The sequence below is a fragment of the Callithrix jacchus genome, chromosome 1 (assembly GCF_049354715.1).
Source record: "Callithrix jacchus isolate 240 chromosome 1, calJac240_pri, whole genome shotgun sequence".
In the NCBI taxonomy this organism is placed as follows: domain Eukaryota; kingdom Metazoa; phylum Chordata; class Mammalia; order Primates; family Cebidae; genus Callithrix; species Callithrix jacchus.
Genome location: NC_133502.1, coordinates 70,758,421 through 71,043,292, shown reverse-complemented (window position 1 = coordinate 71,043,292; position 284,872 = coordinate 70,758,421). Strand labels below are relative to the sequence as shown.

At 50.8% G+C, this 284,872-nt stretch overlaps 4 protein-coding genes, 2 long non-coding RNA genes, 1 other non-coding gene and 2 pseudogenes across 67 annotated transcripts; 5 read left to right on the top strand and 4 right to left on the bottom strand.

The window, feature by feature from the left end:
* Positions 1-12,116: 12,116 nt before the first annotated feature.
* Positions 12,117-12,224, bottom strand: LOC118148292 (U6 spliceosomal RNA). Its single transcript, XR_004735049.1, has one exon. It is a non-coding gene; the product is annotated as a U6 spliceosomal RNA (small nuclear RNA).
* Positions 12,225-32,734: 20,510 nt separating this feature from the next.
* Positions 32,735-58,163, top strand: LOC103792021 (putative uncharacterized protein FAM120A2P). 10 transcript variants are annotated; one of them, XR_013532135.1, is made up of 6 exons: positions 32,735-33,267; positions 45,905-46,002; positions 46,220-46,506; positions 48,749-50,062; positions 51,162-51,231; positions 52,249-52,673. XR_013532135.1 is itself a non-coding variant. In XM_078365006.1 (5 exons), exons 2-4 carry the CDS (start codon positions 45,925-45,927, stop codon positions 51,205-51,207), a joined length of 411 nt encoding a protein of 136 aa, XP_078221132.1. In that variant the 5' UTR covers positions 32,735-33,267; positions 45,902-45,924; the 3' UTR covers positions 51,208-51,231; positions 54,741-58,163. The 10 variants fall into 10 exon arrangements, 8 of the variants coding, with proteins under 8 accessions (XP_078221132.1, XP_078221156.1, XP_078221131.1 ...); XR_013532122.1 differs by having other exon boundaries at positions 45,902-46,002; XM_078365006.1 differs by lacking the exons at positions 48,749-50,062; positions 52,249-52,673 and adding an exon at positions 54,741-58,163 and having other exon boundaries at positions 45,902-46,002.
* Positions 58,164-60,133: 1,970 nt separating this feature from the next.
* WNK2 (WNK lysine deficient protein kinase 2) lies at positions 60,134-195,392 on the bottom strand. 50 transcript variants are annotated; one of them, XR_013532080.1, is made up of 31 exons: positions 195,160-195,392; positions 193,913-194,595; positions 151,870-152,042; positions 151,006-151,226; positions 144,002-144,159; positions 140,734-140,822; positions 139,135-139,354; positions 130,971-131,274; positions 126,226-126,425; positions 122,576-122,731; positions 121,715-121,906; positions 119,331-119,960; positions 116,792-117,085; positions 116,170-116,219; positions 115,156-115,324; positions 114,955-115,071; positions 111,043-111,213; positions 110,895-110,940; positions 110,217-110,336; positions 87,864-88,696; positions 87,438-87,507; positions 85,120-85,208; positions 84,337-85,025; positions 80,365-80,579; positions 79,177-79,368; positions 78,292-78,390; positions 71,735-71,779; positions 69,991-70,247; positions 69,618-69,854; positions 63,024-63,135; positions 60,134-60,336 (listed from the first exon to the last, which is right to left on the bottom strand). XR_013532080.1 is itself a non-coding variant. In XM_035298763.3 (31 exons), the coding sequence occupies exons 2-31, from the start codon at positions 194,591-194,593 to the stop codon at positions 60,274-60,276; spliced, it is 6,759 nt and encodes a 2,252-aa protein (XP_035154654.3). In that variant the 5' UTR covers positions 194,594-194,595; positions 195,160-195,392; the 3' UTR covers positions 60,134-60,273. The 50 variants fall into 50 exon arrangements, 47 of the variants coding, with proteins under 47 accessions (XP_035154654.3, XP_035154665.3, XP_035154673.3 ...); XM_035298763.3 differs by lacking the exon at positions 69,618-69,854 and adding an exon at positions 62,679-62,782; XM_035298774.3 differs by lacking the exon at positions 69,618-69,854 and adding an exon at positions 62,679-62,782 and having other exon boundaries at positions 85,120-85,205.
* Positions 195,393-201,622: 6,230 nt separating this feature from the next.
* On the top strand, positions 201,623-205,615 carry LOC128931313 (uncharacterized). Its single transcript, XR_013532139.1, has 2 exons — positions 201,623-202,046; positions 204,204-205,615. It is a non-coding gene; the product is annotated as an uncharacterized LOC128931313 (long non-coding RNA).
* Positions 205,616-225,120: 19,505 nt separating this feature from the next.
* Positions 225,121-227,810, top strand: LOC100397447 (pecanex-like protein 3 pseudogene; annotated as a pseudogene).
* Positions 227,628-230,915, top strand: LOC100397070 (transducin-like enhancer protein 2 pseudogene; annotated as a pseudogene).
* A 1,894-nt stretch (positions 230,916-232,809) lies between these two features.
* Positions 232,810-240,431, bottom strand: LOC144581390 (uncharacterized). Of its 2 annotated transcripts, none has more exons than XR_013532065.1 (3): positions 239,743-240,431; positions 235,100-235,271; positions 232,810-234,051 (listed from the first exon to the last, which is right to left on the bottom strand). It is a non-coding gene; the product is annotated as an uncharacterized LOC144581390 (long non-coding RNA). The 2 variants fall into 2 exon arrangements; XR_013532066.1 differs by having other exon boundaries at positions 240,231-240,431.
* Positions 239,492-252,279, top strand: NINJ1 (ninjurin 1). The gene is made up of 4 exons (XM_002742731.7): positions 239,492-239,669; positions 247,318-247,546; positions 248,787-248,950; positions 251,556-252,279. Exons 1-3 carry the CDS (start codon positions 239,595-239,597, stop codon positions 248,939-248,941), a joined length of 459 nt encoding a protein of 152 aa, XP_002742777.2. The 5' UTR covers positions 239,492-239,594; the 3' UTR covers positions 248,942-248,950; positions 251,556-252,279.
* Positions 252,280-260,045: 7,766 nt separating this feature from the next.
* On the bottom strand, positions 260,046-276,028 carry CARD19 (caspase recruitment domain family member 19). Of its 2 annotated transcripts, XM_035298732.3 has the most exons (6): positions 275,884-276,028; positions 265,462-265,604; positions 262,748-262,901; positions 261,394-261,453; positions 261,048-261,119; positions 260,046-260,335 (listed from the first exon to the last, which is right to left on the bottom strand). In XM_035298732.3, exons 1-6 carry the CDS (start codon positions 275,888-275,890, stop codon positions 260,220-260,222), a joined length of 552 nt encoding a protein of 183 aa, XP_035154623.1. In that variant the 5' UTR covers positions 275,891-276,028; the 3' UTR covers positions 260,046-260,219. The 2 variants fall into 2 exon arrangements, with proteins under 2 accessions (XP_035154623.1, XP_035154629.1); XM_035298738.3 differs by lacking the exon at positions 261,394-261,453.
* Between the last annotated feature and the right edge of the window lie 8,844 nt (positions 276,029-284,872).

The following is a 284,872-nucleotide window of genomic DNA, read 5'->3' as shown; positions in this document are numbered from 1 at the left end:
AGTAGCTGGGGTTACAGGCATCCACTACCACACCCAGCTAATTTTTGTATTTCTAGTAGAGACAGGGTTTCACCATGTTGGCCAGGCTGGTCTCGAACTCCTGACCTCAAGTGATCCACCCACCTCGGCCTCCCAAAGTGGTGGGATTACAGGCACAAGCCGCCCCAACCAGCCACATTGTTATTATTTTTGCTTTAAATAGTTGATTATCTTTTAAAAGGAATTTTTAAAGAAGGAGGGAAGTCTTTCATAGATCTGCTACCACATCGGCCCCTTCCATTGCCCTTTATGACTCGGTGTGCATCCAGATTTCCTTCTGGTATCAATTTCCTTCATTTCGAAATGTAGAAAACCACACTTTTTATAGCGCAGATCTGCTGCTAATTTAGTCTTTCCATTTTTGCATGCCTTAAAAAGTCTTTATTATGTCTTCGTTTTTGAAAGATCTTTTCTTTAGGCACAAAGTTTTAGGATGGCAGGTGCTTCTTTTCCTTCAGTGCTTTAAGGTGTTGCTTCATTATATTAAGACTTGTGCTTTTCTGACAAAAACAGAAAGACCTGATGTTCTCCTTACCTTCATTCCTCTGTATGTAATATGTCTTTCTTTATATCGGCTGCCATTGTCACTGACATCAGTTTTTCAAGCACTTTGACTGTTATGTGTCCTGGCTTAGTTTTCCTCATGTTTCTTGTCCTTGTGATTTGTTGAGCTTTCTGGGTCTGAGAGTTTAGATTTTCACCAAATTTGAAAGGTTTTTATTTATTATTTTTCAGTTATTGTGCCTTATGTTTCTTTTCTTTCTTTTTTTTTTAGAGACAGGGTTTCACCATGTTGGCCAGGCTGGTCTCGAACTCCTGACCTCAGGTGATCCACCTGCCTCAGCCTCCCAAAGTGCTGGGATTACAAGCGTGAGCCACCATGCCCGGCCTGTGCTTTATGTTTCTTTAGAGACTCAAATTACATGTATATTAGGTCATTTGAAGTTGTTCCACCACTCACTGCTGTTCTGTTCAGTTTTATTCTAGCATTTTGTGTCTGTGCTTTTGTTTTTGTTTTTTTGAGACAGAGTTTTGCACTTGTTGCCCAGGCTGGAGAGCAGTGGCACCATCTTGGCTCACTGCAACCTCTGTCTCCTGAGTTCAAGCGATTCTCCTGCCTCAGCCTCCTGAGTAGCTGGGATTACAGGCATCTGCCACCATACCTTGATAATTTTTGTATTTTTAGTAGAGATGAGGTTTCACCATGTTGGCCAGGTTGGTCTTGAACTGCTGACCTCAGGTGATCTGGCCACCTCGGCCTCCCAAAGTGCTGAGATTACAGGTGTGAGCCACCGTGCCTGGCTTGTGTTTCATTTTTGATAGTGTCTATTGCCTAACTTCAGCTTCACTGTGCATTGCCTCTGCAGCATCTAATTGGTTATCATTCCATTCAATTTTATTTTATTTTTTGAGACAGAGTCTCGCTCTGTCACCAGGCACGAGGCTGGAGGGCAGTGGTGTGATCTTGGCTCACCGCAACCTCCGCCTCCCGGGTTCAAGCAATTCTCCTGCCTCAGCCTCCTGAGTAGCTGGGACTACAGGTGCACGCCACCATGACCAGCTAATTTTTGTATTTTTTTAGTAGAGACAGGGTTTCACCATGTTGACCAACATTGTCTTGATCTCTTGACCTCGTGATCCGCCCACCTCGGCCTCCCAAAGTGCTGGGATTACAGGCGTGAGCCACAGCACCCAGCCTCAATTTTATTTTTATCTTACTCTTTGAATTTGAGTCTTTTTGTGTCTTTTTTTTTAAGCATCTATTATGCCTTCATTTAACATGCTCAATCTCTCCTCTATCTATATATATAATATCTATAATATTTAATATTATGTATAAATTCATAACTTTTCATTGTTCTTACCTACTTTCCACTTTATTTTTTTGAGACAAGGTATCTCTCTATTTTCCTGCCTGGAGTGCAGTGGTGCATCACAGCTCACTGCAGCCTTGACCTCTCAGGCTCAAGCGATCTTCCTACCTCATCCTCCTGAGTAGCTGGAGCTACAGGTGCAAGCCACTATGCCTGGTTAATTTTTGATTTTCTGTAGAGATGGGGTCTTACTATGTTGCCCAAGCTGGTGTCCAACTCCTAAACACAAGTGATCCTCCTGTTTCTGCCTCCCAAAGTGCTGTGATTACAGGTGTGAGCCACCATGCCTGACCTGTCCTTGCCTAGAAATCTGAGTCTCTTTTTGTTGATTTACTTTCCCCTTATTAAAGGTCATATTTTTCTTGATTATTTTCATGCCTTTCCATTCCAATTGCATGCTTGACATTGTACATTGTCGTTTGTTTGTTTGAGATGGAGTCTTGCTCTTGTCTCCCAGGCTGGAGTGTGGTGGCATGATCTCGGCTCACTGCAACCTCTGCCTCCCAGATTCAAGTGATTCTTCTGCCCCAGCTTCCCGAGTAGCTGGGATTACAGACACCCACCACCACGCCTGACTAATTTTTGTATTTTTGGTAGAGATGAGGTTTCCCCATGTTGGCCAAGGTGGTCTCCAACTCCTGACCTCAGGTGATCCACCTGCCTCAGCCTTCCAAAGTGCTGAGATTACAGGCATGAGCCGCTGCACCCAGCCCTGACATTGTAAATTTTATTCATAGGGATGCTCAATATTTTTGTATTCCAATAAATATTTTGAACTTTGTTCTGGGATGCAGTTAATTTACTTCGAGCAGATTACTTGTTTTGAGGCCTGCTTTTAAGTTTTGTTAACAGCAACAGAATAGCCTTTTTTTTTTTTTTTTTTTTGAGTCGGAGTTTTTGCTCTTGTTACCCAGGTTGGAGTGCAATGGCATGATTTCAGCTCACCGCAACCTCCACCTCCTGGGTTCAGGCAATTCTCCTGCCTCAGCCTCCTGAGTAGCTGGGATTACAGGCACGCGCCACCATGCCCAGCTAATTTTTTGTATTTTCACCACGTTGACCAGGATGGTCTTAATCTCTTGACCTCATGATCCACCCTCCTCGGCCTCCCAAAGTGCTGGCATTACAGGCTTGAGCCACCGCACCCGGCCAGTGATTCTCAGCAGGAGGTGATTTATCCCTTCGGGGGACTTTTTGCAATGCATGGAGACCATTTTAGTTGTCACAAGTTGTGGAGGTGCTGTTACTTACTGGCAGCTAGTGGGTAGAGGCCAGGGCTGTTGTAAAACATCTACAATATGTAGGATAGCCTTCACAGCAAAAAATTTTCCAGCACCGAATGCCCACAGAGGCAAAGTTGAGAAACCCTGATGCAAGAGCTAATTTCCCTTCACTACTGAGACAACACACTTCTGGGCATTTTATCCAATGCCTCATGAGTTATAAAGTTTTCCACTCTGGCTGGTGGGACCAGAAACTATTCCCAGCCCTGTGTGATCGCTAAGGATTGTGTCCTGTGCTTCTTTTGGGTGGTTCTTTTCTTAATCTCAAGTAGTTTCTTCCATGCAGGCACTGATCAGAACCCAGCTAAAGACTTGACAAGAACCCCTGCAAATCACTGGAATTCTCTCTCTCCGTGCAGCCCTTGTTCTCCATCATTTTATCCCGAGAACACTAGCTGTGTTGCTTTCCCTAAATTTGCAGCTTGTCTCCTTAGCTCATCATCAAGCTCTATGTGAGCTATCCTTGTCTGTGGCCTGCCAAATGTCTCCAGGCAGGAAGCTGGGGAAAGCATCAGGCTCACCTCTTGTTTTTCAGGGACTATGGTCCTGTGTTGCCCCATGTCCAGTGTCTTGAGAACTGTTGCTTCATATATTTAGCTTGCTTTTTCAGTCGTGTCCTGCAGGTAAATTAGGCTCCCGTTACCCTACCTTGTCTGGAAGCAAAACTTGTATAATACTTTGTAACACTGGGCCAAGACCTTGCATGTCTTCATCATTCTAAGAATATTAACTGCCTCTTTCTTTACATAATTTCATGCAAAAGAAACACTTTATTATCAAAGTATGGGCGCATTATTCATAGGAAAATAAAAAATGGAATGTTAAGTTTAAAAAAGGATATAAAAACCAAGTGTATATTAGGAATACAATTGTGTTGTTGAAACTATGGAAATAGAAAAAGGGATTATGCTCAACTGGAAGAATCATTGGCTATTTTAAAATTATTTTTTAGATGTGCTGGGTGGCTCATATCTATCATCACAGCACTTTGGGAGGCCAAGGCAGGCGGATCGCGAGGTCATGAGTTAAAGAACAGTCTGACCAACATGGTGACTACTAAAAATACAAAAATTAGCTGGGCATCGTGGCATGCACCTGTAATCCCAGCTACTCCAGAGGCTGAGGCAAGGGAATTGCTTGAACCTGGGAGGCAGAGGTTGCAGTGAGCCGAGATCACGCCACTGCACTCCAGCCTGGCGACAGAGTGACACTCGGTTTCAAAAAAAATTATTTTTCAAAATGTTTGTATTGTATTATACTGTTTTTAGACGTTTTTGCTGCATACATTTTAAAAGAGAAGATGATATATTCTCTAAGTGCAATAAGGCTTTCTGAGAGGTGGAGAAGTGCTTCCAGACACCAGAACTGCAAGTAAGAGCCAAGAAACTAGACAGGTTATTTGCATCTCCCTTTTAAAATGATAGATATGCATTAAATATTTAATACTAATAATAGCATAGAGTGACACACTGTATTTATGAAATTCTAAAAGGCATCAGGTTCAAGACAGAAAAGATATTAGTGCAGGGCAATATCCTGGCATCCTCTGGGACATGAGCAAAAAGTGTAGCACCAATATTCCTACAGAAAGTTCATCTTCAATCCTATATTGCATTAAGTTGGACTGGCAATGAAGGTGAGCTTATGTGACACTATCTATCATGTCAATTTGGTCAGCTGATCTCTATCTGACAGACCTAAAGTTTCATTTTTTCTTAAGTGGCTTTGCCACATGTACTCTATGGCAGATTAATTTTATAGTAACATTTCAGAGAAACTGTATTCATCATGAAATTCAGTAAAACATATGCAGGTTTCAAACCCTGTGACATGAGTTTGTGTCATCAGGGTAGATGGATGAATGGGAAGCACCAAGAATACTTCTCTTCACTTCAACAACAATTGTGCTGGATAGATCTATATGGTGTAATTATTTTGTTGTTTTAATTTGTTTGTTTTTGAGACGGAGTTTCACTCTTGTTGCCCAAGCTGGAGTGCAGAGGCACAATTGCAGTTCACTGCAACCTCTGCCTCCCGGGTTCAAGTAACTCTCCTGCCTCAGCCTCCCAAGTAGCTAGGATTACAGGCATGAGCCACCACCCCTGGCTAATTTTGTATTTTTAGTAGAGACGGGGTTTCACCATGTTGGTCAGGCTGGTCTCAAACTCCTGACTCCAGGTGCTTTGCCTGCCTCAGCCTCCCAAAGTGCTGGAATTACAGGCGTGAGCCACTTCACCCGGCCTGATGTAATTATTTTGAAACTCTGGAATCTATCTGAGGGGTTGCAGCTTCTAGGGGAAGATTTGGCTGACATTTAAGAATTAGGACATTCCAAAGCAACCACGTATATGGGGAAGTGTAGGAAGGTGCCACACATGCTCAGGGAAAGACATGGGCTTAAAAAAAACCCTGAGAAAACCTGAAGTTTATAACTAAGGCTGATTCCCAGCAAAGAGACATCCTATAACAATTTTTGTTAAAAAAAAGCAAACCTCTATAGAAAGAAGAGTCGGATTTCTAGAGTTATCATATTATAGATTCAAATATGTAGTTTTCAATAAAAATCACAAAACATACAAAGAAACAGAAAATCCAAAGGTACCGTAAAATTTTTAAATGTTTAAAGATATATTTTGTATACATAGGAGCTGAACGATGTGTATACATGGACACAGAGAGTGGAAGAGTAGACCTTAGAGATTCCAAAAGGTGGGAAAGTGGGATGGGAAAGGGGTAAAAGAATTATCTACTGGGTACAATGTGCACTATTCAGGGGATGGTTACACTAAAAAGCCCAGACTTCACCACTATGCAATCGGTATATCCATGAAACAAAAATACACTTGCACCCCCTAAAATCTATTTTAAAAATTTAAAAATCCAGAAAAATTATGTAATTGTGACATCAATAAGTGAAAGAGGTGGGGCAGAGCTGGATAGAAGCAGACATTTTGTATGCTATTGAAGTGAAGCTGGTAAAAATTCAAATTAGAGTGTTATAACTTTAGGCTGTTAAAAGCAATTCCCATGGCAACTCCACAAAGAAAATAGATATAGGACATACACAAAAGCAATATAAAGAGAATTAAAATGTTTCACTATAAAAAAGTCAACTAAACCAAAAGAAAGCAGTAAAGCAAGAAATAAAGAACAAGAAAGCTACAAACCTATAGAGAAAAAATAGCAAAATAGCAGCAGTAATTTCTTCCGTTTAGTAATTACTTCAAATATAAATGGATTAAACTCTCCAATCTAAAGACAGAGATTTACAGAATGAATTTTTAAAACATGATTGTCTATATGCTATCTAAAAGAAGACATTAGATTCAAAAACACAAATAGGTTGAAAGTGAAAAGATAGAATATATTTTGTGCAAATAGTAACCAAAAGAGGAACTATACTAACATCAAATAATATGGACTTTAGTTCAAAAACTGTCACAAAAGAAAAAAAGAACATTATATATTAACAAAGGAGTCACCTTACCAAAAATATATAACAATTATAAACATTTGTACGTCTAATAACAGACCTGAAAAATATACTAAGCAAAAATTTTTAGAATAGAAGGATGACACAGACCATTCTGCAATAATAGTTGGAGACTTCAATAATCCACTTTTATAAATGAATAAAACAGCCAGACAGAAGATGTCACTAAATAGAGGCCTTGAATACCAACAAGATCTAACGGAAATGTGCAGAATACTCCAAAAAACAAGAGACTACATTTTTCTCAAGTACACATGGGGCATTCACAAAGACAAACTATATGTTAGGCCACAAAACAAGTCTCAATAGATACGAAAGATATACAGCATACAAATTATCTTCTCTGACCACAACAGGATGAAGTTAGAAATTAATAACAAAAGAAAACTCGTAAATTTACAAATAGGCAGAAATTAAACACACTTTTAAAAGACCAGTGGGTCAAAAAAGAAATCACAAGGGAAATTAGAAAAAAGAGATGAATTAAAATGATAACACAACATACAGAAACTTACAAGATGCAGTAAAAGCAGAGATGAAAGGGAAATTTATAGCTGTAAGCATATATTTAATAAGGAGAAATCTTAAATCGACAACCTAAGTTTATAATTTAAGGAACTAGTAAAGCACAAACTAAACTCAAAGCTAGGAGAAGGAGGAAATGATAAGGATTAGAGCAAAGATAAATAAGGAATAGAAAAAAAATAGAGAAAATCAATGAAATCAAAAGTGGGTTCTTTGAAAAGATCAACAAAATTGACAAACCTTAGACTAGCCTGACAAGAAAAAATCCCAAATTACTGAGTCAGAAATGAAAGTGAGGACATTGCTACAGATTCTACAAATAAACATGACTTTAAGTGAGTACTACGATCAATTGTACACCAAGAAGTTAGATGATCCAGATGAAAGGGCCTAATTCTTAGAAACACAAACCTCCCACGACTGAACCATGAAGAAGTAGAAAATCTGAATAGATATATAACTAATAATAATAACAAAAACTCCAAACAAAGAAAATCCCTGCACCTGATGGCTTCACAGGTAAATTCTACCAAATATTTAAGAAGAACCACCATGAACATAATTAGAAGTAAAACAGTCCTCAGCAAATGCAAAGGATGGAAATCACAACAAACAGTCTCTCAGACCATAGCACAATCAAATTAAAACTCAGGACTGAGAAACTCACTCAAAACCACATGACTACCTGCAAACTAAACAACCTGCTCCTGAATGACTACTGGATAAATAATGAAATGAAGGCAGAATTAAAGCTGTTTTTTGAAACCAGTGAGAATGAAGACACAATGTACCAGAATCTCTGGGACAAATTTAAAGCAGCGTCTATAGGGAAATTTACAGCACTAAATGCCCACATGAGAAGCGAGGAAAGATATGAAATCAACACCGTAACATGATTAAAAGAACTAGAGGAGCAGGATCAAACAAACTCAAAAGCCAGCAGAAGGCAAGAAATACCTAAGATCAAAACAGAACTGATGGAGATAGAGACACAAAAACCCCTAAAAAAAATCAGTAAATCCAGGAGATGGTTTTTTGAAAAGACCAACAAATCGATAGACCACTAGCCAGACTAATAAAAAAGAAAAGACAGAAGATTCAAATAGATGCAATAAAAAATGATAAAGGGGACATCATCACCAATCCCACAGAAATACAAACTACCATCAGAAATTACTACAAACACCTCTATGTAAATAAACTAGTGAATCTAGAAGAAATGGATGAATTCCTGGACATGCACACCCTCCCAAGACTAAACCAGGAAGAAGATGAAATCCTGAATAGATCAATGACAAGGTCTGAGGTTGAGGCAGCAATTAATAGCCTATCAACTAAAAGAATTCCAGGACCAGATGGATTCACAGCTGAATTCTACCATAGGTAAGAGGAGCTGGTACCATTCCTTCTGAAACTATTTCTTTTTTTTTTTAAGGGCTGTTTAATTTTGTTGAAGGCCTTCTCTGCATCCATTGAGATGATCATGTGGTTTTTGTCTTTGGTTCTGTTTATGTTATGGATTACGTTTATAGATTTGTGTATGTTGAACCAGCCTTGCATTCCCAGGACAAAGTCTACTTGATCATGATGGATAAGCTTTTTGATGTGCTGTTGCATTCAGTTTGCCAGTATTTTATTGAAGATTTTTGCATCTATGTTCATCATGGATATTGTCCTGAAGTTTTCTCTTTTGGTTGTGTCTCGGCCAGGTTTTGGTATCAGGATGATGTTGGTCTCATAAAATGAGTTAGGAAGGATTCCCTCTTTTTGTATTGTTTGGAATAGTTTCAGAAGGAATGGTACCAGCTCCTCATTGTATGTCTGGTATATTTTGGCTGTGAACCCATCTATTTCAAACAATACAAAAAGAGAGAATCCTCCTTCACTCATTTACCAACATCATCCTGATACCAAAACCTGACAAAGATGCAACTAAAAAAGAAAATTTCAGGCCAATATCCCTGATGCACATTGATGCAAAAATCTTCAATAAAATACTGGCAAACCGAATCCAACAGCACATCAAAAAGCTTAGCCATGATCAAGTTGGCTTCATCTCAGGGATGTAAGTCTGGTTCAACATCCACAAATCTATAAACATAATCTGTCACATAAACAGAACCAAAGACAAAAACCACATGATTATCTCAATAGATGCAGAGAAAGCCTTTGACAAAATTCAGCAGCTCTTTATGCTAAAAACTCTCAATAAACTAGGTATTGATGGATCATATCTCAAAATAATAAAAGTTATTTATGACAAACCCACAGCCAATATCATACTGAATGGGCAAAAACTTTCCCTTTGAAAATTTGCTCAAGACAAGGATGCCCTCTCTCACCAATCCTATCAAACATAGTATTGGAAGTTCTGGCTAGGGCAATCAGGCAAGAGAAAGAAATAAAGGGTATTCGATAGGACAAGATGATGTCAAACTGTCCTTGTTGGCAGATGACGTGATTCTATATTTAGAAGACCCCATTGTCTCAGCCCAAAATCTCCTTAAGCTGATAAGCAACTTTAGCAAAGTCTCAGGATACAAAATCAATGTGCAAAAATTGCAAGCATTCCTATACACCAATAATAGACAAACAGAGCCAAATCATGAGTGAACTCCCATTCACAATTACTGCAAAGAGAATAAGATACCTAGGAATACAATTAACAAGGGATGTGAAGGACCTCTTTAAAGTAGAACTACAAACCACTGCTAAGGAAATAAGAGACACAAACAGATGGAAAAACATTCCATGCTCATGGTTAGGAAGAATCAATATTGTGAAAATGGTCATACTGCCCAAAGTAATGTATAGAATCAATGCTATCCCCGTCAGGCTACCAAAGACTTTCTTCAAAGAATTGGAAAAAAACCACCTTAAACTTCATATGGAACCAAAAAAGAGCACACATAGCCAAGAAAATCCTAAGCAAAAAAAAAAAAAAAAAAAAGAACTTGGAGGCATCACGCTAACCAACTTCAAACTATATTACAAGTCTACTGTAATCAAAACAGGATGGTACTGGTACCAAAACAGAGATATAGACCAATGGAACAGAACAGAGGCCTGAGAAAGAACACCACACAACTACAGCCATCTTATCTTTGACAAACTGGACAAAAACAAGCAATGGGGAAAGGATTCCCTGTTTAATAGATGGTGTTGGGAAAACTGGTTAGCCATATGCAGAAAGCTGAAACTGGATCCCTTCCTTATACCTTACACAAAAATTAACTCTAGATGGATTAAAGATTTAAACATTAGGCCTGGCACTATAAAAACTCTAAAAGAAAACCTAGGCAATACCATTCAGGACATAGGCCTGGGCAAGGACTTCATGACTAAAACACCAAAAGAAATGGCAACAAAAGCCAAAATAGACAAATGGGATCTAATTAAACTTAAGAGCTTCTGCACAGCAAAAGAAACTATCAATAGAGTGAACCAGCAACCAACAGAATGGGAAAACATTTTTGCAATCTACCAATCTGACAAAGGGCTAATATCCAGAATCTATGGAGAACTTAAATTTACAAGAAAAAAACAAACAACCCCATCAAAAAGTGGGCAAAGGATACGAACAGACACTTTTCAAAAGAAGACATTTATGCAGCCAAAAAATATACGAAAAAAAGCTCATCATCATTGGTCATTAGAGACATGCAAATCAAAACCACATTGAGATACCACCTCATGCCAGTTAGAATGGTGATCATTAAAAAAATCAGGAGACAACAGATGCTGGAGAGGATGTGGAGAAAAAGGAATGCTTTTACACTGTTGGGAGTGTAAATTAGTGCAACCATTGTGGAAGACAGTGTGGCAATTCCTCAAGTATCTAGAAATAGAAATGCCATTTAACCCAGCAATCCCATTACTGGGTATATACCCAAAGGATTATAAATCATTCTATTATAAAGTCATATGCACATGTATGTTTATTGTGGCACTATTCACAATAGCAAAGACTTGAAACCAACCCAAAACCAGCCTATCAATGATAGACTGGTTAAAGACAATGTGGCACATATACACCGTGGAATACTATGCAATCATAAAAAACGATGAGTTTGTGTCCTTTGCAAGGACATGGATGAAGCTGGAAACCATCATTCTCAGCAAACTGACACAAGAACAGAAAATCAAACACCGCATGTTCTCACTCATAAGTGGGTGTTGAACAATGAGAACACACAGACACAGGGAGGGGAACATCACACACCAGGGCCTGATGGGTGGGAGGCTAGGGGAGGAATAGCAGAGAGTGAGGGAACTCGGGAGGGATAGCAGTAGGAGAAATGCCTAATGTAGATGACAGGACAATGGATGCAGCAAACCACCACCATGGCACGTGTATACCTATGTAACAAACCTGCATGATCTGCACATGAACCCCAGAACTTAAAGTACATATTAAAAAATTATTCTCAAACACTTCCAAAAAGTTGAATCAATTATTCAAAATTATTCTGTGAGGCCAGTATTATCCTGACACCAAAACTAGGCAAAGACACTACAAGAAAAAAAAAACTACAGAAAAATATGCCTTAAGAATATTAATACAAAAATACTAGCAAATTCAATTCAGTAACATTAAAACTAGCATATTATACTCTTTGACCAAGTGAGGTTTATTCTTGTAATGCAAGGGTAGTTTAACATACAATAATTGATCAGTACACCACATTAATAGAATGAAGGGGGAAGCAATCAATCATAATTATCTCCAATGATGCAGGAAAAGCATTTGGCAAAATTCAATATCCTTTTATGATTTTAAAAAATTCAGCAAGGTACCTCAATGTTATAAAGATTACATATGAAAAACCCATAAATAATATTATAGTTATTTGTAGAGACATAAAGTAGAACAGTGGTTCCTTGAGGCTTAGGGAGGAAATAAAGGGGAGTTATTGTTTAATGGGTAGAGAAGTTCATGCTTGCACAGGGGCCATGATGATCTTCTCTGTATCATGTCAATTTTAGCATATGTACTGCCAAAATGAGCACAGGTAGAGAATTTCAGTTTGAGATAATGAAAGAGTTTTGGAGACAGACAGTAGTGATGGCTGCACAATACAAGTGCACTTAATGCCACCCTAAATGGTTAAAATGGTAAACTGTATATTATATATATTTTATCACAATTTTTAAATGTCTGTGACACAAAATTTTTAAAAAATGTATTTGTTGTAATCCCAGCACTTTGGGAGGCCGAGGCAGGTGGATCACGAGGTCAAGAGATCGAGACCATTCTGGTCAACATGGTGAAACCCCGTCTCTACTAAAAATACAAAAAATTAGCTGGGCACGGTGGCACGTGCCTATAATCCCAGCTACTCAGGAGGCTGAGGCAGGAGAATTGCCTGAACCCAGGAGGTGGAGGTTGTGGTGAGCCGAGATCACGCCATTGCACTCCAGCCTGGGTAACAAGAGCGAAACTCCGTCTCAAAAAAAAAAAGTATTCGTGTTTTTTCTGTTCCACATTTCTTTGGATGTGGTGTTCTAATCAGCCAGGGGCACCTGTAAAAACTAGTTTTAAAACAGGATAAAATCATGATTCTCATACAGATATAAAATGAACATATGCAACATATTTTATTTATTTTATCATTATGAGGAAACTGATAAGGCATTACAACTTCACTTCAAAGGATAAACAAATCATGCACTTCAAGGTATAAGTAACAGCAACACAAACTTTTCTCCCATGGGGAAGAGGGACATTGACTGAACCTCCCCATCAGAATTCTGTGTTCAGCAACAAACAGTATTTAAATAAACATGATAAGGTAAACATGGACTACCATTTAAAACTCCAATTATAATAGAATTACATTGAAAACATGAGGGGAGGAGGAAGTAAATATGAGCATGCAGAAAGAGAAATTAAACCTCAAATACTCAACAGGTGTCAATAGATAATGTATACAATAAATAAGTCAATCTAGCAAGATAACAAATTATTTGTAAACATATAGGTAAATACTAGAAGCAACAAATGAAAGTATTGAAAATTGCTTCTGTGGATCTTCATACATGAGAAAACACAATTACCAGACTTATTAAACAAAGACTTTAAAAAATTTGTCTTAAATATGCCAAAAGAGCTAAATGACAACATGGGAACAGAACTTTAAAAAATCAGAAAAATGATCTATGAAAAATAAGAATATCAATAAAGTGAAAAATTGTAAAAATCAACCAAAAAAAGTCTGGAGATGACATGTACATAACTAAGAGATCATGCCACTGCACTCCAGCCTGGATGAGATTCCGCATCAAAATAAATAAATAAATAATAAAAATAAATGTAAATGAATTAAACTCTGCAATCAAAAGTTACAGATTGGAAGAATGGATAAAAATATGTAATCCAAATAGATTCAGTCTATAAGAGAAGTACTTCAGATCTAAGGACACACCTACATTGAAAGTGAAAGGATGACAAAAGATATCTGGTGCAAATAGTAACCAAAAAAAATAAAAATAAAAGAGCAGAGATGGTTATATTAATATCAGACAAAATAGACTTTAAATCAAAAATGGTTACATTATATATTGATTAAAGTGTCAATTTACCAAGTTATAACAATTATAAACATATGTGCACCAAACACCAGAATTCCTAAATCTATGAAGCAAACATTGACAGAATAGAGGTAGGAATAGACGTTTCACATTGATATTAAGAGACTTCAATATATCCCACTTTCAATAATAAATAGAGCAACCCAATACAAGATAAATAAGAAAACAGAAGACTTGAACAACACTATAATTTTATGTGGTAAGTAGTCACGGTACTCAGATATTTGGTCAAACACTCTCCTAGATATTTCTATGAAAGTGTATTTTGGATAGGATTAACATTTACGTTAGTAGACTTTGAGTAAAGCAGGTTGCCCTTCATAATGTCGGTGGGTCTCGTCCAATCATTGGAAGTCCTTAAGAAAAATACTGACCTCCAATGTAGAAGAGGCAATTCTGCCGGAAAACTCCATTCAGACTTGAATAGCAACTATTCTCTAGGTCTCCAGCCTTCCAGACTTCCTTGTAGATTTGGGAATTGCTAACCTCCACATTTGGGCCAGCCAGTTCCTTTAACACATGCACACATGCATGCACGCATGCACACACACACACACACACACACACACACAAAGAGTCTCTGTCTCTTTCTCCATCTATCTATCTCACTCACATCTTCTGTGATCTAGTCCTATTTGCCTTCACATTCCTTTGGTGCTTTCTTTCCTTTCCTTTTCTTTTTTTTCCTCTATCACCAGGCTGGAGTGCAGTGGTGCAATCTCAGCTCGCTGCAACTTCTGCCTCCCGGGTTCAAGCGATTCTCCTGCCTCAGCCTCCCAAGTAGCTGGGACTATAGGCACACACCACCACAACCAGCTACTTTTTGTATTTTCAGTAGAGATGGGGTTTCACCATGTTGGCCAGGATGGACTTGATCTCTTGACCTCGTGATCCACCCACCTTGGCCTCCCAAGGTACTGGGATTACAGGCATGAGCCACTGTGCCTGGCCTAAATCGATTTTTCATTGTTGTTATGCATTTACTTCATCTGATGAGAAGTTATAGTCGTTTGCGTAAACTGAGTTTTTGTAAATTTTTCCCTTACTCAGAGAACCTACCTTTTTCTGCTTGGATTCTCTTGTCTTGCTGTGCAAATGTGTAACTACCTTAGGGGAAAAGCCCAGGTGAACCTGTTGCTTACATTTTTGTGCTTCTTTCCCTTTTCTCAGGGATTGTAGCCCCTCAAACTCTGTCTGCACAAGATTGAGATCTCTGGTCCTTCAGAGGTGTGTGTGTGTGTGTGTGTTTCATCCAGCTTTATTGCTGTCTGATGCAAGCTACTCAATGACAGTGAAACACATTTTACCCTAGGCTGGAGTGTACTGATTCAATCTTGGCTCACCACACCCTCCACTTCCTGAGTTCAAGCGATTCTCCTGCCTTAGCCTCCTGAGTAGCTGGGATTACAGGTGCCCACCACCACGACAGGCTAATTTTTGTATTTTTAGTAGAGACAGCGTTTTACCATGTTGGCCAGGAGTGGTCTCGAACTCCTGACCTCAGATGTTCCACCTGCCTTGGCCTCCCAATGTTCTGGGATTACATACAGGCAAGAGCCACTGTGCCCGGCCAGATAAGTATATTTTAAAGCTTAGAAGTGGGCAACACAATCATTTACCTGTTACTTGCTTAACAGCCAACAACCCTGAAAAGACAATCAGTCTGGAGAAACCTCAAGAAAGACATTGAGTGGCCTGGGAAAAGAAGGAATGAGAAATGCACTGAAGTCTGCAGTATCTTCTAAGACTAAAAAGATTGGAGAGGCACGAGTCCTGAGTAGTGAGAGCAAGGACTCAGAGTTTGAAGGAATGAAATACTGGGGAACAAAATGGCCTTAGACCCTTGCCCTCTGGCCTGTTGCAGCAGTGGCAGCCTTGCTGGTTTCTGAATTATCTTCAGAGTCATTCCTCTCTTTCTTGAAGGATGTTCACAGTTGGATAGCTCTATTGGCTCATTCTGTAGAATCCCGGAAGTCTGACGGCCTTCCTCCATTTTGTACTGTCTGCTCCTTTCAGTACAGGCTGGCAGCACTTCTGCTAGGATGGTTAATTGGATCCGTAAGCCACACTGTAATCTGCTTGTAGCAAATCTTTTTCAGCTGCTTTCTCGGTGTTGTCTCCAGAATACATATTCTCAGTTTTTGGAATATGGATAGAGTATTTTCCAAATCTTCAGATTCTGGTTCCTTTGTGCTTAAAAGTTCCTTCTTCAGTTTACCTTCACACTGCAATTTACTGTAAGTAGCAAGGAGAAACCAGGCAGTACCTTTGACACTATGCTTTGAAATTTCCTTAGCTAAATATCCAAGAGCATCACTTAGGTGCTCTACTTTTTATAAAAACATGGAAGCACAATTAAGTCCACTTTTCTGCCACTTTATAATAAGGATCGCCTTTCCTCAAGTTTCCAATAACATGCTCCTCCTCATTTCCATCCAAGACCTCATAAGAAGCATCATTAACATTCATATTTCTAGCAATATTCTGTTCATGGGAATATATGTATCCGCTAAGGTGGTAAAAACTGTTTCAACACTCTCCTTTTTCATTTTTTCTTTTCTTTTCTTTTTTTTTTGAAACAGAGTCTTACTCTGTTACCCAGGCTGGAGTGCAGTGGCATCATCTCAACTCACTGCAACCTCCACCTCTTGGGTTCAAGTGATTCTTCTGCCTCAGCCTCCCAAGTAGCTAGGACTACAGATGCATGCCACCACAGCTGGCTAATTTTTGTAATTTTAGTACAGACGAGGTTTCACCATATTGGCCAGGCTGGTCTCAAACTCCTGACCTCGCGATCCACCTGCCTCAGCCTCCCAGAGTGCTGTGATTACAGGAGTGAGCCACCGGGACTGGCTCAACTCTCCTTTTTTCCTTATGATCTCTTACCAGAATGCCCCTATTTCTACCAATAATCTTATCCAGGCAATCTAGGCTTTCCTATCAAGCGCCTCAAAACTATTCCCTCCTCTGCCCATTGCCCCATTCAAAAGTGGCTTCTATATTTTCAGGTATTTGTTACAGCAGCACTGCACTTCTCAATACCAAAATTAGTATTGGTTTGCTAGGTTTGACATGACAGTCTGAGTGACTTAAATGGCAGAAATTAATGTTCTCACAATTCTGGAGGCTGCAAGTCTGAAACAAAGGTGTTGAAATGCTTGGTTTCTTCTGAGATGTCTTCATATGGTGTTTCCTCTGTGTGACTCTGTGTCTAAATTTCCTGTTTGCATAGGGACACCTGTTGTATTGTATCAGGGCCTATCCTAACGATCCCATTTTGACTTAATTACTTCTGCTTCAAAGTTCCTATCTCCAAATACAGCCTCACTCAGAGATACTGGGTGGCCGGGCTCCCACATATACATTTTGGGGGACACAAATCAGCCCATAACGGCTGGGGTCACCAGCATCTGCACCTGCTAGGCACATGTCAAAGAGGCAGAATTGCAGGCCATGTCCCCAACCTGTGGAATCAGAATCTGAAATTAATGAGAGTCCCAAGCAATTTGCACCTTATACTGTGAGAAGTGCTCTTGTAAGTCTTTCTGGTTTACATACACGTTTCAGTTTGAGAGGTGTTGGCCTGGAAGTCTTCCTGGGTTCAAAGTAGAAGTGAGAAAAGCAACAACTAGCACAAATTGTTTGTTGTCATAGGCCTGAGGTCAAAAGGGGGTGCTTAGAGATCAAGAACCATGCTGAGTATGCTAGGGTCACAAGTGGATACACAAGCAGGAGAGACCCCTCTGAGAAGATGACATTTCAGCTGAACACTGAAGCAAGTGATGAAATGGTCATGGGAGTGCCTGGGGATGAGCAGCAATGCAAAGACCCTGGGTTTGGCACGTGCTTAGTGCATGTGGGAAGCAGAAAGGAGGCTGGGAAGGTTGAGGCTGAGTAAGGCAGGGAGCCGGTGTTAGCAGGTAGTGGGTGCGGATTGTGTGGACCCTATCGCTCACGGTAAGGACCTCAAATACTTCTTTGAGTGAAATTTGAAGCCATTAGAGGGTTTCAGTTGAGCAGTCACATGGTCTGACTTTTATGGCTGATGTGCTGAGAATAGACCAATGAAGGCAAAGCAAGAAGGTGCTGTCGGAGGCAACTACAGAAATCCTGGTGAGAGACGAATCCAGGTGGCCTGGGCCAGGGTGGGAGCAATGGTGAGGAAAAGTGCCCAGAGTCTGGTCACGTTCTGAAAGCAGAACTAATGGGATTTATAATGACGGATGTGAGATGAGGAGTGAGGGAAAGAATGGAATCCCCCAGGTCTGTTCTGTGCATGTCTGTGGATCAGCCTTCTTGGAAGGGACTTCATATCTCGCCTTTGGGGATTATGATGGGCGTAGACAGATGTCTACTTTAAACATGGTGGATGGAACATACATGTTCTTCTCTGTTCCTCCCAAAACCCTTAAAATGTTGATAAAAGAACAAAATCTGAAAACCCACAGGACAAGGGCTGAAAGGTGGGGTACAGTGAACAAGTTAGAAATGACAGATCTGCCTTGATTGAATGTAGAGGAAGGGATTCAAAGGCTTAGATATCACAAGCACAGGCAACCAAAGCAAACATGGACAAATGGGATCACACCAAGCTAAAAAGCTTCTGCACAGCGAAGGAAACAGTCAACAAAGTGAAGAGACAACCCACAGAATGGGAGAAAATATTTGCAAACTACCCATCTGACAAGCCGTTAATCACCAGAATAGATAAGAGCTCAAGCAACTCTATAGGAAAAAATCTAATAATCAGAATAAAAAATGAACAATGCATCTGAATGGACATTTCTTAAAACAAGACATACCAATGGAAATCAGGTGTGTGAAAAGGTACTCACCATAACTGATCCTCAGAGAAGTGCACATCAAAACTACAATGAGATATCATCTCACCCAAGTTAAAACGACCTATCCAAAAGGCAACAGCAAATTCTGGTGATGATGTGAAGAACAGGGAATGTTCGTATGCTGTTAATGGGCATGTAAATTAGTACAATTGGAGGTTCCTCAAAAAACTAAAAATAGAGGTATCATATGATTCAGCAGTTATGCTACTAGGGCTATACCCAAAATAAAGGAAGTCAGCATATTAAAGAGATATCCATATTCCATGTTTATTGCAGCGCTGTTTACAATAGGCAAGATTTGGAAGCAACCTGTGTCCATCAACAGATGAATGGATAAAGAAAATGTGGTACATATACACAATGGAGTACAATTCAGCCACAAAAAAATGAGATCCTGTCATTTGCAACAACATGGCTGGAACTCTGGGGGGTTACTATGTTAAGTGAAATAAGCCAGGCACAGAAAATAAATTTCCCATGTTCTCACTTACTCATGAGAGCTAAAAATTAAAATGACTGAACTCATGGAGATAAAGTAGAATGATGATTACAGAGGTTGGGAGTGTAGTGTTGGGAAGGGGAAGAAGGGATAGTTAATGGGTATGAAACTACAGATAGGCAGAATGAAAAAGATCTAGTATTTGATAGCACAACAGGGTGACTACAGCCAATGATAACTTGAATATTTTAAAATAACTAAGAGGTCAGGCACAGTGGCTCATGCCTATAATCCCAGCACTTTGGAAGGGCAAGGCAGATGGATCACCCGAGGTCAGGACCAGCCTGGCTAACATGGTGAAAACCCATCTTGTCTCTACTAAAAATACAAAAAAATTAGCTGAGCATGGTGGCAGAAGCCTGTAGTCCCAGCTACTCAGGAGGCTGAGGCAGTAGAGTCACTTGAACCTGGGAGGCAGAGGTTGCAGTGAGCCAAGATTGTGCCATTGCACTACAGCCTGAACAACAACAGCTCCATCTCAATAAAATAAAATAAAATAAAAATAACTAAAAGAGTATAACTGGAACATTTGTAATACAAAAAATAAATGCTTGAGGTGGTGGACACCCCATTTACCCTGAGGTGACTATTATACATTGCATGCCTGTATCAAAATATATCATGTACCCCACAAATATATACACCTACCATGTACCCACAAAGGTTAAAAATTTAAAAATGTATAAAAAGGCTTAGGAAGACTGGAATGTTAGAATAGATATGTCAGCTAAGACCAACTCTCCCACTGTTGAAAGAGTCCAGAAGAGACACCTTTCATGACTAAGAAATAAATGTGTGGTCAAGTGTGGAGGCTCATGCCTGTAATCCCAGTGCTTTGGGAGGCCGAGGTGGGAGAACTGCTTGAGGTCAGGACTTTGAGACCAGCCTGAGCAGCATAGTGAGAACCCATCTCTAAAAAAAATAACAGTAACCAGGTATGGTGGCATGTGCCTGCAGTCTAGCTACTTGGGAGGCTGAGATGGAGGACGGCTTGAGCCCAGGAATTCCAAATGACAGTGAACTATGATTGCACCACTGCACTCCAGCCTGGGCAACAGAGCAAGACCCTGTCTCTAAAAAACAATAAAATAAAAACACATGAGGAGATCCCCAGCATTCTTGAAGAGCTCTGTGATAGCTCTTCTATGTAGGCCAGAACTTATGTAAGAGATGTGGTAACTGAATTTGGAAAACTATGTGCGATGGGATTCATTGGATTCCAGGGTGACAAAGGCCGAGTGGATGCACTCAACCTCCAAAGGCAAGATGGGCATAGTTACCATAATGAACAGCAGAGGCAAAGCAGCAGTAAAAACTGTGAGTCGCAAACCTGCAGCCTTTGTTAGCTGATCATGGTGGTCCTAGAAGTGAAACAGATAAAAAACCTATTGAATTCTTCCTTCATCTGCATTAGCATAAAAGTTCTAGGTTAAATGATTGATTAATAAATGCAAACAAAGATGTATGCTGGAAATTCTTAACACATTTCTAATATTACTTTGCCAGTAATTTTAAAGCTAGCTTATTTATTAAAGATTTTAATTAAGTTACATAAACTTGAAAAGGTGGTTGACTAGTCTTTTCCTTTTTACTATCTGATTTCAGTACTTCTATTTCATTTTAAGCCAGTGAATTAGTGCTCTTTTATATATTTGTAGTAGTGAAATCTTATATACACAATACATAAATAGATATTAGGCACGCTGATGGAAGTACATTTTATAGATTCATAGAAACTCTCTTTTTTTTTTTTCCTACCTTAGACTTTCAGATTAAACAAACAACATCAACAACAACAACAAAACAACAACAGATCACTGAGCACTCTAAAGGTAAGGAGAAATCAAGACCACGTGGTCGTTCATCTGAACTTTAGCCAAGACAAAACTCCCATTCATTTACTTAGCTACAGATGGCTCTTAGGCTGAAGACTGCTCTCTACAATTCTAGAAGCAGGGAAACAATACAAACAAACAGAGCTTCCCTGTGGAAGCAAGTTCAAACTTCATACAGGAGTTACCTGCCTTCCATCGTTACGGAAGCAGGAAAAACTTGACATCCGTGCACTGGAAGCAAGTAAAACTCCAGAAAAAGAGACATTGTGCAGCAAAATAAACCTTAGATCCCAACTAAATTTTAGAAAAGCAGGGATTCTCTGGAGATGCTTCTCTCAGGCCTCAGCAAATTTTCCTATTGGTTTGCATCATAAAGTTAGCTCATGCTGGTACCAAGCATTGATAGATTTGTCAAAGGTCAGGGTCATCTCTATTCAGAATCCCTCTGTGGTTACCAAATGTGAACCTCAAAAATTTGAGACAGGTCTCAGTTAATATAGAAAATTTATTTTGCCAAGGTTGAGGACAAACACTTGTGACACAGCCTCAGGAATTCCTGACAATGTGTACCCAAGGTAGTGGGAGCACAGCTTGGTTTTATATATTTTAGGGAGACATGAGACATCAGTCAATACATGTAAGAAGTCCATTGGTTCTGTCCAGAAAGGCAAGGACTACTTGAAGAAGGGAGGGGCTTCCAGGTCACAGGCAGATAACAAATAATTGTATTCTTCTGAGTTTTTCATAAGCTTTTCCAAAGGAGGCAATCAGAATATGTGTCTATCTCAGTGAGCAAAGGAATGACTTTGAATAGAATGGGAGGCAGATTTGCACTAAGCAGTTCCCAGCTTGAATTTCTCCTTTAGCTTAGTGATTTTAGGGGCCCAAGATATTTTCCTTTCATGCTAGGATGCTAGATATTAATAAAACTTAAATCTCAAAATCTTTAAATGGTCTGAAAAATAAAGATCTACACAATATAGATTACACTTTTTGAAAAATTCAGAACATTATCAAGAATTGAGTAAAGGGTCCTTTGATCATAACACTGATTCAACTATCTGGTCAAATCACTCTTAGTCTTCCAGATAGTCTTTAAGGAAAGGAATATACATGGAATGTTCAATCTTCTTAAGTCAAATCTACACAAAGAGACTAAATCACATAAGAATGTTTTAAAAATAGACATAAGGTTTCCCTCTGTTGCCCAGGCTGGAGTGCAGCAGTGGGATCACAGCTTCCTGTAGCTTTGACTTACCTGGCTCAAGCCATCCTCCCGCCTCAGCCTCCTGAGTAGCTGATACAGGCTCACACCACCATCCTGAGCTCGCTTTATTTGTTGTAGACACAGAGCCTTGCTATGTTGCTCAGACTGGTCTGAAGTGTCCGGATGACAGAAAAACAGTAGGGTCCCTCCTGGGAAACTTGCCCACCTTCTTTATGTGGGAGCGTGGCCTGATCACCACATGTGCTAAATTTGGCACTCCTGAACTTGTCTCTCTCTCTCTGTAACTAACCTTGGAAGTCTTGCTTTTGGTTTCAGTTTGGGCAATGGGAGGTGTCTGACTGTGTGAGTGATTGGAGGGGCCCAATGGGACTCATCAATCATGAAATGTGGGAGCGGAAGGTCTGTTAGAGGGGACCATAAGCTCCAAGCAAATTATGGGGCTGGCTAGTATTAGGGGTGATCCACATACAGCTAGAAGGAGGTGCCCTTGCAATCTTGATATTGTGGGGGGAGTAACGAACTCTCCAATGCCAAGCGGTGCCTGAAACACTCCTGAGAGGGAGACTGTCCTACCGGCCTGAGGCAAAAGTGAAAGAGAGTGTGTCACACCATGCAGGGAGGGAGAAATTGAGGGTGGAGTAAGACTCTCTTTACTGCCTGTGAGTACTGTTTTCTGTGCAAAAAACGTGGGTCACACTCATAGCAAGCCTACTTCTCTGGGGATCACGCTGAAAAATTTCAAGAAGGGATTTAGTGGGGATTATAGAGTGACTATGACAGCAAGAAGGCTGAGGACCTTATGTGAGGTAGAGTGGCCAGCCTTTGGGGTGGATTGGCCCTCAAAGAAAGCCCAGACAGGTCTCTTGTCTCCAAAGTATGGCATGAGGTTACATGCAAGCCAGGACACCCTGATCAATTTCCATATACAGACTCATGACTGCAGCTAGTTCTAAACCTCCCACAGTGACTAAGAGGACAGGCAGCAACAGTACTGATGGCAAAGGGGCAGGCAGCTAGGGAGAAATCCCGCTCCACTCACTGAGGGAGGCAGACTCCGAAGGTCCTGGCAGATCCAACGGCAGAAGAGCCTTTGCCGATGATACGTCCCCCTTATCAGGAGGAAGGGGTCCTTGCCCCTGGGTGTGAAACCTCAGCACACCCACTAGAATTGCACACCCCTAACCCACCAGTGTAGACAAGAAAAAATGTGGAGGGACTGCTCCCATAGCCACCTACCTTCCAGGAAGAACTGCCCCTCTAGCAGCCCATCTGCAACCGAAGGCAGGGGTGCAAATGCCTTTAAGAGAGCAAGGTATCCAGGAGTGGATGAGGATGGCCACATGGTGGAAAGGTGTGTTTTCACATACCTGCCGTTCACCTCAGCTGATCTTATCAATTGGAAAAATAGCACATCATACCGAGAACCCATGAGCTCTCATTGACCTATTGCAAACTATTGTCCAGGCTCATAAGCCTACTTGGGCTGACTGCCACCAGCTGCGTATGTATCTTTTTAACACTGATGAAAGGCAGAGAGTACTCCAAGCCACTTCCAAATGGTTGGAGGAGTATGTTCCAGCAGATTACCAGAACCACCAAGAGTGTGTCAGGGTTCAGTTACTGGGGACTGACCCCCAGTGGGATCCAGACACATCGGAGGGCATGTAAAGGCTAATCTGGTACAGGAGGCCTTACTGGAAGGATTGAAAAAGGGAGTCCAGAAAGCTACAAACATCAATAAAGTCTCTGAGGTTACTCAAGGGAAAGAGGAAAGCCTGGCACAGTTCTGCGAAAGGCTATGCGAAGCCTATCGCATGTGTATTCCTTTTCCATCCTGAGAGCCCCGAAAACCAACACATGGGCATTACTCAGTCAGTGTGCAGAAGATATTCGGAGCAAACTACAGAAGCAGGCAGCATTTGTGGGCATGAATATTTCACAGTTATTGGAAATAGCTAATCAGGTGTTTGTGAACAGAGACACGGTTAGCTGTAGAGAAAGTTGTAGAGAAAACCAGCATCAAGCTCAACGAAGTGCCAACTTGATAGCTGCTGCTATTTGAGGAGTGCCCCCAAAAGAGTGGGAAAGGGGGGCTCCTGGAAGGCTACTGAGTCTAATTGCCCACACCTGTGGTGTAACCAGTGTGTGTACTGTAAGGAAGTGGGACACTGAAAGGACAAGTGCCCCCAGTTGACAGGAAAACAGGGAGATAACAGGCCTGAGGCTTCAGATGAAAGTGAAGGAGCTCTGTTCAATCTAATGGAAGGGCCAGTAGACTGGAGGGGACCAGGCTCAATTGACCCCAAAGATCCCATGGTCAGGATGATGGGGAGGGGCAAGGACATTGATTTATTAGTTGACACCGGGGCAGAGCACAGTGGTGATGCAACCTGTGGCCCCTTTGTCTAGCAAGACAATAGACATAATTGGGGCAACTGGAATTTTGGAAAAGCAGGTTTTTTCCCTACCATGGACCTGTTTGGCGGGAGGCCATGAGATTATACATCAGTTCTTGTACATGCCAGACTGCCCCCTACCCCTCTTGGGGAGAGATGTGCTAAGCAAACTAATAGCTACTAACCCTTTCACTGATAAAGGCTCCCTGCAGCTAAAACTGCCTTGGGCAGGGATTATCATGGTTCTCACAGTCCCTCCGGAAGATGAGTGGAGACTCTTCCTAACTGAACCAGGACGAGAATTAACCCCTGCTCTAGCCAAGCAATGGCCACAAGTCTGGGCAGAGGGCAACCCCCCAGGGCTGGCAGTAAACCAAGCCCCAGTGGTTATTGAAGTAAAGTCAGGGGCATTACCCATCAGACAGAGATAGTACCTGGTCCCAAGGGAGGCTCTTGAGGGCATCCAAGTCCATCTCAGATGCCTGAACACTATGGAATATAGTTCCTTCCCAGTCTCCATGGAACAACCCCTCCTGCCTGTTCCTAAACCAGGGACCAAAGACTACAGGTCAGTGCCGGGCTTGCATTTGGTTAATCAGGCCACAGTGACTTTGCACCCAACTGTACCCAACGTGTACATGTTTTTGGGATTATTGCCAGTGGAGAATAGTTGGTTCACCTGTTTAGACTTAAAGGATGCTTTCTTTAGTATTAGACTGGCCTCAGAGAGTCAGAAACTATTTGCTTTTCAATGGGAAAATCCAGAAATAGGTGTAATCACCCTGTACACCTGGACCCAGCTACCCCAGGGGTTCAAGAACTCTCCTTTGGGGAGGCACTAGCCCATGGCCCCCAGAAGTTTTCTGCTGAGAACTTAGGCCGTGTGTTGCTCTAATATGCTGATGACCTTTTATTGAGACACCCCACGGCAGTTGGGTGCACAAAAGGAACAGATGCCTTACTTCTGCACCTGGAGGACTGTGGGTATAAAGTGCCTAAAAGGAAAGCACAGATGTGTAGACAGCACATGTGATATCTGGGGTTCACCATCTGGCAGGAAGAGCGCAGCCTAGGAGCAGAGAGGAAGCAAGTCATTTGCAACCTGCCAGAACCCAAGATTAGAAGGCAATGAGGGAGTTCCTGGGAGCCATGGGTTTCTATAGATTGCGAATTCCAACCTTTGCAGTATTGGCCAAACCCCTATATGAAGTTACTAAGCGGGGAAACAAGGAACTGTTTCAATGGGGATCTCAGCAGTGGCAGGCCTTTCAGGAACTGGAAGCAAAACTGAATTAGGGCTACCTGATTTAACAAAGCCCTTCATGTTGTAGGTGTCTGAAAGAGAAAAAATGGCAGCTGGAGTTCTAACACAAACAGTGGGACCTTGGCCCAGGCCTGTAGCTTATCTCTCCAAGCAGCTGGACAGAGTTTCCAAGGGATACTGTCAATGGGATGGCAGTATCCAAGGGATGGCTGCCACGTTTAAGGGCCCTGGAAGCAACTGCTCTGCTAGCACAAGAGGCTGATAAGCTAACTCTGGGGCAAAACTTAAATATCAAAGCACCCCACTCAGCAGTGACTCTAATGAACACCAAAGGACATCATTGGTTGACAAATGCTAGGCTGACCAAATACCAGGGCCTGCTGTGTGAAAATCCCCTAATCACCATTGAGGTCTGCAACACCTTAAATCCTGCCACTTTGCTCCCAGTGTCAGAATAAACTCAGTTTATTCCAGCAGGCCCAATCTTTGCGATCAACCATGGATAGAAATAGACTGGGAGTTGTATGTGGTTTGAAGCAGTTTTGTTAATCCACAAGGGGAACGGTGGGCAGGCTATGCAGTAGTAACTCTGGACACTGTAGTCGAGGCCATGCCACTGCCTCAGGGTACTTCAGCTCAGATGGCTGAACTTACTGCTCTTACCTGAGCCCTAGAAATGAGTGAAGATGGCTGGGCGCAGTGGCTCACGCCTGTAACCCCAGCACTTTGGGAGGCCAAGGCGGGTGGATCACGAGGTCGAGAGATTGAGACCATCCTGGTCAACATGGTGAAACCCCGTTTCTACTAAAAATACAAAAAATTAGCTGGGCACGGTGGCGCATGCCTGTAATCCCAGCTACTGAGGAGGCTGAGGCAGGAGAATTGCCTGAACCCAGGAGGCGGAGGTTGCAGTGAGCCGAGATCATGCCATTGCACTCCAGACTGGGTAACAAGAGTGAAACTCCGTCTCAAAAAAAGAAAAGAAATGAGTGAAGATAAGGCTATAAACATTTACACTGATTCCTGGTATGCCCTTCTAACTCTTCAAGTACATGGGGAGCTGTACAATGAAAAAGGAAGGTTAAATTCAGGTGGAAAAGAAATAAAGTACCAACATGAAATCTTGCAGTTGTTAGAAGCAATTTGGAAGCCCTGAAGGGTGACAGGCATGTACTGGTGAGGGCATCAGTGGGCCCATACCTCTGTAGCCCTGGGAAATTCCCAACCTGATTCAGCAGCTCATAAGGCAGCATCTACTCCCTACCAAGCAGCAGTTACAGCCCCTCTAATTCCCCAGATACCTGATTTGGTGCCCACTTATTCTAAGGAGGAAAAGGACTTTCTCCAAGCAGAAGAGGGCAAATAATTAAAGAGGAATGGATTCGGCTACCAAATGGAAGAGTAGTGGTGCCACAGCTATTAGGGGTCACAGTTGTACAGGCGATACATGAAACCACTCATTTAGGCCAAAAGTCACTTGAGAAGTTGTGAGGCCGGTATTTTTACATCTCACATTTATTGGCCCTGACCAAAACCGTGGTGCAGGGATACATTATATGTCACAGCACAATGCAAGGTGAGATCCAACTACTTCCCCTGGCATTCAAGCTAATGGAGCAGCTCAGTTTGAAGATCTCCGGGTAGATTTCACTGAAATGTCCAGGTGTGGAGGACATAAGTGTTTGTTGGTCCTGGTGTGCACATACTCTGGGTGGGCAGAGGGCTTCCTGATTAGGACTGAAAAGGCCCATGAAGTGACCTGTGTGCTGATTCGAGATCTCATCCCCAGGTGTGGACTGCCATTGCGCATCAGCTCAGACAACAGACTAGCATTTGTGGCTTATGTGGTCCAGAAAACGGCAACAGCGTTGGGTATCACTTGGAAGCTGCATGCCACCTACTGACCACAGAGTTCCAGAAAGGTGGAGCAGATGAACTGGACCATTAAGAATAGGCCGGATGTGGTGGCTCATGCCTGTAATCCCAGCACTTTGGGAGGCTGAGGTGGGCAGATCACAAGGTCAGGAGATTGAGACTATCCTGGCTGACATGGTGAAACCCTGTCTCTACTAAAAATACAAAAAAATTAGCGGGGTGTGGTGGCACGCACCTGTAGTCTCAGCTACTTGGGAGGCTGAGGCAGGAGAATCCCCTGAACCCAGAAGGCAGAGGTTGCAGTGAGCCGAGATCATGCCACTGCACTCCAGCATGGGTGACAGAGAGAGACTCTGTCTCAAAAAAAAAAAAAAATAGCTTAGGGAAAATGTGTCAGGAAACAGGATCAAAGCACCACCTTAAGGAGGTGCAGGCACTTCCCTTAGTGTTATTCAAAATTAGATGTACTCCCTCTAAGAAAACAGGATATTTCCCCTATGAAGTTTTACATAATAAGTCCCCTCCCATACTGCGGGCACTCCCAGGAACTCCTGGGTAGTGGGGAGAGATTGAGCTAGGACGATAATTACAAGCTCTAGGAAAAATCACTCAGGATATTTCAACCTGGGTAAATGAAAGATGCCCTTGTTCTTCACAGTTCATACTTTCTTACTAGGTGATTTTGTGTGGTTAAAGGACTAGAATGTTGTCCCTCTGAAGCCATGGTGGAAAGGACCCCAGACCATGATCCTGACCACCCCACAACCATAAAGGTAGAGGAAATCCCAGCCTGGATCCACCACAGCCACGTAAAGCCTGCAGCAGCTGAAACTTGGGAAGCTAGACCAGACCCAGTGACTGCAGAATCGCCTTAAGAAGGACAACAAGCCTTGCTCCAGCCACATTCCAGAGGCTGGCTGGTCCATGCATGGCTGAAGCATGAGGAAACTCATTGTGGGACTTATTCTTAAAATTTGGACTTATACAGGTGGGACATTCACTGATTTTGGAGAATGCTGTCAGCGTGTGCACCAGGTTACTGAGGTAGGATGAAAAATTAGTGCCATTCTTTTGTTCTACAGTTATTATGAATGTGCAGGGACACAGAAGGGAACCTGTTTATATAATGGTACTCAGTATAAGGTGTGTAACCCAGGGAATGGACAACCCAACATCCGCTATGATCCATCAGAACTCCCTATGCATACAACTTTGGAAATTCAACTCATAACAGGGCAATGGAACAGCCCTACTAAATTAAAAGCTAAAACAGAGGAAAAGGGAAGCCCAAAATAGGTCATCCTAAGGTTTGATGCCTGTACAGCCAACAATGCCTATCATTCCAGTGAGGAGGGCGGTGGTTCCCTCGGATGGGAACAAAGTTATGCAAAAGAGCATCAGTACATCTGCCAGAAAACCTACTGGTGCGGTGAGTGCACTTACTGGTCATGCGTCATCTGGGCCACTTGGAAAGATGATAAAAATGATCCTGTTCACCTTGTAAAAGGGAGGGACACCATTCCATGTTGTAATGTCCCCTGGGTCTCAGGACATTGTAACCCAGTAGAATTAATAATCGCAAACTCCCAAGACCCCAAATGGGAAAAGGGGGAGAGTACAGTGTCAGGAAATGATGGAAAAAGACTTGATCCTAGAGTCAGTATCCAGATTGAGGGAAAAATCCAGAAACACTCATCCCAGTCAGTGTGCCAGACCTTCTATGATATATTAAATGAGCCAGTGCCAGGGCTTCCAAAAAAGACAAAGAACGTGTCCCTCCAACTTGCTGAAACTGTAGACCATTCCCTCAATGTCACTTGAACTATCATGGGTGATCGGTGGCCATTGGGAAGCTTGTGAGTTAGTATCCTCTGACCCTGTCCTTGACCTAACTTCAGTTCAAATAATTCAAACAAACAGTTTCTGGGTTTTAAAGGTTTCAATTATTGGACAATACTGTTTGGCCAGAGAAGGAAAAGATTTCACTGTTCCAGCAGGAAAGCTTAGCTGCTTAGGGCAACAATTGTATAATGGAAGAGTGGACACTGTAACCTGGTGGAGTTCAAATCGCACACAAAAAAGCCCAAAATTACAGGATGCTTGGAACAGTCCCAAAATTACAGGATGCTTGGAACCATCCTGGATATTGGAGAAACTGGACAGCCCCAGCTGGGTTGTACTGGATATGTGGACATAGAACATACGTACAACTGCGGACAGGTAGCTGTGTCATAGGCACCATGAAAGCTTCTTTTTTCCTATTACCTGTTAAGACGGGTGAGCTGTTAGGATATCCGGTCTACTCTTCCCCAGGAGAAAAGAAGTCTAAAGATAGGCGAATGGAAAGATGATGAGTGGCCACCGGAGAGAATTATTATTATGGGCCGGCCACATGGGTGGTGGATAGCTCATGGGGACACCGGACTCCTATTTACATGCTCAATCGGATCATCCGGTTGCAGGCTGTCTTGGAAATACTCACTAATAAAACAGGTAAAGCTCTGTCCATTTTGGCCCAACGAGAAACTCAAATGAAAATGAGAATGAGAACTCTCACTAACATTATAGGTGAGGTTCTCAAAGCGGGGCTGGTAAGGAAGGAGACCCCTTCCTCTTAAGCTTCTAAGGCCACTTCCTCCTAGCCTTCTACACTGCATTTCAAAAGGAAAAGTTAAAAATTAGATGAAGTCAGTGGAAGGACCAGTTGGTGCCACTGGCCAGGTCTAAAGGCTAAGGATCAAACCCCCTACTCCGACTCACAATCTATCTATAGAGCACGGACATGGTGTGGAGGAATTTTCCCTGAAGGCACTGATCTTGCTCAACTGCTCAGACCTCTACCTAGTCACGTCCCCACACTCTCAGCCCTCTCATATGTGCACCTCTTAGACTGTAAGCCTTTAAAAGGGCCAGGATTTTCTTTGTTGGGGAGCTCAGTTATTGAGGCTGGAGCCAGCTGCCGCTCCCGGCTGAACAAAACTGCTACTTCCTTCCCAGTTTGGCGTTCGAGAGGTTTGTTCACAGCTGCTCCTGCTTCATCACTACTTATTTAGAAATGCTGTTTTTAAAGGTAGGCTAGGCTGGGTGCGGTGGCTCACCTCTGTAATTTCAGCCCTTTGGGAGGCCGATGTGGGTGGATTACCTGAGGTCAGGAATGCAAGACCAACCTGACCAACATGGTGAAATCCCATCTCAACTAAAAATACAAAAATTAACCAGGTGGTGGTGGGTGTCTGGAATCCCAGCTGCTTGGGAGGCTGAGGCAGGAGAATCGCTTGAACCTGGGAGGCAGAGGTTGCAGTGAGCCAAGATCATGCCATTGCACTCCAGCCTGGGCAACAAGAGTGAAACTCTGTCTTAAAAAAAAAAAAAAAAGTAGGCCAACAATAGGAATTTTGCAATTGCACAACAGAGAAAGTAAATGAATTAATCTTCAGTGTCCATGGCATGTTACATACAGTGATTAACCCCATCTATCCTGAACCCTTTACTCCATCCATGCAGTGGCTCAAATAGAGTTTCCGTGTTAATCCCACAATAAACCTCAATAATTCTCACATCTCAGCGGTTGCAAACATTTATTAATAGAAAAAGAATGCTTTTCCTTAAACAGCTACATAACACTAAGACTATGCACATTTCTAAATAATCCTGTTACAAGAGAGCCTGCTAACTTCCTTTTCCTTTATTTTCTTTTTTGAGATGGAGTCTTGCTTTTTCCCCAGGCTGGAGTGCAGTGGAGGGATCTCGGCTCACTGCAACCATGGCCTCCTGGGTTCAAGTGATTCCCCTGCCTTAGCCTCCCGAGTAGCTGGGACTACAGGCACGAGCCACCGTGCCCAACTAATTTTTGTGTATTTTTATTAGAGATGATGTTTCACTATGTTGGCCAGGATGGTGTCGATCTCCTGACCTCGTGATCCACCCGCCTCAGCCTCCCAAAGTGCTGGGATTATGGGTGTGAGTCACAGCGCCCAGCCCCTTTTCATACATTAACTCGTGGAGTCTATTTTAAAAGCTCTTTAACAGTGACTTTATCGAAACACCTTCCTAGTTATTCATATCATGTCTCTTTTTTTTAATTTTCTAATTGTTTTTAGAAAAACTTGAACACTGATGAATTTGGGCTGTTATCAAATCCTTAAGAAGCATTTTTGACAAATAAGATGGGCAAACGTCCTACATCTGCTAACTATGACATGAGAGGCCATGCGCTTTTGAAAAAATGATTAATATTTCCAACAGTTGCTGAGCCTTTTTCTTATTTCTTTCTTCTTCATTTCGGTTTTTGTTGTTGTTGTTTTGTTTGTTTTTGAGATGGAGTCTTGCTCTGTCGCCCAGGCTGGAGTGCAATGGCATGATCTCGGCTCACTGCAACCTCCACCTCCCAGTTCAAGCAATTCTCCTGCCTTAGCCTCCCAAGTAGCTGGGACTACAGGCATGTGCCACTATGCTCAACCAATTTTTGTATTTTTAGTAGAGACGAGGTTTCACGATGTTGGCCATAGAAGCTGGTCTCGCACTCCTGACCTCAGGTGATCCGCCTGCCTCGGCCTCCCAAAGTGCTGGGATTACAGGCGTGAGCCACTGCACCCGGCCTCACCTTTCATTTTAAAAGTTATTTCAGTGTCATTTTCAAACTCTATGTTTGATAATGCAATTTTTTTAAGGCTGTTAAGCTTAAAGCATATTTTTAAGAATCCGACTTAGCACACAAAGTCTGCCAGTCTGTACTGCTGATGGACCCCCAGTAGATTTGGGGTGCTGACGGTAAGCGGCAGTTTCAATGAAGCACTTCTCTGTGAGGAATGACATCCGAAAGGGATGCTGCTAGGCAGGCAGGAGACCTGGATGAGAGCAGACGAGGAAGCTGCCGAGGAGGGAAGGAGACGGTGGGACCCCGAGAGCGAAGGGCGAGCAGAGGGACGCGGGACCCAGCGCAGCTCCAGCGGAACCCACGCAAAGCGCGTGGGCAAGGCCGTGTTTTCAAATGAGGCGGCTGCTGGGAGACGCGAGCTTGGCCGGGGGCGCCCCGCGCTCTGGTGAAGAAGCGCTGCCTGCAGACTGAAGCCGAGAGGAGGAGGCAGCGGACCTTTAGGGGTCCCTGCAAAGTCGCGTTACCTCCTCTAGCCCCTCGCGGCCCCCGGCCCGGCGGCGGCGGGGAAGGGGCAGGATTCCCAGCTCAGAGGTCCGCGTCGGCGGTCGCCTTCCCTCCGTGGCTCGGGGGTGGCCTGAGGCGGGACGGAGGCGGACACGGGGTGCCTCGCTTCTGCTGCCTGGAGCCCGCGACGGGCCCAGCCCGACCCTGCCTTGGCAGTTGCCCCCGCGCCTCGGGTCTCCAGCGCCGCCTGACCCTCACACCAAGGCCTTCTCTACAGCCCATCACCGCCGCGGCCACGGCCTCCTCCCGAGCATCTTCCAGCCCCCAAGCCCTGAGAATCAGTTCTGGGATGTAACAGAGCAAGCAGGCATTATTCCACGACCAGTCAGCCTCGGTCGCTGCAGCCACCACACTACGTGGGTAAGTAAACTCTTCTGGGATCAGCGTGGACCGTGCGGTAATCCAAAGAGGTGTAAATACTCATTCACCATAAAATCCTATAGATTTATTACCTTGAAACGTGATTTTCTGCAGTCATACAGCCAGAGACAGCTGAGTGCTCTAGCAAAAGGGCGAAAGGATGGAGGCAGGTCCTCTAGGGCAGAAAGAGTGAAAACGTGAGAGACCACATGGCCCTCACACTGCCCCAGGCTGGGCTTGGCTGACAGCTGTACGGCTGGACCCACCTGGTAGCCCTCTTGTCCTGTTGTGGTCAGGGCAGGAGCGGGGCCCCTGGGGCGTCCTGCAAAGGAGTGGGCTCAGCAGCGGGGAGAGACAGCCTCAGGGGGGTTGGGGACTGACCAAGCCTGGGGGCTATGACCTGTAAGTGGGGCCCATTATAGAAGCTGATGATGACTTTCTTAATTTCTCCTGCGATAGTCTGATACTCTGTAGTGCAGAGGTGCCATATTTAGCCATTTCCCTGCTGTCAGCATCAAGAATATGTTTAGTTTTTTGCTACTATAATGACTTTTCAACCCAAATGCCCAGCAATGACAGACTGGATAAAGAAAATGGGGTACATATACAGCAGCTATAAAAAGGAAGGAGATCAAGTCCGGTGGCCTGCAATCCCCGCACTTTGGGAGGGCAAGGTGGGAGGATCACTTGAGGCCAGGAGTTTGGCCAACATGGTGAAACCCCATCTCTACTAAAAACATTATACAAAAATTAGCCTGGCACGGTGACACACACCCATAATCCCAGCTACTGGGGTGGCTGAGTCATGAGAATCGTTTGAACCTCGGAGGTGGAGGTTGCAGTCAGCCAAGATGGCACCAGTACACTCCAGCAACAGAACAAGATCCTGTCTCCAAAAAAAAAATAAAGGAATGAGATCATGGCCTTTGCAGGGACATGGGTGGAGCTGGAAGCCATTATCCTCACCAAACTAACACAGGAACAGAAAACCAAACACCTCATGCTCTCACTTATAAGTGCAAGCTGAACTATGAGAACACGTGGACACAGGGAGGGAAACAAGACACACTGGGGCCTGTCAGGGGTTGAAGTGAGGGGAGGGAGAGCATCAGGAAAAATAGCTAAGGGTTGCTGGGCTTAATACCTAGGTGATGGGTTGATAGGTTCAGCAAACCACCATGGAACACGTTTACCTATGCAACAAACCTGTATGTCCCGCACATGTAACCCAGAACTTAAAATAAAAATTAAAATTAAAAAAGAATTTTATTTTCACCAGGTATTCAATGTTGTACTTTTGGTGTATTTTACTAATAACTTCAAATTTTTGACATTCCTTAAAAATGTGTTGCATGAAATCCTTACTTTGTCCTATGGCTTTGCTTCTTACACTCGCCCTTTCCTAGGTTTTCACTAAAATTGTTTTGTGGTTGTTATGAAAACCTGTTAATGTATCAAAAAATAGAAGGAACAGTAGAGTGAGTGGTGGTGTACCTGCTTCAGGACTTCAGTTTACACAAATGGCAACCTGTGCTTGAGATCATTTGTTTATAAAAAAAGATATGCATCAGACTTTTCTAAAAGTCACATACAGCCCCCTTGAACATGTTTTTTGTTTGTTTGAGATGGAGTCTCGCTCTGTTGCCAGGCTGGAGTGCAGTGGTGTAATCTTGGCTCACTGCAACCACCGTCTTCCGGATTCAAGAGATTCTCTTGCCTCAGCTTCCCGAGTAGCTGGGACTACAGGTGTGTGCCGCCACGCCCGGCTAATTTTTTGTAGTTTTAGTAGAGACGGGGTTTCATCGTGTTGGCCAGGATGGTCTCGATTTCCTGACCTCTTGATCCGCCTGCCTCAGCCTCCCGAAGTGCTAGGATTATAGGGGTGAGCAACGGCGCCTGGCCCTAAACATGTTTTTGTATTTTTTCACCTCATACCAATGGGATGATTAATAGCATTGCTTTGCTTTTGAGTTGAACACTGTATTGTACATGCCATTCTGTGCTTGCTCTTTCGGAGATGTGTCCTTGTTCATCTTTATCAGTTTTGTTGTTATTGTTTGAGACAGAGTCTCACTCTGTCACCCAGGCTGGAGTGCAGTGGCAGATGTCTCACTGCAGCCTCCGTTTCCTGGGTTCAAGCGAGTCTCCTGCCTCAGCTTCCTGAGTAGCTGGAATTACAGGCATGCACCACCATACCCAGCTAATTTTTGCATATTTAGTAGAGACAGGATTTCAGCATGTTGATCAGGCCAGTCTCTAACTGCTGACCTCAAGTGATCCGCCCGTCTCAGCCTCCCAGTGTGCTGGGATTATAGGCATGAGGCACCTAGCCCAGCCAGTTTTTATCTTTAAAGCGAACGCAGATGACGTTGATGTTAAGCCCCGGAGGCCGACAGAATAGAGGGCACTAGGGGGAAGTCAGGGCATTACTTGCGTTGAGTAAGGCCACTCATCTTGCCCTTCCAGTCCAGAATTCCCAAGCAGAAAATTGGATTCTCCTGCTGGTGCTGGGGGCTTTGCTTTCAGTGTCTGCTCTGCGACCTTTCGCTCCGTTTTCAGTGAGTTCGTGGTAGTTAGTATGGTATAGGGAGTGACACAGACTGCCTGATAGTGTGGCTGTTTTGGAAGGTCATTTTTATTTTGAACTTAAAAATCAGATGTTTTGGAAGAACCAATACCCTCCTTTGAGCTATTGTCTGATTTAAAAGACTGCAGCGTGTGTCTTCCCAAAGTGGATGCATTTAGGTTTATTGATGTTGGGTTTGTTAATGGCATTTCAATATTTGGTAACAAGTGAGGAATGTCAGTTCAGTTTAGCAGTGACCTCAAAATAGAGACCTGGTAGAGTTTTCTTTTACATTGTGCTTTTCCAAAATCTACAAATGGACAGAAACTAATGTATCTTACTTCATCATAGACTTACAAAACACATTTCGGTGGCTAAATGGGATTTGGGGTTTTGGTTTTTTGTGTTGTTTTTGTGAGACAGGGTGTTGCTGCGTTGCCTGGGCTGGTCTGAACTGCTGCCTCAGCCTCCCAGTGTCGGGATTGTAAGCGTGAGCCGCCGTAACCAGCGTTAGTGAGATGTAATGTTCCTTTTCTGCCTTCTTGAACTTTGCTCAGTCAGTTCAGGTATTCTGTTCAAACTGATTAATTGAACCCGGGAACTGAATACATTTAGGTAAAACTTGCTACTTGAGACTCAGGACGGGGTGGATTTGAATGATGCTGTATCTAATGATGTCCGCCCTCTTGCTATCCACATTCAGGGATGGAAACGATTTGGAGAGCAAGGAACGCTTATAGAAGTTCAGCGCAGCTCTCTGCTGTAGAATGTTCCTGTATGAGCAATCAAGCAGTCAGTAAAGCAGCCCTTTCCATTGTGGAACTACTCTCGTTCTTAGAAAGTTCTTGTTTCTATTGACTTGAAATTTGCTTCCCTGGTTTAATTTTTCTTGCTGTTCTGAATTCTTTCACTTGTCACACAGAGTATGCCTGTTCACTTAGTTCATAATCTTACTTCTCATGGGCCTTGCACTTAGCCTTCTTCAAGCTGATCATCCCTCAGGGTTTGTCTCCTTCTGTCACCAGGCCTCGCCTTCTGAGCACCAGCCTCTGGCTTGTCCATGGGGTCTGGCCAGCACCACAGGCTCTGGGCTGGCATTGGCTGCCCCCGGGCTCTTAGCTCCTGGGAGTTGCTCTTCCATCCTTTGCCTCCCTGGGCACCCACTTTGCACCTGGTCTCAGTCCAGACTTGGCTAGCCGCCCTGACCGGCTCTGCTGGGCCTCCTCCCCCGGCAGGATGGCCAGACGTCATGCCCTCCCACTGTGCTCCAGGCCCCACCCTGCCTCTGTGGACACTGGATCTGTAGTGTAATGTGAACAGGTTACATGAGAGTTTCCTTTGTATACCTTCTTATCTTCTGTAGACTATTGATATTTAGTACATACGTGCATTTGCACATGCTTAAAATGATTGGAAGATTTTGCCTTGTCTATGTTTGCAAGCTATGAAAACTAAAGGTGGTAGGGATTATATTGACTTATTTAATCTTGAACTCAACATTTCCAAAGCTATAGTTTTTGAGGAATACTTGAAAATTATACAATGCCTACCCCTACTTTTTTTTTTGAAGACTTACTTTGTATACTTTTTTGTTTAGTTCAACATAACATTTCAGAATAATATGCCAAATAATAGAGGAGCATTTGTTAGGTTGGGCTAGGAATGGGGACTGGGGTAAGGCTGACTGTAATTCTAAGAAGAAGTTCCGGTTTAACACCATTCCTTTAAGAATTGTACCCTGGCCAGGCGCGGTGGCTCACGCCGGTAATCCCAGCACTTTCGGAGGCTGAGGTGGGTGGATCACGAGGTCAAGAGATCAAGACCATCCTGGTCAACATGGTGAAACCCCATCTCTACTAAAAATACAAAAAATTATCTGGGCATGGTGGTGTGCACCTGTAGTCCCAGCTACTCAGGAGGCTGAGGCAGGAGAATTGCTTGAACCCAGGAGGCAGAGGTTGTGGTGAGCCGAGATCGCGCCATTGCACTCCAGCCTGAGTAACAAGAGCGAAACTCCGTCTCAAAAAAAGAGAAAAGAAAAACAAAAACAATCATCTTCAATTGAATATAGCTGCTACTTGAGTCTAGACTTTCATTTTTATTATTCCAAAGTTAGGTATGTCAGGTCACTCACAAGACATTACACACTAGATGTTTTACACTGACTTAAACTATACTGTTAGAGCTTGAATAGATTTTAAAATATTCCTCGGGTCAAACCTGCCTATCACAATCACCTGTGAGCAATTTTTAAAAATAATAGGGACTTTGGTCACACACGTGGAGGTGCAGATCTAGCTGACGTAGTGTTATTTTCTGATTAGGAATGCCTCCTGGTGTTGTCTGTGCCATGCCTGTGTGTGTGTCATGCACGCAAATGTGAGGATGTGTTTGTGTGCACTCCTGTGTGTATCTGCGCCTGTGCATGAGGTGAGTGTTTGCCTGTGTACACACATCCCTTAGAGGCGTGGATCTGTGGACTTACTGTTCAGTCAGGGACCTGTGGTGTGCACATGTCCATGTGTGTGTTTCATGCAAGTGTGACGTGCCTGTGACTACATACATGACAGGCTCATTATGCCCAGCTTCTCATACTGCACTTGTCTTCGTTTGGTACCAGGGTGGAAGCTGTGCCAAGGTTTTTTCTTGGTGTGAGCCAGGATCAAAGGGCTGTGGTGTTTAGAGCCTGTGAGCTGAGGGTCCTTGGAAGGCAGGACACACGGGATTTAGTCTGCAAGTTTCCCGGTCCTTCTCTAGGGGCAGTCAACAACAATCAATGATCTGTGCTTCACTCCCAGCCTCTGTGGGCCATGCGTGGCTCTCAGAAGGCTGGACCCAGGACAACATTTGCACTGCTGGCCTTACCACACCCAGTATCCGCTTAGGGAGCCTCTTGTGAATGCAGCCATGGGTGTTTGCTTTCAGAGAACGAGAGCAAAGGTTTGGGGAATTTTTCTGTCCTTACCTATTTTGGCAGATAGGCAGTGTGAGAGGTGGTTGGTGGCTTGTGTCCTCCTTGCCTTGTGTATTCATCCATTTTCATATGGCTATAAAGAAGTGCCCAAGTCTGGGTAATCTATAAAGGAAAGAGATTTAATTGACTCACAGTTCATCATGTCTGGGGAGGCCTCAGGAAACTTACAATCATGGCAGAAGGCAAAGGGGAAGCAAGGCACCCTCTTCACAAGACTGCAGCAAGGAAAGGTGCCCAGCAAAGGGGGAAGAGCTCCTATAAAATCATCAGATCTTGTGAGAACTCACTCCCTATCATGAGAACAGCATGGGGCAAACTTCCCCCTATGATCCAATTACCTCCACCTGGTCTCTGCCTTGACACCTGTGGATCATGGGGATTATTGTCAAGATGAAATTTGGGTGGGGACAAAAGCCTAATCATATCATTCCATCCCTGCCCCTCCCAAATCTCATGTCCCTTTCATATTTCAAAACCAATCATGCCTTCACAACAGTACCACAAAGTCTTAATTCATTCCAGCATTAACTCAAAAGTCCAAGTCCAAATTCTCATCTGAGACAAGACAGTCCACCTCTGCCTATGTCCCTGCAAAATCAAAAGCAAGTTAGTTACTTCCTAGAATCAACTAACTTGATTGATTAGTTAGTTGGGTAAATATACCCTTTCCAAATGGGAGAAATTGGCCAAAACAAAGGGGCTATAGGCCCCATGCAACTCCACAATCCAGTGGGGACTTCAAATCTTAAAGCTCCAAAATGATGTCATTTGACATCATTCAGGTCTCACATTCAGGTCACACTGATGGAAAAGGTGGGCTCCCATGGCCTTGGTATGCTTCACCTCTGTGGCTTTGCAGGGTACAACCTCTCTCCTGACTGCTTTCACAGGCTGTTGTTGAGTGTCTGTGGCTTTTCCAGGGCATGGTGGAAACAGTCAGTGGATCTACCATTTGGGGATTTGTAGGACTGTGGCCCTCTTCTCACAGCTCCACTATACAGTGCCCCAGTGGGGACTCTATGTGGGGGCTCTGACCCCACATTTCCCTTCTGCACTGCCCTAGCAGAGGTTCTCCATGAGGGCTCTACCCCGGCAGCAAACTATGGCCTAGACCTCCAGGCATTTCCATACATCCTCTGAAGTCTGGGTGGAGGTTCCCAAACCTCAGTTTTTGACTTCGGTGCACCCACAGGCCCAACACCATGTGGAAGCCACCAAGGCTTGGGGTTTTCACCCTCTGAAGCAATGGCCTGAGGCTTGAGCTATATACTTTGGCCTCTTTTAACCACAGCTGGGATGCAGCACACCAAGTCCTAAGACTGCACAAAGCAGTAAGGCCCTGGACCCAGCCTATAAAACCATTTTTTCCTCCTAGGCCTCAGGGCTTGTGATGGGAGAGGCTGCCTTGAAGACCTCTGACATGCCCTGGAGACATTTTCCCCATTGTCTTGGCGATTAACATTTTGCTCCTCATTATTTATGCAAATTTCTGCAGCCACCTTGAATTTCTCCTCAGTAAATGGATTTTTCTTGTCTGTCCCATCATCAGGCTGTAAATTTTCTAAACCTTTATGCCTGCATTCCTCTTAAACATAAGTCCCAATTCCAAATTATCTCTTTGTGAATGCATAAAACTTAACACTTTTAAGAGCATCCAAGTTACATCTTGAATGCTTTGCTGCTTAGAAATTTCTTCCACCTGATACTCTAAATCACGTCTCTCAAGTTTGAAGTTCCACAGATCTCTAGAGCAGGGGCAAAATGTCACCAGTCTTTTTGCAAAAGCATAGCAAGAATCACCTTCACTCCAGTTCCCAACCAGTTTCTCATCTCCATCTGAGACCACCTCATCCTGGACTTCATTATCCATATCACCATCAGCATTTTGTTCAAAGCCTTTCAACAAGTCTCCAGGAAGTTCCAAAGTTTCCCACATTTTCCTGTCTTCTTCTGAGACCTCCAAACAGTTCGAGCCCCTGCCTGTTACCAAGTTCTAAAGTTGCTTCCACATTTTTGGGTATCTTTATAGCCATACCCTACTCTCTTCAGTACCAATTTACTGCATTAGTCCATTTTCATACTGCTATAAAAAACTTTCCTGAGCCTGTGTAATTTATAAAGGAGGGAACGATCCAAGATGGCCGATCGCTAACATCCTGCGATTGCAGCTCTCAGGGAAGGCGTGGAGAACTAGAGGACGCCACACTTTCAGACAAACTCAGGTCGCTCACGGAGCAAAAGATCCCCCAGTGGAGGAAACACACGGGTCGCCAGCGCGACTCTCGTGGCCGGCACAGTGGTTCCGCCAGCACCTCGGCACGGCAGCTCTCGGAGCAGAGTAAACAGGTTCGGAGGACCCGCAAGGGTCCCCAGCAGGACACCAGAGCCCGGTGCAGCGGCTGTGACAGCACCTCGGTGCGGCAGTGCTCGGCTCAGAGTAAACGGGACCGGTTCCCCTTCTGACCGAGGTTTGGAGCCCCGGGAAGGCAGAGTCGCCTACTACGGACACAAGAAGGAAGCCAGACAGGAGAATCCTGGGCAGAAAAGCACTATCAGTCTTAACGCTGCCGTTCAGGCCCTGGGAACTAACAACCTGGACGTCCACTCAAGAGACCTAATCTGAAAGTTGGTAATTTCATAGACGGCAGGAGGATAAATTTACAATGACGGGAAGAAACCAGCGTAAAAAAGCTGAGAATACTCAAAGTCAGAACGCCTCTCCCTCTAAAGATGATCACAGTCCCACATCAACAATGGAACAAGGCTTGATGGAGAACGAGCGCATCCCGATGACAGAATCACTCTTCAAGGAATGGATAATAAGAAACTTCGGTGAGTTAAAAGAACATGTTGTAGCCCAATGTAAAGAAACTAGGGACTTTGAAAAAAGGTTTGATGAAACCCTATTGAGAATAGACAACTTAGAGAGGCGTATCAGTGAATTAATGGAACTGAAGAATACAATACAGGAACTCCGAGAAGTATGCACAGGTTTAAACACTCGAATTGTTCAAGCAGAAGAAGGGATATCAGAGGTCAAAGTCCAACTTAATGAAATAAAACGTGAAGAAAAGATTAGAGAAAAAAGGATAAAAAGGAATGAGCAAAGTCTCCAAGAAATGTGGGACTATGTGAAAAGACCAAATTTACGTTTGATAGGTGTACCTGAATGCGACAGAGAGAATGAATCCAAGCTGGAAAATACCCTTCAGGATATTATTCAGGAAAATTTTCCTAAACTAGCAAAGCAGGTCAACTTTCAACCTCAGGTAATTCAGAGAACACCACAAAGATATTCCTCAAGAAGAGCAACCCCAAGGCACATAATTGTTAGATTCACCAGGGTTGAAATGAAGGAGAAAATACTAAGGGCAGCCAGAGAGAAAGGTCAGGTTACCCACAAAGGCAAGCCTATCAGACTTACAGCAGATCTCTCAGCAGAAACTCTACAAGCCAGAAGAGAGTGGGGGCCAATATTCAACATCCTCAAAGAACAGAACCTTCAGCCCAGAATTTCATATCCAGCCAAACTAAGCTTCACAACTGAAGGAAAAATAAAATCTTTTATGAACAAGCAAGACCTCAGAGATTTTATTACCACTAGGCCTGCTTTACAAGAGCTTCTGAAAGAAGCATTACACACAGAAAGAAACAACCAGTATTAGCCTTTCTAAAAATACACCAAAAAGTAAAGAGCACCAACATAAAGAAGAATTTACATCAATGAATGGATAAAACAGCCAGTCAACATCAAATGGCAGTAACCCTAAATTTAAATTGACTAAATCCCACAATCAAAAGACACAGCCAAAACCCAATGGCATGTTACATCCAGACCTGTTTCACATGCAAGGATATACAAAGAATCAAAACAAAGGGATGGAAAAAGATTTACCAACCAAATGGAGAGCAAAAATAAATAATAAATAAATAAAAAGCAGGAGTTGCAATTCTTGTATCGGATAAAATAGATTTTAAAGCAGCAAAGATATAGTGGTAAAAGGATCAATACAACAACAAGAGCTAATGATCCTAACACCCAGATATGAGACTTAGATTCAATGAGACAGAAAATTAATAAGGATATCAAGGACTCGAACTCAGATCTGGAACAAGTAAACTTAATAAATATTTATAGAGCTCTCCACTTCAAATACACAAAATATACATTCTTGTCAATACCACATCACACCTACCCATAAGTTTAAATGAAACATTGATTGGCCATTATTAATACCCAATTTTTTTCAAAATAAAGCAATATTTCCATTTACTCTCCCTCTTTCTCTTCCTCTTTCTTCCTCTCCTTTACTTGTTTTGTTTTTTTCTTTCCTTCTCTCAAAAAAAAAAAAAAAGAAAAAAGAAATCAACTTGTAAACCTCTAGATCCAGGTCGGCAATGTCTCTCTCATTGCTTGATTTTCTTCCTTCCCTTCCCTCCCTCCCTCCCTCCCTCCCCGCTTCCTCCCTTCATCGCTTCCTTCCTCCCTCCCTACTGTCCTCCTTCCCTCCCTTCCTGCCTTCCTCCCCACCCCCAAAAAAATTTACAAAAGAAGAGGTTTAATTGACTCACAGTTCAGCATGGCTAGGGAGGCCTCAGGAAACTTACAGTCCTGGTGAAAGCAAAGGGGAAGCAAGGCACTTTCTTCACAAGGTGGCATGAAGGCGAAATGCCAAGCAAAGAGGGAAGAGCCCCTTAAAAACCACCAGATCTTGTGAGAACTTACTGGCTATCACAAGGACAGCATGGGGAAACCATCTCCATGATCCCATTACCTCCACCTGGTCTCTCCCTGACACATGGGGATTATGGGGACTATGAAGATTATAATTCGAGATGAGATTTGGGTGGGGACATGAAGCGTAACCATATCACCTAGTGTTCAGATGAAAAGGATGGAGAAGAGGGAAATTGGAGTCAGGAAGCTCCAGGCTTGATTTTCTTCCACATTTAAAACAAACCCCAGGGAGAAGTGGTGCAGCTGTCCAAGCTCCTGGTGGATCTGTTGTGTCTCACACAAGTTTTCTGTTTTCTCTGTGTCTTCATAAGTGTACCTCTTACCAACACTGCCCCAAGGCTCCTTCCATCCTCAGGCCCAGGCCTCAGCCTGACACATCATAGGTGCTCAGCACCTAAGGATTCCAAGAGAGAGTGTAGCTCCCCCATGTCCTCTTGTTTCCTGCTGGTGGTGTTTCAAAGTGCTGTTGACATTTGGGCCACACTCAGTCCTTGTTACTGTGGGTCTTGTGCTGTGTTTGAAATAGCCCTTTATGGGCATCATCTATGCACTTGTTCAGGTCTATTGGCTGACATGGCCCCTGAGCTCTCTTCCTGTCCTTAGACCCCATGAGGCCAGATGCAGTGTTGAGTGTGGAGGCTTCCAGGCCCTGCCTCCCATCCCAGCTTCAGGCTGGCCCAGCTCCTCATCCTGCTGTCCTGCTTCAGTTTCTCCATGTGGCTTTCCGACCCCTAACAGATTTCTTCACTTTTGCAGGTTAGTGTGGGAATGATGACTAACTAGCACATGCCAGCACACATCGGGACAGGTTTATGAAATTACTATATTTTTTTCATTTGAACAGGCAACTCTGTCTCCCAGGCATCCCAGTCACCAGTTGAAATGGCACCTGGATTTATGTGATTTCTTGTGGGTAGACCTGCCGCACTGGCTGAAACAGCCGCTAGAGACTCGTGGCAATTTTTCACCAGGGAATCTCCTGGCCTAGCTCCCTGTTTCAGTCCCCTTTTTATCAGTTGAATGGGTGACTCTGTCTCCCAGGCATTCCAGTAGCCTGTTGAAAAGACACCGGATCTGTGTGATTTCCTGTGCGGTGACCCACTGCACCAGCTGAAAGAGCCTTGTGGAGATTCATGGCGCTTTTTTGCCCGGGAATCTCCTGGCCTGGCTCCCTATTTCGGTCCCCTTTTTATCAGTTGAATGGGCGACTCTGTCTCCCAGGAGCTCCAATCGCCAGCTAAAATGGCAACTGGACCTGTGTATTTTGTGCAGAGACCTGCCTCGTGGGCCAAAACAGCCGCAGTGGCCATGGGACTCCTCCACCTGGGAATCTCCTGGTCTGTGAGCAACAAAAATCCATCTGGAAATGCGGTGTCCACTCACCCTCTGTGCTTTTGCTGGGAGCTGCAATCCTGAGCTGCTCCTAATCAGCCATCTTGGATCAGTTCTCTAGGCAATTATTTTTTAAGAGAGCACAGAATCCCAAATCACTCATCTTGTAAGATGCGTTGAAGTGTATAACCATTGCTGAACAATAATCCCCATAATCCCCATGTGTCAGGGAGAGACCAGGTGGAGGTAATGGGATCATGGAGATGGTTTCCCCATGCTGTCCTTGTGATAGCCAGTAAGTTCTCACAAGATCTGGTGGTTTTTAAGGGGCTCTTCCCTCTTTGCTTGGCATTTCTCCTTCATGCCACCTTGTGAAGAAAGTGCCTTGCTTCCCCTTTGCTTTCACCAGGACTGTAAGTTTCCTGAGGCCTCCCTAGCCATGCTGAACTGTGAGTCAATTAAACCTCTTCCTTTATAAATTTATAAAAGGAAAGCAATTACCTTTTATTTAAAAGGTATGTAAAAACTCACTAGTTAGCTAAGAACCTAATGGTGCTATCAATGTACTTTAAATAGAAAAATCTTCTTGCTTGACAAAAGTAAAGGCAGCTGTTTCGTCCAGACTTTGTTCCTTTCATGCCTGCCAGGACTTCTGGTTTCATGGAGACCACAGGCCAGGAGCAGCTGTGAGCAGGGAGACTGAGTTACAGAGGTGCCCACCAAGTTGCAGACAGAGACCCTCGGGAGGTGCACAAGAGCAGAACCACTACCACAAGTTCACTGAGAAATCTGGAAAGTTACCATCCCAGCCCCAATCCATCAAATTGAACATCAGAAAATTTAAGTTTTCTTCACTATAAAATAGCAATTTGTAATGATTTTTGAGAATTGGGGCCCATGGTGGTGTTGATGTCTGAGCCAGGTGAGGCTGAGACCCCTGGCGCCATGCACTGTCCCCCAGGATCCCCTGGGAAAAGCATTCTGTTCACAGCTGTGTGATTCTTTTCTCTCTGTGTTGGTGAAGCAGCCAGACCCGGTCCGTTTGGAATGCCTGGGATGGTGCCGCCACACGTTCCTCCTCAGATGCTCAACATTCCGCAGACCTCTCTGCAAGCAAAGCCCGTGGTAAGGTGTTCCCTGGGTCGGGTGGGGTGGCGGGCCTCAGACACGGTGTGTGCATTAAATTTTGACAAATGCTAAAGTAAGTTCCTAACCTTTTGAATTGATATGTGAAATAGATGCCAGTGTTTCTTGACATAAAAGTGAGTCAGGAAACGTCAGCCTGGGCCTGAGTCTGGTCCTGTCTGCCACATGTGCATGTGACCTGTGCCCTTCCCTTCAGGTCCCACAGGTGCCCAGCCCAGGGGGTGCCCCGGGTCAGGGTCCATACCCGTACAGCCTCTCTGAGCCAGCAGCTCTCACTTTGGACACGAGCGGGAAGAATCTGACGGAGCAGAACAGCTACAGCAACATTCCTCACGAAGGGAAACACACGCCCCTGTATGAGCGGTCCTCGCCCATCAACCCGGCCCAGAGCGGCAGCCCCAACCACATGGATTCCGCCTACTTCCCTGGCTCTTCTACATCGTCATCTTCCGACAACGACGAGGGCAGTGGAGGGACGACAAAGTGAGTGGTGGCAGTTGCTGGGTCCTACCTGGCGGGTGGTGACCTGGGGAAGCTGCCTTCTGGCCTGCTGGCCTGGCAGGTGTTTTGCTCAGAGATGTAGTTTGCTGCAGGTAGGTGATGGTCAAGCTGTTCTCAGACAGGGGCTCCTTGGACAGAGAAGAAAGAGGAAGAGTAGGTATGTTCTTTGACGTTCCCACGATTTAAAATCTGCAGCATCCCAGCCCCTTGGCCTGGAGCTGCAGGAAACTTTTCTGGGGAGGAGTTTGACAAGAACTGGTTTATGTGATGACCAAAACATGGGGGCATTTGTCCTATGTGGTGTCACTCACACACACCATATCAACCCGCTGCCACCCCTCAAAAGCATCGATCGCCTGGCTCCTGGATCAAGGAAACTCTCAATTTCTTCTCCTTCTCCTAAACTCCTAAACACAGAAAACTTTTGAAATAACACTGTTTGCCCAAGCAAAACCCTGGAAAGCTGCCTAGACCCAGGCTGGAATTGTTTCTTTAGAGGAGTATTCTAAACACTGTGTCCCTGAGTAAATGTCCCTGAGTAGTCACAAATACAAATCCCAACACTCTGGGAGGCAGAGACGGGTAGATCACTTGAGGTCAAGAGTTTGAGATCAGCTTGGCCAACATGGTGAAACCCTGTTTCTAATGAAAAGATAAAAACTAGCCAGACATGGTGGCACGCGCCTGTAGTCCCAGCTACTCTGTAGGCTGAGGCAGGAGAATCACAGGAGGCAGAGTCTGCAGTGAGCCAAGATCATGCCACTGCACTCAGGCCTGAGTGACACAGCGAACCTCCATCTCCAAAATAAAAAACAAAAATCTGATCAAGAAAATTTTAAATTTGTACTCCTCCCCTCCCTTTAAACTGTCTTATATTTAAAAAAAAAAAAAAAAAAGAAAGAAAGAGAAATGTCTTTCTTTAAGTCAGTGTCTCCTTTTCCTTAGTGTGAACTCTTCTTACAGGGTGGATAACCAGGGCTGGTTGATGTTACATCTGCTTCTGATGTAGGAAGTCTAAGAGATGTAGTTGTCAGTTTCCGTGCAAGTTCTTACCTGGTGTTTCACCTGAAGCAGGTGATCTTTCCTCTCTGTCCCTTGTCCGTCTGTAAAATGAGAATGGATATCTGTCGACCCAGGCCAGAGGTTACTGAAGGGCTCACTGCCACCCAAGGATGCACACGCTGTTTATGGCGGAGACATATAACATTAATAAATGTTTATTCACTGTACACGCAGAGAAGTATAAAATTAATAAATGTTTATTTGCTGTATATGCAGTGCTAAGACTCTAAAATGAAGTAAAGAGTTGCAATTGAATATTCAAAGTTTTACATTGATTTCTAGCAAGATAATATATTGAGTACCCATTGAATAAGACTCTGGGTTGGGGTCCCCAAATTTGCATTTTAAATAAGCATCTCAGTCAGTCTTTAGCATACTGCAGTTTGAGAACTGGTAGATGGTCTTAGCAGCCCTCACACGCTGGAATTCTAAGGCATGTGCATTTTGTTGTAAAATGTGACTCGTGTTAGCAAGATCGAAGTGTCTGTACAATAGTTATCGTCTTAGTAAGAAATGTTCTGTCTGAACTCTGAAACACAGTTAAGAAATAAGACAAAAAGCAAAAGAAGTCAGTTTTATGGGTCCAGCAGGAGTTCAGTGCTACTGATGGAGATGTGGAAACCAGGTTGAGTTGCTGACTTGGGGATGTGGGTGGTGACCAGGACACGTCTCAGGTAAGGTGCTTGTTCCTCCGGCAGGGAGGGATTGAAAAGAATGCGAATTGCCCATCTAATTTGGCAAGCTGTCTGTATTAGTCTCTTCTCATGCTGCTAATAAAGACATACCCGAGACTGGGTAACGCATAAGGAAAGGGGTTTGATTGACTGAGTGTGTTCCACGTGGCTGTAAGGCCTCACAACCACGGTAGAAGGCAAAGGAGGAGCAAAGTCATGTCCTGCATGACAGCATGTGCAGGAACCGCCAGATCTTGTGAGACTTACTATCACAAGAACAGCACAGGAAAGGCATTCAGTTACCTCCCACCAGATCCCTACTATGACACGCGGGAATTATGGGAGCTACAATTCAAGCTGAGATTTGCATGGGGACATAGCCAAACCATATCATTGTCTTTGTTAGGATGAGCTGAACTTGGAGGAAGTAGGAATGCCTGAGCATGTCCTGTCTTTTCTGTGTATGAATCTCCTACCTGTCTCTACAGGTTCTGGTCAGGTTTTTGGAGCTCTAGGCATCTGGCCTCCCTCTGACCTCTTGCAGTATCATCTTTATCCCCGATACAGCATCTTTACTGTTTTCTGGAGGTGCATCTTGTTTCTGCCACTGGAATGTAACCTGCTCAGAATCTTGTGTTTTGCCATCCTTGTGGTATGAAGTGTCCTGAAGAATGCAGGGTACAGCCTATAATCAAAAGATTGGATTCAAGCTGTGTGACTTAGCAGAAACTTCATTTCCTGGAATCTGCTTCCACTTTTATTATAACAAAGAAGAGACACACGTGGTAGAGTTGAGATGAACAAAGGCAGAGGAGATAAGCGTGCTTGTTCCTGAAAGCTTTGGGGTCAGAAACCAGCATTTGACTTGGGGTCAAATGCTTGATCACAGGAATCCTTTGCTTCTGCAGGCGCAGGAGTGTGACTTGGATTTATGTGTCTACACATGCCAAGTAGGAACAGTGTTCATGATTCCCTGCAAGGGTTCTAGAGGGTTGAATACATTGTATGTAGTAGAGCAGAAACCCAAGAATAGAAACCTCTGCAAGAACCAGTGTGGATGCAAGGAAACCTACACTGTAATTGATAGATTGCTGGAGGCTCAATGTAGACAAATCTGAGAGTTGAAGACTCCAGAGGGCCGGGTCATGGGGTTGCACATGCTTTTGTGCATTTTACCTGCTAGATCTCTACCGAGTTCTCATAGTAAATATTGGAGAAAAATCCCTTGTACCTCCAGCATGGGGACGGAAAAGATAGTTATTTAAAAATGAGACAGAATGCTTTTTTTTCTTTTTTTGAGACAGAGTCTTGCTCCATCACCCAAGCTGGAGTGCAGTGACGTGATCTTGCCTCACTGCAGCCTCCACCTCATGGGTTCAAACAGTTCTCCTGCCTCAGCCTCCTGAGTAGCTGGGATTACAGGCATGCACCACCATGCCCAGCCAGAACACTCTGTTCTTAACAAGGCCTCCTCTCAGGAGAAACTACCTAACCAGAGCCTAACCTACTGGGTTTCACCAGAGCCTAATTAATCTGGAGAAAAGGAAACACCCAACTCCAGCTCCCTGTAGCCATCCTGTCCCAGCTAAGCGGGGCCGGAGAATGAGAATCGCATGTGAAGATCACAGCCCAGAGACTCATTATAAGACTGAGAACTAATAACTGGACTATAGAACCTGTGCCCACCCCTCACCCCCAGAAAAGAGATAAAGCAAAATCATATAAAGTGCTCAACTGAAACAAGAGAAAGAAGAACAAGAATGGAAGACATGAAGAAAGAATGGAACACGGTAACAAATATAGTAAGTAGCTCTTAATCCACATATATCAATAATTAAACATCAGTGGTGTAGATACACAAATGAAAAGAAAGAGGCGGCCGGGCGTGGTGGCTCATGCCTGTAATCCCAGCGCTTTGGGAGGTAGAGGCGGATAGATCATGAGGTCAGGATATCGAGACCATCCTGGCCAACATGATTAAACCCCGTTTCTACTAAAATGCAAAAAATTAGCTGTGTGTGGTGGCACACACCTGTAGTCCCAGCTACTCAGGAGGCTGAGGCAGGAGAATTGCTTGAATCTGGGAGACAGAGGTTGCAGTGAGCCGAGAGTGCTGCTGCACTCCAGCCTGGCAAAAGAGGCTACTTGTGCCTACAAGAAATCCAGCGTACATATGAAGACACATTCCTTTTTTCTGTTAACAAATGGTAACAACTACTGTGATGTGTGAATTACTGAGGTTTTTGTGGGATGAACATAGGAACTCTATTTGAGCCGCTGCATGAATGGAGATGTGGTGAATGGTTCCAGGTAGATGGTGTAAGTCACAGAACGTTCTAGTAGCTGGGGAAACACACCACGGCCACTGAATGTTATGCATTTACTTTCTCTGTGGTGCAATTGCGAAGTTCCTGTTGTTGGCCGACTTTTAAATAGACTATTTCTAAATAAATAGTGAGACAAGTAATTCTAATTTTTGTAGTCTTTTCCATGTGTCAAGGCTTTTTAAAAATATAGTTGAAGCCATGGTAATTTTTCAAGGAAATGTTTTTGTAGCTCTCCCAAATGGACAGTGTGTTATAATAGAAATGTTTAAATTATGTATTTGGAACAGATTTTTTTATTCAACAGATTTTCTTTCAGGAATAAGCTTTTTTCTGTGCTTCTTTCCCTCAGCGCCTTCTTTGTCCTTATTTCTTAATGGTTGGTATGTTTTCCCCGCGTCATTTGTTTCTGCTGTCATAAAGCCTCGTAACCATTTCTGCCGTGCTTCTTTTAGTTGCTGTGCGATTAGAAAGCAGTCGTATTTTTATTTGAACATTTTCATACCTTAGGTTGAGATTTTCTCGGTTTCTAATACATTATCCTTTGCATTTATTGTTGTGACTATTCTCTTTGAAGTGACAGCAGAACTTGCAACACCTGTTGTCTTACACCGCGTGTCTGAATTCCCGGAAGACTGCAGGAGTAGGTGAGAGGCCTTTTCAACTTGTCCGGTCGTGTTGGTAAATACCGTCTTACGTTAGTAAATCACGTAATTGCTAAATTCCTTAAGATTACATCATCTGAAGGAATGGTGTAGCATCTAACTAGCTGTGCCTCCAAGAACAGCTGATACACAGGTTGGCGGCATCAGAAAAAGTGGCTTTTGCGGAAAGTTTTATTTTCCTACAACGTACTTTTTTATGGTCTTTGGAATTATTAATAAACTGTGATGCTGATTGTCTCTGTGGATTCTTGGAAGAGTAGAGTTTGCCACAGTATCACTTAGTAATGGTGAGCATTCATTAAAAAGAGCCTGAGTCAATAGCAAAAAGAATGCCAATGTGCCCTTGTAAATGGGTTAGTAAGCATTTCTTTTATTGCATATGATACTGGGAGTGAATGGCATTTTTTCCACACCCATGGGTGTTAGTTATACATATAACCTATGTTTCATGAACGTTTATATGTTAAATGTAACTATTTTAAAGTAGTTTGTGACATTACCTGGCATAGAAAGTAGTTACATAGTATAATTGTAACTCTAAAATTTGAAAGTGCAACACAAGATATTTTTTATTTTCTATGAAATATGCCTTTCACAACTCACTGACCTTCAAGAAAAGTAGTTGGCGAACAACTAACTCATGCTATCAGAATAATAAAAGTTTTTTTATTCCAAAATAGCAAAACTTATTCAAGTAATAGCATAAAATTTGAAGTCATGATTAGTGATAAGACAATGTCTGAGAATATGGTATTTCTGGATTTTCAGTTATTCTTTACATTCTATTTGATTCTTTTTTTTTCCTTGGTGAACTAATTTCAGAATTGGAATAAACTGAATGCTGCTATTTATATTAGCTGCTATAAAGTTTTATTGTAGAATGTATCTTATACATTATATTAGCAAAATGGATTATGAAGAGGACTGAAATTTTACTATCCTGTGCTGAAATTAGACAGTGAAGGTAAAATAGAGAAAATTTGGGGATTTTTTTTTCAGACAGAGTCTCACTGACCCAGGCTGGAGTGCACTGGTACAATCTCAGTTCACTGCAACCTCTGCCTCCAGGTTCAAGCAATTCTCCTGCCTCAGCCTCCCAAGTAGCTGGGAATTACAGGCACCCACCACCGCACTCAGCTACGAGTGTGTGTGTATGTGTGTGTGTGTGCGTGTGTTTAGTAGAGACAGGGTTTCGCCATGTTGGCTAGGCTGGTTTTGAACTCCTGACCTGAAGTGGTCTGCCTGCCTTGGCCTCCCAAAGTGCTGGGTTTACAGGCACAAGCCATGGTGCCTGGCCCCAGGAATATTTAATTGTTGTAGTTTGTATTTGACCGTAACACAGTTTGTAAAATGATAGCGCTTGTCATCAGAGTGTAGCAAGTGATCTAACAAGGACGGGTGAATAAAAAGGTACCTGAGCTTCACCATCTGTGTTGTTTCCTTGTTTGTTGGGTGATGCTTACTCAAAGAATAAGTTTTAGGTTTTTGAACTAATTTAAGTATGACAAAAATCGGTGATTAGCCATTTTAGAACCTGTTGGAAGCAGATGCTCAATGCTGCAAAGAAAAATCAGCACTGAGACAAAGGATCTTTCAGCAACACCATTTTTACTTCCTGAACTGCAGGAAGGTTACCTTTGCTAGCCATCTTGCCACGAGAGAAAAACGAACAAAGGAGAGCAGACATATTTATTCCTTAGCATTTGGGGTCATCCTTACTGCTGTGTCTGATCTCTGCTGGCTGGAGCCAAATCTCACAATTTAAACTAAAACTCGATTGGCAAATAACTTAAAACTTTTTTAAACAGGTAAAAGCAATGGAGAGCTGGGACTTGCCTGTGAGCACATCCAGCACAGATATTTTGGTTAAAGCACAGGGACCTACAATGTACTACATGCCTGTAAGCATGGCATGTTTAACAGCTACATATGATAGGGCTTAACGGAGAGTTATTAGCAAACTTATTTTTTAACAAGAACGGAAACTTTAAACAGGAACTTTTTGACTTCCCACAGAACCTTCGGCAAGTAAGATGTTTCTAGGCCAGGTGTGGCTCACATCTGTCCCAACATTTTGGGAGGCCAAGGTAGGCAGATTGCTTGAGGCAAGGAGTTTGAGACCAGCTTGGGCATCATAGCGAGGACCTGTGTCTACAAAAAGTAAAGTAAGCCCAGAGTGATGCTGTGAGCTTGTAGTCAGCTATTCAGGAGGCTGAAGTGGGAGGATAGCTTGAGCCAGGGAGGTTGAAGCTTCAGGAAGCTGTCATCCTACTAAGTATACTCCAGCCTGGGAAACCCCATCTCTATTTAAAAAAACAAGCAGACAAAACAAAACAAAAAAACTCTAATGTGATTTAATGTCTTTGTGTTGATTTGACTTAAGAAGATTGAACGTTCCATCATATTCCTTTCCTTAAAGACTATCTACAAGACTAACGAGTGATTTGACCAGATAGTTGAATCAGTGTTATGATAAACAGAACGCTTTACTAAGTTCTTGATAATGTTCTGAAGTTTTCCAAAAGTGTAATCTAAATAGATCTTTATTTTTCAGACTATTTAAATATTTTTGAGATTTAGTTTTGAGTAACATCTAGCATCCTAGGAAAATATAAACACTGTATGACAGCTCATATACTTTTTTATTTTTAGTTTCCATTCAAATTTTGGGATGCTTTATTTCTCCCCTTCAATTTTAATTTTAATAGCAGCCATAAACCTTTTGCCTCAGAGTTATGGTAAATCATGACACAAAAGAGGTCTCAAGAACATTTTTTTCATTTTACTATAACTAGCTTGTGACCATATCTACAATATCTTGTCACTGCTTGGCATAACATATATCCTTTACAATAATACTCTTTGTAATAACTTGTTTAACTGCAAGGAACTCATACCTACTGAACTGTAGTATTTTAAGTTGTTAGTTCATAAATTAGACATACCCTTGACATGATTTGTAAAATCTGAAACACACGTTATTAATTTAAAGCTTTTGATGTGCCACATAGTTTAATATTAACTTACTGAATGTAAAATGGACTCAAAGTTTCCTTTTGGAGTATGTTGAAATGTTATCAAGATTATAGTCATTGGTTATGGTTGTATGGTTATACACAGTTATATTTATACATAGTTATATGGTTATAAATATTTGTTTCTTGAAAATCAAACATCTTAAAGTTTAGAAACATAGCACTTCTTGGAAAATAGTTCTGCATCCTTGTGAACAAAAGACGATCCGGTGAAATCCAATCTGATACTTAGAGGACAGAGACAAACTTTGGAAGCTTGTCTGTTGACTATTAAGAGACTTGTCTTCCTCTTAGCGGTGGGACAATGGGAGTGATATAGGGAGGATAAGAACTGTCTCTAGAATTGCTGTGAATATTGTCTATGTGGACTGCCCTTCACTTCAGAATAGGTTGTGAATGGAAAGTACATTGACGTACTAGAAAGGCTTTAACCAAAGGCCTTTTGTGCTTGCCAAGCCTGAGGCCCGCACGTGGCTGAGTGTGGTGAATGTATACCAGCCCCAGCCTGCCCCTGGCTCCCAGCTCCGGGTCATGAAGAGCCACTGGGTGTTTCCCTGGGTCGTGCCTGTGTCTGCCATGTGAGTAGGAGCTCCTGCTTCTCCCTGTTAACATCCTCCAGTTAGGATTGTCAAGTACAATGTCACAGAAGGATGGCTTAGCTGAGCTCAATCTCTTCCTGAACGGTGCCATGTGGAAATATATGTAAACTCAGGAGCAGGGTAAACAGTGTGAGTTCAATCTTCATCTTAATGCACCCCTGGAAAGTCAAACCCTTCACTATTATGCTAATTTATCCACCATGGAACTATCACATTTTTGGTCATGATGATTCTTCATCTTTGATGGCAATAGACACCACCTATGTTTTGAGAAGGTCCTGGCAGAAGCAATGATATGTGGAGTAAACAGAATGTCAAGCCTGCCTGGGCAGAGTTCAGGTCTCTCCAATTTGCTAAGGAACAGAAAGAGACTGAAGTTGCCAGTCTCTTTCCAAAAGCCCATTCTAGTGCCAAGCTCATGGGATGCCAGGCACATGTGGATTCCAGACAAGCAGCCCGTATGTTGCACTCAGAGTGCGTGGTTGTGAAGTCAGACACTGAGTCTCCAGACATGCTGTGAGGACAGGAAGTTGCTCTCCCAGGAAAGGAGCTACTAGGAAGACAGTGGGGGAGGAAGCGGTGCAGCAGGGGACGTCCACCTTCAGCCTCCCTCCGCCACCCTCTGCCCGCACCCTCGAGGGTCTTATTCAGATGCTCCTGGGTGGGGCCCAGATGTCTGTATTTTTTGCAGGTTCCTCTCAGAATTCAGATGGAGAGCAAAGCTCAGGAACCTTCCAAGGGGCATCACGTGAGACTTGGGAATGGGGTGCACATTCCCCGGGTCCAGCCCACAGGCCCCTGGCCTCTCACAGCTCCTGACCCTGTGGTCCACGATGTGACCAGCCTGTCCTTCCACCCCCGGGCTCCGTCCTTCTGCATTTGCTGTCTGTGGCTGACCTGCGGGGTACAGCTCACACGGGCTCCTGTCCTGTCAGCTTCCTTGGGGTCCAGTCCCCGGGGAATCCCAGAAGGAGACCAAAGGCAGGGGCAGGCTGGGGCCAGGCACTGAGCTTCCCGGCTCCTTCCTGTGAAGCTGCCTCAGCTGGCTCTGTCTCGGGCAGCAGGGGTGACTCACAGCTCTGTTCCTCAGGGCTCCTCCAGCCCAACCCTCCTGTGGTGGCCCCAGGTTTGGAGCTGGTCGTGGCTGGATGGGGGACAGCTCCAGATTCCTGCCTGCATGTGTTTCCTACTGCTGCACTAAGGTGCACCTCCAACCTGGCAGCCTCGGGCAGGCAGGAAGATTTGTTAACCTCCTGTGCTGGAAGACAAAACTGAAAATCAGTCTTGTTGGGCAAAAGTCAAGGTCTGGGCAGGGTGGACTCCTGCTGGGGGCTCCTCCTGCAGTCTCTGACTTCCCAGGCTGCCCAAGGCCCTGGGCTGCTCCCCTCTCCACTCCCGGCCTCCACTCAGCATCTGCTCTCCCAGCCCTGCTGCTGCTGCCGTCACACCTCCTTCTCTGACCCCTCCCTCCTGCGTGGAGGGACCCTCCAATGATGGTGCACCCACCTGGCTCATCGCAGCCTCTCCCCACCTGAAGAGCCTGTGCCAAGTCCCATCGGCGAGGGTGCTGGTGCCATAAGAAGGTGACATGCACAGGACCATGCTTTCAGATGTGGGCCCCTTGAGGGGACATTACTCTGTCTACCAACACTGCCTCACGCATTGCACTTCCAGACACCTATACTTTTGGAAACAGTCCCTTGTGTATAAACCTTCTTCAAAGTTACCCAATTCCAGCATTGTCTGTTTCCCTGACAAGGTGTGCTGTCCTTGGCTCTTATTTCAAAGCAGTTCAAGAAGGGAAATTCATGTAGCATGACTGCCCATGCAGCCACAGGCTCCCCCAGCTAAGCCTGAGCTTCCTCAGGGGCTGTGTCCTCACCCTGGCTCCTTGCCCTGCCCGAGATCCGGCTGTTCTGGCATACCCTGCCCGCCCCTCCCTCCATCCACACACCCTCTTCCCTCTCCCCAGCCTCCACTCACTCACTCACTCAACAGAATCAGGCGGAGCGCCTCTCTCACAGGAACAGGAGGATAGGAAGTGAAACAGACAGGACTTCTGCACCCAGGTGGCTGATAGCCATGGAGAGAGTGGAGGGGGACAGAAGGGGACACACATGAGATCCCCTGTGGCCTCTGCGATGCATCGTTTCACTTTGGGAAGTGACACAGGAGGTCCACAGGGAAAGGCCACATTCAGATGGGAGCACAGGCAGCAGGCTGACCCGGTCTTGAGTTGGGGAGGCTGCCTGAGGACGTGAAGCTGGAGCAGGGACTGGGCACCGAGTGGTCATTTGTGAGGCCCTAGGAGGACAGAGTTGGGCCCCGAGGGGCTCAAGGACCACACTTAGTGGTGGGGCTGAGAATGAGGGGAGCAGGGGCTAGGAAAAACCTGGAGAGGGCAGAGCCTGGCAAGGAGGCCAGACTGGAGCATCCATTCGACTCTGAAGAGATCACGCAGGCTGCAGCAGGGAGACTGAAGGGAAGGGAGTTCTGGGACATTTCAGCTAAAACATCTACTCGGCTCTTGGCAGCCCACGTTTGGGAAATGAGAGAACAAGGATGCCTCTGAGTCCTAGATGAGAACGAGCCGGGTAACTGGTCATGCCAGCCTTGGAAACTGACATCTGGGAAGACCCCATGAAGCTTGGGAATGACATCGTCTTACAACGTGCAGCATTTCTAGATGACTTCGAGAGTCTCAGTGGAGACGGGGAGAGGCAGGTGGATTTACAGGTCTGGAAGCTCACAGAACTTTGAGCTGGTGATCAAATTTGGAAGGCTTGGGCTCAAAAGGATCAACTGTTAGGAACCGCTGTTGCTCCAAAGCCCTCCTGCCCCGGCCCACACAGCCTCACCAGGAGGCAGAACCAGCTGGCTGCAGCTCCTACCCCTGCAGCCCAGGACCCTGGTCCCTGCTGTCCACCTTAGTGAGAAATGAACGATTCTTTACAGTTGCATGGGACAGCGTTGCCTCCCCATCCAGCCTGACCTAGGGCAGCCTCCGATGCCCAGCATCCTCTCAGGGTGAGGGACTCTTCTCCACACCTTTATAGGACTGCAGGAACCACCACCAGCACAGTGATGCCCGTGGCATGCTCGTCTTCTGCACCTCTCTCAAGGGCAAGTCTAATGAAGTCAAGTTCACAGACCACAACAACCATGAAGTGTACAGAGTGGCCACCACTGCTGAACTCCCTTACCCACCTGGAAGGCAGGCCTCCTGGCTGAGGCTTAATTGCATTCTCTAATGAATAAAGACAGGATTCTGGGTGGTTTATTTTTTGTTTTTGTTTTCAGAGACAGGGTCTCACTGTGTCACCCAAGTTGGCATGTAGTGATGTGATCACGGCTCATCGCAGCCTTGACCTCCTGGCCTCAAGTGATCCTCCTGCCTCAGCCTCCCAAAAAGCTGGGATTAGAGGTATGGGTCACCCAGTCCCTTAGTAATAAGCACTTTTCAGAGAATTGAAGCTGTTCAGCCTGGAGATGAGGTGCAGATATCACCCTGGACACCAGAAGTCTAGTTGGATGCTGGGGTCAGCTAAGAATAAAATGATACTGAAGAGCAAAGGCTGTGGCTTTGCTGCCTTGACCCTGCAGGAGGAGCTTGGGCTGGCCACAGGTGATGCTGCCCTTGCTGTCCTAGGAGGGGCCTGGCAGGGTCCTTTCTATCCCAGAAATGCTGTGAGCAGAGCTAATAAGCACCCACAGGAAGCTTCATCTACCCAGAGGAAAGCCTGCCTCCATCAGCACAGTGCATTGCACGCCAGCTGCATGCAGTGACTTCTGGAAGTTGCAGGGCTAACAGAAAATGTTATGTCCCAGCTTTCAGGATGTCAAGCATAACAAATAACATGCACCCATAAGGACTCCCCAAGGGCTGAGGTCTCTGGGGCTCTGGTGAGCGGTCCCCGCAGACTGTGTGATAGAACCCAGAGGAGGGGAGAACCCAGGACAGGGAGGGTCAAGGATGAATCCCGACCCAGCTGAAACTTCGGGAGGCTGAGGAAGGCAGATCACAAGGTCAGGAGTTCATGGTGAAACCCCGTCTCTAATAAAAAGACAAAAATTACCTGGGTGTGATGGCATGCATCTGTAATCCCAGCTATTCGGGAGCTGAGGCAGGAGAATCACTTGAACCCAGGAAGAAGATGGTGCAGTGAGCTGAGATTCTGCCACTGCATTCCAGCCTGGCGACTATGGTAGCATTACCATGGTCCACAGAAAACCAGTTGCATGAGCAACCAACAGAAGAGAACACAAAGTAAGACCGAGGGAAGCCGTGTTCCTAGGGCTGTGCCGTCCCTGTTCCCGGCTGAGGTTTGGAGGAGGCCCACCCTGCTGATCACACGGAGAGGACTCAGGGCTCCGAGACCACCTGCGCATACCGGGATGGCATCCCTGACACTCCCGGTGGGAGGCAGTCTCCATGCCCTGAAGACTCATGTCTGAGACGGGCAGGCAGCACCACTCTATCAGCCAGTGGGCTGGTTTTACAACTCAGGGAGGGCATTGTGTCATGGATGTAAATGGCATAGCACAGCAATATCTCTGGTGTCTAGTGGTGATGAAATCCAGGTGCTGTTAATGGAGGAAATGCTAAATTGCAGTTAGACATTAATGAAAATAAAGATGCAATGTTTTTTTCATTGTGATGCATGGGACCCCAAATTCTCCCTAGACCTCTGGAGCCAGCATAAGGCCCTGTGCCTACTGGCCAGGCTAGGGTGTGGGGACCTCACCACGGCACGTTTCCTTGGTGAGGCCATGCCAACATTCCTCATTTCTCACACTTTGCGGGGGAATGCAGCCTCACAAGTGGGGGGATGCAGCCCTCCAAGGAGTTGGTGGTCTTGGACCTGCCACCCCACAGCCAGAGGTCTCTGGCCCCAGGCCATTGGTGCCTTCCCTGCTGGTATAGGTGAATTCTGGAAGGAGGGTACCAGGGGGGTGGGCATAGGGGTGATGGGCGACTTCAAGCCTCCAAAGACCAGAGGGAAGGCCTGCCTGATGGAGCTCTGTAAGCAAAGGCCAGGAGGCACCCAGGACCCGAAGTCCATGCCAGCTGGCATCGGGGGGAATTCGGAGATCAGCCTCCCCAGGACTGCCACCTCCAGGGCCCTGCAGAGTACAGGGCTGCCCTGAGTGTGCCAGCATCCTGGGAATGTCCCCCCACCCCCATCACATCCTAGTCCCCTGGCTGGCCAAGCATCACGAGACAGGAAAGAGTTTGAAAAACCAAAGTCCTTTCTGCCCCAAAATATTTTTTATTTTTGCATCACATTTGTGTTTCCAATTGTGAATAAAAAATACTTAGAAAGTGGTTACAAAACAGCGTGAACTGGACAGGAGGAGCAGCTGGCCCTGAGGGTCCGTCACTTCTCCACTTAGACGGCGTGAAGTGGGCCTGGCATCTGGGCGGGGTCAGTCAGGCTTCTCACTCTCAGGATCTGGAAAACAAAACCGCACAGCTCACTGTGGGCGCACTGTGGCGCTGGCCACTTGCTGAGACCAGGTCCTGATGCCCTCTCAGGAGCTGCCGACAGCAAGGCCGGGCCAGCTGTCCCGCCAGCTGTGACCCACCCCCTGTGTAGATGGTCTTGTCCTCAGCACAGCCCTGGCAGCCCCTGTCACTTGGGCCACCCTCCTCTGTGTGACCAGTCAGGACACTAAATGGCTGCCAGAAACCCAGACAGGGGCTCAGCGCCTGCACTGTCTACAGCGTCCCCCCAGCACCCAAAACAGGAGGCTCTGGGATGAGCGCCCCTCCTCCCTCCATGCAGAATCTCGAAGCCTGGCGCTGCAGCTCTGTGGGGAGGTGGCCCCAGAGCCAAGGCAGTCCTCCCACAGTGGACTGGGCAGGAGATACTTGCTCACAGTGAGGCATGTGCAGGAGGGACCGCAGTCAGCTTGAGGCTGTCTGCAGGGGAGGGCGGGCGGCTGGCTGCCACCATGCTCTGAGCCCCACAGGGTGAGTTCCCACCCTGGATGGCCACCTTGCCTAAGGCCCCTGTGCCTACCAGGAAAGCCACTGCCCCTTGCGTAATCCACGGGCAACCCAGCCCCAAGTCTTCCTCAGCAAGTTCAAGCCGGTAGGAGGAGCCCTACCTCCTGTGAGCTCGGCCCACCTGGAGCAAAGAGGGTGGCACCAGGGGCAAACCAGGCCTCCTGGAGACAGGGGCTGCAGGTGTGTCTAGCTATCCAGGAGGCTGGCTCCCTCCATCGTGAGCACAGCCCGCAGCGCCACTAAGTGTAACCAGGTGCAGAGTGGTGGGAAGCCTAGCCAGCTAACCTGACCAGCAGAGTTGACTGCTCAGGGCCCAGGCCACAGACAGCAGGGGCAGTGTTGGGGGCCAGGCAGCCCTGCCAGATCCCCTGCTCTCGGACCCCGGCCAGGGCCAGCCCAGCCCAGCACCTGGCAGCACCCACAGCCCCTCAGCACCCTCCTCCAGAGGTGTGGATGCAGCTGAGTCCAGAACTGGCCCCCAACTCCTGTGCTCCCTAGGAGGCTGGCTGGTTTGGATTTCACATGGACAGAGGGTAAGAAAAATGTTGTTTCACACTGTTTTCGAGCAAAAGTATTTATTTTTCTCCTTCAGATATACAGTCTCTTGGGGATTCCATGCCACTGACCACCGTGTATGAGGAAGGGGTTCACAGGCAAGGGGGACAGGTGAGGGCAGCCCCCATTTCACTCAAGGAACAGGGCAAGGGGGCCGGTACAGAGAACAGAAATCTCTTACGACAGCATGGTGCCCTGGCAGAAGATTCTGCATAATCACCTAGAAAATCCAATTCTAACTGAATTGATGGAGTCATAGATTTGAACCAAAATAATTTACCCAGTTCTAATAAGTACAGAAACTATACAATTCACAGCTGGGCAGTCCCAAGCAGTCTGCTTTCCAGTGGGCGGTCGAGGAGGCTGGGGCCTTCCCCTCCCACCAAGGGCTGTGTTGTGCCCTCTGGGGACGAGTCCCACTGAAATCTCCAGGAGAAGAATGACCCTGCCCTCCTCAGGGCAGCCTTAGGAGTGGACGGGAGAGCGGTCTGTGTGTCGGGGTGAACAGAGCCACAGGCCTCCATGAAAACAAGGAGAAAGGCGGGAATTGGGCAGGAGAGGGGGCAGCCCTTCCAGCTGAAGGAGCCACCCTTGTCTCCACAGGGTGGGCGGGCAGCAGGAGTCTGTATGCCCAGCACACACCTTATCCTCACTCACAGCAGCCCACTGGTGCCAAGGGCACATCTGCTCACCTAACATTTTCTGGAGGATTTCCATGGCTCAGCATAGAGGCTGACATTCCCCACTGAGGGAGCAAATATGCAGTGTGCCCTGCCCGGTGTCCCGCCGTCCCTCAGCCCCTGGCTAAGGCCAGGAAACCTGCACTCTCCTGAGGACAAAGCAGGGCTCACCTGGCACTGGAAGCTCTTCTATACTTAAGGAAGCTAATTCAGTGTTTTTAAAAGGCATTTACAACAGAAAACCAAAGTTAGAACTTCAGCTTCAGATTTGTAAACCATTCACATCTCTGCAACTTAAAACAGTAAAGAAAGACTATCAATGCACAAGCCAATTACAAACGAAATCTTTTGCAATAAAGTTTTTTTAACATATCTTTTCATCGGGGAACGGAAAAGCTGGCATTCAAGGCACTGTACTTCTGCGGGGTGGCGACAAGGTTCTAACCATCAACTCAAGTATAGGGAGTGAGTGTGGAGGCGGCGCGTGGACCACAGGAACCTAGGAGCGAACGGGGTCTGAAGCCGCAAAGGAAGCAGTCTTGCTGCCCACCTGCCGTCCCCCTTGCGGCTGGGTGCTGTGCCCACAGCAGGAGGTGGGGGGAACTTGGAGGCCAAACCACACCTGGTTTCTCCGGGCGGTTCCGAGGGCGCCATCTGGCAAGGGACAGGGCACAATGCTACGTGATCCACAACCGGGGGCCAGGCATGCTGACCACAGGTGGCCAGTAGAAGACTGGCAGCATGGGCACCTGGGGGGGGTTCCAGCTGCCCCGTGCCCCCAGCTGGTCCACCTGGCCTGCCCAGGGCCCCCAGGACACTGGAGCTGGGGGCAGGCCTCCGTAGTGACCCAGAGGCAGCGCACAGGGTGGGGCTGGGAAGCTGGAGAGGGCAGTACCTGGTGTGGGCACGGGCAGGGCCGGGGTGGCTCCGGGAATGACCGTGGTAGACAGAGGGCCAGGCGCTGGGGGCAGACGTGGCATCCCCACTCCTGCTCGAGGTGCGGTCACCTACAAAACACAGAGACGAGAAGAGGAAGGTACACATGGCTGCAATCAGCTGGCCTCCCCCAGAGGCCCCCAGGGTGCCACAGTTTCTTCATCCTCAGGAGACAGCAGTCCTGGAACCTGCTGTGACAGGCACCCTCTCAGGGCTGACACCAGAATGATGTTTCGGGGTCAGGAAGCATCACCCTCCCTTGTTTGCTTCCCCAAGCTTTGGCGTGATAGCCTCTAGACCACACACCTGTGTGTTCACCAGTCAAAACGGGCCTTGGAAGAGGACTGGTGGGGCCTGGTCCCTAAGGGCACATGAGCGCCCTCACATGCCTGGCAGGAGCAGAGCAAGTATGCAGGGAGGCAATGGCAATGCAGCCCTTCCACTCTCCCAGCCCAGGGAGAAGCCACAAGCAGAGTGTGGCCCCGGGAAGGCAAGGCTGCCAGCCACAGGGAGTCACTCCTCTCCACTCCAGGGAGGGCCCCACTGGGCGCTCTCCACAGGTGCAGGGGGAGCATTCGGCAACTTCCATGCCCCTTCCTGGAAATCAGGGGCTGGAGGAGCCTCCTCAACTGGAAGGGCCGCTATGGAACTGGCAGCTGAGCCCCGGCCCATGGCAAAATGCCCAACACCTCCCCAAGTTGCCTCCACGCTTCCAGTCGACACTGTGGTGATCTCCAGGAGGGCAGAAAAAGGGGTCAACCGCACAGACTGGACAGAGAGAAGGAGAACTGGCCTCATGCAGATGACAAGACTGTGTGTGCTGAAAACCCACAAGAATGGACAAACCAATTTCCAGAACTCGGCAAATTTAGCACAGTTGCTGGATGAGGTAATCAACCACGTTTTTATATTCTAGCAACAGGAAGCTGGAAAATGAAATTTAAAGAATAACATTTATAATAGCATTCCAAAACGTCAGCTACCTAGGGATAAATTTAATGAAAACATCTTTACACTGCAGAGAAACGAAAACAATGTTAGCAAATGGAGAGACACCACATTCACAGAACATTCACGGTGTTCAAACGTCAAATCTCACCAGCTAATCAACAGACTGAATACAGTCCCAATCGCAATCCCAGTGGGCTAGCTTGCAGAAAGCAACAGGCTGTTCCTAAAATATATGCAAATATTAATGACCTGAAAAAAATCAAGAAATTCCTGAAGAGGATCAACACTGAAAGTCTTACCTGACCAAAGATTAAACTTACTAGAAAACTTCAGTCATTAAGAGAGTGTGGCTTTGCCACAACGATAAGGAAATTGCTAAAGGGCACAGAATAGCAAATGCAGAAATGGACCTACACACTTGATGAATGCCCGAGCAACTCAATGCAATTCAATACGGAGAGGAAGGGCTGGAACAATCGGACATACAGAGAGGGAACAAACAGATTAACCTCTACATTCAAATATACACAAGAGTGCATCTGAGATGGCTTGCGGGACTGAAAGCAATAGCTAAAGCTCCAAAGCTTTTAGAAAAAACAAAATTATAAATTTTGCCATTTCATGTTCAGCATTAGGAAAGTGGAAACACAAGCCACAGATGGGTAGCTACATCCATTATATATATTAACATATCTCTCTATATACAAAGGGTCTTCAAAACGTTCATGGAAAATACATGTCATGAACAAACTATGCACAACCTTCAAAAAAAAAATCTCTGTACCCAAATAAACTTGTACTAACTTCTTATAACATGTCTAAAGAGGATGTAGTTGGAGGCACTAGGAGGAGAAGACATTGGTGGGAAAAGAGCCCCTATCACAATAATATGTGTTCTGCCAAGCAAGAACCAACATCAAATGTATGGTGAAGCTTGGGTGGAAGAATGGTGAGACTGCTGATGCTTTCTGAAGTTTACCAGGTCCATGCCCCAAAGAAAACAGTTCACAAATGGCTGACTTGTTTTAAGAAAGGACGAGACCATGTTGAAGATGGAACACAGCGGCAGGCCGTCCGCATCACTTTGTGAGGAAAATGCTCATCTGGTCTGAGCCCTAAGGGGACCGGTGGTTGACAGCGGAAACAGTGGCCAACAACATGGACATCTTAGTAGGTTCAGCTTACACAATTCAGACTGAAAAATTAAAGTCAAACAGACTTCCCAGTCAATGGGTGCCAAAACCGTTGCACCCAGATCCACCGCAGAGAAGAGCAGAGCTGTCAGTGGAAACTTTACACAAGTGGGATGGAGATCCTGACACTCTCTTTGAAGAACTGCAATGACATGAAACACGGCTTTCCCAGTATGATCCTGAAGAGAAAGTGCAGTCAAGGCAATGGTGCCGAGAGCTGGAAGTGGTCCTGTCAGAACAAAAGTGGGCTGGTCAAGAGCAAAGATTGTGGCAACAGCTTTTGGGGTACTTAAGGCATTTTGCTTGCTGACTTTCTGGAGGGGTAATATAACATCTGCTTCATATGAGAGTATTTAGGGAATGTTAGCCAAAGCTTCAGCAGAAACCCCCTGGGAAATCTTCCCCAGAGAGTCCATCTCTATCACAGCAATGCTCCTGCTCATACCTCTCATCAGTTAAGGGCGATTTCACAAGAGTTTCGATGGGGAATCACCAGGTATCTACCCTACAATCCTGATTTGGCTACTTCTGACTTCTTTTTGCTTCCTAATTTTAAAACATCTGTAAAGGGCACCCATTTTTTGTCAATTAATAATGTAAAAAAAGACTGCACGGCCATGGTTAAACTCCCAGGACCATTAGGTCTCTAGCGAGGGACTAAATGGCTGGCATCATTGCTTATGAAAGTGTCTTGAACTTTACGGAGCTTGTGTTAAGAAAAAAGTTTACATATATATATATATAATTTTTTTTTCCAGACAGGGTCTTGCTCCGTCACCCAGGCTGGAGTGCAGTGGCAATATCTTGGCTCAACGCAGACTTGACCTACTGGGCTAAAGCAATCTTCCCACCTCAGCCTCTTTGGTAGCTAGAACTATAGATATGTACCACCATGTCCAGCTAATTTTTTTTTTTTTTTTTTGAGATAGAGTTTGGCTCATCACCCAGGCTGAGTGCAATGGCACAGTCTTGGCTCACTGCAACCTCCACCTCCTGGGTTCAAGCGATTCTCCTGCCTCAGCCTCCCATGTAGCTGGGACTATGAGAGCCCACCACCATGCTAGGCTAATTTTTTTTTTTTTTTTTTGTATTTTTAGTAAAGACAGGGTTTCCCCATGTTGGCCAGGCTGGTCTCGAACTCCTGACCACAGGGATCACCTGCCTTGGCCTCCCAAAGTGCTGGGATCACACATATGAGCCGCTGCACCCAGCAACCCAGTTAATTTTTGTATTTTTTGTAGAGATAAGGTTTTGCCATATTGCTCAGGCTGGTCTTAAACTCCTGGACTCAAGCAATCCACCCGCCTCAGCCTCCCTAAGTGTTAGGATTACAGGTGTGAGCTACCATGGCCAGTCATATATTTCTTATTTATCTTTTAATTCCATTTTTCCATGACCTTTCTGAAGCCCCCTTGTATAGGACAGATATAATACTGACAGATTTATGATAAACTACCACAAATCAATAATAGAAAGATAAATCAACTTTTAAATGGTCACTCTCCTTGACCAGGCACTTTATAAAAGATGGCTGATAAGAATATGAAAAGGTGCTCCTAGGCAAATTAGCCAATAATGAGAAACCTACTACTAGGCCTCAAATTCTTTTTGCAAATGAACTTTTAACTACAATGTCCTAAACACAAATACTTACAAAGTCGCAAGAAAAGACAAGGCAATATAAAGAAAAACTAGGCCTAGAGCAAACCAAAACCAAAAAATATTATGTGAAGGAGATACAAGACAGAGAATTTTGGGTTAGAGTTAGAAACTATTTTTTTTTTAAAGATATAGCAGACTTGGTGAAAAAACTAAGAATTCAACTGAAAAATACAATAACCCAAATTAAAAACTGAATGGTTAGGTTTAACAGCAGTTTAGACACACACAAAAATTTAGTGACCTAAAATCTAAAGAAAATAAAACAGGAAGGTATGATTCATTCAAAGGAAAATACTTAACTGACAAAAACATCCCCAAGGAAGCCACGATACTGGACTTAGTAAACAAAGGTTTTAAATCAACTGTCTTAAATGTGTTCAAAGAACTAAAGGAAGCCAAGGACAAAGAAATACAGGAAGTCAGGAAAATAACACGTGCACACAATGAGGATATCAACAGACAGAAATTAGGAAGGATACCAAGTGGAAATAGAAGAGCTGAAAACAATAACTGACATTTACAAATTCATCTGAGGGGTTCACCGGCAGACCTGAGCAGGCTGAATAAAGAATCAGCAAGCTTGAGACACTTACGATGGAAATGATCCTGTGAGGACCAGAGGAAAAGGTGGCAGAGTGGACAAACCCAGAGGGGTCTGTGGTCTGCCATGAAGTGGGTGAGTAACAACAGCACAGAGATGAACGCTAATATTTAGCTGCAGTGACTCTCCACAAGGGGGCCAAGCCCATTCAAGGGAGAAAGCAGTTTTCAACAACTTCTGCGGGAGTGCAGTGGTGCGATCATAGTTCACGGCAGCCTCGAACTCCCGGGCCCCAGCAATGCTCCCACCTTAGCTTCCCAGGTAGCTGGGACTACAGGCATGCACAATCATGCCTGGCTAATTTTTAAAAAGTTCTGATACATACTGCAACATGGATGCAACTTGAAAACATTATAGCAAGTGAAATAAGCCAGTTACCAAAGGGCAAACACCATATGATTCCATTGTATGAGGTACTTAGAGTAGTCGAAGTCATAGAGACAGAAAGGACAGAGGCTATGAGAACCTGGGAAACCTGAGGTACCAGAAATGGGGCTGGGGAAGTAGTGTTCAATGGAGACAGAGTTGCCTTGGGGAAGATGAAAAGGTTCGGTGGATGGATGGTGGGGATGGTTGCACAATGCTCTGAATGTACTTCATGCCATTGAACTGTATGTTTGAAAATGGGTAAAATGGTAAATTCTGTGATATATATATATACATATATATATATATATATCTATGACAAAAAAATAGATTTTTAAAAAAACTCTTAATACTTAAAAAGAATCCAGAACATTTGAACAACAGTTAGCTCTGCTAATCCTAAACACCGATGTACCTGGGGCCCAGGCAGCAGAGATGAGCCTGCCCAGGCTCCGGGTGCAGCCTCACAGAACTGTGGGGCCATGTTCACAATTCCTGACTTCGTCCTAAAATAATGGGATTCCACTGAGAATAAATTGGAGGACTCAGATTGACAGAGGTGTACCTGTCAAGAAGAGGACTCTGCAGTCATTCAAAACAGAAGTAACAGTGGCAGAGCTTGGGAATGTGGATGTGGAGAGAGGGAAACAGATTCAGCTCCAGCATCCGTACAACAGCAACAAAGACTGACACCCGGGTCAAGAGCCAGTCCTGGCAATCTCCACAGCCCGAAAGCACTAAGTCTGCTCTCCTACCTCAGTGCAGCCACACACAACATGTTGACAGAAGGTCACCCGAAAACTAATAACCACGCTTACTGCAAATAGCAACAGAAATGATAAAATATTTTGAAACAAAGGTTAATGAAAATGCTGCAGTGCTTCTGGGATGCAGCTAAAACCATCAGTGGGTGCTTTATGTCCTTGAATGCCTACATTATAACACAAAGGCTAGAAATCAATGAACATATTGTAACAAACTTTCTAGAACAACAAAATTCACCCAAAGATAGGAGGCAAAAAAAGAAATTAATGAAACATACAATAAAGACTATCAAGCACCAAATGTGTTCTTTGAATAGGCTAATAAAATGTTTACCCCTAAGAAGACTGCATAAAGAAAGGGAAAGAGAAGGAGAGGCAGAGGAGGCAGAAATCACCAACATCAGGAATGAAATCAGGACATCACTGTAAATCCTGCAAATGGAAAAATAAAAGCTATTACGGATAATTTTATGGCAATTAATTTAAAATTTTGGATATATTTAGATATACCAATTGCCAGAAAAGCAGAATTTAACAAAACGAAACGGAAAATCCAAGTGGTGTTAGAAGTATAGAAGAAACTGAATCCATAGTAGCAACTATACCCTCAAGGAATGAACAGGTGTGTGATAAATACAGCAAAAATGTCAAACAGAATGCACGTAGTGGGTATATGGATGTTTACGGCAGAATTTTCAACTCTTCTGTGTGTTTGAAATTTTTCAAGGTAAAAGATCATAGAGGAAAGTGTCCCACGCTAAAAAATAGAAAAACAAAACTCCAGTCCAGATGGCTTCACGAATGACCTTTACTAAATATTTGAGACAGAAATAACCCCAATCTTCCACAAAGCTCTCCAGAAAGCTGAAAAACAGCAGATGCTCCTCCAATGTGCACTGACATCAGAACAAGTGAGGTGTCAAAACCGAGGGGAGCAGGTCCTCATTTCCACCCCACGTTGGCTCAGGTATGTGTGAGCTACAGCCCAACGCTGGTGTCATTCAGGGGTGACACACCTGGTCTCCAGCCTGGGCACAAACAGAACTCCTCAGGCAGAGGTGTGTCTGTCTGCTGAGATCAGGGCTACCAACTCTGAGTGTGCAGCCCAGGCTGCCCAGGCTGGGGCTGCTGCTGTATCTGAGCTGTGGAGTCACAGCCCTGGCCTGGCCTGGCCTTTCCACCTGCCAGCTGTGGAGCTGTGGGCACGTCGTTCACCTCCCAATCTGTAAAGTGGAGAAGCCTAGTTCTTGGGGCTGTGGGGAGAATGAACTCGGATCATGAAAGTGAAGAGCTTAACTGGACACCCCTCAGCCACACAGGGAACTAGCAAATGCTGGAGGCACAGCAACCCCACCCCAGGAGCACCCACCCCGCCCGCCCCACACTCACAGCCCGCGCCTCGCCAGGGGCAGCCCGGCCTGCCTGGGCCTCCATGTCCTGCAGCTTCTGGGTCTGCTTCAGCTGATTGAGCGTGGGCTTCAGCTGTGTGGCCCCCACCGTCTTGCTCGTCCACTCGTCCACCAGCTTGTGCAGGTCGTCCGTGAAGGTGCCCTTCTTGTTGTTGCTGTTGTTCACCTGCGCCTGGACGCGCAGGGCGGGCTGGGGGCCCGGCTCAGGGCCTGGGGCCAGGCTGCTGGTGGAGGACCCTGGGGAGTCACACACAGGCCAGGATTGGTGACACCACACACGCGCCCAGGCCCCCAGTGGGCTGGCCGCACTCGTTCTTACGTGACAGCTGAGACAATGGTCTCACTTGGGCCAGGCAGCACCTTGCTTTAAGAGGCGGTCGGATTAAGGGGCCTGGCTGCCCAGGGCCAGACACGGTGGGACTTTTCCATGGGCTGTGCCAGGTGGCCATCACCCACCTCAGAAGCCAGGCCAGGGACCAGGACCCTGCGGCAGCTGCAGCCTCTGCTCAGCATCCACTCTGTGCCCACCACTGCCCGTCCCCAGACTCACGTGTGAGAGAGCTCGGGAAACTCCTGGCACAGCCAGACACACTGGGCTTCAGCGTCACGGTGCCTAGAGCAAGGTTCCTCAGGCTCTCCCTGGCCTGTGCATCCTCAGCCGTAATGTGAGAACGCAGGGGCACTGGGAGTACCGTGTGCAGAGGGCTCAACACACGTGGCTGGCTGGCCTGCAGGCGGCCCCCTGGCTTGAGGGAACATGCCTGCCAGGGCTGCCTGACTGCATTCCCATGAATTTTAATGGTCTGATTGTTTGGAATTCCAGATGCAGAAATTGTCCTGACCAGAACATTCGAGGAAGGTGTTCATAAAGGGTCCCCATGCCTGGGGCTGCCTGACTCGGCCCCACCAGCTCCTGCCGTGGGCTGTGGCCAATGCTGTGCTGCAGGAGGGAGCTGGGAGCCGCCCTGCTGACCATTAGCACACCAGAGCACTCGGCTGGTTCATTCAAAGGGGTTAAGGGACCAAAATAAGATTTTAAAAGTTTTAAATCATACCCTTTCCACCCAATACATGTAATTTCTGGTTGGCAATTTTGAATAGCCAATTTAAAAATTTTCTGCATAGAAAAGCAACCTAATGACCATCTCTTCAAACAAGCTGTCCCAAAATGTAGTGGACTTTAGTGGCTAGCAATGAAAAAGCACAGACACAGACAATTAAAAATTAGTGATGAGGTTTGACACACATGGAGCTACTCCTACATGAAAAGTTCAGCCAGAAAAGAAAAAAAAAAATTTTTAAGAGAGGGAGAGAGATGAGAGAGAGAGAGGTGAGTGGCCCAGGTAGATTAATACCCACTCAGTCCTGGCATCTCTCCTCGTGGGGAGGCACTCATCTTTAGGACTTCAAGGAAATACTCATTCCTATGGTTTTGGAAAAGGAGCCAATTAATAATTGGTAATTTGCGGGTGTTCCGGGGAAGGATAAGCCCGTTAGATGTGAACTGGCGAGACCGCACAAACTCTAGGCACCACAGAGACACACAGGGGAGCTGAGGGCAGCGATCCCACCAGGCAGAAGCGAAGCGATGCCCAGCCGAGGGGCATGGAGCAGGCACAGGGCAGGCCCACGCCCGCCCGGCCATGGGAACCCTGATGTGCGCTAGCCACGAGAAAGCCCATGCGATGAGAGAGGACAAAGGGGGAAAAAACCCGGATAATTACTACTGCTGTGTTCTTTGCCTAGGCAGAGACGCTTCAGGGCAGACCCTGCAAGGGAAAAAGAAACGACACAAGACCACAGGGTTAGGCAGAACAGCACACACCGGGACATGCTACCACACTAAGCAAAAGTCGTCAGTGTGCAGGGAGGGGCAGACACAGGCAGCAGTTCAGAGAGAGGGCCGACCCGGCCGGGGGAAATGGGGCAGCCCCCGGAGTGAGGGCGCAGGCTCCCATGTGCTTCGCCGAGGGGCGGAGGTGCCAGGGCCAAGCCCTCAAGCTTCAGGGAGAAGTATTTGTCTCTAGAAGCATATTCTAAGAAAAGTAAAAGAGAAAGAAAAAAGCAAAGCACACTGCTTTCAGATATCAGGCTTCTGGATGCCCCACTGGTGGAGGCAGGACACCCTGCTGAGAGTCGGCCACAGGAGCTCAGGAATGGAGCCTGGCACGGCCGGGCCTGGCCACCCAAGCCCAGCAGAGGTTTTCCAAGTGCAAAAAGATACATTGTTTTGCAGGTTGGAGGCCAAGTCTGGATCTCAGATGCTGTCTCTGATGAGGTCAGCGCAGGTGTTGAGTAGGGGACCTGAGAGTTTCTATCTAGGGGCTGACTCCAATGTCGGGGGACACTGTGCCACATCAACAGTCAGTATCCACAAGGGATAGGACAAGGCCTCAGCCTGGAACATTTCTGGTCTCCTTGTAATTGGGACTGCCACTAAACCGACTGGTCCCAACTGCCCAGAGGCAGTTTACACTGAATGTAATATCCTGTCAGGTCAGTGCCCAGCCTGGTGCGGACGGGGTCCCCAAGGCAGGCTGGGCTGGGAGGTGCGGCCATCCCTGCTTATCCTATAGGCAGGCAGAGCTGGGACAGGCAAGCACAGGCTCAGACTTCCCCAAGGTCACTCGGCAAAGCCACACTGGCTCTGTCTACACTCCAGCCCACGGCCTCTTGCCCAGGAGCACACTCCCTCCCCAGCAGGACTAGACTCCTCAGCGCTATTCCCAGCAGACCTAAAAAGGAGCGACTCTCATCTTCCCAGGATTCAGGAAATCTGGCAACGTCCACCTTCCTCCTCCACAGGGGCTCATGCCTCCTGCCTCCTGCCTTGGGGTACGGCAGACAACTTGTCACCCAGCTCCTTGGCCCAAGCTTGGCCTGAGCTGTGTGTCCTGGACTTGGAAACCTAGTTCAACTGAGTACTTTCAGTTCATTCTGTCTGTTCCTGAGCTAGTGTGGGGAAAGGTGAGGTGGCATTCTGCTGCAGACCTTACTGTTCAAATAAAAAGGAGGGGGCCCAGGGGAGGGATCCACACAGCTGGGCTCTGGGTGAGCACCTCTGAAAGGCTGTTCCCTGGCTGCTGTGTTCTGAGATGAAACCCTGCCAGGAACACAGAGCTGATATCCTGTGGATGGCTCATTGAAGTTTGCAGGGGAGGTTTGGCTGGTTTTCTGTAGTGCAGAGGGGCCCCTGAAATCTGTGATGCAGCCTAGGCTGGGATCCAACCTGTGGGGGCACTGGGTGGGCACCAGTTTCCCTGGCAAGCTTTGTGGGGGCTGTAGCCATGGTCCTGTGTAGACAGCCCTAGGCCAGGTGCTTCAAAAAGCTGCTCTGTACCTGTCTGGCAGTTCTTGGTGTGGCTGGAACTCTACAATCAGGGCTAATTCCTGGCTGTTGCCAAGCTGGGAAGAACACCAAACAGGCTGGCTGCCGGCTGGGAACCACCAGAGGGAGCCCAGACCTGCGATCAAAGCTGAGACTGACTCACTGCCCTGGGAACCCAGGGTCGGGAGTGTCTGGAGGACACGGCACCCACTCAGAGCCAGGGAGCAACCCTGGCCCACAGAGGCCTCCACACTCTTCCTCAACTTGGGCCCCAAAGACCAGTGGGCAGATGGCTCTAGACCTCTGGCAAAACAATGGGTGCCAGCCTTTCAAGGCCACACTGTCCGACGCCACTTACTGCAGACGACTAAGCTGGGGCAGAGTCTTCCCCACGCTCTGGACAGCCCTGCCCGTCCTTGGGTGGCTCCTCAGTCTACCTCTCCACAGAGCCTCAGTCTGGTCTGGGCCCTGCCCTTCACTTGCCCACCATGCAGACGGCACTCGAGGACAGCCCCCACCTGGCCCCCCTGCCGCTCGCTCTGTGCCAGGACAAACACCCCCACCTCCTGTCCATAACGCAGCAACAGGAGAGCAAAGGCAATTTTCAGGAGGCGGCCAAGTGACACCAGACCCACCTCAGTCTCCCTGGGGGTCTCCCATCCCCAGCCAGGCCCGGGAAGAGGTGGCACTGAGGCCCTGGACTACTCAGCAGTGCTGGGGCAGGGCTCGGCAGCCTCATCCCAGTGGTTGGGAGATCTGCTGCTTTCTTCCCAGAATGTAAAAGTGACAGCACACAGGACAACAGGAGGGCTGGCTCTTTGACTTGGCATCTCCTGCTTTTGTGCGGTCAACATCAGCTGAACCCTCAAGGCACAAGCAGAGGCTCCCGCCCACCTCCAGCCCTGACTCACTCTGGCACAAAAACAGCTCTTGTATCAATGGCCCTGTCCTCTGGGTGGCCCGAGCACCCACCCCCTCCAGATCCTCAGCCTCTGGCCAAGATACCTCAACATGAAGGATTCAAACTGAGGGTGTGTGCCTGGGCAGAGGGCCTAAAAAGTGGGTCAGCCCCTGAGCAATCCCTCACACTCGCTTTCAGCTCACAGGGCCCAATACTGCCCAGGTACCCACAGACAGCCGTGGTGGCCCACCTCCCCTCATAGGCGGCCTGGCAACTTTGCCTCAGCACCCTTCAATCTTCAGCGTCCACCCCACAGTCAGCACTGGCTCCCTTTTCTGGCACAGGAGAAAAATGGGCATCCAGGGCAAAACCCCTTTTAGGGTGCCTACCTATTGAACAACCATGTTCTTGAGCCAAAAACTGTCCACGAAGCAAGCACTGGGAAGCAGGATCTGCCTGACTCTGCCCAGGGAGACCTGGGGCTGTTTTCATGTTGCCCTGAGCTGCATGACCCCACCCTGCACCAGGCCTGTTACACACAGGCAGGCCCCAGGGCAGCCCATGGTAGCGCGCAGCACTGACAATCTTGGCTGCAGAGGTCAGGGCCTGGCGAACGCAGTGCCGGGTAGGAGTCTTCTTCTCTGGGTGCCCTCTGCCCTGAGGCCTCCTGAATACCTGCTGCAAAGGGCCTCCTCACTGAGCATGCACTCTATCCCCACCGAGGGATGAAAGCATTCCACAGTGAGAGGAGGCCTAGGACAGTCCCTGAGCCAAACATGCTACAGCCAACAGCCAACATAGAGAAAACCCAAAGCCAGACCCCATGGCTCCAGTGTGCAGAAAGGCCCAGTAGGGTGCTAGCACCTGCCCAGTCAGGTGGAAGGATCCAGAAGGACCCCAGCTTCTGAGCAGCAGAACCAACAGAACCAACCAGAGGTGTCATCTCAGCATCTGCACCTGACCCTCCTCCTGGCTCCAAGGCCACCATCCCTTAGAATGCAGTGGGCTGGGTGCAGTGGCTCATGTCTATAATCACAGCACTTTGGGAGGCCGACTTTGGTGGACCGCTTGAGCCCTGGAGTTCTAGATCAGCCTAGGCAACATGGTGATACCCTGTCTCTACTAAAAATACAAAAAAGTAGCTGGCTGTGGTGGTGCATGCCTGTGGTCTCAGCTACTTGGGAGGCTGAGGTGGGAGGATTGCTGGGGCCAAGGAAAGTGGAGGTTGCAGTGAGCTGAGATCTTACCACTGCACTCCAGTCTGGGTAACAGAGCTAGACCTTGTCTCAAAAAAAAAAAAAAAAAAAAAAAAAAAAAAAAAAGAGCGAGAGCTCTAAGGCACTGGGTCATATGAGTTGACCACAACGGGGAAGCGTCTGCGGGCTGGGTGAGAGGTCTGCGCCAAAGGGCCCAGTTCATGGGGATTCCAAGTGGGGGCCTTGTATTCCCTAGGGCTCTGTCCACCTGCTGTTTCCTGCCTCCACTGATTTATTCCCTGTCCTGCAGCTGGAGTCAGCTCAGGCCTCTGGAGGTGCCTGCTGCACTACGCTGCCATGCTCAGCCACCTGGGCAATCCCAGCCCACCCTCTGGTCTGGCCTCAACCTACCATGCCTGGAGCCATTTCATCTTCTGTGACCTTCACAGAGGCCAAGATCCTTCTATACTTCAAAATGTAACCCATTTTGTTTTCCTGGAACTGCCTATTTCAGGAAGTGGGAGTGCCCCATACCAGGGGCAGTGAGCTGAAAACTCTCCCTAGGCTCTAGGGAGTGAAGGCTGGGCTGTGCCGGCTGCCCCTCCCTAGCTGCACCTTGGCATCCACCCTGCTCCTCCTCTACTTGAAGCGTGACCCCTGACCCCGTGGCATCTTCCATGCACCCACCTCAGCGTCTTCCTAGCCCATGTGCTCACACTACCCCTGCCTGCATCCCTCCCTCCTGGCCTCCACGCCCAGCGCAATCCCATGGCCTTCACCCAAGGCCTCAGCCTCTCAGCACTCACAGGGCTGTGCTCACCCCCAGAGTCTTTCCTCTGGAGGTGCTCAGTCTCCTCACAGACCCCACAGCTCCCCCTTCCCTTTTGAGCTATGCTGTGAGTTTACACAGGACTAGCAGAGGTGCATGCAGGTGGATGGCTCAACAAGAAGTCCAGCCTCCACAGCCCAGGGGCACAGAGACAGGAGAGGGCAGTCCCAGTCACATCCCAGTAGACTGGCAGAGACTTCAGCGGCCCGGAGCTGATGCAGACCGGGCTTGAGAGGCACCCAGGGCAGAGGCCCACCTGAGTTCTCCCTGGCCAGCAACTCCAGAGTTGGGGGGATTGTAGGGGACTTTATGGCCCAAAAGACTAGGACCAAGATTTGCCTGAGGGAGGCTAAGCCATGAAAACAAGCAATACCACAAAACACAGCACAGAGGCAGAAGTGGGACCTGACAAGCACCACACCCGAAACCAATGCCCTGCACCAAGTCTCCCAGGTGCCCTCGCCCCAGTGCCAGCCCCAGCAGGAGCTGCACACACAGGACCCAGAAGAGGAGCACCAAGTGAGGCATGAGACCAGAAGAGGCCAAGACCTGGCTGCAGAGAAGTGACCACAGCCGATTGCCACAAGAAAAACCAGAGACGCAGGGGTGTGTGTGTGTGTGTGTGCACCCACCCCCACCCCCACTCAACTCAGCAACTCACCAGACACCAGGCCGCCCTGAACCCCAGACCAAAAGCCCAGACAACACAATGGCCGAAACAGGGCAGCCTATTAAACAGACGAACGGGAAGCCCCGGGAAGGCCCTGGCATTTCTACATGGCCCTTGTGTCCTCGCCCTGCCTGCCCAGAGAACAATGACCCACGTGGACCTCTGATGGAGTGGGTGGATGGCAGTGGACGCCTCCCACAAGCATGGCCTCTGGCTCCCAACAAACACAATGTATCTTTATTGTACAAGCAAAAAGTCACGTGCCCCAAACCAGCATAACCAATCCAATTGTTAAAAAGCTTAATTTTCCTATTAAAAAGACAAAAGCCTAAAAGCGTTAAAGCTTTTGTTGATTCACTGGCCGACTGTCCTGAGAGTTAAAAACAAACTGCGTGCTTTGGGATGGCCCCAGGCAGGAGATGGAGTTCCTGGGCCCTAAATGTATTCCCGAGATCTGAGCCATACTGGGACTGTTTAGGCTTAGTAGTGATTGGAGGAACTGCATCACTGACTTCGTCCCTGTGGTCACAGGAAAATACAGCAACTAAAGTGCTCCCGCTGGCTGGAGAAGGAGCCGGCCAGGCAGGATGCATGCTCCAAAGAAGAGCCACCCGGGAGGCCGTCACTCTACTATTTTGGGTTGGAGACAGCAGTGAGTGAAGAGCAATGACAGAGGGGTCCAGACCTGCCCTTCCAGTGGGGAGGGGCTGGGGAGGCCCGAGCTGGAGCACATTCTCTCAGCATTTCCACATGCAGGGCGAGGGGTGGTGGGTATGCGAGGTACTGGGTGCTGGGATTTGGCCCTGGTACAGAAGCCACGCCCTCCAGTGACCGTTAGAACCATATAGGCTCTCTATATGTGCGTGTCTTCACAGTCCAGACACGCGTGGCACACACCATGTGTGTCTGGAAGAGGTTGGGGTTGTCTTTTTGTTGTAGCTGGAACTGGGGACAGCGGACATGTATATTCGCCACAATTGCAACAGAAAAAAAGACCACATCCAACATAAAAAAAAAAATTAAATAAATGAGGTGACGAAAAAAATGCAAAGGGACCCTATCCTTTTGGACGGAGGTGCCCGGGGTGGAAGGCAGGTCAGCCACTGCACATGCTTTCCGTGCCCAGGCACCAGCCATGAGCATGCACACGCGATGTCTGGGGCCGGGGGATAGGCGCGGGCAGCCACCGCTCCAGGGGACCGGCTCATGGGGTTCCACTTTGGTATTAAATAGGTGACTTCGATGGGGTGGGGGAGGCATCCTATGGAATGTATGAAAGGTAATGAAGACAGGGAGGGGGTGGAGGGAGAAAACCAAGGGCCAGGAGGTGATAAAATACAAAAGAACAAATACAGACAGATGGACACAGATACGGGTCCACTGAGGAATCGAGCACGAGGTTTGCTACTAGACTTATAGGTCACTCTCTCAGACGTTGGGTGGTAAACCGTCCAGCCTGCAAATGAATATAAAGGGAAGAAAACAAAGAGACACTCATCAAGTACAGGTTGCTGCGATTCCTCCTCCACACCAACAGCCACACCAGCCTCGTCATTTAACATCCACGGCTCCATCTAGCCCAGCCCGGAGCACCAAAGCCACTGACCATGTAATGGGAAGGAGGCAGCGGGAGGAGCAGAAGAGAAGCGGCCCGGAGAAGGGCGGGCAGGGTGGGGTGGGCGGGGCGGGGCGGCTTCATGGTCACCATGATTTCTCTGGACAGAGATGGTGAGGACAGGAGAGCACCTTATTGAGCAGCTGCTGCTGTCCACGCAGCGTTGACGAGAGAATTTCCTCAAGGCCAAACTCCCAGCTCGAAAGCTGTGCCCTCGTCCCCCCAGCCGTCCCTCTGGACTTTGGAAGGACCCGGTGTTTAGCACCATCTGGCTCTGCTGTGGGGGTGGGGGTGGGGCAGCCAGTGACTGGGAACTGGCGCTGGAGCACACAGCCGGATGCCAGGTCCCCTGCCCTCCCCAGTCCTAGCCACTTCCCCGAGGTCCGCTCTAGCAAAGCATCACCTCCCCCTGAGCTGCTTACAGCAAGACTTGGTGGTGGTTGGGGCTATTCCATTATTTTCATCCAAAGACTATGTCTTTTTTTTTTTCTCTTTTATAAAAGAAGCCTCTCAACAGCCTTTGCCGCAGCTCGCAACCCCTCTACACCATACAGGCGTGCTCCTGGGGACACCACTGAGGCCCTACGTGGCTAGCACATGCTCGGAGACAGGCAAGCTGGAAATCACCTTGGCCACGCACTCCGCCTCCATCATTGGCTAAGCCGGAGCAGATGTCCGAAGACAGGGAGGCCCGGACGGAGCAGGGCTGCTGGGTCTGCACTGCCTTCCCGCTCAGGCCCGTGCTGTCTGCAGCGAGCCCCGCACTGGCTTGGGCAGGGTCCTTAGCGGGAGGGCCTCTGCTGGAGTCAGCCAAGTGACCTGGGCGGGGGGAGAAGAGGCGACAGGCACAATGAGGCGCCGCCAGGTTGGGGCCGTGTGGGTCGAATCTGTTCTGCCCGCTCGTTGCTGGGTGACCTTGGGAAAGCTCGCGTCTCCTGCAGACCACAGGCACATGGCCACATCTCCCACATAGGAGTGTTGGGGAAGATCAAAGAAAGTGCCCAGTCTACCAGCGCCCACTGCCGTGGCTGGACTTGCATCGTGCAAATATAGTGACAGAAGACACACCCAGGCTGTCAGCGGCCTGTGCACTTCCCATCTCAGTTTCCCTTAGCTCTGGGAACTGGCTCTGAACTCGTCTAACAGGTATAATTCGCAGATGTGTGCCCCAAAGGTTGTGGGCTTATGGTGAGCTTACAGCAGCTTGCCTGGCACGCTTGGGGACTTGGGCTCACAGGGGCTCCAGCCCAGAATGCCAAGGCTCTCAGCCAGCAAGCAGGCTGCAGTGCTGCTCAGAAGGCCTCAGGAAGCCCTGACATGCAGGGATGTGGGCTACTGGCTGCCTGGAATGAGGCCAGTGCCACTCAATGACTAGATGTCACCTTTAACAAGACTGGGAGACCATCACCATCCTCCCATTCTCCCCCAGCCCCTAAAAGCAGCTGCACGGCTGGCACACACTGGAGAAATGGGTCAAAGAAAGCAGCCATCCATCCACGCAGTGCCCTGCAGAGGAGCAGGTGAGGGAGGACAGCCTGAGCTTCCCTGGCACAGCCGTAGCCTAGAGACTCAGGCCCAGTTCTGAGCAGCCCCTGCCTACTCACGGGCCTTCCCTCTCTGCATAAGGACAGAGGACCAGGGCTGCCTTCATGCTGCAATGACTCCTCTGCTCCAGGGAAAGGAGGTTCAGTAAGGACACAACCCCAACTGGTCTTCCAGGTCCGAGGGTGTCACACCTGCATGGAGCCTGCCTCCCCGGCTCACTCAGGGGTCCCCAGGCCCGCTCCCGTCCCAGCCCTGCACCCTGAGGCCGACCTGTGCTGGAGGCCACGACCTTGAGCTGCCGCACCAGGGGGTTCAGCAGCTTGCCCGCCTTCAGCTTGCTCTTGCTGGCTTTTCTCCGGCGGCCAGTGGGAGGCGCCGTGTGGAAGAAGCCCACGTTGGGGGGCAGTGGCTTGCCCAGCCGGCGGTACAGAGCCTCGATCTCTTGCTTCTGCTGGCTCTGCAGCTCTGAGATCTCCTTCAGGTGCCTGCAGGAGGGAACAGGATGGAGTGCTGGTGGGCTTCCTCGGTGATTCCAACACCACCAGGCCCTCCAGGAGGGAGGCAGTGTGGGAGGACAGGGAGTGCAGTGTGGGTGCCCTGCTGGTGCCTTGGCCTGGGCCACTTGAAGGGCCACACAGAGGCTGTAAAATGGCACAGTGTTCCTATCTAAACTGGAAGGTGCCAAGGTGGGGGCCTCTGGCATCGACGTACCCAACAGCACAGGCCAGGCTACAGAGCCTCAAATATCCAGACTCAAAACGCTTCCATTGATGCTTGCAATGAAAGGCCCAAACATGAACACAGGTGAGGTGAAATCAGCAGGTGCCAGGTAGCAAAGACACTGCTGTTTATCAGGCAAATGTGTGTTATTTCCTCCACACACAGAAACGGAGTGAAAGGCAGCTCAGACCAAAACAGCACTGCATGAGGAAGTCAGCAAGATGCTCACTACTGCCCAAGGGCCATGCCATACCAACATGGGGCCACTGCAGTGGGTCCTAAGTCATCCTGCAGGTGAAATGCAGGATCACTGGCCGTGGGCAAGGGCAGAGTCTAGGACTGCCAAGAGTAGAAGGCAGAGGGGAAGATGCAGAGGGGAGAAAGGTGAGAGGAGGATGCAGAGGTGTGGATAGGGAGGAAAGGATACAGAGAGGAGGAAGCCAAGAGGAGGGGGCAAAGGGGAGGATGTGGAGGGGAGGAAGGTGAGAGGAGGATGCAGAGGGGTGGATAGGGAGGGGAGGATGCAGAGGAGGAGGCCAAGGGGAGGAGGTGGAGGGGAGAATGTGGAGGGGAGGAAGCTGAGGGGAGGAAGGTGAGGTGAGGATGAAGAGGGGAGGATGGAGAGGGGAAGAAGGTGAGGGGAGGATGGAGAGAGGAGGATGAGGAGGGGAGGAAGGTGAGGGGAGGATGGAGAGGGGAGGAAGGTAAGGGGAGGATGGAGAGGGGAAGATGGAGAAGGGAGGATGAGGAGGGGAGGAAGGTGAGGGGAGGATGGAGAGGGAAGGATGGAGAGGGGAGAGGAAGGTGAGGGGAGGATGAGGAGGGGAGGAAGGTGAGGGGAGGATGAGGAGGGGAGGAAGGTGAGGGGAGGATGAGGAGGGGAGGAGCGGTGGCTCTCTGCTGGGCCTCCCCGCTGCATCACAGTCCTCTGAGCTTCTGCAAGGCTGAAGTCCAGCCCAGGTGCCCTAGCTGGAGGCCTGTAACCCCTCGACTTCACCCCAAGTACACCTTTCCTCCTTTGATGGTAAGCAAAACAAGGTGAGAAATGAGGAAGCAAATTCTGATTTTACTCCTGAATCTTCAACACCTCCCAAATAGCCTTTTTTTTTTTTTTTAATGACTTCCTCTAGCTACTAAAAAATAAATAGAACTCTGTTTGGAAGCCATGGCAGGCAGATCATGTGGTCAGCAGTTTGAAACCAGCCCGACCAACATGGTGAAACTCCATCTCTACTAAAAATAAAAAAGTTAGCAAGGCGTGGTGGTGGGTGCCTGTAATCCCAGCTACCCAGGAGGCTGAGGTGGGAGAAGCACTTGAACCTGGGAGGTGGAGGTTGCAGTGAGCCAAGAATGAGCCACTACCCTCTAGCCTGGGTGACAAAGGGAGAATCTTTCTCTAAATAAAGAAATAACTCTGAGTGGCTTTCTCCCTACAAACACCAGGGAAACACAGCACTGGATGATTTTCCGGAAGGGAGTACTACTTCAAGAGAGCACTGACTGCCCCAGGGTTGGGGAGCAGCTGTGGGCAGGGGAGCATCTTATCCAGGACCTCAGGCTGGAGCTCTGCTCCGAGGCCAAACCTACATGGCCCATCTCCTGCAGTCCCTGACTGCAATGTGGCTCCCACACTGGGAGTGCCCTGGCCCACTCCGAGCTGCCCCCTGGCTGCTTGCCACAGAGCCAGGAGGCCTGGCATGTCTGAAAGTGCAGGCTGGGCCCAGCACAGGCCTCCTGGAGCCCTAGGAAACTCCAGTGCTCATAGCAGAAACACCGAAGTGAGGCACAGGTACCTTGGTATTCAGGGCGTTCAAATGAAAGCAAGCTTGGGGACACGCTGGCTACTGCCAATTAGACGTCAAGTCACCTCAATTCCCAGTTGAGGCTGAAAATCTTCCCCACCCTCTCTTAAATGGTCCCCCCTTCCCCCTGGACTCCACGGCCCTCCCAGGGTCCACCTTCCCTTTGTTAGGCTCCCTGAACTCTTTCATTTGAGGTGCTTCTGGTCCTCTCCCTGCCCTTTCCCTAGGCCCCACCTGCCCCTGGCTCCCGAACACTTCTGCCAATTTCAAGTCTCCGCCCTCTGCCCCCGGCTCCTGGCCCATCACCCAGGACACAGGCTGTCAGACACTACAGCAGCTCCTCTCCCCAGTGTTCTTACATCCACATCTGCCTGCCCCCTGAAAGTCTCTCTTTGTAGCAGCCGCAGCTGGGCTGTGGTCTGGCCACATCTCACTCCCCTTTGCGCCTGCTGACCAGTGGCTCCCCGAGTGACATTCCTGCCAAGCAAACATGCCCAGGATCTGCTGCCCTCTATCCCAAAAGGTTCTAGGTCATGCCCACCTTGGCCTTATCTACTCTCTGGCCTCCACCAAGGATCTGTTGGGCCATGTGATTCCACCCACCCCTGCCTTCCTGCCTCTCCCAGCAGCTCCCGTTCCCTCTCCTCAGTTCTGCACAAACACAGAGATACTCACTATATCCTCCCTCAATGCATGGCAATGACCACCCCACCGGGCTGGGCAGACACTCTCTTACCCTCTGTGTACATGGTGCGCAGAGAGGATGGACAGGAGAGAAAGGAGACGTGCGAGGCTCTTCCCGCACAAGCCTGTGATTTCCAACAGGACCCGACTTACAACGTGCCTTCAGGCACTGCTGAATTTGGTGTCAGCCCTCCCATCCTGAAGGACATCTCAGTAATCCCCCAGCCACAGCAGGACAGAGTAAGTATTTGCTGGATGAGGGAAAACGGCAAGGAGAAAGAGGAAGATGGGATGGGGAAGGCAGAGACAAAGAAAGAGACAGAAGAGAGTGGCAGAGACAGAGAGACTGGGGTGGGGAGTGAGACAGGGAGAGAAGTGAAAGGAGAGAGGAGGAGAGAGGAAGAAAGAGGGAAGAGAGAGAGGAAGAAAGATGAAAGGCAGACAGAGCGAGGAACACGTGGCTCAGGAATGCCCTGAGACCTACCCCCAAGGGCAGCAGGAGGAGGCATGGCCCCAGAGAAGCCAGAAGCCAGGAAGATAGCAGGGTGGTTTTTGGCCCAGCCTGGAGGACTGAGTGGGAGACTCGCTACTCAAAGCCACAGGGAGGTTGGGCCTGGTGGCTCACATCTGAAATCCCAGCACTTTGGGAGGCTGAGGCAGGTGGATCATTTGAGGTAGGAATTTGAGACCAGGCTGGCCAACATGGCAAAACCCCGTCTCGATTAAAAATACAAAAATTAGCCCGGCTAACTAGGTGGCAAGTGCGTGTAGTCTCAGCTACTCGGGAGGCTGATGCAGAGATTGCAGTGAGCAAAGATCACACGACTGCACTCCAGCCTGGGCGACAAAGCTAGACTCTCCTCTCTCACTCTCTTAAAAAAAAAAAAAGCCTTCATCACTGCCCTGTCACCCTGCTTAGCAGCTCTAAGTGGGCCCTGCTTGGCCAGGACTTCAGCCCTGGCACCAGGCTTCCCTCACAACAAGGAAGAGGTGCCGAAGCCTGGGTGGGGGGGTGCTTCCTGCCCGCAGGACCTACTTCTCCCGAAGATTCTGCAGCTCCTTCTTTATGTCAGCGTCCTCCAGCTCTGAGTCGTTGTCACTGCTGATGTAGGATGACTGCGAGTGGAAGGAGGTCACGCTGATGGTGGGGACCTTCACACCCGCCCTGCTGGGCATCTCAGGGCCGATCGAGCCAGCCCGAGAAGGCCTCTGCAGGAAGGCAGTGGCCTTCTTCACGAAGTCGCCAGCCATGCTGCCACTCCCAGGCAGGGATGCCTGTTTCTGCACCGGGGGCCTTGCCTGAGGGCACTCATCCCCAGAGTCGCTGGACACGGGCTCGCCCATGCCGACCTCGATGGAGGAGGCTGTCTGTGCCCGGCGCACTGCCAGCTTCACGTCAGGGCTGGAGGGGGCCTCGTCGAGGTAGACGTCGGGTGGGGCAGAGTACCTCAGGCTGTGGGGGGAGGCCAGGGTCCACTCGTCCTGAGTGCTGACCACCGAGAAACGGCCCACAGTCTTGGCTGGTGAGCTGCCATCCTGCTGCTCTGGATGTTTCTGAGGGGACCCTGAAGCTCGAGCGCCGAGTATCTGGGGGTGGCTGGCCTGGCCACCCGGTGTGCAAATGCTCATGGCACTCTGTGGGGGCTCTGCTGAACTTTCTCCAGTGACTCCACCGTCCCTGTCTGTGGGCTCCACGCTTGCAGGTCTCACAAAAGCAGGTACATCCTTGGGAAACAAACAGAGATGAAGAGGTTTCACGTGAACATTAGCACAGAGTAAACCCCGCCAACCAGCCAGGGGGTCGTCAAGTCGCCCTTACCTGGATGGCACTGGGCACCACACGGGAGTCTGAGACCAACTGCCCTCCATTTCTGTCGTAGCCCAGCATGCTCCTGGGAGAAGATTCTGCTGTGGGAACATTGGAAAGGTTACTGGGGCTGAAAAAGAAGAGGCAGAGATGGCTCACCGCTGACCCAAAGCAGCCCAATGTGATCCCACGGGAGCACCACCAGCAAGGCAGGACAATGGGAGTAGGCACTGGGAGGAGCCAGCTGTGCGTGCTCAGAGCAGTTTTGGAAACTGAAAACACATCATGATGTCTCGGCCCCATGGCATTCCATGACAGATGCCCAACAAACCCGGGCATGGAAAGAGGCATCAGCCCCGGGAACCCTTGTGCAGCCAGGCCCTCTGTGCACCTGAAGGCCGGGTACCCGCTGGGAAGCCAGGCCCTCTGTGCACCTGAATATTTGCTGTCTCACCCCACTGTCTGATATGAGAGGGTCTCACTGCGCAGATCAATGGGGCCAGATTCCCACCGTGTCTCAAAAACTTTCGCCCACTGCACCTGCAGCTGTTTCAGTGCTCTGTCTACGTAGCTCTTTCTCAACAGTGTTCCCAGGGTTGCCATGAAGAGCCAACCAGAGGTCAAGCAAGTTGATGTGGGGGCCTTGCCTGAGCCGAGACCCTCACATGGCAAAAGAAACTCATGGGCAGGCTGGGGCATAAGCCTGACCTATATGCCATGGGGATGGTAGCAGCGGTGGACGGAGCCTCTGGGGAAGCTGGGGCTGCCTGAACACGTACACATCTCCTTTGCACACCCCGGAAACTCACAAGGGAACAATACCAAATCAGATTCCCAAGGAGACGCAGTCCAGTCCCAGTCACGTGTCCCCAATCTGTGGCAACATTTGACTCCCTCCTCACATCCCATGCCTATCTCCAGGGATAGGAGGTTCACTGTCAAATGCACTCTCTCTATTTCTAAATGGCTCCGACTGCCAGGAAAGGTCATTTTTGCCAAACTAGAGTTTGTCCCCTTGGAGCTTTCCCCATGAGTTCTGCACTCTGGAAAGAGTAAGCTGTATCATTTGCAAGTTACTGAAGCTCAGTTTGCTCATCTGCCAAAGGCATCCATGGGACACATCTCACGGCACGAGGTCAGAATCCATGGGGCGCCACAGGCACCCCACCATGGCCGGGGCTGGCACTCCAACAAGACGTCTCGCTTCCTCCCTTTTACAAAGACACTCTACTGGTCCATCCCTCATCTTCCTCGGGTTAAACATCACCATTTCTTTGCATGCACAGCTTTCGACCCCAGTGCCAGATGCTCCTACCCCTCTTAAAATCTGGTGTCTAGAAATAAACGTGGCCTGGGACTTCGAGTTCCCGCCTGTGGCTGATGTGCGCTGAGGTTTCTGTTCAGAGGCTCAGGGGAATTCTGATTCATATTGTGCCCATCCCGTAAGAAACCCTGAGCTGAGAAGGAACCTCAGACCTCACAAGATCAATTTAGCTCCCTTAGAAGGGAGAGTGAGACATGCAGATAATGAAATGAGAAGCAAAGCAAAGGTGTTTCCACAGTGACGTGGCGGCGGCCAGGAGCCACAAGGGAAAGAAAGCCCAAGCCAGGTCTTCAGGGATTGCCCTGGCCTCTGGCACTCCCAGTAGTCAGAGCGTCCCCACGCCACACTGCCCTGCTTTAGCTGAAGTAAGCCTGAGTTTCTGTGGGCATCTTATAACCTTGCTGAAGAAGAGCAGGCACTAGGATGGGCCCAGCAGAACGTGCACAAACCCTCAGCCACTGGAGAGTCTGGGAGCTGTGACATAGTCTCTGCAACACCCCAGACCCACCACTGGGCCTTATCCATTTCCAGAGAGGACTTCCTCTCCCTGGAGTGTGAGCATGTCGTTCCTTCCAGAACTCAGTAGGCTTAATTAAGTCAGGGGTGTCCAATCTTTTGGTTTCCCTGGGCCACATGGGAAGACGAAGAATTGTCTTGGGCCACACATGAAATACACTAACTATAACTGATGAGCTTCAAAAGAAATCAAAAAAAGAAAAATCTCCTAAGAAGCTTACCAATTTGTGTTGGGCCCATTCAAAGCCATCCTGGGCCACATGCTGCTCATGGGCCACACATTGGACATGCTTGAATTAAGTCATGATGGGCTCCTGTTGTGTCTGGGCTCTACCCTAGATGCTAAAGGACCCTTACAGATAAAAGAATCTTTAAGAAATGCTTTTATCACTTAAAAGATAAAAGATGAGGGTGCAGATGCAGAAAGTTCTGGGGCAAGAAAGCCGGGAAGCCCTTGCGAATGGAGGGTTGAGCAGCGAGCTGTTGTTACCTGTCATTGATGAGGACCTGCCCTGCTCCATCATGGCCACTCGAGTAGGGGCCAGTTCTGACTTTTCCACCTGGAGAAAGAAACACAAAAAGAGAACAGCCATGAGACTCGCGCATCAACATCTCAGCAGTTTTATCTGCAAATCCACTCCCCTTGTCTCAAGCTGCCCCTGGGCTGCCCCAGCCCCTCTGTGTGCATGGATGGGGCTGTGTCAACTGATGTTGCACAAGCACAACCTCAAACAGGGGCCACTTGTTGCAAAATGTGCATGGGTGAGTCAGACACATGTGGGTGGGTCACCAAGAGAGGGACGGGCCCTGAGTGCGGGCGGCTCTGCATAGCTGGGATGCCTGCCACCCCCGAGTCCAGGCCCGGGCCCTGGCCCCTGACCCAGGGCAGTGTTTCTGGGACAAGGCAGCTACTCACCAAGGGCTGGGCTGGCTGGGCAGGCCCTGTGACCACCTCATTAGGCGCTGAGGGCAGGGCCAGGTCCCCCCCGCAGACCTCCGAGCGGGGCTGGTCCCCTCTCAGGGGCTCCAGGGTGAAGTCTCTGTCGCCCACCTCCACAGGGGTCCCAGCTGAGGCTGAGGAGGTGGGCACATGCTCCTGGTAGAGCAGAGTCCGCAGCTTCTCATCCAGGCTCTTGATGGTGCTGTCCACAAAGCCCACCCTGGGGGGCGGCCCTTCCCCATCTGATTCCAGGGCCGAGGGTGGCTGTGGGGGGATGGTGGGCCCCAGGGGTGGGCTTGGGAGCTGGGTGGTAGCCAGACTGATGGCCCCCACTGTGGCAGGAAGTAGAGGAGCGGGCTGACCCAAGGAGGGCTGTGGGGCCCCACTGTGGGGGCTGGGCTCAGGTACAGGAGCTGGCGGGGGCTCCCCTGGGGCACTGGCCTCCCTGGTTGAGGTGGCCTCTGGAGCTGGAGCACAAGGTCCTAGGCTCACCACGAGGGGCTGCACAGCAAGTGGGGCCTCGTGAGTCTCCGCTAGTGGCTGGGAGGTCCCGAGCTCACTGGTGGGCCCCTGAGGGGTCCCTGCACCCCCTGCCTGGATGGCAGTTCCTGACGCTGGCTCTGGCATGGTGCTGGTGGCTGGAGCTGCTCCATCTTGGGGTAGAGCAGTCATAGGAGGAGAGGAGGGGGCCAAAGGGGCTGGCCCCCCCCCAGGAGGGTTGCTGGGGCCCGCCTGGCTCAGAAGCTGCTGACCGGCTAGAAAGCCAGGTTGTTCCTTCGAGGACAGCTGGTCTTTATAGGGTGCTGGATCTAGAAGAAATGGGGAAAATGCCTTTGCACCAGGCTACACTGGTCCTATCTACCTGTCTCTTCCCTGATAGAAAGATGCCTTACACGGCCTGGCCATGTCCCCAGTGTGCTGGTTTTCTCTTTCCTGACACACCACAGTCCTGCCTGCCTGCAGCTCAGCTCAGCCCAGCCCTGGCTGCTGCTTCCTGTAATGCCTCCCACAAGTCTCCGAGCCACCAGCTTCACACCTCTAGGTTCCCCGCGTCCCCTGCAGCTGAAACAGCACCATCCTTCCTTCTGTGTCTTCTGTAGCAGGTACCATCAGCTGTGGCTGTTACCTGTCTGTCCATACCCTCACCCTTACAGACAGCTCCAGAAAGATACGGCTTTTGCCTATCTTGCACTGGACAAAAGTTTTCCAATGAAATTTAAAAATTAAAGAGTTTAAGTAGTGAGCTGTACACATTTCCATGCCCGGGAATGAGCAGGAGCCTGGAACCTTCAGACCCCCCCGCCATCTTTGGTAGGGTCAGAAGCGCAACCAGGGCTGGACAGTGACCCTGCGGGAGGAATCCAGAATCCCAGTGGCGTAACCAAGTCTCACAGTGCCTTGTGCAGGAGCTCATAGAGCCTCTACTGGGCTCACAGGGACCGTGGGCATCTGAGAAGTGACAGGACAGTGCTTCTCAAACTTACTTGGCCTTGGAGCCCAGTTTTCTTTACTTGAAAATGCAACCCAGCCCCCACACCACCAGCAGCCTTTTTTTTCTTTTTGGAGATAGGGTCTGGCTCTGTCACACAGGCTGGAGTGCAGTGGTACAGTCTCAGCTCACTGCGACCTCAGCCTCCCACCACAGCCTCCCTAGTAGCTGGGACCACAGCTGGATAATTTTTGTATTTGTTGTATGAGATTGGGTTTCACCCTGTTGCCCAAGCTGGTCTCGAACTCCAAGGCTCAACAATCCGCTGCCCTTGGCTTCCCAAAGTGTTGGGATTACAGGTGTGAGCCACCACGCCTGGCCCCCTTTGTCTTTTTAGAAAACACAAAGAAAATGCACACAAAAAACTGTTTAAAAAGTAAAAGGTGAGAATGGGGATACTACTAGGACCCTCAAGTCCTCCCCTGTGACCCCAGACTCCCTTGGCCCCCACCCTCTGTCCGGCCTGACAAAGGTAAACTAATTTGACAAGCATTTCCTCCATTGTTCTTCTTTACGGCCTTACCGTTTGCCTCTCTGAACACCGTGGTTCCGTTTTGCATGTTCTCTCAATGGAATGGTACTCTATTCTGTGGTGCCTGGCCTCTCTCACCCGTTTGTGACATGGGTCCTTGTTGTTGTGTTTACACAACTGCACCATGATGCACACATCCATTCTGCTGGTGCTTGCTGGGCTGTGGCTGAGTGGGACCACAGCTGACACTGAGCCACAGTGTGTGTAGGCCCCGTCCCTCCAGGCACATGCCAGCGGGGAGCTGCTGGTCGCTGATCCCCTTTATCCTTATGTAGGGGTGCTAAGCTCTTTCCCCAAGCAGGAGCCGATGCCCCCACCATGAGCAGCCTCTGAGAATCCCAGGGCAGTGTGATGGTGTCTTACTGTGGTTTGTTATTGTTTTTAATGGTGGAAAAAACATTTAAGACGAGATCCGCTATCTTAACACATTTTTAAAAGCAAGGTTCTCTATTGTTTACTACAGGCACCATGATGGGGGGCAAAGCTCTAGAGCTTACTCAGCTTATACAACTGAAACTATATGCCCATTCAACGCTAAGTCTGTTCCCTCTCCCTCCAGCCGCTGGCAACCTCCATTCTGCCCTTTGCTTCTATGACTTTGACTGTTTTAGATACAGTTATCAGAGGAATGAATCGTCATCTTTCTGTGCCTGGCTTATTTCTTACCGTATAATGTTCTGCAGGTTCATCCATGTCATCGCAAATGTAGTTTCCTTGTTTCTGTGGTTAAATAGTACCCCACTGTGCATATATATCACTTATGCATTCATCTGTCAACAGACACTTAGGTTGTTTCCGTTATCTTGGCTTTTGGGAGTAATGCCACAATGAACGCAGGAGAGCAGATGCTTCTTCCAAACTTTCTTTTCAATTCTTTTGAATATATACTCAGCAGTGGTACTGCCAGATCATATGGTCGTTCTATTTTAATGTTTTGAGGAACCTCCACACTGTTTTCCATAATGGCTGTACTAATTTACACTCGTACCAGGCTGCACAAGGGTCCCCTCTCCGCAGACCCTGGCCAATACTTGCTGTCTTTTTTTTTGAGAACAGCCATCTCAACAGGTGTGGTTTTGATTTGCATTTCCCTAATAAAACCTAATTCAATCGAGTACCTTCTCCTGTGTTCACTGGCCATCTGGGTATCTTCTTTTAGGACACACCTGTTCAAGTCTCTTGCCTGCTTTTCTACAGAGTTGTCATTCTTTTCTTTAATTTGTGGTTCTTCATGGATGCTAGGTAGAGAATTGTTTGGGTGTTATCTGTACTGCAGACATCTCTCGCTATATGACTTGCCTATGTGCTCAATTAGTGGTGTCTTTTGATGAACAATAGTTCTTGATTTTAATACAGTCAAATGTAACCAATCTTTAGCCAGTCTTTACTTTACATATTTTGTTGAAGTTTAACATGTCTCTTCCACCTGAGGGCCATAATGCTGCCTCTTATTACTTCTAGGTACTTTATCATTTTCCCTTTCACATTTATATCCCCAAGCCACTTGTTACTGAGTTTTGTGTATGGTATGAGGTTACAATCAAGGATCATTTCCCTGTGTGGACAGCCTACTGTCCCAACTCCTTTTGTTGAGAAGACGATCCTGTCTCCACTGTTCGGCAATCAGACCTTTCTTGTTAACCACGTGTCCAAAGATGTGGGCCTGCTTCTGAGCTGTCTTGACCCCATTGCTCAACTTCTCTATCCTTGTTCTAGGACCAGGTTGTCTCTGTGACTCCAGGTTTACATGAACCACAACATCCGGGAGGATGATATCCTTCCCCTAGAGCCTGCCTTGGTTTTTACTGGTCTTTGCATTTCTATAAAGATTATATAATCAGCTTGTTGATAATCACTTAAAAATTGTTAGAAACTATGGATCTATTTGGGAAGAAGTGCTTATAATATTGAATCTTCCAGTCCATGAATATGTTATATATCTTCCTACTCACTTTTTTAAAAATTTCTCTCAATGTTTTATAGTTTTTGATATACAGATCTTACATATTTTTTGTTAGATTCACACACTGATGTTTGGAATTTTTGTGTTAATATAAATTGATTTTTTCAATATTCCTTATTTTCTGATTGTTGCTGCTATACAGAAAGATAACTGCAGTCTCTATCTACTTACTTCATTAACTTACTAGTTCTAATTTACCTGTAAATTTAAACATCTATGTATATAATCATGTTATCAGCAAACAGTGATGTTATATTTCTTCCTTTCCAATCCTTATCACTTTTCAAAACAGTAGCTGTTTCAATACTATTAGATATTGAGGCAAAACCACAAAATTATAGTGCTACCAAAAGGCCACAATAATTTCTACTTCAAAATAGAAAAAGGTTTAGCAAATGTATTCCTTGGAAATAACTGCAATTTAGCCCAATAATTTTATAGGTAGAGCTTTTGAGTCAAAGAAGAGTTATCTTGCTTTGTCTAATTTTTTAACAAGAAATAGTAACTTTAAAAGAAATGCTACTTTTTATGTAACATTATAAGAAATTATATTGATTAGAATAATTATTCAGCTTTGAGCCAAGTGGAATGCATTAAGTATTTATTTCCATTTACAGAATGGCTAATATTGGTGTAGATAATAGAAAAACACCAACCTCAAGTTGGTATCAACTCAAATAAGCAAATATTTTCTTTGGAAGACCTTGGTTAGAAATAAATAGCATTTTCTTCAAATGAAAAATAAAGTGATTGTGACACCACCATGACACTTCCTTATATATATTTACAAAAAGTGGTCAGGGCATTGGCTCTTAAATTGGGCTGCAGGTTGGGTCCTACCCCCAGAGATCCAGATTTAGCTTCAAGAGGCCAGGCCCAGGTTTCTTCAATCCTACTGCTTTCCCTTCTTTTTCTTTCTCCCTTTTTACCTCTCCCCCTTCCCTGCCCACCTCCCCTCACCTCCCCTCATGGACAATATCTAGGACATAGGATACTGAATAGAAGTGGTGATAATGGGCATCCTTATCTTGTTCCCCATCTCAAAGAGAAAGATTTTTACAACCTTACATCTCAGTTTGTTGTTTTCACTTTTTGCATTTAATTACTGATCTATTTGGGTTAAAACATTTCACCATTAAGAGTATTTGTTGTTGGCAGGGCACTCACGCCTGTAATCCTAGCACTTATGTGAGGCCGAGGTGGGTGGGTCACCCGAGGTCAAGAGTCCAAGACCAGCCTGGCCAATATGGTGAAACCCCATCTTTAAAAAAAAAAAAAAAAAAAAAGAGTATTTGTTGTTGTTGTTTTGGTAAAAATATAATTTCTATTTTTGGCGAATACATTATTTAGTCAAATTGAGTTAAACCAACCTTGCATTTTGAAATCATTGAAACATAGTAACTTGTCGTACATATTCGTTTCATGTATCACTAGATTTAATTTGCTAAACTTAGTAACTTGTCATACATATTCTTTTCATGTATCACTAGATTTAATTTGCTAATATTTTGTTTAGTATTATTGCAAGTGTTGATGGGAGAAGGAGAGACTGACCTGTTCTCTTCCTATTTTATAACATTCTCAGTCAGATTTTGGTGTCAAGAGTTATGCTAGTTTGATAAAACAAGTTTCCTTGTTCTCTGGATAAGTTGGGTTTGATCAGAATTATTTCTTACTTAAGCATCTGTGGTAAAGCCATCAAGCAGAAAGTTTTCCTTATAGGAAGGTTTTCTTCGCCTTATACATGCCTCTGTGTGGTGACACTTACTCAGAGGGAGGCCAAGGGGTCCAAACGTACGTGCCTGGTTTCTTTCTCACTGCCTTTTCTTCAACTGTGATTTCTCTTTCCCTAACATTTGAGTGAATCCACCTTTCCCACGATTGTGGACATTTCTCTGTTTTTAACTATGCAGCATCCATTTGCTCCCTTGTTGGGTAGTGGCACTCCAAATTTCCTCTTGGGAACAATTGTCCCCTACTTTAACTCCAGGGCTGTGCCTGCAATTTGGGCGTGATTTGGGCACGATGTGCATTCCAACAAGAGAGAGAGATATATGTGTTCTGCATAATGGGAGTCAGGGCCAAGTGTATGAAACCTTTTGAAAAGGGTCTCTATTTTCTGCATGCACTTGAACCTGAAAGACTATACACACTGATCTGGTCCAGCAATCTTGCCACCATGAAGGGTACGCATGAGGCAGCTTCTAATGACTGATTCGACTTTTTAATGTTTATAGCGCTTTTCAGATTTTCTATTTCTTCTTCAGTAAGTTGGGTTAAGTTGTAGTTCTCTAAGACATTATCCAAAGAAATTTTCAAATTCCTTTTTGTCTTAACATTTGTACGATTGTAGCAGTGTTTCTCCCCTTTTCATCCCTAACACTGATTACTTATATCTTCTCTCTCTCTCTCCTCTAGTCAGTCTCATCACAGGGGGCTTACTGATGCTACGAGCCATTGTAAAGAACCATTGCTAAGCTCTATTGATAGTCTATTGTATATCTGTTTACTATTTCATTAATTTATGTTCTCATCTATTTTACTTTCTCCTTTGAGTTCCATTTTCTCTTTTGCTGACTTTTTGCAAATACTTTTAAATACCCTGAATTTAAGTATATACTTTGTAAAGTATAAACTTTGTAAATACTTTGGTTACTATCAGACATTTCTCCTAATATATTCATTTAAAGGCTTCAAAGTTTCTGTTCAATATGGTGTTAGCTGTATCTCACAAATTTTGATATGTTTTCATTAGCATAATGTTCCTATCATTCAGAATGTTTTATTAGTTTGCATTGTAATTCCTTCTTTACCTCATGAGATATTTATACGTGCATTGTTGAACTGTCAAATGTGGGTATTTTCTAGCTGTCTTCTTGCTACTGAGTTCTGGTTTACTTCCAACTTTAAACAAAAGCATGCATCAAGTGATTCTGATTCTTTGAAACTTGTTGATATTTGTGTTTTGGGTCTGCGTAAGATTAAATTTAATATTCTTTGTGCGTGACAAAACAGTGCATTCTTCAGCTGCTGAGTACGTTATCCTTATTTTACTTTAGTTTCTTTAGAGCTACCTATTAAGCTTGCTGATTCTCTCCCTGGTAGTGTACAAACCACGCTCTGATGTCTTAATTTTATCTAATGTATTTTTCAGTTGTACAACTTTCATTTAGCTCTTATCTAATGTCCTATATATAGAAGATGCTAATTCTGTGGTTGAAATTTTCTCTATCCCTACTGATTGTCTCCCTATTCCAAAAGTTGAAATCTCCCATGATGATTGTAAATTGCTCCATTTGTTTTAGTTGTGTTTTTACTTTATGTATTTTGAGGCTTTATTACTAAATGTATGCAAACATTAAATTATTGTATCTTCCTGGCCAGCTGAGTCTTTCACCATTACGTTTCTGCCTCAAAATCAGTATTGATACAAAAATACAGACATTAGCTTTCTCTAGGTTAGTATTTGTGTCTCTTTTTTCATTTATTTTATCTTTGATCTTTTTACAATCTTACGTCTCAGTTTGTTTTTTTTTCACTTGTGACAATCTTAGAGACTTAGTCCATTTGCATACGGATCTACTTGTGTTAAAACTAGTATTTTACTAAAGATTACTATGTGTTCTTCATGTCCAGTGTTGGTGTTTCTTTCCTTCCTTGTCATATTTTAAAAAATTCCTTCCCCACCTGCCCTTCCACAAGTATGGAGTTCATCTGCTATTCTACAAGTCTCACAGGGGTTACTCTACAGAGTACCATTTGCATTCTTGATTTGTCTCTCTGCCCAGGCAACACGGAATCCTGGAGCCCTTTAAGTGCATTTCCTACCCCCTGATAAATATGCCCCATTTTCATGCATTTTAACATGCCAAACATTTTAAACCTCAAGACATTATTTCTTCATCCAGTCAAAATTCACTCAGATCTACCCATATATTTATAATTCCATCAGTATTTGTTCCTACCTACATTCTGTCCTTTCATCTGGGGTCATTGTTCTTCTGCCTAAAAATATTCCCTTTAGGATTTCTTTAATTGAGATGTGAAGGTGATAACTACTTTTCTCTTAATTTCATCTTCATTGAAGTCAGATCCTTTCACCAGGATCTGACGCTGGGTTTATTTTCTTCAGCACTGCGAGGACAGCACTATTCCTTGTCCACTGGCATATTTTGTCTGTACTGAGACAAGAGCTTCCAAACTTTTAAAGGACTTGTTTTTTCTTCAGCATCCTTTAAATTTTCCCACGTGCCTTTGGTTTTCAGCATTTCACGACATATGTAAGTAAAGATTTCTTTTTCAACTTTCAGAGTTTGGAAGTTTCTTGAATTAGTGGCTCTATGCCTTCCAGTTCTCTGCATTCTCTTCAAACTTGTTTTTGCCACATGCTGTTGCTTTCTGGGACTACAATTACATGATGTGTTTCACTATCTGACCATAATCTCTGTATTTCTTAGCACCTCTCTTCTATTTTCTACTGTTTTCTTTATCCTTATTTCACTTTAGTTTCTTTTGAGCTACCTATTAAGTTTGCTTATTCTCTCTCTGGCAGTGTACAAACCATCCTCTGACATCTTAATTTTAACTAATGTATTTTTCAGTTCTACAGCTTTCATTTAGCTCTTTTTCTGGCATAGTTTCTAATGTTTTGACAAAAATTTCAACCTAGTCATACATTTCTTTTAACATAGTAGGCAAACATAGTTCTCAGTCTGATAACTCCACCACTGGGACCCTCTGCTGGCATGCTCTGTTACTGCTGTTTGGATCTAAATAGCTTTCTTTAGGTATAATTGTTGCAGTTAGTCGCACATATCTAGGTTTTGACATAGGTATATAAGTAAAATCAACACAATCAATGATGACTATGTCATCAATACTCCTGGATGTTTCCTGGTGAACCTTGTGTCTGTTCTTCCCTCTCCTTTCCTGCCATGTCTTTCCCTCCATCTACCGAGTTGCTTTCAGCCACCACAGATTAAGTGTGCATTTTCTAGAATTTTATATATATGCAGTCACATAGCAAGCATTCTTCCTTGTGTCTTTTCATTCAGCATAATCATTCTGAGACTCACCCATGCTGCAGTGAGTATCAATGATTCCTTTTCATTGCAGAGTAGCATTATAGTGTAGGGATAAACCACAAAGCGTTTCACAAAGGCACGTGAATAAATTCAAAGAATGTTAGAGAAAAAACAGGTTCTTTAAAGGTTTGGAAGCTTCTGCCACAGTACAGACAACATACGCCAGTAGACAAGGAATAGTGCTGTCCTCACAGTGCTGAAAATAAGTGCCAGCCTCAAATCCTGGGGAGAGGATCTGACTTCAGTGAAGAAAAAAGTACCACATAAGCATTCATCAGCTGCACATTTCAACTGAAGAAACGTGAAGGACAGACACCTGAAACATTTCCAGGTCTCTGCTATTAAAATAACACTGCTATGAACATTCCTTTGCAAGTCTTTGCCTAGGCATCTGTTTTAACTGATTTTGGTTAAATACACAGAAGTGAAATGGCTAGGTAACAAGGTATCTGCACATGTACTTTTTAAAGAAATTACCAAACTGTTTTCCAAAGTGGTGGTACCATTTCATACAGTGCATAAGAGTTCCAGTTCCTCCATGGCCTCATCAATACATGATCTGTTAAAGTTTAGTTATTTTAAAGGTGTACATGGTGTCTCACTGTGGTATTAATTTGCATTTCTCAACTGAATAACCATCTTTTCACACACTCCTTTGGCATCCACATATCTTTGGTGAAGCATCTGTACCAATATTCTCATTAGATAGTTTATTTTGTTACTACTGTCTAATTCCTGATATTATCTGGATACAAGACCTGTATCACGTATGCACTTGGAAAATATTGTCTCCCAGTGTCTGGCCTATATGTTCATTCCTTTTGTGTCTGTCAAAGAGTAGACAGTTTAAATTTTGATGAATTCAGTTTACCAATTCTTGGTAAACTGATCATGCTTTGACATTGCATCTCAGAAATCTCTGCCAACCCAAGGTTATACAAATTTTCTCCTAGGGTTTCTACTATAAGTTTCACAGTTTCCAGTGTTACATTTAGGTCTACATTCTATTTTGAGTGGATTTTTGTATATAGTATGCAGTATCAATAAAAACTCTTTTGTGTGTGTGTGTGTGTAAGGATGATCAACTGTTCCAAGAAAAAGACTGTTCTCTCTTCCCTGAAAGTCATTTAAATGTTTATCAAAAACCAAGCATCAGCCAGGCACAGTGGCTCATGCCTGTAATGTCAGCACTTTGGGAGGCCAAAGCAGGTGGATCATTTGAGGTCAGGAGTTCAAGACCATCCTGCCCAACATGGTGAGACCCTGTCTCTACTAAAAATACAAAAATTAGCCAGGTGTGGTGGCATATGCCTGTAATCCCAGCTACTTGGGAGGTTGAGGTAAGAAGAATTGCTTGAACCTGGGAGGCGGAAGTTGCAGTGAGTTGAGATCACGCCACTGCACTCAGCCTGGGTGACAGAGGAAGACTTTGTCTCAAAAAAAATAAATAAATAAAACAAAACAAAACAAAAAACCCAAGCATCTCTAGGTTGTGTGGGTTGATTTCCAGACTATTTTATTTTTTTGACCTATTTGTCTGTCTTTACACCAATACCACACTGACTTGATTACCATAGTTGTATAATAATCATTGAAATCTGGTGCTGTTAGTTCTCTGATTTAATTCTGTTTCCAAATTTCCATGTCTTTTGTGTTTTCATGTGAAATTCAGAGCTGGCTTCTCAGTTTCTAAAAAGACTGCTGGTCTTCTGACTACAGCTCATGGCTCTGTAGGTCAATTTAGGGAGAATTGGCACTGTAACAATACTGCGTCTTCTGACCCATGAACAGAGCACTTGTTTGGATCTTCTTTAATTTCCATGAGCATTGTTCTGCAGTTTTCATTCTACAGATGCTGCACATGTTCTGTCAGGTTTAACCGTAAGTAACCCACATAAAAATCATTTTTTAGGGTTTCAATCTTTGATTGTTGTTAGCACACAGAAACACAATAGCTTTTCGTATGTTGATATGTTGATCATGTATCTTACCACTCAGCTCACTTTTTAATTCTAGTCGTGTTGGAGATTCCATTTGTTTTTCTACACAAATATGTTTTCTGTAAATAAAGATGTTTTAGTTCTTTTCAATCTGGATGAGTTTTATGCCCTTTTCTTATGAACTGCCCAGAAGCTCCAGTAAAATGATGAACAGAGGTGGAAAAACAGACATCCTCGCCTAGTTCCCAATCTCTGAGGGATGCTTTTTGGTTGTTCACCATTAAGTATGAATTTGCCTGTAGGATTTTGCATATTCCCCTCAACCGACTGAGGAAGTTCCTCTCGATTACATGTCTTCTGAGGATGTTTACAATTATTGGGTTTTGTCAAGCAGTTTTTCTGCATTTACTGAGACAACCATATAAATTGTTTTTTCTTTGTTTTCCAGTTGATCAATATGGTGAGTTACACTTCTATAGCTTTTTGAACTACAGTTACTGTCTTAATGTGCTTGTCTACCAATCCTAATGCCTGTATCAGTTATGGCTTTGTTTAGAATGCAAGGTTTTTCTTATGTTATCCTGTCTCATAATTTAGATCGGATGCCAGATAATGTGAAATTTACCATATTGGGTGCTGGATGAATTTGTATTATTATAACATTCTCGAAGTGTGTTGTGGGGTGCAGTTAAGTTACTTTGAAACAATTTGATCTCAGATCCTGCTCTTAAGATCTGACAGGTGAGATAAGAGGAACACTTAGTCTAGGGCTAATTATTCTCCAGGACTGAGGCAAGCCCCTTTTTTGTATTGTACCCAAGGCCCCTTGAATTATAAGGCTTTCCAGCTGGCTGGCAGGAACAGACATTCCCAAGCCTGTGTGAGTTCCTGGTACCACTCCCTCCCTCCCTCCCTCTCATCCTTCGTGGTGGGTCATTCCTTGGCCTGGGTGAGTTTCCTCACACACAGAGTGTGCTAAATCATCCGGGGGAATCACCCGTTATCTTCACACTTTTCTGTCCACAGCTCTTTCCTCTCCAGAACTCCACCTTGGAAATTCTTGACATTTGGGTGTCCCCACACTCTCAGCTTGGTCTTCTCACCCCACGGTCTCCCAAGCTCTGCCTGGGCTCTTCCTTCCCTGCTCTGAAATGAGTCTTTTTCAAGGCAGTGGGCTGAGATAACTGTAGTGACTTTTTTTTTTTTTTTTTCAGTCTTGCAGGGTCCTTCACTGACTGATGTTCAAAGCCTTGAAAAAAACATTGTTTTATAAATTTTGAATGCCTTTGAAGTTGCTTCCTGAAGGAAAACAAATGCAGAGCCTATTATTCCATCTTGGCCTAAAGCAGAAGTATGAAGGTCCTTCTTATTATTGGTGGTTTCTGCTGCTTTTATTTTATGCTATCTCATTTCTGTCTCATTATCTGCCTGGCCATCTTTTTCAACATATGTAAATAAGAGAACTTTAAAACTTACCATACAGTAAAATGAACTTTTCCTTTAGGGGTAGAGTTCTATGAGTTTTGGCACACATGTATCCATTTAGTTACCACCACAATCAGGATAAAAAACAATTTCATCACCCAAAACATGTTGCATGTTCCTGATATAGAACACTCTCCTAACCTCTGGCAAGCACTGATCCTGTTCTTTATCATTATGGTTTAGCTCTTTAAGAATGCCACTATAAATGGAACTACACGGTATGAAGCCTGCTGAGATTGGCTTCTTTCACTCAGTTTAAGGCCTCTGAGGTTCACCCATGTTGATCCATTTACCGATGATATATTTCTTTTTCAAAGTACCATAGTTTTCATCTATTCACTCACTGCAGGAAAATAGGGTTGTTTCCAGTTAAGGCAATTAGGTAATTACGAGTAAAACTATAATTGTTCATTCATAGGTGTTTAAGTGAATATAAGTTTTCATTTCTCTAGGGTAAAAACTGAGTAAAACTGCTATGACATAAAGTATGTCTTTTATAATAAACTGCTGGCTAGGCGCAGTGGCTCATGCCACTTTGGCAATCCCGGCACTTTAGGAGGCCAAGGCAGGCAAATCGCAAGGTCAGGAGATCAACACTATCCTGGCCAATGTGGTGAAACCCCGTCTCTACTAAAATACAAAAAAGAAATTAGCCAGGCGTGGTGGTACATGCCTATAGTCCTAGCTACTTGGGAAGCTGAGGCAGGGGAATCGCTGGAACCTGGGAGGAGGTTGCAGTGAGCCAGGATGGTGCCACTGCACTCTAGCCTGTCAAAAGAGAGAGTCCATCTCAAAATAATAATAATAAAAAACACATCCCCACCAGGAATGCATGTGTTCCAGCTGTTCCAGAGCCACACCCAGATTTGGTGCAGTCTAGTCATTTTAACAGGTATGCAGTGATGCCTCCATGTGGCTGGTTTAATTTGCATTTCCCCAATAGTCAATGATATTGAACACCTCCTCATGTACTTAATTGCCATCCTTATACGTTTTTTTTTTTTTTTTTTTGAGACGGAGTTTCGCTCGTTACCCAGGCTGGAGTGCAATGGCGCAATCTCGGCTCACCGCAACCTCTGCCTCACCGCAACCTCCGCCTCCTGGGTTCAAGCAATTCTCCCGCCTCAGCCTCCCGAGTAGCTGGGATTACAGGCACGCGCCACCATGCCCAGCTAATTTTTTGTATTTTTAGTAGAGACGGGGTTTCACCATGTTGACCAGGATGGTCTCGATCTCTTGACCTCGTGATCCACCCGCCTCGGCCTCCCAAAGTGCTGGGATTATAGGCTTGAGCCACCGCGCCTGGCCCCTTATACGCTTTTTAGTGAAGTGTCTGGTCAAGTGAGCTGCTCATTTCTTATGCTCATTTTACTGTTGAGTTTTCAGAATTCTTTATATATTCCTAGCACAGACACTACATTGGATATGTGATATGCCATTATTTGCTACCAGTCTGTAGCTTGCCTTTTCATTCTCTTAACAGTAGTTTATACAGAGCAAAAGATTTTAATTTTGACACTGCCTGATTTATCATTTTTTCTTTTTGAGATAAGAGTTTTACTCCTGTTGCCTAGGCTGGAGTGCAATGGCGCAATCTCGGCTCAACACAACCTCGGCTCACCACAACCTCCACCACCTGGGTTCAAGTGATTCTCCTGCCTCAGCCTCCCAAGTAGCTGGGACTATAGGTGCACACCACCACACCCAGCTAATTTTTGTATTTGAGTAGAGACGAGGTTTCACCATGTTGGCCAGGATGGTCTCAATCTCTTGACCTTGTGATCCACCCACCTCAGCCCCGCAAAGTGCTGGGATTACAGTTGTAAGCCACTGCACCCGGCTTGATTCTCCATTTTCAAAACAATTTTAGCCATTTCTATTTCCTTTGTACTTCCATATAAATTTTAGAATGTCGATATCTACAAAAAGTGATCTGCTTTAATTTCTGTTACTGCAATACATCTATAGATCCACTTGGGGAGAGCTGACGTTTTTACTATGTTGAGTCTTCCAATCCATGAACACAGTATGTTTATTTAGTTAGGTAACCTTTGATTCATCAGTACTTTCTAGTTTTCATCATACCAATTCTGTATGTTTTGTTAAATTTGTATTTATATATATCCTTTTGGAGGGAACTACTATAAATGGTATTGCTTTCAAATTTTGGGTTTTCAATTGTTCACTGCCAGTATATAAAAATATTGGGGTATTTTTGTATGATGACCACGTATCCTATGGTCTTGCTAAACTCATTTATTGGTTCTAGGAGTTATTGCTGTAGAATCCATTGTCATCATCTACATATGAAATCATGTTATCTGCAAAATAAGATAGTTTATTTCTTCTTTTTTAATCCATATGCCTTTCATTTGTTTCTTGCTTGTCTTTAAGTCTGGCTAAGACAGTTCAATGTTGAATACGATGGGGAGAAAACATATTCTTGCTTTGTTTATATTAGGGAGAACACATTTGTCTAAATATGCTATAAACAGTGGGATTTTATGTTGTGTGTGTGTGTGTGTGTGTGTGTGTGTAAGTTAATCAGATTGAGGAAGCACCCTTATTTTCTTACCTTAAAAAAAAGAAAAAAAAGAGAGACAAGGATTTTGCTGTGTTGCCCAGGCTGAAAAGTAGTGGCCATTCACAGGTACAACCTTAGCACACTGTAGCCTTGGACCTCCTAGCCTCAAGTGATCCTCTTTCCTCAGCCTCCCAAGTAGCTAGAACTATAGGTGTGGGCAATTGTGCCTGGCTGGTTTGTTAAGGATTTTTGTCATGAACAGATGTTGTATTTGGTCAAATTATTCTGCTGTATCAACTGTTATGATCATGTATTTCCTCCTTCTTTAGACTATTACCATGGTAGAATGATTCTTCAATATTGCTCCCCCAGCATATACCCACTCTCTAATGGCATGCTGTCCTTCTAATATTTTGCTGAATTTGAACTTGCTAAAATTTTGAGAACACTTTCCGTCTATGTTCATGAAACTTACTGGTCTATCATTCTCTTTTTTGGTACTGTCTTTGGCTGGCCCTAAAAAAACAGGGCAGTGTTGGCCTTGTAAAATGACTTGGAAAGTGTTCTTTGCTCTTCTATTTTCTGAAAGAGATTTTGTGGAAGAGGTATTGGTGTTGTATTTCTTTTAAATGTCTAGCAGAGTCCACCAGTGAAACTATCTTGGCCTGGAGAATTCTTTTTGAGGAGATTTTTAACTACAAATTCATTATTAAAAGAATGAATTTAAAAATAGGTTTAGGACTATGCAGATCATTCTACTGACTTTTAGCTGTTTGTGGCTTTTGAGGAATTAGTCTCTTTCACCTAAATTATTCAATTTCTGTCTGTAGGCTTGTTCAGACTATTGCAGTATTATCCTTTACCTACAGTAATATAACTCTTTAATTCCTGTTATTGATACTTTACGTGTTTTCTTTAGTATTGGTATTTTGTTTTTTCCTTACAGTCTTGCTAGAGGTTTATCATTTTGTCAACTTTAAAAAAAATAAGTTCATTATTTCATTGGTTTTGTTCTATTATTTTTGTTTTAGATATCATAGCTTTCTGCTCTTGTCTTTATTTTCTTCATTATGCTTGCTTCAGACTTATTTTGCTATAGGTTTTCCTTGTTTCTCAAGGTAGAAGGTTGTTTTTCATCTAAGGATTTTAGTGCTATAAATTTCCCTCTAAGTACTGCCTTAACTACATCCCACAAATTTATTATATTTTTGTTCTTGTTCATTTCAAATTGTTTTCTAATTTTCCTTCCAATTTTTTCTCTTACCTGTAAATTATTTAGAAGTGTTATTTAACTTTCAATTATTCTGTATCGGAGAACATACTTGACATAAATTCAATACTTTTAAATTTGTTAAGTTTTGTTTTTTTGTTTTATAACTCAGGATATATGAATTGTTCTATACGTACCTGAAAAAACGTATTCTGTTTTTTCAGGTACGTATAGAAAAAAGTCTGTTTGAGGGGAGTGTTCTACCAATGTCAGTTAGGTCAAGTTCGTTAATAGTGTTTTCAGATCTTCTATATTCTTGATAATTTTCTGTCTACTAGTTCTATTTACTATTGAGACTGCTGGAGTCTCCAACTATAGTTGTGGATTTGTCTGTTTCTGTTTTCAGATCCATTAGTTTTGAAGCTCTGCTTTTACGTATATACACATTTAGGGCTGTTACATCCTTTGATGAATTTACCCTTTATAAATATGCAGTGTCAGCCAGGCGCAGTGGCTCATGCCTGTAATCCCAGCACTTTGGGAGGCCGAGGCAGGTGGATCACGAGGTCAAAAGATCAAGATCATCCTAGCCAACATGGTGAAACCCCATCTCTATTAAAATTACAAAATTAGCTGGGTATGGTGGCACGTGCCTGTAGTCCCAGCTACTTTGAAGGCTGAGGCTAGAGAATCACCTGAACCTGGATGAGGGAGGTTGCAGTGAGCCAAGATCATGCCACTATACTACAGCCTGGCAACAGAGTGAGACTCTGTCTCAAAAAAATAAACATAAAATAAATAAATAAATACGTAATGTCTCTTTTTAACCTTGGTAATTTCTTTGCTCTGAAGTCTGTTTTGTCAGAAATTAAAACAGGCAATCCAGCATTCTTTTTTTTAATTGCATTTTAGGTTTTGGGGTACATGTGCAGAACATGCAAGATAGTTGCATAGGTACAAACGTGGCAATGTGATTTGCTGTCTTCCTCCCCTTCACCCACATCTGGCATTTCTTGCCATGCTATCCCTCCCCAGCTCCCCACCCCCACTGTCCCTCCCCTATTCCCCCCAATAGACCCCAGTGTGTAGTGCTCCCCTCCCTGTGTCCATGTGTTCCCATTCTTCATCACCCGCCTATGAGTGAGAACATGCAGTATTTCATTTTCTGTTCTTGTGTCTGTTTGCTGAGAATGATGTTCGCCAGATTCATCCATGTCCCTACAACGGACATGAACTCATCGTTTTTGATTGCTGCATAATATTCCATGGTGTACATGTGCCACATTTTTCCAGTCCAGTCTATCATCGATGGGCATTTGGGTTGGTTCCAGGTCTTTGCTATTGTAAACAGTGCTGCAATGAACATTCGTGTGCATGTGTCCTTATAGTAGAACGATTTATAGTCCTTTGGATATATACCCAGTAATGGGATTGCTGGGTCCAGCATTCTTTTGATTTGTGTTTACATGGTCTGTATTTACCATTCTTTTTCTTTTGATCTTTCAGTATCGGTATTCCTGTATTCGAAGCTACTAATAGCATATACTTAGCTCAAGTTGTTAGGTTTTTAAATTTAACCCATTCTCATAATCACTTTTTTTTAATAGATGTGTTAAGACTGTTACCTTGAGGTTATCAGTATGTTTAGATTAAGATCTACCATTTCATTGTTTGTTTTCTGTCTATTTTTTTCTCTCAGTTTTTTAATTAAAAAATATTTTACTTCTCTTCTTGTTTCCTCTTCTGATTTATTTGAATTATTATTATTATTTTTTTGAGACGGAGTTTCACTCATGTTAACCAGGCTGGAGTGCAATGGCACGATCTTGGCTCACCGCAACCTCCACCTCCTGGGTTCAGGTAATTCTCCTGCCTCAGCCTCCCGAGTAGCTGGGATTACAGGCACATGCCACTACGCCCCGCTAATTTTTTGTATTTTTAGTAGAGAAGGGGTTTCACCATGTTGACCAAGATGGTCTCGATCTCTTGACCTTGTGATCCACCTGCCTCGGCCTCCCAAAGTGCTGGGATTACAGGCTTGAGCCACCGCGACCAGCCCGAATTTTTTAGTTTATCTAATCTATTATGATTTTGCCTATACATATCTTTTTGTACAATTCTTTCAGTGGTTGTTGCTCTAGGAATTACAAAATACATACTTAACTTTTCACAGTCTACTTAAAACTAGTAGTTTACCTTCCATTTGTCACACTGGTGTCACACTGCGTGTGGTGGCTCATGCCTGTAATCTCAGCACTTTGGGAAGCCAAGGTGGGAGAATCACCTGAAATCAGGAGTTCGAGACTAGCCTGGCCAACATGGTGAAACCCTGTCTCTCCTAAAAATACAAAAATTAGCTGGGCATGACAGCGGGTGGCTGTAATCCCAGCTACTGGGGAGGCTGAGACAGGAGAATTGCCTGAACCTGGGAGGTGAAGTTTGCAGTGAAACAAGATTGCACCACTGCACTCCATCCTGGGCAACAAAGAACGTAACTCCATTTCAGAAACAAAAAAGTATAGTAGTTTACCACTTGAATTGGAATGTAGTAATGTATAGGTAAGCTGCCATATCATAGTTGTTTTATATATTACATCTACATTTATTGAAAGCCCTATCAAACATTGTTATAATTTTTTTTTTTACTTCAATTGTCAGAAACATTTTAAAGAACTCGAGGAGAAAACGTCTATTATATTCACCATTTCTGTTGCTCTGCCTTCAGCCTGGATGTTCCAAGTTGTCTTCTAGTTTCATTTCCTTTCTGTCTGAAGATCTTGAGCAATTCTAATTTTACAGTAGGTATGCAGTCCATGAGTTCCCTTAGTTTTCTATTTGAAAATGGCCTTACTTCAGCTTCATTCTTGAAGGGTATTTTCCCTGGAAACAGAATTCTGGGTTGCCAGTTCTTTTGTTGAACACTTTAAAAATGCCCTGATGCTTCTTTCTGGACATCACACTTTCTGGTGAGAAATCTGTAGTCATTCAAATTTCTGTGCCAGTCTAGGTAATGCATAATTTTTGGCTGGCTGTCTTTACTTTTCAGCAGATTGATTAGCATTTAACCTATTTGGTGCTTGCTTAGCTTCTAGAATCTGTAGACTTATATCTTTCACCAAACTTGGGAAATTTTTAGCATTATTTCTTCAAATTTGTTTTCAGCACTGCACTCTTTCTCTTTTCCTTTTGAGATCCCAACGATACACAAGATAGCCCTTTAGTTATTATTCCACAGTTCCTTGAAGCTCTGTTTATTTTTTGTATATCTTTTCCCCGTTTTCCAGTTGGACAATTTCAGGTATTTTAACTTTCAATGTTAAAAATTCTATTTGTCCCTTTTTTGCAGATACTTTCTACTTTATCATTGGTTTCAAGAATGTTTGTCATTGCTTTTTGAGTTGTATTTGTAACAGCTGCTTTAAGGTTTTTGTCAGATCATCCAAAAATCTACATCACCTTGTCACTGGCACCATGGCTATCTTTTCCCATGCAAGTTAACATTTTCATGGCTTTTCATTTGCCAAATTATTTTGAATTCTATTCTGAACATTTTCAATGACCTTAGGAAATCCTGAGACTCGTTTAAGTCCTATGACGAATGCTGATATTTTTGCTTCAGTAGGCAATCAACCTGGTTAGGTTCAGACTGCAAGTTGCAACCTGCCTTCTATGGGCTGTGGTTACATGTCAGTTCCATTTTCAATGCCTTTACCGTACTAATCTCATCTGAAACAGGTGTACTAAAACCTGGGTGAGGTCTAACCATTAGCTCAGTTGCCAAAGATTTGTATATGCTATTAGGATCAGATGTATGACTGCACAGATTGGGGGTGAGCCCAGGAGTCCATAAACAACTTTATAAGGTTACTTTGCCAAACTCCTTTTCTAAGCTCTTTGTGATACTTTCTGGTTCCCTAGAACTCACCTTTCCAAACCTCTGGACAGAAACCACCCAATTCTGTGGCTGTGCCATGAAAGACCAGGTGGCAAGAGGACAGAGGGGAAAAAAAAATATAACAGGTTTTGGTTCTGTGCTTCTAGCGCCCTGGCTCCCTCAAGATAAAGAATTGTTCTCTGCTCTATTTTGGCTCTTGCATGCTACCTGCTGCTCCTGTTACCTGCAGAACTGTGTGGGTGCTGGTGCAAGAGCAAGGGGGTGAGCAATGGCGAGGGGTTCTCTCTCTTCTCTGAGCTTTACGAGTTGCCTCTCCTGGTTTTGGAGCTGGAACTACAGGATTTCTCATGGAGGCTTCCCTGCCTGCACCAAAGCGTTTGCTTCTGGTCGTTGGGGTCTACTTCATTCAGACCAAGAAATACCAGAGAAAAACACTCAACTCACCACCAGTTCAGTGGCATTTTGAATTCTGGAGTGCTTCCTCAATCTTCCCACTGCTAAAGTTTTCCCAAATGCTCAGACAGCTGTGTCACACATGTATCCAGGATTCACAGTGCATTTCAGTGTAAAGAAAATGAGTGCATATGCTTCTTCTGCCTTACCCAGAACCCAACTCTTTGTTCATTTTTATTATGTGCCAGATACCGTATTCACAAAACTGTTCGTACAAGTCATGTGAGGTCCCAGAATAATATTCCCTCCTGCAGAAAGGACTTTCATGCCTAAGCCCACGCACTCCGAGACTGCCCTAATGAGGGGCTGAGATGCTCTGAGGTGGGCTCCACTCTCTGCAGGCCTGTCTCCTTCCAGCTGGGCCTTCCTCCTCCAGTACAGCACTTCGGCAGGGACACCCTCAGGGTCCTCGCCTCTATAAGCTCTTTTTCTCTAGCCTAGTGAGGCTGCTGACGCCACATAGCCTCTCAGCCACCCCTGCAGGAATGGGAGATGCTCCCTGGGGAAAAGGAGCCAAAACTAGGCTCACACCCCTATGTCTCCATCCTCCCCTGAACCCCAGCCTAGCAATTCTCCACTATCATCAGATTTCAAATGCCTTCACATAAATGACTTTTATCAGTTTTGGGTCATTATCAGTGGATGGTTAATCCAAATTAACAGTTGTCAGCAATTCTCCTTTTTTTTTAATGGAAAAAGAAACTAACTCTAAAAGGTTTCCTGAGGTCATTCAGTGCATAAAGAGGGTTTAACTCCGTTCTATTAACCACACTGTCCCCTAAACTTACACCACAGTGTCCCCTGCACCCTACATCACAGGAAAACTTAGCTCTTAAAAGGGTTTTTCTTATAATTGGGTGTGTGTGTACTAAAATCCAGAAGTAATACATGAACATATTCTTACTTAAAAATTGAATCTTGTAGGCAAGCCTGCTTCTCTCTGATTTCTCAGCCCAGGCTGGGCCCAAGCCCTTTCCTGAAATCACCTTGTTTCAGCTGGTGCCTTCATTTGGATTTTAGTATTAGGCTGACCTGTCCCCCATTGAAACGAATCTCCAAAAGATAATGGAAGTCATTGGAAGCACATGATATAAAATTTAAAAAGATTTACACATATTTTTCGTGAATGTGCCATGAGGTTATGTCAAGTTATATAATCAGTGACTTTTCCCTGCCAACTGACGGGGGATTAAACCTTAAATTTGTTCAAGTGACAATTTATAGCCTCCCAAAAGACCATCAAGATTTAACTGACAGCCCAAAGCACAGACTTGTTGGCATCTGTATGGGCAGGAACAGGTGCAGATCAATGCACAGTGATCAACGCCTGTGTGAACACTTTAAAATCAGAGTCTCAGTGCCAAGAGGGACTTTCCCACCCCACCCAACAAAGCAAGTAGAACCAATAGGGGCGTGTCTGCTGCAAGTGTGCGGTGCAGAGGAAAGGGATGGGAGCAAGGAGTCACCAGGTTAACACTGCGGAGGAAGGGTAGCGGAGCTCTTCAGCACACACCTGTGCGGCCACACGAGCCACCTGCTTGGTGGGGTAACAGGGCAGACTCAAGCCTGAAAGCTGCTTTGACTGAGCTGATTCAGTGGAAAACAGGGATAAGAACATAGCCCTTCAGGATGTCCTGCACTGTGGGTGACTCTGTATGGCCCTGGGCACCAGGCACATATCAGCGGGGTCATGCACAGAAGGAGGCCTGCAAGTGAACGAAGGTGGGGCTTGGGTGGGCGCCGGCTGCTCATACCTTGGCTGGCTTCTGGCGGCAGAGAGCTTAGAGGAAGCGGGGGCGAAGATTCAGGGGCCTCGGGGGTGGGGTGCTCAGCCACTGGACAGATGATGAACCACCTCTTTCCAGTGTGCAGGACTGAAGGGCAGAACAGAAACAGCACATTGAGTGAGTGAGTGTCTCTTCAGGCTGATGTGACCCCCACCACCTGCACCAGACTTGGCACCAAAGGTCTGGGGAACTCCTTTAGACTATGGGATTTTCTCCAGGAAGGGTATGGGCAGAGAACACTATTCCCAGTCATAATCCCTATCACTTCCCTCTGTGAAGCAGGTGGTTCCTCAGGGCCCTTGGTAAAGAGGCCTTAGTGACAGGTTTCTGCCTGTTCTTCCCTCATACCAGAGGACAAGGGGTGCACAGTCAACCTGGGGTGCCTCACTGGTACCCAGAAGCTCCCAAGAGGGTCCCTGGCATAGGCTTGGCTCCTGGGATACCCAAGGCACCATCCATGAAGGCCGTGATGCTAGTTGCAGGTGACAGCTCCAGGGACAGGACACCTGTCCCCATACAGGAGCCCCCTGGTCACCACCTGCTTCCACAATCCCCCCATGCAATGGCCAAACCCCTGACAATATGCTGAGCAGGGGCTTTTATCAAACACCCACTGAAAAGCAGGGAAGGAAGTTACAGACTCACCGTTCTGCTGATACACGGGAGCATTGGCTTGGGATTGTCGGCTCTCCTGAATGAGGTGGAGGGTCAGAAACGAGTCCACTGAGCTACCGCGCCCGCCGCCCAGCTGCCGAACTCTCGCAACCTCCCAACCAGGATTTCATAACCTCACCTCCCCAGCGCCCAGGCCGCAGGTGCTGAGGTGTGGCAGGCTGGTCCCTGGGTCGGAGCCACGGTCGGCGTCCGTGTCCTCACTAAGCATGTCCTCCGCCTTGTCCATGACATCTTTCATCTGCTCAATGAACGTCTCCCGCTCAGCCTGCAGGATGAAATCGTGCTCCACCTGCAAAGAGATGCACTACCAATGAGGACCAGCTGCAAGGCCAAGACTGCCCTGGGTCTTCATCTGGATTGATGGATGTCTACCCTATACCAGGCCCCAGGGGAAGACATGAGGAAGGGGTGTGGTCCCAGACAGGGAACAGACAGCTCAGCAAGTGACATGGATGGCCCCTGGGAAAGACATGGGGAAGGGGTGCAGTCCCCAAGACAGGGCTGAACAGCTCAGCAAGTGACATGGATGGCCCCAGGATGGGAGGAGAACAGCTTCATCTTAAGAAGCAACTCCCCGTTCCAAGCTGGCAACTCCCCGCTCCAAGCCAGGGACCTGAGCCATCATTGTCCTGCCCCAGCTGGAGCTAGTTACAGACCCTGAGGCTGGTGCAGCCATCTGCAGAGCAGGTGAGTACACAGGATGGAGGGGGCCAAGGACAGGGACTGGGAAGAGGGGAGGGGGTCCACCTGGGCACAGGTGCTCAGACAGTCATGACAGATAAGGAGGGTGGGGTTGAAGGCAAAGGCTCTGGCCAGCAGGAGGTTGTGGGGCAATAGAAAGCATCAGTGGGATGGGAAGGCTATAGCAGGAGGGCCCCATGTCACCTCTCGGTCTTTGCACCTCCAGCTCTCCCAGCCTCAGCCTTTGACCTTCAACTATGGCCCCAGCACACACGCAAGCATGGCCTGATGTCCAACAAGCAGCTCCTGTCATGGCTGAGGGGAGGTCCCATGCCACAGCCTGGAAATCATGAAGCCTCCAGACCAGGGGCTCAGGACACATCCACAGTCCCCAACTTTCACTGTGGGTACATGGCCCCAAGCTCACACATGGCTCTGGCTACATCCTTGGCCACTCAGGCAGAGACTGCTGTGCATCTCATAAAACCATACCAATGAAAGAGGTCAGCCTGTGCCGTCACCCAGTGGGGTCCAGACCCTGTCCCTTTCCTGCCATGGCACTTCCTCCCACCTACACACCTCTACAGTCACCAAGATGCTCTAGGCCTGGCCTGGGGCATCCATGGCCCCAGACCTCTTCTGGGATGGGCCCATCTGCCCTACTTAACCAGCTGGCTGCAAAGCAGGGCACCCCAGACCCCATCCCCAGGAGTACCACCTGCATATACCCCTAGACAAAGTGCTGGCTTGTGCTGTGTTCTGTGATTGAGTTAATTTAATGTATCGTGTGACTGCGATGTTGTCTTATGAGGATAGTACATTGTGGCCAAAGGTGAAGCATCCTGCCAGCTGTGACAGGAGTGTTCCATGTGAGAATTTAAGCAATGTCCCAATTCTGTGAAACTTTCACTAAACAAAATTGAACTAGAACCCCTTTGCAACTAGAAAATGTGTTCCTATTATGTTTCTTTTTAAGTATGTTGAGAATAAAATTAATTTGAAAACAAAACAAAAATCTAAAAATACAGGGTCCAGGTATAACCTGACTTTAGAATTCATGCCAATTAAATGGAACCTCTGCAGTTCCACCTTTACTAAGGGGCTGGCAAGGTCATTACGGTTAGAATGATGAACCTGAGGCCTGAACACCTCTAACCACTGATGGGACACTCAGGGACACCTGGTGCCTCACACTCCCAGGAAGAAAGTCCACAGGGCAGGCAAGAGCCTGTCTGAACAGCACCTGTCCCACTGGCCACATACTCACCCTTCAACTCCGGCTCCTGGAGCCAGTCTGTTCCTGGGACAGGAACAGGTTGTGATGGGGAGGACTGCTGGGCTGTTTTTATGGACCAAATTTGTGTGTCTGTAGCATGCTTACTTCAGACAGGTATGCTAGGTGACTTGGTTTACTAAGATGATAGAAAAAGCAATAAAATAAGCAATACTATCTGAGTGCTTAGTATAAAAACCAAGTCTGAGAAGATGCTACTTTTACAAAGCACACAGCTAAAGAATAGCCACATTACTTACTGTGCAGGACTTATATGTGTGCGGTTCACAAAGACTAACATACAGAGACACACAAGAAGACTGAAACCAGGGGACCTGTGGACACGACACAGGCCGATGTGGTTGATGCTGTGTGTGTGGCTTCCCACTCCGGCAGGCAGGTGCTGGAGGGGTCAGCTGCACAGACAGCATCAGCCTGTGGCTGAGTGATAACTTCATAGGCATTCACTTTATTATTATTCTTTATCATGCTTGAAACATGTGTGTATAAAGTAACACAAGACACAGGTTGAAGACACAGTAAGATAAGAGATGTTCTCCAGTTTCAGCAAGCCAGTGAGGAACTGGCATTCCTGCTGTGCCTAGGAACCAGCTGCTGGCTGCTGACAAAGCCTCTTCCCTAATTGAAGTGCAGCTAGCACCTCTGACCCTCCGACTAGGCCCTGTCCTGTCTTCAGCCTAAGCCAGTTGCAGAGAATTCCCAGCCTTCATATCTGACCATATTCCTTATCTCCCACCTTTGAGGTTGAACAAAGCCTCTCACCTGCCCCCAGCAAGGATCCTGTTATGAGGGTTTCTCCAGAATCCCCAACCTTGACGTCTCCCCTTAGCTATTTTCTAGCCACCCATCCCCACACTGCTCCTTGGCTACGATTCCCCTGTGGTCTCTGCTGCATTCAGTTAAACTCATTCTCTCTCCCCTATTGCCACAGTCCTGAATAAAGTCTTCCCAACCACTGCGACAGGTGTCAGAAGAATATCTCTAATGCTGCAGGGAACTATGCCCTGAGCCTGGGCTCTGGGAGGGCTTTGTCCAAGGTGTCTCTGCAAAGCAGACACTAAGGCAGGAACTTGCTCCCTAGGAGCAGAAAGCCAGGGGCTTCCCCTGCAAAGCCCACATGAGGATTTCATGAAGCCAGGGCAGGGGTGGCCAGGGTGATGCAGCCCAAGTGGGTAGCCGCAAGGGAGACACATGGGGCAATCTCTGTTTTTAACTTGAATGGAATATTCTATTCCCTACTCATAGTGGCCCACTCCAGGCACTTGGTGGCCATCTGGAGTGAGAGCTACAACACCGTCCAGTATGCTGCCAGCCCCTTTAGGACCTGGCTTCCTAAATCTCACTAATGCAGGAATAATGGTCTGGAGAGAATGTTCTCCTGGAAGGCAGTCACAGATGGACCAGGAAATTTGAAGAACACACATGTATCCCTTCCATGTGTTTCTTCGTGTGTTCCTTCAGCTGGAGAGCTTCTGAGGGCCCAAAAAAGATCCCCACTCCCAGCCTGGGTCAGGTGCCAGGGACCACAGATGTGGGGCTGCGAAGGCCTACAAGGTGCTTATGGACTCAGGTTGGTCTGCACAGGCAGGGAGGGGTGGCTCCAAAGGGAGGTGCAGGCAGAGTTGGGTGGGGGCATGGGACATGGGTCAGGGCTTGGAGCCCACATCCTAGCTGGGGAGGCTGGAGGAGGCTCTAAGCAAGGACCACAGGACATTAGACTCCAGGATGCCCTCCCTATGCCTTACTCAAGGAACCTACCCACAAGGCTTCCTTTAATTTGGAGGAAAGGCTCAGGTGCTCCAGAAGCCCTCGGGGAGCAGCATCTTAGAAAGGTTAGGGACACATCCTTCAAGCTGTTCTTCCAAACCCAAGGGGTTTCCGCCCGTGGTGGGGAAGAGCCCACGGAGTAAATGGTCAGTACTGCCCCTGAAAAGCCCCTGGGCCAACTGACACCTCCACACAAGGTCAGGTTCAACATGTGGCCTGTGGCGCTCTGCTCAGGCCCATACGCCGCCAAGAAACAACGGGAGCCAAGCCACCCACACTCAACCTCACCATGTAAGTCGCGATCTCGTCAGGCGCATCCCCATCCAAGTCGAACTTGAAGGTCACCATCTTGTGGTTGTGCGTCTCCAGCTGGCACTCCACCATCTTGTCCCCAGTGTTGCACACCTGGAAAGGGCACCGTTAGCTGTGCGCACGCACCACGTGCCACGGCACCGGCCACGCCCCCCCCCGCGTGCCCCTCCCACTTACGTTCAGGATGGTAAGTCGGGGCCGGCTGGCTCTCTCCTGCCGGGAGCGCGCGCGTGTGGACCTGCGGTGGTGTTTCCGGGCTGCCCTGCCCTCCAGCCTGCCTCCTCCAAAGGCGCCTTCACAGCTGTCACTCAGCTCTTTTCCAGAAGTGACATCAGAACCTCCGTAGCTGGGCAAAAACCAAGAACATTAATGGCACCAAAGGACAACCAGCAGGTCAGCTATGGTGGGGAAAGTCGGCTTCTACGGGAACAGTCTGGAGTCTCCAGGGCCCAAATTTGTGACTTATGGAAGCAGCCCCTGTCCTGTGCGAATACCCCAAGCCTACTTCTGGGCCCACACCCTGCTCCCTGCTGCTCTCAAGTGGCACAGGCAGAGGGAAGCACAGGCTTTCTAGCTACTGGCTGCATGACCCTGGTCCTCTCAGTCTCCTGACCTATGAATTGGCCCCTGTGCCTCAATTTCCCCATCTGTGCCATGGCAACAGAAACACATCAGCCACTGTTGTAAAGCCAATCCGTTTTGCAGCAAAATGCCAAACACAGGCAGTGCCCCGTACCACAGGAGAGTGGAACAAATGGTCACTGTTCAAATAAGGACACAGTTCATTTCCTGAAATACATGTGCCTATAGCCCAGGAGGGCAGAAGACCCAGGATCTGGTCTGGATTCAACCCTGTATATAGAGGGCCACCCTCCTAGCCCCCTCCGAGCCTCTGGGCACTGCAGACTCCACCCATAGCCTCTCCCTTCGGGAACATTCTCAGTACTCCAAACCAGAGCAGGGACCCAGAGCCCAGCCAGGGGCCTCAGACTACCAAACTCCAACAACAGCTGGCAAGACCAAGAGAGGAGGTCCCTGAGGCTCTATCAGGAAAGGTTTGAAAAAGTCCTGAAGGCATCAGGGCAAACTGCAGTGGGTTCCATGGGAAGCAGCAGCAAGAGCCAGGCTGAGTGGCTGTTTGGGCCTGTGCCCCCCTATCTGTACCGCGAGGTTGAGGCTGGGCCACAGTACCTCTCACAGCTCTGCGGGAGGCCAGGCGGCTTGTCCTGCGAGGCCTGCTCCTGAAATAAAAACGCAGAGAAAAGAGAACGGGTCATGCTGGCTCCCACCTCCCTGTGGGCACAGCCGCGCACAGTCAGCTCTCCCTCCCCACCTCCTTGGCCCAGCCTGCTCCCCTGCCTTCTCCTGCTCTCTTCTGCAGCCAGGTGGGTACGACCCAGGGGGCACCACAATGGGGGCAGGCTTGGAGGTTTTTAATCTTCTTGAAACAGTTGGAGCCAAGCGGATTCATAAAAGCTGGGAGCCACTTCCTTTCCAAAAATGTAACCCACTTTGAACATCCCTCAAAGAGGACACACTGGTTCTATGAAAGCTTTTCACAGTCTCTTGCATCCTGTCCCAGGGAAAGCATCCTCTAAACTATGTCTATAAAAATCACACCCTCTGTCTTGATGTAATAGAAGGGGATGCTTACAGAAAGTGTGAAATCTAGGGAGAGGTGAGAACAGGTCTTGGGTGGCTGTCCCAGAAGCCAAGCAACCATGACCTGTAGGGCTAAGACCCCAGCTCACTGCAGAACCCTGGTGGCTGCAACTACCCAGTCATGGGACAGGTTGCGGGGAGGAGTACACACCTCTTGGGCCGGTTCCACTGTCAGCTGGACAGCTGGGCATGGGCTGGTGATCCCGGGCCCATCAGGCAGTGGCAGGTTTGCTGGTGGCAGAAGTGTGGCAGTCTGGGTGGGCACACTCTGCACAGAGGCGGACACCGTGGCCAGGGAGCTGGGGAACTGAGGCAGGAGCTCAGGGGCAGCAGGCAGCAGCACTTCCGGCAGAGGCGGGGAGAGGACTGCAGCCGGTGGCACAGGAACAGTGGGGACCTGAGCAGTGACATCTACAGCATAGGGAGCTGGGTGGCCAAGCAGAATCTGGGGGCACAGGGGACAAGGTGCAAGTCAGGCTCGATGCTGCCTTCACTGAGGGCCCATGCCCAGGTGTTTCCGTGAACACCCAGGTAGAGAGATTGGAATACTCCTCTCCAGTCCACACCCTCCCCAAGGGGAGCCCTGTCTCAGAGCACATTTAGTAGATGGAGTGAGCAGAAACAAAAGGAATGGGCATTCTCATAACCCTTTCTGTGTAAGAGTCTATTTGTGTAGAAAGGCCAGAAACAGGGCTCCATCTGTGAACCTGCCAAGCTCAGCTGAAGAGTCAGAGGACAAGACACAGCATCGGAGCCAGGCCCCCACCACCCCTTTGGGCCTGGGGCAACCTGCCCCATCTGGCCTCTGGTCACAGCACGTACAGGGTACCTGCCACCAACACCTGCCACCTTCCAGAGGGTGACTGTGGCTCAGGCTTGGCTTCCCCACTGTTCTCTCTCTAAAAGCTCTTTGGGAGTAAAAGGTAAAACAAGTGGGGAAGGAGGGACCATGGATTGGAAAGTACAAGTACCCTCTGTCTTCTGCCCCCAGTTTGGAGTTGAGAAGGCTGAAAATTTAGAGGAACTTCTCACCTCTCAGGGCTGGAAGGAACAGCCACAGTCACTGAGCCTGCTGGCCCTGAGACCCTTTGTTGGCAGCCAGTGGTGGGGTCAGAGATACCAAGCCCCAGCCTGGCAGGTGGCCACTTCCCTCCTGGACAGACAGATAACACAGCTGCTGCATTCAGGGGCCCCCGTGGGGTGGCCAGCCCAGCTCATCAACAGACTTCTGGACCCTTCCCTGGACAAACAGCAGGGACAGCCACTGAGTCTGGCAGTGACCCCCACAAGTCACAGGGTTCCCTCTCAGAGCTACTAACTGTGGCCAGAAAGGCTCTTCAGGTAGGAATGCCCAGACAGCAAGGTCTCCCTCCTGCTCCCCAGTGTGGGCCTCGGCTTTCTGAGAAACAGACCTGACTGTGAACCAGGAGGCTCTGAGCTGCTGATAAACCTGCCACTAGGACCAACAGCACTTGCTCAGGTGGGCCACAGAATGGATGCGATTCTTCCCACTCACTGTCTAATCAGATGCCATCCTGCTATCCATTATGTACGATCCCTTCCTTCTTTACATACAAAACCTTCTGGAGACAAGATAGCAAGAAGTGATGGCCAGGAGGAATGGCTCATAATGGGGCATCTTACTCCAGACTGGATTCAACACTAATGGAGCTGGGGGCACCTGGCACCAGGGATGCTCCACCCCAGGCCCCTTCACATTAAGCTATGCCAGCCACTTTCCTGTGAAGGCTGAGGCTCAAAAGGCTGGGTTGTGCCACAGTTACAGGGTTGATCGGGCTCAGAGCTGGGGTGAGGCCAGGTGGGCAGAGGCCAGGAGAGGAGGCCCAGGTGGGAAGATACCAAGAAGGATGGGACTCAGGTGAGGAGGCCTAGGTGCGAGAGGGCCCAGGCGGGAAGGCTCCCACACCAGCCTCTCTCCCCTCACTCAAGTTTGAACAGAATAGTCTGTAAGCCCCAAAACATGAGTGGACTGTAGGGCTGTGGATCCCTGTGGGAAGGCTTCCCATCAGTAGGGTGCATATCCTGTGTTCCAGAGCATCCGTTCACAGCCAGCCTGCATGCTGCCAAGGGGTCTCCACAAGACCTGATACCAGGACATGGTCCTGGGTCCCACCATGATCACCCTTACAGCCAGCAGCACCACGTGCCCCCAGCCCCCACCTCACTATTGGCCTGGCTTCCTCACCCTCCCTAAGATGGGACTGTCACCCTGCCTCATCCTAACAAGGTGCTCTTTAAAGGGCAAACCTCAGACAGATGCCCTGTGCCCAAAGGCAAGCCACACCAACGCTGCCAGACCAGCCCTGGATGAGGGAAGGTGCAAAGATACCACAAGAGCAGGGGCCACAGAGCCATGGGAAGGGAGGGACACAGAACCTATCAGCCATGGACTCCCTCATCTCCTAACCCATCCGAAAAGGAGACGCAGATATCCCGCGCTGGCGCCAGTCCCCGCCTCCCTCAGCCTCACACACATCTCTTCCTGAGGGGTGGTCCTGGGCAGAGCTGCCTCCTTGCCTGGCTCCCAGCTGCTGGGGTGCTCAGTCAAGGAACTCAGGGATCGCACAGGCCCAACAGGACGACAGAGCAGCCAAAAGTCCTTTACAACTCTGGGTCCTGAGGGCCCCCCACATGCTGGGACGGTAAGCCCCTGCCCTGCAGGTGATTACCTGGCTCCCTGGTGCAGCAGCCGGAGCAGCCTGTTCAGGAAGGTGGGGCTGGAGGGGCTCAGGGCGCACAGGCAATGCTGGCTGCGAGGGCAGCACAGGTTGTGGGGGCAGCGTGGGTTGTGGGGGCAGCGTGGGTTGTGGGGGCAGTATGGGTTGTGGGGGTAGTGTGGGTTGTGGGGGCAGTGCCGGCTGTGGAGGGGTGGTGCGAATATTCTGCACCGTGTGGTGGGGGGAAGGAGGGACGTCGGTAGGCGCCATCTGTGGGAAGGCCGTTGGGTACACAGGTTGGGCCGGGAGCTGGGCCACAGCAGGATGAATGGACAGGGCAGCCACGCCTGGCGGGGCCACAGCAAGCAGGGGGATGGCGGCCGGTGCATTTGGCACAATGGTCCGGCAGGGCACGGCCAGGGGTGCCCCAGGGGGATGGGGCAGCTTCACAGCCTGCAGAGGCAGGGCTGGGGACGCAGGGGGGAGCGGGGCAGCAAGGCTCGGCAAGATCACAGCTGGAGAGAAATACTGAGGTGGTGGCACAGGGGGCACGGTCGCGGTTGGCAGGTCTGGGAGGCCCGGAGGGAGGCTGTCAATTCCTGCCAGGGGCGTGATGGGGGGCACGACAGGAATCGGGGGCATCTGAAAGAGACACAGGAGTGCGTCAGTGTGAGCCCCGACCAAGGGTCCCTGCCCACGGTGCTTGCATGCAAGGACAGACACAGTCATTGGGGACAAGGGGACACAGGATGAGGAGAGCACAGCCCTTTCCCTCTGAGACACCTTTGTGTAGCTGCTGTTGAAGGGGACCCAAACATAAACCCAACAGAAGCAGAAATCCCTATCATGTAAAGCTTTTCAAATAGAAAAGGAAAGTTGGCAGGCTGGAAACAACCTGCTAGATCACCCTGGCCCAGCACAGGAGGCCTCCCTGTGTCCACACTCATGACAGCCATGCTGGGACTCTGAGGGAGTCAGGGGCAGCTCACATACTGTGAGTGGCAGGGGCAGGCACAAGTCATAGAGAAGTGACTTCAGAGCCCTGGGGCATTTTCATTCGGAAGGGCTGGAGTCAGAGCCACCAGTCTGGCCCTGAGCATCTGCAATCACCTTAGCCTGATACTGCAACATGTACAAATTCAAGTTGAAACCTAACTTCTTAGAGGTTTCTCAGTGAAAGAAAATCTTTGCACCACCTTGGCTGGCTCAAGTGACACCCCTATCTTGTTTAGCCTTCCCACAGCAGGAACTCCTGAAACCTCGTCTCAGCAATGTATGTGCCTTCCAGGGGCAGCTGATGTCAGGTCACATGAATTCAGCACTCCTGTCTTTGACAGCCTTCTCATCCATGCTGGTATGTGTCCCCTGGCCTACACCTCCACGCAATCAAGAGGCAGCAAAAATGCACATGGACTTCTGTCTGAACGAGCAAGACGACAATTTCACTAGACCTTGAAGCCATCTAACATCCTATGGTGACATCTGGGCCTGAGCGGTAGGTGAGACAACATCTTCTAGGTGGGGCTCGTGAATCACAGGAACACTTGCTTGCCCTATCTTCAGAGTGAAGCACATTTCCAGTCTTACCACTTCCAGTCCATCAGGGTCACCAAAGGCCTCTGAAATACCTAGAATCTTCCATGCCATTTACCTAGGCAATGGTACCCTGGCCCCGGCTACATTCTGCACCAGTTGCATGTGGTTGGGTCTGATAGTGTCCCCAGAGAGTCAGCAATGCCACCGGCTGGCTCTGGAACGCCAAGAGCCACATGCCACATGACCCTAGGGAGCTCCACAGAAGAACGCTCCTCCATGGCAAACCCACCCGCTTTCTGTGCCAGCCCAGCAACTACCTCAAGACTATTGTCCATGACGCTGAACTAAAAAACTTTTTCCTTCCTGGATGAGCCTGAGCACATGGGTACACTGAAAGCAGATAGGCACACTGCTGGTAGGGTGCCGGGTGATGTGGTGCTGGGCTGCACACCCTCCCTGAAGGACCCCATCTGCCACTCACAGCCCAGAAGGTGTCATGCCCTGGAAGGACCAAGAGTGGCCTGCCAGGTTGGGAGAGAAGGTGAGGCTGGAGGGCAGGAGACAGCAGCCCAGCCAGCCACCAGGGGAGGCCGACACTCATGGGTTCAGTGTTATGAGCAGAGGAAAAAGGACAAGTAGCCCGTTGTGTGGGTCGCTGGAACATTCCTGGTGCATATGACTGTGCACAAAGCCCACGCTGCCTACCCCAGACTCCCTAGCCCAGCCCCAACTCACTGGCCAGCCCCACCCCAGGTCGCAGGTCACTTGTACAGACAAGCCCCTGTGGGTGTCCTGGTGCACCAGCTAGGATCTGGCAAACTGTGCGCCACCATTGATGGCAGCTGTCAACTTAGAAGTACCTGCGGAGGGACTTGAGCAAGCGGCTGCAGGGGTGCCTGCGGCATCTGGAGGGGCTTCAGCTGAGTGGGGGTCCCCACCTGGGAGGCTGGAGCCAGGTACTGCGGCAGAAGAGGGGGCACCGGCTGGAGGGGGCCCACGGGCTGTGGAGCCAGAACCTGTGGCAGGGGTGTCGGCTGGGCCAGTGGAGGAGGCTGGAGGGAGAGAAAGCAGCTCCCCTTAGACCACCAATCTGCCCAGATGAGTGCACCCCACTGGTTAGACATGACAGGATATCAACCCTCACCCTTACATATACACGCACATGCTCACATTCACACCGAAAAAGAGACACAGATACCCCACGCTGGCGCCAGCCCCCGCCTCCCTCAGCCTCACACACGTATCTTCATGAGGGGCGGGCCCTGGGCAGAGCTGCCTCCTTGCCTGGCTCGCAGCTGCTGGGGTGCTCAGTCAAGGTACTCAGGGATCGCACAGGCCTGCACACACACTTGCATAGTCACATGTATACACATTCAGACACACGGACCACCAAACTCCAGCCAGCCTGGAGCCGTGGGCACAGCAAACCTTACAAAGACATTCTGAATAAGCAGAGCCCTCCATGTGCAGGGTACTGCAAACACTATGCACGCATGCAAATGCGCACGCGTGCGCGTGCGCGCGCACACACACACACACACACACACACACACAATCACCCGAGAGCCACCCCCATCCCTCAGCCACACCAAAGACCTGGGGGAACCACAAAGGACGTGAGTGAAGGGGCCTGTGGGAGGCGCTCACAGACCTGGCCCAGGGGCCAGCAGAGCTGACTGCCTGCCTAGAGGAACAGTGGCCACAGGAGGCGCCATACTCACCTGCTGGCCGGGGGGCGCTGGCTGGCCTGGGCCCGTGGGCACGGGGGTGCTGGGCGGTGGCAGCACAGGAGCAAAGCTCATGGCCGGATCTGGGAAGTGCTGCTGGAGGGGTGGAGGGCAGGCGGGGGGCGGGATGGAGCCCACTGGCAGGCCAGGCTGCAGAGAACAACAGGGCCACACTCAGCAGCTGCTCTAAGCCACCAGGCCCATGCTCCTGGGCAGGGGCAAAGTAGCCTCATATCATCCCTGTGCCTGGCCCCCACCAACGTCCCTCTTCCCACAAACATGACAGCCGAAGCAGTGAGGGGGCCCTGGGCATCATTCACAACAGTGAAGGGCCAGCAACAGTACAGCTCCCAGCCCAGGGGCACCAGGCATATCAGCCCTCGACAGAACATTGAACAACCACAAAAAAGGCCAGCACAGAGGCTTCACAGAATCGTGGAGAAAGGCTCCGGAGGACATTAAAATGAGGAAGCTCGGCCTGGCATGATGGTTCAAGCCTGTAATCCCAGCACTTTGGGAGGCTGAAGTGGGCAGATCACGAGGTCAAGAGATCGAGACCATCCTGGCCAACATGGTGAAACCCTGTCTCTACTAAAAATACAAAAATTAGCTGAGCGTAGTGGCGTGTGCCTGTGTGGGAAATCTAAGCTCTCAGAATGGGAAATTTGCCACGATTAAGGAATTGCTGTGAATTTTTAAATTTTGTTGGTGTAATAATGGGATTGGGCTTTGTGTTCTGAGTCCATATTGTGCAGAGCCAGAGGTTGAATCATTGACAGAGGCATTGTCTCGCTGTCTGGGATTTACTTCAAAACAATGGGAATGTGAGGAGCAAGTGGGGCTACAAAGAATCACGGTTCTTCCACCCTGCCATGAACGTTCTCTCCCGTGGGGTTCTCTGGATCACGTGAGTGACAGCATGCCCCAAACTGCCCTCCTCACTTGTCTTTCACTGTGGGTACTTTATGAAAGGCAGCGTGGGGTGAGTGGTTAGAGCAAGTATATCCGGAATTGAGCCGGGCTTCTGGATTCACCTGAAGCCAGGAAGTGGAAGAATGGGCCTGACTGGGCCAGACCATATCTGTCTACCAGCTCCAGGTACTGTGCATAGCCCAGGAGCTCGGGCAGGGCCTAGCGGCCTGGGAACAAGTGGCCTCGTGCTCCCGACAACCTCCAGGGCAGCCTGGCAACCCCACAGCGGCTGTTCCTCCTTGTCTGTTTTTCCTTCACTGGGTGCTGCGGACACATCACTGTGGTAACCCTCCCAGGAAAGGCATGGAGGGGTGGGGAGAGCCCTCAGCATACCTTGGGACCCCTTCCATGCCTCATCCTTTTTGAGTAAGGTGCCTTTGCATCACTAGGTAGGAAGATGAGAGTCGGGCCCCTGGTCCAAGGTGACTGTACCTGTGATGTCCCTCAGGTCTCCTGGCTTCCATGCTGATGCTGAGACCAGCATCACTGAGACCACAGGAGAGGGAGCCCATGCCCAGTGGGAGTCCAGGCCAGGAGTGCCTTATGTGGCATCACATGGCATGGGAAGCCCTAACCTAGGCTGAGGAGGGATGAGAGCCAGGCAGAACATTCCAGTCTAGCCCCAGTTCAACCCATCCTCAAAGCCAAGAGCCACCACTCCGAAGCAGCTACTAGCCTTTCCTTTTCTTTTTTAAAATTTGTTGTAGAGACAGAGACTTGCTGTTTTGCCCAGGCTTGCCTGGAACTCCTGGCTCAAGTGATCTTCCTGCCTCAGCCTCCCAAAATGCTAGGGTTACAGGCATCAGCCACCACATCCAGCTTGCCTTTTCATTTTTTTTTGGAGACAGAGTCTCACTTTGTCGCCAGGTGCCAGGCTGGAGTGCAATGGCATGATCTCAGTTCACTGCAACCTCTGCCTCCCAGGTTCAAGCAATTCTCCTGCTACAGCCTCCCGAGTAACAGGGACTACAGGCGCACACCACCGCACCCAGCTAATTTTTGTATTTTTAGTAGAGATGGGGTTTCACCATGTTGGCCAGGATGGTCTCAATCTCTTGACCTTGGCCTCCCAAAGTGCTGGGATTATAGGTGTGAGCCACTGCGCCTGACCCAGCCTTGCCTTTTCTTAAATGAGGTCTTTCTGCTATTTAAAATTCTACTTCACTTGATTTTATGAAATGAAGAAAACTGCAAATGAAAACTGCAAATGAGTTCTGGGGCTGCAGTCAGCAAAGGCAGACTCGGCAGAGAGCTTCAGCTGCTTTTCCAAAGGGCCTTTCTGGACCCTTCCAACTGAGCAGGTCTGGGAAGGACGATCCCACATGCAAGGATACAGCAGGGAAGCCAGCAGGATAGAGGAGGCCAGAACAGCCCATGTGCCACGTTCAGCCGGCACCAAGAAGACGGGCCACAGCACTGAGCATACAAGTGACAACCAGCATAGCCAAAGGACCAGGCAGGAGCTGCCCGCTAGGGGCGGAGCTTGGCCTAGAGTACACAGTGGCTGCACCTGTGGTATCCCTGCTTAGGCTTCCTAGCTCACCCAGAAGGTGAGATAGCGCACCCCACGAACCACCCTCTGAGGCTGGGTGCAGTGGCTCACATCTGTAATCCCAGCACTTTGAGAGGCTGAGGAGGGAGGATCACCTGAGGTCAGGAGTTTGAGACCAGCCTGGCCAACATGGTGAAACCTCGTCCCTACTAACACAGAAATTAGTCGGGCGTGGTGGTACACACCTGTAATCCTAGTTACTCGGGAGGCCAAGGCAGGAGAATCGCTTGAACCTGGGAGGCGGAGGTTATAGTGAGCCGAGATCATACCACTGCACTCCAGCCTGGTGACAGAGTGAGACTCTGTCTCATATAAACAAGCAAACCACTCTTTGAGGGTACCAATCTACTACCTGGGGCTCATGGGCAACCTTTCTGTGGCTGGGCACTTGGGACTGTGAAGAGCAATTGTTTTGCTTTCTAAAGTGTTTTTTGAAAATTAAAAAAAAAATGCCGAATGTGACCCCACTCATCTTAGTCTTTCCCGTGGGAATCATGCCACAGCTGGAGGTTCCATCACTCCTTCACCACACATTGTCCCTGAAAGTGTTCCCCTCATCCCCACCCTATTTTCACAGCTCTGACTTTAACAGCTACACAGTGTCTGGGAGAGAAGTGCCAGGAGCCCCTCAGAAGGCTGGGCAGTGAGATCGAATCTCAGGTTTCCTTCTTAAAAATGATGCTTTTCTGTGATCTCTGGAACATTCTGAGATAATGTCCCAGGCCCAGGGCACAGTCAATGGGTATGACTGTGGCCATGGCTTGTCACCATTATCACTGTGCCTGCCCCCAGGGTGACCACTCAGCTCTATCACAGTCTTCCAAACTCTGGGTGTCCCAGGGTCTGTTTTCCAGCAGGGTGTCTTTCCCATCTAGTAGGTCTTTACGGGACCATCAGGGCTACCCAGCCAGCAGTTCTGTAGTTGGCAGGAAAGACAGGGCTTTCCTCTGGGCCTGAGTTCTGAATGTCTCCCAGGGGAAGTGTGGCTGGAAACTGACCACAGGCCACTTTTAATGCTGAACACAGTGCAGCACAACCTGGACAGCTCATCACAGACTTTAGAGCTTTCAGACCAGATAGTGGGGATAGGGAATTAGGCGGGAGTGGCGCTCTGACTCACCGCAGCCAGAGGCTGCTGGTAGGCTCCCAGTGAGGGCAGGCTCTGCGGCAGGACGGGCCCCTCGCTCACAGGGGGGCTGCACACACACTGGGCGGGGGGCGGCGCTGCATCAGCAAGGGAGCCAAGCACCACGCTCTGCTGGCTGCTCTGTGAATCCGAGTACACGGTGGAGCCCTGGCCACTGTCGAAGGTGCTGTCCGCTGGGGAGGACAAAAGCAGGACTTAGAGTGGACATCTCCAAATGCCACATGAACAAACACTGGCTTATCTGCATATTTTCTTCTGCAAAATAAAGGCTTGACTGTTTCTCCAGATCACATAAATAACCCAAGCATATTGTTTAAACAGTCAACTGCTACAGAACCACACTGGGGTGGCTGTCACTGTTCCCCACCCCAACGCTACCCATGTCTGGCCAGCATGATGTCAGAGCGGGGACATCTTGCCAATCCTCCCACAAGGCAGGTACCCACAACCAGCCTGCCATGGCCTGGGTAGCAAGCACACATTCCAGCTCTTAAAGGCACAGGGAGTTGGGAGGCCAAAGGAATGTCTGAGTTAAGAAAAAGCTGATGTCTTCACTGTGGAGATAAATAATCTACAGTGTTTTATAAGAGGGGAGGGTGTCTCAGGACTCTGACCACCTTCACATACCACAGCAAAGGGCCCAAACTGGGGAGACTGAGGTCAAGGGACCAGGTCTAACTCGGTTGGAAAATGGGGCCAAGGTGGCCCAAACACCCACAGGGAGGTCTCGAGAGGGGAATGCACCCACCATTCCTCCGTGCAGTGGATGCAGTGGCAGGGGTAGCACCAAGCACCCACGGCCTGAGCTCCCCAGAAGCCTCACATGGCTCAGGCTGGCCTGGCCCCGATCAAACCCAAATGGACCCACCTGCCCATGGGGGCACGGACAGGACCCCAGAGCCCACAGGCTTCTCGCACTATGGTGTGCCTGGGAACATCTTCGCCTGTGGGGCCATGCCAGCAGAGGGGAAAACGAAAAGCTATCTGAAATGGTACTTTGGGTTTACTGCTTCCAGATTCCAAAAGCTACAGAAACTTCAGAATTTACCACTTACAAACGCTAAGCTATTTTTAAGAGGGACTACATTTCAGAATATTGTGTCCATTTATAATTTAAATGAAGGGGAAATCTTGTTGGCTTGGCGTTAAAATAACTTTTCCCAGGAATGGATACAACCTATGGTAACCTAAGAAGATGTAAGAAATGCTGATGCTGAGGTTTAATTGTGCAAAACCAATTAGACAAGCAGCTCTGATTTTTAATGAGCCAAGTGGTCATTTCCGCTTAGAGATGGGAAGGGAAAGGACAGGGAGGAAGGGAACATGTGTATGGACCTGACGAGTTTCAAATAGAGCAATTCTAACCATATATGTCGCATTTTACTTTTTTTTGAGGGGGGGGAACAGGGTCTCACTGTCATGTGGACTGGAGTCTAGTGGTGTGATCACGGCTCACTACAGCCTTGACCTCTCACGTAGCCAGGACTATAGGCATATACCACCACACATGGATAATGTTTCTCTCTTTTGTAGAGATGGAGTTCCACCATGTTGCCCAGACTGGTTTCGAACCTCTGGGCTCAAGTGACCCACCCACCTTTGACTCCCAAAAGGAGCCACCATGCCTGGCCCACATTTTACATATTTAAAGTGAATATGCGCTGGGCACGGTGGCTCATGCCTGTAATCCCAGCACTTTGGGAGGCCAAGGCAGGCAGATCACGAACTCAGGGGTTTGAGACTAGCCTGGCCAACATAGTAAAACCCCATCATTACTAAAAATACAAAAAAAATTGGCCAGGCGTGGTGGCACACACCTGTAGTCCCAGCTACTTGGGAGGCTGAGGCAGGAAAATGCCTCTACCTGGGAGGTGGAGGTTGCAGTGAGCCGAGATTGTGCCAGTGTACTCCAGTATGGGTGACAGAGTGAGACTCCATCTCAAATAAAAATTTAAAAATTAAAAAAATAAAAACTAAAGTGAATATGGGCGGGGCACAGTGGCTCATGCCTGTCTGTAACCCCATCACTTTGGGAGGCTGAGGCAGGCAGATTACTTGAGGTCAGGAGTTTGGGACCAGCCAGGCCAACAGGGTGAAACCCCATTTCTACTAAAAACATAAAAATTAGACGGGCGTGGTGGCGTGTGCCTGTAGTCTCAGCTAGTAGGGAGGCTGATGCAGGAGAATCACTTGAACCCAGGAGGTGGAGGTTGCAGTAAGCTGAGATTGTGCCACTGCATTCCAGCCTGGGCAACAGAGCAAGACTGTCACACACACATAAAAAGTGAATGTGTTCATTACTTACACAATTAAACATTTTGGAAGACATTTTTGAACCTATTAGCAAATGTGCTACTACAGTCATCAGCTGCTTAAATGGAGTCACCAAGAAAACCTCCACTTGGTCAGGACCCTTGGTGGGCAGTTCAAGAAAACACAACAAGGGAAAACTGTGAAAACTGACATACAGCTGCATCTTCCAACAGGCTAATGTGTGTCTGTTTGCCCATCTTGTTACGTAGACCACGTTCTTCTTGGATTATGGGGCTCCCGCTCTTACCCGGCACCTCCCAGAGCAAGGTGCAGAAGGCTATTTGGGGTACTATCCATTACGAAACAGAAGGGGATGCAAAGATGTACATGTGCACACATGTGTGAATGGGAGTGTGCATGTACATATTCATGTATGAGTGCCTACATGTGTGCCTGTGTGTGCAAGTGAATGTGTTCACATTTGTGTGGGGTGTTCACATGTGTGTAAATACATGTCATGTGCGTGCAGGGTGGGTATTTGTATACCCACATGTGGGGCATGCAGGTCTGTATGCATGTGTGTACACATACGTGTCCACATGTGTGTGCATGTGTGGGTGTGCCTATGTATTTGTGTGTGTTCTATGTGTGCCTATGTATGTTCACATGTGTGGTAGGCTGTATGTGTCCACTATTTCTAGAAGGACAGTTAAGACATTGGTAGCATCTGTTGCCTGTAGGGAGAATTTGCTCCCTAGCAAATCAAGTGATTTGCTATCTCCTGGCCTTTTTGAATTTTATATCATGTGGCTATGTTACCTACTTTATAAAGAAACTGTAATCAATGAATAAAAGTGTTTTTGAGAAGCGTGGCCATGGCCTCTGCACAAAGCACACAGAATCCTCAGCCGGCCTGGAAGTGGACCTGTCTGCAGAGAGAACCCACACTTGAATTGCAAGCATCAGATGGTCAATGGCTCCATCTGATTTTCCCATAGTGGATCAAACCTGAATTTTACTATCCGACCACCAGCTAAACATATTTCTAGATCCCCAAACTATGTCTCCTCAAAGTTCAAAAAAAGGAGATTTTTTAACTCCCATCCTAGAAATTGTTTAACCAGCAATTAACAATTTAAAAGTGTATAGTGCTGTGTCAGATGTGGAGAATTTTTTCTTACAAGAAAACTGTGCTCTTTAATTTTTTAGATGTGTCAGAAAATGGAGCAATAACGTACCAATTTTATTCTCCAAAGCAAACCTGCGCAGGTTTGTGACATAAATAGGCAAACCATCTCGACATGATAACCGCTTGTTTGAATTTAAATAGCCTACTTTGAAGAAGCGGCCATTTCAATGATAAATGAAGGATGTGCATATTAAGTAAATTAAAGACTCTTTCAGTCTTTGCACACAAATGATCTGAAATATTGGCCCGGACAGGTCCCTTGGCTCTGTCATTCTATCTCATGCTTATTCACAGAATGAACAAAGCCATGCTCCTCTGTCCTCAGCTCACTGCTGAATTCTTAAGATGTTGAGGGCACAGGAACTTTTCTGCCTATATGTGCAGAAGATACTAGATTCTCCCTAAATGGTCTTATAAGCTTGATCTAAAGTGATTCCTGCCAATTCATCAGTAACACCTTGCTGAAAATGTACAAAAGGTCTGAAAGGTTCCGCCTTCAGAGGGAGATACAACTGGGGATGGGAGATCCCCATGACAACTCACAAGCCAAGCCAGCAAACAGCACGCTCTGTCCCCAGGACAGATGCCCCACCAGGCAGCTGCTGCCAGCACCTCACCTGGACTTCACATTCCCCGCAAGGTGTCAGAACTGTCATTCTCAGACAGCATAAGGAACCTGCCCCAAGTCCACAGATCCATAGCAGAGTGTGGGATGGAACTGGCTCCATCAGAGTCCACTGGCACAGGGCTCATTTGTCCTCATCTGTTCTGAGAACATGGACTTTAGTGAGCCTTAATCCCCTTCTGGTTACAGATCACTGGGAAATGCTGAGAAAGCCCCAATCCCATCCCTGAAACAAGGCTCACCCATATCTAGAGTCCACGCCCTGCCTGGTGGGCTTGGGGGACAGGCCCCAGGCTGGTCACAGAATCAGGCCCTGCACATCCCAGTGCTTAGGTCTGCTGGCCCCACCACCTTGGAAGTTGCTCTCTTGTGAAGTTCATGACATGCCCTGGCACCAAGGGTGCTGGCAGAAGGCGAGCCTGTCATGGGACACAGGCACCCGGCCAGGACTGCCGGGAACCACCAACATCTAAAAGCAATCACACACGCTATGTAAGGACAGCTCAGAGCTGTACCATGTCTCCTCTAAGGGGATGCTGTGCTGACCCCCTTCCTCACAAAGCACTCCAATAAAGGAGAGGACTTCATTTTTCTTTGCCCAATAGCTGGTTTTTGCAGGGTAGGTGGGAGGGGCGTCCATGGCCACCCTACCCGAGCACTCACAGGCCAGGGACGTGGCGCTGGTCGGCAACGTAGGTGGGAGCAGGTGCTGGTCGGCTTCCGGCTCCTCGGGCTCTGGTGGCCCAGGCTGCCCGGTCTGTGCATGGTAGGTCACCTGGACCTGCAAGGGCACTGGCGGACCCCTAGCCTTGTCTGGGCTGCCCACATCCTGCTGCTCCTTGGGCTGCAGCGCAGGCCAGATCCTCTCGCGCCGCCACTGGATCAAAGCCACGCGGTCACGGATGGACTTGGCCACGATCTTGACGTCACTCTCGTGGAAGAATCCAGACTCAATCTGCAAAGGCAGTCATGTTGTCAGCATCGCTGGGATCAGCCCATGGTAGCTCACACCCCGTATCTAAAGTGCTTTCCCATCACTGGCTCATCCACTTGAGCCACGTTCATCATCCCACAGTAAATGGAGCCCACTCAGAGATGGCACAGCAGGGGTTTGCCAGGCAAGGCAAAGGAAGACCACCACCACGAAGGCCTGACCTGCCTCCCACAGAGTCTACGGCAAGAGCAAAACAGAGCAGCCCCTTGGCCAGACCCTGGGGCTCTCTGAGCTCCTAGCATCCCCAGGGCTGGCAGCAGACAGGAAGGGGCTCCTGCTTGTCACTGTGCTCGGAAGTGGGGACAAGGAACTTTGGGGAACATTTTTCTTGGCATCCTCTGAAACATCTATGAGTCTGGGGCTGCCCAAAGATGGGGAACGGGGCCACACCTGAGTTATGGATGGAGGAAGGATGTGCATTTTGTAATTACAGGCCAGTTAGATATGCACTCATACCTGGCAAATTCTAAAACTGGTTTACCAAGCAGAGCCTTTGAGAGCATTTGTAAAAGAGCCCCAAGATCTCCAGGAAACATCATGAGCTCACTGAGAATATTCATGGAATAACCAGCTTCCTTGTTCTGATGAAAGAGATCCCTTTTGAAGGGTTGGTCGTGCTAGGCTGCAGTTGTAATGACTGCAAACACATGAAAACACGGGAGAAGGATGATTCCAAATCCACCTGTGCTTCCCCTCCCTTCCTGAGCACCTCAGTCCTAACGGCGCTAAGTCAGGCTGGACCAGCCAGGCCTCCACAGTAGAGCGGAGGTGCCCATGCAGGAGGGCATCCTGGCTTCGGAGCAGGGGTGGGCAAAGAAGGAGTCATAGCTGTGCAGTACAGAAAGTGGTGACAGCACCACTGGAGGCCGGTGACCCCACAAAAGTGACCAAACAAGAAAATATATTAGGAACAGTGAATGCCAGGCTCCTCAGGTGTGGAGAGGCAGACATTTCCAACAGGAACTTTTTCACTGGGTGAGAATTGGAGCTGTTGGTATGAAGCGCACAGCAGGCATGAATAAACACAGATGCAGACTGCACAGGCAGGCTCACGGCACCTGCATGATGTAAATGCACATGTGTAATTGTGAACTGAGTTCACCAGGAGGGCTTGGGGGCAACAACACCCACAGCAAGGCACATGTGGAGCTCGGCCAGGACAGGAATGCAGCGCGACTCTAAGAAATGCAGCGCAAGGCTGGGCAGGAGAAGGACAGGATCAGCTCAACAGTGAGGACGTGCTCAGAGTGACAGGGACGTGAAAAATGGCACGGGAGCCAGTGCTGAGGGCCTCTCGCTGGCAAATCTGGGGCATTTTGAGCATCAAAATAAACAGTGACACAATGATGGTTTGAAGGACATGCCCACACACTCTGACATGCATTTTGCATATGGGAGTGGCAGGAGGGATGAGGTGTCACTGCTGGTGTCAGGTGAGGAGGGCAGCAGGTAGATGTGGCCTCTCCACCTCCAACTCTCCCTCTATGGCTCTCCCACCCTGTCTCTTTCCCTCCCTCTCTTGTGAATCATCTGCTCTAGGAAAGCCATGTGACAAATGGCCCTATGCAGAAGCCCTCCTAGCAGGGAACTGAGTTCTGAGGCAGGGTCTGAGACTGCAGTCCTGGCCAATACCCGATCCCACCTCACTGGGGCCCCTGAGCCGAGGCACTTGATTCCTGACCTCCAAGGCTGCGGCCCGGGCATTTTAAGTGACTCATTAGGCAGCAATGGGACAACTCATCCGTGGAGTAGGATCCATTGGGTAGAACAGAAAACCGTGAGCCACAGAGAGGTATAGAAATAAGTGGGAAGCTTGGCAAAAAACAGGATATTTACAGTATCCGAGCATTCTCCATGAGACGTGTACAGTTGCAAAAGGTGAGAGGAGCTCCAATTGGAGAAGCCATAGGTGCCCTGCACCAAGCTCAGAGCCAGCATCTGCCTAACTGGTGGGTAAAGCCATGCACCCCTGGGGGACCATGCAAACTCAGCCCCTTCCATGAGATTCCCGTGGAGATACAAGACCTGACTGTGACCCACCCACAGAGGGATGCCTGAGCCTGTCCCTAAGGAGAGGACATGGAAGTCAGGCACAGAAGGGGCCCAGAGGACTCGTGATGGTGTCACTGGGACAACTGGGGACCTCAGCAGCCCGAGGCTAGGAGGATAGGCCTAAGGATTGATGGTTCTTCCGGATGAAGAAAGTGCCCTAGTTTCAGGAAGCAGACATGAAAGTATTCAGGGCTTCAGGGGAATCAGGTCAGCTGCTTAGTCTCAAATGGTTCATGGAAAATAAATGGTTCTTTGTAGTGTCCTTGTAATTTTTCAGTAAGCTTGTGATTATTGAAAAATCTTTGTTTCAAAAGATAATTCTTTTCCACAGAATGACGTTCCTTAACAAAAACAGCCCCAGTCAGTCTCCCCTGACTCAGGAGAGACTTGCATGGGGCGGGAGGGGTTGCTGAGGTGGAACAGAGGCTGACGGCTCAGTCAGTGGGACCTTCCCACACTCAGGGTCTCCTGCTGGCCCCAAACCAGCCCCAAGGCCACTCGGCAGCAGGGCAGCCCAGCTGGGAAGGGGGAAAAACCAGGCGCCAGATCCTCTTCTGGCCTCAGAGTCCAGAGTGGACTTTTTCCAGAGAGCCTCAGAGAATGGACTCCAATCCTGGGGGGCGTCTCACAGGAAGGCTGAGGCAGGTGTCCTTGTCACTGGCACCTGGGGGCAGGTATGTACACCTGGCCAGACCTGCTTGGCCTGGGCCTCTGCTCCTGGTGAGCATGTGGGTGAGGCCATACCTAAGGCCCCAGATGGCCTCAGGGTCACACCCAGAGCACAGCCCCACCCTTGCCCACTTCAGCCCAGGTATGTGACCAGAGGCTGCCGAGGCCATGTCCTCCTGCTGCTGTTTCTATTTCCTGCTGGCACCGCAGCCTGCAGCCCATTTTTCTGAGACTCTGTCTTTATTATCACCCCCAGCCTTCCTCTCTAAGGTGTTTCTTTTATTGTTTTCCCCAAACAGGAAAACATTTAGCCATGGTGAGTGCCACACAGGTACATCCCATTATCAGGGAAGTATGAAGATGGAGGGAAAGACTGGTCAGGAATCCCCTTGGGAGCCAACTCCCAGAGTCCCTTCCAGATCGAAGCTAGCTCCGGCCCTGTAGAGCTGCTATTCCCTCTGCCTCTCCCTGGGGACCTCCACCCAGCCCCTTCTGCCCACACAGTAGAACTTGCTGAGAGGTGACTTCAGAAGGAGGAGAGCTCTGCCCCATCCACATTCTCTCCCACCCTTGGGGTACTCCCAGAAGGAAGTCTCATCTGGATTCCATAACATCTCTAAGACCTAACACCTGCTCATCTCAGGGACTTTTTTTTTTTTTTTATGAGATGGAGTTTCACTCTTGTTACCCAGGCTGGAGTGCAATAGCGCAATCTCAGCTCACCATAACCTCCGCCTCCTGGGTTCAGGCTATCTCCTGCCTCAGCCTCCTGAGTAGCTGGGATTACAGGCACGCGTGACCATGCCCAGCTAATTTTTTGTATTTTTAGTAGAGACAGGGTTTCACCATGTTGACCAGGATGGTCTCGATCTCTCGACTTCATGATCCACCTGCCTCGGCCTCCCAAAGTGCTGGGATTACAGGCTTGAGCCACCGCACCCGGCCATGGGATTTTTATATGTTCAAGACAGGGTCTTGCTCTGCCACCCAGGCTGGAAATAGGGATCATGGCTCATGGAAGTCTCCCAAGCTCAAGTGATCCTCCTACCTCAGCCTCCCAAAGTGCTGGGATGACAGGCATAAGCTACTGCACCCAGCCTAATCTCAAATTTTGGGAACAAGAGCAGCCTCAGAGCCAGGTTCCAGTGTCTCTTTAGCCTCAACAGATATCAGTGTCGTGTTGTTTTCCCTGCCTCACAGCAAGGCCCCTCCAGTCTAGGGACCATGGCAGGGCTGGTGTCAGGACCCTAGGGAGGCCAGTGACGGACTCTGGTGTCTAAAATGAGTGGGAAGGAGGAATGTGAGGTTAGATCCTCGAAAGGCTCCATAGGGACCCACTGATAACCTGCCGGGGCATACAACCTGTTCCCAGGGAGTGAGTCCCAAGGTGGGAGCATTCCAGCTGCCGTTAGACGGCTTCTGAGGCACTGCCTTTCCTGTTCTTAGCAGAGTGGGGCGGGTGCTGCTTATTGTTGTGCTTTAGCTGAGCACAGGTCATGTCCCTTCTTCTGCTTCGATGCTCTATTTCACGGGTGGGGTGTTTCACAATGAAAAAAATGTAAAAGATGCAGAAGCAGAGGTGAAAGTGCTGGGGCCTCTGCTGTGAACTGATACAGGAACACAGCCATGGAGTTTAGCCAAGTGCCAGGGACAGGGACTTGAGTGGTGACAGATGCAGGAGCTATAGGCTGGGGGGGCAGCTGTGTCCACAACCACCCCGAGGTCGGTGGGGTCAGGGAACAGGCAGGAGTCCAAGTCTTGGAAGGCTCCTCCCACTCACCTGTCTCAGAAGCAGCTAGACAAGGCCCAGGGCAGGTTCTGGGCACCACCACCTTAGGACAGAACCCATGACAGGCAAGGATGCCACAATGGCTTGTGGAGGCAGCAACACTGCTCTTGTAGAATCCTGGAGCTCTGTGTTACATGAGCTCTGTGCTTCCTGGAGGATCTTACACGGTTCTCCATGACCATGTAGTGCACAGAGGTACATTTTCAAATGTACTCCCGTGAAAATGCACCTCTCATAGAATCCTGGGCCCCTCCCCAGGCTGCACCGCCTGTGTTGGAATCAGCGCTGACCTGGACCTGAGTGGCTGCCACTCAGCTGTCGCTGCAGAACTTGGCCTCCTAACACGGCTCTCCAATCCCTTGTACCCTCTTCCCCCAGCACCCAGCAAGCATAACCACATTCATGGAAGGATTGAGAGTGCCTCGTTCTCCTGCCCTTCCTGAGGCTGTCACCACATCTAAACCAGGCCACACAAATGCCCTCCTATCCTTGCCGTCGGCCTAGGCTTCAGCACCAGCACAGAGGTAACTCCCGGCAAGGGCAGAGCCAGCAGGGCTGCCCAGAACCTTCCTTACCCCCATTGTGCATGAGATTCCCACAGTTCATTCTCATCCTCCCTTGAGACCATCTTCTGTCCTCTCAAAACCTCAGCCCTCCCGCCAAGGGGCCAGCCAGGTGCCTCCAGAAAGATGTTCTTGGGCTGCAGCTGCCACCCCAGTCCCCAACTTGCATGCCGTACACAGCCTGTGCGGCATCTCAGCGCTGGCTGTCTGCAATGAACGTGTGAAGGGGCATCTGTATTACATCAGCAGAGAAATGGTGCACCTGAAGTCACAAGACAGGTGTGCTGGTAATTATCTGAACGTAATTCACAGCAAACTTGTGGCAATTCAATTTGAAAATGTACCTCTGTGCACCCCACGGTCATGGAGAGCCATGAAAGATCCTCCAGGAAGCACAGAGCTCATCAACCCCATTAGATCTGCTCACAGCAGAGGCTTCTGTGTCCAAGTCAGGGATGTGACCAGAGACAAGCCAGATGAGAGTGGACCAGGTGGGGACACAGGTGGCCACTTCACAGCAGCTTGGGTGATGGTGCAGCCAGCTCGCAGGAGCACCCCCCGCCCGCCCCGGGAAACCAGCCTGGGCACCACACCACAGTGAGATAATGTAGCCAGCCTCACTGTGCTATCACAGCCCTGGACATGGGCCACTGTGCAGGAGAAGGCAGAGCCCTGACCAAGGCATGGGCACCCCATCCTATAGCTGTGGAGAGACTAGGAGCAGCAGGAAGCATGCCGAGACCCTAGCAGGATGTTGGCTCATGTAGTCCAAAGCCTGCAGCCACACAGCCAGCCCCAGAAGCAGCCCTGTTCCACCTGCTTCCTTTCTGGGGGTACCACTATAGGAAGGCAGATGAGAGACTGCTGCTCCTTGCACTGACCTCACAGCATAGTCTACATGATGTGCCCCAGTGAATCCCTCATGCACCACACACAAGGGCCCCATGGACAAGCAGCTGCTGGGAGAAGCGGAGTCTGCAAGGCTGACAAAAATGCAGCTCACTGCACCCCAGTATTCCTGGCTCTCAGGGCCCACGCACCTTCCATGACATTGCCAAGCCTCAGTTTCCCCACTCAAGTGAGCCCTCCGCAGGAACCTTCCAGAGTAGCCGCCCCTCCCACTTCTGTGTGACCCCCATCCAGGTATGATCCATGCCCCCTTACTGAGACCCAGCCCGGCCTGGAGAAGTGAAGCTTGGGAGGAATCATCAGCCTGGAACTGATGACTGATAGACATTTTCAACAGATGTGATGTATTCAGTAAAAAGCTTATTTAACAGAAAGAAAAAAGCATGCGTACCTTTGCGGTCAGGACACATGAGCTGAGGGCTCTCCGGCCATCAGCACACTGGATTTGTTTCTGCTTAGGTGTCCACTGAAAATGCACAACTTTCTTAGTCTGCAATACTGACTGTCTTCTTCCTAGCCTCTCGTTCCCACCGGCTTTCCCCTTTGTGACTCTGTTTTCACCGTTCCGGTGCAGACATTCCTGTCCTTCATATCAAGTTGTCTGACTTAATGTCAACGTTTGTTCAGGTTTTGTAACCAACAACAAAGACGTCTCTGTCTGTCTCCAGGCCCTGCACGAGGGTTCTCAGGAGGCAGTGTTGGCCCTGGGGCCCTCCCAGACCAGGCTCCCACCACTATCCCTCTCTGGCATCCACTGCCCAATGCCCAGCAAACATGCCCTAGCCCTGGCAGGGCTGTGACAGAGTCCTGTTTGTCCAAGAACCTCTGACCCCCCTCCAGCCCAGGACAGCAGTGCCCCACAGAATACTTCCAGGCTAAAAACGTCCCTCGTTATTCAAGATCCTCTAACCACACTTGGTACTGAGCACTTGAAATGTGGCCAGTGGGACTCAGAAAGTGGATTTTACATTTTAATTAACTTATGTTTTAACAGCACATGTGGGCAGTGGCTATTTTACTGGATGGCAGACACCTGAGAATCATGTCAGAATAACGTAGATCCATCCCACCTGCTGCGCCTGTTGCCACATCCCACACAATACCCATTCCATCACTGACCCCTGGCATCGTCCACATGGCCTCTCCTCCCACTGCTGCACCTGGACCACTCCCACTCCTCTCTGCCTGTGCCTGCAGCTCTCTCCCCTGCCTCTCATTCCAGCTGGCTCAGGGCCTCCTGCAATGAGGCCCAAACGACACCCCAGCACAAGGGGCACTTCTGCTGCCCTCCCCAACCCACTCCTCATCCACAGGGGTGAAGATGATGGGAGGAGTGGGAGGAAGAGAAGAGGTGGAAAGGTATCCCCCACCCACCTTTCTAGGTGAGAAAGTCCCACATCTCAGAAACCAAATACAACAGTGACCCCAAACAAAAGGAAAGGCAAAGCTCCCAAACCCAAAGCCGCCACACGTTGTCACAAAGTCAGCAGGAGTCCAGCAAAGTAAGTGAGGCCTTTCCCACAGGTCAGAGGTCCTGAGCTTGCCCTCTGAATTCCTGCGCTGCACTGGCTCAGACCTGCTAATCAATCCCCAGTTGCTGTGTCCTTGAGGGGCTTCCCACTTAGGCTACCCCAGTGCAGCAGTGCCCCACAGAATTCCCCAGGCAGATGTGGCCGGCTGTGAATCCTCAGCTGCCCATGCCTACCTGGATGGCACCGCCGCACCCGCTGGCCTCGCAGTCCCCTCTGGAGCAAGCCCCCTCTGCCCACTTTCGTTCTCATCCTTGGAAGCCGAAAGCTGCCAACACCTGCACCCGCACCCAATCTGAGTCCCGCTTACCATCTCCTGGGCCACCTCATCCGGCGTCTCCTTCTCCAGGTCGAAGGTAAACTCTATGGCTCCATTGTCCTTGGGCTTTCCCTTCAGTTTCTTGGGGTCTTCGACCCAGAGCCGCAGGGCGATGGTGGACTTCCTGCCATGGTCCTCCTCCGCGAGCTCCACCCTCACACCCGTGTCCTCTGCGAAGAAGGCGTGGCTCAGCAGGTCTTTGATCTCGTACCTGGAGGGAGAGTGGCTGACAGGCAGGGGCACAGGCACCAGGGCTCCTGTGGCCTCGCGCACCAGGGCAAGGACAGGCACACCTGCAGGCGCCTGAGGCCAGGCCACACGTCTCAGCACTCCCCGGAGTGAGGAAAAGATTTCAGTGAATCTGGTCTTCCTATTAATACATAGTGTTTTAAGACTTCCTTCTTTCCCCTCATTATTAAAAAACAATGCTCATAAAAGATTCAATGATACAAAAGAGGGCTTGGGAAAACATTAGGCCTCCCATTATGCAAATACAGCCCTGGGGAAGTGCTAGCCTGCTTTCAATTGTCAGAAGACACAGCTGAAACATTTTAATGTTTAGTCCTGGGTAGGTCTAAAATGGACACAGAGGCGAAGCCCCAGCAATCTGAGCTCCCTGCACCCAATGCCATGAAGCAGTGACCTTTTCAAGGAGGCTTCCTTCAGGATGCCGGCCAGGCGACAGAGAGCAGAGCAGAGCAGAGGGCGTGTTAGAGGACAGTGAAGAGCTGCAGAATCTGGGGCCCCCAGCCAGACACAGCCTCGAAGGCTCTATGCAGGAATCTGGGGGGGAAGGCAGGCCACAGGGTGTGGCCACAATGACCACTTTGGGGCTCTGCAGGGCTTGGGCACCCAAACAAGCCTCCCTAACCACTAACCTAACCCCCTTTACCCTGTAAATGGAACCACACAGCACACACTCTTTGGGGCCTAGTTTCCTGTGTGTGTGCTCCAGAGTTACCCGTGTGGTTTCAAGTCTCCACAATCCATCCCTGCTGACTGCTGAGAGGTATCACATCAGATGGTGGACGTACTCTAGTGTGAGGGGGAGGGAGGGCTGAGAAAGCACCCCCAGCCTTCCCCCAACCGGTTGGGAAGGACGAGCCCTGCTTGGAGGTGGGGAGCGGCTCCAGGCCCGCTGTTTTTGAGAAGGGTCAAACAACCAGGTCCATGAAATACACATTAGGGATCAAAAGGGAGGCCCACACCTGGAGCCCCTGGCATGGGGATGTTCTTCAAAGCATGCAAATCACACAGAGAGAAGCAGAGGGGCTGGGGAAGCCCCAGAAGCTCAGACGCTACAGGCTGGGTCCTGCAGGAGCAGACAGCCAAAGACGAGGCTGTCACCAACGCCAAGAAGCGGGTTCCCAGATGGCCGACAAGGACATTGGGGCCTGGCCTGCTGGCCTGATGTCGCCCACATGCACCCAGGACTAAGGTGCCCAGCAGCCCCTGCTGACATGCTGTAGACACCCTGGCCTGAGCCTGCCTGTCTTGAAGTCCTCTCATCAAGAACACAGCTCTCAATGCCAGCTGAAATGAGTTCAGCTGGAGAGAGACCCCAGAACCCAACCCTTCAGGGAAACTCACCTTTCCTCCTTGTTTTTGCAGATACACTCCCCAATAATCTCCTTGATTTCGGGATCATGCACTTTCTCAAAGCTGGCTGGCTTGATACCCTGACATGGAGAGAGCAGAGTTACCTGACCCGATCAGCCGCCCAAAGGCAAAGCCTCCACCACAGAGGGAGTAACTCCCACTTTCAGCCACGGCAGGACATGGGCACTGAACTTAACCTACACAAACTACTAGAAAACTGGGCAAAATATGCAAAACAGATGACAGGGCAGTGCCAATGTGGGATAGGAGAGAAAGGGACACAATCCCCCACAGCCCCAGCTCACTGCCCAGAGCAGTTTCCAGACAAGGCAATGTAACCCAGCAGAGCCCTGCAGCCCAGAATTGAGGAGTAGAGCTGAGTTCAGGGAGGCTGAGGAGGCCACAGGCAGAGTTCCAGAACGAAGAGAATACACAGCAAAAAAAAAGAGCCCCAAATATCTGCACTCAGGTCCCCTCGGGCTTTGCTGAGGACCAGACCACAAGACCACATGTGCATAGTCAATGCCATAGGGCCAGGCAAAGAACCACAGAAAGCTACAGGCAGGGTAATTCGCAGAGTTCACACAGGTCAGATGTGTACAATGTATAGCATCCAATCAAAAATTACTAGAAATGCTGAGATGCAAGAAAAGGTGACCCATGACACTGCAGAAACACCAGCCAACAGAAAGAGACCTACAAATGAGAGGGGCTGCAACTTGTAGACAAGGTTAAAACTCTTTACAGATATATACAAGCAGTAAAGGAAAAGCAACATACAGAAATGAGAGATAAAAACTGAAAATAGAACTCAATCTGAAAAGCACATCTGAATTGAAAGCTTCCCTGCAGCAGACTGACAGCAGATTACAGACTGCAGAAAAAAGACAAGTGAACCTGAAGATGTGGTGCCACAGAGAAAGATGGTCACTGAAGCTCTATTCTGTTCATTTCAGAATATGGGATGCATGTGACATCCATAAACTGGAATCCAAAAAGGACAGGATGGGGGGACATAAAAAAAGACTTGAAGAAATAATGGCTAAAAATTTCACAATTTGATGGAAACTCTATGCCCAGAGATGTAGCAAGATAAAGCAGAGCAGGGAATAAATTGGAGAATTTGGTGAAATCCCTGGGATTCCCTTCCAAGTATCCCCTCCCCACTGCTTGAAGTCAGGAGCCTGGTCTCCTACCATTTAGAACCTTGTTGGGTCACCCCACATCTGTCAAAGCCACCATCATCCCTGCCACAACACACTGCACACCTCCACCTAAGCTGCAGAACTTGATACTGGGGTTAACACCTCAAATGCAGCAGTCAGCCTCTGGAAAGGTGTTATCAGAGCTTGGCTGCAGAGCCACCCACGTAGGGCCACAGGGGTCCCTGTGCCAGGAGGCCAGCAGAGGCAGCACCATGACGCAGTGGATGGGATGCATCCCACAGAGCTGGGACTTTCTAACCACACCTGGGCTTCCTCCCCATACCTCCTTCTTGAGGGTGCAGGAGCACTACTCATGGTCACTGCTGCTAGCTAAGGATCAGGCCATGTGGCTTTGTTGGGAGGGGTGCAGGTGACAGCCTGAGGGACAGTGGCTCCTCAGACAGCTGATGGCTGTGCATGAAGGGAGCAGAGGGCAAGCCCCACAACCAGACTCAAACTCATAAGCAGCAGGGCAGGGCCAGGTGCCCCTTGCGATCTGCTAGGTTGTTGGACATGGAGTAAGATGGTGGATAAGCAACTAATTTAAAGAAATTTTAACCACAGTGAGAGCACCAACCATCATATTCCTCCTCCTTCAATATGGTTTAGACATCAAAAGCTTCACCTGACTATTCTTAATATAGAGAACATAAAACATAAATTTTCCCAAAGTCAGGGAGAAGGTGGGGGCACACCATTCTGCCCTGACTGCTGGAGAACCCAGCCTGGGGCAGACTCAGGAGTGAAGAACCCCAGGGGATCTGCCCAGCAGTGCACACCTCGAGGGCCGAGGAGTACCACCAGCCCCTGGGATGGCTCCTGGACAGACCACCATCCACCCTCCACAGTGAATCCAGGGGCCTTCCCACCCCACACCAGCACCCCAAGGCCAGGCAAATGGAGCCCTTCTCTGGAATGCCTCCACTTCCTCCTGCTGCAGATCATCCCTGCCTCCCTGGAAGGCTGCTGCCTACAACCAGCAGGTCCCCACTTCTTCCAGCACCCTGGAAAATTGTGCACCTGTCTGTGAAGTTTGTGACCCAGGCCCATAAGTGCCACCTAACAAAGACTCTGTCTGCCCTCCCACTTCCTCAGGGGCACACGGGAGGGGCTCAGAACAACCCAGTGACTGACAATTTACACCAACCAAGGGAGAGAAACGCAAGTCATCTGCAAGGAGGGCTCGGGATGGAGGGATGGGCCAGGATGAGGCTGCACAGCTGCTGAGGGCCCCAGCCCCAGTGCACCTGCAAAAGCAGCACTGAGGGGCAGTGCGTCCCCAGTCAGGTGGCGTGTGGAGACAGCGGGGACTGCAGGGATCAGGGCAGTGTGGGACCTCAGTGTGGACGCCGCATGTCAGGAACAGCTCTGCAAGCCCCTGGGCTTCACTACAAGAGCAGATGGACAGTGCAGAAAACAGACACGGAAAGCCTCAGTCTGGCCATTCCATTTCCAGATGTTCTGTTTGCATTCCCTCCACCCAGCAGGAACGCCACAGAAAGAGGACAAGACCGATCTGTTTATGCAGCTGAAGCCGTCCAATTAAAGAAAAAAATCACAGCGACAGCAAAACAGGGATTAACGTTCCCAGCTGCCCAGTGCTAATGACTGCCTAGAGACACACTCAGTCTAGGGGTGACTGGTTTAGCTGAAAAAGAAATCAAACCATTGTTTCTAGATAAAGAAGATAGGAAAGCAGGCCACACTTGGCAGCCCAGAGTGTGGGGACGGGCGGCCTGGGCATGCCTCCAGGCAGGGGACTATGGTGAAGCTCCAGCCTCTGGGCCTGTCTCCCCAACGTCCCTGCTGTGAGATCAACAGCCTCCGTGGCTAGGCACTGCCCACAGCACCCCATGCACTGCCATCACTCCAGGCAGGAGACCTTGAGTAACCACCCCCCTACTAAGCCTCAGTTTCCCCCTCTATAAAATGGCCCAACTCCTTCCTTACATAGCTGCCAGGAGGACTTTACAGAGGCACATGGCGCCCAGCCCAGGGCACAGCCCACGGCCTCCATGTCCTTATTAATGAATCAGGGGGCCAGGTGGACTCACACAGGTGACCTTGCGGTAGATCTGGGCCGCGTTCTGGCACTCCGAGTAGGGGTACTCCGAGGTAGCCATCTCCAGCATGCACATCCCAAAGGCGTAGACGTCCACAGATTCATCGTAGTGCTCCTCGTACATCTCGGGCGCCATGAACTCAGGGGTACCTGTGCATGGGAGCAAGAGACGCAGCAGTCAGCTGGCCACAGGCCCAGGAACAGCTGGAGCCAGTGTCCTGGGAGCTTTGGCTGCCCCAGAGCCCCATGTCCCCTCCTCATCCCATGGCACACTCAGAACGCCTAGACCCCAGAGCCAGCCCTGCCCCTCACTTAAGACAGAGGTGTGCTCGATAGACAGAGAATTCCAAAAGTTCCACCTAGAACCACAGGAGTCCAGGATTCGAAATCTGGTGACAGAGCCATCCCCTGCTCATGAGCTGAGATGCCATGACTTCCCAGGGGACGGGGTCTGAGCCTGGAAGGAGAGAAGACCCTGAGCACGCCCTCACCTGTGGACACTGTGATCCTGCCACAGACTCAGCTGCAGCCACCCTGGAGCAGAAAGAACTTGGGTCGCCACAGAACTTCCTAAAGCCACAAACACCTAAATGTCCCAAGGCAGGGAAAAGCTGGATACATTTAGCCTGCCCCCATGACAGTGTGATGGAGCATGTGCAACAATCAGCACCACTGAAGGCAGCACCCCTGAATGGGGGTCGGGCAGAAAATGGAACCCACCTGACAGAACCACAGATTGCTAAGACGAGAACTGCATGCGACTCTTCAACATAAGAGATGCAAAAACAGTGTCTTCACTGAATTTTTAAGGACATGGCAAAGTTATGATAGGCTGAGCAAAACGAGCATGAGGCTAGACATGCTGTCTGGACTCACCTGTGCAAAACCAAACTCTCAGGGCGAAACAATGTCTGCAGAGGGTGAGGGCTGATTTTTTTTTTTTTTTAACTTACATTGGTCTGGGGTTTCTCTATTCTCTATAATAAGCTTTTGCTTTCATAATACAGCTACTGCAAAGACCTTTTTAATTAAAATACGTCCAGTTGCGTGTCTGTCACACTGAATGCAAAGAAAGGGGACTAGAGACTTCAGTACGGCTGCTTTTAACATCTGGATATTTGCTGACTTTGGAAGGTTTTCAAAATGTTCTAGTTTCTTTTAAAAAGCTCATGCTAGCTAATTAGCGCATTTTAAAAGCACATGTTTTGTTTACCCATGATTTCAATTTAGAATGTGTTACTTCTTTTTTTTTTTTTTTTTTTAAGATAGAATCACACTCTGTCACCCAGGCTGGAGTGCAATGGTGCGATCTCAGTTCCCTGCAACCTCTGCCTCCCAGGTTCAAACGATTCTACTGCATCAGCCTCCCAAGAAGCTGGGACTACAGGCACACACTGCCATACCCAGCTAATATTTTATATGTTTAGTAGAGATGGGGTTTCACCATGTTGGTCAGGCTGGTCTCGAACTCCTGACCTCAAATGATCCACCCTCCTTGGCCTCCCAAAGTACAGGGATTACAGGTGTGAGCCAACATGTCTGACCATTTTTTTTTTAAGTTAACATTTTGGATAAAAATTGGGACAAGAATATTGTTTAGATTTCAGTCTATGCACAGAGAACTCTGGGAGAACCCACGAGAAACAACAGGAGCTGAGTGGAGGGACCTGGCACTGGGAACTTTTTTTTTTTTAATTGATTGATTGATTCAAACAGAGTCTTATTCTGTCGCCAGGTGCCAGGATGGAGTGCAATGGCGCGATCTTGGTTCACTGCAACCTCCGCCTCCCGGGTTCAAGCAATTCTCCTGCCTCAGCCTCTGGAGTAGCTGGGACTCCAGACGCACGCCACCACACCCAGCTAATTTCTGTATTTTAGTGAAGACGGGGTTTCACCATGTTGGCCAGGATAGTCTTGATCTCTTGACCTCGTGATCCATCCACCCAACTTGGCCTCCCAAAGTGGTGGGATTACAGGTATGAGGCACCACGCCTGGCCTGGGAACTTCATTCTTTTGGGTTTTTTAACCACGTGATTATACTGAAAATTTGCTGCACTAGCAACGTTTTTTTTTTCTTTGAGACAGGATCATGCTCTGTTGCCCAGGCTTCAGTGCAGTGGCAGGAACACAGCGCACTACAGCCTCAACCTCCCAGTCTTAAGCAATCCTCCTACCTCAGCCTCCCAAGTAGCTGGGACCATAGGTGTTCACCAGGCTGGGCTAATTTCTTTTCTTTCTGTTCTTTTCCCCTCCCTCCCTTCCTTTCTTTCTATTTTCTTTTCGTTTTTTTGTTTTTTTTTTTTTAAATAGAGACAGGGGTCTCACTATGTTGCCTAGGCTGGTCTGAAATTCCTGAGTGTAACCTCCTGCTTCAGCCTCTTAAAGTGCTGGCATTACAGGCATGAGCTACCGTGCCCAGCCCTGTACGATAATTTTTAAGTTAGTATTTTGAAGTTTCTTTCCTTTCCTAAGCTTGTCACTGAACAGCAAATGTGCTTCCCTGGCTGGAGCAGGAAGCAAAAATGCCACAGACAGGAGGCCACAGAGAGGAGTGGCCTGAGCTGTGGCTGTGAGCCCAGCCTGGTCACAATGTGAACACCTGCTCCCAGGCCTCTCCTACTCTCTTGATGTGTCCGGGGTCCCCTGGCAGCTACCTCTAGGGACTCACCACCTGCTGCATAGGCCTGGACCACCACAGCCACCAAGGAGGCCCGCCTGATGGCAGCGGGCACACAGGGAGATGTGACGACTGACTCGGGGGGAGCCCTAAGCCACAGAAGGGAAGCACTCACTCCCCAGGGCTACCTCAGTTGTCCACAGTGACACCCACGCCACCCAAGCCCCGTGACTGCAGAGAGGGACTGCTGCAAAGCTCCTTCCTGCTAGGAGGGGGTGATGGGGAGCGCCACGGCCACATCCTTGGCCCTCAGCCCGGCCACATCCTAGGCCCTCAGTCTATACACAAGGAAGAGCTTAAAGGGAGCCACAAAGCCAGGACTGCTAGTCAGGAAGCCAGGAGCTGAGCTAGCCACTCTCTGGCACCTCCAGGGACCCCCAATGATCTGGCTACAAGCAAAGCACTGGGGCTCAGACAGAGGTGACAGTGTCCCTGGGCTCCAGCTCTTCTGAGACTCTCAGGAACTGAGAACGCTGCTCTGTAGGAACTACTCCAAGGCCCCAGACAACCTGGCTCTCAGGGGTGGGTCACAGGCATGAGGGACATCTCTGAGCAGGGGCAGAGGGACCCTCATGAAGCCCACTCTTGTACACGTTTGGACGCCGGTGCTCAGACACCAATGCACTCAGACTCTTTTTATCTTTCTTTCAAATTATAGTCACTTAAATCTGAATTCTAAAAGTGTGTGTGTGTGTGTGTGTGTGTGTGTGTACGTGTGTGTGTCAGTAGACAGTCTTACCCACTGCCACCCACTCTGTGGACAGCCATCAGCTGCAGAGTCACCCAGTGGGCCCCCTGCCCACAGCCCCCTCTGCAGATTCATCTGCACCTGAGGTCCCTGCAGACAACTGTGTGAAAGTCAGCATGTCAGGGCCCCGTCTCCCTCAGCCGGGCCAGGGCCTGCCTGTGCCAGCTGGCAGTGTGAGCCCTATGCAGGCCCCTCCCCAGGCCCCTCTGCAGCAGGCAGATAAGGGCTCTGGCAGAACAGCCCTTCTTCTTTTTAAGGAGAAGAGGCTGTGGCTCAGCCCTCTGTGGATACTAGGCAGTCTCAGATCCTGGAGAGTGGGGTCCCTGCTTCTGGCCAAGTAAGAGGAGAGAGGGACCCACTCCAGTCTCATGCCCAAATCACCTTGTATCCCCTGAAAACCACCCTGCATTAGAGTTTGCCTGTTCCCAAATCCGTAACAAAAGACAAATGACTTCTTTTCAGGAAATCAAAAGATTTCTTAGCCCTAACTATCCTCACAATTTCTATTAAAACCAAACCAAACCAACACAGATGGCCCTCATCCCTCCTCTCACCAGACAGGCAGAGCTCACCTCCCTGGCTCTCAGGGGTGCAGGTGAAGCATGCTGCAGGGGAATCCATATTGCCTGGAGCCCCCTGATTGCTTCTTAGGGGCTGCAAAAAGGGTCTGGATAAAGTGCTGCAGCCACTCAACAGTCTAGCCACTCTCATCCAGGGCAGCCGGTGGCTCTTTCTACAATAACCACTCTCGGTTCACATTGGGTGGCATGAGGGAGGCGCAGGATCTCCCACTTAGGAGTAAACACTCCTGGCAGAAGAAGCACAGCTCACTGTGAAGCCACCACCCTGGCAGAGCCCCTCGGCTTCCTCTGGCTGGGAGGCTGTTTGTCCTCTTGGAAACAAGGTTTCAAGTTGCTGGATCAGGTTGAAACAAAGACCAGGTGTTTCCAGCAGGTACAGTGGGGCCCTTGTGCCCTTCAATGGGTGCCCAGCTCTGTGGGGTGTCCCTTGTCACCCCAGCTTTTGCTCAGCTGGAGTCCAGGAAGCTTCAGTTAGAGACACTGCAACCAGGAGTGTTCTCACGTTGGCCCCTCCTCAGTTCATTCACCACTGGACCTGGTTCCCTCATCATCTCCTCCAGGAAGTCCTCCCAGGTGGGCAGGGCACCTCCAAGTCCTGCAAGACCCTGCTCATTCACATGGCTAGGTCTAGGGGTCATGGTCAGGGTCCTTGTGAGGACAATGACATCGGGTACAGGGATCCTGTCTCCCTCAATCTATCCATGTCCCTCCCGGAGCAGCCCTGGGAAGCCAGCCACTGACCCAGGTCCCTCGCACAGGCCACATGTGCAAGCTACCTGCTCTCCTCTCCCACCTGCAAGAGGGGATCTTGACAGCTGCAGCTGAAAGGGGCCCATAGCACCGACTGCCCCAAGGGCATTCACTGATGAGCAGGGAGGGCCCTCCTCCTGCAGAGATGGGGCCTATGGCCTCAGGCTGTCCTTCCAACAGGACCATGGATCACAGTAGGACACAGGCCCCAGGAGGGTGGGACCTGTTTACCATCAGGGCCAGCACCTGTGGGCAGCTAGGGCCAACACCATTCACAGGCCAGGAGGAGCCCTACAAATAGGCCTGGGGGGGTTCCTATAAATAGACCTAGGGGTTCCTATTCATAGGACTAGGGAGACACCTGGGTAACATGCCTAAGGGGAACCCCCCACCTGGCCACAGTCCTCCCTCCACCAGCTGTTGGCCCCTTGCTGAAGACTGGCCTTACTGCCCAGTGCTCCTGGGTGTCACATCAACAGAGTCTCATTCTCTAGGAGCCTGGGCAGCTGAGGACACTCCTGGTTGCAGCCTCTCTAACCAAAGCTTCCTGGACTCCAGCTGAGCAAAAGCTGGGTGACAAGGGACACCCCACAGAGCTGGGCACCCATGTGGGGCACAAGGACCCCACTGTGCCTGCTGGAAACACCTGGCCTTTGTCTCAACCTGATCCAGCAACTCAAAACCTCATTTCCAAAAGGGCTTAGAGCCATCCAGCCAGAGGAAGCCGAGGGGTGCTGCCAGGGTGGTGGCTTCACAGTGGGCTGTGCTTTTTCCTCCAGGAGTGTTCACTCCTAAGTGGGAGATCCTGAGCCTCCCTCACACCACCCAACGAAGCCCAGGGTTTGAGACCTGGATTCCTATCACTTCCAAGGCCAAATCTGCAAAATCTCCCCAGAAAGTGTGCAGAGCTCACAGCCCTGGGGCATGAGCTCGCCTTAATCCTGGGTCCTTGCTCTCAGTCCCTCCAGGAGGGAGCAGAGACCCTCACCTCTATACCCATTTCACAGCTGGAGAAACCGAATCCTGAGTCAGCCCCTAAGCCCCATCACTCAGCTCCCCAAGACTGCCAGAGACTCTGTGTCCAAGGGACCACCCCCAGGCAACCACCCTGCCCCAGACGTCACATTCTGAACATACTTCTCAAACCAAAGCAGCTCCTGGAGTTTCATTTTCCCCACACCTGCCAAGTTCTGTCCCCAAACATGCGGCAGAAGTAAGAATTCACAAAGCCCCGAGATCAACTGCTCACTGTCCTGCCCTCACATCAGGGGCACACTGGGTCTTAATTAACACTGGGGAGCCTCTCCCACTCTAATCTGATTGGGTCCCATCTGGGCTTCCTGAGCCCTGACCCATGTTGCTTCCCCTGTGCATGTTGGAGCATTCCCATCTTCCTGACCCCAGAAACAGCTGCTCCATGGCCACCCAAGCATTCTTTTCAAAGCCCATGGAGTCCCCCACCCAGAACTAGTGGACTCTGCACCCACTGTGCCAGGAGCACACCTGGGGCCAGGCACGTGGCACAGTGCCAACCCCTGGTCTCTGCAAAGAAGCTCTGGCCCAGCTGCTCCTAGGGTCAAGGGCATCTTGCCCCAAAAGGAGACCAGAAAGGCTTCTCACAGCAGGGGCATCTGCAATGAGGCCTGAAAAGCCCAACAAACTGAATTAATTCCTTGGCACCCTGCTCCCATCCTGTGCACAATGCCTGCTCTGTGCCCTGCCCCACAGGTATGTGGATTCCCCAGATACTCCAAGTTCTCACTTTGTTGAGCCTCACACCCTGGGTGGCCCCTCCCTGCCGGCTGAGACAGCTCTAGTATCACTGGCCACAAACCTCCCAAGTTCCTCTGTGGTCAGGGCAGCTTCCCTCTCCTGAGTGCCCACAGCACCCACACACACCACGGGCATCGGCACCCAGCCTACCTCCCCTGCTAGAAAATCAGACCTGGCACCCAAGCCACAGCCACAGAGGGAACAGTTGGACAGGGTGGGAGCAACAGGGGAGGGAGGGAGGTGAGTCAGCTGTCCTAGCCCAAGGTGTCTGGGCATTCACCAAGTGGGCAGGCCCCACAGCTGAGCTGCCAAAGGCGTGGCGATTACCAAAGACCACCTGGCCCTCACCGAGATGCTCCTCCCATCAGATCTCCACCAGGTCTGAGCAAAACTGGATGCTTGCCAGCCCTGAACGCTGCCCGGCCTCTCATGGGCTCCCAGGACCTGGGGTGGAGAAGCAGTTTACCTATCACACTTTTGGCAAATGACGCTCTTTTGAGAGTGGCCAGGCCCAAGTCGCCAATCTTCACAGACCCAGTTGGTCCAGTGATAAAAATATTGTCGCATTTCAGGTCTCGGTGGATAATGGGCGGCGTCCTTGTATGCAGGAACAGCAGGCCTTTCAGGATCTGCCGGCACCAGCTGCGGAGAACCTTGGGCTTCATCACCTTGAACCGCTTCAGGTACCTGCAGGGGTGCACGGGCACAGCTCACCAAGCAGCTCGCCAGCAGCGGCTCCCTAGCAAAGCCCTTACCTAATGCTCCTCAGGCCTGGTACTAAGACTACTTCCATGTACATGGCACAAATCTGTGACAGGTAGTGAAAGTAAGACTACCGGACAGGATGGCCAGACAGTCCTGCCCTTGGTCAGGTGTCACACAGCTGGAGCCAGGTCCCTGAGCAGGCAGCACCTGGAGGGTAGCCCCCATCCCCGCAATGCAGACTGGGGCCTTAGTGAGCAGCAACAGGCTGCCATGGCCACCCCACTCCCCACCCCTCAGCCCTCACTAACCACTTCCACGTCCTCAGAATCCCACAGTCCCTGCTGTGCACCCCGCCCAGGCTGCTTCCTGAACCTGAAGATGTGAGGGGCTGGCTTCCAGGAGGAAACAGAACCCCGGCCAGAAACAGGGACCAGACACCAGACAGATCAACCACCTCCCTGGGAAGTAAACCACCTGCTGGCATCCCACGCAGGAGAGGAAAAGGAAACAGCCTCCCACAGGCACCAGCCAGGACCACCCTGGTAGCCCAGGATCTCGCCCCCAGCTATGGTGGCCCTGCACCTATGCCAAGACCCCCACCAAGCCCTCAGGAAGTGGAGCTTACGTCTTCAGGGTGCCCGAGGTCATCAGCTCGGTCACCAGCACAATGCACCTCTTGCCCTTAGCGCTAGACTCCCAGAAGTCGTAGAAGCGCACGATGTTGGGGTGCTGCAGGCCTTTCAGCATCTCAGCCTCTTCCTTGAACCGCTGCCGCTCCAGCTTGGTAAGCTTCCGGTCCTAGAGGGCAAGAGACATGCTGAGTGGGCAAGAGATGGGACATAGGAGGGGACACGGCGGTGGCACATCCCAGTGGCTCTGGGGGCAGTAGGACCAGCCCTTCCTATACCCACAGGTATCCGAACGGCTACAACAAAGGGGCACACAGCCACTGGCACCAAACAGCTGACCCCCCTGGCCCCCAAAACCCTGGACACAGTCCCCACAAATGGACCTCAGCAAAAAGATATCCTACGAAGCCAAAGAAGTCTCACAAATCCACACTGCCACACTTGTGCATTGTTTCCATAAAAACACGTCTGAAGCCTTTGCTTCCTCCACAATCACTCACTTTCTGTGTTTCTGAAAAGAATGAACCATCAGTTTACCTCTAATGTATACACAACTTGGAGGAAGTGCTCAGGGCCCAGCAGACCAAAGGAGACATGGACAGGTACCTGAGACAAGAGCTGAGGATGCAGGGAAGAGAAAAGCCCCAGCTGAGCCACACTGACCAGCTGACAGCCCAGAGGGCAGCCCAGGCCCTCCGGTATGGGAGGACACAGCAGACACCTCCACAGACCCTTGCGCCACTGTGTCTGCATAGGCCAGCAGAATCAGTCACTGACCTAACTTTAAAATAGGAAACAGCAAACAAACACCACCATCATCTCCTGTGAACCCTGATCAGGTGAATGCCTCATATGCCTGCTCTGCCCACTGTCCCACGACGGGTCACCAATTCCAGGCACCACATTCAAACATGCCCCAGCAATAGCCACTCTGCCCCTACCTGCCCAGCCTCCGCCTTTTTAATTTTTTGCTGAGGTCCTTTTGTGGGGGCTGTGTCCAGGGTTATGGGGTCCAAGGGGTCAGCCTCTGCCTCTCTCCTCTGCCTCCCACCACCCTGTCCGAGCTCGCCCATCCCTCACCACCCTGTTCCCCACCTCATCCCTCACTGCAGTCCCCTCGGATCCTGGCCTTCCCTTTCCCCAAATCCTTCAGTGGATTCTCTCCAAAGAGGGCTCAGAATACACCCAGGGAGTTTTCATGGCCCTGAAGGCTCCATGTGCTTCCAACTTCCCCTCATGAGGTGACAGCCACCTCCACAGGCCCAGCCAAGGCCTCTCCTCCTGCTGCATACATGCCATGCCCTTCTCACCTCCACCCAAGGTCCTGCCTCCAAGATCACCCCCTTGTTCTGGTCCAATGAGCCCACAGAACAACACCTGCCTCCCTTCCACCAATTCCCATGGGAACGTCAGAAAAGAAACATGCGTATTTTCAGAAGGAAACCAGAAACACAACTGAACACAGAACAGCAAAATTCCGGGGAATTCTAAACACACAGAAAGCAGGTAAATCTGGAGATGAGAGGAGAGATCAGAGTGAAAGTATATGCAAGCCAAGACCCCTGAACCCTTCCAGAAGGGCCCAAAGGACGTCAAGCCAGACTCCAACGCAGAGAGGAGAAGCGGCAGGACCTCGACAAGGATCATCTTGGGGGAAAAATTAGATCCCAAATGTGGCTGCACCCATGAGACAGTTCTTCCTCCATCGACCACCAGACCCCTCTGCACAGCATGAACTCTCATAGGCCCCTTCATTCCAGTGTGGGACTGCACAGTGACCTCACCATAGGGCCAAGCAATACCCAGAGAAGCCATCGTCATGATGGGGCCAACCCAGAAAACAAATAATTCATAGACCAATGGCAACTCCAAAAAAAATCTAACCAATGCTCCCATAAAGACTCAAGAAGTTGACACAAGTAAGATAAACCAAGCTTCTATTTGGAAAGGAACACTAGAGAAGGAGCTCTTCCACATTTACACAGGGATGGGGACTGCTCTTACTAACAAGCTCAGTGTTTTAGAAATAAGATATTCCATAATCCAGTAAACATTAAGTATAAAAAAGTTCATGTTTAACACAGACAATAAAATGGAAACTTGTTCTATTCATAAAAAATGGTTATTTAGCCAGGTGCAGCTCACGCCTGTAGTCCCAGTTACTCGGGAGGCTGAGGCAGAGGATGGCTGGAACCCAGGAGCTCGAGACTAGCCCGAGTAACACAGTGGGACCCCAGCTCCCAAAAAAAGGTTATTAAGTCAAGCCGCAAACTGGGAAAAACTATTCTCAATACATATATCTGACAAAGGACTCAGATCCAAAATGTATAGAGAACTCCTCTAATTCAATAATAAACACATGAACAGATACTACACCAAAGACGCAGAAATGGCCAATAGCACATGGAAAGAGGCTAAGCAGCATCAGCTGCTGGGAAAATGCCAACAAAGACCACACTGAGATGCACCCCACACCCCCCAGAAGGGCTAAATTAAAAGACGGATACTTCCAACTACTGGGGAGGCTGGGGAACAGCGAGCCCGACCTGGCACACTGCTGCCAGGAGTTCAGGTAGTGCAGCCCTCAGAGGAGGGCTTGGCAGGGTTCACACCTGCTCTGTGTCCACCCACTCCCCTCCTGGAATCCATGTGGGAGGAAAGAAAACGTGCCAGACACGGGGGCTCATATCTGTAATCCCAGCACTTTGGGAGGCTGAGGCAGGTGGATAATGAGGTCAGGAGTTGGAGACCAGCCTGGCCAACATAGTGAAACCCCGTCTCTACTAAAAATACAAGAAAATTAGCTAGGCATGGTGGTGGGTGCCTATAATCCCAGCTACTTGGGAGGCTGAGGCCAGAGAATCGCTTAAACCCAGGAGACAGAGGTTACAGTGAGCCAAGCCAAGATCATGCCACTGCGCTCCAGCCCGGGCAACAGTGAGAGACTCTGTCTCAAAAAAAAAAAGAAGAAAAGAAAAGAAAATATAAGTCCATTAAAAAATGGACTTGGATATTCAAAGCAGCTTTATTCATCACAGCCCCACCTAGAAACCACCAAAACATTTGGGGCCAGGTGAGTGAACGATGCTGCACCCATGCAAATGGGACCATGGCTCAGCAGCAAAAAGGAGCATACTCCTGCTTCTCAGCAGCACAGGGGAGGGCCAAAAGCATCGACTGAACAAAAGAAGCCAAACAAAAGAACGTGTCCAGTGGGACCCCATCTTCATGTGAAACTCTGGAAAAGATGGACTAATATGTGGGGATGTGGGGAATGCCATCAGAATAATGGTTGCCTCTGGGGTGGGAGCCAAGAGATCCTGGGGTTGGGCGTGAGAGAGGAATGGTCCACATCGTAACAGAGCACGTGGGCTGCACCTCTGTGTGCCTTTGTCAGAGCTCAACTTGCACACTTAAGTTCTGTGTGTTTCGTTACATGTAAATTACACTTCAATTTCTCATATGCAAAGAAAAGAAGGAAAAAAATCCAAAGACCAAATGAGAGAAGTAGAAGAAAGAAAATAGAAGAGAAACATTAAGATACATGGAAGAACTGCGTGGAAGTCAAACTATGTCAAAAGGTTTCAAAGAACAGATATCATGAAGTATAAACAGACAGTAAAATAGCATTTCTCTGAGCTGGAAGGAGAACAATTTAGAATAAAATGGCCCACCAAGACCAGGTCAGAGTAAATGAACAGCCCACCTCCAGCCTGTTCTAGTGAAATGTCAGAACCCCAAGCAAGTCGTATCTGCAAAGGAATAGCCCAAATGGGCAGCGAGTCTAATCGCAACGCTGGGTGCAGGTGGCGGGGGCAGTGTCCTCAAAGTGCTAACTGGGAATTCTATACCCTGCCAAATGGACACCAAGCCAGGCGGTCCAGACTCATTTCAGACATGCAAGAGCTCAACGTTAACTTCTCATGCAGTCTAGGTGAAACAAGTTCCTGGAAGAAATGTTTCCACAACACATAACGCAACAGAAAGACATGCAGCCAGGGTGACCCTAGAGGTCCCCGGGGGTGAAAAAAGCTCCAGAGGAGATGGTGGTGCTCAGCTAGGCCAGTTCGCCCAGGAAGCCTTCTCTGAGAAACAGCATGTCAGTTCACAATTCCCACTTAGTGCGCTTAGTCCTTGATTCCAGAGGAGACTCACAGAATCATTTATAGCACAAGTTATTTTTGCCAGTATTTTAGCACCAAGAGTTACGTGTAAAACATTTCATTGTAGTTTCAGAGCAAAATGTTCACATTCTAAATGACTAAGAAAAAAAACGGGAGGTAGAGGGATGTACCCTGCATGCACTACATTCTTCATTTTTCACAGCAGTTACCTACCAACATTGAAATATTTCAGATATGAAAGTCAGAAATGGTTAACAATGGTGCCTCTTGGAGGGGGCTAAGAAGGGAAGAGGATCTCATTTTATATTGCATGCCACACAACTATTTTAATCAATGTGACACACTGCTTGGTAATTTTTTTAGTAGGTGAGACAAGGTCTCAATCTGTCACCCAGGCTGGAGTGCAATGACATGATCATAGCTGACTGCAGCCTCAATTTACTGGGCTCAGGTGATTCTCCCACCTCAGCCTCTCAAGTAGCAGGGACTACAAGCAAATGGTACCACGCTGGCTATTTTTTTTTTTTTTTTCAGAGATGGGGTCTCTCACTATGTTGCCCAGGCTGCTCTTGAACTCCTAGGCTCAAGAAATCCTCCTGCCTTAGCCTCCGAAAGTGCTGGGATGGATTACAGGTGTGAGCCACCATGCCCAGCCTGCTTGGTACTTTAATGGTTGGCTAGTGTGTCCCCCTCTGAGCCTTGCCCAGAGCCCAGCTACAAGGCATGCTGCCCCTACAGAACTGGTCCACATCCTCATCACTTGTTTGCTGGTCTCGGGTTGGCCTGCATGACAGGAGCAGCTCCATGAACCATCTGTGAACTGAATTTATTCATCAACCCACTAGGAAAGGCTCACAGTCAACAAGCCAGTGCAGGAAGAATGCACCTGCTCCCTGAGCGATTCCCAAATCCTGCCAGGCTCACCAGGTGCTTAAAGGTTTGGTGTTGAGTTGGGGACAAGGGGCTACTGGCTGGCTGATCACTCAACATGATACTCCTCCCTCCCAGACACTGGAGGGTAAGGTCGATCAGCACCAGATACTCCACCCTCCCAGGCACTGGAGGGTAAGGTTCATCAGCACCAAATACTCCTCCCTCCTAGGCACTGGAGGGTAAAGTCAATCAGCACCAATCTTCCTCCTACCAAGTCCCCAGTGCTGTGTAAATTCATGGCTCTTGTGTCCTCATAATGTGAAAATCAATCAGATACAAAAGATTTAAGGCATTCTGGGACAATGCCAGCTCTTATTTACTCGAGGGAAAAGGCCCTATGGGTCACTCACAGGTGGGGCAGGACAGCACTCTCCAAGCCAGGCAGCAAAGCCCCTCAGGGGCCATGCAGGTCACACAGCCAGGGTGGTCAGAAGATTCTTGGTCCCAATGGGCCTTCCCAGCGCTCCCAGGACACCTGAGAAACACACTGGGACTGCCTTTGGTGTTGACTGAGAGCATCAGAGGTTCTTGCCCTTGAACATGCCAGGGTGTCTGCAGGTAGCCCCCTCCTGTGACATTTCAGGGCCAACCTGCTCTGCCAGAACAGTCCCCAGTAAACAGTTGGAGATATCAGACCTACTAGGGGCATACTTGGATTCTGTAGCATCCTCCTTCTGGCTAGACAGAACCACAAAATCCAACCTCTTGAAGGGGCAGAACTAGGTCCCACCAGGAGATGAGGCCCACGCCCACTTTGGCAGACGGGGGTGCCCAGAACCAGCAAGGTAGAACCTCAGGAGACAAGCCCGCTACAGGGCCTCGCTGCAGCCCCGTGGGGCCGTAAGTCAAAATCAAAGGAAGTGTGGAGCATCTCTGTCCACAACGGTCCTGTGCACAGAGAACTGGCCCAGGACAGAGACCCCAAGTACAAGATGCCAGGACACCAGGCCCCTGCTAGAGCTCAGGCCTAACCAAGGACTTACAGCCCTGTCACTTAAGTCCTCACACCCAAAAGTCACGACATCCATGGGGACACACTGGGAAGAAAGCATGAGACTGCCACCAAATACATGTCCTCCCGTCCCCTCCATCACCTGGGAGGGTCCCTACTGCTCCAGGGAGGCCCAGCATCCCCACACACTCCACACCCTCCTAGTGGGAAGGGCCTCCCTGCCACTCCCAGGTCCAGAAGATTTGAACCAGTCCACCCCAGCTGGGGGCCAGCAGGCTCCTGCCCGTCCTTTCACCACAAAGTGGGGAGAGAATCTGCTTCCAGGAAGTCAGGGTTTGACAAGTACACGGGAAAGGCTGGTGCAGAGCAAGCCACACTGTCCCCCATGCTCTGTCTGGAGTCGCTCAGCCACGGAGGCTCTGGGTGTGCAGAAAGGGCTGTTCACAACCCCATGGGGAAAGTGGCCAACAGATGACAAACCAGTAAATATGCAACCACACACTGCCAAAATTTACCGGTCAGGGCACCCCTGGCCCCGAGGAAAAGCTCCAGTTTTAGGCAGCCTGGGCAGAAGGGCACCCCCAACCCCACCTAAGGCATGGGCAGGTCTGGGGTCCCTGGAGGAAGAGGCCTCTGGGCAGTCGTGATGTTTGGGCAGCGGATGGTTTTTGTCACCACAGGGCCAGGCAACAGACCACTGCCTGGACAAGAGGCAGGCACTCGGCTTGCTCCACAGCGAGTGGCCAGTGGGCTCAGTAAAGCCAATATGATATCAACACCAGGCACCCACCATCGGCCAGCAAAGGGGAGGCCTGACAGAGTTCTTCCACCCACTGCCACCAACAGTCACTGCCAGTCTAAAAACAAAGTCACTTCCCTTAAACCCAAGCTCCCTCTTTAACCTCATCTTGAGCAACAAAATGCATAATTGTATTTACAGGTAAACCAGTGTATGTGTCTTCTAATTCATGCTTTTAAAAACATTATCAAGGAAAACATTTTCCCAACACCACCAAATCAAAGAGGCCAAGGAGTGTGAGGAGTCACAGACAGGGGCTGATATGCCCCAGAGTTGTTCGCAGAAAAGGGACCCTGACGCCAGTGACCTGTCCCAGACCCCACCCTCCATCTGGGTGAGTGCAGCCAGAGTTGGAGGTGCTCAGTGGGGGGGAGCCGGCAGCACTGGGCTCTTCCCACATTCAGCCTTCTTTGTCATGGGCTCCAAGAAGTTTCTAATTCTCTGAGGCAGAAGCCTGAACTTGAATATCTGGCCCCTGGTTGCTTTTATAAATCATACTGTTTTCTTTAAAAAGGGAGGGAAGAATTATTAGCCAGGTGTGGTGGCGCATGCCTGGTGTCCCATTACTTGGGAGGCTGAGATGGGAGAATGGTGTGAGCCCAGAAGACAAGGTCTGCAGTTGAACCAAGATCTTGCCACTGCAATCCAGCCTGGGCCACACAGCAAGACCCTGTCTCAAAAAAAAAAGGGGTGGGGAGGGGCAGAGGGATCAGGGGAAGTGCCAAGTGAGCTTTGCTCTCTTAAAGGCCACCTGGGACCCTGCTACACACACAACAGTACTCACCCTGTCACCCACATACAGAAAGAACTCACCTGCCTGCCCCAGGGGTAAGCGGAGATCTAAAATGTGTCATCATAGGTTCAACCAGTTGTAGAAGATGCCATTTCCAGCATTTTATAAATACCGACTTTTAAAAAATGTTCTTTGAAATGTTTCCCGTGGAAGCCAAATATCAGCAATCTGATGTCCTCCACCAGCTATCTCTAAACATGTGAATCAACGCACCTCCAGCTCCAATGAGGACGCACACCTCTGTTACCACAGAGCTGATGGACACGATGTGGCTCTTCCCATAAGCCTCTCACGGACTGCCCACCACGCTTTCCTGCCATCACATCATTCCTATTGGAATCTAGCTTTTCATAGTTTCCTGCAATCATAAGACTCTGAGGACCAAAGGATTTTCTTCAGGACTGAATCACCACTGTAAATTAGCAGTAAATAGTTGACCAAAGCAGAGATAACTAATTTTGTTGAAAGTACCTCCGTTATTGAGCCAGATGGAGCTCTTGAGCCAATTACTTGGGGTGTCCGTGAGTGACTCTAAATCATGTCTAGAAGGAGGCAGGCCCAGCATCGTTCTGGTGTGTGGATTCTGAAACTGTGAAAGCCTGATCCTGTCAGCTAGTAGATGGGTGGAGGGAATCTGCCATGGCCATGCCACGAACTCTCCACACTCCCTCAAGCATGTACAAAACTCCAGCTGTCCTTCCCTGGGACCAGCTGGCAGCTCTCCCAGGGACTCCACTAGGTTTTACTGAACACATGCAATAGGGTTTGTGTCTGGTCCATGCAGGCCTCCAGGCCAGGGCCCAGCATTAGGGCCAGCAGCAAGGGAAGGTCCAGGGGAGGTCAGGGGTCCCCACCCAGCCCCTGTTAGGAAGCCCCCATGCCCAGCATGAGCATGGCAAGTCAGTTTTGGGACAGGACCTCTGTGCAGGGCTCTGGTTGCAGCACAGGCTGGAAGAGCCCTCCCCATCCCAGGCCCACCCGTTACCCTCCATCGTGGGCAAAGACAGGGCCATCGTGGGAAGCCAGTTGAGCTGTCACTATGTGAGATGGGTGGGCAGCCCGGGAAGAGGGAGCCATGAAGGCCAAGACAGAAGAGGACCAAAGGGGGACACAGCTGGGCAACCCAGACACATCAGGAACCCTGAGGCAATGAGCCATGACGGGGTGCAGCTGACAGGACTGTGGGCCACCTGAGACCAGACGCTGCGGCAGCACAGGCAGGCAGGGGCCTTTCCAACGTGCCCAACTCCCTGGGTCCACCACACCCACAAAGCCTCTCCCTGGACCTGAAGCCTCACAGTCCACAGACAAGATGAGGTCCTTCCTTGCAACATGAACCTCACCCAGAGCTGGGCAGCCCCCAGGCCCCTCCTCAGGCCACCCCACGGAGGTCTCCCCAGTTAGGGCCTGAGAGACCCAACCCTCTGCCCAACAGCAGCCAGGATGTGCCATCCAGTTAGTCTCTGTCCATCTGCTCCTGGCTGGGCTGCAGGGTCGTCCACTGGGCCCCATCCCCCTTCACAAAACAGGAAAGGTCAGAGGTCTCCTCAGGGTTGGTGCAAGGCTGTGCTGACAGGTGCAGCTGCCCAGAACAGCAGCTGGCAGAGCCGGCCTCGCCCTCGGCCCCTCCCTACCATGTCCTGTCCTGCACTGGTGTTGGGTGGCGTAGACAGAGCAGGAAAGGCTGTTCCACCCGCAGAGACAGGGGTGGAACCCAGGCGAGACACTGACCCTCTCAGCTCAGCTCCCCATTTGTGTAATGGGTGGATAGCAGCACCCATCCCCTAACAGTGTCCAGCCCTCAGCCAGTAAGATGCACCCTGCATACATCCTCATGGGCTCTGGGTGGTGCATCTGCCTTCAAGGGAGCCCTGACCCCTGGCAGATCAAACAGGCAGGACCCATGCTCATTCACACCCCGGGGGAACCACTTTAAACAACCAAGACTCCCTCCCCCACAACCCTGCAGCCAGGGAACCCTGTCCTGGAGGGAGGAGGATCCCCTTTGGGCCCAGGGCTCCAACGCCAGGTGATGTCCTAGCCAGGAGGAGCCGGGAGCTAAGCAGGGTGGGGCCTGGATGTGCCTGCATGCTCCAGGCTTCCAGGGCAGGGCACCAAGGCCAGCAGTACATCTGCACCTGCGCTCAGCTGGATCAGAACTGCCAGAGCCCAAGCGAGGAAGCAGGTGGGCAAGCTGGTGGCAACAGGTGGAGCTGGGCACGTGGCATGTGGGCTGTCGCCACCACTCAGCATTTTATTTCCAAATAACAGTTTTAAAGCTTGCAGGTCTGACCTAGAGCTCCAGACAAGCAAAGGAGCCCCCACACAGCTTCTTCTGCCTGAGTGTCCCCCTCTCAGGACTGTAGGACCCCAGATGGGCTGAGCCTTGGCCCTCACTGCCTCGAGCAGGCACCTGCCCAGCCCGCTGTGGATGGGGGCCTGCCCAAGGACCAGCATCCTTAAATGAAGACTATGAGCTAAAAGCCCCTGACAAACTTGGAAAGGATTCACACTTCACCCTTAGCATTACAAGTCTCTGAGGGGAACGTGAAACAGCTTTCTCCCCAGGGTCCACATCCACACTTTTGGACACAGGTACCCCTACTACGGTCAGAAGAACTGATAAGCATTTGCCCATGGATGCACTTTTTGAAAGAGAGGAGCAGGAGGAACTCGAACTCAGCGCTACCCAGAGCTACCACGGCCCCACCCATGGCACACTGACAAATGGACCGGGGGTGTTGGTGGATAAAGAGCATTCACATTTGGGGAAAATGGCTGAGAGAAACCTACCTCATCAGGGGGTCACCACGTCCCAGGGCACCTCCAGGCTGGAGGGAGAGAGCTTGAACTCATGCCCCTCTAGGGACATCCAGGTGCCCTTCTCTCCTGGCTAGAGATGGGCTTAACATGGGCAGCTGAGGGGCGGAGGGACACAGGCCTGGACCCTGGTCTCTGCTATGAAACCTGGTGCCATGTCACTGGGTGGCCACTTTCCTCTCCAAGGCCAGAGGTCAGCAGGCTGCCCTGGTCCTGCATGAGTCCTGAGGGTCAACCTGTCACATCCAGGCTCCCCACCCCCATCCATTCTCCCTCAGAAGCAGGGGTTAGAGGGAGGGGTCCCTGGGGCAGATGGGTGAGCTGGGGCAGCCAACTCAGGACAACCAAACCCCAGGAAGCCGGGGGAGCCCTGGCCCTGACAGTGACACAATCCAGACACACACCCCAAGACCGACAGGCAGCAGACACCATGCAGGGCCAGCCCCAAAGGAGGCGGGTTTTCCTGTTCTCCAGGGAACACCCACATTACTTCCTGACAGGGAAATATCTGCTCGTACCCTCAGCCCCAGACCAGAGCAGTGGTTCACCTCAGGATAAAAGGAAAACGGGGCTGGCCCAGTGGGTACACAAGTGAGGAGGAGAAATCCCCACAGGGCCATCCCACCTCCAGAAACTTTCCTGAGAGCAGGCCTGACTCCTTCCCAGGAGGACATGTCGGCACTCACCCGAGGTAACTGGGAGCGCAGCGGGCACAGGCCAGGCGGCCACCCCTGCATCTGACCACACCATGTATCTGGTTTCTAGCAAGGGCCAGCCCCACCCCATGGCCGCTTCTCACAGGAACACCTAAAGATAGATTTGGACAGCACCAGGGACACAGGTCAGCAGGATTAGCAGCTCCACCATCAAGGACAGCTCCCGTGGGGTGCGACAGGCAGGACAGCCCCAGGGCAAGGCCTGTGGAATCCTATGGAGTTCCATGGAATTCTGAGGAGACAGCTGCAGAGGCCAAGCTATTGGGGTCATCACTGCAGCTGCCCTGCCCCCACACAGGGTTCAAAGGCTCAGGGCACCCCAAGATGGCAGTGGGTGAGGATCTAATAGTCTGCGGAGTTTTGTGGACCCTCGCCCAGGCAGGCCCTTCCCCCTACTCCCACCCCTCCAACATAGGGAGGTACCCAGACCCCCAGTTCTGGGCACTGAGGAAGGGTGGGGCCTTCTGCTGCCTGCTAGTGTACAAGGCTCTGGTTCTGGCTCAGTCTTCTAAGCCTACGCCCAGAATAAAGTCACCTAGACCTCACTTCCTTCCCTCCCCAGAAACCCTAGGTGGCTGAAGCTATCACCAAGATCTAAGATGACTTTGAAGCGCAGCTACTGGGACTCAAGGCCAGTGTTGGCCTCAGGCTGAGATGTCTGCCGAATAAACATACGCCCAGGCACAAACATCTGTGGTGTCCCTCTAAGCCAGGGATGGCACCGGGCTGCTTGACAGGGGAGTGAGGGCACCAGCATCATGAGATCAGGGCCACAGGAGGACCTCGGAGGTGTAAAGCAGTGTGGGGGAGAGGTTAGGCCCCCCCCACCCACATCTGCTCCCCAATCCCATTAACTGACTCCTGAGTACCTCCCGGAACTGGCAGCAAGAGCCTTGAGGACCACAATCAAGACAGCAGATGCAGAGCACACACATGCATGAAATAAACCTCCAGCATCACTCATCCTCAGGCCACCGTCCCGACTCTCCTGGAGAAAAGGAAATCCCACACTCAGCACTGCTTCTTCCAGTAAAGTTGTGTTGCCCAAAACAGTAGCTACACATGTGGCTAATGAGCATTTCAAATGAGGCCAGTCCAGGTTGAGATGTTCTGTAAGTGCACAGTACCTGGCAGTGACGTAGTATCTTCTTAAAAGGCTTTTTGAATTTTATTGATGATTTTATATTGATTCGCATCAAAAACATAGTATTTTAGATATACTAAATTCCACCTATTAAAATTAATTCCACTTTTTTTTTTTTAGGTCTTTTTGTTTGTTTCTTTTTTTTTTGGAGACAGAGTCTCATTATGTCGCCAGGCTGGAGTGCAGTGGAGGGACCCTTCCCTCTAACCCGTGCTTCTGAGGGAGAATGGATGGGGGTGGGGAGCCTGGATGTGACAGGTTGACCCTCAGGACTCATGCAGGACCAGGGCAGCCTGCTGACCTCTGGCCTTGGAGAGGAAAGTGGCCACCCAGTGACATGGCACCAGGTTTCACAGCAGAGACCAGGGTCCAGGCCTGTGTCCCTCCGCCCCTCAGCCAATTCTCCTGCCTCAGCCTCCCTAGTAGCTGGGACTACAGGTGTGCGCCACCATGCCCAACTAATTTTTGTATTTTTTTAGTAGAGATGGGGTTTCACCATGTTGGCCAGGATGGTCTCGATCTCTTGACCTCGTGATCTGCCCGCCTCGGCCTCCTAAAGTGCTGGGATTACAGGCATAAGCCACCACGCCTGGCTTTTTTTTTTTTTAAGACGGAGTCTTGCTGTTGCCCAGGCTGAAGGGCACTGGTGCGATCTTGGCTCACTCCAACCTCCACCTCCTGGGTTCAAGCAATTTTCCTGCCTCAGCCTCTAGAGCAGCTGGGACCACAGGGGCCCAACACCACACCTAGCTAACTTTTGTTTCTTATTTTTTGATACAGGGTCTCAGTCTGTCACCTAGGCTGGAAGTACAATGGCGTAATTGTGGCTCACTGTAGCCTCGACTTCCCAGGCTCAAGTAGTCCTCCCACCTCAGCCTCCCCAGTAACTGGGACTAAAGGCATGCACTACCACACCCAGCTAAAGTATTTTTTGCAGATGGGTTTCACCATGTTGCCCAGGCTAGTCTCAACCTCCTGGGCTCAAGTGTTTTCATCCACCTCGGGCTCTCAAAGTGCTGGGACTACAGATGTGGACCACCACGCCTGGCTCCCACCTGCTCCTCTTATATGTTTAAAGTGAGTGCTAAGCTGAAAATTGCATGTATGGCTCACATTTATGGCTCACGTTACATTTCTATAGGACACGACTCCCTTGGAGCATTAGCACTAAGCAGTAGACTCAAAGCAGAGCAGCAGGGCAGAACTTCAGCAGTCTAACAGGGCTGGGAAGACAGCAATCAGAGCCCAGAGCCTGCCAAGGAAGAGAGACCTCGGTAGACATGCAGGCTTTCAGATTAGCCCTTCCAGAAGGGCTGTACACCAGAAGGCTGGATAAAACAAAATAGACCGGCCAGCCCTCACAAAGGCTGAAACACAGTTTTGAGTCAGTTCAATTCCAGATTGGATTAAGATGATTTGCTCTTATTCGGCTGCCTACTAGAGGCAGTAAAAAAGTAAATCTCTAGAGAAAGATAAAATCATTCAGAGCCTCAAATATGTCCATAATTTCTAAACACATCAATAAAAAATAACCAAGAAGATCAGGAGACAAGACCAAATGATGAAAAATAAAAGAAGAAAAAAAACAGACGATAACAACAAATTCCCAAGGGATCCAAATACTGCAGTTACCAGACACAGACTTTAAAATTAGTATAAAATTAGTATGGTCAAGGCCAGGCACAGTGGCTCACACCTGTAATCCCAGCACTTTGGGAGGCAGAGGTGGGTGGATCTTCTGAGGGTCAGGAGTTCGAGACCTGCCTGGTCAACATGGTGAAACCCATCTCTACTAAAAATACAAAACTTAGCCAGGCATGGTGGTACGCACCTGTAATCTCAGGTACTGAGGAGGCTGAGGCAGGAGAACTGCTTGAACCCGGAAGTGGATGTTGCAGTGATCTGAAATCATGCCACTGTACCCCAGCCCGAGTGACAGAGTAAGACTCTATCTCAAAAAAAAAAGAAAAGAAAAATTTAGTATGGTCAAAAAAATAGCAAGACAAATAATTTCATCAGAACTAAAATCTATGAAATCAGAATCAAATGGAAATCTAGAACTAAAAAGTAAAATTAAACCCATCTATTGAGTTCAATAGCAGATTAGACATAGGTGAGGAGAGGATTAGTAAACTGGAAGCCAGTAAAAAACAAACTGAAACATGGACAAATGCACATGAAAAAGAAAGGAGAAAGTCCAACCTATGTGCAAATGGGTTCTGAAAAAAGAGAGTATAAAGAATGAAATCAAAACAGTATTTTTTTTTTTTTTTTTTTTTTTTTGGAGATGGAGTCTCACTGTCACCCAGGCTGGAGTGCGATGGTGTGATTTCGGCTCACTGCAACCTCTGCCTACCCGGTTCAATTCTCTGCCTCAGCCTCTGGAGCAGCTGGGATTACAGGCACCCGGCACCATGCCCTGTTAATTTTTCTATTTTTAGTAGAAATGGGGTTTTACCATCTTGTCCAGACTGGTCTTGAACTCCTGACCTCATGATCTACCCACCTCAGCCTCCCAAAGTGCTGGAGTTACAGGCGTGAGCCACAGCGCCTGGCCAAAACAGTATTTTAAAAATAAGGCAGTGTTGTGGCTCACACCTATTATAATCCCAGCACTATGGGAGGCCAAGGTGGGCAGATCGCCTGAGGTCAGGAGTTTGAGACCAGCCTGGCCAACATGGCAAAAATGTCTCTACTAAATATAACAAAAATTAGCCAGGCAAGGTAGCAGCCATCTGTAATTTCAGCTACTTGGGAGGCTGAGGCAGAAAGAATTGTTTGAACTCAGGAGGTAGAGGTTGCAGTGAGCTGAGATCACACCACTAAAATGTAGCCTGAGTGACAGAGTGAGACTCCATCTCAAAAAATAATAAATAAAAATAATACCCCAGTTTGTGACCAGCTTGGGCAACATAGCAACACCCTGTCTATAAAAAAAAAAATTTAAGGCCAGGCGCGGTGGCTCAAGAATCCCAGCACTTTGGGAGGCTGAGGCAGGTGGATCACGAGGTCAAGAGATAGAGACCATCCTGGTCAACATGGTGAAACCCCGTCTCTACTAAAAATACAAAAAAAAAATAATTAGCTGGGCATGGTGGCGTGTGCCTGTAATCCCAGCTACTCAGGAGGCTGAAGCAGGAGAATTGCTTGAACCCAGGAGGTGGAGGTTGCAGTGAGCCGAGATCACGCCATTGCACTCCAGCCTGGGTAACAAGAGCAAAACTCGATCTCAAAAAAAAAAAAAAAAAAAAATTTAAACATCCAAGCATAGTGATGCATGCAATTCCAGCTGCTCAGGAGGCTGAAATCAGAAGATTATCTGAGCCCAGCGGTCCTAGGTTGTAACGAGCTGTCATTACATCACTGCACTCCACCCTGAGTGACAGAGCAAGGCCTCATCTCTAAAATAATAATAGTAATAATAATGCCCCCAAATTTTCTAAAATTGAAGCAAGACACCAGTAGATTCAAGAAGTGCTAAAAGCCCCAAGCAGATTAGATACAAAGAAAGCCACACCTGGGCACATTACAATATACAAATCAAACACAAAGAGAATATTTTAAACTCAGCAAAGGACAGGGAGGGACACTACCTTCAAAGGGGCAGCAAGTAGACTGACAGCTGACCTCAACGGAAACCGTGGAAAAAGACTATGTAATAACATCTTAAAGTGATGAAGAGGCTGGGTGTGGTGGCTCATGCCTGTAATCCCAGCACTTTGGGAGGCTAAGGCAGGTGGATCACTTGAGGTCAGGAATTTGAGACCAGCCTGGCCAACATGGTGAAACCCTGTCTCTACTAAAAATACAAAAATTAGCCGGGTGTGGTGGTACCCACCTGTAATGCCAGCTACTTGGGAGACTGGGGCAGGAGCATCACTTGAACCTGGGGGCAAAGGTTGCTGTGATCCAAGATCATGCCACTGTACTCCAGCCTGGGCCACAGAGCAAGACTCATCTCAAAAAAAAAAATTTTTTTTTTAATTTTTAAAAAGTGATGATGAAGAAAAAACTATTCATCTCAAATTCTGTATCCAGCAAAATTATTCTTTAAATAAGAATAAGGGCTAGGCGCAGTAGCTCACACCTATAATCCCAGCACTTTGGTAGGCCAAGGCGGGCAGATTACCTGAGGTCAGGAGTTCAAGACCAGCCTGACCAACATGGAGAAACCCCATCTCTACTGAAAATACAAAAATTACCCGGGAGTGGTGGTGGCCACCTGTAATCCCAGCTACTCAGGAGGCTGAGGCAGAATTGCTTGAACCTGGCAGATGGAGGTTGCAGTGAGCCAAGATCACATCACTGCATTCCAGCCTGGGCAACAAGAGTAAAAATAATAATAGGGACTCAAATAATAATAATAATAATAATAATAATAATAATGCTTTCAGTTAGAGACAGCAGCAGCAGCAGCAAATGGGCACTAAATGGAATACAAAGGAGAAAACTTCAGGTAAAGGCAAAGTAGTGTCAGACAGAAATGCAAGAAAAAACAGAAAGCAATGGAAAGGATAAATGCATCCGTCATTGTCACTCTCTGCTAGTATTAACTATACAAAAGAACAATTCAATAATGTCATATGGGATATTAAAGACATGGAGGGTTAAATTATATAACATTATCACAAAAAGGAGGGAAGAGGGGGTAAATGGAGTTCAAATGTCTTAAGATGTGGTAAAAGTGCTAGTTTATCTCAAACTTCAATAACTTTGGATACATGTTGCAATCTCCAGCATAACCACTAATAACTTATAAACAAATCTGTAACAAAGTTTATAAGTGCAAACTCGAAACTGCCCAGTCAGGAATAGCTCATCTAGTTACAGGGCAGCCACATCTGAGAATACTTTACATTGGTTGTTAAAATTACCATTACATGGATACATGAGTATGTGAGAAAATAATGACCAAAAATTATGACTGAAGTGAAATAAAATGACAAGTGGAATGAGCACACCTTGCAGAGCCCACCACCCCTGCCCTCTTGTCACCTGCTAGCCTTCCCTCCTCAACTGTCCATAGCACCCAGGCCTCCCAGAACATGCCCAGTGTGGAAGCACAACCATCCTTGTTGCTCATCCACTGTGGCCAGCACCTCTAGTCACCCAGCAAGGGCCCAACAGTGAGTAATGCCCCAGTCCCCCATCCCTGCCCACCCTGCCCATCCCTTACCCCTCCATCAACACAAACAGCTCCAGCTCCCTCAATACCTCACTGTCCTCCCCAAATCTCAGAATCAGCACAGCCCACATCCCTGGGGTGGGAGCATGCTTACTGCAGAGAGGCAGAGAAGTCACTCACGTGGGGACAGTCCATGAGGCTGTCGACGGATCAGCCACACCAGCTGTGAGCCCTGCTCACCCAAGTGTGCAGGGTCAGGCTGTGGGACTCCTGCCCAACCCCACCACCCTCACAGTGGGGCCCCAAAGAGGGGAACCCCCACCTTCCCACCACAGCATGGAAATGCATCTTCCATCTCTCTCCCAGGCCACAGAAAGGTCACACTCTTGCTGCCCACAGGTGTGGGGCTCCTCCCTGGCCATGCCGTGGGGGTGTCCCACCAATCCCCTAGTCAGAGTAGGGTCACAGGCACCATATGACCCTGACAGATCAGCCCTATGGGCTTCCTACCAAATGACATGGAGAATCCCCCTGGATCCTGGGGAAAGGGCGGGCTTGGACCATCAGCAGTGGTGACTTTCAGCACTCACTTCACCCTGCCTTGAGGCACCCAGAGAGGCCACACAGCCAATGCCACCAGCAGGCCTGGCTCCAAGGCCCCGGCCTGCTTCTGCCACAAGCAGCCTTCTTCTTTCCACCCCGGCGAAGCCCTGAGAGTTGCCCCATTCTTCTCAGAGCTGCTCTTCCTCAGCACCACCCCAAAATGCTACAGAACTCCCTCTGAAATGGTAGCAACAAACCAAGACCAGAAGAATCCCAGATGTTCCAAATTAAGGTTCCTGAGGCTTCAACCAGGGTCTCAGCCTCGAGGGAGAGGGGACTAAGAGCAGGCCTCAAGACCTGCCATGTCTCAAAGGCATACAAGGGCTGAGGTGTTCCCTGGGCCACCCCAACAGAAAGCCAACAGCCCCAACCCACAGCTGCCCTGTGCACACATGTGGCGGGCGGGGGCGGCGAGCAGGCACAGAGACCAGCATGTTCCAGCCTTGAGGCACACATGACCAAGGCGCCACAGGTCTGCCCTGTGGCCAAACAGCCTGGACCCCGCACCCCAGGAGATCGCCATGGACTCTGTACCAGGAGGCTGCCAGGTGCTTGCACCACCCCATTTTCCTGCTCAAAGGTCTACGTCCTTCTGCTCAGCTGTTTCTCTCCAGGAAACAATTTGGAAGAAAAAAAGCTATTCCTAAGGGTCTTCAAGGCCACAGTTTCACAGGAGAGCTGCAATCTCTTGGTCTGATCATAAAGGAAAATCTCAAGGATGAGGCTGCTCTGCCAAGACCCAAGCACCCCCAGAGCCATGGTCACCAAGACACCATCAGAGGGGGGGCTCTGCTGCACGCGTGTGAATGCACAAAGAACAGCAGACTTGCAGAACCCTACACACGGAGGACACACGCACTCACTGAACACACACACGAAGATCATGCACATACAAAGAACACACATGCAGAGCACACACAGTTGCAGAACGTGCACACAGGGGACATGCGCATATGCTGAACCTGCATCTGCAGAACACACAGAATATACACACAAGAAGAATACACACAAGAAGAACACACACAGAACACAGGCACACATGTGCATGTGCAGAACATGCACAAGGACACACATACATGGAGAACACGGAGAATACACACATGCGCAAATCATGCACACACAGAACATGGGCATACAGAGGACATGCACACATGCTGAACCTGCATCTGCAGAACACACAGAACACACACATGAAGAACACACACAGAACACAGGCACACATGTACATGTGCAGAACACGCACAAGGACACGCATACATGGAGAACATGGATAATACACACGTGCAAATCATGCACACAAACATGCACACACAAAACACACAGAACATGGCACACAGAGAATAAGTACACATGCAGAACATATGCACATGGAGAACATGTATACACGGAGACAGACACACAGAAAACATGCACACAGGGCAACCAGCCAAATGACAGGACACACAAAAATGAGGCCTTTCTCTCAGCCTGGGTGACAAGAGTGTAGGCAGTTCTCCTTTCTCAACAAAAACATGTTACCTCTATTGTTTTCAAAATATTTCTCAGAAGCATATAAAGTGAGAGGGAGGCAGATAACATTAACACAAAAACTCCACTTTCAGTGGAAACGTCCAGTTCCAGCAGGGTGGTGTGACAAGGGACACCCATCTCCAAAGCCAGTGCTTTGGACCTGGGAATGCCCCCTCCAGGCTCTGCCACAACGAAACCAATCAAAATAGATGCTTGTGTTTTGGGTCTGGGAATCGTCACTGCAGCAGTATTTATAATAGCAAGAAAAGCCCGATGTCGGAGGCAGGGCCTGGGGAGGAGATGAAGGTCCTCAGGGCAGTCACGAAGCCCCTGGACCGAGGAGGACGGGAGCAGGCGTCAAGGTGCCTCGTGGAAGGGGTGGGACACAAAGCTGTCCCCGTAAAGTCCACAGGCGCGAGAACGGAACTGTGAACGAGAACAGTGACTGTGTTCTCTCTGAGCCCACGCAAATTTTTTTTCTTTCCTCTATTTCCCAAATTCTCTGCAAACTACTGAACTTCACAAAACTAAAAGTGTCTGAAGAGAGGGTGGGTGCCGGCAGCAAGCAAGCCTCCCAACTGCAGGCACCGAGATCCTAGCCTGTGACTTAGGCCAGCAACAGAGCACTAACAGTGAGGCTATTTTCATTTCCACAGTGAGGTTACCATGGAGTTTAATTTCCTCAAGTGCTCCCTCTGGCATCTGTTCTATAAATGGCTTTGGGGTTTGCACCAAATACACTCACTAGAGACAGAATTACCAATTCTGTAAAGCTCACAAACCCGAAATGCTTCAGCCTGAGCTTCCACCAGCCTGTTGGGCTCCTCCTGAAGAGGCCAAAAAAGGAGGGACTGGCCTGATCACCCTGGGCGTGCACTGGACACCTACTGCATGCCGACTGGGAGGTCGTGAATGACAGGAGATGCAAACCCTCCTCAGGAGCTGGCGGGGAGCTGAAGGTCTGCTGCCTATATGGAAATGGTGGACAAGGGCCCCCCAGAGATCTGAGGCAGGTCAAACCCTGCAACTTAGGAGTACTAGCTAAGCCTGAGCATTTTAGAAGAAGGTAAAGGACATACCGGAGATCCTGACAACTAACGGGGTGAGGGGGGATGTGAGGTTTCTCAGGCATTCTCTACTCTCTGGTCTGCTTGGAAGTTCCCATGATAATGGGTTAATAATAATGCCTGGGGGTTCTGGTCTCAGCTTCCTGCACAGCTGGCCTGGCCTCTCACCTGGATGCCCCAGGTATTACCCTCTGGGGGCAGCCTCTCTGCTCTCCAGGGAAGCCTGGCAGGGGTGGGCATCATAAGCAGCCCCAAGGCACCCCTGCAAACTGGGAGCTATCCTCCTAACTCTCTTCATCTGAAGAGACAGGGCCAGGGAGTCCTCCACATTCCCAGGGCTGGCAGAACCAAAACAAAACACACTGCCTCCTCTCTCAATATCCCACCCTCTGTAACCCCAGGCTGCTGCACACCCAGCCACTGCCACAGTGCATCCCCAGAAAAACCTAGAAACATGAGGCAAGAGCAGCCTCGGGCAAACAGGTGCCACTCTGCGCCTGCACTCTGGCTGCCCTCCCCAGGAAGCCTCCTCCTGTCCATCCCCAAAACTCGGGGCCCTGATGGCAGCAGAAGCACTGGGGACCATGGTCAACACAACACTCACACCTCAAGGGCAGGCCAAGCATGCAGCTGCCCAGTGCTGGCTCCTGGGACAGCACCCTCCACCGTATTGTCCCATCCAAGGACACTAAATATGGCTGCCTAGAAATCCACCCCCACCCCCAATCAGAACTCCCCGGTGCAACCAGGGCTAGGGTGGGGCATGCCACGTGCTTCTCAGGGGCTCTTGGGTCCCCAGACAGGGCTGAAGCCAAGTCCAGTACATGCCAAATGCTGTGCCCTCAGCCACCAGGGCCAGGGTGGTGAAGGAGTGGGGCTTCCCCTAGCACCCTAGGTCCATGTGCCCACAACCCTTGGCAACTCCCTGTACCCCCCTTGGCCTGTCCACCAGCACCAGAGGGCTCAAAAGGGACAGCTCCAAACTCCAAAGAGATGGGGCCCCATATGGTAGACAAAAGATATGGACTCCAGACAGATCACACTGTCCACATGGGCCTTGGCAGGGAGGATCAGAGATGCCCTGTGACCAGCATGCCCCTCAGGCACCACCCTCTGCAGCATCAGTTTCCTCATCTATAAAATGGGCTATGGGCAGGAGGATCCCATAAAATTGTACCCCAGGGCTCCGCACGGGTTCTAGGCTACAGTCAGCAGACAACTGCCTCCAGGGATGTCACTACCAAACTGCTGGATTTACCTGAGGTTTAAACCCACCCCTGGTTTCCCTCTTGCCATCCAAAGCTCCCAGCACATCTGGAGCCTGAGACCTGCTGGCCCAGAGGCTGCCAGAAGGCACTGGCATCACATGGAGCCAGTGTCCCCAGCAGAAAGACACTCAGAGGACCCCGAGCTCAAGGGGCCACAGAGAAAGGGCCTTAACACCATGTCCCCCAGAGAGAAGCCTCTCAAAGGCTGCCCCCAGCTCCGTCTGTGTCACTCCAAGAGTAAAAGTCAACACCAAAGATAAAATAAAATCCCTCAGCAGTGCCAAAAATACCTCCCCACGGGATGAGGCTGAGCGGGAGCCAGCTTCCACAGCAGCAACTGTTGCTATGGAGACCAGGCTCCAGACAGCCGGCCGCGGAGGTGGCCGAGGGACAGAGTGGGGGCCAGGCACAGGGTACGGGGACGGATAGGGACTGACCAGCAGGGTGGGGGAGACGATAGAGGTAGGCCACCATGGTGGGCCCCCAGGAACAAGGGGACCTAGGGAAGCACTGAGCCTGAGTACCAGCCCCCACCCACTGGGGTCAACGGCCTCTCCAGACCTGGGGGGCTCAGGGGCTCCTACCTGCACATAGGCTGCCCACTCCTGGTGCAGGCCAGCACTGGCCCTCCTGCACAGTAGTCATCTGCTCACTGACACGCCTGTGCTGAGACGCCCTGACCTCAGGAAGCGGGTAAGGTGCTACCAAAGTGCACAGTCCAGGCCCGGTGGTCTTCAAGCCTCTCCAGTCACTGGTAACGCTGATCCACAAATGAAGGGGTGAGGAGGGGCAGTTTTCACAACTGGAAAATCTGTACCAGAGTGGATGGAGGAAAGCAGGACCTCCCACAGACATTAACGCAGCTCTGATCTGAACCCAACACGTCCAATATATTCTAGAGCGCCTAACTCCAATATCCACTGGCCTCCCCTGACCTGAAGCTGTCCCCTGCTATCTCAGTACACTTCTTGGCCTGTGGCTTCCAGCATGACAAGCTCTCCAGCCCTGTTGGCCTCGGGCCTCCTCTGTCCTCACCCAGGGCCAGGCAGGACAAGGTCAATCCAAAGCCACCAGACACACAGCCCCAAGGCCCTGACCAGCTTGGGGGTCCCCACACCCCCACCACACACCCATAGTCCTCCTTGGTGCCCTCAGGTATCCCTCACTTCCTGAGCCTCCCTGAGCCCCGGACAGAGCTGACAATTTGCTGCGACATTCACATCAAGGCCAGGCAGGACTATGAACGCCAGCCGGTGTCATGGAGCCTCCAAACATCCACTCCGTCCCTTCCTGCTACACACCCAGCCCGGGAGGGCTCAGAATCAGCATCCACCCCACACCTGACCCTCCAAGGGAGCCAGCACTTGTTCCTGCAACATCCCCCATGCCAGGCATCTTGGGTACCCAACGACAGTTTGCTGGGGGAAAGTGGGGCTTCCCAGCACATTCAGAACCTTGAATCCTTCTGGAGCCCACAGCCCGAGGGGCTGGCCCGGCCTTTCTGGCCCCCACTCTAAACCTGGGCAGTTCTACCGGCAGGTGCTTGGCCCTCCCCACCTCTTGGAAGCCATAACCCTATTCCACGTGGCCAACACAGGCCATCAATTCTGCCCCCCCTTATCTGCTTCTTCTGCAGAAATGCTGAGCACCCAGGCTGCCCTCCCCTCTGCTTCTCCCACTCCCAGTACATCATAGATAGCTGTGAAGCCCACATCCCTGAATGGTTTTCATATCCTCTCCCCAAGGAAACTTCAGTGGCTCCCCAGTACCCACTGGCCAGGCAGGCAATTAAAACACCTCCTCAGTGTGGCCTTATGTCAGCCCTCTCCTCTCCAGCACCTGCCAGAATACACCCCCGCACCAATATACCAGCCAGCTTCCCTGACACCTGTCCCCAAGGATGCTATCCCGAGGCCCCATCAATGCCTCTGGGCCCTGCTCAGGGAGCTTGGTCCAGGAAGCCCTCACGACATCCCTTCCACAGGGTGCCTGGCTGGCCCCGGCTGCACCATGTCCACGGGCTGTGTGGGTAACCAGTGGGGACAGTGACCAGGCCGCAGCAGCCTCCCCCAGCTTCAGTAACAAATCACTACAAACAGGGCTTCCAACAACACCTTTATTCTCTCGCAGTTCCAGGTGCCTCGTTCCTGTCCCACCGCCCCTGCCTCCTCTTCCACGGCCATATCCTCTTCTCTGTTAGGACGGCCTAGAGACAACATCTGGCCAACCCTGGATGGCCAGACGTCCTGAATCCCAGGACGATCTCCCAGCCTCAAGATGCTTAACTTAATCCCATCCGCAAAGTCACCTCTACCCGCATGCAGTGGCACGTCCACGGGCTGCAGGGACTAGGCCTTTACCTCCCAGCCCCCAAGCCCCTGGCCTGGACCCCTCCGCAGCCCCATCCCACAGGCTTCCTCCCAACCTTCTCCGTGGCCAGCATCTCCTGGTTCCCCAGTGCTGCCTGTTCTCATTTGCTTTTTCTTTCTTTCTTTCTTTCAATGAAAACCAGAAACCTCCTCACTCGGCAGGCATCCCTCAAAGCTCCCACCCCTACACTGTGTCATGCCTCACCAGCACAGGTGGCCGCTCCTCTGCTACCACCCACCACCAATATCCCCCACTCAGACCACTGATCACTCCATCCATGGTCCTGACTGCCACACCTTTCCCTGGGCCAAGCCCCTGACCCACCAGGCCCCAGGCTGCCTCACTGTGGCTCAAGGTCCTGAGCAGAATTCAGCAAAGAACACTTGGGGTTCCCCTACTGGACTCACACCTGCAGCCCCCAGGAAGGACCATCCCGGCTCCCCTCCCAAGAAGCTCTGAGCCCCGTCCCTCCAGCAGAAGCATCACCACCCCACCCCACAAGACCTGCGGGGCTCTGAGCATTCCATGCCCCCCTACCCTCCAGTACCACCCCCTTGGACACAGACCCAGAGGCCCCTCTCCTTCAAATGGCCGTCACATGGATACCAGCCTGGGTGCCTCTTAAATGGCCTCAGATGCAGTCCTTGCAGGAAAAAGGGTTATGTCTACCCCAGCAGGAACCCCCACCCCTGCAAAGGCAGCCTAGCCCTTCCAAGCCAGCCTTCCAGCTACAAGTGTTCAGCAAGCACAACCTATGTGTGCCTCAGTGTCCCTGCCCCAGGGAAAGCCTCCTCAGGTTCTCGAAGGCCTCAGTGAGGGAGGAACATTTAGCCCGGGCCACTGCGGTGTCCAGAATCACACTGGAGATAAAGGCCTTTCCAACCCTCCAGATTCAGCCCCCACCACGCCACCTGCCCCAGCTCTACCCATGTGTAATGTTCCCTCCCCCAAAAAGAAAACACTGCAGAAACCTTTTGTGGAAAGGCCATCAGCCGTGCAAATACCCACCCCTCCCTGAGAGCTGCGCCTCCCAGCAGTTCCTGCCCCTCCCAAGCAGAAAGCGTACCCTCCCCTGGTAGGGCTGGGCTGACCGCCCACGGGGCAGGTGGCCCCTCAGCAAGGTCGACTCAAAGGGCTCCTCATTCCCACGGAAGCGCCAGAGGGGCAGGCCTGTTCCCTGGCAAATGAGCCAAAGATCACACACACACACACACACACACACACACACACACATGCACACTCAGGGCCCAGCAGAGGCCCTAACAAGTGAGCCCTCTATGCACACCAGGCCCCCACATGCAGCACAGCCGGAAGCTTGGGGTCAGCCATGGAGTAGGGCGTGGGTGGGAGCAGCCGCCCCACCAGGGCCCAGTGGTGTCTGGGCACAGAGCTGTCTTGTATGGTCAGGGTCCCACGCCAAACCTTAGTCACCCCTCACTTCCCAAGCCAACCTGGAGGCTGGGGCCTACGTAAGCCCCAGGTAGCCTCGGAGGGTGAGACACACCTTCCCCGCCCCACGCCCTGTGACCTCCAGCATGGCCAGCAGCCCTCACTGGCCCAGCTGGGTTTCCAGGTGGAAAGCTGGCAACTGCCTCTGCTCAGCCTTGCCAGGCCCTAAGGGTCTCTGCTCTGGCCTGCAGTGAGTGAGGATGCGGACACAAAGGGCCTGCCTGAACCCTATCCATAAACGGCTCAGGGAAGCAGCCGGCAGGGCCGGAACGTTCCAATGTCACCATCTCACTCCCCTCGGGGAACAGAGCGTGGCTTTGTCTTTTTATCACTGCCTTCATCAAATATTTACAGAGGCTGACAGGCCATTTCAGACAAGCCAGATATGAGCCAAAAGGGCTCTTCCCAGGACACAGGGGAGGCACAGGTCCTGGGCACTTGGGAGGCACATGGTCCGGCATGCAGCCCTGGGCAGGGCAGGGAAGGGAGGGCCTCCTGCAGAGCAGGACCTATCCACAGCCCTCAGACATGTCCCACCTGGGGCTTAGGTGCTAGTCGTCTGCATACAGTGCCCTAGGGCTAGCAACAGGCCAGGCATAGCTGAGACCCCAGCCCTGCTCCCTTGAGCTCTGCAAGCAGGAAGAATGAGCCTTGTGGCCAGGAACGTGTCCTTTATGCTCCGCCTCCCAGGCTGCCAGGAGCATGCAGTGGCATCACCCTACCCAGGAAGGCACGAAGGCGCCTCGAGCCATGAAGGCCAGGTCAGCAGCCCACCTGGACCCATCCCCACTGCCCCTGCTCCTCCAGCCAGATGTGAATGCTGGGCAGCCTTGCTCAGAACAGTCTCAGCCGAAAACAACAGTCCGGGTCCACAGCTGGCAAGAGACAAGCAGACAGTGGAACGCACTCAGCCACATAGAGGGGATGCTGAGAGTTGGGGTGAGGGGCATCTTGAGGGGCATCCTGACTGGCACAGAAGGCCAGGCACAAAGAGTCATCCCAAGCAGGACCCTAAAGCAGGCAGTGTGCAGCCACAGGGCGGAAAGCATCGGTGGCACCGGGACCCTCTGCCATGAGACGACACCTAGGTCATGACTGGGAAGGGGCTGCACACACACTAACTGTCCCTAAAAATCCACCCCAGTAAAAGCAAGGCCCCTCGCTGTTAGCATTTTGTTTTCCTTTACATTTTATATTTACATTTTATCTTTAAAGAACATAAATTTTATATTTTACCTTTTATATTTATATTTTTATCTTTAATGTTTATATTTTATTACTGTATACGTTATATTTAAAGAAAAGTATGTGTCCCTGGCTGGGCGTGGTGGCTCACACCTGTAATCCCAGCACTTTGGGAGGCCAAGGCAGGTGGATCACGAGGTCAGGAGATTGAGACCATCCTGGTCAACATGGTGAAACCCTGTCTCTACTAAAATAAAAATAAATCACCCAGGGGTGGTGGCGCACGCCTGTAGTGCCAGCTACTCAGGAGGCTGAGGCAGGGGAATTGCTTGAACCCAGGTGGCGGAGGATGCCGTGAGCTGAGATCGTGCCAGTGCACTATAGCCTGGGTGACAGAGCAAGACTCTGTCTAAAAAACATAAAAGAAGAAACAAGAAAGAAAAATATCTGTCCCTTTCTATCTTAAAATCATTTCCTTGTATTTTTTATCTGCTGCTGTTTCATTTGTTTCTAGCTGTTTTTAAGGTTTTTGCCCTCTTTTTGCTCACCCTATTTCATGTGTCTCATAAATGCTCCTCGCCAAGTTTATTCGCTTTCGTGCCTCCCTTTTAATCCTCTTTTTACAAATGGCACAGGTGGCTGTCTATGCAGAGCCCACCTGCAGCCACCACACCCTGGGCCCACGTGGCTGTCTCACCTCTCAGCCACGCAATCCAGAGGCCCAAGAGGTACCAAGAGCCGGAGGGCCGTGCTCAGTTTCCCCCAAGCTCAGCCACAGATGAAGGTGCCCAGTTCACTGCATCCAACCACACCAAGCCCAGGGCACCAGACGGCCTGACAGCCCAGGGTTGGTATCAAATTGCTGAGAGGCTGAAGGGGACAATAGGCCGCCACTGTCCAGCCAGCCTACACTGAGCTCCCCTACACTAGGACTCTCCCATCAATGCTGGCTCTCGAGGGAATGTGCCCTCCTCTGAGCAGACAGCCCCAAGTCTCCCTCCTGTAAAGACCACCCAGCCACTTCCAGCTGCCCCAGGACCTGCTACAACAGTGACAGACACAGGCTGGACACCCCAACAGACAAATCTGCCCCAGACCTCTGGCTCTAGGGGCCAGAAAGCAAGGCCAGGCCTTGAGGAGGCCCCCCAATAAACTGTCCATGGCCCCAAGGGTGTCAGAGTCAACAATTCCACATGATGGACCCTCCCTTGTGCCTCACCACCTTAATCCTGCGACTCCCCTATGGCGTGCACTCCCAGGTGGGGCCAAGGGCAAGGGAGGCTGAGGCTAAGCCGGGCAGCATCCCCACGTTAACGCCTGCTCAGCATGGCCTGTCACTCACCACCCTTGAGGGGATGGAGTGCCGGGCTGGGGCTTCCCTGGACACACACATGACCTGCTCAACCGCTGCACCTCCTAGCTCTTCTCCATAGTTTTGTGTTTTCAATGCTTCTTCCAAAAAACAAATTCACTGCCCTGCTCGAACCTCTTAAAGACAAGAAATTCCAAGAGACCTGTCTGGGCAGATATCAACAGCCTTGCAGCTGGCTGACCCAGGAAGATGGCTGCCTAACTTGAAGACACGGGACAGGGTCAGACGGGAGGCCCAGGGCATCTCCCACTGCCTGACACAAGCCCAGCCACCACCGAGTGGAATGGGGTAGCCTAGAGTCACCAACCCAAGCAGGGCTACAGTGGGAGGTCACGGGGTCCAGAGCCTTGACTGTGGGGAAAGGCCGAAAACAAGAAAATCACAGGCAAGCATCTCGGCTCAGTCTGGTGCTGCCAGAATGGGAGCAAGGTGGTCCACTCAGATGCCAGGCATGGGTCATCTTTCTTGTGGGAGGCCCGTGTGACACCAGCACAACCAGGCTGAGAAGCTGCACCCCACAGAGGGCAAGGGGACTTGCCCACGTGTCTCAGGCCCACGCAAGGACCTTCAGCCAGAAGGGACAGCCTTGAGACATGCAGGGTATGTGGAAGCCTGGGTCCAGCTAGAGGGGGCCAGGCTGGAGCCAGGCCTCCACCTACCCTGAACTGACCCAGTGAGAGGATGACAAGTAGGTCTGACCCAGGCCTGACTCAACCAACTGCAACAAAGCTTCCCAGCTCAACTCCAAGTCTTGCACAGCAAGGGTAGGGGTGAAAGGGCAACGGGGCAAGAGGGCAGGGCTGGACAGCAGGGGCAGCAGGGCCAGGGCTGGGCAGGGAATGGGGGCCCAGAGGTGGCCTGGGCAATTCACCAGCACTGCATGTATCAGCACTGAGGCTATGATCATGACTTAGCAAAAATGCCCAAGAGTATAAAAAACGAGCTAAGAAGGGCATACACCAAAGCAAAAACTGCCATGTCAGAGGATGGAAGCTGTGGACAGCTCCTCCTCCATCAGGCTTCCATGTCTGTCATGTCACCTTCCCTAGGAAGCATCCCCTCCACAGTGGCCGTCCCATCCATCCCCACAAAACCCAATGCCCAGGCACCCTCCCCCAACTCAGTGGAGCTGGTCCAGGGCTGCCAGGTGGGAGAAACAAGGCAGTCCAGCCCCTACACCCCTACCTGGATGAGCAGGGCTTTCTGTAAGGCCTGAGGAGGGGCCCACCCAAAGAAGCTGGATGGGCCACAGGTGGCTCCCCATCAGCTTCCTCCTGCCAGCAAGCCCCACCTGCCTGGGGAAACTTCAGGCCACTCAGCTCCCGAAAGACTGGCAGCAAGTCCTGGTAGCATCAACCACCCAACCTAACACAGAGGCGGGGCAGCTCCAGCTCAGGTGCATCCAGTGCCTAAAGGGAGGCGGAAGCAGGGCGACCCTGAGCCCCAGAACCACCGAACCTGCAGTCCACCCTCCTCAGGCTGTGTCACAACCCCTCAGGCTGTGCAGGCTCCCACTCAACCCCTGGCTGTCTGGGTATACAGAACAACATTCTGTATTTTCCCGTACCTCAGTTTCTTCCTTAGTAAACTGGGAAAATTTACTGAGGGGGGAAGCATAGTGCCTCCCTCCTGGGGAGCAGATATGCTTCTAGAGCACGCAGTGGTGCCCCACCAACATGAGCATGGCCATTTCTATGTTAATAACAGCACTCTGACTTCCTCTAGGTCCCCCACAGGGGCAGCCTGGCCAGGTCTGACCTGCACATGCAGCACCTGAGCCAGGAACACACAACCTCACATAGTCTTACAGAACACCACACAGGGCCTGGTGCAGTGGCTCACACCTGTAATACCAGCACTTTGGGAGGCTGAGGCAGGCGGATCACCTGAGATCTAGAGTTTGAGACAAACCTAGGCAAGATGGTGAAACCTTGTCTCTACTAAAAATATAAAACTTAGCTGGGCATGGTGTCATACACCTGTAATCCCAGCTACTTGGGAGGCCAAGACGGGAAAATCACTTGAACCCCAGAGGGTTGCAATGAGCCGAGATGGAGCCACTGCACTCCAGCCTGGGCGAAAGAGCGAGACTCCCATGAATAAAAAAGAAAAAGAAAAAAGAAACACCACACGGATCCAGGTGGGGTCTTTGTGCAAGACTACTGGCCCTAAGCCTTCAGAAGACAATGCTGAAAGATTTAATAACAATAATAATACAAAGTGGAGGGGCTGTTCTGGATTGAAATTGACATGACAACCAGACAGAACACAGGATCCTTGACGGGCTCCCAGATCCCTTCCCTGGAAAGCACAGTTCACCCATCTGAGACCTCACCGAGCACCTCAGATCCTATCCTGGAGTGCCTGGAGTGAGACAGGGGGTGGAGGCCACGTGGGAACATCCTCATTCCTATCAGGAGACGCAGGCTGAAGTACTCAGAGGTAAATTGCAAATCGTTCAGGAAATCACAGACACAGATATACAGGACAGTGTCAAATACTAACAACTAGTAACTTCAACTTCTCTATTAGTTTTTCCAAAGCTTTTCAAAATAAAATGTTGGGGGTAAATGAAAACTGGACTGCTGGCAGAGAGGAGTAAGCTTTGCCAGGGTTGGAGCAGAGGGTAGGGGCTAGGATGGCCATACAGGAGGGAAGGAAAATTGTCAGGGCCTGCGGGCGCCTGGGTGTGGGAGCCGTGGGCATGGAGGAGCCTGCAGAGGCAGTGGGCATGTGTGCTGTGCTGTGCTGTTCTCTGCAGGCCCAGGCAGAGGAGGTCTCCAGCACGCACAGACACTGACAGTCTTGGAGGGACGAGGTAACCAAGACAGACACAGCAGGCCTCTCCACCCATAGCCTGCCACCCCTCCTGACCAACAAAAACCCAGAAACTCACTATGCTCAGCCCCAGGGAACAGATCACAACCTGTTACTCCAATCAAGCCTTTCCCAGATACCCACACAGCTACAGCTGGCCACACAAACCCATGCTAACCAGGGAGACCAGAGAATCACTGGTAAATATTTCTCTTTAAGGATTAAAACATGAACAAAGCCACTTGAGAAATGGGCCTTTTGGCTGCTTGGCCCCTACCTAACCACCTGTTTGTTTCCCACCATCAAATGTGGTTGTGATGCCTGGAGCCATGGCAGCCCTACTGCAGCCATGAGGCCAAGCAAAATGGGACAAAATGCCAGCACTGCTGAGGACAGACAAAACAGAGAGAAAGACCCATGTCCCAGCTGATGTTGCTAAGCCACCTCCAGGGCTGTCACCTGGCTATCTCCAGATTCCAGATTCTGAGTAGGATCAAAGGTTGGCATTGCTTCCCAAAGTCAGCTCACAGCTGAGAACTGTCCCAGCTCCTCCACCGTAGGGCAAGCACACACAGTGCCTGGAAAGCAGGGGTGAGGGGCAGGTGGTGGGGAGTGGATACCAGTCCTGGTCCCAGAGGATACCAGGTGGAGTCCCTCTACCAACAGTCAGCCTGTTACATTCCTCCCTAGAGCAGTCCAGGCTTATAAGATAATTGTGAAATGAAAGACAAAGAGGAAGAGGCCCAACACCTTCCCCCTCCCACCCCTCAGGAGCTTCACAATACAGTGGACATTGTAAAGGCTCTGAGAAGCTCCACAACAGCAACTCCTGCCTGAACTCCTGCCTCCCCAAACACATCTAGTGACAGCACCCCTTCTGCAGCCATGCTCAACAAGGGGTTCAAAGCAGCACCAAGACCAGGAACAAACCTCAGAACCATGGCCTCCTGCAAAACAATGGCTTTAAAGACACTCTGGAGACAGATTTTAAGTCATGTGACTGCAGCTGTATTTTTAAATGATATATGTGTGTAAACAAGGCATAGAAGGTACTATTCAAAAATAAAAGCAGTTGTGTTCACTTGTGTTATAAGTGATTTTTTTTTTCATTTCTGCAAACATCAAGAAGCTGTTGCATTTTTTAAATTAATCAACTACTTTGAGAGACATTCTAAGTTTACGGGAAAACTGAGCAAAAAGTAGAGTTCCCATACACTCCCTCACACCCACACAGTTTCCTCTATTATTAATATCTTGCATTAGTGTGGTACACTTGTTATAACTTATGAACCAATATCGATGCATTATTAACTAAAAGCCAACGTTTACACGTGGGTTGACTCTGGGTGCTATACATGCTACGGGTTTTGACAAATGTATAATGACAATTATTCACCAGTAAAGTATCATATAAATAGTTTCATTGCCCTACAAATCTGCCTCTTCATCCCTTCCTTCCTCTACTCTCTAGCAGCCACTGATCTTTTTTTTTTTTTTTTACTGTCTTCATGGTTTTGCCATGTCCAGAATGTCATCTAGTTGGAATCATACAACATGCAGCCTTCTCGGATTGGCTTCCTTCTTAAATATTCATTTTTTGTTTATCTCTGTGTTTTCATGTCTTTGCAGCTCATTTCTTTTTAGCACTAAGTAAGATTCCATTGTCTGGATGTGCCACAGTTTGTTTACCCATTCACCTGCTGAAGGACATCTGGATTGCTTCCAAGTTCTGGCAATTATGAATAAAGCTGCTATAAACATCCGCGTGAGGGTTTTTGTGTGGACCTAAGTTTTAACTCCTTCGGGGAAATACCAAGGAGAGAGGTTGCTGGACTATGAGAGTGTGTTTAGTTTTATAAGAAACTACCAAACTGTCTTCCAAAATAGCAGTACCATTTTGCGTTCCTACCAGTAATAAGTAAGAGTTCCTGTCACTACTCCACATCCTCACCAGTTATTCAGTCTTAGTGTTCTAGATTTTGTCTGGTAGGTGTGCAGTGGGAGCTCATTGTCTTAATTTGCAGTTCCCTGACGACCTATGATGGGCAACATCTTTTCATATGCTTATTTGCCATCTGTGTGTCTTCCTTGGTGAGGTATCTGTTAAGCTCTTTGACCTATTTTTTTTTTAGCCAATTGTTTTCTTATCATTGAATTTTAAGAGTTCTTTGTATATTTTGAGTAAGAGTCCTCAAACAGATGGGTCTTTTGCAAATATTTTTTCCCCAGCTGTGGCCTGTCTCTTCATTCTCTTGACAGTGTCTTTCACAGAATAGAAACATTTAATTTTAATCAAGTCCAGCTTAACATTATTTTCTTTCTAACATCATTTTCTGTGGCTTTGGTGTGATATCTAAAGTCAATGCCAAAGCCAGGTTTATAATTTTGGATTTTCCATTTAGGTATATGGCCAATTCTATTTTTTGGTGAGGGGTGTAAGGTCTGTGTCTGGAATCATTTATCTGCTTGGGGATGTCCAGTTGTTCCAGAGCCATTTGTTGAAAAGATGATCTTGTCTCCATTTTATTGCCTTTGCTCCTTTGTCAAAGATCAGTTGACTTTATTCATGAGGGTCTATTTCTGGGCTTGCTATTCTATTCCATTGATCAACTCTTCTGTTCTTGTACCAATACTGCCTTAATCACTTTTCTTTCCTGCTTTTCAAAAAATGTTAATATAATTTAATGAGGGCTAACTTAAATTAGAAGTCATAATCAAGTATTCTGGGAAATCCTTAGAATTCAATGCCGCAGGCAAGAGAATTAGATGTGAAAACTCTCAGAAGCAGGAAAACTTGAAGACAGTGTTCAGGCTGCCAACCTCCAGAGTCCCCACTCAGGCCTCTCCACCCAGCTGGGATTCCCCAAAACACAATGGTTCCCTTAATTGTCTATGGTCAGAGGCAGATCCTAGCTTGCTTTTCAAAAATCCCAGCTGCTGCTGTTCACACTCTTTTTCTTATCTGCAGCTCAAGTGCTAAGGCAATAGCGGAATGGGTGCCCCACAGCTCCTGGGCAGGGAGACAGGCAGCCTCAGGAACCAGCCTCCACCTGCTGTGTGGGCTTACTCTCCACATCTCTGCTGGAGACAACTGTTTATTTTGCAGGGGAAGCAAAAGGGGTGAAACAAGATTGACCTGAGACCTCTGTGTGCTCAGGAGAAACACACTTCTGTCAATAGTCCCCCCAGCAGTGAAGAGTAGCTAGCACCATCCACACTGCACAAATGGGTATACCGAGGCTCACAGAAACAGGTGCCTTCCCATGGCCACACACTGGGAACATGGCAGAGCCCTCTTACCCCTGGATGTTTTGTATGCACCAGGAGCAATGTCCTTCCTGGCTGTGAGGCTCCCAAACCCCCCTTCCCACCATGGCAGATAGATGCTGATGCCCCATCACGGCTGCACAGCTAGGGCGGACCACAAGGGAGAACCAGACACACAGCCCAAACCTCTGCTGGGCTAGGTCAAGTTCTTCTCCATCAATGAGGTAACCTAAAGCTCCGTGCCAACACCTTGGGTGTCTTCCAACTGCAGCCTGAAGCCAGGCCAAGCCACAGGCCCTGAGAGACACCTACAAAATGCCTACGGGCATAGAAGGGCTGCAGGTCCAAGCTGTCCTGGAGGGTGAGGGGCAAGCCCAGCCAGCCCATGACCACCGGCCAGCCTCACCCAGACGGTGGGCCAGCAGGGCCCAGGGGATGGGAAGAAGGGTAACTCCTGAGGGAAGGCACAGTTGTCCTTAAGGTGCAGCACAGCTCCCAATTTTGTCTCAGCACCTACAACTCAGAATGTACTGCCTATTACATGCATCATGTCTTGAAAGAGTTCTGGCATCCTGGACACCTTCCTGTCCCAGGCAGCCCCTCTGTGCGGCAGTGGGTGGCGGGCTTCTCCCTCCTGGCCCCCCAGAGACTCAGTCCTGGCCCATCCCTGTGCACCTGGGCTGCCCACCTGGGTTCCCAACTTAGGATCAGCCTGGGAGACTTCATTCCCCACAAGGACCACCCTTGGCCACCTACAAAGCACTCAGGTTAAGCATGTTCCAAGCCAAGGCCTGCTCTTCCCCCAAATCCACATGTCCCCATCTCCCTCAGAGGACAGCAGCCAGCGGCCACATCCTGCCAGGCCCAAAATTCTGCCAGTGCTGCCACCATGATTCCTACCTTATCTCTCTCTCTCTCTCTCTCTCTCTCTCTCTCTCTCTCTCTCTCCCTTCCCCCCCTTAATTTTATTTTATTTTTTATTTTTATTTATTTATTTTTTTGAGACAGAGTCTCACTGTGTCGCCAGGCACCAGGCTGGAGTGCAGTGGCACGATCTCGGCTCACTGCAACCTCCACCTCCCAGGTTCAAGCAATTCTCCTGCCTCAGCCTCCCAAGTAGCTGGGACTACAGGTGCATGCCACCATGCCCAGCTAATTTTTGTATTTTTTAGTAGAGACCAGGTTTCACCATGTTGGCCAGGATGGTCTCAATCTCTTGACCTCATGATCCACCCACCTCAGCCCCCCAAAGTGCTGGGATTACAGGCATGAGCCACTGTACCCAGCCTTTTTTTATTTTTTTTTTAAGATGAAAATCTCCCTCTGTCACCAAACTGTTGCAGTACAGTGGCACAATCTCAGCTCACTGCAATCTCTGCCTCTCAGGTTCAAGTGACTCTTCTGCCTCAGCCTCCCAAGTAGCTGGCATTACGTGCCTGTCACCACGCCTGGCTAATTTTTTCTATTTTTAGTAGAGATGGGGTTTCACCATGTTGGTCAGGCTGGTTTCGAGCTCTTGACCTCAAGTGATCCGCCCATCTCAACCTCCCCAAGTGCTAGGATTGACAGGCATAAGCCACCACACCTGGACGATTCCTACCTTCTCTACCTTAAAATCCAATCTAAATCCTGTGCTTTCCACCCTCAAATGCACCCATAATCCAAAGCTTCTCCCCTGCCCGCCCCCACTCCACCTAGTACCAGCCCTGTAGTCATTCACCTAGATGGTGGCAGTCACCTTCCTGCTGGTCCCCTGCCTCTACCCTCATCCCCAACTGTCCCAAGGTGGCCAGAGAGATCCTGTCAAAACCTCAGTCAACTCCCGCCCCTCCTCCAGCCTCGCTTGGAACTCCCCAACCTGCCTGACACATTTCCAAGTCTCTCAGGCTATCTCCCAGAGCTGTGACCTGTCCTGCTCACTACGGTAGCCCCAGGCCTAGAACCAGGACACACACTCAATAAATGCTCACCAAGTCAACGTACATACAGGCCTGTGCTGTGGAGACCCGGGCACAGGCCTCTAGAACCTTCCGGAACATCTGCTCCCTCCCCCTTCTCTTGATGCTATCTTCTGGCTAGTAGTCCGTGAACAAAGCTTTACCCCACCTCAGAGTGACCCCCCCAGCCGTCCCCAGAAATGACAGGGCAGGGGTGGGGGATGCATCTCAGGGCCCACAGGACCCTCCCACTGATCTGGAGCTCGTCCTGGCCTCAGCGAAGCCCGACACAGTCATGGCGCTGCCACCAACTCCAGGTCCTCACAGCCCAAACACCCCAATCCTGTTCTCCATGGAAGCCTCTAGCGCAGGTCCCATCTGGAGCCTCCTTGGCCTCTCCCAGCCCTGATGTGTCCCAGCCCCTCCATCTCCCTTGCTGCAAGCTGGTCTATAGGCTGTCCCTATCTTGGTCTGTCTGGTGTTCCGGTGACCACCTCTAGGTCACCTGGGTCTGTTTTACCCTCTGGAAAAGCAGCCACCCAGAGGAGAGCCCAGGATCAAGCCTGGAGATGTGGGTGACCCTGGAAGCAGCCAGGGCACATGTGGCCATTTGCGCCCACGTTTAATGTGAGAAAAAATAGGAACACTGACATTCAGCTGCCCCAGCCACATCCCAGGCACTCCACAGGGCCTGTGGACACAAATGCATTGGCAGGATTCTTCTGCCACCACAGAAGGTTTCAGGGCCGTGGGAGGGCGTGTCCAGCTGTCCTGGCAGGCCTCCTAACACGCTGATGGCGACTGAGAAAACACTAGCTTTGGTAATGGCAAATCAAATGAGCAGCATGTGGGGGCTGGCCCTACACACACCTGAGCCAGTGCTGGGGTCCTCCCTCCGGGGCTCAGAGAGTAGCACAGGTACACTTAGTCCCACAGTGGCCTGGTCCTGATTCAGCTCAGCCAGGAGCGCCCAAGGCACCACTAAGCCACGGGAGCCCCTGTTTCCAGCAGGGAACAAGCCGTGGTGCCTGAGCCTCAATGTGTTCCCCATGACAGTGACCTGTGCAGGCTGCTGTCTGTCATTGCTGCTGATACACACCTCGCCACCACCACTTGGGGGGCAGAAGCAGTGCTGCGAGCTCAGCGCCCACGTTTCTGCCCCGGCGGGGGGGAGGGAAAGCCAGTCTGCACAGGCCTTTCAGGCAGCTACTGCCAGCCTTTTTTGCCAACTAAACCAAAACCATGGTCAGCATGGCGCAGAAAACACCTCGCCCAGCAAAACAAATTCAGTGTTGGCATCCAACTGATTTCAAATTACAACTCTCCCAATACAATTAAGCACTTCGGAGATTTTTAAAAAGGGGTGACCGCCAGCCAAATCAGGTTACGCCTTTGATTGTCCTGCCCAAGTGAGCAAGTGCCAGGCACCTCCTCTGTGCTCAGCACTGGCTTGCCCCCTCGTCTCCTCTTCTCCCCACGACAGCTGGATCAGGGCTGAAAGCAGGCAGGGCTGGCAACCGGGCCTCCCACGAGAGGCCATCAGTGCAAAGCACTCAGGCTCTCCAGTGCCCCAAACCCTGGGCTGAGGCTGCGTGGCCCATGACATGAGAGGGCCTGCCTAGAAAGGTGACGAGGATCCCACCTGCAGGGGAAGGCAAACCAGCTCAGCACTGACACTGGCGGGGCTGCCCACGGCTGGGAGAGATGCTGTCAGGTGGCTGGGCTGTCCCTAGAGGATGGTGGGGGGACTGCCCGCTTGGCACAGGCCATTTGCAGTGAGCCTCAACAGGCATCATCCTCTCTTGGACCTGGAAGATGGACAGGACACTGGGACGCTGAGACATCAGATGAGGCAGGACACTTCAGTCCGTGAGCCCTGCCCCCTCTGGGCAGCACCAAGCTGCAGCAAGACCTACTTTGTGACTTTCTGGGACTAGCAGCAGCACCCCCACCCTTAGTCCTCTTTAGGATTCACACCGCTCTGCAAGGGCCCAGCAAGTGCTCTGAGCCGAGGAAAGGAAGACACATCTCTGAGAAGCGGAAAGACCCCGATGCTGGGCGCAGGCCCCAACACCATCTCGGGAAACTCAGGGAACTCAGGTTCCAGCCCTGCAACAGCAGCTCACAGGCAGTGGCACTGAGGTGCTCAGATCCTGAGTCCCCGAAAGTCGGGAGATGCTGACAGGGAGGCGTCAGTGTTGTTAAAGGGGGTGAAAACCAAGCTTACTCCAGATCCTCAATGGAGACACAGCAGAAACAGGAAGATCCAGGGAAGGCAAAGAGGCTGCCTCCCTGCGTCTGAATTGGCTGTTTTCTCAATGTGGGGGCCTGTGGCCAGCTCAAAGGTAGCAGCACGTGAGAGTGGGACCCCTGAGCCACATGAAATGGTGTTGGTCCAGCAACTGGGGTAGCCACGAAGGCCGAGGAAGTCACAAAAGCTCAACACCAAAAAAGGAGGGGACAAGGTTATGCTGACCCAACAGAAGGTGGCAGAGCAAGGGGTGGCCACGGCACCATGCCAGGCACCCCCCCATTGCTGTACTGTGACCTCACCACCCCCCAGAGGAGGGTCTTGTAGAAAGTCAAGCCAGTGACCCAGATTAGCACCCCCAGAGTAGTGGGGCCAGCTATGGCAGGTGGTGGAGTTTCCCAGAACTGACAGGGAGCCCCAGGATACCCTCAACCCTATCTGACAGGACAGGGGTCTGTGGTGGGACCAGGGCTGGCCAAAGACGGCCACAGGAACACAGGACGTGTGGGCAAGGAGGAGGGCTGTGGGATTCTGGGGTTTCACTTCCTTCCTCGTTACGGTAATGTGTTCTGCTGCCAAGAATAAAAGTTCATTCAAGAGAAGAATGACAGGGAGTATTTTAAAATGGCTTCCCCCACAAAAAAACAGCACAGGTTCCAGCTTTGCGTATCTGGAGAATTCAGAACGTGAAACACCTCACTGCCCTTCGACATAAGGTAAATAAATACCACCCTATCTACGGAGCTCTTTCAACACTAATTTATCAAAGGAAATCTGACATCCTCTAAGCCAGGCTTACTAGGTCCACAGGAAGGCGTTTTTCCCCATCTGGCAGGGAACTCTGAAAAACACAAGTGAGCCCATCACCTCACAGTTCTCTAGGAAGGCCCCAGCCTGCAGAGGGCAGGGAGGGAGACAGAGCCCAGGCACCTAGGCAGACTGCAGGTGCTGTGGGCACAGGGGAAGAGAAGGATGGAGGCCAAGAGCAACACCAAGAAGGGGCTCCTGGCTGCAGGCAACATCCCCTAGACCTTCCCTCCACTGCGTAAAGCGTGACTCCCAGGAACCCTCCCCATGCCCGGAATGCTGGGGGTCAAGGTGCAGGACTGCATCTCCACACAGTGGACTAAGAGAGCCCCTCCCGGGCACAAAGCCAAATCACATAGAGAAGGAGCGCCCACCTGTCACCCTTCCCTGGCAGGGTGACCCCTCTACTCAGTGAGAATGACCCCACATCCCACCCAGAAGCACACTCCCTCGCAGAGTCCAACGCCCCTCCCACAGCCCTGATCTCCCTGCAGCCCTGGACCCCACCCTCTTCCGCTCCACACACCCACCAGCCCCTGGCCCACACCCAGGACATCACGAAGGCAGCCCCATTGCCAGTCCCTCCAATAGCGCTGCACAAAGTCAGCCTGCACCATTCTACACACAGGCAGGGGCCCCCCTCTCCTGATCCCACAACGTCCTGCCATCTCCTTACTGGTGACCTTAGGGGTGGTTCCACGTCCCCTCAGTCCTCACAGTTTGTGATGCGGAGGCTTCCAGCACAGCCCCAACACACAACAGGTTCTCGGCAAAGAGGGCTCTTCTGAGGGGGTCAGACTCCCTCTTGTGGAAAACCCTCTCAGATCAGAACAGGCAAAGGGAGCTAATTCCAAATGACACACATCGACCAGGCACAAATGTTGGAGGTACTTGTTGGGGGAGGTGCGGGTCAGTTTCCCCACCAGTTTGGGGCACCAGTAACATCCCGGCAAGGAACTGCAACATATAGTCCACAAGCACCTCTAGGTTGCTGTTCCCATCTAGAGATAAGGAGCAAGAGACCCCTGGACAGAGGCCAGGCTCCACCCCATGCCCACAGGGGACAGACCCAGAGACAGAACCGCTTGCCTTTCCTTAAAGGGAATGGGAGCTGACAAGCTCCAAGAGTCACATGCGCCTGCAATGCCTCTGCCAGATCAGCAGGCTCCGGCTGCCGAGATCTAACTCAAATCCAGCCTGCTGCAGCATCCCTCCCCCTACCCTGCAGAGGTAGCTCTTGGAGGCAGCACCCAAAGGTGCTTGGCATCCCCTGCCAGGTCAGTCTTCCTGCGGGCAACAGCAGGAAGACTGCTCACCAGAATCAAGAGTCATCTCCCCTTTCAGGTCCTCTCTCCTCTGCCTTCCCATGCAGCAGAAATGCCCAGAACACCCCAGAACTCCCAGATCACAGCCTCCTGCCCCACCCACTGCCTCTCCTGTACCACTGGAACCTGCAGGACCATGAGGGAGGGGTGCTGTTAAGTTCCTCCTAAGGGACTCACACAATGCCACTGACCCCTGTCATGAAAAGCCACATCTCTGAGGCAGAACCAAGGGGTGGTAGAGAGGCAGGTCTCTGGAGCTCTTTGTCTTGGGAGAAAGGCTGACGATAGGTCGACACCCACCGAATTAGCCAGGCTTGCACACACATGCAGGCCACCCTGTAAGGGCCGGAGGATATAGCAACTGAATCCCATTTCTGAGCCAAAAATCTAAGCGTCCTGCAGTGTGGCCAGCAGCCCTAGAGCACAGCTTGCCCCAGCTAGCCCCAGCCCTGTGTCAGGCCTGGACTGGATGGCAGCTAACTTTACAGGCCAATGGAGTACACTTACACCTCCAACTGGCACTCTCCCAGACTGGCTCACACCTGACAGCTGCCCCTCTCCAAGAAGGGAGGCCTGTAAACACCCCCTGGACAGGCACGGCCTCTGCTTCCAAGGCTGGCCCAGGACAGCTAGGGTGGCTGTTTATATAATCTTCCAGGGCTGGGGATGACGCCACAGTGATGGCAGAATTATGAAAAATGCATGCCCAGAGCCTCTGCATCCAAGAAAACCCCCACCCGCATTCTGCATGACTCGGTTTTAAGACCTCTCACGCGTCCATTTTGTGAACAAATGGAGCTCTCAGAGCAGCAGAGGCGACTAACCACACTTCCAGGCCTTGCCCAGCCGGCCGCAGAGCCCTACCAGACACCACCTCTGGGTCACAGACCCCTGGGTCAGAAGAAGTCTCTGCAGGTATCCCTGCTGGGGCACCCACAGCTTGGGGGACACAGGAAAGTACTAATTATGGGCAGCTCAGAGCCTCCAAACCACCCTGTGAGCGCACACACCAGGCCTTGAAGCCGCCACACTGTTTTGCAAAGACACAACAGTCCAGATCACCTGGGTCATTAAAGTGGGTCATCAGGACTGGAGAAGCGGCTGCCTCCAAGATCACTCTCCAGGGCCTCCCCCTACGCCCAGGGTGCGCACACTTAAGACCAAACGCAACCAGAGGCCTGCCGTCGCCACCAGCTGACTCACAAACCTGCGTGCGGACAAAGCCGGGCCCCACACGCCGTCCGCACACCTGGCACACAACCTGCTGGCCACCCACACAGTGACACACACAGCGCCCCGCCACCCCCAGGGCTTCTTAAGGCACAGCACAGGAGCAAGGACGGGCCCAAGGACACGGTCGCGGACAGACCCTGAGGAAAGCCCTCTGCGGGCTGGCGCACCCTCACCTGCAGCTCACACCAGGCCACCTCCACCCAGGTCTCCGTGTCCAGCCCCTTGTAGACGGTCTTGAAGGAACCGCGGCCCAGCTCGATGTCGAACTTGAGGAAGCGGCCGTCCAGAGAGGTGGCCACGGCCTTGAGATCGTCCTCATCGTCCTCCTCGTCTTCGGGCTCATCCCGGCGTGTGCGCCCTGGCTCAGGCTTCGCCTCGGTCGCCCCCTCATCCTCCTTCCTCACGGTCGCCGCCGCCTCCTCCCTGGGGCAGCTGTCGGAGGCAGGCGCAGTTTCGGCAGCAGCTGCGGTGCGGTCCGGGCCGGGCTCCTGCGCGACCACGGGCTCGGGGCCGGCGTCCGCCGGGCCTCCGGGGGCTCCAGGCTGCGCGGCCGGCGCTGCGGGCGCGGGGGCGGCGGGGCGTCCGCGGGCGCGCTCCGCGATGAGGCGGCGCGTCTTGCAGAGCAGAAGCACCCGGCGCTGCAGGGGCTGCGAGGGCTGCGGGCCCGGCGCCTCGGCCGCCTCCAAGCCGGGCGGCTCCTCCTGGTCCGACTCTACCACGCTGCGCCGCAGGAAGCGCTGAGGCCCCGGCCGCGCCGCCTTCGTCCGCGGCTCCGCCATGCCCGCGGGCCCCGCGCCGCGCCCGGGCTCCATCAGCGCGCTGGGGTCGTCTCGGCGGCCGCCATCGCCGTCCATCTCTGTGGGCCAAGGACACACAGGCTCGCGTGAGCGCCGGCCCTGCCGCACCTGCCCAGGCCGCGGGATGAGACAGCGCCGCCCCGGGCACGAGCCCCTCCCAGCCCGGGCCGCGAAGAGAGCCTGCGGGGCTGTCTCTGGGGGCCCTGGGAAACCGGGGCTGCAAACGGAACCAGAGGATAGGGTTGGGGAGGAGGGGTCCGTGCCCCGCTCAGCCCCCGGCGGCTGCGGAGAGGGACCGGCCTGTGCTGTTTCTGGAACCCCGGGAGGGAGGATCTGCTAGGGTGTCCCTGAGGGCCCCGGAGGGTCTGCAGAAGAGACCTGGAGGCCGGCAGAGGGATCTCGCGCCCTGCCCAGCCCCGGCCCGGGAGGGTTCTGCTGGGCTGTCCCGGAGGCAGCTGTAAAGGGGATAAGGAGTCCCGGGAGTGGGAGGAAGGCACCAGCCGGGCGGCGGCTCCACAAAGGACGCGGGCCCGGGGCGCGGGAGAGGCGCGCGGGGAGGGGGCTGCAGCGCCGCGGCGCGCACACAAAGGCGGCAGGCGGCGGTGGGGGGGCTCGGCACTCACAGGGCGAGCGGACGCCGTCCATGCTCGCGGCCCGGCGGCCGGGGCGGGCGGGCGAGGCAGGCACTATCACGCTTCGAGGACGGGGTCCGAGTTCCGGGCGAGATCCGCGCTGTGGTGGGGGCCGCGGCGACGCTCCGGCTCCTGCGCTCTGCTCTCTCGGGCCGGGCCACTGCGGGGCCGCGCTCCCGCGTGCTCCGGCCGGCTTCGCGCGGCTCCGCTCCCGCACCAGCTCCGACCCGGCGCGCGGGGAGGGCGGGACTCCGCTCGCCCCGCCCCGGACCAGCGCAGGGGGCTGGGCCTGGCACGCCCACCTGGCTGCGGAGTGGCGGGCGGGCGCGCGCGGCCACCTGCGGGCTGGCTACCTGGGCTCCCACCTGCGGCTCTTTGCTCGAGGCAGCGCTCCTGCCCTTTGAAGCTCTTTGGAACGCTCCGCAGAGCTGTCGATTGCAGAGGACCCCGTTTGTTCCTGAAAGGAGGCAGCAGGCTCAACGCCTCAGCACGCCGCAGCCCGGCGCGCCAGACCTCAAAGCCCTGTGCCGGGACAGAAGGCAGACTAGGAAGAAAAGGACTAGGGGTATCGCCATCCTCGGGAGCCCGGCTTGGGGCTAAGCCTGGTGGGGTTCAGCGTGTCCTTTCCTGCCCTCACTTCACCACCAGGAACCATGAGGACCTCATCATCACCCAGGGAGTCACTGATGATCATTGTGCCCATTTTACAGTAGAGCAAACTGAGGCCCCAAAGGCGGAAGTTACATGCTCTAAATCCCAGAACTTCCAAGACAGAGGCTGAGCTGGAATGCCTTGGATGGGATATGGAGAGGCTTTCAGAAACCCCTTGACCCAGTGTTCTTCCTTCCCACCTCTTCCAGATGCCACCTCTCCTGAGAAGTCTTCCATGATCTCTCTCTCCTCCCTTCTCTAGACTCCCATGGACAAGCTCTCTCTTGGGCGTCTCTGGCCCTACTGCTGCAGGTGGGCTGTGTCAGTAACTGTTATGCTAAGTTCTGAGACTTGCTCCAGGCAATGCCCTGAGCTAACACTCACCCTCACCCTAGCCTCCATCACCCTAGGTGGGGAAACTGAGGCACAAGGGAGAGACCAGGGTATTCTCATCTCAGTCCCCCCATCAGATACACACACACTTCCAGAGATGAAAAGATGCTCCTGGGCTGTTGGCCCTGGAGCCCCTGGCACAAAGTAAGTCATGTGACATAAAAGCCAACAGAGGCAATACTTCACCTTCACAATGCTGAGAAGAATATGCCAAGCCGACTGTTACCCAGAGAAGCAGGACTTCCTGGGGCCCTGCTGGGCACTGACACTGGCTGAAACTAACTTGTGAGGAGCAATAGTGCACACCTCTTCCCAGCAATGCCACCCTAGGGCCTGAAATCAGCAATGTTGGGAGTATTTACAGTATGGAAATTGGAAACACCTCAAATCAGGACTTTTTGCCCCAGAGAGCCAGTAGTTAAACAGTGTGCTAGGCTTGGGACTACGCATTTGGCACTTGCCTATAATTTATATAATCTAATCCTCACATCTACCTTGTGAGACAGCCATTCAGTCCGGGGCTCAAGTCCACTGGCATGAGCCCTGAGCTCACATGAGGAAGAGGCCAAACAGCAGACGCCAGCTTTGCAGGACTGAGAGGCCCCGACAGGGGTCTAAGTTGCATCTCCTGGGGCAGGAGTCTTCCAGGTAGAGGTTGGGAGTGGAGAAAGATCTTTTCTGTCTTCCTTGGAGGCTAAAGACCCTCAGCCTTGCTCCTAACCAGCTGAGTGACCTTGGGCAAGCCCTGGCCCTCCCTGAGCCTCAGTATCCTGCTCTGCAGAGCAGGCTGATCATCCTGGCTTGCCCACCTTAAAAGGCTAACTATTCCCTGGAGATTCAGTCAATCTCGGAAGGGCACCAAGTCCACAGACCTGTTCATTATGGGTGCGTTCAAGCCAATCCAAGGGAAAACCAGGATGGAACGGAGCTAAGCACCTTCTGAGACCAGCACACACCTATCTGGCCTCCTCCTGCTCCCAACAGGCCAGACTGGCAGTGTGTGGGCAAAATGCCTGTTGGCATAGGAGAAGGTTCATCAGCACCCATGGCTGCTGCCCATCCACACTTGTAGATATGCGTGGGAAAAGATGGCTATACCCACAAATCAGCAGGGAGCTGCCCAGGCTGTGGGGAGTGGTGGACAGCCTGCCCCTGAGAGAATACTGTGTACTCTCTGAGCCCTTAGGGGTGCTTTCACACAGCTGTGCTTACAAGGCCTCTCCATGGTGGAGAGCTCATTCTCTCTGCCAACCCATGACCATTAGAGTGCACAGCTAAGTCAGTAGTGGACAGGTCACAATTTCCTTTGCAAGGAATCTCAGGCTGGGCTCAGGAGCAAGCTCCTGACATCCTAGCAGATGGGGCTTGAGGGATCCTTGGACAGACCTTGGAAATGAGGACTTTATGGCACTGGCTGTGTGCCCTTCGGCAGTTCACTGGATATCTCTGTGCTTACATCTCCCTGCTGCTAAGACAGGGCGTGTAAGTACAGTGGTCTGCTTTGCTGGGTGTCCTGAGGCTATATGACCCAGGGTCATGATGTCAGCATTTGTCTTTTTGGGGTCTTTTCTTTTCTTTTCGGATGGAGTTTGGCTTTGTTGCCCAGGCTGGAGTGCAGTGGTGGGATCTCAGCTTAGCTGACTGCAACCTCCGCCTCGTGGGTTCAAGCAATTCTTTTGCCTCAACCTCCTGAGTAGCTGGGATTACAGGTGCCCACCACCAGGCCCAGCTAACTTTGTATTTTTAGTAGAGACAAGGTTTCACCATGTTGGCCAGGCTGGTCTTGGACTCCTGACCTCAAGTGATCTGCCCACCTCGGCCTCCCAAAGTGCTGGGATTTGTTTTCGATTTTTAGAACAGATGAGTACATTGAGGCCTCAGCCAGCGACTTTTCAATTTTAAGTAACTTTCTGAAGGCCTCAGAGTGGAGAGAGTAACCTCTACCCACAGCTATCACCTCAGCTTCTGCAGTGCCAGGGAGCCCTTTGGTGAGACGAGTTTCTCTCAAGTCCAGGTTATGCTCCAGGCTAATCCAGCCAGTGGGCACGTGTAGGCACACACCTGCTCCATGGAGATGCAGTTCCAGGAGCTGGGCCCCAGCAAGCAACAGGACCATGGTGTCAGTTTGCTCATCTGTGAGATGGGCATAATGGTCATGCCCAACAGTCTTGGTACACAGGAGGCATTTAACAAATGCACAGGGAGGAAGGGAGTCAGGGCCAGCCCCACTCCCTCTGCTCACCTCGGGGCCCATCGAGGGTCACTGGGTGAAAGGAATAGCAGGGTCTGGCTGTGCCCAGTGGAAGCTCCTCCACATGTGCTCCTTGGGGCAGACCTGCCTCTCAGTGGGGTCAGGCAATCTATCTAGTGCTCAGGCCCCGTGTAGTCAGGACACTTGCCCGAGTGCCCCCTGGGTCACACCATGGGAGGGTACCTGGTGGGAGCATTAGATGCGGAGGACAGTGCTGGAAGAACAGAGCCCAGGGAACCCTGCAGCCAGGCTTAGTGGCTCATGCCTGTAATCCCAGCACTTTCGGAAGCAAAGATGGGCAGATCAGCCAAGATGGTGAAACCCCGTCTCTACTAAAAATACAAAAATTAGCCAGGTGTGGTGGAGCACACCTGTAATCCCAGCTACTCAGGAGACTGATGCAGAAGAATCACTTGAACACAAGAGGTGGAGGTCGCAGTGAGCTGAGATGGCGCCATTGCATTCCAGCCTGAGCAGCAGAGCAAGACTCTGTCTCAAACAAATAAAAAAGAATCCGGTTCCTCTGTTCTTCAAGATGCAGGGCCCAGCAAGGGGTTCAAGGTTGACAGGTCCACAGAGGGAGGGGCTCCATGCCCCAAGGACAAAATAAGCAACGCAGTCCTGCAGCCCCTGGCGAGCGGCCACCTGAGGCGCCAGGGCCCACCCGCAGCCTGTCTGATGGTGCAGGACTGGGTGGCGCCAGTCCCTCAGAGACAGGGGACAGAGCCCTGAGACAAGCTAAGGGGTCTAGCTGGCCAATGACTGACATACCATGATTGCCGAGTTGACACTGGCCCGTTCGTGGTGGAAAACCAACAGCGTTCTCCGGCGTGACATATTCCCAGGGGCCACGACAAATCATCGGGCATGACTGGCAAGAATTGGAAATAAGGCTGTGTTAGCAGGGAGTTGAGGCTGACATTTTCAATGAAATACCCAAGGTTGGATTCGTTGGGGACCAGAACCGGCCAGGGTGACACTTGCTTTCAGCTTACGTCCAGAGCAGAGCGTGTCACATGAAGGGCAAGCCAGGGAAGTGTCAGGATTTTGCTTCTTCAGGGTGTGACCTTCCCAGGGGCAATCTGGCCACATCTCCTTGATTGACCCCAAGCCTGGGCTGCCACATGTTCCCTGTTGGCCTACAGGGGAGAGTGACATCTGGGCCTAGAGAGATGGGGGAGAATGTGGGGCCATCAGCGAAGGTCAGAGGGAGCTCTGGAATGGGTGTGCTGTGGGAGAGGATGGTGAACTTAGCTTGGCCTGCTTCCCTGCTGCTGCTAGGGACATCTGGTCACCAGAGCCAGAGACGGGTCTGGAGGGTAGAGGGAGGGGGTGCCATGTTCTAGAATATAGTCCTTATTTCTCTGTTTTTAATAATTTAAAAAAATTATGTAACATTTTCTTTACTCGCAAATTTCAGAACACATTGATTTTTAAGTAACAGCTTTGTTTAGATATAATTCATGTAACATAAAGCTCACTCTCGTAAAGTGTGTGATTCGGAGGTTTTTAGTACATTCAGTGTTGTGCAACCAACCATCACCTCTATCTAATTCCAGAACATTTTCATCACATAGGAAAGAATCCCTGTTCCTGCTAGCAAACTCTCCCCATTCCCTCCTCCCCTCAGCCCCTAGCACCCACTGGTCCACTTTCTGTCTCTGTGGATTTGCCTATTCTGGACATTTCACATAAATGAAATCATACACCTTTTGTGCATTCTTTCACTGAGCATCATGTTTTCAAGGTTCATCCATATTCTATAGCATGTATCAGAATTTCATTTCTTTCTTAGGTCCAAGTAATATTCCGTTGTCTGAATATATGAATTTTTTTTTTGAGACTGAGTTTCGCTCTTGTTGCCCAGGCTGGAGTGCAATGGCACGATCTCAGCTCGCCTCAACCTCCGGGTTCAAGCAATTCTCCTGCCTTGAACCTCCACCTCCTGGGTTCAAGCAATTCTCCTGCCTCAGCCTCCCGAGTAGCTGAGATTACAGGCCTGCGCCACCATGCCTGGCTAATTTTGTGTTTTTGGTGGAGACAGTCTCTATGTTGGTCAGGCTGGTCTTGAACTCCCAACCTCAGATGATCCGCCCGCATTGATTACAGGCCTGCACCACCATGCCTGCCTAATTTTGTGTTTTTGGTGGAGATGGGATTTCTCCATGTTGGTCAGGCTGGTGTCAAACTCCCAACCTCAGGTGATCCACCCACCTTGGCCTCCCCCAAATTGCTGAGATTATAGGCGTGAGCCACCATGCCCAGTCATATTTATTTATTTATTTATTTATTTATTTATTTATTTATTTTGAGACAGAGTCTTGATCTGGTCACCCAGTCTGGAGTGCAATGGTGTGATCTCGACTCACTGCAACCTCTGCCTCCCGGGTTCAAGTGATTCTCCTGCCCAGCCTCTGGAGTAGCTGGGATTACAGGTGCCCACCACAAAACCCAGCTAATTTTTTGTATTTTTAGTAAGAGGGGATTTCACCGCAGTGAGCCGCGATCGCGCCACTGCACACCAGGCTGGGCAACAGAGTGAGACTCCATCTCAAAATAAATAAATAAATAAATTCATAAGACAAGGTGCAGTGGCTCATGCCTATAATCCCAGCACTTTGGGAGGCTGAGGCAAGCGAATCACCTGAGGTCAGGAGTCTGAAACCAGCCTGGCCAACAAGATGAAACCCTGTCTCCACTTAAAATACGAAAAAAAAAAAAAATGCCAAGCATGGTGGTACACATCTGTAATCCCAGCTACTCAGGAGGTTGAGGAAGGAGAATCGCTTGAACTCAGGAAGCAGAGATTACAATGAGCCAGCATCGCCCCATGGCACTCTAGCCTAGATGACAGAGTGAAACTCTGTCTCAAAAATAAAAAATTACAAACAGGCCAGGCATGGTAGCTCACGCCTGTAATCCCAGCACTTTGGGAAGCCAAGGCAGGAGATTACCTGAGGTCAGAAATTTGAGACCAATGTGGCCAACATGAAAAAACCCGATCACTACTAAAATACAAAAAGTTAGTCAGTAGTAATGGCAGGTGCCTGTAATCCCAGCTATTCGGGAGTCCAAGGCAAAAGAATTGCTTGAAACTGGGAGGCAGAGGTTGCAGTGAGCTGAGATCGCACCACTGCACTCCAGCCTGGGCAACAAGAGTGAAACTCCATCTCAAAAAAAAAAAAAAAGTGTTTTAAGTCGTGCCCAGTGTCACTACCTCAGCACAATCCCTGCTGCAGACCCTGCAGCAGGCACACATCTATCTGTTTGCAGCTGTCTACACGAGAGTGCAGATCAAATAAGTGAACGTGATTGAACATTTTTCTTCTAACTACAAAGGGATTATTTAATTTTGCTTGATTAGACTCATACCAGATACAAGGTCATATTTCCTGTTTTTAGCCCTTCAAATGTCCTGGGATGGCAAGTATTTGAGATCCCCACCCGGACTCCTGCTAAAGGGGGGCCAGCCCCAGGCGTGGACATCGTTGCCCCTCAGCCTCCACTGACCAGATCACTGCCAAACTGCACCAGGTAGTTCCTTGCCCCAGGAACTGGAACGAGGAATCTTGAGAAGCTGGAGGTGAGTCACTGAGCCCAGTAAATGGTGAAACCCCAGGTAGTCTTACAGCTGAAATAATGATAATAACAATAATAATTGCCACCGTTACGCAGCACGTGGTGTGTGCTAGGTGCTGAGCTAATACTTTGCAAAAATGCTCTCATTTCACCCTCAAGACCCCCTGGATGTGGCGCCATTCGTAGATGGAAATTCGGCATAGAGAGGGAACCCATCCTGACCAAGCGCCACACCTAGCAGGTCAGGCAGACTGGAGGTGAGCCCAGGAGGGCTTGACCACGACTCCATCCTCCAGCTGCCATCCACCTTTCCCCAGGCCTCTGTGGCAAGTCCTGGGTTCCCTCAAGGCTTCCTTCTTGCGCTGCCTCTCTTATGGACAGACAATTAAGTCATGACCCTCCTTTAATTCTACATTGACTCCAGGCCCAACCCTGTGTGTTCACTGCCCTCCAGCATAGCCACTGGCTGCTGAGGCCCTGAATGTGGCCTTTCCCTTTGCCCCTGACAGTTCGTGCCAGCCCCAGCTCAGCCTACGACCACTGTCTTTAAATGGAGTCAGCTGTGTAGACGGGTACAGGCTTTCCAAAAGCAACTTGTGGCTGGAGCAAGAGCCTAAAAATTGTTCTGACCCTTTAAGTCAGTACTTCTCTTTTGGAGAATTTACATTAACAAAGTGACCAGCGAAGCAGATAGTGTTGTATAAAGATGTTCACTGAAGAATTATTTATAAAAAACATTATGAATAAATAAATAGTTAAGGAAATAGTGCTATTCCTACATAGTCAAATATGGTCGAGCTGGGCGAGGTGGTTCACACTTGTAATACCAGCACTTTGGGAGGCGAGGCGGACAGATCACTTGAGACCAGGAGTACAAGACCAGCCTGGCCAACATAGTGAAACTCCGCCTCTACTAAAAACACAAAAATTAGTGATCTCAACTACTCAGGAGGCTGAGGCAGGAGCATCTCTTGAGCCCAGGAGGCGGAGGTTGCAATGAGCCGAGATCACACCACTGTACTCCAGCTCCAGCCTGGGCAACAGATTCTGTCTCAAAAAAAAACCCCAAAAAACAAAAAAACACTGAGCCGCTTAAATGCTCTTCTTAGAGTTGTGTAATGGTTAGAGATACTGTGAAGTGACAACACACAGGAAGAAACGCTGTAAGGAAACACATGAAAGTGCTGCCAGTGAATGCTTCTGCCCTTGCGCGTCCATCTGCATTTCAGACAAGAGGCAGTTCCATCCACCACCCACCCCCGTGTCTTTAGACGGGGGATGCTAACAGACTCCCAATGAGGCCGTGAGATGAAGGAAGGGGCTCAGCAGAGAGTATCGAATGCAGCTCAAAACTTGGGTCTGGAGGCTCCTGGCTCTGATTTAAGCCTTGGCACCGCCCACTGGCCACGACCTTCGACCTGCTGGTTAATTTATCTGAATGTCAGTTTCCTCATTAGTCAAAGGGACAATGGAGGTGCTGAGTCCCAGGTTGTGAGAGATTCCCAGGGAAGTTCTTAGCAGCCCCAGAAGGAGGCGGATGTGTTGGCTCTTGCAGGCTGCAGAGGTGGCCATCAGGTGTGCTGGGGCAGCTTGGGGGCACCAGCTACTGCTGTCCTCTTGACTCTGGGCAAACTCTTGCCTTGGCTGGGACCCCCCAGCTCCCTTGTCCTTGCCTTGCCGGCAGTGCCTGCCCACAGAGAGAGAAATGGCCACCCATTCCAATCTGCCTGGACGCAGGTCCTCACCTCTGTTTCCACAGGGGGACACAGAGGTTCAGGGGACACAGCAACAGGGGTGTCAGGGCCACAGAACTGGTGGGGGTCTGTGAGAACAGAGCAGAAAAAAAGTGCCAGGCAGCCACCAGTTTCAGTCCCCACCCAATGGGCTTGGCGGGGTGGTCCAGGCAGGTTCTGACCGTGGTTAAGGACAGGTTGTCTTCCCAACTAGGGGAGCTGACTCAGGCCTGGGGCTGGCAGGGGTCTCTCCTGCCCAGAGTTTCCAATTTGCACTTGGTGGGGCCCCAGTCAGCCTGGCAATTGGAGCCGACCAAGTCCCCTTGAGAACCTCAAAGGGGCCGCATCATTCTCCATGTGAATATAGAAGAGGGTTTTTTCCATTTATTGATGAACTTGCATGCCTGATTTCTGTTTTTTTCCAGCAGACTCAGTCCAAATTGCTTGTGCCTGTCCCTGGAAGTGCCTGGCTCATTCAAACTGAAGGTGTGCCTAGATGGACGTGAGGCCGTTATCAAACACCTGTTAGCCTACTGTGCACATGGCCCAGTGCTCACCTGGGAAAATTACTGCAGCGCATGACAGACTGCGTGGGAGGCATCATCCACGTGGGACAGCAGGGAAGCTGCCCATATGAGGGGCACAGAGCCCAGGTTTAGGAGACGAAGAAGATGATAAGACAATGTCATTTCCTAGAGGATCCAAGCGGGAGGGCTCCTAAGAATGCCACACAATCCAGGAGCTGGATCTACAGCTTATACAGTTGATCCCTGGATCCAGGGGAGTCATGCTTTATAGTCTCTGCAAACACTGAACTAGCGAATCCCAAACCATGTGTCCCAGGGAAACACAACACACTTTCCAATCAGCTCCATGTACCGATTGGCAAATTTTCTCTCCTCTTTCTGGATGGACAGTGGATTCATTAACACAGAACCTCTGTCAACAGCACTGTAACTGACAGCACCATAACTCACACATGAAGAAAGCTTGTCTAACACATATTTTCTCCCCCAGGCACATCACAGCTTCTCTATGCTTAACAGCACAGGGCAGCTCTTCAGCGCAATGCCTGCAGCCGTTCGAAACAGCAACATCACCAACAAAGCCCCCAGAAAGTGCAGCACTAAATAGGACGCAGAAGACCGACAACCCATGAGAGAAAGGGACAAACATAAGTAGAGAACTAACAGAAAAGTAATACAAATGGGACGGGTGTGGTGGCTCACACCTGTAATCCCAGCAGTTTGGGAGACCGAGGTGGGTGGATTGCCTGCGCTCAGGAGTTGAAGACCAGCCTGGGCAACAAGATGAAACCCCATTTCTACTAAAACACACACACACACACACACACACACACACACACACACACACACACACAGAGTCGGGTGTGGTGGCATGTGCCTGGAACCCCAGCTACTCGGGAGGCTGAGGCAGGAGAATTGCTTGAACTCAGTGCATTCAGATCACCCCACACCACTTCAGCCTGGACAACAGAGTGAGACACTGTCTCAAAAAGAAAAAAGCCTCCTAGATATAAAAAAGTACAACTTTGCTCATGAAAAGAAAATTGCCAATTGAAACCACAGTGAGAGCCCTCATGACTCCAGGTTCTACCTATTGGGCTAGCATGAACAAGGAAGCGTGAAAGTGCACTGAAAGGGTTGGCCGTGGGGACAGACCCTCCCATGCTTTGCTGGGGGCAGCCATCCACTGTTTGCACCAAGGAAAGACACAAATGCCTGGGGTCTCTGAGGCGGGGTCCTTCCCCAGGAGCTTGCTCTGGAGTGTGCACCTGAGCATTCCCATGTACAGGCTCAAGAACAGACTATTTCACTTTGAGTGACTTGCCTTTTGTCTCTCCCTCCTGTTGCTGTAGGGCTCATCTTATTCTTTGAGTTGTGTGTGCAGGGGTTGTGTTATCTTCACATCTCATTTTGGTGGTCTGGGGGTAATGCAGGGTGGATGGGCAGGACTGCAGCCTTTCCTGGAGCCAGTACATTGGTCTCATGCAGCCCCTGCAGGGGAGTCTGTACAGGACCACTGGCCCCAGGCACAGGGCAGTGGCCCAGAGGGGACCACAGCATGGGTACTGGGTGCTGGGCAGGGCGGGTCCTAGATCCAAGCCTTCTCACTGTGAGCACATTCTGCTGAGGCTGGGCTGGGGCATGCCCCCCTTCCACCATGCCCCACTCCCACCTCCTACCCAGTGCTGGTAGATTACAGACCCCATGTGGGGTGTGGACCACAAAGGGTCCACATAGACCAGACACACAGGTGACTTTTGTGCCACCCAACCTGATGGTTGAGGGCAGACCCGGGTCAGTCACCCAGTCACGGGACATGCTCCTTCAACACTCCATAGTAATAACTGTCACCCTCTGGACCGCCTTGGTCCAGATCAGATGTACACATGCCGATTTAAGGTCTCACAGTGACCCTATAAAGTAGGAGCTGTGATTCTGCTCAGAAAACCAATACAAATGGTTCCTAGGTATGAAAATGTGTAACTTTGCTTATGAAGAGAAAATTGCCAATTGAAACCACAACGAGAGCCCTCACGATGCCAGGTTCCACCTCTTGGGCTGACAAAAATGAGGAAGTGTGAAAGTGCACTGAGACGGATCTCTGACAGAGCTAGGTTTGCAGATAAGGAAGCCCGGCTCTGTGACACTATCTGACACTAGGTCGAAGTCACCTGCCCAAGGTCATGTGCTGGTACCTGGAGAGCGTATGCAAACTGAGGCAGGTGGTCCTCAGCCAGTCAGGAGGCTGAGCTCCAAGAATCAGGGGTGCCCAGCAGGGAGACGCACAGCCCCCCACACCACACCTCCTGGCATTCCCCATCGTCAGCCAGAACGAGATTGACAGCAGAGTTTTTCTCGCTTACTCAACTTTTTAGATTTTTTTTAATTTTAAGCGGCCAGGGGGTCACCATGTCACCCAGGCTGGAGTGCAGTGACTCTTCATAGGTGCAATAATAGCACACTACAGCCTCAAATTCCTGAGCCCAAGTGATCCTCCTGCCTCAGCCTCCCAAGTAGCTGGTACTACAGATGTGTACCACCTTGCCCAGCTCAACTTTTATTTTGAAGAGTTTCAAACCCTCAAGAAAAATTTAGAGGTTTTGCCACGTCTGCTTTTCGCTGTCTCTCCCTGCTGCCTGCAGTGCTATTGCCTCTGCCTCCGTGTGTCCCTGGCTGTCTTTTGGGCTGTTCTCCTAATGAGTGACCTGCACACGGCTGCAGGCCCGATTCTGCTCAAACGCTCTGAGCTCTAATGTAGAGACGCTGCTGACTCTAGTACGTGTCCTTACTCTAGTGCACATCTCAACATTTCTGGTTGCAAGTGGCAAAACACTAGCTCAAACTGGCTTAAGCCAAAAAGGAAATTCATTGACTCCTAGAGTGAAAAATCAGGTGAGCAGTAATAATTTCAGGTGTGGCTGGATCCAGGCATGCAAGTGCTTCCTCTCCCTCTTTCAGCTCCACTTCCTTCCATGGAGGGGTCATGCCTGCTCCAACTGCCTCGTGAGGAGTACCCATGACCACAGCAGCTCCTACATGACCTTCTTGGCCTGGCCTCTGCGGCCCAGGAGAAGTCCTAGAGTGGAATCTTATTGGCTGATTTAGAGATTTGCTCATCCCTAAACCAATCACCATGAACAGGGCTGGAGTGCTGATTTGGCAGACTGGGATCAGAGGGCAGGGTGCTGGAATAGGAGTTGCCCCAGAAGAAGAGGGAAGCTCAGCTGTCCCACCTTCCCATGACCTAGATCTTGAGGAGGCTGGCTGGGCTCACCTCGAAGCTCTCCACTAATTCCTAGGGGTTCCCAGGCGTGGCTCTTACTCTCGTGGCCTCAGTTTTCCGGTCTGTTAAATAGCTCAGTACATAGGGCTATGGGGGGCATGGGAGGGCCCCCAGATGACCAGGCACACAGGAGGTGCCCATCAAATGCCAGCCCTGTACTCCCAGGCTCCGTGCCTAGCACATGCCTGCAAAGGAGTCACAGTCTCTTGGGGCCTTTGGAATGGAAACCTATGTTTTTCTAAAAGGTTTTATGTGAGCTGCTCAAGGAAGTCACTGATCAATAAACCGCAGCAGTGACCCTTTTGATGAACAAATACATACTGACCTTAGAAAAGAATTGCTGTTTTGCAGGATAATCGGTTTGGTGAGGCCAGAAGTCTTCTTTGTTTTAAATAAAGACCTGAAAAGCAGTGATGTCTGCAGGGTGGCAGCAGGTTACTCCCTAGCTGCCTGGGACCCTGGGTGTTTTCCCACATGGGTCGTCACAGACCAGACTGGTGCAGAGCCCTGGAGCCTGCAGGGCTGTGGAACAGCGGGTGGCTCATTCTTTACTTGTGCTTTGTGGGGCTTGAAGAGGGGTTTGGTTCCGTGTCTCTGATGATATGGGGTTGGAGGGTAGGGGGTAAGGGGACCTTGGATCTGAAGCTGAGGAATGAACGTCAGGCCAGGCCAGAGGTCAGATCAGTCCAGAGGTCAAAGAGAGAAAGCCGGTGGGTGTCCTGGCTGCAGAGGTGAGAGACAGCAAGGAGCCCTCGGCCTCTCCCCAAATGCCTGGGCTGGACATACTAGTCTTTCGACAGGTGTAGAAACCAAGGCCCAGAGAGGAAAAGACAGCTGCCCAAGGGCCTCAGCGAGCAGGTCACCATAGAACCAGGTCTCCAGGCTCCCAGCTGGCCAGCCCAGAGGGGGTTAGTTATCTGTGAACATCGGCCAGATTTGGGAAGTGTCTCTAAACACAAGAGCAATGGTGGTAGGATGGGAGAGATTTTAAAAGGAAAAGGTACACCTGACCTATTTAAAAATATATTAAGAAATGATATTAAAAGGCAGCCATCTATTTGAGAAAAAGATGCGAAACATAAGAGGGTATTTTTAATATGCAAGAAGCTCATGCAGATCAGTACAGTGAAGACCAAACTCCCAAAAGAAAGGAGGAGTCACAAAAGGTCACAAACCCAGAAGACGACAGTGTGGTCTCAGCGGCAACAATTGTGAGGCAATGAAGGCAAGTAGATGTCTTCACACATGAGTTCAGCTCTTCTTGTTCCAATAAGGCCCAGAGTTGGCAGAGGACTGGCAAGCCGAGTGCCCTCTGTGTCACTGCAATTTGGCAAGTCTCCAACATTTTCCTACTCTTTCATCTACTTCTAGGAATTTATCCCCAGGAAAACAGAGATTAAAGCATAAAGTTGTTTAAGAGTTATTCAAAAGGACAAAAGAGGCCGGGTGTGGTGGCTCACTTTGGGAAGCCAAAGTGGGCTGATCACTTGAGGTCAGGAGTTCTAGACCAGCCTGGCCAACATGGTGAAACCCCGTCTCTACTAAAAATATAAAAGTTAGCCAGGCGTGGTGGCACATACCTATAGTCCCAGCTACTTGGGAGGCTGAGGCAGTAGAATCACCTGAACCCAGGAGGTGGGGGTTGCAGTGAGTCAAGATCGTGATGCCATTGCACCCCAGCCTGGGCAACAGAGTGAGATTCCATTTCAAAAAAAAAAAGCAGTCACAGGTACCAGCCAGAGGGCCTGGGGCTGAGAACAGGACATGTCCTATTCCGTATCAGATGGAATCTGGAATCGCTGGCTGAGGATGGTTGTAAGGAAATTGTGAAAGGTGTGGGGTAATGCTTGTAAAACAATGCCACTTCGTTATTTGAAAGAGGTGCTACATTTATTAGTTTTTGCTCTCTGAGGAAGGTGGCAACGTTGTTGCCATTCATTTGTCCCCTCCACTGTAGGGAGATTATGTATTCCTCCTTGTCATGTGTCCTTGGGCTGTTCCTGCCTGGGGCAGATGCTCCCCAGCTCACCGAGGCGAGACTCTTTGCCCAGAGTCCCAAGGGCAGGAGGCTGTGCACCAGCACGAGCAGCAGCTTCAGATAAGATTTCAGTTTCTCTTGGCCTTTGTGCTCCTCCAGATGGTGGCTACTCCTTGTCCAGCCCAGCTCTCGGATGGGAAGATACAGAGAGGAGAGTGTAACTCCCAGAGCCCTCACATAAACTGTACGAAGGTCAACCTTTATTATCCTAGGCCACTGGGGTTTTGAGATTGTTTGTTATTGCAGCAAATGCTCACTGATACACTCAGCAGTAGGTTCCTGGCACTATGAGAGGGTTTGATGTATCACAGAAACTCAAAGAACAATTATTAAAAGATCAAAGAAATGATCTCAGAGAAAAGTACTGCAAGAAACATACTGAATATTATCTGTGTTATTTCTGTTTGGGAAAGTTTCTTTTTTTCTTGGTGCTTTTCTGGCATTTTCAGATGGACAGCTACAGCTATACCATGTGACTTTAGGAACTACAAATGAATAAATGGTAAGGTTTTTTGTTTTTGTTTTTTTTTAAATAAGGATAACGAAAGTAACGCATTGTATTGGACATCTGCTATAAAACTTTCCCAAGGCCGGGTGTGGTGACTCACTCCTGTAATCCCAGCACTTCGGGAGGCCAAGGCAGGCAGATCACCTGAGGTCAGAAGTTTGAGACCAGCCTGGCCAACATGGTGAAACCCCGTCTCTACTAAAAATACAAAAATTAGCCAATTATGGTGGCGGGTGCCTGTAATCCCAGCTACTCGAGAGGCTGAGGCATAAGAATCACTTGAACCCAGGAGGCGGAGGTTGCAGTGAGCCGAGATCATGTCACTGCACTCCAGCCTGGGCGATAGAGTAAGACTAAGAGTCAATCTCAAAATAAAAAGAACAAAAACAAAAAACAACTTTCCCAAGACCCAACAGGAGGGACTGGGAGAAATTTTTAAATTATTACTGTCATTAAATATTAAAAGGTATGACCAGGCCCAGTGGCTCATGCCTGTAATCCCAGCACTTTGGAAGGCCAAGGCGAGTGGATCACTTTGAGGCCAGAAGTTCAAAAGCACCTGGCCAACATGGCAAAACCCGTCTCTACTAAAAATGCAAAAAACAAACCAACAAAAAACAGATGTGGTGGCGCATGTCTGTAATCTTAGCTACTTAGGAGGCTAAGAGGAGAATCACTTGAACCTGGGAGGCAGAGGCTGCCGTGAGCCAAAACTATGCCACTGCACTCCAGCCTGAGAGACAGAATGAGACAATAAACAAAGCACAAAGAGGTATGAAAGAGAAAACCTCTCTCACACCCCTTCCCTGATTCCCCACCACACACCCACTGATAGGTAACCCCACCTCTTGTTTCTGGCATTTACACACAAATAAGAGTGCAGATGCTTAGTTTTCCTTGTTTGTTCACACAAGAAGAGCATGCAGAAGCCGCTGCTCAGTACTTCCTTTTTAGCCTAACCCTATGCTTCAGAGATCTCCTACGCGGTCTACCTGAGGGGTCCTTGTTCTTTCTGACAGCTGCGTAGCATTCCCCCTGGCCAGCGGGATCGTGGTGTACATAACCAGCCTATTCTGCTTTTGCAAACAAGGCTGCAATGAGCTTGTGACTTGCTCGTGTCATGCCCCTCTATAGGATGAATTCCTGGAAATGAAGTTATTGGGTCGAAAAGTTTATGTATTTGTAATTTGGCTAGCTTTTGTCAGATTGTACTCAAGAGAGATTGTACCAATTCACACTCCCTGCAGCTGAGGCAGGGAAGCGTCCCTTCTGCAGCCTGTCCCATGGAGAGTGTTAATTGATTTTGGGATTAAGAGAAGAGCAGTAATTTCCAGGTCCTTTGTTACAAGAGGGGCTCAGCAGTCTTCCCATAGGTCAGGGGCCATTCTTATCTCTTTTCTGCCAACTGCCCACACAGGGGCTGGGATCTTCCTGCCCCACCATAAGGGCCCAGGGCTCCAACATGAGTCCTTGGTGTGGGGACACCTGAATGATGGCATGGCTGTCAGGACAAGGCCTCCCAGCCTTTTGGTGTTTGGCCATGGGAAGGGGAGAGCCTCAGCCACAACATGAGCCTGCTCTCAGCTTGTGCACAGCACGGTGTGGACCTGGCACCTTCCCATAGCCAATACAGGCTGGGCACCCTGCCCACCAGGGCTCAAACCCGGGCTCCACCATCTCCGTATCCAGAAGTCGGGAACAACACAGGCACCTCCTGCAGGGGATGTAGGGAAGAGTCAGCGTCTGCTTGTGCCCCACTGCAGAAGTTCTCCCATGGCTACAGCTTCCCGAGAGGAAAGTGAGGCTCTGCGGTGCAAGTGGCTTGCCCCGGCCCTCACCGTTCACAACTCACTTAGGCCCATTTCCTTGTCCCCACTGGCCCATCACCAGAGTGTCCAGGGAGAAGCTGGATGTCAGAGAGGACACCAAGAAACCCAGGAGCCCAGCCATGGACTCTGGACCCATCTCCCTCCCTGCTCCCGACACCCAGGTCCTCAGTACTCAATTGCAGGTTCTGCCTCCTTGGTCAGATCCCGACTGAAAACTACCTCTGCAAAGAGAGGTTCCGGCAGGGCTCTCTGGCCACCTTCATCTGTGCTTGCAGGCCTGCCTGAATCACCCTTCAGTTTCAGTGTCATGGTCTCCCTCGACGACCGGGCTGAGCATGAGGACAGTGCGGTGCTTGCCCCAGGCGCCTCCACAGTCCTCAGCAGGGCCTGAGCCACTGGAGGTGAATCATGCTGAGACCTCTGCCAGGCTGTGAAGGCAACGCCTGAGCCCAAGATGAGGGCTGGAGCTGTGGCCATTGGAAGTGGGAAGTGTGACACCGGAGGCCTGGTGGCCTCCATTCAAGTCCTACCCGAGGCCTCCCCAGCCCACACCTGCCTGAGGAAGAGATGCTCTAGTCTGGGAGCACTGCCACGACCTCACCTCCTTGGCCTCAGTTTCCTGTCTATAAATGGTGTGATGGCACTGCTGGCCCCACGAGGTCACTGAGAAACAGAGTGGACATCTGCAGGGCTTGGAGCTGGAGAGGCCCAGGCTGCATCATAGGAGGATCAGCTACTGTAGTTCTATGCACCCAAGACCCCCAAACTGCTGAATCCACTCTTCTTTTTTTTTTTTTGAGACGGGGCCTCACTCTGTCAGCAGGCTGGAGTGCTGTGGGGTGATCTCAGCTCACTGCAACCTCTGCCTTCTGAGTTCAAGCGATTCTCCTACCTCAGCCTCAGGAGTAGCTGGGATTACAGGCCCACACCACCACTCCCAGCTAATTTTTTTGTAGTTTTAGTAGAGATGGGGTTTCACCACGTTGGCCAGGTTGGTCTCAGTTTCTTGACCTCATGATCCACCAAAGTGCTGGGATTACTGGTGTGAGCCACCGCTCCCGGCCGAATCCACGCTTCTTAAACCCTGAACAGTGAGGGATGCTGGGACTGGGTTGGCATCTTACCACTGCCCATGAGGGGAGGCTACTGAGATGACCTGGCACTTAGTTTATACCTGGGTTCCTGCCAGCCACAACCCCATCTCACAGGTCACCAGGCAACCTCCCAAGAGGCCCAACTCCAGGCAGGGATCAGCAGAGACCCCAGGCTTGTTCATGCTCCTCATGGCCCTCGGGCTTGCCAGCCACCCTGAAAGGGACACAGTTTTGGGTGGTGGCTCTGCAGCAGGGCCACTTGTAACACAACATCAATTTGTTATTCTGCTGAATTTGTTAATTTACTCAGAGATGTTGTTTCTGACTTTGGAATTGTTTTTAAAATGTGCCTAAGTTGTACATGACACAAAAAGTCAGGACGGTCAACCTCCAGGAGATGCAGGAAGCCCTTCCCAAGTCCCTGACAGGTGTCTGCCCAGAGGTGCCTTACTGCATTCACATCTGTCCTGTCACTGCCCTGGGACAGTGACTAGTCCTGGCCCTGCCTGCACTGCCCAGCCCCTTCAGCTGCGCCTCCCTGGACACACTGCTGACCACCAGATAGGCCATTGCATTCCAGCCCAGAGAAAGAATCACTGGGTGAAAGAATGAGAACATGAATTACGAAGGTCAAAAGGTCCGGAAATTGGGCAGAAATGCATAGCAACATCCTGGAGGTTGCCAAGAGGCCAGCATTGCGGGGAAATGCCCAACCGTCTGCTACAAAATCCTCAAGCTGACCAACACAGTTTATCGAGATATAATTCACACATCATAAATTTCATCATTTTAAAGTGATTCAGTGTGATTTAGTATACTTATAAAGTTGTGCAATCATCACCACTAAGTGCAGAAGATTTTCATCACCCCTAAAGACCCTGTACTTGTTAGCAGTCACTCCCCATCACCCCCTCTCCAGGCCCTGGCAACCACTAATCTGCTGTCTGTCTGTAGACTAGCCAGTTCTGCATATCTCTCATAAATGGAATCATACAGTATGTGGCCTTTAGTGTCTTGGCCCACTGCAACCTCCACCTCCTGGGTTCAAGTCATTCTCCTGCCTCAACCTCCCAAGTAGCTGTGATTACAGGTGTGAGTCTCCACCACATCTGGCTAATTTTTGTATTTTTTTTTTTTCTGGAGACAGAGTCTGGCTCTGTTGCCCAGGCTGGACTGCAGTGACGCGATCTCGGCTCACTGCAACCTCCGCCTCCCAGGTTCAAGCAATTCTCCTTCCTCAGCCTCCCGAGTAGCTGGGATTACAGGTGTGAGCCATAGTGCCCAGCCCAATTTTTGTATTTTTAGTAGAGACAGGGCGTCACCATGTTGGCCAGGCTGGTCTCGAACTCCTGACCTCCAGTGATCCACCAACCTTGGCCTCCCGAAGTGCTGAGATTATAGGTGTAAGCCACCGTGCCTGGCTGTCAAAAGGAAATTCTGTGTTCAACCTTTTGAGAAATCTCCAAAATGGTTTTCCACTATGGTGGCACCATTTTACATTCCCATCAGCAATGCAGGTCCTTGCTGACACCTGCCCTCTGCCTGCTGGTTTTAACACCAGCACACAGGAGGGTGTCACCTGCCCTCTGCCTGTTGGTTTTACTGCCGGATACTGGAGGCTGTGGGCAGAATCATGCTGTGGCTTTGATGTGCTTTTCCCCGGTGACTGATGACGTCAACAGCCTCCCATATTCGTTCTCCATTTGTATCTCTTCTTTGGAGGAATGTGTATTCAGATTCTTTGTCCAGTTTCGAGTTGGGTTGTTAGTCTTTCTATTGTTGAGTTTTAAGAGTTCTTTTTTTTTTTTTTTTTTTTTTTAATTGAGACAGAGTTTCGCTCTTGTTACCCAGGCTGGAGTGCAATGGCGCGATCTCGGCTCACCGCAACCTCCACCTCCTGGGTTCAGGCAATTCTCCTACCTCAGCCTCCTGAGTAGCTTGGATTACAGGCCCACGCCACCATGCCCAGCTAATTTTTTGTATTTTTAGTAGAGACTGGTTTTCACCATGTTGACCAGGATGGTCTCGATCTCTTGACCTCGTGATCCACCCTCCTCAGCCTCCCAAAGTGCTAGGATTATAGGCGTGAGCCACCGCACCTGGCCTGAGTTTTAAGAGTTCTTTATGGGCCAGGCATGGTGGCTCAGGCCTGTATTCCCAGGAGGTCAAGGTGAGTGGATCACCTGAGGTCAGGATTTCGAGATCAACTTGACCAATATGGTAAAACCTTGTCTCCACTAAAAATACAAAAAAATTAGTCAGATGAGGTGCATGCCTGTAATCCCAGCTACTCAGGAGGCTGAGGCAAGAGAATCACTTGAACTGGGGAGGCACAGGTTGCAGTGAGCTGAGATCACACCATTGCACTCCAGCCTGGAAACAAGAGCAAAACTCTGTCTCAAACAAAAAACAAAAACAAAAACAAAAAAAAAAGAGAGAGAGAGTTCTTTATATATTCTGGATACTGGCCACCTATCAGATATAAGATTTGCAAGTATTTTTTCCCATTCTGTGGGTTGTCTTTTCAAAGTTTTTAATTTTGATGAAATCCAGTTGATCTATTTTTTTCTTTGGCTGCTGTACCATCAATCTTTTGACTAGATCCGCCACACCCTGGCCAAGTCCCTGCCCCTCCTCTCCGGGCTCCTGGTCATCTCCTTTCCCCTCCGACGCCAGGCCTGCTCTCAGAGCCCAGGCGTGCTGCGGCCCCTGCTGGTAGCTGTGGGCATCTCCAGTCCTGTCATCCCTGTTCTGGGATGTGCCTGCTGCCCTCTCTTCCTGCCCATGCAGCCTGGTTATCAAGGCCAACTGCTTAATGAGGGGCTCTGAGAGCATGGGAGTTCAAAATGATAAACTTGACAGACCGGTGCCTGTGCTCAAGGCTACTGTCGTTTTACCAGGAAGGGAAGGAAAGGAAAACATTTCCCCTCCTAGGCCCAGCACTAGACCACAGCCCTTCTTTCATCCCACCACCACCCTGTGAGGTCAAGATGCTCGTCCCCATTCCACAGAGGAAGCCAAGGCTCAGGGAAATGAAGTGAGTTCCCAAAGTTCTAGAGTTACTAAACTCTAGAACAGGGACTGACTGATTCATTCACTCATTCATTCAACAAACATTTGTGAGGATGTACCTCACACAGATCCCCTGCCGAGCCAGGCACAAGGCAGTAAAGAGAAACAGGGACCAGGTCCTGGGGAGCTCATGGTCTTGTGAGACAGACAACAAATAAGAGCCATAGGGGAAGGCCAGACGCGGTGGCTCACACCTGCAATCCCAGCACTTTCTGAGGCCGAGATGGGTGGATCACTTAAGGTCTAGTGTTTGAGATCAGCCGGGGCAATATGGTAAACCCTATCTCTACTAAAAATACAAAAATTAGTCAGGCATGGTGATGCATCCCTGTAATCTCAGCTACTTGGGAGACTGAGGCAAGAGAATCGCTTGAGTCTGGTAGGTGGAGGTTGCAGTGAGCCAAGATGGCGCCACCTGTATTCTAGCCTGGGTGACACAGTAAGACTCTATCTCAAAAAAAAAAAAAGAAGAAGAAAGCAATAGGGGTGTCCAGGCAGGACTTCCAGGAGCCAGGATCTGGAATTTAGGATTGGAGGCCTGTGAGGGGAGTATGGGAGAGGGGATGTCACTCTCCTGGAGCCCACAGCCCCGTGCTGACCTCTGACTGCAGGACCTGCTCCTGGTGCAAGCAGAACCTGTTACCCAAGGTGCCTGCCGACCCTCCAGGGGCCTGCCCAGTGGTTCTGTTACCAAACAGAAGAGTCCCAGAAAGAAGCAAAGTGCAGGACTGGGACGAGGGTCCCTACCCTCATCCATCTGTGGATAGATAGTCTGTGTTTGTGTGTGCTTCACACATCTGCAAAAAGACATTCTGGAAAGAAACAAGACCTAAATACATAAATAACCATGGCTACCTGGGTGGGGTGGAGGACTGAGCAGGTGGACAGGCATGGCTGGGAGGCCTTTTTTTTTTTTTGGAGACAGAGTCTCGTTCTGTAGCCAGGCTGGAGTGCAGTGGTGTGATCTCAGCTCACTGCTACCTCCGCCTCTCGGGTTCAAGCAGTTCTGCCTCAGCCTCCTGAGTAGCTGGGATTACAGACGTGCACCACCACACCCAGCTAATGTTTGTATTTTCAGTAGAGACAGGGTTTCACCATCCTGGCAGGATGATCTCGATCTTCTGACCTTGTGATCCGCCCGCCTTGGCGTCCCAAAGTGCTGGGATTATGGGTGTGTGTCATTGCACCTGGCTGGGAGGCCTTTTAAAAATGCAAATAGTTACTAAACATCGGAATTCAAAAATTAAAAATAAAAAGGGGCCCGGCGTGCTCATGTCTATAATCCGGGCACTTTGGGAGGCCAAGGCAGGCAGATCACCTGAGATCAGGAGTTCGAGACCAGCCTGACCAATATGGTGAAACCGCATCTCTACAGCAAATATAAAATTAGCAGGGCATGGTAACAGGCGCCTATAGTCCCAGCTACTCAGGAGGCTGAGGCACAAAAATCCCTTAAACCTGGGAGGTGGAGGTTGCAGTGAGTTGAGATCCTGCCACTGCAATACAGCCTGGGCAGCAAAGCAAAACTCCATCCCCAAAAATAAAATAAAAATAAATAAATAGGAAAGGAAAAACTCCTAATGGTGCTGAACGTTGTTCACTGAAGCTCTTGGGCACAGCAGTGTGAGTGGTGGATTTCCTTTGGTGCAGATGGGGGCCAGGAGACCTACAAAACAGATGCATCAGGCTGATTTCACATAGCCCAGGGGCGCTCAGACTTCAGCAGGCATCAGAGCCCCCGGCGGGCTTGCTGAAACACAGACTCCTGGCCTCACTCTCAGACCTTCTAAATCAGTGTGGTGGAGCCAGGGGCCTGAGAATCTGCATTCCCAATACATTTCCAAGGATGCTGGCACTGTGGTCCTGGGATCCTCTTTGAGGGTTGCTGGCCCAGATGGCCTCTGTTAGCACTGGGCACCTTGGGGACAGGACAGGGAAGGAGAGGTCAACCACACACCATTTTGAATTTCATACCATGTAATTAGTCTATAACAAAGATATATAAATACATTTTAAAATTTTAAATCTTACTAGAACTTACAAAAATTAGGTGTGTGTTGCAAAGATGTCTAAGTGTTCTCCGATGTTTTTTCTTTTTCTTCCTCAGGCATAGAAACCCTGAACTCTAGTTGAGAACATGATTGCCTGAAGTAGAAACTACATCTCCCAGCTTTCCTTGTAGCTAAGTACAGCCATGTGGTGAAGTTCTAGCCATGACATGTGAGTAAAAGTGTTCAGGAAGCTCTGAGAAGTGTCTTGGAGAGTCAGAGCTCACCCTTCTTTCTCCCTTCCTCCTTCCTGCCAGCTGGGATGCAAGCTTGATGACTGGAACTCAAGCAGCTATCTTAGGCTATGAGGTGGAGGCTGTACATGGGGAATGGCAGGGCAGGAAGCTGGGAGGAAGCAGGAGCCTGAGAACGTGGAGCTGCCCCTCAGCTGTGTGCAGCAAGCCTCTGGACATCATTTGTGTGATAAAGAAATGTCTGTCTTGTTTAAGCATCTGGTACTTTGCGGTTTGTGTCACTCATAGTGACACTTAGCCCTGAGTGACGAAGCATATAGAGCCCCTGGCACAGGGCTTGGCTCATGGCAGTTCCTCCCACTGAGCATCCCCCAGTCACCCCATGCCTGCAGCAGGGAGAAGAGAACCCAGGCCAGAAGCCCGGGGACTCCAGTGAGCCTGGGAGAGAAGCTGACCCAGAGAAGGATGCAAAGTCCCACCAGCCTGAGCCCCAACCTGCCCAGGTGTTGTTTGTGGGTCATTGGCCTTCAGAGGTCATACTGCCCACAGTTTCCAGTAGGAGTCCACTGGCAGAGGGCATTGCCCGGGGAAGATGACATGTGTCCAGCCACATGCTTTCCTGACTGCAGATTCTGCCAATTGAATTAGCTTTTCCTCTGGTTGTTGTTAGTATGAGTCTTCATTTCCTGACCATCTGCTGTTTGGGTGGCAGGAAAGCCCTCTGGGTGCCAAAGGGATGGCAGCCCAGAATGGAAAAGGCTCCACAGACGCGGGTGAGCAGAGAGGCTACAGTGACGTTCTGCGGAGGCCCCACGCTGGGCTGCCCACTCTGCGCAGGCGGCGGTGCCACGCACGGGGACGGGCACTCAGCGGCTTCCAAGCCCAGTGCCTGCGCCTTAACTTAGTCAAGAGCCCTTCTCACACTGCACACTTGTGAGAATAGGTTTGTGGTCAACTGAGAAGGGAGGGGTATGTGAGGGACAGTGTGGAGCAGAGGCAGGGAGGCGGCGAGCACAGTACTAATGCCTCTTGGGTCCCAGCACAGCCAGGGCAGGACAAGCACAGCCTTGGGCCGCGCTGCACTTGTTCGCTTGTTTGTCTTCTAGATCCTAAACAGCGTGTGCAGGCTTTGGATGGCTCCATTGGCAGCCTCCCCTCATCACCTCCCTAAGCCCCACTGCCCTGTGTTAGCACCGAGCAGAAACCAGAAGTCATCTCCTTATTGCCACCTGCCACACTCACTGACACGTGGTCTTGTATCTGCACACCCAGGCTCACAGCAGCATTATCCACAGAGCCACGATACGAAAGCAACACAAGCGTCCAGCAACAGATGAGCAGATCAACAAAATGTGGTGTCTCCATATGATGGACTGTTATTCAGCCTCAGCAAGAAAGGACACTCTGGCACATGCTACACACAGATGAACCTTGAGGCCACTACACTAAATGAAATAGCTCATCACAAAAGGACACATACTGCATGATTCCACACACATGTGATACCCAGAGGAGTCACACTCATAGAAACAGAAAGTTGGATGGCGGCTGCCAGGGCCTGGGGTAGGGAGGGATGGGAGTCAGTGTTGAATGGGGACTGAGTTTCAGTGTGGGATGATGAAAAAGCTCTAGATGTCTGTTTCGTAACAATGTGGATATACTTACACTACTGAACTATACGCTTACCATGGTTAAGTCCAGGCGCAGTGGCTCAGGCCTGTAATCCCAGCACTTTGGGAGGCTGAGGCAGGTGAATCATCTGAGGTCAGGAGTCGGAGACCAGCCTGGCCAACATGGTGAAACCCCATCTCTATAAAAATACAAAAATTAGCTGGGCGTGGTGGCAGGCACCTATAATCCAGGCTACTCGGGAGGCTGAGGCAGGAGAATCGCTTCAACCCGGGAGGTGGAGGTTGCAGTCAGCCAAGATGGTGCCACTGCACTCCAGCCTCAAAAAACAAAGGAAACATGGTTAAGATAGCAAAAGAAAAATTGTGTCGCTTGATCATAGATCTAAAGCTTCCAGAGGAAGCCATAGAGGAGTATCTCTGTGGCTGTGCTGTCAGGGCAAGGAAACACTGAGAAGACGTAGAAAAACTGAGGTGCTTGGGGGCCCCAGGAGGTACCAGGAAGACCCATGTGGAAGGAGGACTCCACGGGGAAGGTGTGTTTGAGGCTCACTAGATATGATCTTGCCTGCTGCTAAGTCTGCAGGTTTGCCTGGGCTGGGCTGGTCTGCAGCTGCTGCTGCTGGGGTGCAGGTGCTGTAGAACTGGGACACCACTGGCCAGGCATGCAGCGAGTCTGGGTGCAGGCAGAGGCTTGGAGCACATGGAATTCCAGATCAAGAGGGCATGGAAAGATAGTCACCAGCCAGGGTCGAAAGGAGATGCGCACTTGGGATTCATGGCCAGCACCAGGCTCCATCACCCCACACCACGGACCCACCCTGCAGCTATGGGAGTCTGCAGAAGAACCCCTTTCTCCTGCGGTGCTCCCAGCGCCCTCTATTGGGAAAGGCAGGCACTGCACCTGCTGGGAAGAAGAAATGTTATCTCAGAGCAGGAACTGAGTGGTGACTTGGAGCTCAGAGGTAGTGAACTGATACAGTGACTTTAGGGAAAAAAGAGACCTCATGGACAGGAGGCCAAAAGAAATAACCATAAAATGTGGTGAATTGGACTTCAAAAATTTAAAACTTCTGCTTATCAAGAGATACTTTTATTTTTTGAGACGGAGTCTTGCACTGCTGCCCAGGCTGGAGTGCAGGGGCACTATCTGTGCTCACCACAACCTCCACCTCCTGGGTTCAAGTGATTCTCCTGCCTCAGCCTCCTGAGCAGCTGGGATTACAGGCACCTGCCACCATACCCAGCTAATTTTTTGTATTTTTAATAGAGACGGGGTTTCACCATGTTAGCCAGGCTGGTCTTCAACTCCTAACCTCGAGATTCGCCCACCTCAGCCTCCCAAAGTGCTGGAATTACAGGCATAAGCCAACGCACCTGGCCTCAAAAGACACTATTAAGAAAATAATAGACAAGATCTAGAACTCAAAAAAATGTTTCCAACTTATCTGAAAAAGAACATGTACCCAGGCCAGGCGTGTTGGCTCACACCTGTAATCCCAGCACTTTGGGAACCCAAGGAGGACAGATCACCTGAAGTCAGGAGTTCTAAACCAGCCTGGCCTACATAGTGAAACCCCTTCTCTACTAAAAACACAAAAATTAGCCAGGCCTGGTGGTGCATGCCTGTAGTCCCAGCTACTTGGGAGGCTGAGGCAGAAGAATTGCTTGAACCCGGGAGACAGAGGTTGCAGTGAGCCTAGATTGTATCACTTCCCTCCAACCTGGGCAACAAAGCAACACTCTGTCTCAAAAGAAAAAAAGAAAGAAACATTATGGGGTACCATGCTGGCCTTTGATTGGCTATCTCCAGGCTCTTTTCACGCGAGAGAAAACACGTCCTAATTAGCAAAGCCTTTGAATTTTCAATCTCTGTACTAGTAACGGGACTGCTTCATAACCTCTCCAAAACATTACTATCATTGGCTTTTTAGCATATTACGATGATATAAATTATTTATAGGTGTCAAATGGGGCTTAATTCTTTTTCAATCTGCATATTTTGAGAGACATTATAGGCAGAAGAAATAACACAAGCAAAGTTGTACAAGCTGGGAGAGACAGGCATTTTCAGGGACTCATCAGTAACTTCCCGCAGTGTTTGCCGGTCTGCTCTCATCTTACTAAGAGAAAGAAGGTGATGTCATATTGTGGAGACCGTTGCTATCAGGTGAGACACAAATTCCATCCCCATCACGGGGAACCATGGGGGCAGGTGGAGACAACCTGTGTTTCCATCTCCCTCCTTCTCTCTCATTTCTTCCATCCCTCCCTCTGTCTCCCTTCCTCCTTCTCTTCCTGGCTCCCCTTGCCCTCCCTGCCTCTCTCCCTGCAGTTGCAATATGAGCGTTCTCAGGGAGTGCCCTGTCCAGGACGGAGCAACTCGCTGGGGAACATGGACGGGTTGCACAGCCTGGAGAAGTAGCTGGGAAACCGACACCCTCCAGAGCAGGCGAGCCCAGCCCTGTTGGCACTCTGTGAAAGGCCATTTCTGTGTTTCCTGTGTTTAGACCGAGACATGCCATCCCTGCCTGATAAATGCCCCTTTGTGCTGGAAAGGGTTCTCATCAACACATAAAATGCTCTCAGCCAGACCCAACTGTATGTGGCCCTGGGCTCTGCCCGGCAACAGACCTGCTGGGGCTGGGCCCCCTGCCAGCCTAGATGCCATCAGAGCCAGAGACAGGAAATGTGGCATTCTGGGGAGCCGCCCTGGAGGCTGCGTGGCTTTTGCACAGCACAGGCAACATCCACAGGCAGGACAGGCAGCCACACCAGAGCGAGGCCCCAGGTCACATGCTGAGGCCTGGCTCGTGGCCAGACCTGCCTTGAATGTGGAACTGGGAACTGAGGAATCAGGCGACTCTGTGCCTTGGGATCCACTTCCTGAGCAGCAGGGTCCACAGGATGAATCCCTGTGGCAGGCCAGCCCCACCCCGTGCCCAGCCATGAGGACACACCTCACATCCTACCTGTTTTTCTTTTCTTTTTTTTTTTGAGACACTCTGAGTCTTGCTCTGTCACCCAGGCTGGAGTGCAATGACTTGATCTCAGCTTACTGCAACCTCTGCCTCCTGGGTTCAAGTGATTCTCCTGCCTCAGCCTCCCGAGTAGCTGGGATTACAGGTGCCCCCCACCATGCCCAGCTAATTTTTGTATTTTTAGTATAGAGGGGGTCTCACCATGTTGGCCAGGCTGGTCTCAAACTCCTGATCACAGGTGATCTGCCCACCTCAGCCTCCCAAAGTGCTGGGATTATAGGTGTGAGCCACCACGCCAGCCCCTACCTGTTCTCGACAGGAACCAGGGGGTCCCAGGGGCCGTCCCCTGCACAGTGCTGATTCCCTGGCAGCCCCCTTCTCCCAGAACTCCATGACCATTTCCTTGGACTAACATATTTCAGCTTCCAAATCTTTCCTATAGGCCTCAGTTGAAACGTAGGAATGGAACCAGAGGTTTGCTGCCAAAGCAAGATTCCATGGAAATATGGAAGGAGAAGGGGCTGTGGAGATCAGCATTGACTGTGCAGCACAGATGACCTTCAGATCAGACAGACAGTGGTCGGGGCAGAGGGCAGAGGGCAGAGGGCAAAGGGCAGAGGGCAAAGGGCATGGTGAAAGTTAAGCTCCCCTGCCTGTTGTCTGCAATTGCATTCTCTGCAAATAAGGTCATCTGGGACCCCTGCTTTTCAAGGTTATTGTCCCTGATTATGTATGCTTTTTTTTTTTTTTTTTCTTGAGACAGAGTCTCACTCTGTTATCCAGGCTGGAGGACAGTGGTGAGATCTCCACCCACTGCAACCTACAATCCAGATTTAAGCAATTCTCCTGCCTCAGCCTCCCAAGTAGCTGGGATTGCAGGCATGCACCACCACACTGGCTAATTTTGTATTTTTAGTAGAGATGGGGTGTTGTCATGTTGGCCAGGCTGTTCTCTAACTCCTGACGTCAAGTGATCCGCCTGCCTCGGCCTCCCAAAGTGCTGGGATTACAGGTGTGACCCACTGTGTCTGGCCCCCGATGACATAGCCTTGACCAAAATGAAGGCGACACTCGCTTACTTCCTGGCCTGAATGTGCTCACCAACCCTCTATTTGACCTGGTGAGGACATCCCCAGCCTGACCACAATGATCCCCACTCACATGAAAACATGTGGGCCGACTCGGGCTGGGACAGAGTCCTCTGTAGGCCTCTTCCTTTCACGGATTTATGCAAGGAAAGTAACTAAAAATGCTGTGTTTACAGTGTGTTTGTTTCCAGCATGCCATACTGATGACTCCTGACTTTTCCAGAGCAGAGGGACACCTGCCTCATGCTGAGGAACACTGGGAGGGTTTGTGTGAGGCACTGAGCCCTGGGCTTGCAGCAGGCAGCTGCTCAGAAGTGGGCCCTCCCTACCCATGCCCTTGCGCCAGTCCTCAGCGTGGCCCACATCCCTGCCTCAGCGCTGCCAAGGACCGCCATGCCCAGTGGCTTGGAATAGGGTTGCTCGTCTGGCAGCACCAGCCCCTCCGGACTGGGTCCAGTGAGCTGTGCTCTCCCGGGGTTCTGATGCATGTCCAAGTTTGAAAACTGCAGGCCCAACCAGAAGCAGGACCAGACGAGAGCCTCTATTCTGGGAGTGATGGTGTTCTACTTGTGTGAATGCATGCTTAGAAGTCGCAGGCTGACCCCTGTCCCCTCCCGCCACAGCACAGGGAGGGAGTGGGGACAGTAGGCATCCACGGCCTGAGCCTGAAGCCCCCGCGCCACCATGGGCTCTTACGACATTCACAGAGGTCTCCCCCAAGGAAGCTAAGGGCAGCCTTGGGTCTGAGGTGGGCTGAGATTCCCTAAGCAGGACAGGAAAGGGCTTTGCCTTGGCTGCAAGGTAGCTCCTGGGACCCAGCCACAGTAGGCAGAGGGTGCAGTGTGGAATCAGGCAACCAGGGTTTGAATCTCAGCTTTCAGAGCCCCACCCGTAGAAAGGACATAACAACCCCATGATGAGATCATGCGAGCCCACCTGGGCCACAGTGTGTGCAGCAATGACTGCAATCGAAACCCACCCAATGTCCCATAGAAAGGCTTGCTTTTCTTTTCTTTTAAGATGGAGTCTCCCTCTGTTGCTGAGTCTGGAATGTGATGGTGAGTTCTTGGCTCACTGTATTAATATTAATTTTTTCTCAAGGCGGGATAAAAAGCCAGTCCCTCAGGTTCTGGGAACTCAACTACAACACTAAACACGTGGATCTTTCCAACACCTGCCTGGTCACACAGCTGGACCGGAGCCCTGTCGCTGATGACAATAACCTCAACTCCATTTTCTATGAGCACTTGACGCGTTCTGCAGCACACGCTTTGTGGGGACCTGGTGCTGGGCCGCTGGGGCAACTATGGCCCTGGCGATGCTTCGTCTTGGCCTCCAACTACCTCAACGCCCTAGTACACCTCATCGAGGTTGGCAGTGGCCTTGTCACCTTCCAGCTGTGTGGCCTTGAGTTCTGGGGCACTTACTGCCAGCAGTGAGAGGTGGAGGCCATCACGGAGGGTGTGGAGGAAGACGAGGGCTGTTGCTGCTGCGAGCCCAGCCACCTGCCTCGGGTCCTGTCCTTCAGTGCTGCCTCTGGGCAGCGCTGGCTGGCCTGGGAGGTGACAGCCAGCAAATACGTGCTGGAGGGCTACAGCATTAGTGACAACAATGCTGCCTCCATGCTGCAGGTTTTCGACCTCCGCAAGATCCTCATCACCTGCTTCGTGAAAAGCATCATCTACTACGTGAGCTGCTCACCAAAGCTGGAGGCGTGGCTCAGCCATGAGGGTATCTCGGCAGCCCTGCGGCCTGTGCATGCGCCCGGCTATGCCGACTCAGATCCCACCCTCTCACTGAGTGTGGACGAGGACTATGACCTGCGCCTGTCTGGCCTCTCGCTGCCCTCCTTCTGCGTGGCGCACTTCGAGTGGATCCAGTACTGCGCCTCCTGGCGCAGCCAGCCTGTGGAGCAGGACTGGAACTCCCCGCTGGTCACGCTGTGTTTTGGCCTGTGTGTGCTGGGCCGACGGGCCCTAGGGACGGCGTCTCACAGCATGTCTGCAAGCCTGGAGCCCTTCCTCTACGGCCTACACGCCCTGTTCAAGGGGGACTTTCTCATCATCTCTGCACGTGATGAGTGGGTCTTTGCTGACATGGACCTGCTTCACCGCGTTGTGGCACCTGGGGTTCGCATGGCCCTCAAGCTTCACCAGGACCACGTCACGTCCCCAGATGAATATGAGGAGCCAGCAGCCCTATATGATGCCATTGCAGCCAACGAGGAGCGGCTGGTCATCTCGCATGAGGGTGACCTGGCCTGGCGCAAAGCCATCCTCAGCAACACACCCTCCTTGCTGGCTCTGCGCCATGTCCTGGATGATGCCTCGGATGAGTACAAAATCACCATGCTCAACCGGCGCCACCTCAGCTTCCGAGTCATCAAGGTGAACCGGGAGCGCGTTGGTGGCCAGTGGGCTGGGCAGCAGCAGGAGCTGGTGTTCCTGCGCAACCGAAACCCCGAGCGTGGCAGCATCCAGAATGCCAAGCAGGCGCTTCCAAACATGATTCACTCCTCCTGCGACCAGCTGTTGGGCTACCCCATCTATGCGTCGCCTCTTACCACCTCACTGGCTGGCAGCCACGCCCAGCTGCGGGCGCTATGGGGTGGCCCCATCAGCCTGGGTGCCACTGCCCGCTGGCTCCTGCGCAGCTGGGAGAGGCTTCACAAGGGCTGTGGCGCTGGCTGCAATAGCGGCGGGAACATGGTTGACTCAGACTGTAGTGGGGGCGGTGGCCTGACCTCCCTCAGCAATAACCCCCCTGTTGCACACCCCACGCCTGAGAACACAGCAGGCAGTGGTGACCAACCCCTCCCACCAGGCCCTGGCTGGGGGCCTCGGCCCTCCCTGAGTGGCTCTGGTGATGGGCGCTCCCTCCTCTGCTGCAGTGGCCACCTCCCCGGCTCCCTGGACGCCCTCCCCCCGGCATCACCTACCCCCACAGAGGGTCCCTGGACCTCATGGCCCCCTGGTCCTGGTCTCCTCGGTTCTGAGGGTCCTAGTGGGAAGTGAAGCCTGGGGGGGCAGAAGGGACTGGGAGGATCCGATGGGGAGCCAGCCTCAGGGAGCCCCAAAGGAGGTACCCCCAAATCTCAGGCGCCTCTAGACCTCAGCCTCAGCCTTAGTCCGGATGTCAGCACTGAGGCCTCGCTCCCCCAGAGTTCCCAGGACATACCTTGCTTGGACAGCAGTGCCCCTGAGAGTGGCACACCTACAGGCACCCCCGGGCGACTGGCCTGCCTATGCCAAGGAGCGGGAGAGCCTGGCAGCCCAGCCCCTGCTGGAACACCAGTACTGAGCCACCTGGCACCCACTGGACCTCCTGTTAGGACTCAGTAGTGGACCTGCTCTGCTGCCTCTGGCCCTCTCTGCTGGACCACAGAATTGAGTGGCTTTGACCTCCATGTCTGAACCCTGACCTCTGGCTGCCTTGGCCAGAGAACCAAAACTGAATGACCCATACCTGTGACCTTGACCCCTGATCTCTCATCCCCAGTCCGGGACCTGGGCTCCCCAGATAGAGGCAGGCAGCCTCCCAGCCAGGCCCTAAGAGCCAAACCATGGGCTGGTCCCACTTGGAGCCCATGGCCAGTACCACCTCAGCCCCTGGGCCTGCACTGCCTGCAGGAGTGGCCCCCTTGGCCTGGACCTGGGGCCTGAAGTGTGAGAAGGGTGGTTTCTTGGTTTCCTTCTTTCCTTTATTTATTTATTTATTTTTTGTGCTTCAGAGACATCAGAATTAATAACACTATTTTTGATTTTGGAAAAAAAACCCACATATTCTTGTCCATTACACATAGAAAGGAACAACCAGTACTAGCCTTTCCAAAAATATACCAAAAAGTAAAAAGCATCAATATAATGAAGAATTTACATCAACTAATGGGCAAAACAGCCAGCTAACATCAAATGGCAGTAATCCTAAATTTAAATTGACAAAATCCCCCAATCAAAAGATACAGCCAAAACCCAACGGTATGCTGCATCCAGACCCATTTCACATGCAAGGATACACAAAGACTCAAAACAAAGGGATGGAGAACGATTTACCAACCAAATGCAGAGCAAAAATAAATAAATGAGTAAAAAGCAGGAGTTGCAATTTTTGCCTCTGTTAAAATAGATTTTAAAGCAACAAAGATATAATGGTAAAAGGATCAATGCAACAATAAGAGCTAATGATCCTAAATATATATGCACCAAGTACAGGAACACCCAGATACGTAAAACCTATAAGAGACTTAGACTCCCACACAATAATAGTGGGAGACTTCAACATCAATATTAGATAGATCAATGAGACAGAAAATCAATAAGGATATCCAGGACTTGAACTCAGATCGGAACAAGTAAACTTAATAAACATTTATAGAATTCTCCACTTCAAATACACAAATTATACACTCTTATCAGTACATATCACACCTACTCACAGGTTTAAATGAAATATTGGTTGGCCATTATTAAGCACAATTATTGGCATAAAAGAGGTTTTTAGAATTTTTAGAATAAAGCAACACTCCCATTCTCTCTCCCTCTTCCTCTTTCATTCCTTTTTTTCTTTTATCTTTCTTCAAAAAAAAAAATAATAATAAATAAATTCTTTTGACTAGGTTTTCCAAATACAAAAGTACTTATTTTATGCTCTGCCATCTTCAATGTATTTGTTCTAATAATCCTGGAGCTATTTTACTAAGAATTTTGGACAATGCTAGCAAGACATTCAAGTTGAAATTCCAAAAAAATCTATTTAAAAAAAAAAAAGAGCTGGATCAAGAGCCACAAACAGTGTCATCATTTTATCTCTTTCTCCACCTTCCTCCTAAACTCTGCTATCCTTAGTATTGACTTCATTGTCAAGCTTCTATGTCCCCCTGTAGCAACAAGGACGATCCTTAGGAGCTTCACACATAGTCTTCCAGCTTAGCATGATTGCAGAGAGTGTTTGTTTCACAATTATACCACCAGCCGGCTGTGGTGGCTCCTGCCTATAATCCCAGCACTTTGGGAGACTGAGGCGGGCAGATCACCTAAGGTCAGGAGTTTGAGACCAGCCTGACCAACATGGAGAAACCCTGTCTCTACTAAACATACAAAAATTAGCTGGGTGGCACATGTGGTGGTACATGCCTATAATCCCAGCTACATAGGAGACTGAGGCAGGAGAATCACTTGAACCAAGGAGGTGGAGGTTGAAGAGAGCTGAGCATCAAGGGGAAAAAAAAAGGGCCAGGAGCGGTGGCTCACGCCTGTAATCCCAGCACTTTGGGAGGCTGAGGCGGGTGGATCATGAGGTCAAGACATCGAGACCATCCTGGTCAACGAGGTGAAACCCCATATCTACTAAAAATACAAAAATTAGCCGGGCATGGTGGTGCGCGCCTGTAGTTCCAGCTACTCGGGAAGCTGAGGCAGGAGAATTGCTTGAACCCAGAAGGCGGAGGTTGCGGTGAGCCGAGATCGTGCCATTGCACTCCAGTCTGGGTAACAACAGCAAAACTCCGTTTCAAAAATAAAAAAGGCCGAGCCCCGCCCGCGCGGCCTCCGAAACCCGGCTGCTCGCCCCGACCTTCTGCGCCGGCCGCCGCGGCTGCCCTCGCCGCGCCCCCACGCCCCTGTCGCCGACCTCTCGCCCCGGCCCGGGGAGGGGCTCCCACAACCCCGCGCTTGGCGGGGGGCGCCAGGGACTCCCGGGTCCCCTACCCCGCACCGTCTCGCACTCCTCCCTCTTTCTTCGGGCAGCCTCCCCCCGCCACCCGCCACACTTCACCCTCCCCCACTTTTGCCGCCTCCATATCCTCAAGCTCCGGTGGCGCTGGGGGGCTTCTCAAATTGGCAGGATGTACCCCCCAGGGAAGGCACCCGACCCCGCTCCAGTCCGGCCAGCCCTTCAAGTTCTCCATCTTGGAGATCTGCGACCGCATCAAAGAAGAATTCCAGTTTCTCCAGGCTCAGTACCACAGCCTCAAGCTAGAATGTGAGAAGCTGGCCAGCGAGAAGACGGAAATGCAGAGACATTAATTATGTGATGTATTGTGAGATATCTTACCGGCTCAACATTGAAATGCATAAGCAGCCGGAGATTGCGAAGCGCCTGAGTGGTATCTGCGCTCAGATTATCCCCTTCCTGACCCAGAAGCATCAGCAGCAGGTGCTCCAGGCTGTAGAGCGCACCAAACAGGTCACAGTCGGGGAGCTCCATTTGGGACCTGGCAGCGCCCACTCCCCGTATCAAGGCCGAGCTGACCTCCTCGGCCCCAGCCTGCTACGCCCTGGCCGTCAGCCCCGACGCGAAGGTTTGCTTCTCCTGCTGCAGCAATGGCAACATTGTGGTCTGGGACCTGCAGAACCAGACGATGGTCAGGCAGTTCCAGGGCCACACTGACGGCGCCAGCTGTATTGACATTTCTGATTATGGCACTCAGCTCTGGACAGGGGGCCTGGACAACACGGTGCGCTGCTGGGACCTGTGGGAGGGCCGCCAGCTGTAGCAGCACGACTTCAGCTCCCAGATTTTCTCCCTGGGCCACTGCCCTAACCAGAACTGGCTGGTGGTCGGAATGGAGAGCAGCAACTTGGAGTTCCTGGATGTTCGCAAGCCGGAGAAATACCAGCTGCACCTCCATGAGAGCTGCGTCCTGTCCCTCGAGTTCGCCTCCTGTAGATAATAGTTTGTGAGCACAGGGAAGGACAACTTGCTCAACACCTGGAGGACACCGTACAGGGCCAGCATTTTCCAGTCTAAGGAATCGTCCTCCGTCCTGGGCTGTGACATCTCCAGGAATAACAAATACATCGTGACAGGCTTGGGGGACAAGAAGGCCACCGTGTATGAGGTGGTCTACTGAGACTCCCCCCACCTCCCCCCCGCCACGTTCCTGCATCCCAAGTCCAGACTCCTGGGGAAGCAGCTCCAGGACTGGGAAAAAAATTTTTTTCAAATGATTCTCCTGCCTCAGCCTCCTGAGTAGCTGGGATTAGAGGTGCCCATCACCACACCTGGCTAATTTTTTTTTTTTTTTTTTAGTAGAGACATATTTTTTAAAAAAGGATAGAAATGGACACTTCTAGTCTTAAAGCTTGAAATATGTTTTATCTGTGTTCCTTCCTTGGGGAAGGACCCCCCAGGCTTCTCAAGAAAAGTATCAAAAGAACTGAAACTCAGATGCCTGACTCCTGATTTACCAGGATCCTTTCTTCCCCTCTCTAGTTCCTGTTTTTTACACATTTTGCATTTCTTTCCTGCTCTACAAACCTCCAGTTTTAGTCAGGAGATGGATTTGAGACTGAGCTCCCATGTCCTCAGCTGCAGCACCTGATCAAAGCTTCTTCCTTGGCCACACTCGTCTCATTGACTAGCTCTGTGTGCGGTGAGAAGCAGGACCCGAACAGAGCCCCTGGTGTTTCGCTAACACTATTTCCATACTCAGCCTCTCGGTGGTGGTGGTGGTGTCATCACTTTCTCTCTCTCTCTCTCTCTCTCTCTATATATATATATATATATATTGAGATGGTGTCTTGCTTTGTCACCCAGGCTGGAGTGCAGTGGTGCGATCTCAGCTCACGGCAACCCCCGCCTCCTGGGTTCAAGCGATTCTCCTGCCTTAGCCTCCCAAGTAGCTGGGATTACAAGTGCCTGCTACCACACCTGGTTAATTTTTGTATATTTAGCAGAGATGGGATTTCGCTATGTTGGCCAGGCTGGTCTCTTAACTTCTGACCTCAAGCGATCCGCCCACCTTGGGCTCCCAAAGTGCTCGGATTACAGATGTGAGCCACCGTGCCCAGTTTTCAAATTCTTTAGGAAAACAGCCATAGAACCCAGAGCTCTGGACACTCCAATGGCCTGGGATGGGTGGGAAAACGTCTTGGAGGCTGTCAGGTGCTAATGGAGGAAAACAGCTCCCGTTCAGCTCTCTGAATCTCCTGGGACATGGGGTGCCCTGGGAGGGGACTGAGGGTGTGAAGGGGAAGCCTGTGGGCCCAAATGGACCCAGTGAGGGGGCATGTGTCTGCAGAGAGCATGCCCTCGGGGCATCTGGGGGCTTCTCAGAGGAGGCACCCCAGACTTGGAGAAGAAGGACTTTGGTCCTGGGCAGAGGAGGTAGAAGAGACAGGACCTGCTGGCGAGGTGTGCAAACCACACCCCATCTGATGCGAGCTCATATTGGCCCGTTAGTGGCTGTGCACTGAGCCCTGGGCCAGGCACCAGGCTTTGAAACCCAGTTGACTAAGGAGATGTCACCTTGTTGTAGCCCCAGGGTTGGGCCTTTAGCCCAGCCGGCTCCCTGGATGGGCCAAGGCCAGCAGATGAGGCTGAGCTCGGAGCTTGACCTGGGCTCTTGGGAGAGGAAGGGGGAGGGAGGTACCCAGACTGGATCTGACTCGCAGGTGGATGTCTGTTTGCCAAACCACAGACCACCTGCCCCGCCAGAGGCCCATCCTTGCTCCCACGCTCTCTGGCCCCATGGCTTTGTGGCCTGCGTCAGCGGTCGATGTCAAGACCAAGAATAAGAAGCCCAGGTGGCCCCTGTCATTAGTGGTTTGCTGGGCATGGGCTGGGCCAAGCAGGCTGGACAGAGGGACGCCTGGGCACAATACCTGGAGGCTGGACAAAGAGGACGTGGCCAGGTCATGCCCTGGGCAACCACTTGGGTGGTGGGGAGACGGTCGGCAGCACCTGGGGGCTGCTGTTGGAGACAGACGTTGGAAATAGATGGTCGGTGCTGCGAAGAAAAATCAGCACTGAGACAGGATCTTTCAGCAATGCAATTTGTACTTCTTAGACTGCAGGAGCCTCACTGGCCACTGTGCCATGAGAGTACAAAGAACAAAGGAAAACACACAAATTTATTCCTTACACACTTGGGGTCATCCTTACTGCTGTGTCTGATCTCTGCTGGCTGGAGCCAGACCTCACAATCTAAAGTGAAACCCGATGGGCTAACAACTTAAAGCTTTTCTAAACAGGTAAAAACAACGGGGAGCTGGGACATGCCTGTGAGCACGTCCAGCACAGAATTCTTGGTTAAAGCACACGGACGTAGAATGTACTGTGTGCCTGTAAGCATGGCATGTTTAACATCTACATAGGATGGGGCTTCACAAAGAGTTATTAGCACACTTACTCTTTAACAAGAAAGGAAACTTTAAAAAGGAACTTTTCTACTTCTCATAGAGGTAGATTTCCCTCCCTTCTGGGTCCACTACCATTGAGATACTGGCCTTTTGGGGAGGAGCGTGAACAACACACGAACACGGGCACTGACCCTGGTGTAGACAGGTGGTCTGCACTGGGGTCATGACAGGAAAGAGCCGGTCACGTGGGGACCTGGTGCAGGAAACTCAGGTGGAGGCAACGGGGACGACAAACACCCTGAGGTAGAAAAAAGTCAGCAGAACAAAAGAACGGTATGGCCACTGTGGAGGGGGTGGGGGGAGGGCAGGGGGTCGGGCAATGTGGGGGCTCAGGTATGCAGGGGCCAGGAGTGAGGGTGGTCACGGGGAGCCTTGAGGGACACTTAAGCTGGTCAGTGACACAATCTAACTCACTTTTCCAAAGTAGGATTGACATCAGCTGTATCAGAAAAAATTAATTACAACAGCCTGCAAACCGGCTTGTTTTTTTCTTCTTACACTGAATAAGTCTGGAGGTGGACAGCCCAGGGAGGCCTGTACCGCTGGCATTATGGATGCTACTTCTGTCTTTGGCTCCACTGTTTGAGGCTCCCATGCCCAGGGTCTCCTCATGGTCCAACATGGCTGTTGGAGCTCCAGCCATTACATCTACTTTCTAGCCAGCAGGACAGAGGAAGTGATAAAGAATGGCACACCTCTTCTATTTAGGATCCCTTCCTTGACGTTGCACACAACACTTTCATTGCAAGAACGGAGCCGTAAGGGTACCTCTAGCTGCAGGGGAGACAGAAATGCAGCTCTGATTCTGGGAAGTCCCTGGTGCAGCCGAAAGTCAGCAGCCTGTGACTGAGGGGAGGAAAAGAACAGATAGTGGGGGATGACTACTCTCCCTGACACTTCGATATAGCAGCTAGGGACAAGAGCTTTGCTGGGCACAGATGCCTACAAATGCAAAGTAGTATTAGCCCCAGCCTGGCCCTTGGGAGCCCCAGTGGAAGAGACAAATGCAGAAACAGGCAGGAATACAGTATTATGTTAGGACGCAGCAGAGGAAGCAGGGGCCGGCTTCCTGCTCCTGCCTATTCTCTGCCCAGTGTGGCTAGACCCCTCCACACCGGCTGGCCTGGCCTTACTCGCTCTGTAGATGATAGCATCCCACTCCCAAATGCAGATGGCTTCTATCCGCTATCCCACTCCCAAATGCAGACGGCCACTATCTGCTATCCCACTCCCAAATGCAGACGGCCACTATCTGCTATCCCACTCCCAAATGTAGACGGCCTCTATCCGCTATCCCACTCTCAAATGCAGATGGCCATTATCCACTTACTTGCTGCCTTGTGGGGGACATCTACCTTGTTTCTGCTGTTCTGTGGCCTTCTAAGGCCAGCTGTGCCTCACTGTGCAGCCTGGGCATGTTGCTCCTCTCTGGGGGACAGCATGAGAGGCTCTCATACCTGCGTGGTGCTTACCTCTCATCACCTGGCCCCTTATCATCCTTGACTTGGCTGTGCCTCCCTTCCCACTGAGCCCTGCCTGGTGACCTTGGTGAGTCACTCTGCTCTCAGAGCTTCTCATCCCGTCTTTGGCGTGGGGATGATGGCATGGCACTTCACAGGCCTGGGCTGCCTTCCTCTGTCCTTCTGGAAATGGGGTGGCTACACTACCCACCCACCTCCCTTACCTCCCTGCTCTGTGCACTGACCCTGTGGGACTTGTGGTCCCCTGGGGACCACCTGATAGAAATGCAGACTTCTGAGCCCACCCTGATGCCAGGTAAAACTCCTTCAAGTGGGCAGGGAGTGAATGGGCCATGCCCAGTGCAATTCCACAGTCTTCCAGGGAATTGCCATTGCCCTGGGCCAACTGCCGGCTCTCTCCTCCTCCCACTCACATTAGCAAGAGCATGTGCAGGCAGGCAGCTGGGCATGCAGAGCTGGGTTGCCTCGGGCATGCCACGCGGTCTTGCCAACCTCGCTTTCTCCCTTGGTGACATGGAAATGGCGTCCCTGCCTGCCACCCTCCGAGATGGAGGAGGCCAGGGACTGGCTCCTTCTGAAGGCTTTCTGTGGGTGAAAAGAAACAAAACGGTCTGTCAGACCCACTGACCTTTCATCAGCTTGGTGCTTTCACTGCATGTTCCCCCAGGTTGAGTGACACATCTGTACTCCCCATAGTGGCGGGGGCGGGGGGGTCAGGATGCTCAGACTGTGCTCAGTCCCAGCTCCTAGGACAGCATGGGGAGTGGGAAGTCCAGGCCTCTGGATCACCTGTCCTCTGCCCCACTGGGGCCCCATTCTTGATCAGCAGGATGGAGCCACCTGCTTGAGGTGGCACTGTGAGGAGTGGGCTAGGGAGACACCTCTGTGGCCCTCACACACCATCTTGCCATTTACCCACTTTACATATGAGGAAGCACATCCCAAGCTAGAAAGGACAGATCTGAACTCATCACAAGGCCAGCTCCAAAAGAATCCACTAAAGGTCTTGGGTGGAGGTAAGAGATGCTCCCTGGTGCCCAGGGTGGCATCCTGAGATACCCTGTGGGCTGCTCTGCAGAGGCCGGGGCCCTTGTGCATATACAGTGTGTGTGAGTGCAGACCCACCCACACATGGGGCAGCTCTACTGGGGCACCTCAGAGCCCTTTCCTCTCAGCCACACCCCTCCCCTGTGTCTGTCCCAGGGACACGTCCCTCAGTGCAGGGTCAGCATCTGAGAACTGGTCTTGGATGGCTCATGCACTCATTGCCTCCAGGAAAACTTGAAAGTAGGTGGACGGAGGGAACATGGATGGGGGGCACTGTGCCTTTAAGACTTGTCAAGGGTTGGATCCAGCAGAGACCAGTTGGGTAAACAGCATCCAGCACAGTGGGGGAAGCAGACACTGTATAGGCAAATGAGGATGACAGAGCAGAGCCGGGCACTCCTGAGCTGCAGCCTGTCTGAGCCTTTGTACCCACACGTCCTCCCAGCAGACCCAGGAGCTGAGGAAACAGGCTGGGAGAGGGTCTCAGGCAGCCAGCACAGAGTGGGTTTACAAACCCTGAGGCTGATTTCCCTACTGTCACTGGTGCTGTGACCCTCCCAGCTTCCTCTTAGACGGTGGGGATAGGGCTGGGTGTGGTGGCTCACACCTGTAATCCCAGCACCTTGGGAGGCTGAGGTAGGCAGATTACCTGAGGTCAGGAGTTTGAGACCAGTCTGGCCAACATGGAGAAAGCTCGCCTCTACTGAAAATACAAAAAAAGGCCAGGCGCGGTGGCTCACGCCTATAATCCCAGCACTTTGGGAGGCCGAGGTGGGTGGATCATGAGGTCAAGAGATCAAGACCATCCTGGTCAACATGGTGAAACCCCGTCTCTACTAAAAATACAAAAATTAGCTGGTCATGGTGGTGTGCGCCTGTAGTCCCAGCTACTTGGGAGGCTGAGGCAGGAGAATTGCTTGAACCCAGAAGGCGGAGGTGGCAGTGAGCCGAGATCGTGCCATTGCACTCCAGTCTGAGTAACAACAGCAAAACTCCGTCTCAAAAAAAAAAAAAAAAAAATTAGCCAGGTATGGTGGTGTGTGCCTATAATCCCAGCTACTTGGGAGGCTGAGGCAGAATTGCTTGAAGAGAGGTTGCAATGAGCCAAGATCCCACCATTGCACTCCAGAGCCTGGAGAGCGAGACTTCGTCTCAAAAAAAATAATAATAAAAAAAAGCAGGAATGATGAACCACACTGCCAGAGCTGCCACACCGCCACGGTGGCTGCCATAGTGTGGCCCAAAGGAAAGAACACACTCTCAGGATGGGGTCTCCACCCGACAACCCCTCCCACCTCAGGGCCTCTCTACCTGCCCCCAGCTGGGGGGCTACCTGCCCTTGCCCTTCTGAGGTCTCAGAACTCCCCTGCAGCTTCCATGGCCAATCTGGATGTGATCTCTTTTCTCTGTGGTCCTCCACCCGCCTAGTGGGCTGCCACTGTCCCCTACAATAGGAATTTGTCCCATACTGTGGGTTTTTTGTGAGGATGGTGCTGATTTCAAAATCTGGATTTCCAGCTGCTGGTGAACACTCAGGTGCGCCAACATGCTCTGATTATGCCAAAACGACAGCAACCGCCCCTGCCGTGGGCCGCTGAGCAGACCCGATCCTGCAGACCCCTCTGAGGCAGTGGCAGTTTGAGCCTCAGTTTCTCTGCTGTGAAGTGGGCCAACAACAGCTTCTCCTTCATGGGATGACAGTGTTGGGAGGAGCAATACTGCCTCTCTGCCCATGCCCACACACTTCTACCTCCTGTCCCGGTGGCAGCCTGGCTGGACAGAACTTAGGGTCTGAGCTGGCCTTCCTTCCTAACAGGGTGGCCACACTGCCACACGCTGACTACCCTGTGGTCACAATGAACTCCCCTGGCCTCCCAGGGACGACCCTCACATGCTCTTGACCCCCAGAACCCCCGGTGGGGAAAGAGCTGAGGAATGAACAGATGGAGAAACAGAGGCCAAGCAGCCACCTCAAGCATACAACAGGTGGGGGCCCACCTAGCAGCTGGCCAGAGCTCTGGGTACTGTGCTGCTGCCAGCCTACCCCCTGCCACAGGCTACACAGATGTGCCCATAACTCAGAAGCCAGGCCTAGACAGGGTGGAAGATTCCCTTTTTCCTGAAAAATCACTCCTGGTGGCTTGCATTTTCTGTGCCTTCAGTTTCACTTACAAAACTCGCCCCTTCCCCCAGCAGGGGTGAGGCATGGGTTATGGGAAGTACGGGGGCTCCACATGGGAGAGGCGGGCACTGGGTTCCAAGGCTGGCTGGGTGGCCATCTGTGCAGCCTGGGGGCCAAGCAGACCTCACCTGAAGGAACCTCCAGTGAGGCAGGGGATAGGGCCGGCAAGCTGCGGCCTAGGGAACAGCACAGCCTCCTCAGCTGTTCTGAGCAGGGGTTCCAGGGCTGAGGGCTCCCTCCTGGGCCTCTCCCAAGCTGTGCCTCAGTTTCCTCCCCTGTCAGGTCGGTGCGGGATGCCCACTTCTCAGGGCTGACAGTAAAACAAGAACTGACGCAGCTGTCCATGTCTTTTGTTCACTGTCGGACCGCATCAGCCCCACAGGAGCAGGCTCCCGCTTGCAGGAAGCAGCTCCAGGCTGGGCTAGGGCCCAGGCTGCCCTGAGGAGCTGCCTGACGATCTTGCGCACTGCTACCTAATCTTTCTGCTCTTGTTTCTTCATAGGGAGGGGGAAGGGATCATCCTCACAGACCTTGACCAAACCCCAGCCTTATGCTAATAGCACTGACAGGGAAGCTGAGGCACAGAGAGATTAAGCCACCTGCCTGAGCCCACATAGCTACCCGGTGGCAGTTCTGGGACGTAGAGTCCTGGCAGACTGGCCCCCATCTGACCTCCCCAGGGAGGTCGGGAGGATCAAGGGTCGGCTCACTCTTTTGGAGGTTTTAGCGGAGGGATCGGCAGACACGGTGAAAGAATGGACGTCTTGGGTGGGCCCTGGAGGAGTGGGTGGCTATAAAGCAGTTGGATCTGGGAGTGAGGTCAAGGCCTGAAGTAGAAGACACAGCAGCCCAGACTTCACCCCAAGCTCCTGCAGCCAGTGCCACAAGGGGAAATAACGTCCTCTGCATCTCACCTGGCTTTCCAGCCTGGAAAAGGCTCACCAGGACGTCCTGGGGGGAAAAAGGACGATTGAGCCAAGGTCTGGAAGGGCCAACACACTTTACCCATACCCTGGTGACTGGCCTGGGCACAGACTGCCGCCCTAGGGCAAGGCGGGCCCCCTCTCGCCCCCAAAGTGGAGGCGGCTCCATCGTGGAGGCGGCTCCATCGTGCGGGAGGGACTGACACCAAGTGAGGCCCAGCGCACGTTTATCCCCTCTGCCACTGGGCAAGCCCCGTGCCAGCGTGGCCTGCAGTCAGGAGAGCCCCCGAACTATCTGACACTGTCACTAGGGGGGCGGCAGGCGCTGTGCTGGAGCGTTACGCGGTTCTCGGGCGAACCCTGCCTGGGAAAAACCCAACGTGGGCGCCAGCGGCAACGCCCGCTCGCCTTCCCACGGTTTGCTCGGTGGCCAGGGAAAGGTCTGTTCTTGACCTCATTTTGTGGATTAAAAGTGTCCGCGAAGGAGATTCAAAGCAAGACCCCGCGCGGGGTCCCCTGGGGCCATGTGCGTCGCGCCCCTCTCCCTTGGGGGACCTCGCGGGGGCGTCTCAGGCCGGAGAGGTTGGGGTAGCCATTGACTGCGTGCTTTCCGCGTCCGGCCTCCGAGCCCCGGGCCCGCCCCAGGTGGAGGCGGAGTCTGGGCCGGGTGCGGGCGCACAGCTGGAACCCGCGGCGGAGGCTCCGGCGAGCTCAGCCCCGGATCCAGGCGGCCCAGGCGGCCCAGGCGGCCGCACCATGGACTCGGGGACCGACGAGTACGAGCTCAACGGCGTCCTGCCCCCGGGTACGTCCGGCTCCCCGGACACCTCGGTAAGACCTTCCCCCCACCGCCGCGTGACCTTGCCCCGCCCAGTCCTCTCGGGCCCCGCGGCTCCCCGGGCACCTGTGGGCGCCGGGCCGAGTGCGCGCCGTGTCCACACTGCAGAGTAGCGGGGACGCTCTGTCCAGGCCAAGTCCGTCCCGCCCCGTCGGGGTCAGAACGATGCCCCCGGGAGCTCCAGCCACCCCGGCAAGTGGGTAGGACGTGGGGGCGCAGGGCCGCAGGGCGGGCTGGCGTCCCCAGGCCCACTAAGCAGTGCCCGCGCTTGGTTGCGCGGCGGGGGTCTGGGCGCCCCTCCTCCGGCTAAGGACTGCTGGCGCCCCGCTTTCCTGGCGTCCCCCCTCTCCCGCGCCGCTCTCTCTAACTTCAGCCTCGCCATGCCGGCTCCTTTGCGCACTTTGCCCGGGGACCGGCAGAGAGGAGTCACTGCCTCCGGGCTCCAGGCCAGCAGCGTGCAGACAGTTACGTCACCACGAGGTGACCACACAATCTGATGCGTGCCTTGATGGGAGAACTTGGGGCCCGCTGTGGTCCCTATTCCACTCACTCACCTTGAGAAATAGACTCGTCACACAGCCTTTAGGGTATCCCCCTACAGGCCCTCCAGAGCTTGCCCCGCCGGGCCTGGGAAGGCTGTGGGCAGCTGGCAGGCTGGCAATGGTCCACGCTTCAGAATTCTTCATCCCAGGACGCTGCACTTACCGAGCACCTTGTGTTTGCTGCAAGGTCCTGGCATGGCCCTCTGGTGACTTGTTTACTTTGGACATTCTTTCCTTTTCAACACCCCCAACCAGGGATGGGGGCAGGGAACAGCAGCCTGCTGGGTTTTTCCAGGCCTCTCCATGGCGGGGACCAGACTGGGGCAAAGACACCCTGCTCAGGTGCTGGTGAACAGTTCTAGGCTGGGGCCGTGGGGACAGGCCGTGTTCAGGGAGGAGGGGCCCCACGAGCCACAGGATAGGGTGGCCCTGGGGCTTCATGGACACTTGTCCCTAGGTTAGAGATGAGGAAACAGGGCTGAGAGGAGCTGTCGCACATCAGGACTTGACTGGTGTGCGGGACACAAGGGACCTGGCCCTGCACCAGCATGTGAGCACTTTGGAGCAATAGGCAGGGGGGCCCTCCGACTTTGTGTCCTTGTGAAGGTGTCAAAGCTCGCCAGGCCTTTTAGATATGGTCTTAAAAAGAGAGAACAGGCTCCCTCCTGCCTTCAGGAAGTGGGGGAAGCAAGTCAGTTAATAAACGGAGGTGGTTGGGGAACACCTTGGAAAGGGAAGGATACTGATCCTCCCCCACTGGACATTGCCCGTGCAATGCCCTCCACTCAGAGCAGTCTCTGTGCACCTCTGCAGGTGGCAGGGTGCGCTGTACCTCCTGGAGGCTCTGGGTGCATCTCAGGCCCAGAGGAGTTTGGGTTGGGTTTGTTCCCGGATCACTGTCTTGGCTCTGGGCACCAGAGGGAGGGAGACACAGCCCTGCTCCTCCGAGTGGAGGCTGGAGAGCAGCCCAGCCCTGACAGTGCAGGAGAAGCCAAGGCAAAACGCAGCGTTCCCTAGGGGCTGGCAGCCCACTGTGGGGGGGCATGGTGGTCAGGGAAGGTTTTCTGTGGAGGTGGGGACATTAGCGCTGAGCCCTGGAGGGCGGAAAAGGCAGGTAGGCAGATCTGGCTCTCTGAGAAGGGCATCTAGGCAGAAGGAATGGCAGGAGCAAAGGCTCAGAGGCTGGACCACGGAGCACGGGAGGGCCAGGTAGGAGGTGCAGGGATGGGAAGCCAGGCTGCCGGAAGGGGCCTTGCAGGCCTGGTCGTGGTCTGGCATTCAGGGAACTATGGAAAGGCTATGAGCCAGTGTGAGGATGAGCTCATTTCTCCTTGAGGGGTAGAAAACCTGGGGGGGCCACTCTATTCACCCAGCCTGGGGGTCCGGGCACACCCAACACCCTTTCCTTCTCCCACCCTCAAGATCCTGCCTCTCCGTTTCTTGGGTATATCATGTCAGTACTCTGTGCCTCAGTGTCTCATCTGTGAAATGGGCGTGAAGCGGTGCCTGCTGCAGTGTCATGGTGAGGACTCAGTGGCTGATGTGCATGAAGTGCCTGGAGCCAGGCCAGCTCTCAGTGCCCTGATCCTCACTCCCGCCTGCCATGGAGACCCTCTCCCAGTGGTGACCCCTGGCAGTGGTTTGGAGAGGGCAGCACTTTGCCCAGCATGGAACCCAAGGAGATCCTCAGTTTCCTTTTCTGTTGGATGTGGTATAACTGCTCACCTCCCAGGGTGGACGAGGCTTAGGGAGGAGCTGCATGTGGAACTCTGGCCTTAGTGGGCTGTGTTGGGTCAGGGCCATGGGAAGCTCTCAGGTCTCCCCCACCCTGTGTGCCCTGTGCCCCGTGTCCCTCCATGTCAGGGCCCCCATCATTGTCCAGGGGTTGAGTCAGCTCACTTGTGGCTGTCAGCACAAGGAAGAGTAAACAATTTTAATGTGAAAATGGCCTGAATCTGTCATCCCCAGGGTGTCTCAAGGCAGGGAAGCGGTGGGGATGAGATTGGGACATGGTCCTCTGGTGCCAACCACATCTTCCCACCCCTCACAGCCCACAGGTTGAAGGTTCCTGGGGTCACATTTGAGCCAAGAGGCCTGGTCCTCAGGGGCACGCGGTTGTGCCCTGTACACCAGCTGTCTGGGCTGCACATGGCCTCAGCTTCCCGGGGGAAGTTTGCTCCCTCATTTCTGCTTTCCTGGCAGGTCCCAAGGCCAGCAGAGTCTGGGCCAAGTTCTGAACGGCAACCCTAACATGGTCTCAGGGCCACTCCTGGCCAGTGCTGAGTCGGAGGGAAGTGGGTCTGTCTGGCCCAGCTGCAGTGGGGACCCCGCCTGGCAGCACTTCCTATTGTCTTGGGGTTCACTGCTGGGAACACACGTGGAGCTGGGAGACTCTCTCAGGAGCTGCATCCTGGGCTGGCTGGTAGGAGATGGTGCAGGGCTCCAGTGCCAGCCCCCACCTGTCTATGTGGCATCTGTGGAATGGATGGGCACAGCAGCTCATGCCCCCACTGGTGGGTCAGCCAAGGGATGCAGGAGGCCCCAGGCAGGTCCTAGCATATGGTAGGTGGAAGAGGGGTGCCTGATTCTCAGGTCCCCCCGCCATCTGCTCATGCCTGCTGCATCCAAGGGTTAGGGCTGGGGAGCAGTACAGGCTGCAGGCAGCCAAGTTCTAGACCGGGACCACTGGCAACTCATCCTCGTTGCCCAGCTGGGTCCCAGTTAGCACAGGAGAACCTGTGCCCCAAGCTGTCCTTTCTTTGCTGTGCCACTATTTTGTGAGCCTGTTCAGCTGCCTTTGAGTGGGTGGAGTTGGCTGGGGAGGTAGTCTTTCAAAACAGTGAGAGTTAGGCGTCAATGAAGAACACCCCAACCCTGCCACCTACTGCCATGTGCTCCACCCACCACCGGGCCTCTGAGACTTCCCCATTCAGTCCCCTCCACATCCTTGTCTGTCCATTTTACAGATGAGGAAACTGAGGCATACAGTGGTCACCCTCCTAGTCAGTGTTGTGGCAGCTCCCCGCCCTGCTCCTCATAGGCCCTTGGAAGGGGGCGGCTGATATGCATCACCACATTTGTGGGGCCACAGCCCCCGACCCTGTCTCCTCCTAGGGTAGGAGCCCTGGGTGGGCCGGAGTACCCATTACGCTATGGCCAGAGCCAGGCCTGTGGATGCAGCAAGCCTGGTTCATATCCCACATTTGTGCCAGCTCCTCCTGCCTGAGCTGAGGATGCTCACTGAAGTGGCCCTAGGACCCACCCTGTGTCCCAGCCCCAACACGTGCAGCCTGCAGTGGTGAGGCTGACTATCCATAGAAGGTAGCAACAGGAGCTGGCCACACCCCTGCACAGAGCCTACCTCCTCACCCAGCCTCCTTCCTAGCTTTCAAAGGAAAAATACCTGGCCTGGCCCCAGGCCCCGGGCACTGCTGAGGTTCTGGGGAAGTCCCATTGGCCCTGGGACTATATTAACCATGGTGTTTATTCTCTGCTCTGCCTAAGCCATGGGCTCAGGTTTCGGCAGGGCTCAGCTCCTGGCAGCTTCTGCTGGCTGGTCAGGGTCACAGGGCTCCCTCCCCTGTGGTGGCTGGGTCCCCTGGCCATCCTAAAGCCCATCCCAAGACAGGGGCAAGTGCCCAGGAGTGTGGGAGAGTGGGGTCATCCTCCCTGGGAACCTTCTATGTGGTGATCAGCTCCAGAGCTCCAAGGCCCGGAGCGCCAAGGTTAGGGACAGGGAAGCAGACCAGCCCTGCTGCCTTCCCTTCCACGTGACGCTCCCAAGGTGGCCTGCTGCCCGGGGTGGTTGCCAGCTACGCCGTATCCTAGGGCAGCCTTACACTTTGGGACACAGTCCTGGGAGGTGGCTCTGGGCAAACCTCCTCCGAGCTGGAATCTGCTGGTCTGTAGAATGGGAGAGGAACATGGCCTCTCACTCAGCGAGTGGGAGTTTCTCAGGTGCAGCCCCAGATGTACGGAGGGGGAGACTGAGGCCCACAGAGGGGGAGCTTGCGCCAGGGCCACGGGCTGGGCTGTGGTGAGCCAGGGCTTGACCCTTGTGCAGAAGCTTCCCTAACAGCAGGTTGGATAGGAAGCAGACGACCGGATGGGCTGTAAGTGCCCTTCTGTAGCAGGGGTGTGTGCGTAGGGCATTTGCTGGCCACTCAGGGCTTGGAGGCCATCCCGGGGCATCTGCTCCACAGCCTCGTGATACACATGGGAGACTGAGGCACGAAGTGGGGCTTGTTGTCCTGAAGTTACACAGCTGGAGCCTGAAGCAGGGAGCCCCTGAGCGCTCAGCCCCTAAGGGGAGGGACAGTGGTGTCAGCCACCAGGGCTTCTGAGCCCTCAGGCCCGGGTTCAAATCCTAGCCCAGCACTCACTTGCTATGTGACTTTGGGTAAGGAACCTTCTTGCTGAGCCTCAGTTTAACCCACCTTAAGTGGGCATGAGGACAGCAGGGGCACAGGCTCCCTGTGGCCGGGGGTGCTGAGAGCTGAAGCTTGGGGACCTGGAGGCTCTGTGCAGATGATGCTTTTTAATGGATCTGAGTGTTCCCTGTGACTGCATGGCTATGAAATATTTAAATGGTTCTGCAGAGCTCAGAAAAAAGGGACTTCTTGCTGGGTGTGGTGGCTCACGCCTGTAATCCCAGCACTGTAGGAGGATAAGGTAGGTAGATCACAAGGTCAGGAGTTTGAGACCAGCCTGGCTAACATGGCAAACTCCTGTCTCTACTAAAAATGCAAAAATTAGCCGGGCATGGTGGCAGGCACCTGTAATTCCAGCTACTCGGGAGGTTGAGGCAGGAAAATCACTTGAACCCGGGAGGCAGAGGTTGCAGTTTGCTGAGATTGAGCCACTGCACTCCAGCCTGGGAAACAAGAGCAAGACTCCATCTCAAAAAAAAAAAGAAAAAAGGGACTTATTCCTCCTGTCCAGGGACCAACACGGTTAGTCTGGGTATGTGTGTCTGTTTATGTGTGCGTAGTTTGTGTATGTATGTGCATGTGCTATATTGTATGTAATGTGTCTTTCTGTGAGGGGATGTGTGTTTCTGTGTCTGTGTGACTAGGAACCCGCACATACATGTGTAGATGCCCCCAGAAGGTGGAAATCCTCACGGGGTCTGCACTTGGCCTTTTTCTCCTAGTACCAAGTCCTGGGATGGGGACCCAAATGAGTATTAGGGTGGCCTTGATGGGAGGCAGTTTGTCACTTGGGGTTTGTGAAACTTAGAAGCACATGCCCACTGTGGCCAGCAGCCCCCGGGACACTGCACCCTGCGGAACACATGTGTAATGGGGTGTGGCCCACTGGGTGGCTTCTCAAGAGCAGAGCTGGAGGCGACCTCAGTGCTGGACATAGGCCCTCAGTCCGGGCCATCCTTGCCCAGACCCTGGGTGGTCTGGGAGGAGGTAGCCATGTCCTCGTGTTCTGGGGCCTGAGGGAATCCCCGGGAGTGCAGAGTCAGGCCTAGGGTGGGAGAGGCAAAATAGAGACCCCAAAGTGGCTTTGGGGTATGTGTGGAGCGACCCGAGAACCCACCGGGGCCCCAGGGACAGGGCTGCTGGCTGGCCTGGGTGAAGGCAGCTGTTCCTGTGCACACTCGTGTCCACGTGAACTTGCTACTTAGAGAGCAGCTGATGCCGAAGGCAGGTTGTTGGAATGCTCGCGGGCCCAGGTGTAGGCAGCAGAGCCTGCCTCTGTCCCCCGACGCCCACTCTTTCTTCCTCCTGGGCACATAATTTTAGATGAAAGTGAAACACACACAGCATGAAAGCAAGGCCCTTGCCCTCTGCTAGTTCTGTATTGGCTGCCTCGTGTATTTTTCATTGTGCATGTTTTCCACCCTGCAGAAAGTCGAGGCATGAATGGATGCCCCTGTCCGCCCCTCCCTGCAGCCCTGTGACACCCCGGCCTCCCAGCCTGCATCTTTCATGAGTCTGGAAACAGGATCTCCCAGAGCGGGCCCCAGGAGGTCAGCTGCCAGCAGTGGGTTCTTACAGCTGCCTCCAAGCAGGTGACTAGTCCTGCGGGGCTGTGGTCCAGGGCCCTGTGGCTGAGGGGCACCTACAGACAAAGGGCCAGGTCAGGGGGCTGGCAGGTTTGTCCTGTGTGACTGAAGAGGGGCTCCACCAGGGCAGCTTGAAAGGGACGGACTCTTGCTTCCTGAGAAAGAGGAGGTTGGGTACTTAGGGCTGCCTTGGAATGAAAGGCCAGCCCTAGAGAGGACCTTCCTGTGGCAGGAGAGAGGGTCATGTCCTGCCTGGGGAAGTCCTGGGAGGCTTCCTGGAAGCAGTGGCCTCTGTGTGGGGCCTTGGAGCATGAGAGTATCTGGCAACAGGGAAAGGCACTGGGGCCTTCAAGAGAACTGCAGGGGGCCCTCCCAGATGGGCCCCTAACCTAAGGCAGAGAGGATTCCATCAGAGCTTGCATCCCCATGTCATTACTCTGAGAATTAATGTGGAAGCTGAGCTCCACTGGATGTCATATCGATTGAGTGCCTGCTGTGTGGGGACCACGCTCTGGGTGCCGGATAGTTTTGCAAGTCCTGTGCTGAGGCCTGGAGGCTGAGTGGCCTGTTGGGCCCCAAGGCTGGGAGGTTGGGAGGTGGCAGGAGCCATCTCAGCCCTTAGGTGCAGCCCAAAAAGGGTGCTTTCTTGCCTGGGCCAGTGTGCACAGATCCGTCCGCCCACACGTCACTTCCCTTGCTGGCACCAGGAGCCCAGACCTTGAGGGGAGGGGGAGAGGAGGCCGGGGGCACAGGCGGGTAGGGGCAGGCAGGGAGGAGCAGCCCCGCCTATAGAAGGAGGAGGAGGATCGGGCAGCACTTTCCAGTGGAAAACCAGAGTGCGTGTACTGAGGCTGCTGTGTCATTTCCTTTCCAGAACTATATTCCTAGGGGAGGTTTCATAAAAGCCAAGCACATTCTCGCTGCCTCTCCTTAGAGTAATAAGCCCTTCTGTCTGAATAGTTACCAGGGGTGGGGACAAGGGAAGCCCTCACCTGCAGGGCCCTGCCCACCCCCATAGCCAGACCCAGACACAGCCCTTGCCGCCTCCCTGACCCGCGCCGCTGACCGTCCCCCTCCCTGCAGCTGCCCCGCTGGGGCTGGAGGCACAGGCCCATCAACGTGAACCATTACGCCAACAAGAAGAGTGCGGCGGAGAGCATGCTGGATATCGCGCTGCTGATGGCCAACGCGTCCCAGCTGAAGGCCATTGTGGAACAGGGCCCCAGCTTCGCCTTCTACGTGCCCCTGGTGGTCCTCATCTCCATCTCCCTGGCACTGCAGATTGGCGTAGGGGTGCTGCTCATCTTCCTCGGTGGGTCGCTGGGTCGGGGTGGCCGGGCTGCCTGCTCACCTTGCTGGCATTTGCTCACACTGCCTGGAATGGGTGCCCACCACCTTGCATACTCGGCTCTCAAGGAGCTGCCAGGTCCCTGGACATGCAGTCCTGGAAGTGGCACCTTCCCCACCCTGCACTTCGGTTTTCGTTTTGTTTTGTTTGAAATGGAGTGCCCCCATCACCCAGGCTGGAATGCAGTGGCTCAGTCTCATCTCACGGCAACTCCATTTCCTGGGCTCAAACGATCCTCCCACCTGAGCCCCCAACGTAACTGGGATTACAGGCGCTCGCCACCACGCCCGGCTAATTTTTGTATCTTTTGCAGAGATGAGGTTGTGCCTTGTTGCCCAGGCGAACTCCTGAGCTCAAGTGATCCAAACAGCCTTGGTCTCCCAAGATACTGGGATTACAGGTGTGAATCAGCACACTCGGCCTCATTGCGTTCTGTTTGTGTGACAGGGTCTTGCTCTGTCTTCTTGCGGCTCACTGCAGTCTCAACCTCCTAGGCTCAAGCGAGCCTTCTGCCTCAGCCTCCCAGGCAGCCTGCACCACAGCTGTGTGCCCCCATGCCAGCTAATATTTTTCATTTTTGGTAGAGATGGGGTCTTGCCATGCTGCCCAGGCTAGTCCCAAACTCCTGGGCTCACGTGATCCTCCCGTCTCAGCCTCCCAAAGTGCTGGAATGACAGGTATGAACCACACAGAGTAGAGTCAGGGCCTGGCCTGTGGGCATTAGGGCAGGTGCTTCACCAGGTTCTTGTTGACCCATGCCGTGAGATGGCCTCTGCCATGTCCATGGGACCAGGGTCCTCCTCCTGGCTGTGTGACCTTGGGCAAGTGGCTGAACCTATTAAACAGGCACCTGAGACCTGCAGTTTGTGGCAGGAATCACTAGATTAAGGCACACAAAGAGCTCAGTGCATTTGCCCAAGCCTGGCCTTGGGTTGACATCCATAGCTTCAATTCCTAAAAAGTGCGGGGGCTACAGAAGGTGGGGTCACAGACAGTGGGGCTGCCCAAGCCAGGGGCGCTACGGTCAGTGTTTCAGCAAAACAGATGTATTTTTCTCTGGGGGACAAAACTCATCCTAAATGCCACTGAGGGCACTGTAGTGTCCCAGGACAGTCTGACCACCGGGGTGGGTCCCCTCCCACTGTCCCGGGCTGGACGCTCCATCTGGGCTACCCTTGGCACTGTCCACTCCTCTTGCCCACAGTCAAGTACGACCTTAACAACCCGGCCAAGCATGCCAAGCTGGACTTCCTCAACAACCTGGCCACAGGCCTGGTGTTCATCATCGTGGTGGTCAACATCTTCATCACGGCCTTCGGGGTCCAGAAGCCCTTGATGGACATGGCGCCCCAGCAGTAGGGCACCCAGGTGAGCTGGGAGATGGGGCGTGAGACCTACAGTCCTGGGGTTGCTCGCTGTCAGAGGCTCTTGCAGTGTGGCAAATCCCTGGCCAGCCAGTCTGGCATAGCTTCTTAGGCCACGGGCACCCTCGTCCACACCTGCAAGGCCAATGCCTGGCCACTACCTTGAGGCCAGCCCTGCTCATGGTGCTGGCCACCTGTTTTAGACACAGTGTTGAAATGGAAGGTGTTTAGGAGCCACAATTTAAAAGTCTGGGGAACTCACTTAAACATAAGATTTCTATGCATTCAGAATGTCTGTCAGAGAAAAAAGAAACTAAAAAAAAAAAGAAAGAAATGAGGTATCTGGGTCAGGCATGGTGGCTCACACCTGTAATCCCAACGCTTTGGGAGGCTGAGGCGGGCAGATTACTTGAGGTCAGGAGTTCGAGACCAGCCTGGCCAACAAGGTGAAACCCTATCTCTATTAAAAATACAAAAAGTAGCTGGGCATGGTGGTGCATCTCTGTAATCCCAGTTGCTCAGGAGGCTGAGGCAGGAGAATCGCTTGAACCCAGGAGGCAGAGGTTGCAGTGAGCCAAGATGGCACCACAGCACTCCAGCCTGGGTGACAGAATGAGACTCTGTCTCAAGAATATACCAAAAACCTGAAGATTTCCAGCTTCTTTGATAAATCAGGGGCCCTGCACCCCTTACTACCTCCACTTAGCAAGTGAAGCTTCCTCCTAACCCTCATCTGAGAAAAAGGGGCCCTGGTATGACTGCCTGCCTGACATGCCCACCCCACTGTGCCACTCTGACCAGGACAGTGGGATTGGGCATCTTGTCATGGAGCCCCTGTGACTCTTCAAGTCTGCCCTTTGCCGGGCCTCACAGAGTCTGAGCTGCCTGCCCTGGGCCGGACTCTGGCTGTGTGCAGGCTGCAGATTGAGGCTGTCCCCACGGGAAGAGGCTCCCGTGTAGGAAGACTTTCCACACCACACACAGCCTCTCCCTGTGTCCTTGCTCAGAGAGGGTGAGCGTCTGCCCAGTGACACACAGCCTGGAAGCAGGAAGGCCTGGAATGCAGCCGTGGCGAGGACCACATGGCACACACATGACAGTCCACGAAGCCAGGCTAGGTCCATACACCACTGTCCCCACGACCTCAGGCCTAGGGGTCATTGTCGGGTTTGTAGCAGAGGTGGAGGTGAGTTGCCAAGGGAGGAGTGGGCGCTCCTGGCAGATGGCCATCTCTCCACCAGTGGTGGCCCACGGCAGAGTAGACAGAAGCAGTGTGCTTGGGGGCAGAGCACCTGTGTGTCAAAGATGTATAAAAATTTCCCTAAGAGGGCATAGTGAAGGTTGAGGTGGGGCTCTGGGGCCCGAGGGTGGGTTGGAGCGCCCTGCATCCACTTGGCCTCACCCTTCTCACATAGAACCAGCTAGGAGTGGCCACTGCTCGTGATGGCCCATGGCCTCTTCAAGCTTCCCTACCCTCACTCGTGACCATTCCCCCAGTGGGGTCACGCCGACCCCCAGTGTCCTGGCCATGGAGCCTGAAGTCACCCTCTGGCAGTACCCTGTTCTGGGTGGTCCCACGTGGGCTCCGGGTCACTGTCCAGCGGCTGCCTCCAGTTTGTTGTTAAGTTGTCCCCTTCCAGAACACCTAGATGCCAGCTGCTCCCTGGCTTGGGGCATGTGGCCAGGTCATTTATTAATCACCTGCTGTGTGTGCTGATGCAGTCTCTAACTCTACCAAGCATCAGTTATCTGCCTGCCAGGAAGAGGGTGCTGGGCCTGAGAGCCACATGGGGACCCAGTGGTGCCCTTAAGGCTGTCCTCGGAGGCCTCGAGGCCAAGTCTGCTGTGTGTCCTGCCTGGAGCAGCCAGAGAGGTCTTAGGCTGGGTAGGTGTCTGTAATCACAGCTGCCAGCCCCAGCCCCCTGTGCTGGACCAGGCCTTTAAGTCCTGGCAGTAACCCAGCCATGCTATATTCATTCCCTTTTCAGAGGGAAAACTGAGGCATGGAGTGCTTTAACACCTCTCATGTCAGAATTGGGCCCTTCTCCTTCCTAAGTCAGGTGTCCAAATAGCCCTGACACTTGGGGCTGATCACAGCCTGGCTCAGAGCCTTGCTTCTCCTTTCAGGCTCAGAGCCCCCCTCCCTCCTTCCCAGGCCCGGAGCCCCGCTCTCCCTCCCCAGGCCCGGAGCCTCTCCTCTCCCTCCTTCCCAGGCCCGGAGCCTCTCCTCTCCCTCCTTCCCAGGCCCAGAGCCTCTCCTCTCCCTCCTTTCCAGGCCTGGAGCCCCCTCTCCCTCCTTCCCAGGCCTGGAGCCTCTCCTCGCCCTCATTCCCAGGCCTGGAGCCCCCCTCTCCCTCCTTCCCAGGCCTGGAGCCCCCCTCTCCCTCCTTCCCAGGCCTGGAGCCCCCCTCTCCCTCCTTCCCAGGCCTGGAGCCCTCCTCTCCCTCCTTCCCAGGCCTGGAGCCTCTCCTCTCCCTCCTTCCCAGGCCTGGAGCCTCTCCTCTCCCTCCTTCCCAGGCCTGGAGCCTCTCCTCTCCCTCCTTACCAGGCCTGGAGCCTTTCTTCTCCCTCGTTACAGACTCAGAGCCTCTCCTCTATCTCCTTTCCAGGACCCTGGATGCTGCTTGCCCTGCAGCTCAGCTGCCCGACCCCAGGAGACGCTGTACCCATGAGGTGTCCACCTTGCTGCACATGGCACTCCCCAGACTGCCAGAGCCCAGGCTGGCCTCATCTCCATTGTGTCCCTGGACCAGCCCTTGCTCTGACTGGCTGACCACCATGGGGTAGGCCACTCTTGTCTCTTGGCTGCTGTTCCCAGGAGGCAGCTCCCTCCTGGCACATACGGGCTGGCCATTCTGGCACATGGGGGCTGGCCACAATGGCCCAGAGGGTCAGAACTGGCCAGCCAGAGACCTGTGCCCAGAGAAGGGTCTCGACCCACCCAAGGACACAGCAGGTCTGTGGATGAGTTGGATGAGGGACCAGGGCCAGCCTCTGTCTCAGGACATTCCGGAAGGACAAGGAGATGTCTCTCTCTCTGCCGAATCACCAGCGTCCACATCTCCCCTGGGCCCTGTCTGGGTTGCCTGGTGACCCCAGCGTCTGCCCGCTGCCTAACCCAGGGACCCTGGAGAGCCAGAGCTGCCTTTTGGCCCTATGGTAGCCTCTGGCTCTGGTCTCAATGCCTGGGCTTGGTGGCCATCAAGAGGGAGCCAGCCAGATCCATGAGGGCCGTAGACCCTGCATATACCCTGCACCAGCAGTGACCAGGCAGAGCCCAGCACCCACTTTTCTAATTATGAATGACTAATAAAGCCTATGTTTCTCACTGGGCTCCACATTTCACCTCCTTGCTCCCAGGGCTGGACCAGTCTTGGCCTTCCCGTCCCCTCTCCAGCTGCCCTGCAGGGACGTTGGAAGCACGTGGTTCTGGCCAGGGCCGCCCCCTCCAGAATCTTGGCTTGGGGTGAGGTTTTAGGCACAGAGGCTGAAGTCTGAGGTCATTGGCATCAGCAGCCCCTGGTGACCTCTGACCTGGGCAGGAGCAGGTGTGTGGTGGTGTCCTGTCCCTCCTCGCACATTTCCAGCGCTGTTTCCTGCCCGGCTGCATTTTTCTCTTGAGGTTCTGCCCCTGGGTCTCTCTCCCCAACCAAGTCCGAAGTTGCTGCTTCCCTGAAACGGTGTCCAGTGATGCCTGTGGTCAGTGGGGACATTTTCTGGGCAGAGGGGAGCTGAGAGCCATGCCAGGACCAGGTCCTGGACTCTTGGGGCCCACCTGCCCCACAGGACCCCTCACCCAGTGGAAAGCTGGCTCCTAGGCCTCCTATATCTGGTGCTTCCCTCTCTTTCCCTTGGTTCCCCTTCCCCAAACCCCCTATACCCACTGTCCACCACCCCTCCCAGTCCCAACCCCTCATCCCGCTAGATTCAGAGCATCTGGTGGCCTCAGGTGGGGGTGGGGCCACCCTGCCCCATCCGTCCTCCCTCACTGCCTCTGCATCTGGTTGTGGGTCCCCAACCTGGCCCCTTCAGGTGAGGTACCTGAGCATCTCCTGCCAGCCTCTGCCCTTTTCTCCAAGCAGCTTTCATGGCACACAGGGGAGGGGGCGAGGCCTCCAGCACTGCTGAGGCCCCACTTACTTCCTCATCACGTTTCCTCTGTCCCCATCCGGGCTGAGCCCCATGACCTGGGGTGGCTCCAGCTCTCGGTTCCTCAGATGGATGAGTGGCCCCCACCCTGTAGTCCTGTGTCTGTGTTGACACCAGGTCTGCACAGCCCCATTCCTGAAGTGACAGATAGCAGAGGCACTCCTGAGTGAAGGGTTCTAACCTGGGGTCTGCTCTAAAGCACTCCTGGGGGAAACTGGCATCTGGTGAACCGTGTGGATGCTGAGGAGCTGGACTCGTGGCACTGCTCTCTCTGCTTTTGTGTTTGTTCCATAGAGGGTTTGAAAAGTAGCTCTTAGATGCGCTAGTTGAAAAGGAAGATGGGAAGGTACATGGTGGGTGTGAAACGCGCTTCCAAGAGGAGGCGACATGGCCTTGGCCGCAGGTTGTGTGGCCAGGGCTGACTCAGATATGCGCTGCCCAGCGCTGGGTCCCTGATGTGGCTGTGGCCTGTGGTGTGGGCTGGCTGGCAGCCAGGCAGGAGGGAGGGCCCGCCGTGTGCCTGACCTCGCACATTGGCAGCCGGATGTTGACCAGCACGTCTTAGCTCCTCCTCCTTTGGCTAGCAGGGGAAGTTCCCTGGATCGAGCTGTAGGGTTGAACTCAGATGGCTGTGCTGGGCCCTGGGCCATTCCCAGTTGGGTGTGTGCACCCTGACCCCCTGCGGTCCCCGAGCCCAGGTGGCCTCCCCTACTCAGATACCTATGCTGGCCACCCCCAACCTCCCTGCCTACCAACTCCCAGGCTCATTCACCAACCACTCCACCAGCTCTGACCCTGACTTCTGGGGTTCCCGCCTCAGTCCTCAGCCTGTGCTGCTGCCCCTTGAAGAGCTTCCTTCCAGGCCCCCATCGGCTGGTGGGGCTTAGCTCTAAAGTTGCCCTGGAGGCCTTTCTAACCAGTCTGATGCCACCTCTCCTTGGTCACTCTCTCGGCCCCATTGCAGTTTACGCTTTGGTGTCTTGGGTTAGAGTCACTGTCCATGTCGCCAGAGACAGTGTGGCCAGGTGGACTCTCCCTCCAGAGCTGGTGTCTTGAGTCCAGCCCAAGTCCAGGGCGGGCACTCCAAGAAGGAAGGTTCTGCTTGCTGGGTCTCCTGAGGGCCAAGGGGCTCTGCTGGAGTCGGGGGCAGGGCTTGGCACCCACATTCCTGTCTGCATCTCCTACTTGAGGATCCTTGATCTGACCTGGCTCTCCCACCAGATGCCACCACTTTTCTGCACCCAGCACTGTCCAGCACATAGTAGGTGCTCAGGAAATGTCTGGGGCAGAACTCATTCACCTGCCTGTATGTGCTAGGTTCTGTGCACCTGTCACAGCAGCCAAGGGACAGACAAAGAACAGGCCCAGGAGCTGCTCAGAGCCAAGCTAGCTTCTTGGAGGGTTTGCCAGCCCCCATGGGGGTCCTAGGACCTGAGGTATCCACTCCAGCCTGTCCTGCCTGTGGACCCAGCTCTGTTCTCATGGGGGACCTGGAAAGTGAACAAGATGTACCCGCCAAGTTGGGTGGGGGTGGGTGTGGAGGGACACAGGGAGCTCAGGAGGGATGGGCTGGGAGGTCAGTAGGCGACCTGGGATGATGGCGAGTGGCCATGGGGAAGTTTGGGAAGAAGGTTTGAGGGCGAGGACAGCCTGTACACAAGCCCTGTGAACTGGGCTGGTGTTGGAGAAGCAGTGAGGTATGGAAGCAGGTAGGGGACAGTCACGTAAAGCTGGGGATGGCCAACAGGGACAGAGTGCGATGGGAGGGTTTCCTAACCTCTTATTCCTAACCTCTTCTATCTCTTATTCCTATAATAAGAGAGATGATTAGGTAGATTGATAGATGGTAGATACATGGATGGATGGATGTTGGATGGATGGATAGTCAGATAGATGAGATGGTTAGATGGATGGATAGATATAGAGATGATTGATAGAAGCTGTGGTATTAATTTGATGAAAAAAAGTAAAAGATGAACAGATTGACGGATGGATGGATGATAGATGAGAAATAGATGACATGGGTAGTTTAGTAGATGATGGATAGAAGATAGATACGCAGGCAGAGATCTCAGTGGGTTATTCCAAAGTGAGGAGGTACTGCTGAGCCAGCCCGAAGCCCAGTCTCAGCCCCTCACTCCCTTACAGGGTTCCCTTGCTCGGGTCTCTTCACGACTTAGGTGCCCTGTGCGCGCATCCTTGACACTGCTTATTCCTACCCACTTAAAAGCACTGGAAATATCTTTTCATTTTTTTTGAGACGGAGTTTCGCTGTTATTACCCAGACTGGAGTGCAATGGCACGATCGCGGCTCACCGCAACCTCTGCCTTCCGGGTTCAAGCAATTCTCCTGCCTCAGCCTCCCAAGTAGCTGGGACTACAGGCGCGCACCACCATGCCCAGATAATTTTTGTATTTTTAGTAGAGACAAGGTTTCACCTTGTTGACCAGGATGGTCTTGATCTCTTGACCTCGTGATCCACCCACCTCGGCTTCCCAAAGTGCTGGGATTATAGGCATGAGCCACCGACCCGGCTGCAAATGTCTTCTAAGTCTAAGTCTTAGGAGAGGGATCTACAGGCTCCCTTTCCCAGGGCAGTGCTTTATGTCTGGTTCATCCTTGAAGGACCTGGTCCATTCACTCCACATGCCCAGAGGAAGGACAAGGGCAGCTCATGTCAGATGAGGGGGGAGGTGACTGGGCCTCCATGCAAGGTGCTGGGCCCAGGCAGGGAGGAGCAGCTGATTCCAGGTGTATTGAGGAGGTGGCCATTTGGGACCAGATCCATGCCACACCCTGTGCCCACCCCTCCCTTTTATTCCTAGGGCCTCCTCTTCCATCTGTCTACAATCAGAGTGGAGTGCCTGTTTCCTCACTGCATTATTCTTAAAAATCAGAGGGCTGGGCCAGGGGTGGTGGCTCACGCCTGTAATCCTAGCACTTTGGGAGGCTGAGATGGGTGGATCACCTGAACTCAGGAGTTCATGACCAGCCTGGACAATATAGCGAAACCCCGTCTCTACTTAAAATACAAAAAAAATTAACTGGGTGTGGTGGCACATGCCTGTAATCCCAGCTACCCAGGAGCCTGAGGCATGAGAATTGCTTGAACCCAGGAGGCGCAGGTTGCAGCGAGCTGAGATCGCGCCACTGCACTCTGGCCTGGGTGACAGGGTGAGATTTTTGTCTAAAAAAAAAAAAAAAATCCAGATGCTTTCATATTTTTCTTGTCTTTTTCTCAAATAAGGGAATCACTTTAGGGGAATCACTAACTCCAGGTGCTGTTGACCTGGTGTGACCAGAGGAAGCTGCCCCTCCAGCTGCTGCCTCTGTGGCCCCCAGCCCAGCACGTCCTCGTCCTTCCAGCCAGGGACTGCCAGTGTCTCCCACCAGCTGCCTCCCAGCCGTTTTAGGCAGTGTAGCTCACTCCCTCTACCTGTGGCTGCAGCCTGCTCTATGGAGACCCAACCCCGCCCCCAGCCCCTCTGCAAGGTTCCCTCTCCAGATCTGATCGGGATTTGGGGTCCCACTGACACCCATCCAGCATTTGCTCAGCCAGACCCCAGCTGTGGGAGTGTGGGTGCTCCTCACCAGCCAGAGTCCCCATTCTCATGCTAACCTTACAGCTGGGGGGAGAAGGCTCTGAGCTGTGATGTGACCCCAGCAGGCTGTGGTGACGACAGCATGCCCCCAGTCCCAAGTGCCCCCTCAGGTGCTGGGGACAGTGGGGAGCACAAGAGGCTGGACCCCTTCCCAGATTCTGAGCCTGTCTGCATGAGGGTGGGTGCCCAGGGCCCACCCAGAGAAGGCCAGACCCTGTGGTTGCTGAGACCCAGGGTTCCTGCAGAGGTGTGAGAGGCACTCAGTGGGCAGGGCCCCTGTGAGCCTCTGGGGAGGAGCCACCGGCCCTGCTCATAAGGTGCTGAGCATGCAGGACTGGAAGCAGCAACACAACAAAGCTGTGTCAGCACCCCCAAAGCCCGGCCTGTGTTTGCAGTCAACAGGGTCATCTCTCCCAGACCTGGCCCTGGATTGTGCAAGACCCAGCTGTACTTCCGGGCTCTGAGCTCAAGTGCCCTGTGTCCTTGCTGACCTGAGACAATTACACCCCTGGGTTCCATACTAGACCTCCCAACACCCCTCCCTCAGACCCCTTCCTCACCCTCTCCCTCACCCCTGCCACACTCCCTCCCTCACTCCTTCCTCATCCCCTCCCTCACCCCCTCACCTCCCCACCCCTGCCTCACCCCCTCCCTCACCTCCAACTCCTTCCCTCACCCCCCTCACTCCCTCACCCCCTCTCTTACTCCTTCCTCACCCTCTCCCTCACCCCCTTCACCCCCTCCCTCATGCCTCCCTCACACCCCTCTTATCCCCTCCCTCATCCCTCCCTTACCCCCCACCCCTCACCCCTCCCTCACCCCTCCCACACCTCCTCCCTCACCCCCCCATTCCCCTTCCTTCATCTCCCTCCCACACTCAAGCTCCCTGATCTCATACCGCCTTTCCTTCACTCACTGCCCCTCACAGCCCTCTGCATGACCCCTTCAGCTCTCCCACAGCTCCTCCGTCACACTGAAGCTTTGGTAATGGAGTCCCCTCGACCCCAGCATCCCCTACCAGTTCTGGCACAGTTCTGGATGTGAGACCAACGTCCCATGTCCAGGTGTGGTAGCCTGGAGGAAACTGTTCTTCTTACTGGGGTATCATGAGGGCTTCCTGGAGGAAATGGCATTCCAGGTGGCTCTGAAGGATGAGTTGATGGGTGGGGCTGGTAAGGAGTCCCAAGCGGAAGGAGCAGCAGGGTCTTTGCCTGAACCCCCGCAGTACAGGTGTGGAGGCGCAGGACACCACCATCTGCCTGTGTGGTGTGGAGGTGGGGACTCAGGACAGCCAGGAGGGCCTCACATGCCCAAGGGTGCCTTCCCCTTTGGAGGACCTAGTTCACTGCTGGTCACGGGAACTGGTTGGCCTGGTGGTTGGCAGGGCAGGGCCTGATGGGTGGCTGAGGCCAGACGTGAGTGCCCATTGTTCTCTCTCCTCCAGGCTCCAGCCTCAAAGGGGAGGTCCTGTGGGGCACCCACCAGGCTGGAGGTGGCAGATGGAAGAGGGGACCTGGCTGGTGGTTGGGGACGTCACAGACTCAACTCCAGGCTTGAGTCCAGTTAGAGATGGGGCTGCGGGTGGCTGAGTGTGGGACAGGGTGGTGGTGCGCACAGATGGACAGGCAAGGCAGCAGTCCCAGGGCCAGGCGGCCCCTCACTGAGGAATGACATCCTGCCCAGGGCCCTGGGGAGTCAGGGCCTCAGGTCGTGTCAGGCAGCCCTGAGGAGGTGCGTGTGTCCTCCAGGGCCTCAGGTGGGGCCACCTAGGACCACACACCAGCCTGCGTCCTGCTGCCTAGGAGGTTCCCTGCCCTCAGCTGACGCAGTAATAGAACATTAGTGTCCCTGGAGACCCCTCCTTCACCCTCCAGGGGCAAGTCACGCCTGTCTACACACTTGACCGAGACATCTGTCGCCTTCACTAAGTGTGGGACAGTTCTTTGCAGCTGGAACCAGGTGGTAAATTCCTAACAGAATTTCTGCGGGGGAGGGGGCTGGGACAGAGCCCAGGCTGAAGGAGGAGTCCCGGGCAGGGCTCCCATTGCACAGGTGGGCAGACGGGCTGAGGCTGGAGCACATGCCCCGGGCCCATGGCTCAGGGTGGAGGAGGGAGAGGGCAGCCAGGGCTGTACCCCCACCTTGGGCCTGTGGCAGCCCAGCAGGTCGGAGGGCTCCAAGGCTCTGGCTTTCCTTGCCCCAGGCCCTCAGATCCCTGAAGGGGCATGCACTGTGATGACCCAAGCAGCAGGGCCGCAGGGTAATCAGAGGTCACGGCCTGGAGTCCATACTCCACCAGCAGCCTGGTTCCCACGGTCCTGTGCAGTGACCATGTAACTGAGCAGGGCCCCTCCGGGAGCCTCGCCCATTCCCTTGCCCCTTCAGTGGCTTCGCCCCTCTACCGCCTCCTTCTGAGGCAAAGCCTGGGTGTCTCCAGAAACCCCCTGGAAAATGTAAACTCATGATGATTCTGTGGGTTGAGAAATACTGTCGTTTCCCCACAAAAAGCCTTCCGGGAAGAGCAGACAAGGCAGAGATCAGGTCTCGCCCAGGCTCAGCAGTCAGAGAGAGTGTGTGTGTGTCACACAAGGTGGGAGGAGGGGACAGTGTGTGGGGGGGGACATCTGAGGTGAGAGGGGACTGTGTGTGGGGGGGCATCTGAGGTGGGAGGGGACAGTGTGGGGGCATCTGAGGTGAGAGTGGACATTGTGGGGACATGTGAGGTGGGAGGGCACTGTGGGGGGGGCATCTGAGGTGGGAGGGGACAGTGTGTATGGGGGCATCTGAGGTGGGAGGGGACTGTGGGGGGCATCTGAGGTGGGAGGGGACAGTGTGTGTGGGGCATCTGAGGTGGGAGGGGACTGTGTGGGGAGCATCTGAGGTGGGAGGGGACAGTATGTAGAGACATCTAAGGTGGGAGAGGACAGTGTAGTGGACATCTGAAGTGGGAGAGGACAGTGTGTGGGGGCATCTGAGGTGTGAGGGGACTGTGTGGGGACATCTAAGGTGGGAGGGGACAGTGTATGGGAGGGGGTGTCTGAGGTGGGAGGGGACAGTGTAGTGGACATCTGAGGTGGGGAGCAGTGTTGGGGGGACATCTGAGGAGGTGGGCAGTACCTGGGGGCTTATCTGAGGTGGGGGCAGTGTTCATGTCAGGGACATCTGAGGTATGGGGGCAGTGCCTGGGGGCTTATATCTGAGGCAGGTGAGCCCATGTGGAGGGCGTCCTGTCTGACGTCTGTGCCAGCAGCTGGGGATGCCGGGAACACCAGGGCCAAGCCCCAGTGGGAGCAGCCATAGCTGCAATAATCTCTGAAACCCCCCTGAGGTTGAGGAACGAGACAGGCTGACAGAACTTGAATATTTAATATGGGTAAGCACCTTGTAAGGTGAAGATGCGTTTCTTACACAAATTATAAATAATGAAAAATAAGCATTTAGAAAAAGCAGCAGCAGCCCTTGTTGGGCCAGCTGGAGGACTCTTTGGTTGAGTGGCGGGGAGGCCCTGGGTCCGGGGTTCATCAGAGCCCCCCCAGGTCATCTGCCAGGAAGGCCAGCAGGTAGCGGCTGACATGTCTGTCGATGATGACAGGTGAGAAGCCGAGGACGCGCCGGGTCCCCGGCAGGCCCTTGGGGTCTAGAAGACAAAAGGGGAGGCAAAAGCTCGGGAGCCAGTTCCACAGGCAAATTCTATTTCCATCCTTCCAACAGCGGGGGGGCGGGGGGGGCACTGGGGCAGGGTGCCCCTCCCGGTCATGGTCTCGGCTTGAGTTGAAAAGACAAGAATTGGGCAGATTCCAGCCCCCCCAGCCCCCACTCGAGTGCCCCACGGGCCTTTGGGTCCTGCCGTGTGTGCCTGTGTCCCTGCACCCAGTAGGCCTCCCAGCACAGCAAACTCAGGCATCACAGAAAAGGAGAGACAGGCGAGGTCAGGCCAGGTGCCAGCAGAGGGGGCTGGCAGGCTCCTTGCATCAGCCTGTGGCTGGTGGAGACCCAAGGCCCTGGGGCACGTGACCTGCTCAAGGGCCCCACATGGCTCAAGGTCAGAGGTGTGGCCAAAGTCACAGGTGTGGCAGGGCCTTCTAACACCAGGAGTCCTGGCTGCACCCTCCTCCCACTAGGGGTCATCATAATTCTCTGGTTCCCAAGGGTGGCAGGGGCAGCAGACGCGGGGGGCCTCCTCATGTCCCATTTCTCATGAGCCCTACCAGGTGACACTATCCCACTGCACAAGTGCGGACACTGAGGTACGGAGAGGCCAAGGGGTCCTGAATTGGGCAGGGTGTGAGGCCCTGGCTTGGTGGCAGAGGGTAAGCAAGCCTGGCCCGTGAGGGTCCACCTGCACCCACCTGGCGGATAGCAGTACAGGAGCAGGGCCAGTCCCACGGCAAGGCCCAGGCCAGCCAGGAAGCTCATCGGTCCTGGGGAGAAACCAGTGTGAACCGGGCTCCCCTGGGACTCAGAGGGGTGGGGTCCTGAGACCCGGGGCTGTGCAGGGGAGCGGGGGTGCCAGGCTGAGGTGCTGCCTGAAGAGCCCTCAAGCGAGCACCGTAGGGGGTCTGTCACCAACAGAAGGCCAGGAATGGAGCCGGACTTGGGGTGAAGAAGGCCCTGAGGTGGAGATGGAGCCCTGGGGAGGGTAAAGAGAGAGGGAGAGAGAGGGAGAGAGAGGGACGGGCAGCAGGGAGGCGTTACCCCTGTCACTCAGCTCGCCGCTCTGGCTGCCCGAGTCTAGCTCTGTGCAATCTGAGTTCTCTGGAAACAAAACCACAGAGCATGGTTAGTCAGTCAATGGGCAGGGCCAGAGAGCAAGCCGGTCACCCCACAGGAAGCCCAAGGCCATCATTGCCTCCCGGGGCTGCCAGGCGGGACTAGACCATGGGACATGAGGCCAGCCCTCCTCAGGGAACTATGCACAGTCTGAGTTCTCTCCTCTGGTCCAGTTCTTGTGACTTCAAGGGCCATGGGCATCGGAGGGCCCTTGTACCGTGGTGGCCACAGGCACCAAACACAGCACCAACATCACTGCGGACTGCATGGCTGCTGTCGGCATGGTGCCTGCCTCACTGGGTGCAGTTGGCCCGGAGCTTTCTGCCCAGGCCTCCCTAGGAGGCTCTCTGGCCTGCGATGTGCTGGAGACCTTTAGGCACCTGGGAGTCACAGAAGGTGCTCTACCTCCAGCAGGGCCAAGGCTGGGGAGAGAGAGCCAGTCCCACCTTCGGGGCTGGGCCTGCCCTTGAGCTCTCCCTGCCAACCATCTGCACTGTGTCCTGTGGAGCCTGGGGAGGCCTCCAGGGGGTCAGAGACCCTAGTCCAGTAGCCTAGGACGAGCCAGCCCCATCCAGTCCCTCTGGTCTCTGTCCTATTATCTGAGTGTCAAGGGGCAACAATCCCTCCTCTGGGGGCCCTGAGCATGGAGGCGTCAGATCCAAGCTGCCATCTTCGCCTTGATGTGTCCCCCAGGTCTTAGCAGTTCTGAGGGCCCGGGCTACTGGCATCCACATGACTCCCGGGGCCTGACCGCACACCACCTGGGGACAGGAGCCTCAAAACCAAAATGCATGTGCTTGGGACCAGCCACCCATGCCCGACAATGCCCTGTGGAAACACCCACATGTGTGCAGATCGCTGCAATGAAAGGGCCTGTCATGGGGTTGGGTAATTCCAGCTGGGACCACCTAGGTGTGCCATGCAGCTGTGGGAACAAGGCTGCTACCCAGACAGATATGAAGGGATCCCCCTGGAATAAGGCTAGAAAAGGAAGAGCAAGAGTAGATGTACAGGATGCCCCCTTCGGCATGGAAACTGCCGTGAGAGACGGAGGAGAGGGAGTGGGAGACAGAGACCAACATCTGCACTGCCTGAGCCTGCCACACTCTCCCCTCAGGGACTAGGGTGGCCTCTAGGGAGGGGCTGGGTGAGAGGGGATTCCAGGCCTGGGCTGCAGCAGACTTGGGTGGTCCGGAGGACATCCATGCCCTTAACAGCAGGCTGGGGTGCCCTCCCTGGGCCAGCACCAAGCATGCATGGCTGGGGATGTGAAACTTACGCAGAGCATGGCGGCTGGGCAGGCGGCTGTGCAGGGGCTGGGCGTGGATGTATAGGGCTCGGTAGAACTCCTGGCAGTCCCGCTCACCACTCTGCTGCAGGTGGCTCAGGAGGTCACAGAGCCGCACACGCAAGGACGCCTTGGGGTTCCGGAACTGAGGGTACAAGGGGATGCCAGGGAAGATCAGGGCAGAGGGGCTGGCTGTGGGGTAAGGCAGAGTGCCAGGCTCAGGCCCCCAGCCTCAGCTTCCCCATCGGGTGTCAGGATACCTGCTGAACTCTGTGACACCCTGCCCGCTACCCACACACCACAGTGCCTGGCACTGCCTCTGTCATCATCAACTGCTACTCCTCATACTCCCTGTGGGGCGGGAGGTTGGGAAACTGAGGCTGGGAGCGGTCACAAGGAAAGCACAGGGCCAGTGACATCATTCCAAGTGTTGGGACTTAGTGTAGCTTCCTGTGAGACTTTAGCCAGCTACTCCACCCCTCTGAGACCCGGTTTCTTCATTTGTAAAAAGGGGATAAAGAACCTGCATGGTGGGCTACGGCGGGGAATCAATGAAGTGATGGTATAAGTGCCAACTTCTGTTATTTTTCAGTCTAGAGGAATGTGATTCAAGTATTTAAAAAACAAGTTGAAGCTCATTATGTGGCTCATGTCTATAATCCCAGCACTTTGGGAGGCTGAGGCAGGCGGATCAGGAGTTTCAGGCCGGGAGTTTGACACCAGCCAGGCCAACATAGTGAAACCCCGTCTCTCCTAAAAGTACCAAAACTGAGCCAGGCATGGTGGTACATGTTTGTATGCCAGCTATTTGGGAGGCTGAGGCCAGAGGATCACTTGAAAGCAGGAGGTGGAGGTCGCTTTGAGCTGAGATCACACCACTGCACTCCAGCCTGGGCCACAGAGACTCTCTTTCAAAACAAAAAAGAGAAAGAAAAAAAAGGTTGATGAAAGTATTGGCTCTTTTGATGTGTCTGACAGAGAAATGTGTGGTTCTCAAGGTTAGTGGACAGGCCACACTGGGACTTGACCCGCAGAACCAGGAGTCTGTGGCCTGGTGCTGCCACCTGGTGGCAACATATCATTCTACACGGCCACAGGGAACAAGAGTTGCCATTCCCTGGCAGTATGGAAACGGCAGACACATGGGTGACGGAGCTACGGTGCCTGGGAGGAAGAAATATGTGCTTTTCCTTGTATAAATATCTGAAACTTTATTAACTTTTAAAAAGTGAACATGTATTAGACTTCAGTTACAATAATAAGAGATGGATTTGAGCCCCTGACTTGCAACAGAAGCAGCACCTGAGCCCGGAGCGGGGCCTGTGTTGACTCCTGTTCTGTTGTGGGCCAACCTCCCTGTTCCAGGAGATGCCCCAACCCTCAGGACAGCCCTGCACATGGCATCATGACCCCTTGCTACGTGAGGAAATGAAAGCTCCATGAGGAGAAGGGACTCAATTGGAGTCACCCAGAGGGGAAAGAGGCTGGCAGGACCTGTACCCTAAAGGCCTAGCAGTCTCTGGCACCCACAGCCCATCCCTCTGGTCTTGGTGATGGCTGTCAAGGAACAGGTGGCTCAGATGTGGGTGGAGCCTGGCGGGGGTGCCCAACTCTCTCATCCAGTATCCCTCAGAGCCACCGGGCACTGGGGGGATGGGCAGAACAGACCTCCCAGGACAGAGCCCAGGAATTGCATCTTAAATGCCATCTCCAGCAGAGCCACCCCGGTGTGCCCAGCTCTGCAGCTCTGAGAGGCCAGGGCCATGTGACAGAGTGACAGCTGTTGGCCCTGGGCACTTTCCCAAGTAATAGGATGAACTCAGGATGTAACCTGACACTCCTGACATGAGTGACCTGGGCAAGTGGCTGCCTCTTGGGCCCTGGGACCACCTCTGTGAGATGGGGTGATGAGCGTGGCTGCCCACAGGGCTGTAGGGCCATCTGGGGATGAGGGCTCTTGGGCATGCATTTACTTGGGTCAGCTCAGCCAGTCCTCACCACACCTGCCAGCCCAGTGCTCAAGTTGTCCACTCCACCATGGGGAAGCTGGGGCTCCTGGGGGACCAACCCGCTCAGCACTGCTGAGAGGGGCAGAGTGAGGTGTGGCTGTGGGTCAGCATCTGCTTGCCTAGAAGCTTTGCCTACCTGTGACATGCTGGGCTTTCCAGCCTCGTACAGCAAGGTAGAAATTAGAGAAAAGGAAGCAAACGTTTGCCCACTTTGAACCTTCGGAAGATGCAGAGTGCAAAGCCCTGTGGCACTGGGGTGGGCCAGGCCCAACCTCTGGTCCCCATCCCACTTCAGCTCTCCCTCTGCCCCACCTCCTCATCCTTCCCTCTCATCCCCTTTCTCGTCCCCCCCACCACCTACCACATCTTATACTGTCCTAAGCTTCATGTGTCATCACATGTTATCTCCTGTAACCCTCCCAGCAACTGGGGGAGGGGATAGCAAGCCTAATTACATATGAAGAAACCGAGGCACAGAGACCTGATGATGTTCTGGGCTCATTTGGGCTCACCCCAAAGGGCCAGTTTGTAGCTCAGGCAGCCTTAATAGCCAGGTCCAGGTCACCTCTGAATCCTGACACGCCTAGTGTGTCATCCTGTGAGAGAATGACCCAGGGCCGGTCACCAGCTTCTCCCAGCCCAGAAAGGAAGGGAAACTGAGCAGTGTCTCAGGCACCCCCCTCACCTCCTCAGCACCTTTTCCGCCTCCTTGTTGGTAAGGATCTGTGGGTAGTAGCGGTTCAGCTGGAGGATGATCCTGTCCACCTGCTGCTCACTCAAGCGCCCATGGCCTGTCAGGAAAGGCGTGTCCTGCACCAGGCGGTCGCAGTAGGTCTGATCTAAAACAGATAGCACAGGTGCATGAGCCAGCACAGCCCAAGGGGACCATAGACAGCAGCCTCATCCTGACACTGACCACAGAAGGACATCACCCCTGAGGAGGGTGCCCACCAGGAGGGTGCACCTGCAGGGTCATAGCCATCCCAGCCTGTGTGGTGCACATTGCACAGCTGAGAGCTGCTCCTGGCCTGCCAACCTGCCTCGTCAGAAGGTCGAAGTGAGGGGTTGTGGTGGAAACCCACTTTCACAGAGCTTATCACAGAAAACAAACTCAGAGGGGCTATGAATCCATTTTTCAAGGGCTACCTGCAGGGCCATCAGGAAACAGCTGGTGTCTGTGGAAGGCACAGGTGACACAGGTGGCTCAGAATGCCCAGGGCCAGGCGCGGTAGCTCAGACCAGGCGCGATGGCTCACACTTGTAATCCCAGCATTTTGGGAGGCCGAGGTGGGTAGAACACTTGAGCTCTGAAGTTCGAAATTGAGAATGCCCAGACGTGGGCTCTGCAGATCTTCACAGTAGCAGAGACACAGAGACAGAGGGCTCAGGGTGGCCCGTGCTGGCATCACCATGGGACACAAAGTGTCTTCAAGGCCCCAAGAAGCTTCTACCAACAGTAAACCAGTGAGTTCTCCCAGAGTTAGAAATGCTTTTCATTTGCCCTTTTTTCCCCAGAATCACCATTAAACATCATTGTACCATTCTTTTCCATTAAGAATGTTTCTTAGAATGACAGATCTTTAAGGCCGAGCGGTGGAGTGACGATGGGAGGGCATGGCGAGGATGGGGCACAGGATCCCCACGGGGACTGAACAAGTGCATCACCTTACAGACTTGTGGCAGCTTGTCCTGTTTCCCCATGGACAGAGAGGAAAACACAAAGAAAATATTTATAGAATATAACACAAAAGAAAATGAAAAGGGAATCTAAATGTGTTACTATAAAAAAATCAACAAAACACAAAAGAAAGCAGTAACAGAATAAATGAGGGTCAAAAAAGCTACAAGACATACAGGAAAAAAAAAATAGCAAAATGGCAGTAGTAATGCATTCCTTATCAGCAATTACTTCAAATGTAAATAGGTTACAGTTTCTTTTTTCTTTCTTTTTTTTTTTTTTTTGAGATGGAGTCTTGCTCTGTTGCCCAGGCTGGAGTGCAATGGCCGGATCTCGGCTCACTGCAACCTCTTCCTCCTGGTTCAAGCAGTTCTCCCTGGGAGTACAGGCATGTGCCACCACTCCTGGCTAGTTCTGTAACTTTTTTGGTAGAGACAGGGTTTCACCATGTTGGCCAGGCTGGTGTCAAACTCTTCACCTCAGGTGATCTGCCTGCCTCAGCCTTCCAAAGTGCTGGGATTACAGGCATGAGCCACCGTGCCCAGCTAAACTTTCCTATCAAAGGCATAGATTGGCAGAATGGATTTTTTAAACATGATACAACTATATGCTGTCTACAAAAGACTCACTTTAGATCTAAAGACACAAAGAGGTTGAAAGTGAAAGGATGTAAAAACAAATCCTACACAAATAGTAATCAAAAGAGAGCTGAGGTAGCTATACAAATATCAGACAAAATAGACTATAAGTAAAAACTGTTACAAGATATTAAAAAGTACATTATGTATTAATAAAAGGATAAATCCATCAAGAATATGTAACAGTTATAAACATATATGCACCAAATATCAGAGCTTCAAAATATATAAACAAACACTGGCAGAATTGAAGGGAGAAATAGATATCTCTATAATATTTGGAGACTTCAAAACACCACTTACAATAAGAGATAGAACCACCAGACAGAAGATAAATGAGGAAAGAGAGGACTCCAACAACACCATAAGCCAATTATACCTGGTAGACATATACAGAACACTCTATCCAATAATAGAGAATAGACATTTTCTCAAGTGCACATGAAACATTCCCCTAGATGGGCCACAAAATAAGTTTTATTTATTTATTTATTTTTGAGACAGAGTCTCACACTGTTGCCCAGGCTATAGTGCAGTGATGTGAACTCAGCTTACTGCAGTCTCCATCTCCAGGGTTCAAGCGATTCTCCTGCCTCAGCCTCCCAAGTAGCTGGGACTACAGGGGTGTGCCACCTTGCCCAGCTAATTTTTTTGTATTTTTAGTAGAGACAGGGTTTTACCATGTTGGCCAGGATGGTCTCAATCTCTGGACCTCATGATCCACCTGCCTTGACCTCCCAAAGTGCTGGTGTGAGTCACCACGCCTGGCCACAAAATAAGTTTTAATATATTTGAAAAGGTTAAAATCATACAAAAATATTTTCTGATCACATAGAATGAAGCTATACATCAATAATAGAAAACTGAAAAACTCACAAATATGATAAAATTAAATAGCCAATGAGGCGAGGCATGGTGGCTCACACCTGTAATGCCAGCACTTTGGGAAGCTGAGGCAGTCAGATCACTTAATGCCAGGAGTTTGAGACCAGCCTGGTCAACATGGTGAAACCCCGTCTCTATTAAAAATACAAACATTAGCCGTGCATGGTGATGCACACCAGTAATCCCAGCTCCCTGGGAGGCTGAGGCACAAGAATTGCTTCGACCTGGGAAGTGGAGGTTGTAGTGAGCTGAAATCGCACCACTGCACTTCAGCCCGGGTGACAGAGTGAGACTGTCTCAAACAACCAACCAATGGATCAAAAAAGAAATCATGAGGGAAAGTAGGAAATCACATGAGAAAACCATACACACACGCACACACGTGCGCGCACACACACACACACACACTCTACCACACCAAGACCTAAGGGATGCAGCAAAAGCAATGCTGAGAGGGCAAATTATAGTTGCAAATGCATATATTTTAAAAAATCTTAAATCGGTAACCTAACATTACACCTTAAGGAATGAGAAAAGGAAAGAGTAAAGACCAGAGAGATTGAAGACCAAACTAAACCCAAAGCACACAGAAGGAAGGAAATAATAAAGATTAGGGTGAAGACGAATGAAATAGAGAATCAAAAAACTGTGGAGAAAAATCAAGAAAACCAAAGTTGCTTCTCTGGTAAGATCAATAAAAATGACGAAACCGGCTAGACCGACAAAAACAAGACTCAAATTACTATTATCAGGATTGAAAGTGAGGACATTACCATGAACTTTACAGAAATAAAAAGGAACATAATAGAATACTATGAACATCTGTATACCAACAAATTGGATAAATGAAATGAACACATTCCCAAAACACAATCTACCAAAACTAAATCACAAGGAAATAAAAAAGCCTGACCAATAACTAGTAAGAAGATTAAATCATTAATCAAAAATGTCCCAAGAAAGAAAAGCTCAGGACCAGATAGCTTTGTTGGTTAATTCTACCATACATTTAAAGAAGAAATAAGACTAATCCTCTTCAAACTTTTCCAAAAAAACTGAAGAGGAGGGAACACTCCATAACTAATTCTATGAGGTCAGTTTTACCCTGATTCCAAAGTCAGACAAAGACGCTTTAAGAAAAGAAAACCACTCTGGGAGACAGGCAAGAGAGTCACTTGAGGCCAGGAATTCAAGATCACTTGGGCAATACAGCAAGACCTTGTCTCTGCAAAAAGAGAAAAATGGAAAAGAACACTACAGACCAATACTCCTTATGCATATTGATAAAAAAGTCAACAAAATACTAGCAAATCAAATTCAGCAGCATATTAAAAGAATAATAGATTGATTGATTCCTGGAATACAAGGATGGTTCAACATGTAAAAATGAAAAAATCTATCAAGGAAATATACCACATTAATAAGATGAAGGAAAAAAATTACATAGCCATTTCAGTTGATGCAGAAAAAGCATTTGATAAATGTCAAAATCCTTTCTTGATATAAACATTCAACTAATTAGGTCTAGAAGATGCTATGGTTTGAATGTGTCAAAAAGCATGTATTGGAAACTTAATCCCCAATGTAACAGTACTGAGAGATAATGCCCAATGAGAGGCTCTACCGTCATGAATGGAATAATGCCAACCATAAAAGGGCTTGAAGCTTCACGTTTGTTTCTTCCTCTCTTGCTCCCTCTTATTCTCTCTAGCTCTTCTGCCTTCCACCAGAAGGGATAACACAGCAAGAAGGCCCTCACCAGATGCCAGCTTGGACTTCCAAACCTCTAGAAGCATGAGCCTGAAAATTTCTGCTCATTATAAATTCCCCAGTTTCAAGTGTTCTGTTCTAGCAGCACAAAATGGACTAAGACAGAAGGAAACGTCCTCAACGTGATAAAGGCCATAGAGTTGGCACTCTGTCTCTGCAGGTTCCATATCCAGGGATTAAAGCAACAACAGATATAAAATATTTAAGAAAAAGCAATAAAAAAATAACAATACAACAAAAAATACAAGTTTTAAAAATACAGTACAACCCTTATTTACATACCATTTACATTGTGTTAGGTATTATAAGTAACCTAGAGATGATTTAAAATATACAGGAGGATATGTGTAGGTGCAAATATTATACCATTTTATGTAAGGGATTTGAACATCCTCAGATTTTTTTTTTTTTTTTTTGAGATGGGGTCTTGCTCTGTTGCCAGGCTGGAGCGCAGTTGTACAACCTTGGCTCACTGCAACCTCCACCTCCTGGGTTCAAGTGATTCTTCTGCCTCAGCCTCAAGAGTAGCTGGGATTACAGGCATGTGCCACCACGCCCAGCTAATTTTTGTATTTTTAGTAGAGATGGGGTTTCACCATGTTGGCCTGGATGGTCTCAATCTCTTGATCTCGTGATCCACCCACTTTGGTTTCCCAAAGTGCTGGGATTACAGGCGTGAGCCACAGCACATGGCCAAAATATTTTTCTTTAAAGTTAGAGCTAATTAAAATCATGCAGCAAGGTTGCAAGATATAAAATCAACACACAAAATGATTTCATCTCTACACTCTAACAATGAACAATCCAAAAACTAGGAAAACTACTCAATTTACAAGAGCATTGAAAAGAATAAAATACTTAGGAAAAAATTTAATCAAGAAGATGAAAATCTTGTACACTGAAAACCACAAAACACTGCTGCAAGCACTACCCAAAGCAATCTACAGATTCAAGGCAATCCCTATCAAAACCTCAAGCGTTTTTTGCAGAAATAGAAAAAACCAACTCCTATAGAATTTCAAGATACCTGTATAGCCAACAACAACAAAAATCTTAAAAAAGCAAAACAAAACAAAATAAAACACCACCACCATCACCACCACCACCAAGAAAACAGGGTTGGAAGACTCATATTTCCTGCTTTCCAAAATCAGTGTAAAAAGCTACAATAATGATAACAATGTGGTACTATCATAAAGAAAGACATATGGGTCACTGGCATAGAATAAGAGAGTCTAGAGTTAAACCCTATTTTTAATTAAAAGAGTGGGAAAAAGAGAGTGAAAAAACAGTTCACATAAATAGGAGAAATATTTGCAAAGCATATATTTCATAAGGGATTAGTATTCATACTCCTTAAAGAACTCCTACAACTGAACAGCAGAAGACACAAAGAACGAAATTCAAAAACAGGCAAATAACTTGAATAGACATTTCTCTAAAGAAAATATACAACTGGTCAGTAAGAACCAGAAAAAAATGCTCACACACCTGTAATTCCAGCACTTTGGGAGGCTGACACGGATAAATCACCTGAGGTCAGGGGTTCAAGACTAGCCTGGCTAACATGGAGAAACTCTGTCTCTACTAAAAATACAAAAATTAGCCAGGCATGGTGGTATGTGCCTGTAATCCCAGCTACTTGGGAGGCTGGACGGGAGAATTGCTTGAACTTGGGAGGCGGAGGTTACAGTGAGCTGAGATCGTGCCACTGAGCTCCAGCCTGGGAGAGAGAGTAAGATTCCATCTCCAAAAAAAAAGAAGCTCATCATTAGTTATTAAGGAAATGCAAACTCAAACCACAATGAGATATCACTTCATACTCATTAGGATAGCCATATATTAATATAACAAGTGTTGGTAAGGATATGAAATTCAAACTCTTGGGCATTACTGGTGAAAATGTAAAATAGTGCAGTCACTGTGGAACAAAACAGTATGGCATTTCCTCAAAAATGTAAACATAGAATTATTGTGTGATCCAGAAATTCTACTTCCAGGAATATACCCTAGACAACTAAAAGCAGGACCTCTGCCAGGTTCGGTGGCTCACGCCTGTAATCCCAACACTTTGGGAGGCCAAGGCCGGTGGATCACTTGAGGCTGGGAGTTCGAGACCAGCTGGACTAACATGGAGAAATCCCATCTCTACTAAAAATACAAAATCAGCTGGGCATGGTGGCACATGCCTGTAATCCCAGCTACTTGGAAGGCTGAGGCAGGTCAATCGCTTGAACCTGGGAGGCAGAGGTTGCAATGAGCTAAGATCATGCCATCGCATTCCAGCCGGGGCAACAAGAGCAAAACGCTGTCTCAAAAAAAGAAAGAAAGAAAAAGAAATGAAGGCTGGGCACAGTGACTCATGCCTGTAATCCAACACTTTGGGAGGCCGAGGCAGGAGAATCGTTTAACCTGGGAGTTGGAAGTTGCAGTGAGCCGAGAGTGTGCCAGTGCACTCCAGCCCAGGTGACAGAGTGAGACTGTCTCAAAACAAAAACAGTCATGATGTTGGACATAGTGGGGCACCTCTCGGGTTTCCTCCTTGAGGCACAGACTCAACAGACTGTTTTACCTCCTCATGTCTCTTTCCAGTTGCCACTGCCTCCTGGCTGGTCTTTATGCACCACAGATTGTGGACCTGCCCCGAAAGCAGCCACGCTCCATGGTGCCTTGTGTAGACCCCGCAGACCGAGGCCCAGATGAGAACAGCCCATCTTAGCACGCTTGCGCTGTACCAGGTTCAGGACCATGGTGATGGGTAGATCCATCCACATCCTCCAGGGGCTCACAGTGTATGGGTGCGGCCTGGCATTCACCAGGCAACCTCACAAACATGTCCTTACCCCACAGATACCTGCCCTCAAGAGAGTAACGGGGGGGCCATCCTGGTTCACAGTGGCTACCCCCAATGATGCCCACTTGAGGCCATCAGCCACCCCATCATCTGGCTGAAGTCACTCGCCATGGGCTGCACAGGGAGGCAGTGTCTGGGGCTGGGAAGTCTGGCTCAGCCCTCACCTGCACTGAGTCCCCCAGCAGCCTATGCGGATTCGCCAGCAGCCCCATCATGGTGAGGAAGCCAAGCACAGGGATGCCAAGTGACCTGCCAAGGCCGCATGGACAGGCTCCAGAGCCTGCAGCCCTCTAGTTCAAGAACTAAAATTAATTAGCCAAAATCCACAGAGCAATCCCATATGTCTGGCATTCCATGAGCCCTACATCTACCTACGACCTTCATCCTTCCAACAGCTCTGCAACATAAGGATGACCACAAGCCCCATTTTCAGATAGGGAAACTAAGGCACAGTGAGAAGATAAGGCACCTGCCTGAGACTGCAGCCAGATATGAAGTAACCGATCAAGATCCAGGCCCAGGCACAGCCGTGTTGAGGACCACCTGTTGACATCCAGACATTCCGCCCCTCTGATGAACATGCGAATTCACTGTAATCAGCTACAGCAGTCTACTCCCTGCCAGACCAAGAGCAGGCCCACGGCTGTCCTCTCCAGTGCTGCACACGTGGCTGGGGACGCAGTAGGTGCTCACTAAAGAGTTCTGCAATGAATGGTCCAAGGCCCAAGGGCTGTAGGTGGACCGTGGCCAGCATCCCATAGAGGCCTCCTCCTGCTCTGCAAGCCGCTAGCCAGGAGCCTCTGTAGCTGCAGAGCCATGAGTCACCGTGAGCCACGAGTCAGCTGGCATAGGCAGCATGGTTGGTCCAGGTACTGAATCCAGGCTCTGCGGCTTGAGGGCTCTGTGCTTCCTGTGGTTGCCTGCGAGTTGTACACGCAAACTACACACAGGCAGCACTTGGAAACCAGAAAAGGCACAAGAAAGGAAACCATCTCAGTGCCAGCTCCCTATAAACAAGTCTCTGAACTGTTTACAGGACAAAGGAAGATGGCTCACTCTGGCACACACCCACCAAGCCTTCACCACACCCACATCCCACATCCCCTGCCTTCTTGCCAAGCTGGCACCAGGACCATGGACCCACACTCTATCACCCCAACATGAACCTTCTTACCAGCCCAGACTGATGCCCTCAGCCTAGTCTTTGAGGCCCCGTGGGAGCTGGCCCCACCCACACTCACCCAGCCCTCTAGGCCCATGAGACTTTCCTGCCTGGCAGTCCCCAACAGCACCATTCCGTCTGCGACCCCTACCTTGGGCTGAGAATACCTATTCCTTGGTTTCCACCTGGTTAATTCATGTTCAGCTTGCTGTCCTACCTATAAGAGACCTCCCTGAGTTCCTATGGCCCCGAACCAATTGGCGTCCAGACACTTGGGCATCAACCTCCCCTCCTGAATTTCTTCTACAAGTCCCCTTGTCTCAGTGCTCAGCCCAACTAAGACTGCTCATTCCCCGGCACAGCCCAGGAGGTACACGCAGACACCTCCTCAATGTTCTGCAGGCACTGGCTCACATGTGCTGCTCATAGAGAGGGCTGGCATAAGGTAGGCCCCCAGTTGGTGCACAGAGGCAGTGAGCCTGGGATTACAGGTCTGCAGCCTGGCAGGGCTGTCCATATGACCCTCCCAGAGATGTGCTCCATGGGCCTTGGTTCCCCATCCGAAAAACTAACGGTTGTGAGGGAATGTCTCCAGGCCCAGGGGGTAGACACAAGAGGTGGGAAGCGTACACAGTTCCCACTCTCTCGAAAAGGTGAATCTGACAGTCAGAGCCTTCGGGGACCCCTGCCTGATGTGCTCTCCCACCTCCACGGTCCCTTTATGCAATAAGGCTTCTCTAACGGACAGCAAGGGACAGGGCCCCTTTGTGCAGGAAGGCTCCTCAATGGACAGCAAGGCCTCAGGCTCTGCCAACACCCAGTCCCTGGGACAGGCCTCCTTGGAGACCAACACAGCTCTGAATTGTGCCCCACACATTTTGATGAACTCACTAAGGGAGCTAGGGAATCCCACCCTGGGCAGGGCACAGTTTAAGACTTTGTTTCCCCATCTGTACACAGACAAGATATTCCACGTGTCCCCATCTGATCATTTTGGACAGGAATCACCCAACACAGGGTACAGTGCACAGTAAGTGCTCAGAAATGGTAGTCGCAAATAAGAAGGGTTAGAAGGGAGGACAAAGGGGAACAGGTGGCAGCTGGGGTCTCTTCTGGCCTGGTGTCCTAGAAGTCATTGGTTTCCAGCCCATGAGATCCTATTTGTGTGCAGGACTAGGCTGAGACTCAAGTGAGCGAGCATGGAGGAGAGAGGACTAGGGACTTCTGGGGCCACCCTGACCCCCTGAGCCAATTCTGCTCGGTGAAGCAGAACATTGAGAATGAAGTGTGGCTTCTGGGAACCCCCATCTTCCCGACCGGGCTGCCATGGAGTCCTTTACCAGGGAGTCCTTTACCAGTTTATCACCCTCATGGGGCTTCTCCAACAGGGGAAAGTCCACAGAGCAGGGTCACCCTGTTTGTCTGAGATCAGGAGGACAGTGGGCAGGTCCCCAGACCAGAGAGGCCCTGGGGAGGATGGCTGGGCTGGGGCCACCAGCGTGGAGCACAACAGCTTTGGAGGGTCCACTTGCTGTTCCTGATTCCCTTAGGCCTAAACAGGGGCAAGGGGGTCATGGACCCCCGAGGGAGTCTGGGAGGCTGCGCAGAGTCCCACAGAAACCACACACCTCCGAGGAACGCATCTCCAGTCCCGCGAACTCGTTTGGGTGGTGGCAAGGATGGAGCGTTGTTTCCATGGCCAGAATCACAGCAGGACCGTTGTGAATGCTCCCTGGTGTCATTTCTACCATCGCCTACTATTTTAGGCCAAACTCCCCACCGCGGGACACCTCCCAACAAAGATTTGCAGTGGCCGAACCCAGACCTTGGCCGTGCAGCCCCACCCCGGAGCTGCCCAGTAGCCTCCGCCCTCTTCGGCCCCGCGCCTGGCCACCGCCCATCGTGCCGGGCACCGCCTCGGCTGTCACGGCCCCGCCGGGCAGAAGCCCCGGGACACCCACCACCTCTCGAGGGTGCACCCGAGCACCACCGGCAGCTGACGGGCCAAGGTCACTCGGCCCCCGCAGCCCAGGCGCGGCCTGCAAGTCGACTCGTAAAGCAGCCGGACCCTCAGGCCGGGCCACCCATCCAGGGCGCCCGCACCCCTGCGCCCAGCCAGCCCCGCGCCCACCTGTCATGGCGATGGACACGGCGCCGTCTGCAGTCCCCAGATGTCTGCCGCGCCGTGCGTCCGCCCCTTGGTCAGCCGTCCGGTCTACTCGCTCCAGTGACCGCCGCCAGTCGGCCGTGCTCTCCAGCCCCTTTTCACTAGGCCCGTCCCCCGGCTTCCGCAGTGTAGCCTCGGGGAGTCTAAACCCCGCCCCTCACTGAGCCCCGCCCCTTTCCGGTAGACCCCGCCTCGGCCGCGCCCTCCACGGCGCCGCCAGGGATCTAATCTCCACCCCTCACTCGAGTTCCGCCCCCTTGCCGTCCTAGGTTAGGCCGCTGCGAGGATCCTTGATCCCTGCCCCTCACTCGAGCCTCGCCCCCTCCGGCGGCGGCTTCCGCGCCTCCAGGAGTCCTGAGCCCCGCCCCCTCATGAACCCCGCCCCTTCCTTCGGCTTCCGCTCCTCCAGCTCTGGGCCCCGCCCCTCACTCGAGCCCCGCCCCTTCGGCGTCGGCCTCCTAGCCTCCAGGGGCCCTGGCCCCGCTCTTTCCTGCTCGACCCTGCAGCTGCGGGCGTGGGCGGGCGCGGGCGGGCGCCACCGGACTCCCGCCTGTCTCAACGTCGGTTAAGACGCCGTGTGGGGCCCAGAGTCCCTCCCCTCGCTGGGTGCGGGTCCCGCGGGCGTTGACCAGAGGCCTCAAGCCCCGTCTCTCACTCGAGCCCCGCCCCCATTCAAGTCCCGCCCTCGGCGCGGCCTCAGCTACTGCGGCCGCGCGCCTCCCTGGCTCCGCCCGCTCCTGCCGGGGGCCCCGTCTGTCTTGGGCCAGTCCTTCCAGGCCCTGCAGGTGGCGGAGTCGGGACCCAGGTGGCACAGGCGGTAGCCCAATCCGTCCGCCGTCCGCCCTCGGCTTCGCGCGCCACCCCTGGGATGAGGAAACTGAGACTCTGAGAGGGGAGGTGACTGATCGAAGGTCATGCAGGAAGTCAGGCCCTTGGTGGTACAGGGCCAGGCCTGGGGCAAAAGGCCGGTGGGCGTCCAGTACCCCACAGGGACCAGCCGAAGGAGGCAGTGCCCAGTGATGCTCTCCCAAATCCAGGGGAGAAGTTGGACTCAACGGTGTGACCTCGTGGGGGGTGGGCATCGCCGTCTTGGGGGACCCCAGTCCCCCACCTTCAAAAGAAGACGCTAGCTTGGCAGTGTGACCCTAACTAGGGAGGTCACTTAACCTGCCTGAGCCTCAGTTTCCTGGACTATAAAATGAGTGACCTCGGGCAAACTTCCCACCTTCCCGTCTGCTTTCCCTCTTCCTGTAGGCCTGGCCTTTCCAGCTCCGGCGCCCACCGCAAGAATCCCCAGCCCCACATGAGGCGAATGCATTGGGCCCCAGCCAGGAAATGGAGACCAGAGAAGGAAGAGCAGCGCCCTCCCAGCCAGCAGCAGCTTCCCTTCCCGTTTCCCTCTCTGCCTGTGTTGGCTGTTCCTCCATAGCAGCTCTAATTTGAGATGCCAGAGCGTGACCCGGAATGGGGGTGCCCAACGCAGTGTTCACTTCTGGGACAGCACAGTGGTCCCTGCAGTCCATGTGCTGTCTATCACTGTGCCTCCGTTCTCCCCTGTGCCATGACCTGCCATCAGGGCCTGCATACAAGGCATTTGGAGAATGGATGCAGTTGTCACCTGATAACCTCAAAACTCTTGGGGCCCAGTCGTGGTCATTGCACAGCAGCCACCCTTGTCCCTAAACACGGAAGGTGAGCTCTTGCCCAGGTTACCCAGGAGGCCAGGCTGCCATCAGATCCAACCTGCCCCAGGTCCATGGACAGGGCCAGCCCCAGGGCAGGAGGGCAGTGGTCCAGCCTGTGGATCCCTCCAGGCCTCTCATCTGCATGTGTGCCTGGGTGAGTCCAGGCTGGCTCTGGGTTTCAGGTGCTCCTTGGGGGGACCCAGAGGGAGATTCCCCAGAGGGCCTCTTGTGTCCCAGTGGGATGCAGGCTGACCCCAATTCTTCTGCATCCATCACACCGTTATGGTGTCTAGTACTTATCTTTCTGGGTTTATTTTGCACATACTCATGCCACTGAGTGATTTCAGAGCCATAAGGGTGGGGACTGAGTGGAAGGGGGACACAGTGGGGACCTCAGGGGCTTCAGGCACTGCCCATCGTCAGGGAGCCCTCACCCCAGCCCCTTCTAAGGAAGCCAGCATCCCACCTTCACATCCACTCCTGCACCCTCAGGACTGCCCCTGGCCATGTGACAGACAGGGGACCTGAGGCTTGGAGCATGAAGCCCCTTGCCCAAAGTCTAGCAGCCAGACATGGCCTCCCAGGTACAGGTCACTGCTCCTCATCCACCCTAGGGTTTAAAGAGGATTTACTTCAAGGAACCCAAGTTTACATGCAGGGACTCAAAGCCCTGTGCCCTCTGGGATATGCCCTCCAAGCCTATGGGATGGAAGACCTCAGCTGAAAGCAGGACAGCTGCTGGTGCAGCCAGGGGTCTATAGCCAGGATGCCCACCGCAGGGGCTTCAAGCAGGCGCAGGCACCCCCCCACAGGCAAAGGGCAGGTCCTGGGTGTTCTCCTGCACACACATCCTCCCTCCTGGCCAGCCCTGGCTGCCTGGACCTCAAATGGAAAGTGAGGTCCTGGGAAGGTGGGGGCCCCTTAGAAAGTGTGAACTGAGGTGAAGTGTGAACAGGAAGCCCTGTCCTTCGATAGTCAAAAACCAGAGCTGGACTGTGGTTATAGATGTAGAAACATATTTTATTCAGGACTCTTGTGATAGGGGAAGAGAGGTGTCAGAAGAGAACTGGGCTCAACTCTAAATATAGCAAGGACAAGTGGGACAGGAGGGGGCTCCAAGGATGGAAAATAGGAAGAGGAAACATTGGGGTGAGGGAGATTCCAGCTGACAGAATTCTTGCAGATAGGCTGGATTGACAAGACCTCACCCAGGGATGGTGGGGAGTTCTTGCTAAACTCACTAGGAGGGTTCTTTGTTTAAACTGGATTTCTACAAGGAAGTTCATGGATGAGCCAAGGAGAAAGTTGAGGGGCCTGACTAAAGTTTGGTCAAAGAGAGAATCTGTCAACATCACAGATGCCCTGGCCCTGACACCCACTCCTTTGAATGGCCCCCACCTTGCTATTGGCTTCTATCAGATTTTCTTGCCATCACATGCTTGATCTCATGAGAAAGCAAGCACAATTTTACACACAGACAAAGCTCATTTCCACGGGGGTTCTTTGCACTGGGTGGGGTGGGGGCACTTCCCCCTGGTTTCCATAAGGCTAGCCTTTCCTCACTCAGGCCTCTGCTCATCTGCACCCCACCCTCATGAGCTGTCTCTTCCAAGCCCAGCCCTGCTCCCACCTTGGTGGCCACCATCCCTGTTATCTCTTGCCTGGAAGGTGGCAGCTGCCTTCTCATATCTTACTGGCTCCCTGCCCCATCCTTGACCCCACAGCCCAGAAACCACATGGTAGCCACAGAGGCCATAACACTGAATCTGACCATCCTCCTTCCCCACCCCGGGCTCACAGCCTTTCTGTTCCTCCAGCAGCGAGTTCTGCCATTTACAAATCTTCATGTGTGCTGTGACCTCCACCCAGAATGCTCTTCCCAGCTCCCTACCTAGCATCCTTGCCCACCTTGGACTCTGGCCCTTCCAGACCACATCACTTGCCACCACACCCCACTGTGCCCAATGATGGTTTCCCTACTGACCATCCTGTGTTGCAGTGGTCATTCTACAAGGGCTGGCATGCAGGAGGCATTTAATAAATGCACATGGGTAGCTATGTTGACAATTAGGGTTAAGGATAGAAGGGTGAGGACAGATACTGTAAAAATGACAGGGTGGCCTCCCCGAGAGACTGAGGCTGAAGATGGGGTGTTCCTAGGCCAGGGGTAGGAGGGATGTAACCCCCATAGGCTGTGGGAGACCTGCACGGCTGAAGCTCACTGTGACCAGGCCAAGAGGTGATGGTGGGTGATGAGGGGCCTGAACACTGAGGATCGAGGACATTCTCCTCTCACATTCTCACATGGCCAGGGGCCATCATTTATCCATTCAGTCACTCATTAATTCATCTAAAAAATATGCCCAACCCAGAGCTAGATCACAGGGAAGACAGGAAGCTCTACCCGCCATAGAGCTTCCCTGTTACCAGAGGACACAAACACACATTGGCATGTTGATCTGTTAAGAGCTAGGGAGGTGAGTCAGGCAAAGAGAGAGGTGGAAGATGCCTGTCAGGTTGCCAGCCTCCAAGGTGGCCCCAGCAATCCTCACATCCCAGATCATGCCCTTGTGTAGTCTCCTCCCACGGTCAATCAGGCTGGTCTGTGTGGCCAGTGAAGTGTGGCAAGAGTGGCTGGGTCACAGAGGGCATCATGGTTTCAGCCTTGCATCTTCAGATAGCTTGTTCTGGGGCAAATCAGCCACCATGTTGTAAGGATGCTCAGCCTGACCTGCAGAGAGCCCTGTGTGGGGAGGAACTAGGCCTCCAGCCAACAACCAGTACTGACTCACTGTGTGAGAGTGAATCATCTGGGAAGTGGAGCCCAAGCCCCAAAAGAGCCTTCAGATGAGACTGCAACCCTGGTTGACATCTGACTGCAGTGGCATAAGAAACCCTGAGGCAAAACCACCCTGAAAAACCCCAATTTTTGACACGCCAAGTGAAAGAGAATAAATGATGATTGTTGTGTTTGAGCTCCATGTTTTGAGGTAATCAGTTCCACGTCAATAACTAACGTACTAGACATCTGAGCAGAGGCCTAGCTGCACGAAGGAAGCTAGATGATAGCTGGAGAAGTGCTCAGATGAAACAGGGCATGCAGGAGTCCTGAGGCAGAAATGAACTTGCTGTGCCTGAGGGACAGCCAATGTGATATTGTGGCTGGAGTGGAGTCAGGGAACCAATAACAGGGAGTGACTGGGCATATTAGGCAGAATCACACAGGACAGGCAGCTGGGAACTCATGGTTTGGGGGCTGTAAGCTGGGGGAAGGCCTTGCATGGTGATTTGCTCTGATTTATATATTTTAACAACCCTCTGTATACACAAAGGAACTGAAAGCAAGGTCTCAAAAGAGCTATCTGTACACTGATTCACAGTAGCCAAAAGGTGGATACAACCCAAGTGTCTATCAGGAGATATATGGATAGACTAGGCATGGTGGCTCACCTCTGTACTTTGGGAGGCAGAGATGAGAGTGGAGGTCAGGAGTTCGAGACCAGCCTGGCCAACATGGCGAAACCTCATCTCTACTAAAAATACAAAAAGTAGCCTGGTGTGGTGGTGGTCACCTGTAGTCCCAGCTACTCAGGAAGCTGAGGCAGGAGAATCACTTGAACCCAGGAGGCAGAGGTTGTAGTGAGCTGAGATTGTGCCACAGCACTCAAGCCTGGGTGATGGAGTGAGACTCCGTCCCACACACCCGCCCCCCAAAAAAACCAAAAAACAAAACAAAACAGGTGAATAGATAAACAAAATGTGGCCTTATTCAGCCTTGAAAAGGAAGGAAATTCTACAACAAGGTTTAACCTTGAGGACATCATACAAAGTGAAATAATCCAGTTAGAAAAAGACAAATACTGCAGGACTCCACCTATGTGAGGTATCTAAAGTAGTCAAATTCATAGAAACGGAAGACTGGATGGTGGCTGCCAGGCATTGTGGGGAAGGGGGAATGGAGAATTAGTGTTTCATGGGGACAGAGTTTCAGTCTGGGAAGATGAAAAAGTTCTAGAGATTGACGGTAGTGACAGTTGCACAGCAATGCTATACACTTAATGCCTTGTGTCTGAACTGCCACTGAACTGTTTACATATAATGATTAAAATGGTAATCACACCTGTAATCTCAGCACTGTTCAAGGCCGAAGCAGGAGGATCACTTGAGGCCAGGAGTTCAAGACCAGCCTGGGCAACATAGTGTGACTCTGTCTGTACAAAAAAAAGTTAAAATGTTAGCTGGGCGTGGTGGCACGTATCTGTAGTCCTAGCTACTTGGGAGGCTGAAGTGGGATCCCTTGAGCCAGTCGAGGTGGCAGTGAGATATGATCATGCCACGGTACTCCAGCCTGAGTGACAGAGCAAGACTGTCTCAAAAAAAAAAAAAAAAAAAAGGTAAACCTTATGTGTATTTTGCCATAATTTTCAAAACCAACCTGCTGGTAGCTGTATGTAAGTTGACTCTGGTGGGGGGCTTGACAGGAGGCAGGGAGACCATGAGGCAGCTACTGTCATGGTTCAGGTGAGAGGCGGCCTGAACCGGGGTGGTGGCACTTTTCCCTCCCACAGCGCTGAGGTGGGGAGGAGGGGTGGATTCTGGATGAAGTCTGAGGATGCATCAAAGGATTGGCTGTGGGGCCTGAGAGAAAGGGAAGGGCTCTGGCCTAGGGGCAGGGAAGGAGGGAGGAAAACAGTTCTCTGTCTATCCTGAGCTTGGGGCGTCTGAAGGCATCCAAATCTGAGCTCTGGGACCGCCTGACCAATAGAGCGTCGTGCTAGGCCCAGGCCTTAAGGAGCGGGCAGCTCCCACTTGCTGTCTCTTGGGCTGCTTACTCTTGAAACCCAGTGAGAGAATCTGGGAGATTCTGCTCCATCCACTGTCTGACTGCAACCACACATGAGGGGCACAAGCCACAACCACCTAGCTGAGCCCAGCAAGCTCACAGAACCAGGAGCAAGCAGGATAACATGGTGGCTGCTGCTGTAAGCCACTGTGAGTTTTGGAGTGATTCACTATACAGCAAGGGAAAAACGAAACACATAGGTAACCACGTTGCTGAGGAATTAGTTCAGGAGACACGGTTTTTTTTCCCCAATCACTTACATTCTGCTGAGTAAAGATGTCTCCTTTTGACACCTTAAGCTGATTCTCTAATTTTTCAGCCACTTCTGGTTATCAGAATGGCACCATTCCGATATTTAAGACTGACTCATGTTTCTTTGATAACTTAGCTTTCATCTCAATTGAAAACCATGGGTCTCAGCAACAGTAAATTTGAAAGACAGCTGACCAGGCCTCAGTAGTCCTGAGGCGACAAGAAGGATGACACGGCAGCCTGGACATTGCTCATGGCTGTTTCCCCACTCCTTTGCAGAGTGACCCCCCTGGTGACTTTGTGGTGTGACTTAGTCTGATCAACACATTATGAACAGAAGTGACATGTGCTCCCTCCAGGCCAGAGCATTTCATTGCTGGTGCAAGTATCCCCACCCCTTACCCTTGTATCCTCTTCGCCTGCCATGAGACTGGACTCTCACTCTGGAATGGGGGCTCCTCCACCAGCCCGGGTCCCTGGTGACTCTACTGAGTAGAGCCTGCCCCTGCCAATCCAGCCTGGATGCACAGTGCAAGCAGGAAATCAACTTGGTGGTTTGATCCCTGAGATTCAGGAGATTGCTCATTTCAGTAGCATAACCTCACTAGTCCTAATGGACACAATAACAATGGAAGTTACTGGGTTTTTTTTTTTTTTTTGAGATGGAGTCTCACTCTGTTGCCCAGGCTGGAGTGCAGTGGCACAATCTTGGCTCACTGCAACCTCCGCCTCTCCAGGTTCAAGAGCTTCTCCTGCCTCAGCCTCCCGAGTAGCTGGGACTACAGGCACGTGCCACCACACCCAGCTATTTTTGTATTTTTAGTAGAGACGAGGTTTTACCATGTTGGCCAGGATGGTCTTGATCTCCTGACCTCGTGATCCACCTGCCTCAGCCTCCCAAAGTGCTGGGATTACAGATGTGAGCCACCGCCCCCTACCGTTACTGGTTTTTGAGCTGAGAAGGTGAGTATGGGAATCAGCCATGTGGCCAGCAAGGGCCAAGCGGTCCAGGCAGAGGGAACAGTGTGTGCTAAGGCCTTCAGTGGGAGTAAGCTGGGTGTGTCCAAAAAAATCAGAGCGGTAGGTGGTCCCTTTTCTTTGTTCCCCATATCCATGAGAATTGGGGCTCTAGGGTTTTTTGAGGAGATTTGGGGCCAGCTCCTTGCCTCGGGGGCAAGATGAAGGGGAAGCTGGCCCCAAATCTCCCCAGAAAAACCCTAGAGGTTCCAGATAGCCAAGTCCTCCTACAGGCATTCTCACACCATGCCTGTGGGAGGACTCGGCTCTCTGCTCCCCCGCTGTACCATCTTGGTCTAGCCGAGACCCCCAGGCCGTGGTGCAGACTTGGATCCACGTAGGGGTGTCCAGCATGCTGCACTGTCAGGAGCTCATGACCCACAGCTGTCCTGGGCAATGGCTTTGCCCTGCCATGCCCCATGTCATTTCCTCCCCTCTGGACCCTCTGCCCCCTCTGCCCAGTGCAGCCCCTCCATGGCCATCTGGACACCCATTTCTGTAACTGTCAGCTACTGGGAGCTAGAGCCCTTCACACCGGTTCTCCTGTTCGCTACTCCAGTAGCCCAGCATCAGCCATCTGAGTGCAAAACACTCATCTCCCTTTGCAGGACCCTCAGATTTCAAGGCAGGCCCCTCGCCCCCTTAGCTCCAGCTACTTGGCCTGGCCTGTTCCGCATGGTGGTGATCTACACTCTCCACCTACCTGGTCCCACCTCACAATGGGGTTAGCAGTGGAAAGGGCTGAATGGAGACTAGAACTCAGAACAGGAGAGCCCAGAGCCTTTTGTCAATGACGCCAAACCTTGGTGCTGCTTAAGTCCCATAGGAACTAGAAGTTCTGACCCTGATGTGACTCAATATCCCCTGGTATCCAGATCGGTGGTGGCAGGCTGGGCGTGTGGGCTGGCGTTCCACCACCAGGCCTGGACCCTGACCAACCACTTAGCCCACAGGTCCTGAGGCACGAAGCTGAGGCGCACCACTTCCCACTCCCATAAAAGCCAAGGAGAGCTCTCCTGAGCCTCTCAGGAGCCCCAGCAGAGGAGAGCTGCACCAGCCTGGTGAGGGCTGGATCTGCACCTCCCCTGCCTCAGTGTCCCCGTGTGCCCACAGAGGCCCTGAGATGCTCCAGTGCTCGACAGGAAACCACCAGGCA

Bases quoted from the DNA above. Each gene is read 5' to 3' on its own strand.
- LOC103792021 (XM_078365025.1), top strand. From the start codon at position 45,925: ATGCCTGGGATGGTGCCGCCACACGTTCCTCCTCAGATGCTCAACATT. The intron at 46,003-46,219 runs GTAAGGTGTTCC...CCTTCCCTTCAG, and splicing joins CTCTGCAAGCAAAGCCCGTG to GTCCCACAGGTGCCCAGCCC. The intron at 46,507-51,161 runs GTGAGTGGTGGC...TTCTCTTTGAAG, and splicing joins GGCAGTGGAGGGACGACAAA to TGACAGCAGAACTTGCAACA.
- CARD19 (XM_035298732.3), bottom strand. The intron at 262,902-265,461 runs GTGCTGAGGAGG...TTGTACCCTCAG, and splicing joins CCAACAAGGAGGCGGAAAAG to TTCCGGAACCCCAAGGCGTC. The intron at 260,336-261,047 runs GTGGGTGCAGGT...TTTGTCTTCTAG, and splicing joins CCTGTACTGCTATCCGCCAG to ACCCCAAGGGCCTGCCGGGG.
- WNK2 (XM_035298763.3), bottom strand. From the start codon at position 194,593: ATGGACGGCGATGGCGGCCGCCGAGACGACCCCAGCGCGCTGATGGAG. The intron at 121,907-122,575 runs GTGAGTATGGCG...CTCTCCCTCCAG, and splicing joins CAGCGCCCCCCGGCCAGCAG to CCTCCTCCACTGGCCCAGCC. The intron at 85,209-87,437 runs GTAACAACAGCT...ATGTTCCCACAG, and splicing joins CAGGTCCTCATCAATGACAG to CAGAATCTTCTCCCAGGAGC.
- NINJ1 (XM_002742731.7), top strand. From the start codon at position 239,595: ATGGACTCGGGGACCGACGAGTACGAGCTCAACGGCGTCCTGCCCCCG. The intron at 239,670-247,317 runs GTAAGACCTTCC...CCCTCCCTGCAG, and splicing joins CCGGCTCCCCGGACACCTCG to CTGCCCCGCTGGGGCTGGAG. The intron at 247,547-248,786 runs GTGGGTCGCTGG...TCTTGCCCACAG, and splicing joins GGTGCTGCTCATCTTCCTCG to TCAAGTACGACCTTAACAAC.